At 38.7% G+C, this 280,093-nt stretch overlaps 2 protein-coding genes and 1 long non-coding RNA gene across 33 annotated transcripts; 2 read left to right on the top strand and 1 right to left on the bottom strand.

Moving 5' to 3' along the window:
* The first annotated feature begins 79,327 nt into the window (after positions 1-79,327).
* Positions 79,328-150,466, top strand: ZNF236 (zinc finger protein 236). Of its 6 annotated transcripts, XM_040549515.1 has the most exons (34): positions 79,432-79,521; positions 84,899-85,170; positions 89,739-89,881; positions 91,177-91,341; positions 95,577-95,755; positions 99,015-99,139; positions 102,440-102,612; positions 104,934-105,080; positions 107,008-107,076; positions 110,429-110,632; positions 112,054-112,282; positions 113,564-113,836; positions 115,886-116,089; positions 118,776-118,920; positions 120,727-120,987; positions 121,225-121,475; positions 122,079-122,180; positions 127,074-127,225; positions 128,411-128,517; positions 128,617-128,768; positions 128,882-129,094; positions 129,575-129,854; positions 130,306-130,409; positions 132,285-132,650; positions 133,898-134,043; positions 135,270-135,501; positions 136,029-136,208; positions 137,435-137,587; positions 138,429-138,619; positions 140,492-140,623; positions 142,117-142,314; positions 144,054-144,183; positions 148,053-148,229; positions 148,664-150,465. In XM_040549515.1, the coding sequence occupies exons 2-34, from the start codon at positions 85,164-85,166 to the stop codon at positions 148,789-148,791; spliced, it is 5,718 nt and encodes a 1,905-aa protein (XP_040405449.1). In that variant the 5' UTR covers positions 79,432-79,521; positions 84,899-85,163; the 3' UTR covers positions 148,792-150,465. The 6 variants fall into 6 exon arrangements, with proteins under 6 accessions (XP_040405451.1, XP_040405452.1, XP_040405447.1 ...); XM_040549513.1 differs by lacking the exon at positions 84,899-85,170 and having other exon boundaries at positions 79,329-79,521; positions 133,928-134,043; positions 148,664-150,464; XM_040549512.1 differs by lacking the exon at positions 84,899-85,170 and having other exon boundaries at positions 79,329-79,521; positions 148,664-150,464.
* A 2,093-nt stretch (positions 150,467-152,559) lies between these two features.
* On the bottom strand, positions 152,560-268,135 carry LOC121066118 (myelin basic protein). 26 transcript variants are annotated; one of them, XM_040549487.1, is made up of 13 exons: positions 246,407-246,498; positions 245,845-245,937; positions 245,007-245,155; positions 244,017-244,080; positions 243,275-243,387; positions 242,367-242,441; positions 213,019-213,109; positions 171,978-172,408; positions 159,286-159,390; positions 158,780-158,815; positions 158,145-158,177; positions 157,035-157,160; positions 152,560-154,167 (listed from the first exon to the last, which is right to left on the bottom strand). In XM_040549487.1, the coding sequence occupies exons 6-13, from the start codon at positions 242,415-242,417 to the stop codon at positions 154,111-154,113; spliced, it is 930 nt and encodes a 309-aa protein (XP_040405421.1). In that variant the 5' UTR covers positions 242,418-242,441; positions 243,275-243,387; positions 244,017-244,080; positions 245,007-245,155; positions 245,845-245,937; positions 246,407-246,498; the 3' UTR covers positions 152,560-154,110. The 26 variants fall into 26 exon arrangements, with proteins under 26 accessions (XP_040405421.1, XP_040405434.1, XP_040405423.1 ...); XM_040549500.1 differs by having other exon boundaries at positions 244,017-245,155; XM_040549489.1 differs by lacking the exon at positions 245,007-245,155.
* On the top strand, positions 166,363-171,627 carry LOC121066121. Its single transcript, XR_005817528.1, has 2 exons — positions 166,363-166,797; positions 167,510-171,627. It is a non-coding gene; the product is annotated as an uncharacterized LOC121066121 (long non-coding RNA).
* Positions 268,136-280,093: the final 11,958 nt, after the last annotated feature.

The raw sequence follows: 280,093 nt of genomic DNA, 5'->3' as shown, positions 1-280,093 counted from the left end.
AAGTTAGTTAATAAACAAGATGCATATGGAAGATTTTAGGTATGGAGGTTTTTTTAAGTGTTTGTGGAATACTATACAAAAATCCGTACTGTGTAAGAGCACAGCCTATCCACACACAGTCAGGGCTGTTACCTGAACACGGTTTAATTTTATATTTAAACCTGCTAAGACCAGGACAGTTTTAACATATCACGGGCGAGAATGAAAAAGACAGTGACGATCTGCTACTTGTTTCCTCCAAATATCAAAATGTGAAAGAGATAGTTTCAGATCAATTATTCCTTTTCCAGCAAATTACTTTCTCTGTGATAACATCCAGCACTGGAAAGGCTAATTTTAGCTAGAAAGTTCACAGAATCTTGCCGAGCAACAGCCACAGTCACAGCTAATTTGAGTCAGAGAAAGTTAAAACACTGTCAAAATATAAATGCTTCCTTCAGCTGATTCATTAGTTTGCATATCATAACAAGGACTTTGTGTTCTTGGGTAAGGTTAGTGCCTTGAGGACATACTGCAGATGTGTGCATTCACAGTCCGAATTTCTGTAATTTGTTATGCAAACATCAATTCTTTTTAAATATTGTAAGAATAGAGACTTTTATTGCAGCTAACAATCACCAGCATTAAAGATAGGTTCTCTTGTGAGGCCACTTTCTAGAACAATGGAGGACACTATATTCTAAACAGATGTTTACCAGTTAATGAATGTGATATTTCTCGTTAGAAGAGGTTTAATTTGCAAACGAATGTTGAAACAGCGAGCAAGTGAACTCAGCAAGGCCTGCCCCACATCAGAAGGCCTGATGTATTTTGACACGTTAACTTCTTTCCCCTCAAGGAAACTGTGAGCTTTAAAAATCCTCAACAACCTAACAGCAGGAAAATCTGAGGCTGACTTTTAGTTTTACTTTCCCTTTTTTTTTATTGTATGGGTGTAGTTTAAAGGTACAAAGTGAGAACAAAAACAGCAACTGAGGGCTGGATTTTGGCAGGCCTTAGGAAGGGATGAAATTTTGGATTACTGACCTCAAAAAGGTAGCCATGGCAGTTCCCCACAGCCAGGGCAACATCAGACTGTGCTTGGTATTAAGCAAAATGGCTTTGGGGGTAGACTTCTCTGTGTTATTTTATCTGGCTATCTCACTGTTTGATTTTTGTTTACCTGAGCATTTTACCTGAACTCTGCTCCTGCCTCTGCTTTGAGGCATGCCTGGAGAGGCTTCTTCAGCTTTTTCTGTAGGCAGCTGCCTGGTATTTGGTGTCGGGGTAGCAGGATGGACCAGCAGACACCGTCCTTGCTCTCTGTCCAGCGTGTAGGGCTTCCAGATGATCACAGGAGCATGAAGTGCCATTGGTCCATGGGGGTCCTGAGCTTGTCTCCCAGCCCACGTGAGGAGGAGAATTGAGACAGTTTGGTTCTCCCCAGGATTAAAATCGTGTCATTTGGTGCTGTGCACCTCAACCTGACTGAACAGCCCTGACTAAGCACCCCAAGGGCAAGATCCGGATGCTGTAGGCAATACTAGTTTTGTAGGCTTTGTTCAGAGAGTGTCCAGGCCTCCAGATGATTTGCCAGGGAAATAAAAAGAACCTGCAGGGACTGCCAGGGTTTCTGCTTTCAGGATAGCCAAGCCTATAATGCCAGATGCTTGCTGCCTTGCTCTATTAATGCTGACAGATATAAGCACAATTAGCTGAGGAGGGAGAAATGGTGGAGGCCAAGAGACCATACTCCCAGGCCTGACCCATGTAATCGCTTTCTGTTTCCCCTTTTATTCCGTGGCCTTGTGGATAATGACATAGCATTTCCTTCTGCAGGAAAGCAGGATGCATGGGAAACAGAGGCACTGCATAAGCAGATGCAGGAAGGGTCTTGCCGGGAGTCTGCTGGGAGCCCAGCATTAATGGCAGATCTGAAGATGTAACAAGAAGACTATGGGGATGCTTTAAGAGGCCACAGAGTGAGGGTGGGCCAGGCTTCCCAGCCTCGAGAGCCACAAGCAGGGCAACCCCTCATGGTACAGACCAGTTTCCCACACGGAAATGAGGGATTTGCTTCATACTGGTATTTTAAGGATAAATGCAATGTGACATGCTCGTATTTCATGGTAACAGGGACGATTTATGCAGCAGAACAGATGAGCACATTCCACAGACAGGAGCATTCTGCCGCATTTATAACTTTTGATAGCAACTTCTTTATCAGCAACCATTGTCCTAGTGAAAAAATCCATTTAGTTTTGTGTGTCAGCAGAGTTAGGAAGAAGCACACTCTGATCCACCCATTCACCTGAAAGCCTACCTACATCCAGTGTAAGTAATCTGTAGAGGACATTTTTTTTTTTAAAGAAGGATGCATTTTTCACTATTTCTGTCTCCTGTTTCCTGGAAGCACAACTGATGAAGTTGGCCCAAATTCCGTGCTTCTGCGAGCACTTGTAGGCTGCCTGCCATCTCTGCTGCCTGCTGGACTCTGGGCCTGATGCAGCACCAGGCTGGCTGGTGATATACACAGCTTGTCTGGGCTGCAGTGGTCCTCCTGCAGCAGCTTCTGCAGACAGCAAGGGCTGGAACATGACGGCCAGCTGGCCTTTTCACTTCAGGTTGGACCACTAAGTGGATGCAGTGATATGTGCACCTACATGTTCATATCCTTACTGATGAACTTAGCTGTGTTTAGGAATTGATTTTCACTCCCATTTCCATGAAAACTTTGTGAAATTGCACTTCCTCTTAAAAAATTTTCAGACCGCTTTGGTTAACATAGGAGACAAATTTTTCATTAAGTCAATTTTAAATCTCATTTGCATGAGTGATTTGAAAGACAAAGAAAAGGGGCAGAAGGCAACACTGAATCTAGTGACTAAAGAACTCTACTTGAGGCTGGTTAACTAGCTCATTCAATAATGTCCTAATTAGCAAGGACAGGCAGACAAAATGATATCCTTAACATAGGAGTTAACCAAAAGGCTGGTTTTCTGAAACTCTGCGTCTAAGTGCAAGAAAAGTAGAGAGTCCTAATACATGTGAATAAAAGGAAGACTTTATGTACTTCTTTTTCAAACTAAAGCATATGCTCAAACAGCTATTCTTTTTCACAGTGAGTGATTACTGAGATCCTTTCCATGCTGGATGTCTCAAAAAATGTGAGGGCTTCCTGGACACAGCGGACAGATGCAGTGCAGCCGTGCACCTCTGGGAAGACTGATTCTACACTGACCAGGAGTGCATGAGAGTTTGATCCTTACTGATTTCACCCAGAGGCACCTTCCCCTGCAGCAGCAAAGCTGGCTCAGCACAGAGACACTTCTGGCACTGAGACACTTCTTCAGTGATAGATCCCTGTTTTTCCAAAACACCGAACAGCTGCTTTCTCTGCTGAAGAAGTTTTTGTTTTGCAGTGCAGATTCCTGAGATCCGGGATCAGGCAACCATGGGACTTGGGGGTGTCTCAGTTTGCAAACCACATCTCAAAAAGAGGTAACAGTTGCTTCCCACTGGATTCACCCCTCTTCTCCTTCCCCCAAGATATAAACATCCAGGGAACACATCATAAGCTACTGGAAATGACTTCAAAATACCAGACCAGGCCAGCTGTGAGGCTGTGTGTTCAACAGGCAGGCTACAGCACTAAGCAGCTGATTCAGAAATAAATCTCCATGTACAAGTCAGCCAGCCACATGCTGAGACAGAGGCAGGGCTGTAAGGTAAACACAGCTCAGCACTCTTAGGTACAGGATGGAAAAAAACACACCGTCTTCTTTTGTCCTTAAAATGCAGGTTCCCAATTTGTTCCTTCCTGTGGGAAGTGAGGGTTATACTCTAATGTACTGTAACAGGTCCAACCTATAGGCAACTAATGACAATGAAAAGACAATTTTCCTCTGACTAAGAAAATACTGTCTCGTGCATCTCCCTGAAATTGCATTGTCAAAGGGACACAAGCTGTCGTTAACACACGGTCATGTCATTCAAGAAGGGTCTGATGGGCCTGATACAAAACCCACCAAAGTCCTTCCTATTAATGCAAGACTTTACCTTTAGAAAAACGCTTACTGCAGCATTTTGACCCCTCTCTTTATTTTTATAAGGCAAGGCAGAGTATGATTGTCTTTCAGTTAATGATGTGGCAGGGGGTGACTTTTTGCTAGGTTTAAGAGACTTCTTTTAAGCTGCAGCCTTTAAGATCCACCTGGACAAGCAATAATTAAAGGGAATAGCAAATTAAATGCATTAGGAAGGGGAAATGATTTACTAACCAGGGGGAGAAATAATTTATTAGAAAAGAAAACTTTTCCTCTAAGCCGAGAGAGTCACATTACCTCTTTCACAAATCACTGGCTCTAGCTTTTCCTCCTCCACAGAAAGCTGCCCACCCCTGAAGTCTGCGGCTGTTTCTTTCCCCGGGGCACCGCTGCCATACACACGGGGCCCATCCTGACATGCGCCTTCATTGCCCTGCAGAACTATTTTGGGACAGGGTGGAGGGATGGAGAAGAGAGCTGGGGGGAGCTTATATTCTATCGACGGGAATAACAACAGACACCTCGTTACGGCTGGCTTAGAGTGAGGGCTCCCAGGAGCCTCCTGTTTAGGAACAGAGCCAAAAATGTTCGGCTTAAGCCAATCGGCTGAAATTGAAATGCAAGAAGTTGCAAATCAAGCGGGAGTCAGGCTGCTGGACTTTTCCATCTCACAACCAAGCAAGAGCAATATTAAAGTCATCCCAATGAGTGTTTATTTCTCTAGAAACATTCCTATGGAACTTATTATTGATTCTTGGCATCGTAGCTATATGGGAGACCCTAGTGTCCATGACAATTAAAAAAAAACCATGTTTATTAAAATTCAGTCACAGTGGCACAACACAATGTGCAATTATAAACACAAAACAGATGCAACGCCATCTTCCCTATAGTCAGCGAAGATTGCAATCTGCAAACCATGGAAATTTGTGTCCTTGATTTAATGGTTTAAAATGCAGGAAAGCTGTTTACATTCACTGTCAAAATGTTTGCATTACATATGCTCACTGCCCCTGTAGTGGAAATATTTTTCCACTAACATTGCAGAATAAGCACAAAATGAAGATGCACCCCTCTTGGTAACAAAGTGCTGGCATAATGCAGTTTTCACCTCTGCTAAAACATTTGTTAATGACTCATCACACTGTGCTATTTCTTCCCTTTACCTTGGATCAGCCTCTTGAGAAATCATTTAGTATTATGCACCCATTTTCTATTCCTCACTAATCAGATAGCCTTTTGCGCAAGACTACAGACACCGCTTCCATGTCTTGAAAGTATTAGTTAGCAATGTAGATTTTTTTTGATGTCCACTACAGCACTTCTCCATTATTGCAAACTTGAGATTACACAGCTGAATTTGGAAAACATGTAGGTACCTTCCATGACACGTGTTTAGGATCAAGTAGTTAAGCTGGATATTTTAAATTCTGCCTCCAGTTTAAAAGGTACAGTGATGAATTTCAAGTGCCTGTACCCTTAAACCTGAAGGGATTTAGGAATATAAGTCTCACGGAGAGACAGCAGCATTTTTTAAAATCAGTGAACATACATTGCAGACATAAAACATTTTGTTACCAGAAAGTCTCTTAAACACATATCTAAATGCCTAGACACGGTGTTAGTAATGCTTAAGTTAATTGCTATGAAAATCAGAGTTTCTCATGTTTGCAAAAATTCATTTAATTTACATTAGCACTGTACAGACTTGCCTATCTTTTCTCCTGCTTTGCTCAGTTTCCATAGGAGTATTCCCACGATTAAGCACGCGTACAGTCCCAAAATCAAGGTCAAAGTATTTTATACTGTCTGTAGAGCACCATTCAGACACTCTGATTACATGGCTGATCACAAAAAAATTAATTCTACAGGTAAGAAACTTGCATACCAGTACAGCACAAAAGGTGGGTATATTCCTTCTAAAGTATACGTAGTTTGTTTGTTTTTGTTAACTAGAAAACTTTTGTTTAACAGGAATTGCTGATATGTTTTTTTCATCTTATGCAACTAAATTGAATGTATGAAATACATAGCAATGATGAAATCTTGTGCAAGAGTTTTCCGCTGTTAAGCCTTATCAAGAAAAATGTATTATTTAGCCGAATGCACACTGTGAAAGATTCTTGCAGTTCTGTTTACTTAGCTTTTTTTACTGTGTGGTTTCTTTGCTTTTAAAGAAACAGAAGATGACTTATATCTGAGCATGTCAAGTGAATTTTGTGGCTATTTTGGCTGCACTAAAGGCTTCTTCTCTTGACTATGTAAAAAAGTTTGTTGTCAAGAATATTTACTAGCATATTCTCAAGCCGCCTTCCTACCGGCAGCCAGCATCTGTTAACAACAATTTGCCTTTGGTTAAATACAAAAACAAGCAAACAGTAATTTTTCCTGGTTAAGGCAAATACTACTTGACTGGAAGAATCTTTCCCCACCTGGTTCAATTAGGAGGCTGCAAAGGCAGAGTTTTCTGTCTGCAGCTCAGAAAGCTTGCATGTAAAAAGTTCAGAGGCTCGTCTACACTGCAACAACTCGGAGTTACAGCATGCATAAAATGTTTTTTTCCCCATCAGTCAAAGCGTGAGATGGCTGGGATATGTGAATGGTTGCTATCCACACGCGGACAGCAACATGGATTTCTTCCATAACTCTGCTTAATAGGAATGAATCAGGCTTTCTGTCTTTACAACTGGGCATCCACACTGTATGTTTTCACTGTGAACAGATTCAGCTAACAGCTCTAATCTGTTCCTTGCGGGATAGAACAGAATATTTTGGAGACTTGGATACTCCGTTTCTGAAGGTGTCTAAACAATGTTCAAACACATGTACGTTCAAAAATGTATTTTCTGCCTGTCTGCTGATGCTCACGTTACATGGAGATGCCACGCATGTATTGAAACAAACGTGACTCATATTTGAAATGCACGTACACTCAGAGGAACGTATTTTAATGTACTAAAAATGCACTCCCCAGAGACAAATATACTGAAATAGCTCTTCAGCTGCTCGGAATACATGTCCCACCACACCAGACTCAGCAACTCTCTCTCCTGACTGCATTACGACACTGATGATGGAGCAGACCCTGGTGTTTCCAGAGTCTGTCTTTCTCTCATATTAAATCATTTAATCTTTCTGAAAAAGAACATTTATTTATTTATTTATTTGTTTGTTTTGGGGGGTGGAGGGGTGGGGGAGATTCTCTTTCAGAATTATCTTTTCTACTATTGAGATGTCATAAATTACAATACAAGCCTGGGATTACTATGTGAGACTAGTTTTAAGCTACTCACTTTCTGACAGAACATGAACAGCCCCCTTCATGCAGTGTATGCCTAATTTTTATTTGAGGCATTTGTTTTCTGAAAGCTCGTTCTCTTAAATATTGGAAGATGCAAGGAGACAGTAAAAGAGTGTGGGTAATGTCTAAAGAGATCTGAACAAAATGTCTAAGATGAAAGCTACTTTGTTTGCTGTTTTGTTGTGATTTCAAAACTTAAGAATAGGGTCACTAATTCTGCAGCCCTTCAAGCACTCTCAGGGTGATTTATGGTTTTGTGCTGAAACGCTATAGCAAACTTAATGGTTTTGCATGGTTGAAGCATGAAATTAGGTGGAACCTGAGTGTTTCCACTGGGTGTAGGTTTGAGTTTGGGAGAGTTTTGGAGTCCAACATATCAGCCAAATAGTTAAATTCTGAAGCATATACTTGCAGGAAAGCTTAGCAAAAAAAAAATAAATCTAATTAATGCTTTTCTGCAAGTGCTACAAACTCAATGACATCAAAATGCAGACTGACTCATACCAGTTTTATATAATTGACCATTCTAAAAGGAATGCAAGAAAAGTCAAAGGCATTTCGTCTCAACAATTTCTTAAAGGAATACTTTGAATTTTCTTGCTCAAAATGTCATTTCTTTCTGAGAGGACTGAAATCAAATGCCCTTTTCCCATTTAAAATTGAGCAAAACAGTTCACTCTGTCTCAGCTTGTTTGTTTGTTTGCTTGCCAGTTATCCTGACCTAGGTCCAGGAGTCAGGATCTTCTCGCCTCAGGACAATGCAGAAGTCATGTCTACTCCTTCTGGATCATGGAGCTCTGCATTCCTTGTGTTATAGTGACGTGGAAACTATCTCAATCTTGTTATTGTCAACAGTCAGATAGGTAGGGGACATTCCTTATGGCGAGATTTGTGAGTTCAAGCCGTGTCTGACCTAAAACCCAGTTTCCTGTTCCCTATGTCCTGTAGTCCCTTGTACCAAAGGCTACCACTGTCTCCTCCAGTTTAGGTGCATGAAACTTGGAGACTTTGAAGTTTTGAATGCTAGTCATACAGAAATATGAAACTGCAGGCTGCAAACTGCGTCCTAAATCCAAAGAAGAGGAGGGTTTGAGAAGGTTTCTAGGCAGCCCAGAAACCTTCCCACTCCCTGGCTGGAGCCAATTGTCAGCTGTGAATCCTACGAAGATCCTAGGGCAGTACTTGCTGTGGGGTGCTGCAACGCTGACTCTAGTAATAGGTGAGACCTGTTAATTTGGGCTTTGGCTCTCAGGTTGCTCTCAGTCTTTACTTAAGCACAAAGTCTTTTAGAGCCCTCATCTGGAGTTCTGGTTACGTAAGGAACTGAGGATTTGGCCTATAATTTATCTGTGCCAAGCAAATCCCTAGAGCAAACAAAATCCTACCATCCAAGCTAGTCAGTCTCATGAAGCTGTATGCTCATTTTGTATCCTTCCCCCTTCCCATAGTTCTCAAGTACTACAAGACTTGGTGAGAAACAAAAATTCTCGGGGCTACCAAACTCAACTGAATTTCCCTGGCAATTTCACATAAATCCATTTTCCCAGTTGCAAAGGTCTATGATATGTACCTACTTGTACACCCCTGAAGGCTTTCTGGACAGACAAACCAAGGTCATGCGGACAGGGTTTGCGTGCTGTCTTTTTCCCTCTGTCATTGTTGGCTGAGATGAAAAAGATTCCTTTCAGGTCTCCACCTCAGCAGTCTCCTCAAAACTCCAATTGCAAAACTCTGTAATAGGAACACCATAATTTTTCCTCCTCTGGCATTTGAGTTTATGTATGGTCAGTGCTGCATTTCTTACCATACCAAAATATGCAATCCTCATGTACAATAATGGAGAGAAATATTTATGAATTTCATATCTTAAATTAATACATTAATAAATAAAATAATCCATTTGTAGTGCTCAACCAGATTTGATGGAGAATGTTTTTTATCCTGTAACACAATTTTTGTTTAGTCTTAATATTAAAGCTTGCTAGAACCCTTGAGTTTACTGAGTCCTGAGTATAATTTAACTCTATCCTTAATCATGACTCACTGATTCAATATATGAGGAAGCAGGCCCTCAAAATAAAAATTCTCTACCTTTTCTCACTTCAGAAATGTTTAAATTGACATAAGCATTTCAGCATTTTACAGGACAGAATCCAGGGATTACAAAAAGTAGTTCATGGATAGCCAGAAAAGGTAGAGGGTACATGTGTTTTTAAAAGTAAGAGTCAAAAAAAAAAAAGAGGGGAAAAAAAAAAGCTTATGTGTAAAGCTTTAACTGTATCTATTTACTTGATGGCTCCCCTGTAAGTGTCTTTCTTTACACTCTACATAGCAACAACCTAAGCATTCTCCCTTCCTTCAACATGGTATCCAAGTGACAAGAAAAACTACAGAATTAATAAAAATATAGCAGGGATCAGATTTAAGTGCCTCACTTGTCTCAGCTGAAATCATTTCCTTCCACTGCACAGAGTGGTTTTGATGGGAGAACTTTGCTCTAATGAAGGTAGAAACAATATCAGAAAGGAAATAAAGAAAAATTGACTAATGTGACATTTGAGCATCATATTTAAAAGCAGTGATGTGAACTATTGATCTCACCTGCTAATAGAAACTATAAATTCCTTCCAAAACAGTATTTCTGAAAAAAAAAAAAAAAAATCTTCCTTTCTTTCCAGTTATCTTGCTGAAATGGTCATTGCAAGGATAAATTGATCTCAGCCTAAAGCAAATTCATGTGTGCGGTGGGATTTGACAACCAGAAAGTAGCTGGCAGGATAGGGACCTTTGTTTAAACTTCAGAACAACTTTGCCCAGTGAGGTGTCTATTATTTTGACTACATATTTTCAGGCTTGATGACAACACACTGTCACTTAAGGATGCTTCATTTCTTCCTCCATTTGTTAACAGGATCCGGGATTACTTTCAAGCACTGGGTGGGTTGGGGGGGTGGAGGGGGTAAGCAGGGAGAGACAAAACAAATGAGTATATTGGTGTGTTTCTTGTGAAGTGAGAAGTGTAGGTAGAGATATGACAGTTTCTATGGTAACAACAAGAGGTTTTTTTTATTACTAACAGAAAAATAGGTGTTGAGATAACCTCTTGTAAATTGTAAGTGCATAAGTTATTTCTAGTCTGAGACATTGCTTTCAATTAATACACATTAAATTTTTAAATAATGGGACAACCTTCTTTAGGAGATATATGCTTCTCAGGTGCATAATGAGAGGTGTTGAGTTTCAGGTATGTATTAGGAAAAAATGCTAGAATGAGTCAGAGGAAAAATATTCTGCACGGAAAGATTTCTGCTTTCTGTGGGATTCTCATGGTAATATTTTTGTAACATGGTGATTAACTTATTGTTCATCAAAAGAACCCACTGTAGAGCTGAAACATTAAGGAAAGTTCAAGTAAATACAACAAAACTGCAGCTTGATTCCTGATGATGGTTTTTAATGTAATGTAAAGAAATACTACCTTTTGCAGGTCAATAGCTACCATGACATGGAGCCTTGCCATTGTCATTACAGTTATTTATAGTTAACCATGACATTTCATAGGTAAAATAATATGACCAGAGAAGTCTCCTGCATGCTGCCCAAATGGGGTACAGGAGATGCAAAGAGGAAGGTCCTAGCTGGGACAATTCTCCCAGTTAGAGGACAAAAGAAAAAAGAAATGGCTAGTGTGCATTATCTATTTCACAGAAGTATTCAAAAGCTCATCTTTATGCCTGATATAGAGGCTTCTGTTGCAACAGCCCAAAGCATTGGTAGGAATGGGGGCATGCTGAGACAGAAGAAGGAATGGTTGCACTACTCTATGTTCTCTATATTACGTGTTGCATACCCCTCATAAATGGGACAGTCATTCCTATCAACTCTAGTTCTTGTAAGCTGGGCACAGATGGGTTCAAAGCAGCCCAGGAACCACAGGCAGGAAGATGACTTGTTGCCTTTCCTGAACTTTGAGGCCGTCATGTACTGTTTGTTTAACATTGCCCAAAATGTGACTAGACTTACAGTTATTTTACTCCTTTTTCAAGCCCATTGATTTGAACAAGGCTTTATGCAGGCAGCCTTGTAAATAGAAAAGGGTAACATCTGAAGCATCTTAAGGTTTTTAACCTCCCCTTCTTACAATCTTGCAAATACTAATAGTAATCATCTGTCCCTCCTCTTTCTCTTTGCAGAGCAATACGCTGAGTCCTTTGCCTCTTCCGAGAAAGAAGTCCAGCCTGCTATAAGCGAAGCAACGCCAGCTGTTCAGAGCTGCTGGAAACTCTAAACTAAGCAGCCATTACTTCTCAGTAGAAAAGTGTTTTTAAAAGTAAGCCTCTGTTTATGGATGGTACTTATCCGGCCCCATTACACTGCTCTCTGAACAAATCATAGCTTTCAATGTGATAATCTTCAAGACAGGTAAACATCACTATTTTACAGAAATGTGATCTTACAGACACAGAATGGAGATTTTTTTTTTTATGTTTATACTACAAAATTTTATAGGTCGTGCCTGTGTGCACACTTCATTTTGAAGCCAGATGATAAAAACCTGAACTTCTGTCAGTCGGGTTAGACCAGTTCTTCCAGCAACACAAGACCTGCACAGCACAGGTCCACTGCTACCATGCTCGTGTAGACACTCCTGTGTAGACATAACCTGTCCCTCGACAAGCAGTTTTTCATTAACAATCCCACAACTACACTCTTACTTCTGTGGGATTTCTCTAATCCTACTCCTCAACTAAGAGGCTTGGGACTAAAGTCATTATCAGTTTTGCGTCTGAAAGCCCTACTGTGGTTTAGAAATGCTTTTTTTTTCCAACTTTGTGAGTGCAGAGTAATGGTCCACGCAAAGCAGCTTGTCCTTGAGTAGTTGCCTGAAACAGTACAATAAAAACTACACTAACCAATAACTGGACACTTACAAAAAATACATTGGAAAATGTCAAAGCAAACTTAAAAGCGAAAGAGGGACACCGGAATTATTATGTATTTGATGCTGGTTTTCAAGGCTCGCAGTACTCAGGGTTTATGAGAGAATTCATGGAATATTGAGGGCTTTTAAAGGAAGAAAATCAGATAAAGTGAATTCAAACATCTTCATATGAACTAAGGTATCACCCAGCTCATACAATACCAAGACAAACTCCTTCAAAATATTAAAAAACAAATTTCCCAAGGATGACGTGCAATCAGTTATTATACTGTGTAGATGACTCCTTGTTTCTAGCATCTTCCAGGTTACCAGAATCTTGCACTTTCTCCTGAATGATGGCATGAGCTGTAACACTGTCCCTTCTGTACATCACTAGTGTAGCGAGTGATAAGGAGTGTTATGAGTACCTTTGCAACAATCTGTGATGCAAATCAAAACAACCAGAACTTTGTTGTTTGTTTTTATTTTTGTTTTGCTTGTTTGTTGAGCAAGAGAGACGCATTTTGGTATTCAGTCAAGATTTTCTTCCCCTAAAATTGAAATATAATGAATAAGTAAGAGATAAAACAACAGGAAGCAGTAAATAAACAGCAGTTCTGTGAATATGTAGTTGCTTAGTGAGATTAACAAAAGTTCATAACAGTTATTGGCCCCATACTGCACATCCACACAGCAGCCTTCTGTCCAGCAGGGGCAAGCAGTTAATGTCAGCTTTTTTCATCACCAGCCACACAAGATTTGGAGAGGTTTTGTAAGTGCCTTTGTGCTTAAATCTCCTATACCCTTCTGCCTCCACCTAATGAAGTGTTTCTGGTTTATAAATACTCATAACCTCTTAAACAATGATCAGCTGTCACAAGATTAAGGTTTTGAGCCCGCAAACATCTAACCTAATCGTAAGACATTTCCACCATCTTTTTTGTGTGACCACCATACTTTCTGCTGTTACCTCCCCACTGCACAGGGAATAGCTAAATCATTCTTTGCTATCTGTGCAAGACATCAGTCAAGGGAGTGAAAAGGTAAGATGAGTCCTTAAGAACCACAGTTAGCATTGCAACAGCATCTAAACATCTATATACACTGACTAGGATATATATATATATTTTTTCTTTTATTTTTATTTTTTGTGGCTTTTCAATTAAAAAAAAGGGTTTGAGATCTGGTTGAATTAGGAATCCGAATGAAAGCAACTGGGGGGGACCCGACCTAAAGGTGCTGCAATTCTTGGGAGGAACAAAGAGTCCTTGCAGTGCAGTGCAGCACTTCCCAGTCATAGCCCCACGACAGCTCTGTGCAGAGATGGTGGGAGAAGGAAGCACCTCTCTGACATGTCTGTTGGCTCATGTGCCCCCAAAAGGCAAAACGTTCAAACCCAAGGAAACACAACTGCTTTGTTAGTAACTGAAAAAACTTTCCAGAAGAGACACAGTCAGCAAGAGTATATGTAAAGTCCTCATCAGAGCAGAAATCCAAACTGACATTTTCAAGCTCTAGCTGCATCCTTGACCTACTGTATTAATAGTGTTGGATCACTGCATCTCATAAAAACAGTTGAATATAAAGACCTACAAAAGATGAAAAACTAAGCAAAAAAACCAGGCATGAGATGCACTTGGCTGTGCTCATCGTGGAAGACAAGTGAGGGAATAAATGGAACCAATTTTGCACTTTAAAAGAATCTCTAAAATTTCTCTTGCAAGGACTTTTGTAGTGATTTGTAGACATAACTAACTTTCTTTCAAACTTCTTTCCAAACCTCCCCCAGAGCACTCCATCCTGGAGTTACCTTACAAACAGGAGAGCATTCTCATTATTTCCAGCTTAAGAACTGGGGAAAACATTAGTTCTTAGTCGTAAAAATCCTCCTACACAAGCTGAGTAGTAGTTCTGTTGGCTTGCAGGAGAATCGACCAAAGGTTGCCTAAGCATATAGGTAACTTGATCCTTCTGTGAACTGAAAAGATCTGCTGAACCTTTTGAGGTTAGCCTACCAGTAATAAAACTGGGTCACAGTCATCTCTTGATCAGCAGTGCCATTCAACCTGGCTCACAGTGATCTCAGGATAGGATATGCAAAACCTCTATTTCTTAAACAGTCAGTTGCAGGCTGTATATGTTAAAGGGAAGTTAGCATCTCATTTTGTTCCCCAGTTTTTCATGCATCTTTTACCACACTGAAATTTACCCTTTATTTTCCTACTCTGGCTGAATGCCAAGCTGAGCATGGTTGTCACTTTGAATTACAGGTGTACTAATCATTGCTATCAAAACCGGTAGCATTGTGGAAGCACACAAAGTGGTACACGGCAGGTAAAGATATCACCACACTGTCAATCACTGCTTAAAGTTATTTGGTGTGGTGGCACTTCTGTAAGATGACCGAAATTACTGTTTGTGAACACAAGTAATTTCAGTTGCAGTGGGAAATCCCCGCTCTTCTGCCCCCTTCCAATTACATTTCATTGGTTCAAAAAGCCTCATGAGACCATGTAGTAACAGCAGTTGGGAAATGTTTTATTTTTGTTTGTTTGTTTTCTTTTATTACTTTGTTAAACTACAAAATGTGTGGGCTCTTTCCAGGCAGGAATTCTGTTTTTATTTATTTTGAAACAAAACACAGGTTGTTTTCTATTTTTATTTTTGAAAAGATTAAGATTTCTCAAAATTTTGGTTTCCAAATTCCAAATTTGGTTTCCTCAATTTTTTTTTTCCTCCCCAAAAATGTGTTTCAAATCAGGAGTTTTTGGTGTTCTGAATTTTGCTAAAACCTACTTTCAAAATTTAAGCATGACTACCACGTGCATTATGATGTCTGTAGTCCCACAGAGCATGGCTTTGATGAAGTTCATTTTCAAATTGCACTTGGTGATTCTCTCAACTCCTCCCCCTGGTCTGTCAGCAAGAACAATTTCATAGAATCCCAGAATGATTTGGGTTGGAAGGGACGTTAAAGACTCTCCAGTTCCAACCCCCTGCCATGGACAGGGACACCTCCCAGTAGATCAGGTTGCCCAGGGCCTCGACCAACCTCACCTTGAACACCTCCAGGGATGGCATCCACAGCTTCTCTGGGCAGCCTGTGCCAGTGTCTCAACACCCTCTCACCCTCATCTCTTCTCTAGGCTGAACAACCCCAGCTCTCTCAGCCTGTCCTGATAGGAGAGGGGCTCACTCCAGCCCTTTGATCATCTTTGTGGCCCTCCTCTGGATTCATTCTAATACCTCCACGTCCTTCTTGTGCTGGTGGCACCAGAGCTGAACACAGTACTCCAGGTGGGGTCTCATGAGAGCAGAGTAGAGGGATAAAATCACCTCCTTCAACCTGTTGGCCACACTTCTTTTGTTGCAGCCCAAGATATGGTTGTTTTTCTGGGCTGCAAGCAAACATTGCTGGCTCATGCCCACTTTCAATACTCGCCAATACCCTCAAGTCATTCTCTGCAGGGCTGCTCTCAATCAATTCATCACTCAGTCTGTATTGATTATTGGGGATTGCCCCAACCCATGTGTAGGACCTTGCACTTGGCCTTACCTAACTGCATGAGAGTCAGATGAGCTCACTCTTCAAGCCTGTCAAGGTCCCTCTGGGTGACATCCCTTCCCTCCAGTGCATGAACTTTTTAAAGTTCACTCAACACTTTTTATTAATTATAATTATTATTATTAAGAATTCATTTTTCTTTTTCTGTAAAAGGCAGTCTTTACTGCTTTACTTCATTACTATCTTCAACAGTTCTCCCCAGTACCTTTGCAATGAGTTTCAGGGCGCCCCTTGCTGGTTAGCAAATGCCCTGCTCGCAGCCAGCAAGGGAGAGAGGGGTGGTTGTTTTTTTCCTTTGCAGGCATTTAGAAGTAAACAACAGCAGCAATTTATTTGCATTATGCTGACCAAATAAAACTGATCTTGACTCTGCAATTGGAGGCAATCAAAAACAAGTAGAAAAACGTACTGGGAATTAAAGAAACCAAAAAAAAAAACCAAACACAAACAAATGGAGATAGGAGAGCTATTTTCTTCCATTATTTGTTAAAATAAGGAGGAGAAAGAATAAGTGATAAACACAGTCATGATGGAAACTTCCTCAAAGATATGACCATGGGACATTTCTACAGCTCTTACTCGATTAGTTAAAACTTCTCTCTATAGAGAAAACTAAAGGGAGCTCAATTTTTACCTCCAAAATAGTTTCGCAAATTCTCCTGGAAGTTTCAGAAATGTTTTTTTCTGTCAGAATACCAGAAGAGTTTAGGCCAGAGTAAGAATAAACTGCTACAAATACACTGCTTTCTCTCTAAAAGAAAAGCAAACAAATCAATAAAAGACTAAGGCTTTCTGGGTGCATAGAATTTGACAGAAAAAACATTTGAAAGTCTGTCCCAGACCTCAACATTAGCTTTTGGCTTCTCTGCACTGAAGAAGAAAATTAACTGGTTTAAGAAATGCATATGAAATTTCCCATCTGGCTAACAACATGTATGTTTCTGCTCACTATGACAATTTGAAAATGCTGCTGAGATGTTTTAAAGTCGGTGTTTATATCTAAAAAGCCAAATCTTCCACAGCTAAGGTGGCCCTCCCTGCTTTCCTGGGATATAAATTAAGACAATAAAGTACAGTTGAAACTCATTTTTAAAGGTGCATAGCCATGTTGTATGTACTTTGATAAGTGCTCTTTAAAATGTCTTCTTTGCTGACACAACTATTTCATTTCAAAGTTGTTTATTTCCTCCATCAAGGAACATTTAATAATTGGGTTTAAAGCATATAAATCTGTTGTTTGTATTTACTTGCTAATCAGCTTAGCATTGCTAAATACATGTGTCATGTGAAGGTATACTGCTACTTGCAAGGGCTTCAGGTGCTTTGGAAAAACTGATGATGTTATGACAGACAGGTAAAAAGCACCATGAAGCTGTCTGCTAGATACAGTGTATGCAGAAGCAATTTGCCTTCTAAAACTCTGAACATGATATTCTCTAATATTTCCTGGCAGATCTTCAGTAGCTAGAAAATAAGCATTTCCATATGTAAGAAAATATTCCTTTGAAATGTAGATTTTTCTTTACAAGAAAAGAACTCGGAGAGAATTGCATTTTTAAGCTAAGGGTTCATTATTATTTATTTTTCTGCTTTGAAAATGCTGTGCATTTTCTATATAACACTTAGGTAGTAACTGCGATTCTAGTATGAGCTAAATTACTCTAACAAATCTCCTAGCTGTTTTTGTCCACTAAGAATAATCTCTCAATAAACAAATTTTGGCTAATACTTAGGTCCTCATTGCAGAGTTGGCTTACATTAAATTTAATATAATGCAGTATGAATTACTGCATTTACCTAAGATTTAAAATATGTTCACAACACCAAGTGTCTTTCTGTTCCACTGTTTTTATACAGTGTTTTCCCCTTTAAGGAAAGCAGTTTAAAATGGTTGCTAGTCTTCTCAGTTGCTGCAACCACATGATGCAATCTATTGTCAAATTAGTGGGTGGCAGCAAGTGGAAACAGATTTCACCAGCAATAAAGCCCGTCACATGATTTCATCTGTTCACAGTCATACAGTCTCTTATCCTATTTCTTGCTTGATCCAAAGGCCCTGTCCACATTGAGCAGGGTTTATCTTTGTGGTTGTTTTTCACTAAGTGGTATTTGGGGGGTTTGAGAAGTACACAGGGAATTAAATAATTTAGTACAGAAACCTTTGCACATGTAAAAATGGGGTCCAAATGTGCAAGCATTTTGCTAAGTCTGAACCAAACTTAAAATACAAATATTTGCAAAAAGTTAAAAATTATATACAAATAAAAATACAAATTAAATACAAATAAATATTACAAATAAAATAATCTTTTTAGCACAGAGTTTTCAGCCATTGCATATGAATCAGCAAAAGGATGGGGGGAAGCAAAGGTGGAAAACAGTATGGTATAACAATAAACACAAACGTGTTATCTAAATGGAAAATTAAAAGATTTCTAACCAGAGGCCTTTTGTTTTTTGTATGAAACAGTGTTAGGAGACTTGTAATTTTCAGTGCTGTTGAAGTCAGTATCACATAATTTAAAGCCAATTGGGTGTTCTTGATTCTTTCCAAGATTACACAAAATTTTCAGCCCTACCTGGTCCAGTAGAGCCACCCCCTGATAAATTCCAGTTTCTAGGGCCAAGGCCTTGGACTTCCATGCATTATCTCATACTGATAATGGTGGAAGTGGGGAATGGGAAGCATACACAGAGGCTCTCCCTCCGTGTACCACAGGCGTTCTCCATTTCCCAGACAACTTCTAGAAGACAGCAGTTGCCTTGTGCACAAATAACCTACGGGAAGGACTATCTGTCAAGAAGCATGAGTTGCCTTCTGATACGTCAACATCAGGGAGATGTGGTTTCAGCATGGGACTAGGCCAAAGGAGTTTGCTGACAAGGCCTTTAACAACACAACGCTGCATAACAAATCAGGTGTGGTATCGCTCTACAATAACTATCTGTCCTGGTTTGAAACAAGGACAGATGTAGTGTTCTTCAGAAATTGCTCTCAGCACCTCGACCACCAGCAGAACATTGATTATTCTTGAATAATGTGATTCCTCATTAATAAGTTGGTCAGTTAAATTAAACATAAGTATTCGTGTTGTCAAATAGCATTCAAAGGCCAATGCATAAATTTTCCTGGAGAGGTAAATGTCACAGGCTTCATTTTTGGAGAACTGCAAGGTAATCTGCAGATAACAGGATCACCATTTCCTTAACTATGGGAATGCTAGGTACAGTGCACTACAAAAGAAGTGTGGCTACAAAACATACTTGGCAACACTTAACACTGCATCCTCTGTAAACTCTTTCCATTGACTTTTGATTCTCTGGCAGAGCAGGAAATTAGGAAGCCTGGAAAAATATAGTACTGGATCTAAATGTGAATCCAATTCAGAAAAGCACTGAAGCATGTGCTTACCTTTGCTTGGGTCTTTAGCTCCACTAAAGTTAAGAACATGTTTTGTTGTTAAATCTGCTAGGTTCACTGCTAAAACTACTTTATTAGTGAGGTAGCTTTACATATATAAAGAAATACAATCAACTTGAGAGATGATACAAGACAGAAGCCCCCAGTTTCAGAGTTAAAGGCCCTCTTTTTGTGTATGTAATCATTCATGTAAACAGATCTGTATTTAATTGTATTTCATTCCATTTCAAACATATCTATATTTCATGTAGTCATTCTTGTAAACAGATTTGCTTGCAAAAAAATATTTATGCAGAAGATAAGGTATTTGCACATCTAAGGATCCCTTTTGCATGGGCAAATAGTTGTTTACACATACAGATGAAAAATAGGAATACATAGATATGCAAGTGACTCTGAAATCTTGACACACATTGCCTTACAGGACAAAGCTGGAAGAAAGTCAACAGGCAATAATTATCCAATTAAAAGTCATGTATGCATTTGGAATTAGTTCTAAAGGCTCTTCAGAAAGACTCTACTGCTGTAAGCGTCTCATCGTTGCTAATTCTGTCCAGATCTATTTGAAGCATGTCCCTTCCTGAAGATCCACTAATAATTTCTAATCAAGAAGTAAATCAGCAAATGTTTGTTTAGAAAATTGCCAAAATCAGACTGTTCTTGAGACGCGTGTAGTAGAAGAATAGCAGGACTTTATTCACTCTCAAGAATAAAACAACCAGAAAAACAAAACTGCTGTGGACCTGAGAGCAAAATCTGGCTCTTGGTATTTAAAAAAAAAAAAAGAAACGAACATGCGCTGGTTGCTATAGAGAGAACCTCTTACTTTCAACCACAACTGCAGATGTGGTGGGGTTGAAGTGAATATGTATATATGTATGTCTGATAGTACTTAACAGCTCCGTAAAGGACTCATAAGAGTGATCTGAGATTCCTGCCCCCCCTCCCAAAATTAGATAATTGTGAGTTATGTACTGACTGCCCAAAAGGAATATAGGAGCATTCCACAGATAACTGAGACTTAAGTAATCTTAAACAAACATAACAGTTGGCCAAACAGTAGTGGTTGTTTACAGATAATACGTTAAAACCAGTAAAATAAAAGATTCATTAGAACAATAGTCAAATATAAAGAATTTACATGTAGTTGCCTTATCTCTCTGTGTGGAAAGCCATGAAAGTCTGCAGTCACTAATGAGAGGCAAAGGAGAACACATCTTACTGCTTGAAGTAGCAAAGAGAGGTCAGTGCCAGGACATTCTCAAGCTCCTTCTCTACCCAAATCGGTGCCTTTTTTGTCATGTTTAAGTCCCTCCTGCTGTAAATAAAGCCAACTGCAGTAACTTCCTTAGTACAACACATAGTATATACTGCGGTTTACAACTCCCTGCTATTCAAAACTATTAATGTCTAATGTTTAGATTGCAGGAGCACTGAGACCAGCTGGTCAAGGCCACATCATTCTAGGTGTGAGGCAAAAATAGAGGAAGTAGCAGTCTGTGCCTCAGAAAGGTTGGACTCATTTTTACAGCCCCAATTCTGCAATTTCTGCAACATTTTCTAGGTTTACCTTCTATATAATACAGTCCCAACATTGTCAAAATTCTGTTTTCTCAAGCCATGCTTATGAGGGCTTGGGTTTGCTGCCTTCTTCAGCACATATCCAAGCCCCTGTTGGTGCCTTCTGGAGGGTAGGAAAGGAGAGTGAAGGGGAGCAGAGCTGAGGTGAGCTCCAGCCCATGCAGCAGCCACACAGCGTGCCACTGCACAGCCCTCCATGGGCTTGCCTTGCTCAGGCTGGCAATGTAAAGACTCAGAGAACACAGCTGCTCTTCATAAACATAACACAGGGATTAAAATCAGGGGTAAAGATAGGCTATTGACGCTAAGAACAATTGGAGCACAAGAACAAATGGCTATGAAATGTCTATGGGATTGAGAATTTGGTTCTTAACTTTTGGAGCAGAAAGCCCTTGGATAGAAAAAGGGCAAAATCCTTAAGAGGTTTTAGGATGAAGCACAATCATTTCACAGAAAGCAGAGTGTGGTGCAACCACCTGGCACAGCAGAGGACCGGCCTCAGTGAGTATGATCTTCAGTTTCTAAATGGCATTTTCTACACCACTCATGTGTTTATCATTCTCAGACAAGCCAGGATTCACATGATGTCGGCAACTGTAATATATTCTTTGTAAATTACAACTGGATCTTTGAATCTCCAGACAGTTGAGAAACTAGTTTCTCTCACCTGTTTAATTAACCATGTCATGCTCTCCAAAAACAATTAATTGTCTCACTGAAGCAGTACTCAAAGGTTTGAAAGAAAAATAAATATAAGCATGCAGCAGAGTAAACATTTATCCAATAAACATTTTCACAGCTGAGCTTCAAACTTCTCATGTTCCAGATTCTTAGATTTTATCATCTCATCCCACTTGGTACAGGCACCGCATCTCTTTAAGATACGCCTCATGGGGAAACACTGCCTTGGTAATCAAAACATTTAGACTGCAAAAGAAACATAAAACAATTCGCAAGGAAGTTTTATGGTGCAGGGACTGTGCCAGGACAAAATTGTAACTTTTCCCTGCTTGGTCCTTAACGATTCATTAATCGAATTGGTTTCCTATCACGCTACCTTTACCTTGATCATTTCAAGCTTTGGCAGATGTTCCCTCTGAATAGCAGCCAGTCTCCTGGTGACACTGTGCAGTGCATCTTCTTAGTCACCGTTCTGCCCCAGAGATTGGCTGGTGCTGTTTACCATAGCCAGAGTTAACCCTAAAAGTTTCAATTTTAACCAAATTGAAATGACTTTCTTTTTTTTGCAACTGCTTTCATTTCTGCTTTTACAAATATTTTTCAAGCTAAGGCTGAGCATGGAGTAAACAGTTGCACGTGAAAAGGAGAAATGAAAATGATCTTCAGATAGCTGTTTCTACAGTGGAAAGCATTTTTAGTGTTCAGCTGTGGTTACAGGATGGAACAAAACCTTTAGGGTATCTGTGAGATGGGTAAAGTGGCAATCATTGAAATGATGATGTTAATCATTGTCAGTTCAATCCTGAGAGGCACTGAGGCCCTTTCCAAGACACTGAAAGTTTTAAATTCTCTGTAACATGATTCCACACATAATTTTAAAGGGGAAGACCAGTATTCAACATCTAAACTGAGCAACTTCTTTCTTTAAAAAAGCAATCAGGATAAGTCATGAAAAAATATACATGCATTTCAATGAGAAGAGTTTCAGGTTGGGGGGGAGGGAGTCTATTTTGTCTTGGGAAATGTGCTCATCATCTTCCAAGCTTAATACCTATAACCTTGAACATTTCCTAGTCCTTAGAAAAATTGCTGCAGTATCTGCAGTTAGAAGCAGGTTTCAGCGCTGGTCTCCTGAAGGTTTTTCTAGCCCTTTAGGTCAGATATTCAAAAACTGGAGCAATATACCATAGCTTCAGTGAAGTCACAGATAAGCCATTTATCATAACCAACGAAAGGTCCCCCTTCATATAGATCAGCTCTAACGAACTGTATATCTCACAGGAAAAAAAAAAAAAAGACAGCATTCTGGCAGATAAATTTACTTTTGAAGCCTAATAATACATTAAGTATGGTTTAGATTTTGCATTGGTCAAACAAATTATGATATACTATTTTGTCTCAAAAAAAATGAGAAACTTCTCAACTTTGGTATTGTTCAATTTTGGTATTGTTCAGAGTAAATCTTAGATCATTAAACAATGCTTTAATAACTCCATATCTGCATGACCTTGATCTTGTTTTCACTTTTTCTTCCACTCGCACTTCTGCATGTGTGTCTGTATTTAAATCTGCTCCTGTTCTCAGTAACTAAGATGGCAAAACTCCTGCAGCTGCATATTGCCTGCTGGTTTGGAGCCTCTCAGGCTTAAGAGTGCTTCACAAGTCTGATTTTCTGAGCTCAAAGACCGGGCAGCCCCTGTGCAGTGCTGGGTGTCTGAAGTCCATCTCCAGGTGTCAGGGGACCTGAGCAATGGGCCAGACTACATAGATACTTTTGAAAGACTCATCCCTTTCAAATTAACAGAAATCTAAAAAAAAAGTCAGAAATTCTCTTCCTGGGAATAAAGGAAGAGGGTCAGAAAGTCCAGGGAGCAGTCTGATTTTCTTTGTCCTGTCCTGCCCCAGTGCTTTGAGCAGCTGCTACTCACTAACACTCCTCAAGATGCAGCACAAGCATCTCAAAACCATCCCAGCGGGCAGTGTTGGAGGGAAAAGCATTCACCCCATCTGAACTGTGAGGTGCCACCAGTGTCGTGGCTCACCTGCTCTTTTTCGGCAAGCACGATTAGGGCTGCTGCTTGTTGAATAGGTGCCCGAAGAGACGGAGGCTCTGAGCTTCCCTAGCTCCCCTCCCTCGCACACCTGCTCCTGGGCAGCCACAGTCTGGCCATCGGTAAAAGCAATAATCTTTGCAGCATGAGAAACGAGCAGGCTGCTGAGCCTCGTCTGTAGCAGAGAGCCATTGGGAGGAACTGAATAAGTGATTTTTCAAGATGGGCTAATAAATCATTAAAGTGACATGGTATAGGCCCAGGGTTTGTTTTGCAAGCTAGAAAGGGAATTGTAACATCTGTATTTCAAAATACACGCTCACCCTTAAGCTCCCATTTCCTGTGGATGGCATCCAAATTTAACCTTTCATTTCTTGAAGAGCATTGTATTATATTTATCTGGTAGAATAAGCAAACAGCTGACTACAGCAAATCCAGGGAGCTCTTTTAAAACTATCAGCTAAAATCAAGATAAGTGCACTTCAAACATCCCCCAGGATCTTCAAAAATACACTACCTACCTGCTGCCAGCTGTTTTGCTTACTTTTATTTTAGTGGAGCTGCCATAGCCTCATCTTAGTCCTCTGTGGCCCCCAAAGTCTGAAACCCGCACCACCTCTCATGTGTCAAACATGGTGGAAAAAAGCAGGCTAAAAGGAGCATGCTGTCAAGTAGTTTTAATATTTACCAGTGTGTTTCAGAGGGGCCACATTATCTTCGACAACTGGTAGCCAGACACTGGAGCACACGAGCTACTATCAGCACACCCATCTGGTGGGAGCCTGCCATGCCCATGCACAGCAGGGAACATTTTCCTGGCAAGTTGGGTATGCAAAATGCACATCCCAACAACACCACAACTAGCATGACATGCCTCAGGTTGGGGGGCTTGCTACATTGGCAAGACAGCTTACCTGTTGGAGTCTTGGTGCATTTGAATTCAGTCTCCAGAGTCACTGCTCGCAGCTGGATGAAGACTTGAAGAGGTGGGGAATCCTGGCGGTGACCCAGCGGAACCTTCTTCTGAGCAATCGAGGCTTTAGCTGGAAGTCTGTCTCCGTGAATAGCAGCAGTAAAAATTAAGGAGAACTGGAACCAAGCATGCTCCTAAGGGGCCTTTATAAAGTGACCATGGCAATGGCTCCAGCCCTGGTGCTCATGGGTAGAATGGGGTGGTGCAACCATGTAACCCATCATCAGTCATGTCACCATGAGCACATACAACCGTGGCAGTGACCACTGAGGGTTCAATTTGTGTCCCCAAAGCAGTGCCCAAGTTGCCTGCAATGTAACAGTCTGGACCTGAAGAATCAGCAGTCCAGTGCCCAGTGCATTGCTCTGAAACACCCAGGTGAGGAGCCTCACGTGTCCTCTCTGATGAAATTAGACCTGACTCCACTTCTAGTCAAGCTAATCCCTTGCTGCCGAGATGTGGTGAAGGTGCTGGTTGTAGTAGTGGAGCAACCAGTTGTTAAGTATTTCTGTTTTTTTCTTCTTGCTGTAGCTTTCTTCAGTGACTGACATAGTGCAGTGGTATCTCCACTGTGGCTACTTACGTCTTGGCTGTCTGCAGGTAGGAGGTGACTGTTAATAAGTTGGATTTGGGTTCTTACAGCCATCGCTGCTGGTTCACATTACCTCACTTTCAGCAATTTTTAACTTTTTTTTTTTTTTTTAATGTAACTTTGAATGTGCAGTCAGTGTATCATGACTCATGACATAACAGTTCACATTTACCACAAACACCTTCTCACTGGTGTGCCAGTAATGGGACCTACATCAGATGGCCTTTCATGGCCTCAGATCACTCTTCCAAAGTTGGGGGTAACCAAAAGAAACTGTAGCAATTCTCTTCCATTAACAGGAGTCGCGGGACCTCTGAAAACCTCACCGAAGTGTCACAGATGGTATTTACAGGAGCTTCAGTACTGTTATCCATGTGTGAAAGAACTAACCTGAGTAACCAGGAATTAATACATGCTCTCTCGATAACTCTGACTCTGGTGTTTATGCCAAACATTTCAGAGGGTGGCAAGTCTGGGGAAGGGAGGGGCTTTCCAGTTTGGTAGGCCCATCTGAGAACTTCTTAATCCTTATTACTGTTACACTTTTCTATGCCTGCCAGCCGCAAGAAGGTTTGAAAGTCAGCCTGACCTCTGGTGTGTCTGATCTAGATCCAACAGGGAATGAGATCAGGGAGCTGTGAGAAGCAAGCTTAATGGGGAGACTGCTGCAAATGTAGCAAAACAAATAATAGAGGCCTGAGTTTTTTTGTTGTAGAAAATACAGTGCTATGGCTTTTGGGTGCCAAGAGGCAGTTCTTTTAATAGCTACATTCTTTGTAATGCTGATGAGTGGCAATATAGAAAGATGAAAGTAGGAGGGCATTGTATTATAGTCTTACATATATTATGCCACAAAGAAAATGCGGTTGCTGGGTGGGGATTCTTCGCCCTCCTCCTGCTGAGCTATTCATACAAATTCTCTTCTGTGGATGGCAATCCCCATTCCATCTCTCCTAAATCCCAAGGGGTTTGCCAACTGACTTTCAATTTTCAAGTGGAAATCGCAGGAGTGAATGGCGCATTGATGTATTTCCTCCTACACCTCGCTGCTCCTTTAGGAAGTGAGCAGACATTTTTTTCCAAAAGATGTATGCCATCTCCTGGGAACTGAAGAAACTGCAACCCCCTTGTGTGGAAAACCGCTGTAAATTATTTTTTCTTCTTTTCAGAGGGTATTATACAATGACCAGAATAAGGTCTGCATAGCTAGGATTACCCTCCATTTCTAAAATTGTTGAATTGTCCACATTTTACACCAGCAAAACTCAAATCACATTGAAAATGCTGTCTTCTATTTGGTGTACTGCCAAATTTGGATGTATGCCAAATAGCTTGACAAGATTTGTCAGTACTTGGTAGTAATTGGTTACAAAATAGTGGCAGAACTTATCACATGCTGCTGTGGTGTTTTAACACAAAGGCAGTCCACAGCACTGCTATGATGCATCTGTTTTGTCCTACAGGACAAGTGCAAGTCAGAAGAAAAACATCAGCCATTTCCTTCATAAAACAGCATACGATTCTTTAGCATACAGGTGAAGATATGTTTCTCTTAACTTACAAACAGTAACTTACATGTGTCAAACCACAGTCTCTTCTGCTCGTTACCCTTAGGCTTTTTATTTGCTACTAACACACCATTAAGCTTTCCCCTGTCAAGAAGACACAACAGGGAATAAAGTGCACAGATACAAATAAATGTATTTTTGCTTTTTTGAATTAATAGTTGTGTAGATGACAAAGATAATCCTTTGTCTTTGATCTGCCCTTAAATCAAGGTAGTTATTTCATGTGGATAAGTCCTTGAAATAATGTCCGTAAGCATGGATTTGTGCATAAAATGGTTTTCTGCATTATGTCAATTAAATATAACTGCTCAAATTCTAAAAATTGTTTTGGTTTCATAAAGGTAGAAAACAGTATCTACTTTTAAATAATTAGGGATGGCGCATTGTGCTCATTCAATTTGCTTTGATCTGGGAAACATTATGTTTAATAATTTTAATTATTTTTCATCACTTTCTATTTCTTCCAGAGACCTGAGAGGCTTTGAATAAGAACTGAAATGGTATTTTTTCACCAAAAAAAAAAAAAAATGTGATCTGACAATACCAGCTGCTAACTGACTTCATATAATGGCATTGAAAAGTAAGTAAACAGTCTTTAAATAAAATCTAGCGTGATGCAACTTATAAACTGATGTCATTGCTCATCTGAGCAACTACCTGGGACACCAAGTTTCGGTGACAGATGGGGTTTGATAAAATGTATGTGCAAACTGCTGAGAGGCTGCTCTCATTTTGTAATCCACTGGGAGGAGCGTGTAACGTCTTCTGATTGATTTAGTACCACACATGCGTTTTTGCATAAATGTCCTCTGCTAACGGAAGCAAACATTCACAAAACCCTCTTTTCAGTTTGAACCTAAAAGACTGGAGAAAGCAGGAATGATCCAGGAACAGAGCTTCCCGCTGGGGTGGCTCTGCCAGGCGCCCACGCTGATAGGGGCAGGTCTGACAGCACAAGCTTCAGCCGAGATCATCTCTTAATTCCCACAAGCCAAGTCAGGATACTCCGGTACTCGTTGCCAAACTCCCAGCCTCGTAGGAATTTCCCTTTGTAGTTCATCTCCATCTCCCACTTCCTGCAGCCTGCTGAGCGGCCCTGGGGCAGGCTGCCATTTTGGCTGCCCTCAGACGAGTGGGGAGGCCGAGGGGAAGGCTGGGGAGAGGCAGGGGGAGGTTGGACACAGGCCGGGTGCACGAAGCAGGCCTTTCCTTAGGGCGGAACACCTTCCACCTGTGCAGATATTGCTCCTTAGTTCATGTCCGGCCAATGGATTAATAAAACACATTGCAGAGCTGCAAGTCACAGTAACTGCAGCCCCCACAAAAGTGGCGAGGCCAGGAAGAGCCTCCCCAGAGCCCCATCTAGTGACAGGGACCGAGGTACACCGCAGCCGAGCTCACACTGCATGACCCGCTGCGTGTTTTATGAAAAAACAACTTCTGCCAATGAGCCCCCCAGCACACTGACAGTCCTTTGGCACACTTGCAGTCATGGAGGTGTATGGTACTCACACCAGCATGGCTCACATTTTCAGGGAGCAAGAGAAAAAGAGGCATTTGTACGAGTAGGAAACTACAAATTTGGGAATGCATCACGTCTATAATTTTAATAGAAAAATCACTCATGAAGTCAAAATACTTGTATCAGCACAAAATCCTGTATATCCAGCCTTACACCAAGATTTTTGAATAACCAGACCTGTGCTTGGCAGACCACAGTTAGGTGACCAACAAGAAGGTTCCTGACTTGCCTAGAATTTGCCAATCTGTCTTCTTGATGGCAGAGGCAACTGTGTGTTTCTCACAATTTTGAAAATCCAATCATTTTCTTGTAAGCACCTTAAGTATGGTGTGAGGAATCTGCCTGTAGGAATCGCCACTTGCAAAGTCTGGGCTTACACACAGGAGTACCCTGCTGGCTGCCTGCTTATTCTGGCAAGGTGCAGAGAAAATTAATGGAAAGTTAGTACCATCTAAGTGGATTTCTGCAATGTGCTCACTATGTGCAGTAAGCATTTACTTGTCTTTTGAGACCATTAATTTTATATGTGTGGAATGGTTAGCTGAGACAAACCACTCTTTTATAAACCATCAGTGCAATGTAGGACACTGCTCCACAGGTTCTTGTTATAACGTCTCCATTGTTTGGGATGTCTCAGAAGTAGAATTTTGGAGGATGGCCAAAACCAGAGGGAGAGTATATTTCTAAAGAGAAATTATTGCTAAGTATACTCAGTCTCTGACGTGGACTTTTCTTTCACTCTCTCTGAAATTACATCTCTCAACAATGTTTATATTTGGAATCCTAAATCTTTAAAATTTAGATTCTGTGTTCATATGGGTGGTTGATATATCAAATTTAACATGGTGATTAAAGAAAAGCTATTTTATTTTATCCTGTTTTAATTTAATGCACTGTAACTTCCCATTTGCAATTATCACTTGGGCAAAGAAAGAAAAAACCTTTCTGAAGCAAACTAACGCCCACAGTTAGAATTTGGTTAATCTCTTTTCTCCTGAGGCAGGAGGTAGAAGACTCCAGGTTCTCCATGCAGCCGCCTGGGACACAAAGCAGTTTTTAGGATGGTTTTACTTCAGAAAACTTGTTATGCAGATATCACCGCTGGTCCCATCAGTCTGGGACAATTAGTAGACTATGGAATTCCAATATAACATGTATTAATTTTTGTTATTGAAATAAACAAAGATAGTCCTAAATATATTAATCAGTGGCATGAAAGTCCTAAATATATTAACCAGTGACATGAAATAACTATTTTATGGTCTATTCTCAGTGGATATTACTCTAAGCAGGGAGAATATGCAGAGAGCACACTGCATGTGAGCACTGGTTGGCCCTGAGGAGTCACCATCGTTTATGTCACCACATAAATTCTCCTGTACTGTATCCACGACCAACTGAAACATACAAATATCAAATAACCTCTAAAAATGTTTTAAAATTGTGAATAAAATCACAACGACAGCAGCTCAGGATGGAACACTGAAATATTAAAAGGTAGAAAATGAGGAGAAAGCATTCTGACTTTATATTTCACTGTTTCAAGATAGCAAAAATCGTCAGAGTTTATTAAGACTGAAGCAGTTGATGGTGGTTTTTTTTTTAATATTATTTTTCCTCTTCCTGTTTAATCCCACAAGCTGTTGACTGCTGAGTTCAGACTCCCCATGCTGCTGCTGTAAAAACCAGCAGACGTCATTACAGAAATCTGCCTTTACTGGACAGCAGCAGCAAGACTTGCCAAATGTTACCCAATAAGGAAGCTTGCGTATCAGTATCAGTGGGAAACTGAAGCAGATCCGAAGAAAAGGAGGGGGAGGGAAGGAAAGTTTGAAAGATTACAGGCCATTGAGATAAATACAGAGCGTGGAAACAAAACATGTTTTATTTATTTGTAAGGTCAGTGCCCTCAGCTGGAACAGAGATTTTGGAAGTGTATTAGAGGAAAAGTTTAATCTATCACAAGCACTAGCTAGAGCATGTTTAAATTCTGTTTATGAAGCAATTTAAGTAAATTTGGGCAATGGGAGTTAGGAAATTGTAACCACATTTGTCTAGCAGATTGCAGAATAATAGCAGCCAAACTTTAGGCATAATCCTTTCTGAAAAAATAAAAATAAAAAATATACAAAACCAGCAAACCTCTGTATAAAGTGACCTAGACAACACCCAATCCCCTGATCATCTAAAATGCATATATTGACTGCTGTGAACAGTGATGTAGATGAGTTACTTGACTCAAAGCAACTATTTTCATAAGCCTTTAGCTTAAACCCAAAATGCCTGTGAAAGATGAAGCAGTCAGGCTTGTCACAGAGCAATAAAAAAAAAAAAGGCACTTTGGCATGACTTCGATTTCTTTCTGAACAGCTTGATTCAGTCAGACAATTCTGTTCGTAGTTATATCTATTTAGTCTTGGAGTAATGCCATTAAATTAAATGGTGTTATGAGTTTTTACATTGCTTAAAGGAAAGGAAAATAAGTGTATTACTTAACTGGAGTTACTCTAGCAGTGCATTTGTCCCACATAATACACTGATATGCTAGATTATTTGCCTACTCTTGAGATAACAAACACAGGGCATAGTCTCAGAGGCCATAATATAGCAAATATGATATTCTTTTGCCTTTCAACATTTCCATATATGATTTATCTCTCTTCCTGTATATGTGGGTGGTTGTCCTTAAGGCCACAATACATTGCACATACAACATGCATAGTCAAAGCTTAAGAGGGCTAGAGAGAGGGTGTTATTGTGTTCTTAAAAGGAGAAATGGCACTCCAACCTGATATTTTTGCACTATTCCTTGCAAACTCCATTACCTGCTTCTTTGTGCAAGCATGCATGCGTTGTGTTTACATGTTCACACTCAGTTTGGGTGTCAGCTGGTTATCTGTGGATTATATATGACATCTCAGTCATATCTCTTGCTTATTTAAGCGTGTAAGATTTTGCTTAGAATCAATGTGAATAATGCAAATACAGCAAGCAAGGAATGTATGACACAAGCCATGTTGGCAGTAATAAATTGTTTTAAGAGTGCTTTGTTGAGGAGGTATGAAAAAAGGCCTTCTCCATTGTAAATAGAATGTGTCAACTCAATCACAGCTAGCTTGTCATTAGTAAGGTGTTTTTCATGCATAGTATGCCTGACCAATAAAAAGATGCAGAATGAAGTCATCTGAAATTAACCTGATGAGTCAGAAGTGGCTGTTGAAGCACATCTAAATGTACTGCTATTAGATTGCTGGTTTACAGTCACTGCACCTATGAGAAAGGGTAGTTACAGTGAAAATTGAGGTGGTCTGGTGTAATGACAGTACTGAATTTTCATTGTTTCCCTCGTAAAGGAAATTGGCAATAAATAAATAAAAATAGGCCTTTAGGGGAAAGAAAGATAAAAAAGTAGGTTTCAATAAGATAGCATGTTGTAGGCATTCTGTGAGGTAAACTGTTGGTACTAAAAATGGTTTGTATGAAAATTGGAAACCCTAGTGTTTACTTATATGTATGAAAAGAAACAGGTCAGTGACTTTGTTTCCATGGTGACCATTATTGAAATAAAACAAACTGACACCAATGCTGATTTATTTTCCCCTTCTGTACCCTTTTTAACAATCACTTTAGTCTGAGGTTGCTACTGGATCTAAACATGATGCCAGAGTGAACTTTGACAATACGATCTTCTGAAGTTTGTTAATGAAAAAGAGAGCTAAACCAAGATCCACTTCAGAAAAAAATGGCTTTTTGAGCAGGTGCCAATTCCTGGTGTCTGGCAACAACATAGTTGACATGCTGTAGAGTAAGAGTTCACTGGGAATTATTTGATAAGACTAGTTTCAACAATGAAAGAGGAAACCTATTTCTCAGATCCAAAACTTTTCCCAGAAGGATGGGAACATTTCCTTTGGATTTTTTTTTTTTTTTTTTTTTACCTGAGGAGACTCCTTAGGTCTGCATTTTCCAGTCAAAACCAGACACAGAAGGATGGATTAGAGATTCAATAGTTTGCCTACTATAAATAATATGTGGGTTTGCTTTTGGGCTGGCTTCTACTTTGAATCAGATGCATGCTGCAGTTATTGGGATCTTTGACTTCAGAAGACAGGAGTCTAAACCAGTGACATCTTATGTGCTCCTGAGTGCAGGAACGTTGTAATATCTTGAATAATCTTACTCTTTGTGATGCTCACTTCCCAAATATGGTAATTATTCCAGTTTCCTATTTCACAGAGGTTCTGGGAGGTTAACTTCATTGAAACCTTTGAGATGATCAGAAAATAAGTTCATACAGAGACACTGGAAAGATATATCTTACAGGTTTTCAACACAACCTACCAGACTGAGGATATCAACCCTGTTATCGTACCACAGCACAGAAGTAGTAGAGACACCATGTGTATTTGGCAATGTTTGTTGGATATGAAGTGCCATGGATACAGACATGGAGGAAAAGAACACAGTGCAATAATACTTGTGACAACAAGATCAATATTTGGCCAGAAGTTGAGTGTATGCAGTTCATTGTGTTTTCTAATATCATTGTTTTGATCTGTTATAATCATAGTCAATACATTTATTTAGGCAAGGTAACTAGTGGGGAATACTCCAAGTCAGAGTTTTGATTGTTTTTTATACTGCATATGATATCGCAGCAACCCTACTGTCCCCGTTAGTATTTATGAGAAGAAGAAAAAAAAAAAAAAAAGGAAAATATATGCACTTTTAAAACCTCAGCCTGTAAAAGCAAGAAAGGTACAATGAGGTGTGTCTCTAAGGAAACAAACATGAAGAACTGAAATGGCAAATATTAAAGTGAATTTCTCTTTACCTGTCTTATATGATCAAGTCTGTGACTTCAGTGGAAACAAGATAGCTGCTTTCATTTGTAGCAAAGGAAATGGTCTCCACTTGATTTGAGCTCTGAGCCCAAAATGCCACTTAGTGATATTTTTGGCCAGGATGATATTTTTTACTTTATATTTCCTTTCTCAAAGTCCTTTCTGTGAGCTTTAAGTGGAGATTTGGATATTGCAACGGTAAAAAGCAGTGACAGATTTTGTTACTGCTCAGAATCATACTGATAGTAGCCCATTGCAATCTGTTTTTTTTGTGTGTAGGTTATGAATTCCCTTAAAAGGCTTTTGGCACTGTAAAAAAAGTAATAGGGTGTCATTGCTATTGATTATCAGGAACAACACAACATAGGGTGGGGGACTACCGATTGGTCACATGTTCATTTTTAAATAGAAGAAAAGTTATTTTTTCAAGTTCACTATATAACAAGCTGTATGTCTCAAGGGCAGGCCATTCAACCAAACATAAATACTTCAAGTCATTCTTTGAGTAAGATAATAGTAAAATCATGGTAATAGTAAGAGTCCTCTTTCTATTTCAATTCAGTAGAAAGGCTAGTAGCTGAGTGTCCTGAATGTTTGAAGTAATGTTGCCATGGTTATGCTCTTATCCTACAAGGCCTCTTCTCCCAGTTTATTTTTTTTAAAGATTTGCCTCATCCATTTCGATTACTTGGAGTAAATGCAGGTTCCTGTCCTTTCCCAGTCCAGCAAATATTGTGACAAATTATTTTGCTGCTAATACTTGGCTAGCTGTTAATCTCTTCCTTAAGGCTCCTTATCTCCTAGACGTGTTTTCTCAGGAGACATCATCTCTATGATGGGGGAGGAGATATTCTCCCTGATGTACACCTTTCTGAGGGTTGTTGCTCTTTCAGAAGATTTAGGCTCACTTCTTCCCTCTACATCTGCACCTCTTTGTTTGAAGTTTTTACAGAGTCCTCTTCTTTTGTTTCTAAATAATTTAAAAATATATGGTTTTGGTATATCTGTAAATAGAAAGGAGTTAAGAAAGATCAGCTTATGTACCCTTTGCATTAAATTCAGCCCATGGAAGTCAAAGGGCTAAAATGATTAGTTAATTCTAATTCATCTTATAGGTTTTTACTAAATCCTACCTTCAAGACAAGCAAGGACATTTGTTTGAATGTCACTGGGAAGTGACTATAACAGTGATATGAAACTGTAAACGTCTACCATGAATGGTTGTATTTAAGATAAAATGCCAGAGTGGTGAGGAGAAGCAGATGTCTTCTTATCAGGGATAGCTTCAAAATTAAATCAAATTTGCCATAATACCAACACATAGATGACTCATCAATGGTCATTCACAACTCTAAATACACAATAAAAATAGCAAATTATTTTTGTATAATATCCTTAATTTCACAGTTATTTATTATTTGATTGGCTCTTCCAGACCAAGAAAACCAAAACCAACCAAAACAAATCTCAGAAGATTATCATTTTTCTTCATCATGAAATACGTTTCTCAAGAGGGAAGAAGTCTTGTGAGCTGAGGAATGTTTCATTTGACTTGAGAATGGATCATTAATATTAATCAGAGGAGTGGTGCGCATCGAGGAGAAAGTCTTATAAGCAACCCAACCAAAGTCTTCTATGAAATTGCAATGGTATAACTAATACCAAAATGTGGCCATTAGTTTTCTGATACGTATGTCTGATTCCCACACTTACGGATTATCTGTCAGTGGTTAAAAACAGGGCTAGGGATACCTCTACCTTTTTGTCAGAACTCTTAGTTATTGCACAGTATGGTTTAACAGCTCTCTAATGATACTACACTTACCATTCTCTAAACACAGACCCAACTTCCATAAATAGTTCAGGTATACTCTTTCTCATTGTCAGAATTATCTAACGGGCAATTTAGCTTAAAGAATTTCACATAGCTGACCTAGAGATATAAGCTAGGTCCATTTTATAAGGCATTTTTCCTTTGAAAACTATGTATGAGCTACGCAATATGCATGAAACATGTATGATAGCCAAACGATTGAATTTGCCTGCAATATGTGGTGCTTTGTGTTCTAGACAAAATTAGGCTCTAGGTAACTGAAATGAGATGCTTTATCTCTGGTAATTTGAGACTATTACAGCACTCCTCCTTACCCAGAGGAAAAGGAGGCCTGCTATCCTAAACCTTGTCCTCAAATAAACCTTGGATTTTACCTTGCTACCCTAACTACAAAACAGTTCTCTACTCACAGATCAAATTGGCTGATTTCTATTTATACATAAACAGAGCAGATATATAGTAGGTGAGATGTGGAAGATACTCAGCAGTATCAAAAAATGTATGAAAAAGTGATCATTTCCACTTTGTTCATGTTTGGCCAAAGGGAAAAAAGTAATTCATTTTTCCACTGCAGATATTCTGGAGGAAGACATAAAGTGGCTGCTACTGCTTACTTGAGCAACTAGCTGAGTGGAACCAGCACCATGTATGCACATATCTCTTTCCCACAAAATGTATTTGAGTGGCCAAGAGGATGTCTAAACTGATAGAGTGTTTCTGAGCTTCCAGGCCCAGGTGTGCCTTTTTTGACAAGGCATGAACCCCATACTGTGGTGAGACTTAAGCATACCCCAGACCCTCCTGTCTTTGTTTTTGGTGTAAAAGTTGTGTGTCTTGGCCAGAGGAAGCCCCAGGTGGTTGATAAGCAGCATCTCCACGGTCCTTCCAGGCAGCAGATCCCCATTGCTTCATCTAAGGGCAGACTTGCACATCACAGCTCTGTCTGCTTTCCCTTAGGTTTGCTTGGAGAAAGCAGCCTCCAATTTTTCATACTTTTGTAGCAAACACAATTAAGAAGGTTGTGAGGTGAATTACACGTAGTTTAACAGCTCCTACACTGTAAAGGGATTTCTGATTGAAGGTAGCTTCTAATTTAGAAAGAAAAGAAAAGAAAAGAAAAGAAAAGAAAAGAAAAGAAAAGAAAAGAAAAGAAAAGAAAAGAAAAGAAAAGAAAAGAAAAGAAAAGAAAAGAAAAGAAAAGAAAAGAAAAGAAAAGAAAAGAAAAGAAAAGAAAAGAAAAGAAAAGAAAAAGCCCAAGTAACAGCAAACCAAGAGGCATGAGCTCCAATGTCTATACTGAGACATTAAATAAATGCTTAGTAGAAACACAGCAAAATTGTGCCTGCTGAGGTTAATTAATTGCTAACATGACCTGAGTAGGGAGGGCTAAAGTAATAACTGGGTCTTCCTGGAAAACCAATGCTAAATCCAGCAGAGATTAGTTGTCCAGGGTGTAAATTATTGGGTGAGGTACTTTGCTCTTTATTATGCAGAATATTTTACCATAGTTTATTAATTTCTGAGCTGTCTCAGGAAGGAAGGGCTTCCCCTTTCCACTTTGCAGTGGAACAATGCTGTGTGTACATCTTTATAATTTTGGGTACGCAGATATATTAAATGCTGAATAATGTAAATAGTGATATCTATCATTTCAGACAGCATATAAATATGTAGGAGATATTCAGTAGCATCAAGTGGCATCAAATTATCTGTGAATACATTTAGGTTGCTCATATTGCCAATCCTATGGTGGCAGATGGGAATCAACTAGATGCATGTTAAGTCTGTGATAACATCAGTTAAACTAATATGACAGGACAGAGCATGGCATGGTTTTCAGCTCTGCCTATCTCTTTGCCCCTTTGTTTACTAGGTCTTCTCAGTGAGACCACGATGTAGTGAGGACTCAGGATGACTAATTAAGAACAAAGAGCAGGTTTAATATACACATAAAGAATAAACGAGGATATCTGGGCAACAGTCCAAGTCATTGGCTAGGTGAGGAGGCCTTCAACTGTTGCTTGGTTCATTTAGTTGTCAGTCCCAGAGACGGTATCAGCCACAGCTACAAAAGCTGGGTCAGATCACTTGGGAATTGGTCACTCTTCATGGTATCATTCAGATATGAAGTCAATAACCGCAATATAGCTTTTTTCAAATATATTAACATGCATTCCTAATAATAAATAGAACAAATGCATAAAGCTAACACAGAAAAGATTGTGGTGATCCTTTTTTTTTTCTTTTCTGCTTTGAAATAATAGTTCTGAGTATATTTCCTTCTATGAGCCAAAAAAATAGGTCTACAAAAAATTACTAGTATTTTAGGCAGATGTGACACTTTTGCTCACATCAGTAAGTAGTTGCTCACCTGAGTAATCTGAGAGAGACTTTGCTTTTCTTCTTTTGTGAATATATCTAGGGCATCAGCCCACAGGGACATAGTTTGCCATGTAATTTCACGTGCTTCCTTCCAGTATGGTGACTTCTTTGCACACAGTTTTCTTTCTTCTATATGCCATCTCTCATTTGGCCCTCATACTGTGAACTAAATGCAAGTGATGATTCACATGGAGCACCAATGAGGTTGAAGAAGTCTGAATGAAAGGAAGCTTTGAAATGGAAGACCTGAAAATAAATCCGGCTGTGTACATACAGCAGATGTGTATGTCTGCTGCCTTATGGGAGAGCTGGGCAGGGGATGGTGATCATTTAAATATACTCATGGCAATACTCAGGACATGAAGCCTAAGGCAAAGAACTAAATGATTTAGCTTAGATGCCATTCACTCAGGTTATCCTACATTGTAGGCCACATGAATCAAAACCGTGGGCCTCACATCTCTCCCAGACAGCTCCTGCCTCACATATACAATAGCTCTCACTGCCTGAGGCATCTGACTCCTTCCTTGGCCATCAAAGACAGCTCCTTACGAAACAACTCCATGACTTCTCCTTTCTGGTCTCGCCTCTGCCCTCGTTAACGCAGAGCAACAATAGGCTCTAATTCAAACATGGACTGCACACGCTGTTGTTTACTGTGGGCCTCCAAGTGGCATCGGAAGAGGGTACTAATGCCTGAGAGGAGCTGAACAGCAAGTGCCAAGTATGGGCCTAGCACAATACTGGAAGTTCTGGATAATTTCTGTCCCAAAACCCCAAGATACCTGTCAGCAACGCCAATTATAAGGGTGGGGGGAAAAGGAAACTGTGTGTCATTCCTTCCTGTTGCAACACTTTGCTTTGGTTTTTATTATCAGATTTTACTGTTAAAATTAAGCCAGGGACAAGTAGAAAGTTCCTGCAAAGGTTCAAAAGCTCCCTTTAAAAACTTTTCCTCCTTCCAATATTTTTAAAACTTATTTTTCTAAAGCGAAATATCTTGTATTTTTACAATATTTTTACTAGGGCTCTAAATGTTTTTTTTTCTTTTCAAAAAATATTTTTATTATTTATTAATAATATTAATATAATTAATTTTATTATAATTAATTTATAATATTATTTATTTTTTCTTAGTATACTAATCTGAAAGGTTTTATTTGTGATATATTTCACTGGAAAGCCTGAAACAAATATGTTAAACAAAGAAGGGTTTAGACAACTATTGTCCTGTTTCTTGTGGGAATATTTTGCAACAAACATATATACTGGTGAAATCGCCTGACTATCTCAAAAGCCAACAATGAAAATCCTAAGTTTTCTAAATTTTCTCTTTTTTTTTTTTTTTTTTTTTTTTAAGTATTAACTGAGGTAAAACCAACCACAAATGTATGATTCAGCCACTCAGTGTCACATCTGTATTCACATTCCGCATTGTCCATGAAAGGATCCCTGAGCAAGGAGAAGGTCAGACATCTGAGTGCTGTAGATTCTAATCAAACAGATAATAAACAGAGAAGCCAGGTTGTTAATTTAACTGGAATAACGGTATTACTGAAAGATGTGATTTTTTTTTTATTATTTTTTTTTTGGCTGGCAGAGGGAGAAGGAATAGAACACTGTGGCTTAGACACAGTTAAACAGCAATTAAAGTGTTTTTAGTAGAATAACACTTAACTGGAATTGCCTGTTTCAATTGTTCCATTGCTACAATGAAAACTGGGACAATTCCCTCCATATATAACACCGAGAATTTTCTACTGCCTTGGTATTACTAAATCAATAAGAGACAAGATTTATTCCTGGAACTGCTACAGATATTTTTGAATGATAATTTTGTTCCAACGGGAGAGAGCACAGAACACCAGATTTCAGGTATTTCCAATATGCTTTTTAGGACAGGAGACTTCAGGCCCTGAGCACAGGAGCAAAATACAAAGTACAGACTAGCAGCTCTAATTTCACTAGATTTTCTATTCTCACCTCAGTAGCACGGTTCATGCGGATTGTACACTCTGCTACAAATTTGATGGTTTTAGCGTTGGGGCTCCTGTGCATAGTCAGTTGTGCTGGCAGTATGGCATGAAGAAAGCCCTGAGAGCCCCACCCAAACTTGTTATTTTGTGAGCTGTGCAATCTTCAGGCCATTCAGTTTCCTCATTGCTTTTACTTAGGAGGCAGAGAGCTGGAGTAACGGCTGCTCATTGCTCAAAGTGGCAACTGAGTGAATTGCTCAATCCTGCTGGACTTGGGTGCAGGGCAAGGCACAATGTGGCTTAAGAGGTGACATTTGCTTTCTTCCAGTACATCACAGGTTGGATGAGGCCCTGGGCAACCTAATTTAGTGGGTGGCATCCCTGCCCACGACAGGGGAGTTGGAACTGGATGGTCTTTAAAGTCCCGTCCAACCCAAGCTGTCCTATGATTCTGTGATCTTAGACACTGAGGTGTGTCAACTTCACTTTGCATTTCTCATTAGCTACCATGCCGCTGCTATTGTGTTTGGGCTTACAGTATTGCAGGAAACATGTTTGATTCTATATTTTTTTAACAAGGCTTATACCTGCAATATTTAACAGATTCTCTTCACATCAGTCATTCAGAGGCAGCATGGCAGCTACTGCATAAAATTTAAGGGCGGGCCTAATCTGCAGAGAGCATAAATGGGTCAGTTTGCTGGAGAATTTTTGTGGGAGATTTTGGCTTGGGTGGGTGAATCCATGATTTCTAAATGAACATTAAGTCAAACAAAAAGACTAGATAGTCAGAATATCAGATGATACTTATTTCTCTGAAAAGTATGCCACAGTCATTTAGATATGTGCTGGCCATCTTACATGTGGCTTTTCAGAGAACTTTTTCTCGGGGATCTTGTCAATGCATCAAAAAGGCCTGAAAGGAGAATATAAAATAAGCATTTTACATCAAGCAGACGTAATTTTTCTTGTGGTATGGAAGGTTTCAAGATAAATAACAAAAAGCGGGTGGAAAAGCAGAACCCTACGGTTTTATTAAGCATGAATGACATTAAGAGTTGGCGTCAACTACAGGGTGAGTCAGTGCTGCTAACTGCAACGCATTATGTCCATCCTGTAGTCACATGATAGAAAAGGAATGCTGCTCACAGCACACACAGAAATGACTTGTCTTGGCAGCGTTAGAGAACGCACAGCCCCAAGACATTACTGTGTAATAATTTCCCTAGCAAAGGAACAAAAAGTATGACTGAAGCCTTTCCTGACCTTGGAAGTTGAGTCAGTTGGTTAAAGTTGACCTACTTTGCACTTCCATTTTCTACTTTTTTAACTAATAGCTTTTTGCTCTGAGACATTGTTTTTTGATTTTTTTTTATTGTTATTACTTATTTTTGATCTGAGGAAGAACAGTAGATGAAGGATAAGGTTTTCGAGCACAGAGAGAGATAAGTGGAGAAAAATTTGTCTTTGTAGATTATATGCTTTCTGATATCATATTTGCAAGTAAATTTATCCTAAGGCTGGCAGGCAACACATTTTCTTTATTACCTGTCATATGTATTGGCAAATCATGATATCTGTGAGTGAATCCTAAGAAAAGAAGAAAAGAGAATTACCATGATGGTTTGTGTCATTGTAGAGTGAGTCACTCATGTGCCAACTAGGCATTATACAAAACTCAAAATATTATTTTTTATTATTTCAACTATAGTTTCTAAATCTCTTGCAAAGAGATAGGAATACTATTCCTTTCTCTTTACAGAAGAAGAGAATTAGGGTAGCCTACACTCTACAGTACAAAGTAGAGTTACCCCATTTTTTTTCTAATCACCCAACACTGCTGCAGGAAGTCAGTGTAGCTACAACAATAGGGATTTCCACAGAGCTATAAAACTCCCTCTCAGATTAGAGACAGAACACAGAGTTGCATTCCTCATGCTTGTGGGTGGAACCTTTACAATTATTCAAGGGAATTTCTACACAAGACTACCATTTGGCCTTTGGAAATATGAAGACTTATGCTTCGGGTGTGAGACTCTCTCACCATCTTCTTGCCTCCCACACTTCCACTCTGGGACTTCATCTGTCGTATGCAGCCAACCAGTGACCTTCTAACCAGCTGCATCTGGAGCTGAAGGACATTGTGGTGGTGTGTTGCATAGTGACCAAGGAGCAAGTTTCCTAGCAATTTTGGTGTAGCAAGAAAATCTTTTAAAGGGCATGTCGTTCACTCATAGTTTTATGGCAGCAAATTTCTCTTATTAAGAAACAAAACAGAAGAAGAAAAAGAAAAAAGAAAAAAAAAAAGAACAAAAACATTTATTTTTCCCAGTAAACTTATTCAACTGTTACTGAGTACTTTTCTTTCCAACCTTCCTCCCTGAGGTCATCAGAGGATACAGGAAATTTAGACATATTTAAGAGTGTAATACATCCCACTGTACAGTGGTGACTTAATTTTCCCAAACACAGGGGCAGAGCCAGGTCTAAAACACAACTCCTACCTACCACCATAAATGCTGGAAAAATACTGCTTGTCTTAGTGAAAGCAGATTACTGGATATTATGGATATGGATATGGATATTATGGATATGAGGCTGGCATTTGAGCTTGAAAATCGTGCAGACTGCCAGAATAGAGGGAGGGCTGTCATCTAGCACAGGCATAGAAACACTAAAAATGAGCAACAATAGTCTCCTTCTTATGGTAATCTGAGTTACCTTGAGCAACGCTGGAAGACACTACATAAATATTTCTGTTTGCAATATACTTTATACGGGTTAGCAGTCTGAGGAGGATTTGGAGCCTGGCCATCAGTTGAGAAACTCTCTGCCAGAAGTGGAGCAAAAGCAACATTAAAGGCTCTTAACCAGGCAAGCGACGGTTTCTCAGTGTCCTTACCATGCACCTCGCGATTGCTGGCAGGGAGACAACCATCTTACTGGGTGCTATTAACAGCTCAAGGTAGCGCAATTACAAGCACCTAACTGTATGAGGAGTTTAATCAGTTACTAGCTTGCTCCAGATCCGCGCTTGTGCAAAGAGCAAATCCACATCTATTCATAAGGAGCTGCAGGAGGCACAGACAAGGTAGGTCCGTGCTTCAGGCCCAGAAGACATGCCTATTTTGTCATAACTATAGATTATACTACTACTTCAGATACTTATGCCAGCTACTGACGCCTTCTGACTGCACCACGTATTATATATCCTATTGTTTTCAGTGGGACTATTTAGTAGCACTAAATCCACGTGCAATTTTGCCAGCTGTAAATTCAGAAATCAAAGACTGTAAGTCAGTTTACACCAGCTGAATAACTTTTCCAAAATCTTTGCTTTTCTCTGAAGTTATAAAACAATGAATGCTTTTGCTTAATTCATCTGGAGAGAGAGACATTTCCCTCAGAATCAACAGAAGGATCTTTAGAATAGCATGGAAAGTTATCCTTGGGGGTTGCTTTAGAAAAACTTTCTATATCAGTTCACTTTGCAAGGATGGAGAAAATGGTAAAGAAGAGGTACCAGTGAAAGGTAAGGGTATAACACTTCTCTCCCCAAAATAAGATTTTTGTTTGGTTCCTATATATAAAATGGATACCATATCAAACTTCCACCAGATAACACCAATTCAGCATTCCCCATGCTAGAAGAGACTGATTTGTTCTGTTGTTTCTACTCTACACAGAATTGATATCCTTCAGAAAGAAGGGCTGTTTTATAACTAAATTAATTTAGATTACATAGATTAAAAAATGTGTATTCTTGCTTCCCACATTATCATTACTTCCAGTAGTTTAGAAGACCTAAACATTCTTGCAATTTTTCAGGGGTTTTAGATTTATAAACAAATAGTACTAACAATGCTCCACCTGTGCAGGCTGAATATATTTTGTATTCCAAGTTTCCTCAGTGTTCACTCTACTGGCTCATGACTGCAGTGATGTCCACCAAATGAATAAGCCTTCGTGTGGTCCAGAGTCTTCTCTAATCTTGTGTACTCTGTGTCTCATCAATGGAATGATAAAAATAGAAAATAATAGAATACAGTCGTAGTGTCTACAAAATGACATAAATAATGATTTGATTACATGAAATAAAATGCTATCATTTCTCTTCCGGCTTCTTAGGAACACTTCTGTACATTGCATAGACAGGTACTTTAGACATAATTTGCTTATACATCTGTATAGATATAGTCAAGTGTGGTAACATTCAGAATAACTTCTTTGAATCAGTGGGACAAATTCTGCTCTTGCTTAGTTTGATGTTAATTCAACATTTATTTCAGTATTGCAGAGGTCAGAGTTGGCCTGATGATTTGTTTGTCATTCTAATAATTAATATAGACTAGTATATTAATCTAGATGCTAAATTAATTACTCTAGTAATTAAAAATCTTTATAGAAACAATTTCACTAAAAGCCTGACATTAAGTGATATATCTTTAAAAAAAAAAATCTGTAAGTTACATTTTGTACCTCAGCAATTTTTGAACCTGTTATTCAGACAAAAAATCTTTTTTTTTTTCACAAGCCGACTAGCTTTGTAAGGAAATGAGTGTTATGTGATTATGATGTATATTGTCTACTAATAACCTTTGATCCTCTTTTGCCTATTTCAACCAAATTAAACAGCATAGAGGTAAGAGAAAAATATCTCCGTGGATTGATACTCCACAGCTTCTCTGGGTGACCTACACCACTGTTTGACCATCAGACCTGTGGAAATAATTTTTCTGGATATCTGATCAAAATTTTTCATGTTGCAGTTCATGTCTGCAGTCTCTTGCCCTATCACTGTGCACCTCTCAGAAAACTCTGACACCATTTTTGCCATGCTCTTCCATTAGTTTGTCTAGGATCCAATGGGATCCTAACTCCACCTTCTCGTCTTATGATTGAACCAGCCTTTCCTTGTATGTATGTGCTCCAGCCCCCAAACATTGTGGTGGCCCACCACTGGGCTCCATTATGGGGAAGGCTGGATATGAGCTCAATCCTTTTTAAGCATTAAAAAACCTACAGTAGAAATGGAAGAGGTCCATTCCCAGCCATGGAAAAAGCTTAGAGTCCATGAAGATGCAGTTACAGAACTCTTCACAAATCAGGCTTTATTAATTTAACTGCTCACAGAAATACTTGTGTTGTTGTTGTTGTTATTATTATTATTTAAAGGGTTTTAAAGTTTAGCATCAGAATTCTCCTACTGGTTATAAAAGTCCTTGAGCAAGAACAGCAGGACTTAATAATTTAAAATAAGATGTATTACAGAGTACTGGGCAGAAAAGTATTCCCCTAGTATCCTGGAAGTGCTAATACATAGTAACTTAATGAGGACAGAGGGGTGCCAGGTATCCATATGGTCCTCAGCACTTTTCACAAAGCAGTGTGAGGGGAGGAGCAGGTCCCACCGACTTATTATGTATTCTCCTCATGCAGGCAGGCAAGAGCAGGCAAATAGAAATTAAGGCTGGAGAGAGTTTTGCCAGAATGTCAGCCAGTGTATCTTTGTTTATTTTGCATAGAGGTATTTACGTTTTTTATTTATTTTTTCCTGAACTGCATGGGAGTTGGAAGGGGTTTTCCAGGAGGAGCACAACAATATGTTTCTTCTTGCCCTGCACTGTTGTATGGTCTCCCCATGTAGCAAGTCCAAGTTTATGCTGTAGTCACATCCTAACTCTGTATAGCTTGAGACCGTATTTCCTATTCTCCTTTCAGCTTTGTGTTGAAGGTACAGGGCCTGGAAGTTGCGGAAGAGGCATTTACCAGCTTGTTTCCCAATCTGGAAAACTGAGACCAGCATACCTTCCACACAACTCAGATGTCCATTTTGTAACCCTAAGTGTATACTTGCTTGCTCTAACAATAAACAATGCATAGACACTTCACGGATCATTTACTCTTTATTTAAACACTTTTCTTTTTTTCTCATTGAAATATATATATGCGTAAAAGGAAATAAAAAGAAAAAGAAATGGAAAAGAAATAGAAAAATCTTAATGTAATATTAGGAATACAAAATGAAGTAGTGTAAAACTCAGTTCTACATTGTAAACCTCAAAAAAGCATTCTTTTACTCTGAGAAAATTAATTCAGTCCCTTTATCTCTATTCAGTTGTCTACAACTCTTTTACATGCCAAATGTAAATCTTAACATATTATTGTATAGTAATCTTAAAATAGATATTTGATGTGGATGATTTAATGTGGTTGGAAAAAAATTGACTTCTAGGATGTTCTAACCAATAAATGTGTGACCTTACGTGTCCTATTTTACACTAGCACTAATTTTTCGCATGCGAGACTCACATTTGCAACTACACTGTATAGAAAGCGACAACTAATACTTTGTTTTAGGTTTTCAGCAACAAGTGCCTTCTTTATTACCAAAGGACATTTCACAGAGTCACTTCAGAGAATGCAAATTAAATCACAGAGTAAATGTCTTTCATCTTACTTCATGTCAGAGGAAAAGTGCAGTCTTTCTAGCAAATATTCTATTTTGGCATCATTTGAAAAGAAAGCTTTAATTAATAGTACGTTCAGTTTTCTGATGTTGAGTACTATTCAGAAATGTAGGCATCTGCAGCCAGCTAGAGGCCATTAAACAAGCTTTTGCGTTCTGTTGACAGGGTTTTGCTCCAGTACAAAAAAGCTCCAACAAAAGTCTCTCCAGCAGCTACAGAAAAGTAAAGGAGTAAAAGAAGACTAGGAAAGCATATTAATATATCAGGTGATATGTACAAGATAGAAAATGAAATCGTGAATCTGTATATAGATGTACTTAAAGGTTTATGTGAAATGGGAGCTGTGATTCATTTCTGGTTTGCTGACTGAACAGCAAGTTTGCTCCAAAATAAATGTTACAGAGCTGCTAGATGGGCAATGAAAAGGCAGAAGACAAAAAAGTAAAGAATATGCGCTGTCTTTTAAGTCAAATTAAATTGCTGGTGTGCATTTGTGTTGTTCTGAACAATTAGTATCTGAAGAAAAATGTATACACATCTACACTACAGTCAGTTCAGTCTCTACTGGCATGCTGGACTAGCACTATCAAAACGGGAATATTAAATATGCCAAGAACCTGATCTGAGTCCTATAGTACCTAAATGTGAAGTGATCCATTTAATCCATCAGACGAGTGAGAATATTCTGAGCATCTGCTGCAGGCACTTGTACAATTGCATAATCCTCAGGAACAGGAGCTTGAAGGGAAGGAGAAAATCTATATGCTATGCATTTGAGGATGTGATTTTTAGTGTGTTTCTTTTTATTTTAATTATTATTATTTTTTATTTTTAAAGACAGTCCTGTAAATGTATTCATATTTATTTAACCTTGGTACCCCAGGTGTTTAACTGTCTTCCAGTGAAATGCTTTGTGCACCACTGGTAAACCCCATGCAGGTTTGACTGATTCTGGTGTTTATGCATTTGCACCGTGCCGTGCTGGCATGCAGTTGCTAGGACTTTTTTGCAGAGATTCAGTAGCAGCCAGGGATGCATTCACAGGAGAGCTAATTCCAATGCTATGCCTGCCAACTAGTGGACAGACGAGCAGTGAGCCCCTTAATTAGCAGAATTCATGTTAAGAGTGCAATTTCTACATGTTTTTCTGCATATGATTCAGGTTGATACAGTATTGGCAGAAATTTGCTTTTCTTTATCATTTTCTACCTTGAAGTTGCTGCTTGTTCCCATCTCCTTGTCTTCTGTTGGGCCTGATAGAAGCTGCAAGTGCTTAATTATTTAAGAAAACAGACCATTTATTTAAGTGCTTGTGGGCAGATATTTGAATCTAACTTGAAATAGTTATATTTTAATGTTTTAATTTTAAATTTATATTGCACAAAATTCAAGCACTGTGCAAGATCTAAGTTTAGAAATATGTCCAAGAACTTCTGATCCTCATAGCAACCGTAAAAAATTATTCTGAAGTGGATAATGGGTAATAATATTAGACAGGATGATAGTGTATCTTCAGATGTCCTACAGTATTTCTGTCTCTGTCTTCCATTCTTTACAAAATAGTTTTTAGAAAGTGCTAAGGCAGGAGCAGCTCTCTAGCAACACAGGACAGAAAGGAGACTTAAATTAGTTCCCTTCCTTTCAGGTTCTTCTTTTCACATACATGAAGTAAAGGAAAAAAAAAGTGAAGCTGAGTATTTGTTGGTATGATCATTAATGTAAGAGCAGGGGATTCTGAAGAACACAACTTGAAGTTTACCAAACGTACCACATGAGACAAGAAGCCATTGTCAATACCAGTCATTTCTAGAGTGCAGATAATGGTGCTGAGAACCATTTGGAGGTATTAATTCAACTGATTCAACCAATACACATAAGCCTGTGTCCTGAAGAGCATTTCGAAGATGCCAAGCTTACTAATATTACGTGCCACTCTTTCAACTGGAGAAAAGCAGCACTCACCTAACTCCCTATGGTTCTGATAGTTCAAAGTAGTGGAAAAGAGCAGAAGGCTCTTTTGGCCTTTTTTTCTCCACAGATAAAGCCATTGCTGGCTTCTAGCATGTAGCACACACCTGCGGCATTCCAAAGAATGGTTAAAGAAAAAAGTATCCTAGGAAGTACATGAGGTACAGAGCAAATCCACCATGGCCAACAGCGATGAAATTCTGATATATCACCACACCTGCTTGGAATAGTTGAAGGATGTGAAAGAGGTGTTTAGGACAGTTTTATGAGCATGTTTGACTGTGTGAAAACTGAGAAAGTGGCCAGATAAGTACGGATGAGGTGACTTATTTGGAATGTAGGATGAGAAGTGGTCAGGTAGACAGGAACTGGCTACCTAACAAACACCAGATGATGGCTTCTTGAGGACATTATTCCCTCTCATGGTAAATACCTACTGCCTAATTACCTGAGACCTAAATTGAAAGATCAGTGTGTGTTTCCTGTTTGGGATGATACAAATATAATTACAGACCATAATGCCTTGCTGGGGATATTTCATTACCTATGGTGTGAGTACCAAACCATGTTAGAAGTCTCTAGTCTCTAGAAATACTCATTTCAGGTTCTCCATTAAAGTGATTTGAAAAATGACTGAACCTGTGTGATGCAGAAAAATCAATTATTGAGTGTTAGTAGACTATATAACTAGAGTTATATGAGTTATATAGAGTTATAGAGTCTACGTAAGATGCTTTGTGATTAATTTTGTGACTGCCACAAAATTACTTAAGTTAGCACAGGACTATCCTTTTTGTTTTTATCACATCTACTAATTTTCATTTTCCTTCCTATTGACAAAAGATTTCTACCTAAGCATATCAGACAATATCATTGCACTTCAGTTGCACAATAACTGGAGTTCATAAAGTAATACCTATTTTCCTGGATCCATTCTAGGCAGCACACCATTCAAATATGTGATGAATGCCCCTGGCCAAGGAAAGTGTCAGAAATCTCTTCCTGTGATCATATATTCATTTTTCTTGGACAGCTAACCCCCTGAAGCCCTTATTTGAAGTCAATAAGAATTTTCCTTAAAAAAAAAAAAAAATCTAGCCCAAAGCAATTTTTTTTTAAACACAGAAAGTTTCCAAAAATCCAGCAAGCAGCCCAGTCTTTATTCAGGCAAACTGTTTAGTAACATCACAAGAGAACATAAAAGCCATGCAAAGAACAACTGTAAAAATAAGAAAACTGACTTATCATAAAGGCAGTTATCTGCCATGTGAATTAAAGAAAGCTAAGCATGCTGTTCCAGATAACACAGACAACACAGTACTTTCTCATTAAATATTCTTTCAGTGGCTCTGCTAGTGGGTGCAGGTGAAAACTGCTTCCTCCAGGAATTTCAAATATTTGCAAAAGCTTGAGAGATAAACAAGAAGAATTCAGGGAAGAGCATGACTGTGGGAACACATAGCTGCAGGGATCCACTACTGATCTGCATTTAGAGAAACTCAAAATTGTTTCTGTAGCAGCAAAAACAAAACAAACAAAAACTAAAACCAAACCAAAAAAACAAACAACAACAACAAAAACACCACAAATCAAGAGTGCCTTTATATGTTTTCCTTAAACAAATACGGAGTGCACTTGAGTGGTCTCATCTCCATGTATAGAGGACCAACAGGTCTATGCCCACACTGAGATAGAGATGCACTCCCTAAACATGCACCCAATGTTTCTTTTTCTTTCAGATTTTTGGAATTTCATTTTGATATAACGAGATTTATGCCAATGTAAATTACACATGCAAATCTTCCATATGTCAAGACGGGAAGATTTACCACTTAAATTTTGTATTTGATATTTCTTTCTCCTGACTAAAGTAATTTTATCAACATAATACAGGCAGCAGGGCAACACTTCATAAGCCAGATGTTTATTGACCTGTGTGACCCTCCAAGTGTTTTCCTCCTGATTATTTGTGGTATGAACATAACAGATAACATCTGAAGTAATGTGGGAAAATAGGCCTATAAACCCAGTCACTTTTGATTTTTGTTTCAGATCATTTTGATTTCATTGGATTTTATTTCCTCAAGGAGAGAACCTTAGGTGAAAAAAAGACCAAAAAAAAAAACCCGCAATTGATCTGGCTTTCAGATAGTTCCTGAGTTTCACTGTTGAGAGCTATAAGAGGGCATTCCAAGTAGGGTGAAATGAAAAAAGGTCAGTAATTTGATTCTACAAGCAAACTTACATAGCAAAATAGATGTTGTGTATTGTATAATTATGTTTTTATTGCACTATTAAGTGCAATGCATTGGCATAGCAATTAAAATATTATGTGAAAATAATTATTCTGAACTAAAAATGCTGGAATGCTAATTGGTATGAAGTATCTGATGTTAAAGGTATTACAGAATAGGTATGCAGAAGGTTAAAGATGTGTAAACATGCTGGATAACCCTTTGGAGAGTATCAAGCCAAACAGTAATTAGCTATGACCAGAAAATTATATTTTTCTTCCTGGATGGCATCTGAAACCTTGAAGTTCCCTTAAGTTGCACAACCTCATCAGAAAGCACAACAAATGCAGAAAGGAAACACAGAAAAGACATGGATAGTCAGGCTTATTTAAAGAAAAATACTGATCCACAGCTGCTTTTTCTAAATAACCCATAGCTAGGAGCTTCCCAGTTGTGAATAAAGTGGTTATTGTAGAAATAACTGCAGCACCCACTCCTCTTCCTCTATCCCCAGATATTTTAATGACTCTTAACTGGAAACTATTGGCTGTACCGCTGATTTAGTGAAACGTTTTGTGAGTGCCCTTCATTCTGTTCAGTGCAAAGTCACCTGGATGCCATTAACTACCACCATCAAGAATTTAGGGCAACCCAACTGGTTTTATCCTGAAATGTTCAAGTGATTGATTCAAATGTCTCAGCTGAGGTTGAAGTAGTCATGAACAGAAAGATGACAGAAAGACACAAAACTTTTCTGATCGTGGTAGGTATTTCTGAATTTGGCATGGCATCAGGATAATCTTTCTCTCAAGACTAGAGAAAGAGGCTGTGGAAAATTTAATGTTATTTGAGTGATGGTTGGTTGCAGAACAGAGGTGTCAGATGAAATTACATTCTGTTCTTTGTTGCTACTTTTATTTAAAGAAAAGAAACATCTATATGATATTTCAATGTACAAATTACATGAGTTAAATTACTGTTTTGTCACTTATTTCTGTTTCATATGAAAAAAATCAACTGAAAATCTCTGAATTTTGCTACCACTTAGCAAAAGGAGAATGCTCTATCCAGCCCACAGAATCAAAATGTTTCATTATCATTGAAACAAACTGCCCTCAAACACTATTATTTTTTATAAATAGTGAACTGAGGATTAGATTGGTCCATTTACTTTGCCCTATATCTCATGGAAAGCTTGTAAATCTATGATGAACAAACTGTCCCAAATGCTATGGGACGTAGCTATGTTCCCTGGGCCAGAGAAGATGCCAGTAATGAATTTCAAATTTTGTATGAAATATACCCCAAGATTTACAAAAGAAGTTTCCAAGATAGCATTTACTAAATGTAATACTTGACCTTTCTTTGGATGTCACATAGCATGGTTGAAATCCTGCTCTTCACTATAGACAGTACTAATAATTGTGGCTCCATTATTAGCTTAGATCCCTCATCCACAATGTGAGATTGACTTCATTGCCACGTGGTTCAAACAGCAGGTGGGGGTCATTCTTGTGAAAGTGGACATTTAAGTACGTTACTCAAAGTGAAGCAGTGAAAACACTGATGGAGGAAGACATGCATTCAGGCAGCTTCAGGTGTGATGCTTAGGAGAACTACGCAAAAGTCAGATGATCTCTGTCAGGGAAAGTTTGTCTATTTATGTGAAGTGAAACTGAGTAAGATGAAGGAACCAAAGGTACTGTCTCCCTAGCCTGTACATACCAGGAAGCTTTGGGCTTAAGGTATTAATCTATATGGCTTCCAGTTCCTTCAGACAAAGGGGGAAACTAAATCTCAATGTCCCTATATGCGAGGTGCCCTGATCCACTAAGAATGTGGATAAAAGAGAATCATACCATCCTCTAGCAGCTTTGTGACTCACACTCCCTGGAGGAAAAAAATCCCCAATGAATCTATTAGCCAAAGTCAGTCAGAGCTTCCTAACAATTGCGCTGCTTTTTGTAAACTTGTTTATTGCCTGAAAAAGCACAACTCTAGGTACTGTCTAATGACCAGTTTTCACATAGGAAAACTGCACTGTTGCGCCCTTTATCCTATCCTCTTCCATATGGGTCTGGATAGATCGGTCTTAAAATGATGTAAACTCAACTTCATTTTTAACAGTTGTTTCCTATTGCACCTTCAAATGCCATGGAAGTACCACCAATATTTCAGGTTTTGATACCTAAATTGGATATAAGGAAACTGTATTAAAAAGGCAACCATATATCTTACTTAATTTCCACAGATCGGAGTTACTAATGTTTCTTAAATGAAGCATTAGAGAACTTTGCCTGGGGGATGTTATTTATAAACTTCTGTAGCCAATAAAGCTATGATTGAGAAAGCTTAAGTGTATATAAAAAATTAGTAGTTGGAAGTAGTCTTATTTTATTGTTACATGTTTGAAATTAGATTATAGATAACATGCAGAGGAGTATAAACTAAAAGCACTTACGTTGCTGCTGTGTGTGTGTAACAAAGCATGACTTGGCTACAGCATACCCCAGTAATGCAACAGCATTACTGCAATGGCAACATGGGTGTAAGAGGTGTCTGAAAATGCCAGATGGACTCCAGAAAACTGGTCTTAAAAAAGGATTAAAGTATCATATGGGGGAGGGGAAGTGTCTATTGGATAATAGCAAACATTACAGTGCTAGTGCTGCTTGGGGTTGGACAAAGCATTAGCCAACTAAAATGGCATAACTTTACCTGCCAAAATCCAAATGTAAGATGTAGCATGTGGGTAAGAGATGCACAATAATTGTTTTCATACAGAAAACGTAAAATACAATTCTTCAGGTATGGAAAGCAATCTTTCCTAAAACCTCTTTCATGTTTCAGTTTGATGTTAATTGTTTTGAATAACAAAAGGGAAAGGAATCAAAATTCAGCCCATAACATTTATTGAAGTGTATGTAAGTAACAAAGATGCCATATAGAAAGGTTTTGACCAGGCATTAACAAAACTGCAATGAAAGAAATTGAAAAGAAAGAACAGAAAGAAAAAACAACATCTTTTGATATCCTTCAAAATTTAATTACAACATTATTGGATTAAGACGTCCATATGACACATATATTATCTATCTGAATGAAAACAAACAAACAAACAAACAAAACAATCAAACAAAAATTTATTTACATTCTACTTGGTTATATGGTTTGGAGGACCAAATTTGATTGTAAGAAAAATGTAAAATATTATTGAGTGGTGATATGCAAAATATATAAATAAGTAATTAGGTATTCATTTGTACAAGCTAGAATGGTGGCTATAAATTTAGTATTCGTGGATTTCCATCTCTGTGTGTGTTGTTACTACAAACTTCCTGAAAAGAAGAAATAAAATTTTTCCATCCCACAAATAATCTACCAAGATATCTGTCTTCATGTAACTTAGGAAGACTCAGCTCAGCTCTGATACAATTCCAGTCTCTTCAAGTCTCTTCAAAAGAGTATGTCTGTCATACAAGGTCTGACTATGACATAGTCTTGCATTTTCCTTTTTGTCCTATATTGCTTCCTCCATTAGAGCAATGTGTATTATTGCTTAATTTTATCCTCCAGATAGTTTTCCTCATCTGTTTAGGAAAAAAAATAATCTTTAACAAGAGTAGTAACAAAATCATGAGTTGGTTTTGTTGTTTTTCTTTTAATTGTATCAATGAGGCTTTATTTGAAGAGATGCAAATAAAGCAAAGTTTTAGGGGGCCTAGCTGCTTTAGCTATAACTCTTTCTACAGTGTCCGTTAATGGGACATTCCTAATGCAGATGAAAGAAAGTGGCTTGCCTCAGGCCACTTCTGATTTACCTTTGTTTTACTCCATTTGGCCAGTTTCAGATTTTGTGCATGTACATTTATGGCTTACTAGATTGCATTCAAAATTTATGGTCATTGTTTTAGTCCATTGCCTCTATTCAATCCATATTTACTCACTATCGTCATCATCAAGACTGTCTCATGCACTTGAGGTTCACAGGTTGCTTGAAGAAGACCCTTATGTGTTTCATTATACAACTTAAATATATTATTCATACCCTTTCTCTCCTGGACTATATAACAAGTTCCCAGGATTTCTGTAAGCAAACACACCTAATCTGCCAACAGTGGAAATCTCATGCTCTCTCCCCACTGATGTCTAAAAGCAGTGGTGGTTTTGACTCCCTAAACTCCTCTGCACATACAAAAAGAAAATGACAGCTCCATTCCTTAGGATACAGGGCAGTCTGTAGAGTCCCACTCTTCTGGCTGCATCAAAAAAAAAAAGTAAGCAGAAAGCCTGTTGTGGTGGTTGACTGCCAGGTGGCGACAAGAGGGATACAATGGAAGTTCTTGTGAAATTTGCCTCAAGTACTTTCTCAATTCTTGGCTCTCAACTTGCTCAAAACACTTCACTTGGTTATGCTAGAATCATTACTCCTTAACTCAATAGTAAAGTGAACAGATTTATAACATTAATTTGTCTTTTTGTGCATTCACAGAATCACAGACTTGTAGGGGTTGGAAGGGACCTCAAGGGACCTCAAGAGATCATCAGGTCCAATCCCCCTGCCAAAGCAGGCTCCCTAGAGAACCACATTCACCAAATGTGCTTTCTGTTTTAAATAATATTCTCTCTTTTCCCACAGTTTTGGAGGTAATATTTATCCCTTCACAATTAGCAGGAACTATATTTTGAAGGCTATATTTGGAACTATATAGGAAGACTTTAAAACCTCTGTGGACAACCTCTTTCAGGGTTCATTCACCCTCACGGTTAAAAAAGGTTTTTATATGTTCACGTGTAATCTCCCATATTTCATTTTGTCCTATTGCCTCTTGTCGTTTCAGTGGGCATCACTGAGAAGAGCATGGCTACATAGTTTTTACTCCCACACATCAGGTGTTTATATACATTGATCTCCCTCCAGTCCTTCTCTTCTCCAGGCTGAAAAATCCCAACTCTGTCAGCCTCTCTCCCTGTATCAAATGCTCCAGTCCCTTATGTCCATGTCAACTACTTGTCCACCAGTACCCTCAGTCCTCTTCTCTGCAGATCTGCTTTCCAGATGCCTCCAGCACATACCACTTATCTTTCCACAGAGGCAGGACATTGCATTTCCCTTTGTGGAACTTCATGAGGTTCCTGTTGGCCCAGTTCTCCATCTTGTCAAGGTCCCTTTGGTGTATCAGCCACTCCTCTCAGTTTTCTGTCATCTGTCAACTTGCTGAACATACACTATGTCCAGTCATGCAGGTCATCAGTGAAGAGGGTAAACAGTACTTAAGTATTTGAACCCTGAGGTACACCATTGACCGGCCTCAAGATGGACTTTGTGCCACAGATCACAAACCTTTTAAGCCCGGCGGTTCAGACAGTTTTCAATCCAACTTGCTATTCCATTTATCTAGCCCATACTTTATCAGCTTGTCTTTTGAGGAGATTATGGGAGACAGTGTCAAAAGCCTTTCTACAATCAAGATAAACCATGTTTGCTGCTCCCCTTATCCACCAAGCCATCTCATTGTTGAAGGCTATCAGGTCAGGTAAGTATGACTTCCTCTCCATAAATCCCTGCTGACTATTCCTAATCATTTTCTTGTCTTTCATGAGCTTGAAAATTGTTTCCAGGGTTGTGTGCTTCATCACCTTCCTAGGAACTCAGTTGAGGGTGACTGACCTGTATCTCCCTACATCCTCCAACTTGCCCTTCTTGAAGGCAAAAGTGATATTTACTTTCTTCCAGTCCTCAGGAACTTCTCCTAGCTGTCATGACCTTTCCAAGATTATTGAGAGCAGCCTTGCAATGGCACCACATCAATGAATCCTTGTGTAAAGCCTGTTGGGTAGTCCTTTTCCTATCCTACCAGCTGCAGATCCTTCTATATAAATCATTTTATGTTTGCAGCATGTTTTCTCCTGCTGAGGTATCCTTTGGTATCCTTTCATTTTTTTTTTTGCTTGGTTCATAGTTTATTTTTTCTTCTCTCTTGGTTCTTTCCATTAATTATTTTGTAGAAACATGAACTATAGCAAAAGACAGAAGTTTACTATTCATTATCATGAACTTCACCACTAAGTGATCAGTCATTCTTCCTGAATAAATAGAAGTCTAGCTGTGATTTTTGTTTTAAGCCAAATTTCATTCTCCAGAAACAAGTGACATGTGATGTAAAGGAAGAAATAAAACCAAGATACTGACACTGGTTCCTGTACCATAAAGTAATGTTAGAATTATTTTTTTTTTACCAAGAGTTTTAGTTATGGCAATACTAACTTGACAATCCAATAGGATTTTGGGGGTGAAAGTGTGTCAACTTTCTGTTTAACCAGGAACTTCTTAGATATGAGTGGTACTTCGATTAGATATAATCATTTGTTTGGCATGATAGTGTCACTATGGTATCTTCTGTCTGGAAGTTTTTATTACAAATATTTATATTCAGCAGCATGAAATTTAATTTCAAAATGTTTCAGAGTTTGGACTTACTTTGATGATGACTAATTTTGTGTATCACACTTTCAGGGAGCTGATAAAAATTTAAAAAAAAAAAAAAGGAAAAAAGTGCTGGACAAAAATGAGTGCACCTAAATAGAACTAGATGCATGCTAGCATTGGTAGACACAACCTTTACAGAAATTATGCCCAGTCAGAGTACATATAGGTCAGTTTTGCTGCAATCTTCGTCATAAACTAAATCATTACAAACACGCATAAATCTTCCCACAGTTAAAATCTCAAGAGGTCATTGTTTTATGTTTGGCTCTTCCAGTGACCTCAAGAAATGAATATACAGTCTGTTCAGAGATTTAAAGTGTAGCAAAATATCAGTTTGAAGTCTTAAGGCTTTGACATACAAAGATGTTACCATGGGGCAATAAATTGCCATGTTTGCGCTCCTGTGAGGTAATCGTCCATATGCACATTTCTTCTCTTCTGCAAATGCAATATAATTATGGGTAGTTTTCCTCTCAATTAAGGAAGGATAGGCTAGTTCACTTTTACTCAAGGTAAACACACACTGAGAAGTAGTTAATATGGTAATTAATATCTCCCAATAATTTATTCATATGTCACCATCTATATATCCACTAGAGTTCAAATGCAAAGGTGCTATTAGGGTTACCTAATCTAGTGTCCTTCAGAGCACTAGCCCGCAAGTTTCACTCACTATTTTCTAGAGTGATCTCAACAACCTTGTGATCTAGATTACATATCTAGAAATACATCCCACCATAAAGCACACCATTTAAGGACAATTAATGTGAAACACCTGCTAACATATCACTGCTTGTGCATTAAAAATTTACATAATTTTTTGACTTGGACCTCAGAACTGCAGGGGATGAGGAATGATAACATTTCCTCATAAACTGTTTCAAAGGCTTCTACTTCGAATGCTTCTGGTTTTAGCTTCCAGGTACAGTCCATCCTCTTTTCCTGCTCCTGCATGAGTACTGGAACTGCTACAATCGGGCAGATCAAAAGTCCACCTGGCCCTATGACAGAAGATTAAAATGGGTGCTTAGAGACACATCATCAGAAACATATCAAGTATAGAGCAGTGTTTCCCAGGAGTATCTGCTTAACTTCCAAAAAGCTGCTGTTTTGTTATATCCTGTGTCAGAGTCTTCTTTTGGGCTACTGTATTTAAAATCACAATGGACCTATCCTTCTTAAATTTGTCCTGCCCCTTGTATTTAACTCCTTGATTGTCCTGGCCAAATATTCTATTATAGTTACAACTGCTAAAGCAAACTCAGCAGCTGTAGGGCTGGCATGTTTACTGTGCAACACAGTAAGTTAGTTAGATAGCATCAATATAAATGTGAAAAGAATGGGTGCCCTATCCTCATTCTGCTCCAACACTTGAAGGCTAACAGCTACTCCAATGTAAATATGAGAACAATAAACAATTGGTCACACGGATATATATATATATATATTTAAATGCAGAATTTTAGTTCTTTGGTTGCTGATAATAGATGCTTTCTCTACTTTATAGACATGCAAAATTAAAAGGGTGTAGAAACTACCCTTTCAACAGACTAACTGGAAGGAGCAAGCAGGGCCCCTTTGGGGGGTGGTAACTAAGTAACTAACTAAATAGGTTGCAATTCAAGAAGATGAGAGAGATGGAGAAGGTCTCAGGGGTTTTGGGAGACTGATTACCAATGTGTGTATGTGAGAGGAGCAGAAACCCAGAATAAAATAAGAGATGTCAAGGGCATACCTATGTGAGCAAGCCATGCAGGGTTATTTGGGAGAAAAAAATTCTGGAGAGCTAGGCAGACTTTGATTTCTGAACAAAGAAGCTGTCTCATCATGCTTGTTTCTACTATTTCCTAGAAAGCAAGATATTGTTTCCGTACTTTTAAATTACTAGGATTGCCACTATTGGACTATTTTCCTTTTGTCTTCCTAATGCAGAGAAGGCTCTAAACCACTCCTAACCACAGACAATGAATTTTCTCTTTACAAGCACAACTGAAAAATTTACTTTTAAAGCTTTTACAGAACTACCATCACAATAATATTTGCATATTTTACAGCACAATAAAAGAGAATTTTTGTCATGAGGTTCCAATGTGTGATGTGACACGAGATTTATATGGAGAAGTTAGACCCTGAAGGTTCGCTGTTTGAGTTTTATTAAAAAGTGAGCCATGACTCAGTGTTTCCAAGGCACTGTTAAAAAATCAATAACACAACTACACACATAAAGTGAGAAAAGATCATGAAAATTTCACTACATATTAACAGTTTAAACTGTGATATAACTTCTCTTTTTAGCATGTTAATCCTATGCCTTTCTAAAAAGTATTGTGCTAACTACTTCCATGAAAAGCTGGCTCCAGTCTGGATACCTTTGGGCAGTTCACTCCAAATGGTTTACTCTGTCTGAAACATGATGAATAATCTGATTAGTTTTTCTTCCAAATGCAATTTACTTTGGAAAGTGACAGCCACTCTGTGTCTGAGACAGATATGGAAAAGTACTCACCCTCTTACAGAGAGAACAAGGACACCTGTAAACCCATGTGGCCTGCCCCTAACCCTGGGCTCCCACATAGTGGTTCCCAGCATAATTTAGACAGGCTTCAAGTCCTGGTTAAGTTATGGCTATGTCCTGAGGAGGCTCTATGGATGGGTGAATTGCCTGAAATCTTCACCGTGCTGAATGTTGCACCATTCTTCACAAAGCATACTGAAAGGGTGGCCTGTGAAGGGGTAGCGATGCTTACACTCACCTGAGACTGTGGTTGGATTTAGGATGCCCACATCATTTTGTCAGCTCTTTGAACAACCTCTGATATTGTATTGTGTGTAGATGACAAGGTTTTTGTAGTGGGTGGGCTGCAAGGTTGGCCTCTGTGGGAGGAGACTCATGCTGGACACAGCTGGTAGTAGTCAGCTCCACCACAGGACACAGCTTAGGCTACCAGGGGAGTTGTTGGCCCCTGTGAACCAGTCACAGGAGTTTGTGGTGCCTCTGTGAGAACACATTTAAGAAACAGCAATAAATGCCAAAAGGGAGAAACACTAATGCTAGAGAAGCAGGAGGTGCTCCATGGTGGATGGAAGTGGTAAGACCTCTAGAAGGACTGTGGCCCATGGAAGAGCAGGTACTCCCCAAGGGTCTGCAGCCCTACAGGTAACCCACACCAAAACAGAGGAAACAAATAAGAATGAAGGAGGAGTGGAAGAAAAGAGTGAGAAAGGAGGAATGGCAGAAAGAAAATGCTATGCCCTGACTCCAGCCCCCTGCACGGCCCATTGCATTGCCAACAGGACTGAGCACAACCAGCCGTGATAAAAAGGGGAGTGGAGACTGGCAAGCAGGGAGGAGAGGTGTCTGGAGGGAAGGGAGAAGAAAGGTGTTTTCCCTAAGTCTTTAAATGCTTGCCTTCCTTGTTTCCTAATACCCAAATCAGTAACTAAATGTTTTAAATTAAATTAAATTCCCCAAGCTGAGTTTGTTTTGCCCACAACAGTACCTATGAACGATCTTTTTTTTTTCTTCAACCCACGAGTTTTCTCCAAACCCCAAACGGTGTGTGTGTGTGTGTGTGTGTGTATGCATGTGTAGTCAAGCACTTGGGTGGGTGCTTGGCTGGCAGCCAGGACCAAGCCACCACAGTCACTCACCCCAAATGTTGTCTTGGTATTCTATACTGGCAACTGCCCATTTCACAAGGCTTGGAAATACGGGTATTTTGTACCGCGGTCTCTACTATTGAAGCTCAGTTTTTTGAGCTGCAAGAAGACAATGTGCTAATTACTTCAGGACTAAAACTAAACAGAATTTATTGTTTTGCTCTTATTGTTTAAAGATGAAAAACAACCAGTGTCAAGAAAGTAGGGTTATATTTATATAACAACAAAAAATGATATGGAAGTGCCAAAAAGATTTACTTTCAAGTGCCTCTAATGTTACAGTAAATACAGACTTCAATTACCTGAAAAGCACAGTATCATTTTAAAAGTTTTTTTTTTATTATTTTTTTTTCTCCACCCTTTACTTACTTGCCTGAGAAGCGGTTCCAAATTAATATTCCTCCAGTATTCAGAATCCTGATTCTAAATTACCAGCTTAAATTTAATTATGGCCAATCCATAGACGTCTGTTATTCTGCCAGCATTGTCCCTTAGCTAAACAGCTTTTTTCTCCCCCTCACGGTTACCCTTTCTTACACATTTATGTCCTAGTGTCTAGTAAGGTTGGTAAAACAACAGTACTAGGATGGAATCCTTCAGGGTCTGCACTTCTGATCAATATTAGTTATTATTTTCTTTAATGGCTACAGCACAAGCAGCATGAGAAGTGTTGATGTCACATATTTGGAAAGCATCAACAATGCAAAGCAGGACTGGAATATCATATAGATGTATGACTTTATGGTGTGAAAAAAATCTCATTTAATGAATTGTAAGAGCTTAAAATGCAGGATGCTGTGCTTAAAGACTTCTGCTCTGAGTTGGGTGCTTGTGGTTGGAAACAAGTTTTTGCACATATTGATCACACATGGACCAATAGGATAAGGAAAACCAGAACGTATGAGGAAAGGTACTGCAGAGGAGCTGACTGTCTCTTCCATCCCACAACAGCACTCAGAAGGATTTTGTTGGAATTGTGGCTGAGCAGTGTTTGAGACTAATGCTTCAAATCCGAAGGGAGTACAGTGAAGGCCTAGGAGATCAGAGAGTGAAGAACCCATTTTCTGAGACATTTATTTGTTTAACCTCAATCTGTGTCTTATTTTATAATTCCGCATGCAGTTACCATATTGAATACTTCAAATCCACTGAAAATAAAATGGAAGGATATTGAATGAAGACTTTCTTATTTAATTTGATTTCTTTTCTACCCACTACAGTGTCTTTATTTTCCTAATTCTCTTCTTCCTCTGTGCTTTTGCCAAGTGTGGAAATTAACATGAATCTCCATGTCAGCCTTCCCCTGCTGTGCAAGCAATTTCTAAATATCAGGTTGAACCGCATAAGCAAACCTATCTTGTGCTGCATATAGCTGTAGCCAGGCTGCTCCCGTGACGTGAAATAGTTAATGTACAGCTACACTACTTTTTACCCGTCACTGTAAATATGACAACAGTTCAAAGCTTTTATTTTAAGACTCTTCTAAGTTGTGCCAGAAAAAACAGTACCCCACAGTTGACTCCATTTTCAGTGAAATTCCTCTTCTCATAAAACTTGTTCAATGACTGTGACTGAGCACTCATAACCAAAACTCTCCTCCAAATCCCAGCCTTTAGAATCTGTTATATTTTGTTGCTTTCACACGCCACAGCCTTTCCTCTCAGAGGACAGGAAAAGACTTCCCCGTGTCCTTGTGGTGATGAAAGTTAACCACATCCTGTGCTGTATTAGGAAAAGTGTAGCCAGCAAGTCAAATGAAGTGATTTTTCTCATTTATTTTGTACTTGTGAGACCACATCCGGTGTACTGTGTTCAGTTTTGTGCTGCCCAGTAGAAGAAGGGTATGAACATACCAGAGTGAGCCCAGTGGAAGCCCACCAAGATGACTATGAGGCTGGAGCACATCACCTATGAGGAGGTGATGAAGCCATATTTGTTCAACCTGGATAAGGGAAGTCTAATAGGAGCTCTAACTGTTTTCCTCTGCTGTCTGTAGAGTGATTATAAGACGATGGGGACAGTGAAAAAGTAGGATATAATGGTCCTAAGTTGCAGCAACAAAAATTTTGATGAAATCTTAGGAAAAAATGCCTTCACTGAGAGAGTGGTCAAATATTGAAGCAGGTTGCATATGCAAGTTCGGGAATCTCCATCTTTGAAGCTATTCAGAACTTAACCGGACAAGGCCTGAGCACACCTGATCTACCTTCAAATTTGGCCCTGCTTTGAGCAGACCATGGACCACATGACCTACAGAAGTCCCTTCTAATCTAAATTAATCTGAGTTTCCAATTTTACCTTGCCACTGTAATCCACTGGAAATCTATAAAACAAAAAGCCAACTGGGCTTCGTTAAGAGGTGAGTGACTAGCAGATAAAGGCAAGTTGTTATTCCCATTTAGTTGGTGCTAGTGTGGCCATACCTTGAATATGGTGTCCTGCTTCACCCACTCCACTTCCTGGCTGTTAAGAGACCAGAGTCCAGCAGAGGGATACGAAGGTGGAAAGAAGCCAAGGGCATAGCCCCTCACATATGTGGGAAGAACTCTGTTTAGTTTGGTGAAGAAGAAAATATGGTGTGATCTAATAGTGGCCTACAACTGTTTGAAGGGGAAATTCTTTGAAACTGCTCAAAGGGGAAATTAACTGTTTTTTTGGGTCATCCAACTCATTCAAGCATCTATTCCCTATGTCATCTCATTTATTAGGTGTCTATAAATTTCAAGTTGCCTGCACAGCCTCCTCTCTCCCTTCCTTTGCCCTGTATTTTCTTATTACTCTTTCACCAATCCTCCAGCTGCAGCACTAATCCTCAGATCTTTTCTTCTGTCTGGCAACACTTCATCAGTAGGTAATTTCCATCAGGTACCTATTCAAGATTAGAAAATATCCTACCGCTTCTGCATCAAGTGCTTTTCATGCCTGTTCCATTTTTAGTCAGTTTATAATGCATTAAAGACACTGTATTTCTCTGTCCCCGGCCTGTTTATAATAGATTGTGGAGGGTTCTTTTTGGATGTGTCATATTGAGTCAACAACAATCTGTGTGGACATGAAAATATATAGTAACTTATGAGGACTATCAAGTTTGTGAAGGATGATTTTAACTGACCTTTTAAAGACATGTGGTGTTTAAATTAGTTCTCTGAGTAAAAGATCAATTCAGATCAAATTTCCCTAAATTTAAAGAGAAAATTATACTTCCTTCATCTCACCCTATAAAAACTTTTTTTTTAATGCTCTTTATTTCTTGCTTTTATAGTCACTGTACTTTCCCAGCATTGGCTACTTCCATTGTTAAATCTCAGCAGTTAACTGTCCATCAGCTCTGATTAAAAGCAGAACGTTTAAGCTGCCTCAGCTGCACGCTGTCTGTTTTACTTAGCTCCCCTGGAGAAGACTGTAAACTACAAACTGCAGCAAACCACAGATCCCACAGACTCGAACCAAGCCAACTACCACCAAACATTGAAACCCTGTATCTGATTTGAAATTAGATGGGAAACTGAGAGAACATGCCACAAGTTTTGGTATTAGTTGAGGCTCTCTAAATTGAGGAGAGATTTAATGTGATCAGGTACCTAGAACTGATATAGCTGGTTTGAGATGTGACACAAATTTCTCATGCTGCTAACTTGTTGCTGTGTCATGATTTTCTTGGGATTTGTTGATTTGCTTTAAAATCCCAGTTCCCACAGTTGTAAGACTACCAGAAAATGGTGAACTTCACAGAATTTACACACTGAGGACATTCACTGTGTTCATCTGCTTGTGGTGTACTGTAAACAAGCCTATATACTTTGAGTCACTCCCAGTCTTAAAGATCTGTTTATTGAACTACTTTGCTGATGAAAACTGGCAATCATAATATTTGATTTATGTATAATAGGTTTATCACAATAAAATAAAATACAAAGGGTTCACTCATCAGATTGTTCCAACCCATATTTATGGACTTTCAGTTTTGGAATAGGTGGTTCCATGATTCAGATCTACATAAAACATCTAAAAATAGAGTCTTCTAACCATCATTCCTAGTTTTATTTGCTGTATAATTTAATGTCTCTGTGTCTCTTTTCACTGCCTTTATACTAATAGCCTTGCAATATTTTGGAATACTACTAGGGTAGGGTGTCACAACATGGAGATAGGTATTCTTAGAAGAAGGAAAGATTTAAATGAGTCTGTGACGCTTAGGCAGAGTAAAGGAGTGAAATGTAGAGTTTTAGAAGCATTTTTTCAGTTGATGGTAGGATATAGCGTAGCTGAAGAATAATGTTTTTTATTGCTTTCATATTTAGCTTCACTTTTATAAGAACACTTTCTTTTAATATGTAAATGTTTGCATTAATTCATATTTACCCTACTCCATTTGTTTGTAAGTAGATGCAACATTACACAAACAGTGACACCACCTGATCTAATGCTCCATATCTGTCCCAACACCTGGATACCGAAAGGCGTGTTAAGAATATGCAGCAATAAAAGCTGCCATTTTCTTCCTATTGTGATTTCATGTTGCCTTAGCACAATTTTGTGTGCTAATTTTCTGTAAATTTTAGCCTTTGAAATATGCAGACATAATTCAATCCATAAAGATAAGACAATATCCTGTAATGTAACTGACCACAGGCTCCTCAGAGCGATCCTCTTAGGGCTTTGCTCTTTTATCATCACAGTCTGAAAAAAAAAATATATATATATATATAAAAATACAAAGTGACTCCTGAAGGGCATTAGGGCTGTGGCAGAAACTTTTGTCTGACCTTTTGTGGACTCAAGGGATTTAAGTTAGTTCTGTAATCAAAGAATAATTAAAAGATAAAGACATTTAAATGAAACTTGGAGAAAAAGGGAAAACCAGGTTTTAGCTGAATTTCTTTATGCTTTATTTATGCTGAGTTGATTTTCTTTTCAAAAAGAAAGTAATACTTGACAGGGTAAAAAACAAACAGAAACAAAAAACAACTTTTTCATGGTCAAAGTAAAGACAAGATTTGCAGTCAAAGGACTATCAAAACCAGGAAAATAAGTGAAATTGAAGGCAAAAACTGATCAGTTATTTTGTGTGTGTTAGGTGCTTACAAATGGATTTTTAAATTTATGGGTCTTTTTAGCTAATTTAACATAGGATACAACAAATAAAGTTAGTGAGCAGTAGATAGTAGGAATTATGAGATTTAAAACTGTGACAATTATCAAATTAGGATATATAACAAAATCACCAACCCTTTTTATCTGCGTGTATTAATGACAGCTACAGATAATATGCTATCCAGTGCCCCAAACTAAGGGCCTCTAAAGATAGTGTTAAAGCTGTATCACCTTCTAACTAAGTATGGTAACAGACAATAATAGGTGCTGTAGAGATAAGATTCTGAACAGAAGAGTGCTTCTGCAGTTTAAGAATGACACCAAGCACCCAACATTTAGTCATCTGCTTCCGAGTTGGCCCTAAAGGTCACTAAATTCATTCTAAAACCGGTAGACATCTTCAAGATATTTTATGAGTCTGTATGACTCATTAACATGTTGGCTGCACTAGAAAATACTCGAAAATGCACAAGAGAAATACTACAAGACCAGGCATCCAGGACTGCACCATAATATGTATCTTTAAGGAGTTAAAAGCTTCCCTAAAACAAGCATCTGAGACATATTAAATGGTTCCTCCTCAAAAGTAACCCGTATTTATCGTTTTTGCACTGTTGAGACTAGTTAGTGGGATACGCCAGTCAACCTAGGGCTGTGCCTCTGTTGGTGAATCCCAGCGTGTGTGAGAGCGTTCCCAGACACTGGAATTCACCTGCTCTGGAAGTGCATGCTGCTGGCCTGTACCGACTAGCAGTCTCCCAAGCAATTCCCAGGCACGGCTCGGGCGTTAGAGCATCCCACAGCCCATTACCGATTTGCATCCATCCGCCCTGCTCTGGAGGCTGAGCGTGTTTGTTTACCACTCTGCTGGTGAGTCAGCCCATGCCAGTTGGCTCCCGGGCCTGGGAATGTCCTTGGGAACTGTTTAATTTGCTAGAAGAAACGTACACATATCCCTTCCCCGCTTGTGCTTCAGGAGGGTAAATACTAAATCTATAAAGTTTCATTCAGCTGGAATCACTCTTGATAGTCAAATCCATAAGGAAGGATGGGGCTTTTTCCATTTTTTATTTTTATTTTTTAACAGGCTGCTTTCCCCGGTTATTTTAATCCCACTGCAACACAGGTGGCACAGCATTAAGCCAAAATCAGAAACAGTTTAAGGTATAGCCTGCTTTTATTCTGTATCTTGATTAATCCCATGCAGAATGTCTGGAGTTAGGATTCAAGGCAACATACATCAATATCCAATATTCTAAGTAATCAGAAATGACTGCCCGCCACCACAAACACTGTCCTGGAAGTCACAAGACCAAAGCATTAATTCTTCCAACACAATGCATGTGCAGAGATGAAGCTGCAATAAGGTGATGTCCCAAAGCAGACCACCCAGCAGCCAAATGTGCAGGCAGCCCTAAAGGGATATGGGTTTTTAGTGCATCTGCAGCTGAAGAGAGACAAAATGGAGGGGCCGGTGCCGGGAGGCTGAATGCTTCAGGCTGAATGCTGTAGCCATTAGGCTGTCCTACAGAAGGTACAGTACTACCAAAGTTTACTTGCGCCCATCTCACTTGTCCCAACTCACATCCATGAGGAAATCCAGATTCTTACCTCACAATCTTTCTATAGATATGTAAGTCCCAATCAGAATGAGTTTTCAGGCAAACCTATGTGTTGCCGGTGCCTTTTGGATAATATTAAGTGGCTCTGCTTCACATGATTTTGGTGGGATTATCCTAACTCTGTCTAGCCCCTGTATTCTGTGTTTTGGATTCTCGAGACCCAATCTCACAAAATTTAGCTGCTCCATGATGAAATTATGGACACCTAATTGCTGTAATAGCTCTGTCTTCCAGATCTCTGCTGGATCTACACGGCCATGCTACTTGGGGCCAGAGGGGAGCACCCTGTGGACCATACTGCCTGCACATTGACTCTCACTTTGATTCTTGCCTGGAAAGAGCAAGGTGCCTCTCCAAAAAGGAAACCTGAGGCAGAGAGCAGGACTGGCTTGCACCTGTGCTCCTGCTCCTCCAGGCCATACAGACACAGCTTGAGCCATTCGGCTCTTTGAATTCAAACACGGATTTCAAAGACAGTAAAATTAATGCCATGCATTAATGCACAACATGGGTGTAGCAGAACTTTTCTACCTTACAGGAACTGGGAAGATGACACGTTCACATTTTGGAGGCACTCGGGCAATACACCATGGGAGCCACACCAAACATGCAGCCAAAAAGATGAAACATCCTTGGTGGTGCAGATGGGGCAGAAAGACAGAGGCAGTTACCGATCATGGGCTCTCAGGACAGACATGCACTGCCCTAAATCCTGAAAGCTTTATGTACACCAGCTGAGCACGTAGCTCAGGGCAAGGTGCTTGCAGCTCTGCAGCGCAGGAGCGGAGCAGGGCAGGAGCCAGTGAAACAGGCTGGGTGCCAGCTGAGTCCCCCAGCGCCAGGGGAATTCTCAGCTGGGAAAACCTGGCTGCCTTCCAGCCTTGTTCCTCCGCAGATATATATATATATATCTGCACGTATGTATAGCAGAACATTTAAGGGAATAATTATCTTCCATATGTCTTCTAGTTTGACTAAGATTTTTATTTCATATCTGGGCTAGGACAGAATAAACCTGCAGCTGCCTGATCTGTGATTACCCTCAGCTTTCACATAAACCAGACTTTTAAGCCATCACATGGACAAAAACCTCTGTATCTGTCTTCTCAGAAAAAATGCAGCCTAAATATTTCAACAGCTTAATGGCTGGAGTACCTGTACCTGAGAAGAAATACAGACAGGTGCTCCAAAGGTCTGCAATAACAGAAAATATCTTTTTGCACCTAGCACAGAAGCAGGTGGCTGAAGGTATCCCCTTCTAAAAGCAGAGGAGGGAATAGCTAAGTGGATTTCAAGATAAAATTAAATGTTCATTTCTTCCTCTCTGGAAAACAAAACAAAACAAAGCCAACCCATTTTACCAGTTACCAGGTGTTTCTAATTTAATTCATTTCATTAACTTCTTATAACTTGTTCAGCCAGCTCTGCAGACAATTGATTTTTATTACTACATGCTTCAGTGACTTTCTACATTAGATTTTTCCATTTACTACACGGTTCTACAAATCTCTTCAAAATAATATTCTGTTTTGTTTCTGTCTTTTCAGAGTTTAGATCGTCTTTTCAATCAAGCTTATCATTTCTTTAGCATATTCTTCTACAAGGTAAATATAATATACATTACATAACATCAAATATTTACATGTATTGTTGCTGCTTCCAGAGGGTTGATTTCAAAGTTCTCATTATTGTGCTGCTGCTAGTGAAAATTGCTGACAAGACAGAAAAATAGCGTGACTACGATACTGTAACGATTTGATAGATATGAGACGTGGAACAACAGTATCTGGAAAGTATTTTGTAATAATACAGCAGCTTCTAACGTTCACATTAACTCAGGATATTATGTGAGGGCATTGAAAGTTGTTAATCACATTGTTTACACCCTTAATTAGAGAGGCAGAGTTCACACTGACACCTGCTGTTAAGACTGCCTAACTTTTCTCATTTTAAGACCATTTTCAGTCTCATTACTGATTTAACTCTGGGGGCTGACCTTTTCTGAGATCAGTGTCATCTTGAGATTTAATTCAAAGGAAAAAAAAAAAGTGAGAGAGAATCAGTGTTTCAGATAAAATGTTTTTGTGATTTTCAAGAATGATGTAGGGGGTTAACAGCTCGCTTACTTTGTATGGGCTCTCTTTCAATTACTTCATTAAAAAGAAAATCACTTATCTACATCCTTTGAAACAAGAACTCAAGAGCTGGCAGAATTACACTTGTTGAAGTTCCTGAGAAAGGAATCCATAGCTGGCCAAGCTATGAGCACCAGAAAAATCAGACAATACTCACTGACGTAAGTGGAAGGGTATTACAATTTTGTAGCTATCGTCTGTGAAGATTCCACTTGCATTTTCCTCTGACAAATTGCCAGGAGTGAAAAAAGAAAGCTGTGGAAGGCAGACACGCACTAAGTGGGATGATGTGGACAGGTGTGATTGCAGTGGGGTGTATGAAACTGAAGAAGGAAAGACAAGCTTGGTAAGGCATGTAATGCCAGAGAGCACTGAAAAAAACAAATATATACAAGAGAAAAAAAAAAAAAAAGGAGATACTGGGGAGGCAGATAAGGTACAAAGGGCTTTTAAAAGCTGAAGTATCTAAACCAGGACTCCAAAGCCTTGGAAATTCTCAAATAGTGAAGAGGCAAACTGCTGTAATTTTCCATCTCTTTCTGTTTGTGTGTCTGTAAAAATGATAACTCATTTTTGTGAAAACGATATGATAATGAATAATATGATATGATAATGAATGATGATTAATTTTTTTTGTTTATCTGGTAATAAAATAAAGATGAAATTCTGTGCCAATGACCAAGAGCCCAAGAAGATAGATAGCTCTGATGAAATATCAGCATGCAGTTTTTCTAACTTTTCCAGAGAAAAGTCAGCATCAGGTTTCTGTGCGGCTGACTGCATAACTAGAAACTCTGTCCAGATATATGCTATTACAAAATCATTTGTTCCTCTCACAAAAGTCATATTCCCTGATTCATGTTACATAGGGATACATTAAAGCAATAACTCTAAAACAACTTTTGTAAAAGAAATATGTTTTAAATTACTGACATCCCTAAAAAATGTTATTGTGGAGTGCTCATCTGCTAAGATCTGTGTATGAAATTGTTGTTTGTGTTTTTAATTATGATGATTTTACGCTTTATTCTCTCCTCGTTGCTTCTCAGACAATTTGCAATCAGGAAGCTTGGATTTTAACCCTGAGTTTGCCACTGTTTTTCTGTGTGGCTTTTGAAAATTCACTAAACCCATCTGCCTCTGCCGTCTGCAGTGTCTATAAAATAGATGCGAGCTTATCTGATTTACTAGCAACTTATAGAGCTTTCCACATATACATTGGCAACTACATTTTGGTCCAGGTCAGCAGCTGCTGGATGCAGCAAAGACTGCAATTAGCATCAGTAAAGGGCAATCCTCAGCATCTGTCTTTGATGTAACACAGCTTGGCATTAGTGCTTTCCTACTCCTGTACTGACAACTTGCACAGCCCCAAAGTTTTATGGTCATCTGCCACCTAACTAACACTTCATTAAGTAGAACACCTGCAGTGATTTTAACCACATCCCAAGGTAATTTACCCACTAATGATCTGCACCAGACCAGCAGTTATAATCTGATTGGAAGTGGCCTTGTTGCCTCAGTCCTACTGTTTTTTAAGAACAGATGAAGGATAGAAAATAGGTGAATAATTGATTTATTTTCCTTATTTAAATAAGCAAGTGTATTAAAAAAATATTTGCTATGATGCTGATGGATGTATTTTTGGGATGGTATATTCTTCAAATACTGATACATATTATATTTATAGGGAATCATTTATTCAAATAGCTGTCCTCCTGATGTTAATAAGAACTCTGTTACAGGTTTTGTTTAGTTCAAGGTGCCAGAAAAGGATCCAAAAGCTTAATGTGAAGTTGGACTCAGAAACAAATAAAAAGATATGTGATTATAATGTGCATTTCAACAAAATAGTTCAAACAAAAGTGGGGGAAAGTGTATGACTAGAAATACTGCAGATGTAAACAAGAACATCAAAATAACAGTATTTGATTAAATATATATATATATATATATATATATATACGGTCCAGTGTTAGTAGCTTGGTTGTGGCCATGAGTCTAGCAATGCCTCTGGGTACAGAACTGCTGGCAGCATTCACCTAGTCTTTGGATGCCCTCATGGAGCAATGGGTGATATTAAGAATCAGAATCATTAATGTTGGAAAAGACCTCCAAGATCACCTGGTTCAACCACCAATGTTACCCACTAAACCACGTCCTTAAGCACCACATCCAAATACCATCCAGGTATTCTGCTGAGCATCTTAGTATCTCTAGTTTCCTTTTTTTCTGTCTTTTTACCTTTTGACTCTTCATTTGACTCTATTATTATTTGTTGTCCTAAATAATAATTTAGTTTCTTCCTGGATCATTTTTCTGTAGCTTGCCTCTTGCCATTGAAATCATCTCCTTTGTCTAAATAGTTGAAGCTTACCTAAGTCATTTCTCATATGGAAGTTATTTTATACCTCTGGTATAGAATCATCATTGCTGCCCTTCCTGAACTTTCTCCAGATTCCTGTATTATTTGAGATGGTAGGGAAGGACAAGGCCAGAATCATACAACACATGACAGATATGGTGAAACCAGATTTACACAATGGCAGAGTGACATTCTCTCTTTTATTCTTCCCTCTTCTCCAGATGACTCCTAACCTTTGATTTACTCTTTCAATCACTATTGAGTGTCGAGTGATGTTTCTGTGTGACTATCTATCATAACTCTCAACTCTCACTCTAGTCAGCTTGGAGCTCATGTAAGTGAAATTAGGATTTCTTCCCCTTATGTACATCACCACACAATTATCTACACTGAATTTCACCTGTCATTTTACTGCTCAGTCACTATGTTTTACTACCCTGAATAAATTAATATCATCAGGCTTGATTACCTCATTGCTAACATGCTTTCCAGTCATTTATGAGCACGTTGAACAGTAAAGGTCCTAATATAGATCTTATGGAACCTCATTGGTCATTGCATTCTGTTGTGAAAACTGACCATTTATTCCTGTCTCCCACCATTTAACCATATAGGAGTCTTCTCTTTCATGATGTGGCCCTAAGTTTTCTTACAAGCCTCCAGTAAGACACTTCCCATATTTTTTTGAAAAACCAAGTAAGCTGTGTCAACCACACAGTTGTCAACATAACTGTGATATGACTTCACTTCACAAAAGCCAACATGGCTTTTCTCAAAAAGATTATTTTATCAAGATACTCAGTAATTCTATTTTTATATCTCCTGCCAATCTGCACGGTTTAGATGCCATGCTTAAAAGCTTTGTAGCTCCCCAGGTCTTCTTTCAAAACTTTTTTTTTTTTTTTTTAATTTAGATTTTCAACTTTCCTTGGTCCCTAGGTACCAAGGCAACTTTGTGTGAGAAGAGTCACTGTAATGCCTGAGGAATCCTTCAAAAATTTTATACTTGAACTCCATTAGAACTTTTTTGTGAACACAACTTAGTCCTGCTGCTGCTTTTCTGTTGCTTGTTTTCTCTATTTGCTCCACATGTTGTCTTCTGTTGTCACCTCCTCTTCACATACCTCCTCTGAGGAGTCTTTCACAAAGAAGACTTCAGCTTCAGAGCCTCCCCAGTATCTTGTGAGACACAAATCTTCAGCTGTGCTGCTCTGCACATCCTCCAGGGCTCTTCCTAACCAGCTGCTCCACGAAACAGCAACTTGGGGTGGTCTCTGTGGTATGGTCTGATGTAGTGTTTGCCCAATTGCCCAGTAGGTAACTGGGCAGGCCCACGATTATCCTATTTCCTGCTTTGCCTGCTTCTTCAATTGCCTCAGAATACTGAAATCAATATTATTATCCTTGCTGGGCAATCATATACAGCCAATGAAATGTTTACTTATTTATTTGAGATTGAAATTTCAGTCCATGTGGATTCATAAGTTTGCTTGCTGAAGTGATACATTTCTTATAGTAAATAGATTATGATTAAAAATGTGTATATATATATATATATGTCACAGCACCAAGAAGGCCCACTTCATCTTTCATCCTCCTTATCATATTGTTCTATTGTTACAATCTTCCATGGATTATCTTTTTTCTGTCAAGCTTCTTGTATGTATACATGGTCACTTCTTTCACGGAGGGCTAGACTCACTTCCCTTATCCTGGATCCTAAATTCCAAGCTCTTGTATCTGCCACACTTTCTTTTTGACTGGCAGTCTGTCTCCACTTCCTTTTTGACTGGTTTATCCCCTCTGACCGATGTATCAGAAATCCCATACCATTATCTGTACAAGAAGTTTCCTTTCAAACCACATCTTCTTCTGCACCTTCTGGCCTTCTCACTACTTCTTAGTTTAAAACTCACTCATGATATTCCTGACTTTAAGTGCCAGAAGCCTGCTTCCCTTACGAACCCCCATGAAGAGGCCTACCCCTCTCGCATGGCCTGCCTGTACTGAGGCAGTGTTCCTGAGGCTGAACTTGACTTCCTGATTTCTGCAGTTTTAATATCTGGCTGAGGAGATGATGTTTGTGTTTGTCACCAACAGTGTTTTGTTCTACTGTCTAAACAACATCTGGATACAAAACAAGAGTTCAATAATGTGTCCAAATGCAAGCCTTCTGAAAAAAATACACCACACATCCTGCACGTGGAGTGAGCAATTTTCCAAACATCGTCTTTATAGTTCAAAAATGATGCGAAGTGTAATTTCTGTGAACTGAAACCCTCATTTCACAAAATGCTTTGCAAGAGAGGTCTGTATATGTGGAAGGCAGAATAAAGTCCTGAGACTGTACTGTTTCTCTCAGTGTCTGAAATATTAATGCATCAGAAACATGTTTATTGTTGCATACAGATGAAATCAAACTCATTGTAGACACAAAGACAAAGTTGTTTAGTAACCGGGCATTCTTGATGACAAAATGGCTACAGGACTGCATTAGAACAGCTGTGGCTTGGTCATTACTTTTAAAAACGACTACATATTCAAGGAGCCTCTGGTTATGAAGAGAAGAGCAGGGAAGTTCATGTTTTTGGAGGTTTTCTGATTTTACATTCTCTCAAAAACTTGTGAAAGGGGATTTTTAATAAAGTCAAGAACCAACAGACTGGTATGTTTCTGAATTACACAAAATGGCTGAATTCTGTAATTATCAGATTAAAGTCCTGATAAATTAGGAATATGAATGAAGTTGCAGGATATTGAATGAAAATATGCAGAAATCCATGCAAACATTATGAAGAGAAATAGACAAGTGCAGTATGGACAGCAGCCCTCTAACAGAGCAGTCTCAGAGATAATTCAACATATAACTCAAAAAACAAAGGAACAGAGAAAAAAAACATGCCCAAGAACTAATCACCAACACTAAAAACATCAAAAAGCAATACAGTGCAGAGAAGACAAGCAAAATGAGAGATCATGTAAAATAGTTCGTGGTATATTATGAAGAAAAATAAGATGATGGAGGGGCCTTCTCTCTCACATTTGTGGCAGAAGAAATTATCAAGCCAAAACTTCTAGGCAACGAAAAAGAAAAAAGGAGAGGAAAGAGAAGAGCAGAAAGGAGGAGAGAACAAAAGGCAACATAAAATAGAAAACACAAACCTCAGCCTATCATAAAATATCAAGACAAGGCAGCATACAAACAGGAAATTAAATGCCGAATATGTAGTAAGGCATCAATGAACCTAGTACATTATGAAGACTCCCGTATTGTTACTTGATCATAGAAAGCAAAATTGCAACCGCAGAAAGATTTGAATTACACAAGCCATAAACATAAACCCACAAAGATTATGAAATTAAAATAAATAAATAAACAAATAGATCCACACACAAAGAAAAAAAAAAACAGAGAGAAAACTTAGAGGCTGGAATTTTGGGTGGTACAGACAACACAGAAACTAATGTCACTGAAAGAAATCACAAAACTAATTACAGTAAATTTCTGACAAATGATTTTAAACAGATTCAAAAGCAAAACAGATCCAAACCCCCTTGCTATCTAGAGCAGATAATACAGTCTGACATTCCCACAGCAGAGCTGCTGAAAGATTAAGAGGTTGTATTTGAAGAACTGGAACGTCTTCCAGGCACGTTACACCCACAAACAGGAAAAAAGCAGCTCAGTCAGTGGAGTACCTGCACCACAAGGTATGTATTACATAAATAGTAGATGAATGGAAGCAACAAATGCAACAGAAACAGTACAGCTACTTACAGAGCCTCCGACTGATCAATGTCCTAGTAATAAATGAACATCTAGGAAAGCTGCTCAAATAAATTGTGATATCCTTGTTCAGTTTCTACCGTGGAATGAGCCTTAAAAAAACAACGTAGGACCCAACATTGATAACGCTTTTGTAGGGATTCATAGCTGTCAATTAGAACTCCAACATTGATAAGGAACCTAATTTTTAATGTTTAGACAAGTGGTTTGATTCAGTGCCCAGCTGACAACAGGTGAAAGTCACATAAACATGACATATCTAAGTTCAGCTGTGTATATTAAAAAGAAGCTGCTAGACTCTGTACTTACTGTATTAGTGGTCTCAGTCTGAAAATACATGAAAATTTCACATGAAATACACCTCTGCTGCCTCAGTACTAGAGTATACCACATCTCAGTATTCTAAAGTATTTTCTCTTAAACTACTGAACTGTACATGTAACTTTAGGGCTGACAATGAGAATTTCATGGATGTTATTCAAGTGGCTAACAGTATTTTAATTTACCTTTTCAATCTTTTTTTTTTTTTTTTTTTTGTAATGAGTGTAAACATTAGATTTTACAGAGTATTAATTTGTTATCAAAATATTATTTTCCACTGGAATAGCGCTTTTAGAAGCAAACTGGCAGGGCTGGAAACCCAAGTCTTTTATCCAAACAATAGCAAACCAAGGCACCCTTTCTGTCATGAATGAACAAAGCATCCCAGCAAAGCTGAAAACATTATTGTTTCTTTGGAAATCAATATATTAACACTGGAAAACTGTTTCTTTAGTGAAACTCTTTACACAAAATGTATACTGCAGTTCTTGCAGTGTATAATTTCAACGATTAAATACATGCCAAATATACACCAGGTCTATTCTAGCTCATGTTATTATATTAATACGAGAGAAGGCTGCTGCTTTTATTGGCATTTCCACATTACTGTGTCCACACTAGGCAAATGTGCTGGTATAGATATCAAAACGCTCCTCTGTGGAGGTCTGGATGTATTGAGTATGTAGGGTATCGTGATGGCCTTCATTTCTGTCACCTTCGTCTGAGCACAGAAATACTTTGTTTTATTAGTGATTTCATCTCTGAAATCATGTTATGAATCTTGTGATATTTTTTCTTGTTTTTTCCTCCTTTCTTTCTTTCTTGTTCCCCAAAATCAAACCATATTCATTAGAAGTACATTTCTAATTCACAATCATTGAGACATACAAGGGTAAAACATGAGAATTCAAAATGTTGAAAGCAAATAAAAGGAACTCCAAAGCTGTTTTACTTAAATAAATACCCTGATTTTCAACAAATTGTGGAAGGATTTGCCATCCTGGAGTACTACATACCTACAACTAAATCAGTGAAAGCACTGTGTTGCTCCATCTTGGAAAATATGGACAGAGATTTGTTACGTAACTCAGTTCCTTCAATGGAATAAAAATCTTCATTGAAAATATTCTTTATTCTTTTTTTTTTTTTTTTTTGGAACTCATAAAAAGTGTAAATTTAATTGAAATTTTCCTGGAGAGAGTGGTGGACTCATCCTAACTTAAAATTCATGCTGGAGTGAAAACTTATCACTGGTGAGTACTGTAGTTTAATACAGTAATAATTTTCTGTCTTCTTTAAATAATTTTCTGTCTTCTTTAAAAAAAATGCTTGAAACATAATCTGACAAATAGAAGTAATACATTCAAATTGACCAAACCCAAACTGAAGTTGGGCAGCATGCATATTTTAGTCCAAAAAGTTCAAGCATGGCAAAGCTATAAGCAATTGGAAATTGTATCTCACAACTGTAAGGATCTGACTACTGTAACAGTAAACAGCACCCTAATTTGTAAATAGGATTACTGAGATGGTTTGCCAGGTTTCATGAGTTTGCCTTAAAATTTAGGAGTACATTTACGAGGAAAAACTAGAATTCAACTTGTTCTGCAGCCCTGTGTCAACCTCACTCTCTCTGTAGCTATATCCTTCATCTGTAGAAAAAAAGCAAGCATGACTTTTAATTTTGCATATTTTAAGGGCTGACACTATAGCTGCTTTTCTTCCCATAAATCAGTGATACCAGCCAAAATTCACAAAGGAAAGAGTTAAAGGCCAGCCATCTGACTAGCACTCTCCCTGTATTACATTACAGATTCCCTCTGGGGAACAGACCCGTGTTTCCTTTTCATGGAAAGCAGAGCATGACTAATGGTCTGCTAGGCTCTCACCTGAGAAGGCAGAGGGTTGTAATACCATGGCACACCCAAAACCTGAAAAGTTCTCTGTGTAGCACCTTCAGAACAATGCAAGAGACACTGAAGAGAAACTGTAGCAGGTTATTTTATAATTCACAAACTATAACAAATTTTAAATATGTTGAAATATCATAATTTCTGCAAATACAGACAACAGATTCACTCAACAAGAAGAGCAACAGCTTTAGCTATGCATTCAGTGCCTTTCTTCCAGGAGTTGCAAAGTGCAGGTGAAAAATATGTCTATTATATAGACAAAGAAGGGTAGTCACAGAGATTAAACAGCTTCAATAATATGAAAGTGGTTGTAAAGTTAAATACAATTTTTGGACATATGATTTACTGTTGTATTTCCATATTAACAAGGAGTTACTTTCATGTGCTATTCAACACCTATTCCATTCTCTTCACTGAAAAGCGTTATTTTTGCCTCCTGGTACCACAGGCTCCTTGGAGGTCTGAAGCAAAGTCTGATGTCTTTTCAACTTTTATACAGAGCTAGTTTTGTAGAGAATGAGAGTAATGCAGCAGCAGCATTAGAACACTGATACACATCGACAAATATCACCTAATTTGGAACAGACACACAGACTTTTGCAGTACAGAATTAACATGAGTGTATGTTCTACTGCTGAATACTGAAAGAAATGCTGGGAACAATAATACTGAAAAGCCAAAATAGGAACTAAAGCTGCTTTTTGCGTTCGACTTGAAAAACTATATACTTCTTACTTTGCTGTATACATCAGTTCAAAACTGAAACAGAACTCAAGATTCACAGTTCTTAATCCTAACTCAGAGACCTCACCAGAAATACAGATAATCCTATGTCAGAATCAGAACAGAATAAGGACTAGTAGAATAATGAGCCTGTGCAATGATTTAAGATACAGATTCAGTTGGGTCTCTTTGTTTCAGAGTCCAGTCCCTAGGGTCCAACTGAAATCTTGTGAGCAGATGTCATTTTATCTCATGGAATTGAATGTGGTAGTTTGCTGCTGAGAGACAAGCGTAGCAACTTTCAGCACAGAACTAGCCTGTAGCCACCAGAGGCCACTGCTGTTCTTCGCCTTTTCTCTGTGTGGAGCTGTGCTCTTACCAAGCAGCCAGCTCAAAGGAGCCCCAGGCAAGGGTCACAGCAGTTTCAGTCCTCCTTTCCCATATTTATGCACCAATGCTGCACTTCTGCAGAGAAAATTAAACACGGTACTTTTTTTTTTTTTTTTTTTTACTGGCTGATAGAAGAAGAAATTATCTAAATATGCTTACCCAACCTTAGCCTTCAGGAAAAAATGAGACCTTGCATTCCTAAAACCTGATTCCATTCCCTTATGTGATTAAATTTGGTAGCTAAGGGCAAGTTTTTAGATGTAATTTAATTAGATACATACATGAAAAGCATTTAATTCAGCACCAATGAAAAAAAAAAACAAACAGCTCCATACGTTTCCAAACAGAAGATGATAAATGAGTTATACGAGATATATGAGATAAAAGGTGTTATCAATATCCAACGATGAGAAAACGTTTATGTAACGTTTAGCTGGTATAGTTTACAGGTATGAGAGCCTAGCCTGCACTATAGTTTTTATCAGTGATCTGCAGCACCCATTTAATGCTATTTCTGAAGAATACAGAAAGTGACATAAAAGAAGTAAGTAATGAAGACAGGGTCATCAAATTTGAGCGATTAAGTAGCTCTGTGTAATACTAAATGCATTTTAAGAGAGGCTACTGAAACACTATAGTGTGAAATAAAGTGGCCATATGGGGTAGGGGGAGGAAAAGAGAGATATAATGGAAAACAGCAAGAAGAATTTCGGCATCTTAATAGCTGAGCAACTAAATAGGAGCCACATGGCTCAGGGGAAAAGTGAGTTTTGGGTCGACATTTGGGTAAAAGATTGAGTAGTATTAAAATAAATAGGAATTTAAGCTCTGCGCCACTGCGCATGCCCCACCTCCCCTCAGCACCTCACCCCCCCCCCCACAGAGCACTCAGCGCATGCGCCGCGCTCCCCGCGCAGCGCCGGTTGCTTTCCCTTCCCTCCCCGCCCCGCACCACCCTCCGCCAACGGCCGCGTCGCGCGCGTGCGTGCGTGTGTGCGTGCGCGCCGGGGGGGGAGGGGGGAGGGAGCAGGAGGAGGAGGAGGGGGCAGCCATGCCGAGGGGGCGGCCTCCGGGGCCCGGCGGGGAGAGCGGCAAGGCCGGCAGCGAGGCAGGTAAACGGCGCGGCCGGGGCCCCGGCGGGGAAGGAAGGAAGGAGAGAAGGGAGCTCCGCGGGGTGCGAATATAGTCCCCGGATATGGGGGGGAGGGAGCGGGAGGGAGGGAGCAGGGCCCGGCCCTGAGGAGCGGCGGCTGCGCTGGGCACCGCGCGGGGGAGCGGGTGGCGGCGGGGAGGGACCAGGCGCTGAGGGAAGGGCTGAGGGGGGCAAGGACCCGGGGAAGGAAGGAGCGAGGGAAGGGCTGAGGGCAGGAGCGAGGGCCGGGCCGGCGGCCTCGCCTGCCCCTTCCCCCCCCACCCGAGTTCCTTCACGGAACGAGGCGGCTGAAACTTCCCCGCTTTCTTTCCTACTTATTTATTTACTTATTTTCATTATTATTATCCCACCCACGGTTTTAAAAATGCTGTTTGTGAGTAGGGAAAGAGCGCCTGCCCGCTCGCGGGGAGCTCCCGGTTCGTCCCGCACCGCCTTTTTTTTGTTGTTGTTCTTGTGCCTCGCGTTTTGGTTTTTTTTTGTCGCTGTGAGGATCTGAGAAATGCTCCCGGGCAGGATTGCTTGTGGTGGCTTGGGGGTTTTGGCAGCGGTTTTCTGACGGTTTTGTGGGTCTTTTATGTAGTTCGGCCCTGCTGATGTTACTGGGGATCCATTAACAGCCCCCAAGCAAGGCCCATAAACTGCAAAAGTGATCATAGATACAAGACCCCCTTCAGTGATTTTCTGCACAACCACGTGGGCCTATTTTTTCAGATAGGAAGGGGAGAGATTTCATAAAACATAAATACCATGGTTATTTCAGTCACAAAAAGCCAGCTAATTAATACTTGCAGCATACACTTTAAATGTCTGGCTTTCTGAGTGCTCACAGATGAGCTCTGGCTCTTCAAGAGGAATGTGTAGGTGAGCCTTCTGTCTGAAGTACTTTTTGTGGAATTAAAATGTGCTGGCAGGCAAAAATAAAATGCTGCACTGTTACATGACTGATGTCTTTTAAAACATTTCCTCCTGTATGGAAAACCAAATAGGCCACAGGTTCCTGTCAGAAGATACTATTTTTGTTCCTTGGAGCAGTTGATGTCAGCTTTTTAATGCCAAATATAAAGAAGGACCCGAAGAGCTTTGGCTTCTACAAGTTTTGGAAGTTGAGATCTCTTTACGTTCATTTTGACTAGATTGTCTACTTAATTCTGTAGTAGTTCTTGCAAGGTTATACATGTATGGTGTGTTTGTAAGCCCTGTAACGATGGCATGGGGCTATGAATGGGAAAAGGCTGAGACAAGCTGTCCAAGAACAAGAGCCTGGTGGCTGTATCCATTCTGCTTGTAGTCGGACCTTGATCTTAGACCCTTCCTATATAGAAAACGTACGGCTGAAAGAGATTACTGTCAGCTGATTACTAGTTCAATTGTATTTTGTAATTTCCATATTTAAAAAAAAAACTTTCTAATTTAATAATGAAATTGCTTTATGGGGTAATTTGCCAAGAGCAGTTTAGAATTACAGGGTCTAGGGCTACTGCAGGGATTCAGAGGCTCGTGCGGCCCGTAGTTGTGAGGACTCTGCCCCGCACAGGCAAATATTGTGGGTGCTGGAGCCTCTGGCCCTAGAGATCTCAGAAGTCTGAGACAACAGCAAAATTAGTGTTGTCAAGCATCGTGTTTTTTTTTTTTTCCTATATTTCTGTGTGGCTGAATAAAAGTCATGAATGAAGAAGCTCTAGCAGAACAAGGCAGCTTGGATCTAGAGAAGCTGTGCTCCCAGGACATTTGGCTCTTTGTCCCATTCAGGTGCATGCTGACAGACCTGGAAAACTGGTTGTGAATCCTACAGTCTTCGAGTTTTGGGGGGGGAGGAATTCAGTTGGAAAACAACTGTTTACAAAAAGAGATTGTATATCTTTTGCTTAGCAGACTGTACATGTCTAGGCTTTGTTCTCTGTCAGCGTTCCCCCCCCTCCCCAAATTCTTATAGCCCTGGTATGCTCATCTCTTCCATGGAGAAGCGTTGCTCTCGGTGGTTAGACAGTCTGTATATTTATGGCAATACAGCTCTGTTTGGAAGGAAATGAAGGTGAATCAGTAATGCTTTGTTGTGCAGCTTCCTCAGACTTCTTTGACTACCACATGTGTCAAACACTAGGCATGTTCTTTGTTCTATGAAAACAAAATGTTAGGTATGAATCTGAACTTTAGGCAGAATTTGTCAAAACAATATCTTGACCTCAGTGGCCACTATTCTAAAACAACTTTTTTTTTTTTTTGAATTAGTAATGCTTTCCTAAAAATTTTTTATTTTTTTTTTATAATTTTTATATATATAATATTTATAATTTATAATTTTTTATAATTTTTTATTATTGTTCTTAGTTTTTATTTTTAACTTGATCAAACTTTTCGAATTGACCTCTCCTTTGAGGTGAGTGGACATGGAATATGATTCCCAGGAAGCTTCATGAGCTAATCTGCTGTGATTTGAGATTTTGCCACTCCTTGATTCGTTCCTACTCTGGCTGCTTAATAGTGGTTGTATGGCAAATCCTAATACAGCAAGACGTTGGCTTTTGTCCTGAAAATTTCAGGATGAGACCTTGAGTGTACGTGAAGCAAGAATAATACGTTAGAAAAAATGATGCTCCTCCATGGAGATCTTTTTGAAGAAAGGACAAGCAGCACTTCACGTGTAATGGGTGTTAGCACACTAGTAACACCTCTGTACAGGTTCTGGTGACAGCCTCTAACCTGAGAAGAAAGTTATGAGACAATTACTCACATGTGCCCTCAGAGTTTCCAGTGTGGCTGCGGTGTAACTCCCATTACAGTGTTTGGACGGTCTGATTTTTAGGTTGTGAATTTTCAGCAAGGTGCAATATAAGCAGGATGTACTCAAACAACTTTTAAGCCTGGAGTGTATGTATGTCCTTTATTTAAATGCAAAGACTACTTTTACACGGGTTTAAACTGTGTATTTTGTGCCTTCACACGGCATAAATTTTAACAAAATTCACAGATGAAGGGTGGTAAATACACAAAGTTAAGAACCATAAAGAAAGCAGTGTAGCTTTAAGTCTGCCTATGCAGAGCTGGCTGTATTTTTTTCTACTACCTGTCAGTTCTCTAGCTTGAGTTAGGGTGTGAATATAATGAATTAGGGAAGAGGCGGTCTTGTGGCTTTACTTTCCAATGTTGTATGATTGAAGTGAAATGCCACTTGAACATGCCAATTAATATCAATCCAGAGAAGACTTACGTTGATTACTTTAGTAGTTGTGCACTAGGGTTTTATGTGTTGACCTCTGACTGACAAGTAAAACACTAGGTGAGTGATGTTGTGCAGGCAAGAATGAGGGGTTTGTGGTATCACCTCTGTGATGTGGGCTAAATCTTTTAAGTATGATAGATAAAGGTAATTCCTTGTTAAAACATACAGGGGGGCCACCTGCTCAAATGTTTGCTGTAGAAAAGAGAATCTTTAGGCTTTAATAGTGATAATTTTGTTCTGTCATCTCAGTGTAACACAGCAACAACCAGATGTAAGTTTATGTATGAGGGCTACGTTGGGTTCCTGCTGGAAGAAGAGAGCTTTAGATTACATTGGTGTTCTTTAATTCCACAGTCGTTCCTCACTAGGCTTAAAATAAATCAGTACCTTTTCCCCAGTAAGCTAAGCAGTTAAATAACCGGTGTTTATGTTCTGGCTGTGTGATAACTTCAGTTCTTGTTCTGTCCTTCTCAAACTTTTCTGCCAATTGCAGGTCCTCATTATTTTGTTTCCTATTGTGGTCAAACTCATACCTTCATACCTCATTCATTCCTAAGCATTGTTTCCAAATACATTTAGATTTCTGTTTGAGACATCTCATGTCTCCTTCTTTTTGAGTTTTTCTTCTGTAAGTGGGCAGTGTTCCCTGTCAGAGATAGGGAAGATCATCTAGCAAATTTTTTAGTTCATTCTTAAAATTTATTAGCAATATAGTACCAAGGCGTTGGTGACGGTCAAGGTCCAAATAATGCAAAAGCAAACATCTGAAAAGCGGTAGCTTGGTGTTAAATGTGCAGCTGTCAAAAAATGTAATTCCTGTTTTAGAATATTAAGCAATAAATGTAGCAATATTTTACCTGAATGTCTCATGCAGCTACTAGATTTGGTTAAGGAAATGCCAATTTTCAATTATCTGTAGATTAGGGTGATGTGGGACGTGGGTCACATTGTGAGTTCATCCTAGCCACCAAAAACTCACTCATTTCCCTCACTTCACTGCGGAATAGAATTGGAAGAACAAAAGTGAGAAAAACTTGTGGCTTGAGATACAGATAGCTCAATAAATCGAGGAAAAAAAGCTGTGCAAAGGCAATCATTCATTGCACCCCATGAGCAGACTGATGCTCAGCTCCCTTGGAGGGACTGCCCTGAGCAACGTCTGTTGCTGGGTGTGATGTCGGATGGCAGGGAGCATCCCTTTGGTTAATTCCCAGCAGCTGTCCCCTCTCCTCTTGCCCACCCCAGCCTGCTCACTGTTGGGGCAGGGTGAGAAGCGAGCGGCCCTCACGCTGTAGAAGCAGCGGCCAGTACTAATGGAAGCACTGACGTGTTATCAGCAGTGGTTTGTCACCAGTCTAAAATAAAACCCGGCACTGTACAAGCTGCTATGAAGAAAAGTAACTCCAGCCCAGCCAGACCCAGTCCAATCTACTTTGCTTCTAACCAAAGAGGATGGATCCCGTCAGACTTCTCTGCTGCCTTCTGGGCATCAGTGTGGCCGTGCAACTTCAGGATTCACCTGTGGTCCAGAAAGGAGCACAGCTGCTTGTGTGTTAGCAAATGCTGCTGCTTGGTGTCTGGACATCCATCTCACAGTGTGCTTCTGGAAGCTCGGTGTCTTTACTGGTGCTACTTGAAATTTGAGATTGAGAATTGACCAAAAAATAGCAAAAACTACTTTTTTTTAATATTAGCAAATCTTAATTCATCTCTGTATTTTGGTCTGACGCATGGACTGGGAGTTGAGTCTTCCCCATTGCTCCTCCCGTCAGAAGTTATGAGGAGTGAGTGTACTGTTTTTTGTTTTAAAAAGTGCTGAGTTAGGTTTAAAGAAATCTGATTCTGTTGTGGTTACAGAACTAGGTGTTTAATGATTCATACATTGTTATTCATCACCATGATTTTTAGCATAGTATGAGGAGACAATTTTGCCATCCCCGTTTTGTTCTCTTGTTCTACTGCTTTTTAATACTCAAAAATAGTGTATAGATTTCAATAGGCTTGGGTCCTTGCGTCCCTAGGCTTGTCAACTGCCACATAGATTCAGTGGCAGGTTTTCATAGGTGAATTCGGTGAGCATGAGTCGTGTTGGATTGTCCTCTCGGTCTGATGCCAGCAGGCTGCATGAGATCTACCGAGACTGTGCCGTGCTTGCAGTTGAGTGCACTCATCTGCGCCTTGCATGGAGAATTGCAGACTGCCACGGGGCTGCTTACATAAGGAAGAAATGTCAGGGAAAACTCTCGTTCTGTCTTTCCCCTTCCACGCTGAGATGTTACCAGGCCTTGGAGCAGAGAGCACCTGCTTGCTGACTCAGCCCCCGAGGTGGACTTTTCAGAAGGCAGCAGCGTAGAAATCCAGTGGAGTTGACCCAAACCTTGATGGCTGGTACGCTGCGAGGGACGGGACACTGCAAACAAACTTGAAGGCTGTAAAATTAAGAGGGTTTGAGTAGTCCATCTTTAAACTAAAATGTTGTTATCTTTGATGCTTTTCAACTTTTGCACTACAAACAAACTACAAGAATACAGACAAGATCTTTGATAGAGCATAAGGAACTGCCCGCTGCTTTTTTAGTTTAATTGTATCGATATATGACTGTCACTCAAGATGTGATGTAATGGGGTTGATTTAGGTTGCAACTGGACAAACATTCAAATCGCAACAGAACAAAATAAAACCAGTACCTTTTGCACTGTTTCCATGCAGTTAATATTAATAAATGGCAGTGATTTGAACTTTGCAGCTGCTCAGTAAGGATTATCATTTGTTGTAGTGTGCAGACATGGAAGAATCACTTGTCTTGCAGGGCACTGGTTGGTCTGACATTCACTTTTTGTTTATGTTTATGTCAATAAATAGCTTCTCGAGTGCATATTTTTGTGTGATTTTGTTGGGGGTGTATGGTTAATAAGTTGATTTCTAATCTAAATAAAACCTCAAACTTTTATTTCTGTTGTTGACTTGAGTAGAATTCTGTTATCCTTGTTAACAGGCAGTGGACTTGTGTTTCCATCTGGACTGAGTATATCTAAGAACAGACAGATTGCTTAGTCTGTGTACCCAATATTTACATTTTTCTTAGAGTTTATCTCTTTACGGAGCTTAGGCGCCACATTGGGTATTAATGATAGAGTTGTTAATTGTGACCATCAAAAACTTTATCACGTGTGTCAGTATTTGTATTCTCTTTGGTAAGCAGGGAATGCCCCAAGAGTTTTTAAATGAGCAAATTGATCAGTGCATTTGAAAGGATAGGAAGCATATCCTGTTGCTGACTTCTTTAGTTAGCCTCATCTCTGTGCTTTTGGGTCTTCAAAACATTGGCCTTTAAGATAGGTTCAGTATTTTTCAGTCTTTGGCCTGTTTCATGGCCCAAGCCGATAGATACATTTAAAAGCATTGCTCCTCTAAAATAAGGAATGGTGATAACACAACAGGGTTTTAGTGCTGATTTCCCTGAAATATGGTAATGTAGGTTATTACTTTGGCTTGCTATGTGAATGAGGTATCAGTGTAAATAGTGTTTTCGTCTGCTTATTAATTCTTTCAACAAAAAGTTCTGTCAAGCTGTTACTTCATTTTTATATCTAAATGAAGACAGGCCCAAGGTATACTTTGTCTGTGATGCCTGCCTGAAAAGTTACAATATATCTCACTTGCTTGTTGCTTTTTTTATTGACAATGTCTTTTCTGTTCTTCTGTCTTCCCCATTCTAAACACGTGACAGTTTTGTCCTTGCTGTTATCTAGTTCCTTGATTTCTGCAGGGATATTATTTTGAATACTTTCCGTATTACTAGAAGAATGAAATAAAAAATCCCTTCCTGCATCTTTAATAAAAAGGAGCTGTGAAGCTCTCAGCAAAACCCCAGGTTTGGCTGTACTTTAGTGAGAATATAAGTGAAAAAAGATTATCATAATTTCGTCTTTTCCTTAAGCTGGTTCAGACATAGTGATAACGAAGAATTGAATTTGTTTTAATTTTAATCTGCATTAGATCTCAATCCTACCCTTTGAGTAAAAGTGAAACAGTTGAACTGTCAAAGTTCTTTTGAGTCTTTTAATTGGACAGTTTTTCTATTCATAACTACTTAGAGCACTTTTCAGCTGATCTTCAATAGTTGAGCCTTTGAAGATTTCTGGATCTAACCTAAATTGATTTGCTGTGCCTTTTCCTTGAGGCTTGCAGATGCATTTCTGCAGTGAGTCGTCTGCCAAGCAGCCTTCTTCAGGCCGGACCAGGCAGTCCAGAGTCCAGTCCTGACTCCCCAGCCTTCTTTCTTTCGCTCTTTGGGACACCAACTAAGAAAGATGTGATCAAAAGAATGTGAAATTTGGCTTTGCAAAGTGTTACAGAGGTTTGCTTTGAAAGAGAAATGCTTAAGACCTTACAGACATAGGCAGTGCATTTTGTAAATGTGAAATGTGTGCCCTCTTCCTCTTCGTGGAGCCTGGGGACCTTTAGGAGGGCAGAAAAGCTTTCAGGCAGTTCGGGCTTGACCAGCATGAGCAGGTCTTGAGAAACTTCTGACATTTTGGTATGGTGTGTGATGTGCTCAATTGGTGAATTGCTACAGTTTAGGCTCTTTCCCTGTTCTGTGCTATGAAATATTTTAAGATTGTGTTTGTTACTCTTTTCTGTGGTGATAGTTTCTTTTTAAACAAAAGCTGGAACACTTTCTTCCCATGTATCAATGCATCAGATGGTATGACTTCGTACACTTAGTTACCATTCAAATTCTGTTGCAAGATACTAATTTTTCATTAACATATATTTCCACTGAAGTCCTTTTTGAATTCCAGAAGAAAATTCATAGCCTGTAGTTTAATCAGTGTTGTGCTTTTGCAGATATGATACATGTTTTAATAAAAGTGGAGCAACATTTAATAAATGTTACTGATGTGAAAAATAACTAACTGGTAATCTTATTCAGACAGTAGTGAGCACGTTGCTTCTCTGTTTCAAATTGTAGGCAAGTTAGCACCTTTGATTATTTTAGTGTTAGCTCAGTTGCTTAAGCATTGTTTTTGTATGTTGTCTGGTCTCTTTGATCTCAAGAGTGAATGTTTAAAGATAATAATCTCTTCGGTTCTTGGAGAAAGTTTAAAGCCTTTTAAGAGTCATGGATTAGATCATTTTTCAGTTGTCAATTTAAAGTGAGAGGTCAAGCCTTCATGGGGTTGAACAATCACTCCTTTTTCCAGGGAAGAGGAAAACTCCTTGTGTTAAGTTTGTGTGGTTTAAGTATTGGAGTAAATTTTTCTCTTCTCTTTTTTTTTTTTTTTTTTTAAGCCATGCCAGTATTTACAGAAACTCATTTTGTGCCCTTTGTTCTACTTGGGCGTATTTATCACAAAAATGCTTAAGTGACAGTGTCTTGTAACTAGTGCTGTGCCTATCAGCTTTTGAAATGCTGCGGCCATTTCAGGGATTGAAAGGATACCTTTTATTAATAGTGTCTAAATATGCTGTGAATTTACTGGAGAGTTCTTTAAAAGATGCAGTAGGTTTAAACTTACACACGTTTAACATTTATGATACTGAAATTGTCTCTATAACAGAACGATGCATAACTAAGCTTTGCAGAGCAAAAGTTAATGGCGTGACTCAAATGGCCCAGGAATGGGAAGCGTGATTTTCCAGGATACTGTTTTCAGTTGCCATTCTCACCCACGCTATCTTGTCCTAAAACATTTTCCAGAGCTTCCTTAACTACAAACTTTTTAAGGTTGTGTATGAGAATTATAGTAGGAAGAAAAGGTGGTCAGGGCATAAGGTACTCCTTTTTTTCTTATAAGTGATGTATTGAATGATAGAGGACTTTGAAGTGGGTATAGTACTGAGGAGATATACTCGATGTTGCTGAATCTTTAATTTCTTCAGAGGAAATGTAAACAGGATACTGTAAACTCCTAGTTTTGTTTCTGCTTTCTTTGGCTAATTCTTACAAACACGGAGGGAAGTGCTGACGTTCGTAAAGGGCAACATAATTTATTGGATATCTAGATAATAAAATCAACTTTTTTTTTTTTGCATCCTGTTGCGTTCTGTTGTTGATGCTCTTGGAGCTGTGGCAGTGTTTGAAGTAGAATTCTATGTTTTTTTCTCTTTAGTGTCCTTACTCTGCAGCATGAGTCAACAGACCTTTTTTGTTTTATTAATGCAGCTTTGAAGGCTCTTATATATTTTAACCCCTCCTGCAAGTTTCTTTCATTAAAGTTTTCCTTAAATAATTTCTTAGTCACACAGTATGGTTTCAAGTGTAAAATCTGTTTGTCTTGGAACCTATGATTTTTGAATTTCCCTTTTCTATTAAATATTTAAGATAAAGGGAAAATAGTAACAAGACTGACTTCAGCAATCTGAGAGAATATTGAAGCTTTCAACATGTATATCAAAAGTCATATGACTGTGGGCATTCAGAACAAGAAACCGATATAGGGTTAGACTGGGTCTATAAAAAATCATTTTCTCCATTGAATGCATGTGTACACAATTTGACTTGCAGTTTATTGCATCTCTCTCAGCTATTTGAAACATTGGTGTTGGTTTTACAACTGTAAAGATAACTAATAAAGGTTTAACATTGCCAGAAGTAGAAGAAAGAAAAGATTCCTAAATCTGTGTTAAAGGAAAGAAATCCTGGGTAGTTAGAGGTGCTGACTATGTTGTATTAAGTACAGGTAATATTATTAAAAGTAACCTCGGTCTGTATCTTATGTATACCTTGTTGTCTTTGGCAGCATTTCATGTTGTTGCAAAATCGAAGGGTCTTTATGAAGCATGGAAAGAAATAATGTGTAATCTTCAAGATCCAGCGCAGTTAGAATCTTATATGGGTCAAAAACTTACAGGAATTAGTTTCTGCTTCAAAGAACTCTTGTTTTTACAATAAATTATAAGTGAATGAAGTACAGAATGTCATACAAAACGTCTTGATGCTTGTTTTGTAGATGGTGTGCTGACCCCGACAATAGAGAACAGTAATTTTCCCTACCAAGTACCCAGCTTCCATAAGTGTGAGATCTGTTTGCTGTCTTTTCCAAAAGAGACCCAGTTCCAGCGCCATATGAGGGATCATGAGCAAAATGACAAGGTATGAGTTTTAGTAGATTTAAATTTAGAAAGCACCGGTGTATATTGATACTTTCATATACTGACAAGTAAAGCTAATACAAAAAAGAACATTTGTTTTTAGTTACCTCCCTCGCAATTACTACTTGGGAACCTTGGAGTTTTATGAAGTTTTTCTTGGACATTTCCTCACCTTTCCTTTGAGACAAGACCTTACTTTGATACCATTTAGTTAGGTTATTGTTTGAAGTTCAGTAATTTTTATTTTTAGCTGTTTCATTTGATTTATAAAATACTCTAATGTGAAAAGGTATGGCATCCTCTTAATTGAATTTCCAAACTGTTTCTACACATTAGCAATAAAAAGAAAATGATGATTATATTGATTACCTAGGCCCAGCTAGTCTTGAGTAGCTGTCTTGAATAAAGTCAAGCTACCTGGTTTAGTATGCTTGTAATCTACTAGTCCATAGATTAATTTCATCACTTCAGCTGCTTGCAAATCAAATTTGGGAAAGAATGAGAAAAATGCAGATATGTTTAAGACTGTTGACTTTTTGCATGAACCTTTTGCCCCAGGTTTCATATGTAATTTGAAGCATTTTATTTAGTTTCTGTTCCTCGCTTTGTTTCACAAAGCTAAAACTATTTCATGTGATTTGAAAAGTTCTAGTACTGAGCTAGTTGTAGTTGTAGATGGAATGGATAATGTTTAGGAAATGTTTAACTTTCATATGTTAATTCATGTGTCCAAAGAGCTATTTACACAAATTTCAGTGTTTTAAAGTTGATACATAAAAAATGGAAGTTAATGTTGTTAAAAACCATTTTATTCCATGCTTGTATAAGAGGTTTTGTATCTAAAAGCAAAGGTGTTCTTTAAAAATGACAAGTAGTTGTGCAGATAGCAACTAAAGAGCAGTCAGTTCTAGCATAAACTAAGCTCTTTCCTGGTTGAATAATTAATTGAGCTTACGGAGAATTCAGTATCTGAGTTAAAGCAGCGAAACTTGTCTCTTGCTTATTCTTTTTCCTGCTAACTTCACTCTTCTCAGAGAGCCTGTATTTTGACTCCTCGCTTTTAGTTCCCCTGCTTTCTTTCCCTAAATGCTCTTTAAATATAGTAGTAGCATTTCCAGTAAGGAGGGCTGGAGAAAATATTTAAGACGGGTGTTATTAGGAATCATTATTATATGTGGGGACTTGAATTAATTTTTTTAAATTTTTATTTGTATAGTTACACGTCATCTATATCGTATATATAAAATTTTGGGAAGATTTGAATTTCGTCTTTATTTTTGTGGTTTAAACAAACAGCCTCACCGATGTGACCAGTGTCCGATGTCATTTAATGTTGAATTCAACTTGACACTTCATAAATGTACTCACAATGGTGAAGATCCTACGTGTCCTGTGTGCAACAAGAAATTCTCCAGAGTAGCAAGTCTGAAAGCTCATATAATGCTGCATGAGAAAGAAGAGGTAATTCATTAAACCTCATAATTTAAGCTTGAAAAAGATGAATGTGTTATGTTGGTTGTACTTAATCCCTCAGTGATATGTTTTAGATTGGAAGATTGAAAAAATGGTCTCATTTAGAAGAAGCACAAAATTTCTATTGGGGAAAGTATTTTAAAAATAGTAGCAGAAATTAACATATTGGATATAAACTTGTGATCCAATCCTGTCCTCTTTAACAGAGAGAATCTTTGTGTGTTCTATAATTGTCATACCCAGTCAATGATTATTAGCTGATGAATGCACTATAAGTAAAACTACTCCCACCTAAAACTTGTCTCTTTTAGTTATTTACAAATACTTTTTACTTTGAAGCAACTGCTGCGATTTTATGTACAGTGATAAGCCCATATGTAAGAGTCTGTGTGATAATTTTTTGATGGCTGATGTCATTTTAGATAATCCCTGCTCTTAGTGTACTTCTGTGTGTATCATAGAACCATTCTGGTTGGAAAAGACCTTTAAGATCATCTAGTCCCACCTTTAACCTAGCACTGCTTAGTCCACACTTAAACCATGTCCTTAAGCTCTACATCTACGTGTTTTTGGAGGACCTTTTGGTATGGTGACTCAACTACTTCCCCGGGTAGCCTTTTCCAATACTTCACAACCTTTCAGTGAAGGAATTTTTCCTAATAGCCAACCTAAACCTCCCCTGGCATAACTTGAGGCCATTTCTTCTTGTTTTATCACTTGGTGCTTGGGAAAAGAGACCGATTCCCACCTTGCTATAGCCTCATTTTAAGGTAACTGTAGTGTGTGATAAGGTTTCCCCTGAGCCTCCTTTTCTCCAGGCTAAACAACCTCAGCTGCTCTTCATAAAAGACATGTTCTCTAGACCTTTCACCAGCTTTGTTGCCCTTCTCTGGACGTGCTTCAGCACCTCGATGTCCTTCTTGTAGTGAGGGGCCCAAAACTGAAAACAGTATTTGAGGTGCAGCCTCACCAGAGCTGAGTATGGAGGGACAATCTCTTCCCTTGTGCTGCTGGCCGTGCTATTTCTGATACAAGCCAGGATGCTGTTGGCCTTCTTGACCACCTGAGCACACTGCTGGCTCATATTCAGCTGGCTATTCACCAGTATTCCCAGGTCCCTTTCTGCCGGGCAGCTTTCCAGCCACTATTCTCCCAGCCTGTAGCATTGCACAGGGTTGTTGCTCCCCAAGTGCAGGATGTAGCACTTAGCCTTGTTGAGCTAGTGTTAGTATATTTTAATTACTGCTGAGACTCTTTCACAATCTATTTTTTGCATCATGAAGCTGTTTCTTTATGCTATTACTATCTATAGGGAATGGTTCCTCTTCAATCTTGTTATCGGTTCCCATTTTGTCATGTACACAACAGAGTTAAAATGAGAAGACTTCAGTACAATTTTGTTGGGTGTTAATCTGTCTGTAGTACTAAACAGTTTAATGGGAGATTATTGAAGAAAATTTTTGGATTGCTAAAAGCATTAGAATAAGGAAATTGAGCATCAAGGAAGATGCCTAAGTGATTTTTAGTATTAATTTTTACACTTCAGCTACTCTGATCTTGATACTTGGCACAGATGTTAGGGGAGTAGATTGTGTGATGCCTCACAATTAAAAAAAATAAACTGCAGCTTAAAAATTAAACTTAGAAAAATATCAGTTACTTTCAATTGCAAATTAATATACTCTTGTAATTCAGTATAATTCTGTGATAAAACAGATGACCATAGCAATTAATTCAGAGAATTGCAGGAATGACTTTCCCAGTGATAACGTTCAGGGCCTCATCATTGAAGAGCTGGAATTTGAACTTGAACCGTAGGCTATTGAGCACAGTACTGGCTGTCATTCAGGAGGTCTTCAAGATGTGCAGTGTAAGAGGTTAAATTAGCAGTGGAGTACATTCCTACCTCTTGTTTGCTGTCACTTTCTTGCCTTTGCTGTTAAACAGGTTGGAAGTCTGAAAACAGAGCAGGTATGTACTCACTTAGGGAAACAAACATAGCAGTGGAGGAGGCTACTGTACAAAAGAAAGCTGAGGTTTGGGTAACTTTAGTCTTGTTTTGTGCTCCATCAACCAGCTTTATCTACAGGTGAGTGCAGAAGTAAGAAGAAATTGGTGCGATTAGCTTCTTAAACTGTCAAATTAGGTTTGGGAAAGCATATCTGTGTTGAAATACAGAATTTCATGATTGATTGCTCCTGTGAGACATTCAAGAAGTTCTCTGGGCTATTGAAATCTAGCTTGCAAAAGACTAGCTTTTATCCTATTCTTTGGTGATTTATGGATTCTTTTGTGATAAACTGGTGTAACAGGAAGCAAAACAAAAACACATACACACAAAAAACCCTCTGTTTGAAATTCTTCACGTCCAGGTAGCTTTCTTCTTCTAAATCATAAAGAAAATGCCTTGTGTAAATATGCCCAGCCTTGTAGAGTATTCTTGTGTTGTCTATTTCTTCTAAATGACAGTGGCACCTAGTGTTATTTTTTGATCTGGTGAGACAAAATCTTAATTGAAACTTAAAATGTTAATTTATTACTTTAAAACTGCAAATATGTCTTTTTCGGGACACGAGGTCTCTAGGAAAACCTTAATGTATTGAGAAAGCTGAAACGTTCAGTAAAAATGTATGTTGTTGGATGTGATAAGATAAAGATAGTTAATATAGGCAGAATTAGATGAATAAAGTTGGATAAAATTGTTTTTGAATTTTGGAATGTTAGGTCTTACCTAGCAATGTATGAACTGCCTTTTTTCTTCGAATGTCGGAAGGTGGGTTTAACCACAGTGAGGTTAACATTGCACAATTACTTGTTCTGTGTGTGGTGGTGTTTTTTTGTTTGCTTGAGGGGCAAAAAGATAAATTTGGTACTATCTATTCCAGGGAGAGACTGTTTGGTTTGATGCATTGCTGAGTTTTGTTTCTTCTGCCTTACATTGTCCTTGCTTTACTATTGCTTTACTACTTCTGCCTATTTGTCCTTGCAAACTTTACTGTACTGAACAAAAATACATAGACTTTTTGTATCAAATACCTTTTCTTAGATTATTCTTTTGTTTGCGCAAATTGCTTAATAAGATATGTGCAACTTAATAACATAGATGCATGTGTCTGAAAAATGCTGAGAAATGATTGACAAACTGTTTGGGGGGCCATGAGCTTGGTATAGTATGCTTTATAAGCTTCTCTTTGGGTAATTTTTTACCACTTATACCAAAGGATCATCATGAAATGAATTTGTTATATAAACTTTCTTTTGAAGAGTGTTTTTATTCAGACTTGAAAGTAGGTCCTGGAAAATAAAGTAATATTTATTGGACCACACTGTAACTTCATTTCAGTAATCATGATCTCTAGGTTAAATTAAACAAGTCATTTTTAAAGTAGTATTTAATTTCATTAAAGGACTTATCTTTGTCTGGCAATTAAACATTGGCAATATTACAGATTTTTTCAATTTTTTGTAGACTTGGGGAACAATTTTGTTGTCAGAGCATTTTAAAATAGCACTGCATGTCCTTGTTACTCTTCTAGTTTGCATTACAACAATAATTGACTTTGAATCTTCCTCCAAATTTTAGAGAAACTGCATTAAGCATTGCAAGTATAATTTCCACTCTAAATGACTAACTAGAAAGTGACATGTTTAAAATTAATGGATTGAAGTGATACCTGTCAAAAAGATTGTGTGCCTACTTATTTCTGTCTTCTTATCTGTGTAGATAGCTTGAGGTAAGTTACTATTGAGTATGGTGGGTTTACTGTTGCTGTTAAGTGGTACTCTGTATCGTTTTAACTGGTGAGAGTGTAAAAAACCTAAATCTGCAGTTAAGGTATTTTTGGTTAGGAAGTGGTATTTTTTTTACAAATGTTTATGTAGAGCATAAATGTATTTTGTGTGTATCTTCAAATAGCCAACCAAGGAAATAGGCAGTGGAGATGACCACACTGAACTGCTTGTTGCTGCTGTCTTATGAACTATTTCAGAATTTAGTTTGTGAAGTTTCTTAAAAGATAAATATTACCATAAGTATGCAACAATTAGCGCTCATGATTTATACTGTGAGGCTTAAACTTTTTTTGCTTGTATACTTTTATTGCTGCTTGCTTCCAGCTGCCAATGTCCTCAGAAGTATACATGCATCTACTTGAGCAAAGCTTGTGTATGCATACAGCTGTTTGTGAATCTTTTTAAAAATCAGTCTCTATTATCTCTTTCAGAATCTTATCTGTTCAGAGTGTGGAGATGAATTTACTTTACAGAGTCAGCTGTCCATACACATGGAAGAACATCGTCAAGAATTGGCAGGCAGTAGGATCCACAGCTGCAAATCTTGCAAAAAGGAATTTGAAACTTCCTCACAGCTAAAGGAACATATGAAAACTCACTATAAAATAAGGTGACAATCATGGGTTTGTAACAAAATGGGCAGATGTTACTTTTATCTGGGGAAGGCAGGAGTAGTGTTTCTAGTCATCGAAGTACCATGATCTGTGGAGGGTCGCTTCCTTTCTTTGGTATGCTCTTCTGAAATGACACTTGTTTTGAAATCCTTGCTAAACTAGGTGGTTCGTTTGTTGAGGCCATTTTTTTTGCCATTTTTGTATTTAGGAATCCATACTAGGCACGGTTTCATCCGTCAGCTACTTGTAAACACAGGTTAATTTTTTTCTGACAGTGCTTTTTGAAGTGCATTTGTATGATTTTTAAAGCCTAATAGCAATACATTGAAGCAAATGTATGTTAATTTTACGTAGGATTTTTGCAATTACAGTAACTGCTAATGCTTCTCTTTTGCAAAGAAGAAAGATTTTTTCCTTGCAGTTTAATTATATTTTGCTAGTCCCCATCACAACCTGCCATGAGTTATAAATCTGAAAAAGCACAAAATGAGGGGAAAAAAGAGGCCTAATAAATGCTGTTCTTAATTTTGGTCAATATTTGTTCTGTAATTTCTTTCAGGTCTCTATTTTAACTTCACTTTTAGGAAGGTGAAGATAACTATATTAGAAGAAAGCAACACTTCCTATTGGTTTAGTTTATACGTTAACAAAGCCTAAAGTTTTGACGATAAACTTAACAGACAGGAAAAAATACATTTTTAAAAATGAGAAATATCAGGTATTTCCAATTGCTTTTAGTAGCACCTGTCTTAGGTCAAGCAGTCTTACCATTTGTGTTCCAGAAGGTTTAAAAATGAATTGTAGTTTCCATTTGCAAACTGAAAATTGACTGTTTGGAGCATGAAGTTGCTATGTTTGTATTGGGTTAGTAGATAAGCATGTAATACTAGGGAAAAGGTGAATTCTCATTGTGGATGTCTACTGTGTAAGTTAGGATGAATAAATAAAGAATAGATGAGTTAATATAATATGACAGCTGTGATTTTTGAGTGTTAGGCATGTTATGTTTTGATGTAAATGAGATATAAATATAGTTTTAATTTGTGTTTGTTAAAAATGTTGAAGATCAGGAGTTTTTTTTTTTTTTTCAAGGAGGACAAAATTGGTATGACATTAATCTTGGCAGGGAGGTTAGTGACAAAACAGGAGAAACAATTATTTGTGGTATTTCATTCACAGATCGTTTCTTTTACGAGTAACTTTTCTCATTTTGCAGGAAAGTAGAGCTCTGTGATCATTTGTAAATTCATGTTTAGGAAAATAAAGATTACTTTTGGAATCTGAGCTTCCTTATATGAAATTCACCTTATTTATCAATTTTGGCGTAGTGATGTGTTACATTTATATCCAAGAAACTGTTGTTTATAACAGTTACTTACTGTCTTTTTACCTGCTCTTCCAATGCAACCCCTGTGTATGTGAGCCAGGTTAATGAATTGTATGAGAGCTATTTCATCACAAAGCTAACGCAGCTCAGACCTTCTCTGTTTCAGTAGAAATGATTTTGAAGAGAAAAGCATGGAAGTTCTGAATTTTGATATGACACAGTCCTGTCACACTGTTCAGATGAATTATGAAAAGTTAGTGTTTCATCTAACTTGACAGTATACAGTATAGTATTTGAAGTTCAAGGACCTACATAGGTAGTTAAAAGTCTTATTGTTTGATTCCTGCTTTTAATTATAAAATAAGCTTGAAATTTTTAGGACCTAAGGAAACAAGACTTTTTTTTTCAGAAAGTAGCTACCCTTCCCAAAAGGTACCTGTTCTATATCTGAAACATTTGAATAGAAACTATTATGAAGTTATAATTTTAATCTTCCACTAAAAGGAAAATGGTCAATGTAACTGTAAATGCTGAAATATTTCAGAAGATGACCTGGTCTTGAAGGACTGACCCTGCAGTTGTTTCCAAATTAGTTATTTCTTTATTAAAATGTCAGAGCCATACTGTACAGATGTCATTACTCATCAGAGAGCATATTGGAACAGTCAGGCTGGTGTACATCTAACCTGAGATGGAAGGAAGAAGAGACTCTAAAAATCTGTCCTACTATCTGTGCTGCTTTTCAGTCTTCAGCAGATTTTACTCTGGATAATTCAGTAAACTTTAGCAGATATAACTGATGTGTAGTAGTAACAGTATCACACAAACTCTGCTTTCTTTGGAAGAGTATAAAAAGTTTAAAAACACACAAAATTTGTTTCAAGTAACTGGAAGAGGAAATGTTCTGTCCTTTAAATAGACAATGTATTTAGACTCTGTTTTGGACTAGAAAGATGCATCATTTGAGTAGAAGTTTAAAGATTTCTTCTTCTGCAGAGACTATTACTTCCCTGCTATTTTTCATGTTGTTGCTACCAGTTTATGCTTCAAGGTATATTTTGCACATCTGATCCATGTTAGCTAGTCGTTATTTTCTTTAGAAAAACAATAAGTATTAAAATCTGTAATTTCAGCTTGCCTTGAGCAGTATTGGCAAGCTGAATTACTGTATAGGCATAGTCAGGCATTAATGAAAATGTGAAGTGGTCTGGATATAAGTGGTTTGCCTGCTACCTTCTGTTTTCTGCTTCTTTAACTGAGTTGTTGTAATGGTCTGTAAGGTATCCCAGATTTTAGTTTTTTTTTTTTTTTCTTCCCCTGGATAAAATTAGTTGTTGTTTTTCCACATTTATGCTGTTGGTTTTCAGCAGTCATTTAAACTAGTTGGCTTGATTTGTAGAGAAATCAATTATGGAACTTTGTCTCATATGTTACTGTGGCTCTGTGGAGATTGTGATACATATTTGGGATATTAAATTCTTAACCTGTTCTTGTTAGACATAAGAAACTGTGTCTATGCACATGAGATACTCATACATAGTTAAGAACAAAGATTCTGCTGTGTTCAGGGAACAGAAATGAATTTGCAGTATTGAAAGTTCCCACCAAAACAGTACTTTTGAAGTCTCTCTGTACTTCTAGCAGAATTTACAATGAAATTGTAAGTTCTCTGGAGAACCTACAAGATGTATCAATTTTATTACAGATATAACTATAAAATTCTTGGTGGTGTTGTGTAGGTAGACCTAAAGGTCTCCAACTGTTTCCATTGTTCTTTCACTTTTAAAGAACTTTTTTAAACTAATACAGCTGATGGTATATATGTTCATGAAATTAAAGGTGTATGTTAAAAAAAGATGCAGTAAAATAAATTCCTTCAAAATAATGCTTAATATTAGGATTAAAAAGGTTTTTTTTTTAAATGACAGGGTATCAAATACCAGATCTTATAACAGAAACATTGACAGAAGTGGATTTACCTATTCCTGTCCTCACTGTGGAAAGACCTTCCAAAAACCAAGTCAGTTAACTCGACATGTTAGAATACACACAGGTAAGACTGTGAAAGCAACTATTTTACAAAATTCTATTACCCCTTGAAATTTTAAATACTTTTCTCCCTGTTGGGATGTGAAACATTATTATGATATCTGTTGGTTTAAAAACCCCTTTATGTAATTCCTTTGATGCGGAAAATTTATATGTTTAAGACTTTTTAAAAACTGTTTCTAATGATATACATCTGGAAACCTTAAGTACTTCGTAGGCCTCGTTTGTTACAGAATGCCACTTAGTTCTTACATAAGGGCCATAACAGGGCCTTACAGAGGGCCATAAAATTTGAATCGCTTGATCAGGGCTTGTCTGTTACTCTAAATAAGATCTTGCATATTCTATAGAACAGATTTAACTAAAATGTTAAATCTCAAAACCAGTAGAAATACATGAGAATAAATAGTAAATTAGTGGCATTGCTTTTGTTTTATATCAATTTATTTAAAGTTAAACCTGTATTTTTTCTGACTTACTGTAACTGCCACGTTCAGGATGTCCAAAGTGAATTTAGGAGGTGATAAGACTGTAATTTTTATATTTAAAGAAGAGTGGGAGACTAATCAATTTTGCAGAATGAATAGCAGGTGGTTTGGGCTAAATTAGTTTAAAAAAATGTATATTTGTTTAATCCTTAAACAGTAGAAATAACTGAAAAAAGTGGTGTATGAAATTAATACAAAAGTTTAGGAGGAAGTGTACAGAGAACTGTAAGAATAGTTAAGTTTTAACCAGCCATGCATAATATAGGATGAGATTGGATTTAAGTAAAACATTGAAGGTGCTCCAGTGATGTGCAATTTATATGTGTTTTCCATCCTATGAATAAATTGCTGCTTGTTTAGTTTTTAGCGAATTAAAGTAGTAAATGATTTAATTGTCCAGTATTCTTTGTATTAGCATTATGCTCAGACAGTGATATCATGAGTCATCATGTGTAGGAATGACAGTTTATGAAAAGAAATAAAAATTCCCTTAGAATTTCATTTTGTGAGCTTTTCATAGGAACATTGGAGTTTTACAGAGTTTAGTTATGATGCAGTGACACAAGAGGTCACCCTTGTACCTGCCTTAAAAGTTGCCTCAAAATAATACCCAAAAAAGTCATTGAAAAGTAGTTTTCTCATTTTAGAGTTTAGTCTCTTTGATATGTTATTTTAGCTATTTGGATCAGAATTAAGCAAAATTATAGTTGGTTGAGAACACATTTGTGAAGCTTTAATAAGTTCAAGAACATCTGCAGTTCTCTTGAAGAATAAAAAGACATTTGTCTATTGGGAAACCAGAGACAAAAAAACCAGTCCCAATCTACACATGACAGTATGTCATTTCAAGATTCAAGTAGCTAGGAAATATTCATTTAAGTTACGAATTACATTATTACTTTAAATCCACAGCCAATCTGTCTGGCATCTAATTGCTTGAGGCACTCTGTAATATATGGGAGAATTTAGAATATGTACATCTTTAATTTTGGAAAGAGTATGTCTGTGGTGCATGTACAGTACTACGCTACCATCATGATTGCATTACTTTTTTGTTGATAGCTATTAAAGCACTTTCACCCTGCAGGGTGGTGGTGGGGTAAAGTCTCGAATTTTGAAATTCCCATATTAAAATCAGAGTAATGTCCCGCCCCCTCACCGTGCACACACCAATTGGTATTATACTGATATGCTTGAGAGTTACATGTATTGCACGTTTCCACGCTAGAATTAAGATTTAGTTTGTGTAAGGAAAGTTACTTAAATAGAACTTAAATAGAAGCAATTCTTCTGTGTGTCTACTAGCACTTGTTAGTGGTAACTATTTTACTTAGGAAATCACAATATGAATTTTGTCACTGTTTTGAGAAGCTTTGAATGTGTTCCTGAATTTAATCTGTATTAAAAAACGCATACTAAAACCTGCAGACTGTAAAACATCTTCAAAACCCAAACGCAGCAGAACAGTTCCTTAAGAATATCATAGCGTCAGGTCTTGTAACCTGTTTCTGAAAACGCCTACCTTCACTGCAAACAGTGTGAGCTTAATTAAGAAATAATTGAGAATGAATTAAGAATTAATCTCATTAAACTAGTTGTAAACTACAGTTATTAATATAATCAGAAGTAATACAAAAACACTGATTGAAATTGCTTTATTGTGAATAATATTTAGCAAATACTATTGCTTATTCCTGTAGCAGATGCACAGCATACCTGTAGTGGCTTTGATATAGGAATGTGCAAAAGCAAAGTATTAAATTTTCTCAGGGTCCTGGAGTTAACACCGCAGAACTGTTTCATTTAAAAATATATATATATGTATGTATTAATATTCAATTCACAGTGGAGATTTCCAGTAGTCAGTTAAGACACAAAGTTATAAGAAATTGAATTTTGTGCTTGATGTCTGTTTAACACATGCAGCTTTGTAATGTGTTAATGTAGTTCTGTTACTTTTCATCACTTAACGTTTCTGTGTTTGTTTTTTTTTGGGGGGGGGGGGGGGGAGGGTTAATCAATGTGCAAATAACTGTAGCTATGTACAATATTGAAAACACTAAAATCAGGGAATAGTGACAGATTCTTGAAACAATATTGCCCAGGATTTTCTTTAATGCTCAATAATAATATAATATGAGGTTCTTGAAAAAGAACATTCAAAGTTTAGTTGTTGAGTGGGGCTGTACAGTGTCCCAAATAATAAGAATATTATTTTATTGCACCTTTTTGGATAGGTGGTTGTTAATACTCATTGTAGGGCAGGAATCTTTTGCAGTGTTGCTGCACAACTTTTATTTTAAGCTAAATAACAGGTTAGATTTTTGAGCATTATTTATTTATTACTTTCTGTGCCCCCCTTAATCCTCCTGCTTGTTTGTGTCGATGCAGGTGTATACGTTTAAAAGGATTCGGTGTAAAGGAAGAGCCAATGATTTTTTTTGCCTTTTTTCTCTCCTTTTCACCTCTTTTTCCGTGCTTTTGTGTAGTAACTTTTTAGATCCGCAGGTTGAGTGAAGCTGTTCTAAATGTTTTTTGTACAGGTTTCATTTAATTTACACACTGTAATAATCACCTAGGTCATAGCTTTGTGAAAAAGTTTCAAATCTTTGTCTAGATGCTAGGATTAGTGTTTGAAGTAAACAGTCATTGTCAAAACATCTAATTTGTGTTTCAGTTCTCATCCATGTGCGTACATCTATCTACATGCAATAATTTATTTTAGTGATAGAATTTTCCTTTCAGATATGGGAAACTGCTAACATTTATTTAAAGCCTCTTACCCCACAGCTGCCTTTTTTCCCCCGCCTCTTTAGGTGAAAGACCTTTTAAATGTAGTGAATGTGGAAAAGCCTTTAACCAGAAGGGGGCATTGCAGACCCATATGATCAAGCACACTGGTGAAAAACCCCATGCTTGTGCCTTTTGTCCTGCTGCCTTTTCTCAGAAAGGCAATCTTCAGTCACACATACAGAGAGTTCATTCAGAGGTAAATGCAATTATTCATAAAGTGGTTGGTGCTAATATACTGTTTATTGGTGTTTAACCTTCCATTTTCAGTATTTAAAATGTACTGTTTGCTATTTCTATGCGCACTGGTGCTTTCTTCAGCCAATATAGATTTTCTGCTGTAGTATAGATTCCAGTTTGTTGGCTTTTACCAGCAAATTCAGCTTGCTTAAAATAGCTTCATCTGAATAAATGGATGCTTAGGATAATTAGCAAGGCCTTCATTGTCTTTTCGGTACATTGAAAGATTAAAACGTTGTTTCCTTTAATAGCTAAAAATGCTACTTACCTCAGTATTGAGAGAATGAGACCTGGAATCAGGTGAAAGTAAGCCAAAAACTGCAAAGTAGAAAAGGAGAAATTTCAAGCCCAAACAGCAACTTACTATCTATATATTCATAAAGTATAGCTATACTATCTATATATATAAAGCACAGTTGATAATTGTCTTTGAAGAATGCATCTTGCAGCCTCTCTCAGAAGCTTTGCAGTTACAGCCAGAAAAAAATCGTGAAATAAGACTTAAAAAAAAAAAATAATAACTTGGACCTCTTTATGATATATTTTTTAATGCTGATATTTTTTTCTTTGACAGACAATTTTTAAGATACCTAAGGTACTGATACAATATAGTCTTCTGAGCAGCACTGGCTATGCAACTTTGTTCAGTAATTACTGCACTGACTTCAGTGATTTGTGGTTTGAAATACCCATAGAAAGAGACCTAGTTTTGATTTTGGAGGTATAAAGTGGTACAGGCAGCTTTTTTTTTTCTTTTTGCTGCATGCAGGATGCTCTCTCTGCTCTGTCAGAGTTAGAAGAAAGAGTTACATTCTCATTTTCGATTATTGTGTTACAATGGCAGATTTAATTTATCTGATTTTTTTTATTATTTTTTTTTTTTACTACAGAACCTTCTAGTATGATAGTTTCTTATTTTTAGGATACGGTCCTTAACAGAATATTCTGTATTACTTGTAGTTATATTAAATCACGTTTACACTTCATACGGGTTCGTATGACTTGTTTTCCTTATTATTCACACCTTCCTATACATGATAGCTATTGCTATATAAAAAACCTGCATCAGCATTAATTTCATAATTTGCATGGTTTTTTTTAGTATTAAAGTTTTGGGGTATCAAGCCAAGTATATTCACTTTTTTTGTGTGTTTTGTCATAAATGCTACCTCTTGGTCACATCTCATGCGGTGTTGCATGATCCTGAGCATACATTTTAGTTACGGCTTTGGATCTTTTGATTTTTTTTTTCCTTGTTGTCACTGTATTTCCTTCAAGATTGTGTGCAGAACTCTAATTCTGAAACAGTCACAATAAGAATTGTTACAGGTGGTGATAAAACAGGATGACTCCCACTTGGTTTATCACCATTTAATCTTATCTGTATTTTATTAGTTGATAACTGGTAACAAGACATTTCGGAAAGAGGTAAAGCTTAATATCAGAAAATAGAATTCCATATTACATTGCAAGCAGAAGAGCGTATTTTTGTTTGAAGACCTCGTTGTCCCCTACATATCTGAAAGTACTGCACTGGATCTTACTGCTATCTGATAAACTGAGGAGGGGGAGGTGAGATATGAGCATGGTTAGAAACTGCACATTTATTTGCCTTAACTACCTCATGTCCCCTCAACCCCTTGCCCTGGAGGTCTCAAACAAGTTGTTGCTGATCACTTTCTAATCCTGTGTGTTCAAATAGTACATTAAGCTTCCCTGTCCTTCACCATTCTTTTTTCGTGCAGTCCTTAATAGCCTTTGGCCCAATCTCTTTGTTTTACTCAGACCTGAAAAATGGATTTTATTTGTTCTTGGAAATTTATCAAAGACGCTTTTGCAAAAGTAAACAAAGAGAACCAAAATCTGAAAATAAACTATCTGCATTCTTTCCCTTCATTTTTTCCCAACTTCAGTGTGTATTCAGTATGTTGTTACTTTTGCAGGCACATCTTATTTGATAAAGTTGCATTTTGGTTTTGCTTCTGAGTGTGTAATGGTAGGAAATTGTAAGGAAAGAGAAGTCTGAAGCCTGATTAGCCAGATGACGTTTGTCTTGCTCTCTGTGCTTTCCAGCGTTGAGAAGTGGAGATGAGTCATGCACATAGATTACAGTTGACTTGATACCAGACCGATTCCATAACAAGATATCAGTAACTTGGAGAAATAAACCGTTTTAACTCTCATAATCCCATAGTACATTTGTTATGTAAATAAATAATGTAAAAGATAATTAGGTAGGTTTAGGGAAAATGAGTACTAAACACTTTTGTTTTCCTGAAGGTCAAGAATGGCCCTACGTACAACTGTACAGAATGTAGCTGTGTCTTCAAAAGCTTGGGTAGTTTGAATACACATATCAGCAAGATGCACATGGGTGGTCAACAGAATTCTGCGAGCTCTTCAACAGATGTATCTCATGTTACAGCGGTAAGCTTCACTCGGTATATTATGAAAATTCCCATAAGAGTTTAATTGGGTCTATATTTTAATTCCAGCAATTATTTATGTAACTTTAGTTCTGACCTGTTGTAGGTCTTTTGTCCTTTTTTTTAGATTTGTCTTTTTGGAATTGATTTGCATATTGGCACAAAGTAGATCGGCCAAGTAAATGCAAAAAAGGATTTACAGTTTGAGGGTTTAGATGGAAATATAATGATTTTATTCTACAACTAATTAAAACATAACTCTTGTAGTTACAGATTGTGTGGGAAGGAAAGGTTTTCGTTCTATGTAATGAAACTAATTTGGAAGTTTTATTGGAACAATGAAACCTAGATTATTCCAAGTACCTAATAGCGTTAACTCATTTTCATAAATTAATTGTTGGTATAATTCTAATCCATACGGAGGAGATTCTTCTTTTGTGTGTTTCTTATAACTTACTTTCAATGTTAGCTTCTTATTTGACGAGATCGTGAAGGAAAAAATCTTAGCTTTATTAGCAACACTGAATGTGTTTTCTTTCATTACTGAAATAAAAGAAAATACTAAGATTCAAAAAATGCTTCTGCTTTCGTTTGACTATTTTTTTAAGCCTGTGCATATTGACTACATCATAATATATTTTCTTCTTTGAAGAAAGCTTCTACCTCTCTGCCTTTCTTCTGCTATTTCTTACCGTTTCCAACTTTAATGCTCTGAAGTTCAATGTGTGACAAGTAATATCAGGCTTTGAAAGGGGGGGTGGGGTAAAATTTAAAGTTCGAGCTTCGTTATGCCACTAAATCTTGTTGACAGCAAGTGTCTAGTAGTATTGTGTGGAGAACCATTTCTCTTTAGCTTCCATAAAGCTGCGCTTCTATATTGCAGATGCTATTTGTCTCTAGGTTAATTCGGGGGGAGGGAGAACTAATGTGTCCTATTTACTTGAAAGTACATATAATCTATACATCTTTTTGTAGATCTTCACATTCACAAGTTTTATCTTAAAAGCAGAATGGAGAAAGATTCCTTCATACCTACCTAATGTTTGCTTTCCCTGGCCAGTTGTGTTTTTTTTTGCTTTGTTTGGCTTGATTGAGTATTTTGCATTTGAATTGCACATTGATATTACAGAAGTGTCTTGCCATTATCTTTGTCTCATGCATCTATTTCTGCTTGCATGAAGGCAATGAAAAATAATATCTCTACACAATGGTATAAGCAAAACAGAAGAAAAATAATTCATTTTAAAAACAGATGCCACAAAGTTTAATAAGGAAGAACAAAGATGACTGACATCTTAATTGTGTATTAAGAGCATTATCATTTCCATATTTAACTTTTCATCTGAAATTGCAGATATGTAATGGTTGATTTATTTATTGCTGTAGAAAGATTCTTAGATTAGCACTAGCATTCTTACATTAGAACTGACTTCCTTATTCTGATCAGAACTTGCGGATCTTCTTTAACAACTGGCTTCCTGTATAATACTTTTCCTGTTCTAAAGGTTGTGATTTTTCTTTGTCATCTCTGGCTATGGATGTGGGGATGAGCAATGATTGTCTTAAATGCATTCATTCCAAAAGTTGATGTCACCTGTATTGCTGCACTACCAAAGAATGCATTCTTTTCTGATACATAGGTGCATCTTGTAAACTTGCTTATTCCAGGGCTGTTACTTGTATTTGCAGCATCAGTGCTTTATAGCTCAGGTATGTTGCTTTCTAAAATTTGTGTTTAATATACATAAACTATGGAGCAACACTGGTGATTCTGTGTGCATTCGTATCTTTCCCATAGTCTCCTTTTTTCTCTCTCTAGTCTCAATGCTGTAGGAAAGTGAACTGTGGTACTTAAACTGTTTGGTTTTTTATTTTATTTTTATTTTTTTGTACAAAAGTTTAAAATACTGCTTTTTATTTCTTTGTAGGATTCTGTCGCCCAGCCTTTAACAACATCTGCTAATCTTTTGCAACCTGTTGATAATAAATGGAAGAATGTAAGTATAGAGTTTTTTTGTTCTTTTTGTCAAGAACAGAAAGGGGAGGAACTTTACAGAATTTGGTAAACTTCCTGGTGGAAAAAAGATACACAATTGTCCTCTGTGATAAGTTCACCAGCTAATATATGAAGGCAGACTTACTGGTGATTGCACGTAGGTATTGTGGAGAGAAAAGACTTCATATAGGGTGCATTATTTTCAAAAGCTTTCCAACAAAGCAAGCTCCGAAGAGGAGCTGATGACCTTCTTGTCAAATTTTGAGTCAAGAGGGTAGTTCTGCCTATTTTTTTAATTGAATCTGAACGTTGAAATTAGGCTCCTGTATCACCGTGTCCTGTTGTGTGGTTCCCTCTACTTGATGCAGAGTGCTGGTTCCTCCCTGGTGGTAGGTGCCAGCTGGGAGTAATGGGTCCCCATTCCCACCTTCTTCAAAGAAGTGTCTGATAGTCGTCCCTAGCAAGTGAGAGAACCGTCTCCAATTCCATCCTTAGCCTCAGGCTCTTCAAACTAGCATCTTCTCAAGAGAATACCTTAGTAGCTGCTGGGTGCCCAGGCAGTTTGTGTGCAACTTTGCAAAATCAGCTTCACCTTATATATGGGGAATCTAGGAAGTCAAGCAAAGGGAAGTCTGACTTTGTAATCTAGCAGAGAAGAAACTTGAATTCTTTCCCCTTGCTAGGGTACCTTCTATTTTTAAACTAGCAACTATATATTGTAAAATGTATGGGAATTTTGAGGAAAAGGAGCATGTGGCACCACCTTCAGTACAAAGATGAATCAGCAGCAATTTTCTTACATGCTTTCAAAGTCTCATTCTTTATTGTAAGACGTGCTTGTTGCCATGCCATCAGATGTGCAACCTGGGCACATCTGGGCAGTTTGGCCCAGAAAAATGAGCCAAATTCAAAGGACAGACATTTTATTCATAATAATAGGGATTAAAAAGGTTATAATTGATACATCAGCAAAAAGCAAAATTTTCCTTGCCTGGAAAGATCCGTTTGATCTTTTTATTTTGAGAAGAATGTTTGCATGAAAGTGAAAAGCTTATATGCACTCTGTATTTCATTCTGGCAATTTTTGCTTTTATCATTTGTCTGTTTATTATGTCCACTATTCATGATCTGTATTGAAAGATACATGAGGAATCACCCATCAAAATTCTTGAACTATATGATGTGTTTTGTTATCAAAGAGTTTCAAGGAGCTGTATCTATTTTGCCCATCAGATAAAATATTTAATGATGACTTGATCTTCTGCTTTGCAGAAAAGGGAAAAATCTATAATCTCTTTATTAAAAAGACAGGGAAAAGAGACTTGAGGGTTGAAACTAGATAAGTTCACACTTTGAAATGACATAGGGAATTTTAGTGTGGATAATTTACTGTTGGAGCAACTCACTGAAGTTTGTTAGCAATAGAAAGTTACCATAATAAATTGCTTAATTAAAAAAAGACTAATTTCTGGACAGTTACTTCACTTGAGGGAGTAATTGACTCAGCAGTGCAGTCTGTGTTAGTTACACAGCCAGATCAGAAAGCCTGTGATCACAAGGTTCGCTATTCTAATTGAACAAATGTGGAATTACAAAGTAATGATAGAAAATAAAGTATTATATGCTATTTTTAAAATTAGATATTTAAGTATTGTAAGGGAAATCTAGAAAGAGATCTCTGAAACTTTTCATAATTAACAGGCCAGCTTAATGGTAACAAACTTCATATGCATACGTGTATTTTTCAAAAAAGATAACCTCAGTGAGACTATATATATACTGCTGTTTAATACGTGAACATGCTGGCTAAATACATGTAATTTTGAAGATGATGTTGAGCTAATTCCTTCATTAGCAATTCTTTTCTTGTGTTAAAACCTGGGAGAATTTTGTTTTGGTCTAGGCTTCCCTGCATTCTGTTTCATGAAAAAGAGCAGTCTTTTCAAAGAGCTGTTCCAGTCCTTAACAACATGCTTTGCTTCAGTTCCTGTTTGTTACAGTGAAAATGTCTTATAACATGTCATATTTTTGTAAAATACTTACTGAAATGCTTATATTTTTTTTGTTAAATTGGAATCTGGAAAGTTTTTCCATCTGTCCCACTGGTGAGGTGAAAAAAGATGAACTAATTATAATAGCAACAAAATAGCAAGTGTTACTCTGTTGCTTGCATGCAAGAAAAATGAGAGAAGGGTTTGTTTTATATTGTCTCATGCAAAGACGTGAAATTCATTAAATTCTCAGAACTCAATTGGAAATTGGAATCAAGCTGATTTTTCTTCATACGTGTCTTTGGAACCATTCTCAAATGTGGTGACAATGTCATTTTAACTGTCTTGGGTAATGTGTCAATATAAAGAAAATCTTGGGGAGTTTTCAGATTGAAAGAAATATTACATGTGTGAAGCCTGAGATTGTTCTTTGTCAAAAATGATCTAAAGGATATAGTGGTTTGTATATGTGTTTGTGCCTGGAAGTGATTACTTTTGGGGAAGGGAAATATTAAAAACAAATATCCAGTGTGTTCCAAGAAACAGAATTACAGGGCCAGCCACTATATGAATACATATTTATTTTTTGCAGTAAAATGATTAAAAGCGTTTGTTTCAATAATGGTATACTTGTGCAGTGTGCTTCAAGAAAGAGAAGTTCATAAATGAAAGAGAACTGAATACCTTTGTGATTCTAAAAAGAAATACCAAGTTTTTAAATCTTTTTTCTTCATTTGTTACTAAGGTAGCTTAAGGATGCAATTATCAAATCAGAACGGAAAAAATTTGATTTTTAGACTAAGATTTTTTTGAGTATTTGAACACAGCTCCATGTATATTTAAACTTTCAGAGTATAAACAGTTTCGTTTAAAGCTCAGATTTAGAAGATTGAAAGTTGGAGGCAAACAAGTTAGTAGTTTGATTGTTCTGAAGGGTTTCAGTGTAACAACTCTATTTAATATAAAAATCTCAGCTAGTAGGAGTTCTCTTTTCTAAAGGACTTACTTTAGTTAAATGTGAATTATAAAAAGACAACCATATCAGTGTCATGTATCTGTTTTGTACTTTTCATGTGGCCTCTCCATATGGAATTCAGTAATTGATCCCTGTGTTTTGTAAACTGGTTGAAGGTTCAGTAGTTGCTACAAACTTAATTCAAGCTTTAAGCTTACAGTTATGCATCTTGGGAAGAAGCCCAAAAAAAGGGAGTGAGAAGACCTTAAGTAGCAGATCTGTGTGAAGTAGTCTGATGAAAGTCCTTGTAGTGGACAGTGAACAGACCTTTCACATAAGGGAGCTGAACAGGTAAGTTCATATATACATTTCATCTTCCTTTACAAATATGCTGTTGTATATTTCAGGCCACGCATTTCCGGTCTCCGCTTCTTCAGCAGACAGAAAACCAGGTGTCTTCAGCTACTGCTAATCAGGGACAACAGGCTGTAACTGATGTCATCCAGCAGCTCCTTGAGTTATCAGAACCTGGTCCTGTAGAAAATAACCAGCCTCAACAACCTGGTCAGCAACTCAGCATTGCTGTGGGGATCAATAGAGATATTTTGCAGGTCAGAGCTGTGTGCGATAACATCTTTACATTTCAATGTTTTTTCTCGTTTTTATTTTAGTGAAATTCTTTCAGTATTTTCAATGACAGCAATCCTCCTGTATTTTGAAATGATTTATCAGTCAAGAGACAATAGTAAAGATCTAATGAACAGGAATGGAACATGCCAGGATACTGTTTTATATAACATTGCAAAATGAAGGTTACAAAGATTGATTACATGGCCTAGAGGAAAGCTGTGAGTGTACACACCCATTCATGGACATTTTACCCTTTGACTTTTTATCTGTTGCCCTGAAGCAGCTTTTGACACGTCCTTAAGTTATGATTCTTAAAGTGTAGCCATATTTAAGAGGGAAAAATATTTTTATCTAGTTAAAAAATGAGAATGTCTCTGGGCCTTTATCCTGATCTAATTAATACGGGCTATTTGAATTTTTCTTACCTGTGCAAATTCCTTCCTGGGTTGTGTTTTGTCTAACCCATTATTCCGTCCTTGGTATTGGCAATAGGAAACGCTGAGTAGTATGGAAGAGTAGTTGGGCAGTAGTTCATCTATCTATGCTTCTTTTGCACCCTCCTTTGCATTAAAGACACAAACAGGATGGAACGGGGCAGAGAGTGTTTTTCTTTAGCATTGGTGGTATCCTGCTAACCTTTAAGCTATTCCTTATCTCTAACCTTTTAAGAACCACTTGAATTTTTTTGGAAGACCTGAATGTTACATGTAGCTCTGTGCAGGTTCACTATGTTACCTGTGCTGTGTTCCCTAATGTCTGGAAGGCTGTGTGTAGTGGCAGCAAATTACAATACAAAATATAACTATACTCTTGATAGCTATCGGAAAACAAACAAAAAAACGACGACAACACACATGGGAAGTACGAGCATTTAACACCTTAAACATATTGTACAAAATAAAAATGTTTTCTTTCAAGTGATCAAATGTCTGCAGTCTTACTGAAATGTGTTTGAGGTCTTTGATCCAGAATCTTCTCATACGCAATAGTATCCATGAAAGTGCCTCCACTTCGGTCCCTTCAGGTGTGCATGAAATGAGTGCATTGCTCTTGTCTCAGTCAGAGGGTTATCAATGATATGTTAACAGAGGCTTTTGAGCTTTTCCAGGTCTTTCTTTGATGTAGCAGTCTTTCTTTTTGATTATACAATCTATGGCTTCTCCCTAAGCTAATGGGCTTCAGATTGACTGTTTATGGGAAACTATCCTCTTATGTAGTGTAGGTATAAGACATAGTTATATATTTCTGGCAAATGTTTGATTCTATAGAGACAACTGGCACTTTTCTGAAAGGTAAGTCCTTTAATTATATTTGTGTTACATCTTCTAAATAGCAGTCTGACAAAAATTGGTGCAGCTGGAGAATGCTTCTTTCCCAGTCTAAAAGTTTTGTTCTCTTCTAGCAAGCTTTAGAGAACAGTGGGTTGTCTTCAATTCCTGTCTCTGCACATTCTACTGACTGCAGCCAAGCTAAGACTCCTGGGACCCAGGATCAGAACCCAGATGTCCAGACTCTCTCAAATCATCAGACTGACTCTAATAATGCAGAACAAGATAAGGAGCAAGAGAGTACAGATAAACTGGATAAAAAAGAAAAAAAGGTTATTAAGAAAAAATCGCCATTTTTACCTGGTAATGTTGCCACTGTTTGATACTTCTTGTGCTGTAAAGACTACAGTATTTTGGGGGGTGTTGATGACTTTATAAAGGAATTTCCCAAAACATTGCAGATCAGTTACAGACTACATCGACTTTTATCTAAAATACAGTATTTGTATAAGCTGTGATCAATGTAATTTATAACTTTTATACTAAAAACCTTATGGAGTAGCAATAACTGAAGTTACACTATTAAATATTCTGGATTTAGATCAGTGGAATTTTTGGAAAAGGACAGAAAATAGAAATCTTCTTCCCTGTTTCTCCTATCATCCTTCTTTGAGGAGGATTGGGATTTCATGGTGTGTCCCAGAGCAGAGGGTTCTTGCAAGCTCTCCTTTTCCTCTTTTGGAAGTGAGGCCTCACAGGGACACAAGTACAATGCTGTTGCCTCATACAGATCATCACTGATGTTGCATGTCTAAGTCTGTAACCCGAAACTAGTGATTGAGTTGTAAATTTATGTTCACAACTGTACAGGCTCTACTGGGCTGATGTGAAATGCCGGTGTATCTGCTGAACAGCTCTGCCTTTATGTCATTGGTCCAAATGCAACCCATATTACTTCTAAACACACCTGTAACGTTCCTTTCAGTTGTTCACTTCTTGTGTGGCAGCTGTATCTGTATCATAAATTGAACTAGAAATAGAGATAAACGGAGAACAGTGTACTTTGAGCCTGAAAGGGTCCTTAGATGAGAACTGTGAGGGATTCATAGCTTTCTTGAATATGGATAAGATAAAAGAGAGTGCCATATAAAGTAACCCCTCCAGTGAGATACATAAGTCTTTAGTACTTAAAATAATTTGTAGGTGTGGTTATGGAGGAGTTACATTTACTGTTGAACAATTTTGTGTTAGATGTGGTATTTATAAGTTAACTGGTATATTATACTGCATTATGCCTACATTTGAAGTGGCATTCAAGCTGCATTGTTTCTTGTTATTCTGTGAAATCAGACATTTCTTAGCTTCATTTTTCTTTTCTCTCCTTTCTTCCTTTTCAGTAGCATAAAAATCTTTGAATTTCAACAGGATTTTGTTTTTCATTCCAGCCCGTCACTACTTTTGTGAAGTAGAATGCATCTGATTGAGAAGTTAATTATCTACAGAGTGTGTTGTAGTGGCATCTGCAAAATGTGTTTGTGTTCTTTTTGATTACTTAGTATAATGGTGTCAATATAGTGGAACTTATAAAACGAAACTGTTAAAATACTTCAAACAAATTAAATTTGGTTTCGTTTCTTATTTCAGGTTCTATACGTGAAGAAAATGGAATAAGGTGGCATGTTTGTCCTTACTGCTCTAAAGAATTTAAAAAACCAAGTGATTTAGTGCGCCACATTCGCATTCATACCCATGAGAAGCCATTCAAGTGTCCCCAGTGTTTCCGCGCATTTGCCGTTAAGAGTACTCTCACAGCACACATAAAAACACACACTGGCATTAAAGCTTTCAAGTGCCAATTTTGTATGAAATGCTTTTCCACCTCAGGGAGTTTAAAAGTTCACATTCGTCTACATACAGGTAAGGTCCCAAAACTGCTGGTGTGTTTTCAATAATGTGAGTGAGGCTTCAAACAAATACATACAATGTGAAGTGCTTAATTATAGAGGTGTCTATCATGCTGTGGATATCTACCATAGAATAAATCAATATCTATCATGGAATAAATCAGTTTCATTGTCTTAAATGATGAACTTAAAATTTCTGTCTTGGCTCTCTAGAGTTTCATGGCTTTGAAATTTTGGGCTTATAGAAAAACCGTGGGCATTTAGTTTTCTGATGTGTCAGCTGTTGTTCCCTTTTAATACCAATTTATGAATGTATTTGATGATGCTTTCTAGAGAATCATACACTTAGACTTTGAGTTCTAATTTTACTTATTTACAGTTACCTTATTTACTCTGTATCTTTTATTTCCCCTTCTTTACACTCTTCAATAATTTCATAGTATCTCTCAAGATTATTTACTTCCTATTTTATCTTCTGCAATAAGGTGTTGCATGGTGCTTTCACCAAAGTACCTGTTTTAAATATCTTGCGTTGCATACCCTAAAACTCTTCTCATTTGGTCCTTGTTTACGTCATATATGATAGCTTCAAGATCTGTGGCTCAGCTTCTATCTTCTGCATAGATTGAAATGAATTTTCCGCTCTTGATGGACTACTTTGTCATTTTCTACTTTTTCATTCTTTGTTTGTGCTGCTAAATAAACTTTCAGCCAGATACTCATAAATGTGAAACTTTCACTTCTGTTTACATATTTTAATTCTGCAAGATATGGTTTCTTATTGACTTCTGTAAAAATGTTTGTAGCAAAGTTCTTTTCCTGTGTCATTTATTGGCTACGTGCATTTGGTCTTCAGTGTTTTGTGATCTAACACCTTTAGATAAATTTTTCAATTTTCCATTGAAATGTCAGTGTTGTATTCATCTGCAGAAATCCAACCTATTCAAAGTTTGCTTGAAGACTACATAATTCCATGTTCATGGAACTCCAGCATGTAACTCCTATTGGAGATGGACTTTTACTTCTTTCTCTGCCTATCAGGTTAGGGCTTGCAGGGTTAAGTTAAAGGGTCACCTAGCCCTCTGTGCTGTCTCTGATGCAGACCTGCTGAAGAGGAGAAGCCTACAGTAATGCTTCTTCGCAGTGTACAACTAGTTTCCACTGCTCTTTTGGGGCTGAGGGTTTTATGAAGCAGGCCACACCTTTATGTTAAGCAACACTGTCAATTTTTGTTTCAGGAACTTAGCTAATTGATTTTGAATCCATGTGAACTTACTGCCAGATAGACCATTATGAATTCAAATGTTGAGCTATATGTTAAGTGAAGTAACTTCTATTGCATTCAATATTCTGCCCAGTAGTTTCATTTGGTGTTTCTGAGTTACTGTATTGTGAAGAGCAGCAGTTCGATCTTATTTCTTGCACGTATTTTCCACTGATTTTCTTTGTGGCACCTAGTCATGTTTTCTAGCCCTGTAAGTCCGAGATTTCCCCTTGAACAAAAGCTGAATGTTCATCAGCTTTGCCTGTCTCCGTAACTTAGTAAATTCTCCAGTATGCGTTCCAAGGAGACCGTGTGTCCAGAACTGAATATTTCTGTTCAAAATACTACTGGATTTTGCAGTGAGAAAGTCATCCTTTAAAAATTCCCATTGACACGCTTATTTGGCTGTCATCAAACACTGTTGACATTTCAGAGACAGTCAGAATTTCTTGTAACTTTTACAATGTTCATCTTTTTCATACTATTAGGTATCATTTGTCTGCGTGTTCGCTGATTCTTTTTTTCTCACTTTTCTCTGACCTGGTATCTGCAATTTTTTGATAGCTTCTGGCACCTTTTGAAAATTGCTGTCTTTTTCCTGTTATAACCAGTTAGTAATTTGGCAATTTTATATTTACTGTTGATTGGATTTTATTGATGTTCTCTGAAAACATATTTAACAGTGAACACCTGGATAGAAAGCAAAACAGAAAATGCAGAAAAGAATCTGTATACCAAAACTACGTTTCTGGGGAAGTAGAAATAAAATCAGAAACTAATTTTTTTAATCTTTTGCAGGTGTTAGGCCTTTTGCTTGTCCTCACTGTGACAAAAAATTTAGAACATCAGGCCACCGGAAAACTCATATAGCTTCACATTTTAAACACACGGAACTAAGAAAGCTGCGACATCAACGTAAACCTGCAAAAGTTCGAGTAGGAAAAACAAGTGTCCCTGTACCAGACATCCCTTTGCAAGAGCCCATACTCATCACTGATTTAGGTAAAGAGTGAGTAAATCTGTGTTTGCCTGTAAACATGAAATTTGGATTTCACTGGGAAACAAAAAGGTCACAGTTTAATCAAGCGAACACAATTAGACCTTACTCAGAAATATGTACTTTTGAGATTAGTCATCAGATAAACTAATAAACTTAGCTTCAGAAAAGCACTGTATTTCATAGTTTGCTTGAAACTCTCCTGTGCTTTCTGAGTTAATAAGAAGTCTTTTATTTACAGAGAAGTTGTATAAGCCATAGAAATAAGTGTATGCATTTTTACCTTATGTTACTTGGACTTCAGCTTAACTACTGTTAGACATTTGGTATAGAAAAGGTGGCATACAGTCTTACATTTTTCTTGAGTCAATCACGTTTATTCTAATTACATATATTAAATATGCCAGTGTTACAGATTTTAGTGCATTTGGTATAATTGTGACCTCAACTAAATTAGAGATAATATTTCAATAAAGGGCAGAATAGTTTTTGAACATACTACAGATAATTCATATAGTTCTTTTAATTCTGCTGTAGAAGAATTATTACATCGTTATGTAAAACCACTTTTTGGAACAAGGTAAGTTGTCTCACAGCTCAATCAAGATATGTCCATTAGAGGTCAGTGTAGTGGGCAAGTTATTTACTCTCCATTGTTGTTTGATTCAACAGTCTGCTAACCCCTGCCTTGTCTGTTGTATAGTCAGCATTATGTAGTAGAAAATTGGTAATATATTTATCCTAAAATCTTTAAAAATCTGCTTGTTTTCATTGCTTCCAAGAATTACTGTATGCAAGAGTAATTGTTTATTTGGTGTCTGATATAAGATGTAAATTTTCAAAGAGTAGCAGCAAGGCTTAATCTGAAAGCTTCAGATACTCAGATTCTACAACCTTTCTTTCTTGAGAGAACCCAGGAACAGGTACAGTCATTTTTCTTGATTTTGAAGGAAAAAAACACTACAATAAAATTAAGATCTCTGCAGTGAAATTGCAATAGGCAGGGAGATGGAAGTAATATTAATGACAAAAAAAAAAAAAATACTATAAAAGCCCAGAGCAGAGCAGGCTGAGAGGAGGCCTTGTGGTCACCTGCAGCTCCCTCACGAGGGGAGCAGAGGGGCAGGCGCTGAGCTCTGCTCTCTGGGGACAGTGACAGGACCCGAGGGAACGGCATGGAGCTGGGACAGGGGAGGGTCAGGGTGGGTGTTAGGGAAAGGTTCCTCACCAAGAGGATGGTCAGGCACTGGGACAGGCTCCCGAGAGATGTGGTCATGGTACCAAGCTGCTGGAGTTCAAGAAGCGTTTGGACAACATGGTCTGACTTTTAGGTAGTCCTGTGTGGAGCCAAGAGTTGGACTCAGGGATCTCGTGGGTCCCTTCTAACTCAGGATATTGTATGATTCTCATTCCTATTGCAGAAAAATGTCAGAAGAATTTTTCTGGGAGAAGATATTCTTCCTAGACTGAGTTAGCTGGGGAACATAAAGGAAATTTTGATTTACATATACACATACAGAAATATATATATATATATATATATATATATATATAACATATATATACATACGCTTATTCAAATCACAGCCTGATAAACCTAAGCTCTTTTTGATGTTGCTGCAACCTCTCATCAAAAAGTAGAAAGTTTTCCTTTCCTTATCTTCTACCCTTTTCAAATATATTTGGAAGTCAGCAGAAACCCATTGGACTTTCCTTTCTGAATATGAAATACAGGGTTAGACTAAGCAGTTTGAAGAAGGAAAAATAGCATTAAGGGCTGTTTTGGTGAGTATTTAGTATCACAAAGGTATCTTTTGCTGCTTTATTGAAACTGCATCATTCATCAGTCTTTCATACTGGTGTTGTGATGAGTACTTTTGCATTCAGATGTGTGAATGACAGTGAGCTTGTTTACTTGAGAGCTCTGCTACTGTTCCCATTCTGTTACAGTGTTTGGAATGATGGCCTTATGTTGACTGCTTCTGAGAAAGATACTCTTCTATTAGCAGTTGGATGTTTAGTAGCAGAAACTGTTACGTGATTTTCCAGAACTACCCTTAACTGGCTTCAGGGTACACTGTGTAAAGAGTCTTTGTTTAAATAAGCCATCTTTGATTCTTTTTTCCCCCCAATAAATATTTGGAGTTACCCAGAAAATTAGCAAGCATGCTGATTAGGCAGAGTAGATCATATAAAAATAAAATATTTTAAAGTCGATTTTATATCATTTAAGTAAGGCTGTTACATATCATGGCAAACTAATTTTCACATGAGATATATATTAAATATGTCATGTTGTAATATATATGTGGTACATTAAATGTTATGTGGATAAGATGGAGGTAGGAAAAACAAAGCATCTGATTGGCAGTGAATTCATAACAGTTGACTTTCTTTAAAATTGATTTTTATTTTGGATATATGTGAGGCTTAATGTAATGAGGTTGACCTATGGATTAAAAAAAATCAACACTCAGCATGCATGATACAGTGTGTGTAATGCACAGTAGATGAATATATATAATCTCAAATAGGTGCTGAAAACATGCTAATTTTCTTATATTCTTTTGTATCAAAAGTCTAGTCATAAGTTTTTTATTTATTTTTTTTTTCAAATACTAGCTTTCCAGATTACTGCAACTTTGGAATATCTTTTATCAATTATTTTTTCCTTTGTGTTTTTATGTGTAGGTCTTATCCAGCCAATCCCAAGGAATAGCCAGTTCTTCCAAAATTATTTTAACAACAATTTTGTGAATGATGCAGACAGACCATATAAGTGTTTTTATTGCCATCGAGCCTATAAAAAATCTTGTCATCTTAAACAACATATCAGGTAAAATAAATATGAAGGAGGAAGGAAATGTACACAGTAACAAATCTTATGGAAAAGTATGAAATTTACATATTGGTCACTGAAAAGGCTTCTTTTTGTTGTTTTAATTGTCTTTAAGTAGTGAACCAGTGATAACTGATTTTTCTGGTAATGTTGAAGGAGATTTTGCACTAATTTGTGCCTGTGCACAGTTCTAGCAGTACGCATGGTTATGTTTACCTTGCAGTTCATTAAAAGTAGAATTCTTTTTTTTCCTAAATGGTATATAGAAAACTGCAAGCATTGCACGCAAGTTCTTGTAATAATTTTGTAAATGCATACTCCAAATCGTCTGCTTTGTATGTAGTTGCTATTATTTGAGAAGGAAATCAGCCTCGTGTTGTTTTCTAGTTTCTATGTACTGAACTTAAAAATTTAGGCTTACAATGTAATAATGTAAACATTCTTGGGGTCTCCTGGTTCCTTCAAGTTCCGTTCAAGTTCCATAGTGTGGGTATTTGTTAAAACCCTAAAGCCATGGAGTTATAGAAAAAATTGAGGTCTGAGGGGCACCAGTGGAGGTAACTAGTATAACCTTGTTTTTGAAAGAAGAGCTAGCTTCAAAGTTAGATCAGGTTGCTCCAAGCCTTGACAACGTTTTGTGGGCCAAATAATTGGAAGAGAAGACGTGGGGGGGAAAAAAAAAGTCATGATTACTATGACCTAAGTAAAGATTCCTTGCAAGCGGGTGGTGATCTGCTTACATCTGCAATGTGAGCTCTACATGACTTTCGTACTTTCTCTAATTTAAATTGAGATATGTAGATCTGTCTATCGTACTCTTCTTTACTATGGCATCTGGTGTGGTGGTCATAGACTTCTGAAAGTACTATAATCATAAACCATCCCTAACTTTCCCCAGTTCCAGCTGGTTATTTTATTAAATCCTGGTTCTTTTATCTTCCATTTGCTAGCATTCACACTGTCCTTCTCCTAGTTCTCACTCCTCAGAAACTACAGTTGTAACTTTAAAAATTCTCATTTCACTCTGCTCCATTTCCTAACTTGTCATTCAGTCTGTGTTACATCCCAGTGGAGTCTTAAAGGGAAACTCTGATATCTCTGGAAGGAAGGATTTATTGAGCAGGAGATAGTATTCAGAAGTGGGGAAACTCTCTCACCTATACTAAAACTGTTTTCACATAGCAGTCTGAAGTACTAGTTATACCGTGCTTTTTTCAGGGAGTGTTCAGGATGGACATAGTTCTGTTCCCAAAACTTAGCTTCTAGAAAATTGGCTGCAGATTGTAGTTACTTAAAACTTAGTTGTTAGTGAACCGTAGAAGGTGTATTAGAGACAAAAAAGCCCTCTTATTGTTGAAATTCAGTCAAAGGTATCCAAGACTTTCATTAAGAGATTGCCAGAGTAGCAGTTAATATGTGCAGGATAATATATTTTTCTCTGAATTTCTGGGGACGTTGTTTTAGCTAGAATGAGCAGACTGCATGTGAATGATATTATCTTAGTCTAAAGAGCATATTCAGTTCAACCCAAATGGCGTAATTCAGGCAAAGTCTGACCAGAAAAGGCAGCTGGAATGCAGAACATGGTGAAAGCTGTGAAGACAATATTGCTTCTGGCCCTGCCAATGATGACATACAGGACATGTATAATTTACTGAAGCTATAATATCCAAATTTTGTTAACTTAGGCCTCTTCCATCCATATAGCAGTTGTTTTCGTTTTCTTTATTTTACTCTTTTGAAAATTTATTATCTTACTGCCTTTTGGAATCAAACATAAATCTTCTCCTTTCTCTTAAAAAGGTCACATACGGGTGAAAAGCCATTTAAGTGCTCTCAGTGTGGAAGAGGTTTTGTGTCAGCGGGAGTTCTGAAAGCGCATATTAGAACACACACTGGACTGAAAGCTTTTAAGTGTCTTATATGCAACGGGGCCTTCACTACTGGTGGTAGCCTCAGGCGACATATGGGAATCCATAATGACCTTCGACCATATATGTGTCCATATTGTCAAAAAACATTCAAAACATCACTAAACTGTAAAAAACACATGAAGACTCATAGGTATGTTTACGATTTTTATGCAACTCCTTCGATGTATATCAGTAGTCCTTTCTTAAAGATACTTCAAAAGGCAGCTTTGCTCAGTCTTAAATGCTAATAATCGAATACGGATATTTGTTTCTGGGTAGCAAATACTTAGCTCGCTCTGTAGGCATAGTAAATTATGGTGTATAATAATAAAAAAAGACATAATGTATGTCTAAAGCAACAAAAAAACCTTCTTACCTTTATTTGCAGGTACGAACTTGCACAGCAACTTCAGCAGCATCAGCAGTCTACTTCAATAGATGACTCTACAGTAGATCAGCAGAGCATTCATGTTTCTACACAGATGCAAGTGGAGATTGAAAGCGATGAGCTTCAGCAGTCAGAAGCTGTTGCAACAGATCAGCAGGCTATTTTAGAGTTAGACCAGCAGCCAGTAGTAGGCACAGAAGAAACAGCACTAGAACAACAATTGGCTGATCAGCCTTTAGAGCAAGATGAGGGTGAGTATTTGAAACATGATGAGGTTTATGATGAGGTCAGTTTCTTCCAAAATTCAAATGATTTTGGTTTCAAGACAATGCGAGTAAATAACTAGAAAAGTACGTGGAGTAAAAAGTTCACCACTTAGCATATTATACAATTTTATTCATTAGTTTTTAGGCGTACTGTTAAAAATATAAAACTATGTATTAAACTTTACACATTTATTTGTATCACAAACAAAACTGCTAAATATATTGAAAATAACATGGCCAAAAACTTTTTCATCTCTATTTTTAATAAAAGGCACTGCTGTATAGTCTGCTTAGAAAGTAATACCTGTGATTTGAGGTCGGAAAATACAAAATGCTTGGTCAATGTTCTATCATCACTTATAGAATAAAAAGTATTTTACTTAAGCTTTTTTGCTTTTTTTCATAGTAAGTACAAGAGCGTATAATAAGCAAAGATTTAAATACCTATTCAGCTAATAATTTTTTGTTTATTTTTTAATATAGGAAAAATTCAAATGACTAAAATATAATTTTTCAGGAATAACTGAATTATCCAATTAATTCCATCTTTTCGTGATACATATATTTTTTTCATCTCCCCCATTTCAGATAGATTTGTGACATCCCAGCATACTTTACAAGAAAACATCGCTCAGTTTGAGCAACAAGCTATAACACAGCAGTCATTTGATCAACAGGGCTTATCACAAGGTTAGTAATAAATAAAGCTTTTATAAAAGTTTTGAAGGTGATCTTTATAAATTTGGTTTTACGGCATAGCTATCAAAAAACATTTTAAAATTGAGCATCCACAATCAGTGTAGCTGCAAGGCAGATAACTTGCAAAAGCATTTTCTTAAATTACAATTTTGAAACTATATTTGCTAGAATATACAGAATACTTGAATATAATTAGATTTTGCTTTTATGAGCTGATGATTAGCTGTTACAGTATGGGGCTTGTAGTCAGGCATTTTATAGTCTTTCCTTGATTGTGTTGGTAATTGCTGTGATAGTAGGCAGTCCACAGAACTTCCCCATCTAACTGTACCTGCTACTAACGTGAGATGATCAGAAACATGCTCTACGATTTGATTGAGTAGCTGTTGAGATTTGCGATACATTATCATGTAAAAATCATTGTTTCACTTAATGACAGCGGTTTTCTTTATATTTTATAAACCTACATACATAATAAATTAAAAGTTCGTAAACACTTGGAAGTTTTTTTTTTATTCTAGCTTTAAAATACTCAGGTGTAAGAGATGCTTTTGTAGCCTGCAGAGAATGAAGAAGTTAGTTTTCCTTCGCTTTTCACTGCTGTCTTTCTTGAATTGTTGCTTGATATGATGTTACTAGTTCTTGTTTGGTTGGGTTTGGGTGTGGTGTTACATTGAAGTTTTTTGTTTGTTTTGGTTGGTCTCTTCCTCCTTTTTTCTGACTCTAGCAAAGAACTTTAGCTGGTAATCAGCAATTGGTATCCCATCTGATTAAACTTCTATATTAATTTCATTCCCTGATTAATTGTAGAGTGCTTTCTGTAAAAATGTTATCAACTGCTAAATTGTGTGACAGTGTGAAGAAGTAGTGTAATTTCTTGCCAATTTTAATTCTCTAGGTTGTGCTGCTTTGTATGTCACTGGGAAAAGAAATTAGTCTCCACCTTTATTAAGTAAGACTGAACCAGGTCCTGTTAAAACCCTGTGGATTACTTTCATTAGTTACCTATTCAGTTTTTCCAAATGAACAAAAAGAGACTGCAGAATAAAAATGCAACCTTTTCACCCTCAGTGTAACTTTCAGTGTGATGATGTTTTTTGTTTGGATTTTTACAGCTCTTTTGAGCTTAAAAATCCAATATGCAGACCTTGTTTTGCTATTTTTATTTAGACTTCACTTTCTAGTGTGTTATTTTCTTCATTAAGTGAATGTTAAATACCGAGTGCTTTTTTCCGGGGAGGGGAAAAAAAAGATACTTCTTGATCCTACAAAACAATTCTTTCATCAGAAATCTAGGCTGATCATCAGTACAGTATAAAACTGGTACAGGAGAATCAGAACAAGTGTGGTTTTATTTAAGGCTCATTTGTATAAGATGTCTCCTATTCTACTTGGAATCTCATCCACAGATTCCCTACTCTTTGAAGTTTCCTTGAAGATCCTGGAGCCCTACAAAATTTTTGAATTTCAGGTAGGTAAGCATTTGCGCGGATGCATGCGTTAAATTGGTCGACCCTCTCCCTATGTCTGCATCTGTGCTTCATGCTCCTAATTTCTTTTTCCTATCAGCTAGGCAGAGCATTCAAGCTCAAGACGTTGTCTTTTTTTTTCCTTGATATTTGTAGGCTGTATTCTTGCTAAAATAGTTTGGGTTATTGTTTATTAATAGAACATCAAAGTTTTTAGAAAATCTTCAGTAAGTTTTTTTTTTAATTTTTTTGAGAAAGGAAATCTTTGCATTTCATCCAAATGATGCTGATTTCTATGTATGCACAGACCTGTTAGAACTTGTTTTTTTTCTTTCTGGTTTGTTTGTAATACTTTTCAGTAGTATAAGTATTAGTTACTAGTACAAACAGAATTTCTGGTTTGTTCAGATAGATTTTCTTCTTGATATGCTCAGACTTGGTAAAAAGTGTGTATCTTTTGAGGGTGCTTCTGTGTCATAATCTGGTATTCATTTTAGCTAGTTCTGAAGATAGTAAAAGCACTTCAGTGTTCTTTGTAATTTTACGTATTCAGGCATCTTCATTTGAAGACTTTTCAGTGAGGTCAGAACAACCAAACAGATCCTTTATCAGAACATGTCTTTAGGCTGTTGAACATCATCTGTCACCAAACATGTTTTCATATAGATTATGTCACCCTTTCTTCCTTAAAATATCCCTATAAGCATGGTTGAATGTTAATAATTCAATTAGTGGAGATGGGGGAAGTGTTTATGAAATACTACAAGAATTCCAAATACTATTATTCTGTTGCCTACATGAATATACCCTTGCCACTGGACTGCTGTTTTGCTTTCTTAAGAAGTTGATTTGCAATCCTAAGACTTGAAATTCCTATTTTTTTCAGTAACTATTTACACATCGGTTCTAATGAATACTGTTCAGGTGGTTCTAAAAGTTACCTGGGAAACAAACCTCCAGAACATTTGATTGCTAGTTGTGGATCTCTGCAGTGATAAACATGTGCATGTAGATGCATTTGTAATTTTGAATGACCTGTCAGTTTGGAAAAGAAAGACACGAGGTTGTTATTACAAACTAAGATACTGTATTTTCTATGAACTATTACACAGTAGGTTTCTGATTCTTACATCAAGCCCATGTGTCTCCGGTAGTAAACCGATTTCCAGCATATTCTATTTTGTTTAGTAATTTTTATCAATGTAGAAGAGAATAGGTTGGGTAATGTTATAAAGCCAAGAGAAAATGAACGTTGCAAATGAATGCTTGTACTGAACATAAAGCTGATCCAAGTTTAGAACTCTTTGTAGTAAGAGACTCCCTTTATTATACAGACCTTAAGTTGTTTTCTGTTCTTTGCTTGGCAAAAGAAAGTTAAGCAGAAGTTTCTGTGAAATGATAGTGATGGAAAGCAAGAACAGAAATTCAAGGCTATGAATTTTGTCTCTTACTTAGACATAGCCTATCTCATTTACTTATTTTTTTTGTTTAATGTTGTTCCGTGAAAATAGTCTGGTAGTGGCAAATGTCTTTAATGTACTCAGAGTTGTCAGATCTTTTTAAAATATTGAGTGGAAATTGACCTTCGACCTAGGTGTCGAGCAACATAGTGATGCATCACTTACGTTCTTTTTATAGCTTATTGCTATATTTATTCTAGAACTACTTTCAGAAGTAGTATTTCTTTCTTCATTTTGTCCCAAAATACATCTAAATTCAGAACTTTTCTTCCCGAGCACTCTGTTCCAGGATTCTTTCTGGGAAACTTTTCAGAAGGCCTATAATTGCTTTTATTAAAACATTGTAAAATGAAATAGGTGATGGTATAGTAGCTTTTTTGTTTTTTTCCCTCTTCGCAAAAATCAGTTACTGATCTAAGAATTTTTTTTAACATTTGATAGTTATGTCCATTTTTTGTATGTAGGGCGTGGAAATGGCATCACTTTAGTTTCTCAGTTTCTTGAAGCTTATTTTTGTATGTGTTCTCATCATATGTAATGGGAATACCAGTTTTCCATAACAGAGCTTTTAAAATATATTTCAAAACAGCAATTAGTGTCCCTTTAAAGACCATAAAGCTTTGCGTTGCTGTTTTTCAGGCTACTTTTTTTTGTCATTTAATTAAGAGTAATTCGAGTGCAAGGTTCAGCTTGTTGAATCCTTTTTTCTTGTAATCTTGGTAGTTCTAGGAGAAAATCTAAGACACAAGTTGTGGCATTAGGTTTTATGCTGAATTACCACCTGACTAATCATGCTCTCAAGAGTTGTTTACATTTGTGCCTTCATTCTATGATGTAAGTGATAGCACTTAACTAGTTTTTTTCTTTCTATATTGATAATAGTATCCTTACGCTGTGAAAATATCTTCTGGGAAAATTTCTGCTTATACTTAACTCATCCCAGTGTTTGATAAACGTAATTCAAAACATTCTCTAAGCATTGCTTTTTTGGCCTCTGATGCTGTGATCATCTGATATGGGTTTTTGTTTCTACCCTGTTTCATAATCTTCACCCTTTTTGTCCGCTGAAGGCAAACTGCACAGAAATAATAAAATTGTTGCCCTTATTAATTACTCATACTTGTGGTTTCATTTCTTCCAATGTAACACCGATTTTATTTAATATTAGAAGTATTAGGGTTTGGAAGGGTTGATAAAAGGGCATCTCTAATAGCATAAAGAAAATTGAAATCTGAGCTATATTTTCCTGGCTTTGAGTCAGTGATACTATCAGTTTGTTCATTCACTTAGAAAAAGAATTGGTTTAAGATCTGATATTTTAGAAGAACAAAACCAAATAAAAATTTCAGGTCTTCATACTGGAAATGTGAATTAAAAATGTGTTTATTTTTACTTTGCAGTTTGCCTTTGAGAGGCCATACTTTACTGTTATCTAAAGAGTGGGAATATGTGGAGGAGATCCAAAGTAGGAGAAAATGGGGTTGCTTTATCAGAAACTGGAGTTCTCCTATTGGGTCATCTCCTCCACTCACCCGCCATCCTCCCCACTGAGCTTTGCATCCTTGTGATCGGCTTCCAGTGTAGTTAAGGGAGCGTGGTACCAACATGGATAAAGGGAGATGGGTCAACCTGTTTGACACATGCATGCTTACATACAAGAAATTCAAAATTTCAATGGCTCTAAGGTAATTGTGGCACCTTGAAGAAACTTCAAACAGTGTTTTTCTGTGGAGGAGATTGTCCAATAGAATTCCAGCTAATGGTAAGTAACCCAATTATGCATATTATGTAGATCCCAGAAACATGTATTTTGCCACTCAGCAGTGAAGAGTATAAAATGAGCATTACCATATAGTAATACTACTTAATCTCTTTTGAAGGTAGTCTTTAAAAAAAGTGGTGTTATTGAGTCCCATTCAGTGTGTTTTCTGGTTTTGTGACTTTTAATTTGACAGGTTTTACAGTGAATGACAGCTACAATCAACAGACTCAATTTCCAGCTGTACAGCAGCTGCAGGATTCAAGCACACTTGAATCTCAGGCTCTTTCAACGAGTTACCATCCACCAACCCTTCTTCAAGTTCCAAATACAGACACTATTAATGTAGTAAGTACTGCTAGATGGCAGAATCCATTGTTTTGTGTTCAGTGATGATTTTATTGAGTTCTTTAATAAATGATTTTGTAAAGTGACAAATAGGGAAAGTTTCATGATTTCTTTTCTAGATTGCATTTTTTTTTTTGAGTAGCTAGGGAGAAAAAGGGAGGGGGTGGTATGTAAGTGACATGGCTATTTGTTTCATAAAAAGGTTTGTATGATTTGGTGCTCTAGGCATTTAAAAGGATATAATGCTATGAAGTAAAATTGTAAGCCTGAAGCTAAGGAACCTGTATGAGTCTTCTCATGTGACTTATTGTTATAAGACAATCTTGTATTATTGCACTATATTCTTTCCTAATTCTTAAATTCTTACAGATGTGATCAAGCAATAAAAAAAATGTTACAAATATGTAGTTATCATTCATGGAGCTTGCATATTGCAGTGTAGAGAGTTCTTTCATAGTTCTCATCTGGTTAAATTTGTAAGAGTTTAGTTACTTATAAAAAAACCACAGTTTAAATAGTACTTTTTATTACGTTAACAGTATCTAGTGTGAAGACCATCTCTAGCAGTGGGGAGTATCTTTACAATGCTGATACTGAGCTGCATGAATTATAGCCCTTTTATGCTTTTTTGCAAAGGGCAAATGCCAGTCAGGGAGTTAGGTTTTAGAGTCTGGAAATGTTGGAGTAAATTCAGCCTTTGGAGTTTTTTTTCTTAATGTTACAGCATGCTGTTTTTCTGGAGGATTTGTCTGTAGCTGTTGCTTAGAGGGAAAAACCTGTTCAGAAAGTAGTCAAGAACTATCAGCACCACCGTGTATTTTGCTACTTGGTCTGGGGCTCGTGCTGTTTAAAATGGCTGCTTTAGTGTTAAATTTAACCCTTCAAACATTAGAAAATCTAGGAGACATGAGACTTTTTTTTTTCTAGATTGGTAGGGAGGTGTGAGTACACCTTGTGTTTATTCTGGTTTAGTAGGTGCAAGTTTTGCAATTTTCCTTCTCACTTGGAAAGAGTGAGGTATTGTATTGCACTCAATTTCTTGACATGAATTTGTGAAAGGGTAGATTTCTGGCATTGCTTCGATTAATTTGTATTAACTTCAAATACTATATTTTTCCTTACCTACTTGTGTGGCTTTGTTTCAATATTGTGTTGCTGAAATTTACTTGAGGCTTTGATTTTTAGACTACTCGGTTGATACAAGATCAGTCATCACAAGAAGAACTTGAATTGCATACCCAGCGGCCTCATTTTCTTGAGGACAATGAAGATCAAAGCAGGCGTTCATATAGGTTTGTTACACTTAACTTTTAGGATCAGTCAAAGATTTTCCTGAATTTCTTATGGCTACTAACTACATGCAACTAATGAAAATAATTTTCTTTTAATAGATGTGAATATTGCAACAAGGGTTTTAAGAAATCCAGCCATTTGAAACAACATGTACGATCACATACTGGTGAGAAGCCTTATAAATGCCAACTATGTGGCCGTGGCTTTGTTTCATCAGGAGTTCTTAAGTCACATGAAAAGACTCATACAGGTAACAGAGTATACCAGCTCTGCATTTCCTTAACTCAGAAGGTTTACAATACCAAATTTGTATACATAAATTAGAAGAACTGCATGCTACTTACTTGTTTCTGTTATTTTAAGGAGTTAAAGCATTCAGCTGTAGCATTTGCAATACGTCCTTCACAACTAATGGCAGCCTTACAAGGCACATGGCAACTCACATGAGCATGAAGCCTTACAAGTGCCCATTCTGTGATGAAAGTTTTCGAACAACAGTTCACTGCAAAAAACATATGAAAAAACATCAGGCAGTCTCCTCAGCTGTAGCAGCAGCTACAGAAACAGGAGGGGGAGGTAATTTCATTTTTTACTCTTATCGTACTTACTACGTAACAAGTACAAATATTTCAGTGGATTACATGAATGCTGTAACAGTAATGCTATAAATTAGCCTTCAAGCATGGGTAATGTCCTGAGCCACTGAAAATACTTTTTTGTCTAAATTGTTTAAAGAAATCAATTTGCCAGGAGCCTGTCCAGTGTAGTCAGAGTATTGTGTTCCATAGTTATTTTAATGTGCCACTAAAAGGGATTTTTTTTGTCTTGAATAACTTATACCTGTATTTAATTGTTGTAAAAATAGGAGTTACAAATCTAGCTCTATTTAAAATAAATATAAACATCTAGGTAGATCTCTGAAAGAGATATAAGTCCAAGTTCAGGCCACAGACTTTAAGTCCACGCAGTGGTCATGTGTTTCTTGGCCACCCTTTATTTTCATAATTTCAGCTGACAGATTAGGCTAAACAGGTGTGTGTGTATATTTTTTGATAGTTACGTGTGTTGAAGATGACGAAGAAAACTCTGAAAGAACTTCAAGAAAATCTCGTCCTGGAGTCATAACTTTCACAGAAGAAGAAACAGCAGAACTGGCAAAGATTAGGCCTCGAGAAAGTGCCACAGTCTCAGAAAAAGTTCTTGTTCAGTCTGCTGCAGAGAAAGACAGAATTAGTGAGATCAAAGATAAGCAGGCAGAACTGGAAGCAGAGCCTAAATACGCTAACTGTTGCAGTTACTGCCCCAAAAGCTTTAAAAAGCCCAGTGATTTAGTCAGGTAAGAAATGGAAAACTTCTATATCTTCTTAGATCTCTAAATTCTTCACCAGACACTTTGTCACAAAAAAGTTATATGAAACCTTTACTGCTAAGCTAAGGCTTGACTCTTATTTATGTACGTTTGTCTTTTTTTTTTCCAGTATGGTTTAAAAATACGTATCAAAATGCTGGTTTAGTCAGATACAGAATATGTAGCCTTTTCATATTTCTTGTTTCCTGCACTATTAAAACAGTTGTTAAGTTTTAGATTATTTTTCTTGCAATAGAACTTGCATATAAAAACATAAAATCAGTTTGAAAAATAGCGCTTAAATCATCATCTTTACTAGTTCTGCTTAATGTTACATTAAGTATTCGATAAAATCTAAAATCAGTAAGATATAGAATATTCCTCGAAACTGATATAAAAGGTATAGATTCACATAATACATGTATTCTGGAATTATTAGGCATGTTCGTATCCATACTGGAGAGAAGCCGTATAAGTGTGAAGAATGTGGGAAGAGTTTCACTGTAAAATCCACTCTAGATTGTCATGTTAAAACACACACAGGTCAGTAAGATTTTGAATGTCTTTGTTGAGAATCTTGTAACTATCTTAACAGGCTCTCTTAGCTTGAAGATTTTGCAAGGAATGGTGCATTTCACTATGACATGGGGAATGGGAATGCTAGGTGACACTTTCTGCGCTTACAGCATCCGCAAATGAGTCATTGTTTTGAATAAACCATATTATTACTATGTCCTATACCAGTAGGCTTATAAAGTAGAATCATGGAATCATTAAGGTTGGAAAAGACCTCCAAGATCATCTGGTCCAACCATCCACCTACCACCAATGTCACCCACTAAACCATGTCCCTAAGCGCCAGGTCCAGCCTTTCCTTGAACACCCCCAGGGATGGTGACGCCACCACCTCCCTGGGCAACCCGTTCCAATGCCCAACTGTTATTTCTGAGAATGTCTCCTAATTTCCATCATAAATCTCCCCTGCTGCAACTTGAGGCCATTCCCTCTAGTCCTGTCACTAGTTATCTGTGAGAAGAGGCCGACCCCCAGCTCCCCACAGCTTCCTTTCAGGTAGCTGTAGAGAGCAATAAGGTCTGCCCCGAGCCTCCTCTTCTCCAGACTAAACAACCCCAGTTCCCTCAGCCGCTCCTCACAGGACTTGTGTTCCAGGCCCTTCACCAGCTTCGTAGCCCTTCTCTGGACATCTTCTAGTGCCTTGATGTCCTTCTTGTAGTGAGGGGCCCAAAGCTGAACAGAGTACTTGAGGTGTGGCCTCACTGGAGCAGTTTTAGCTCATGGAGAAAGTATATATGTACCTGCAATCTTTTTAACCATTATCACTGGATACATTTTCTTTGTTTATCGTATTATGACTTTTATTTAACATTGCTCTTCTCTTCAGGTGGACTTTTTGAAATATATCCACATTTCTAGTCATTTCTTTCTATTGTTAGGACTTGTGTTTAAAATCAGTTTAAAGTCTTTTAATATGTAATAAGCTTTTTTTTCCTCTGAGTGTCTGGTATACTGTCTTTTAAAAAATGCTGTACTATCTGCAAAAACTTACTGTTTGAGGTGATTATTAAATTTTTTTTAAACAAACACTCCTGTTACGCTTCCTTTCAGGTATGTTATTCTCATGGATGTTGTTGGCCTTTGTACTGCAGTTAGTATACAGAGACTCTTTGTTGTAATACATGGAACCAGCTCTTGTATGTTGTTGAAGGTTCTGAGACTTGGTTCTTTGGCTAAATACTTCCTGCATCTCATCCTGACGTAGTGTACACTGTTGTAGTGGAATAACTGAAGTCACACAGTATTGTACTTCTGCCTTCACTGCTTTTTAATTTCCTGTATATATAGCAGTTCTTGTTAACGTTTTACCCGAGTAGCCAGCAATATTGCATCATCTTGTAGATGCAATAATCATCTTGTAGCTGCCATAAAGTACACTTAATTTGACTTTATTTGGAAACAGTGCTAATTCAGCATTTGTCATTCCTGTATGACTTTTCATCCCAATTTGTAATCGCTATTTTGTTAAACAAAAAGGGACGTCAATGTGTTAGGGTTTTGTAATCTAAATCTGTAAACTGAAGTAGGTTGAATCGTTATGTCAGGAAGTGAGAGATAATGATAAAGACAAGAGGCATCAGGTGATCTATCAGGGTTCTGAATGATTTTTTTCACAGTGTATTGGAAACAAACTGAGTCTCAGAAATTAGGAAAAAAATAAGATTAATTGAAATCCTTTTATTCATTTGAAAAGCAGCCAAAAATATAAAGAATGTGGCTAGTTATTTCAAATTTATTCTGTTCAATTTAGTTTAGAATCCATGTTTTCTTAATTTGTTGGTACAGGGCTATTGATTTTTAGAGTTTTTATCACTTACCTTTCTCTTTTTAAAATTTTTTTAGGTCAGAAGCTCTTCAGTTGTCATGTGTGCAGTAATTCTTTTTCTACAAAAGGAAGTCTAAAAGTCCACATGCGTCTGCATACAGGAGCAAAGCCGTTCAAATGTCCGCACTGTGATTTACGGTTTCGTACGTCTGGGCGCAGAAAAACCCACATACAGTGTCATTATAAACCAGAGACCAAGAAGGTTAGGAAGCCTGTTGCCCGTACTTCAACTGAGGGACTACAGCCAGTCAGTCTCCTTAATTCATCCTCAACAGACCCAAATGTTTTCATCATGAATAACTCTGTTTTGACGAGTCAGTTTGATCAAAATTTACTTCAACAAGGACTTGTGGGCCAGGCTATTCTGCCTGCTTCTGTGTCAGGTAAAAACAGGTTACTTGTTGTTGGTATTTAGATGAAATACTGAACTTTGCTTTCTACTAGGCTTCAGAAACTTATACCAAATGCTACTTCCAAGCAGGTAGCGTTCAACTTCCTGCACAGTGATGACATAAATAGCTATTTATCTTAGAATGAAGAGAAAAATGTATGCTGGTCATAGTTCACTTAGAAAGATCTCTTAAGTTCTGCTGTGGTGTTGCACTGTAGAAAGGAAGAAAACACGGATAAGTAGCAGGAGTACTTGTGTTCTTTTTGGTAATATTCTTGCCTTTTCTTAAAAAGGAGAGAAGCGAAACAGTTTTGCAGCGGTGTCTTGTTCTTGTATTTAACTATAGTCATCAGCTACCCTAAGCTGTTGTCTGAAACCAACAAACAGAGTTCAGAATATACTGGTAAATGTTTTTTTGACAAGCTTGGTTTGTGAAAAACTGGAGATTTAAAAACTATCTGATGTTTGCTTGGAGTTCTTGAGTGAACAGAAAAAGGAGTCCTAGGAAGAGGCAGGAAACTTTTAAAATCAAGATTACTGATTTGCATTTTGCCCAGAGGAGGTATTTCTTGGATGCTTCATAAAGTAGATTTATTTACTGTAGTAAGGGATTTTGGATAGGCAAAGATTAATGTTTCTGAGACATGAACCAAAGGAGGCTGGTTGATCATACTTAATACTAAAGGTGTTTGGAAAAGGTATGTCAAACACAAGGTGACTTCTTCACCTCTTCTGAGCATTTGTAGCAACAGTCTGTTCGACTTTAATATTAGTTTTCTAAGTTGTTAAGATTTTGTTTTTCAAATGCCAATGTACCTTTATTTCCACCCACATGTGTGTAGGTTTACCTTTGATTCCTTCTTGAATAATGTTTCTGTTCTGTGCATAAATGTGGCAATGACTTTCCCCTGCGTGTTCAGGTGTACATACCTTGTGTAAGTGTTGCTTGTATTTAGGGGTGGCATACTCTCCAATGAAATTTATACCAAATTTCTCCAGGTTTCCAAAGCTACTTTGGAGCAGTTTTTGGTTTTGGAAGATGCCAGCTTGTGTTTAAGTAATAGCTATCCCTAAATTATATGGAATTTATAATTAGCAACTGCAAGTTAAGTTTCCTCGCATATATACATGTGTTTGTATAGCTTTTGTAGCGATTTCATTTATAAAAATAAAAAAGCTAAAAGAGGTGGTCAGTAATGATAAAGAAAAACATTGTAATATGACTGTTTTCTTTGGTAGCTGGAGGTGACTTAACTGTGTCCTTGACAGATGGTAGCTTGGCCACTCTTGAAGGAATACAGTTACAACTTGCTGCTAATCTAGTTGGACAAAATGTTCAAATCTCTGGAATAGATGCCACCAGTATTAACAACATAACATTACAGGTAGGTTGCTTTTAGGCTCTTGTCTCTAATTTTGTAGAGTCAGTTTGAGGACTGAAGGAAGTTTAGTGAGTATACTTCTGGAAGAGTTCCCTTGAGCGAGGTGTTTGGCAGTTCTGTGCTATATCAATTGTACACTGATAAAAGACTTCAACAATAGCTACATTGTGGGGCTTTTCTGTTTAAGTTTTTCTCCTACAGTCTTCCTGTTTTTTACCCCTCTGGGATTTTGTCAGATTGCTTTAAATGCTGCTTTTTCTTTTAATTGCATTTTGTCTTTTTCACTTTAAAAGCATTTTAGGCTAAATCTCCCCACCCAGCAGTCCCCACCCCTGAAAACAACTCAAATGATTACAGAGAATGTTTTTTTCCTTACCATGACACCTGCGTTATTTAGCATGTTTTTAGATACTTGGTTTCAGAATTTAAATTCCATTTGAGCTTGTAAAATGAACAATACAGGTACTTTTTATATAAAGTGAGATGATTACGTTTAAATTTTAAAATGATGTTAACAGTTTTGATGAACTAGTTTAGGTTTCATCAGTTTCACAGAATCATTCTGAGGTTGGAGAAGACGTGTGGAGGTCAACAGGTCCAACTCCAAGCTAAGGGAAAAGTCATTTGCAGAGTTGCATTGACTTGCTTGGAGTCTGTCTACTCAAAAAGTTTCTAAAATAGTCGTCTTTGATTTTGACTAGTTTTGTTTCCTCCAGTTCCCAAATACTCATCCCTAAAGAATAAAATGTCTATTTTAAATATTGAGAATAGATGTTTGGTAGTGAGCTGGGAGCTTTCAGACTCATAGGAGCTGAAAAAGTAGGTAATTTCTGATATCAGTCTTATCTTTTGCTCCATGCCTTTCTGCTTTGAAAGTCCTGAAAACAGCATTAAGAGTAAATGCAACAGTAAGTCCGTACAGAATGCCAGTATAATGGGTACCCAGAGTCCAGCATGCTTGTATGCAACTATAATAATGATTTCCCAAACTTTTTGATGAGGGATGAATCTATAGCTGAAGCTAGACAGGCTGTTTACATGTAGACTTTGGAGACTTTCTATATATATAGACACATTTAAAAACAAACAAAAAAACCCAATAAAAACTAAAATGTTCAATTCTGAAGTTCATACATATACTCTATATGCACCTTTTTGAATTCTAGGTTTGCTATGTATATTCACGTAACCCATATTTGTTAACTTCAGATTGAGAACTTGCTTTTCAGATTGATCCAAGTATTCTACAGCAGAGTAATTTACTTGCTCAGCAGCTAACTGGAGATCCCAATATGGCTTCACAGAATCCCACCCTCCAGACAACAGAAAACACAGTGCCTGCTAATGTGGTTATTCAGCCTATATCAGGCCTGTCTTTACAGCCTACAGTAACATCTTCAGCTAACATGACAATAGGATCCCTATCTGAGCAAGAGTCTGTGCTGACAACCAATGCTAGTGGTAAGCACTGTCATAAGTCTTATGCTTTGAATTTCTTAGTTTCAGTCATGGCACTGAGAATTTTTTTAATACCTTGTTTAAAAAGATAGGCATATACTTCATGTAGCAGCATATTCAGCAAATTCTACAATTTTATCATTTTTAATACTTTTTTCATAATGTAAGCTATATAATGAAAATAGAAAGACATTTATAGTCTTTAGAAATGTATAAAAAGTTTGAAAATCTTAACCTTTAGAGGAGTGAATTTAATAGTGGAAACAATTTCTCCTTTAGAGTGCAAGTTCTAAAATCTCATGTTGGCTACATCTTTTTATAGTAAGAATTTAGAATCATATAGATAAGATATATATATATATGATATACACATATATAAATATAAATCTATATATACATCTATATATGTATAGATGTATATAGTTTTATATATAAATATATTTAGAAAATGTAGTAATTGTTTTAAAAATTGTATGTATTGTAAAGATAGCATCTTCATAGATTTGTTTTTGTTTGTTCTATCTATTTAGGTACACAGGACATCTCCCAAGTCATGACTTCACAGGGTATGGTATCATCTTCAAATGGACAACATGAGATAACGTTGACCATAAATAATTCCAGTTTGAGCCAAGTTTTGGCTCATGCTACAGGTTCTACTACTACAAACTCTTCAGGAAGTCCTCAAGAAATCACTCTTACAATATCTGGTTGGTATTTTTAATGATTTCTTAATGTTACCAGGTCTCCATTTCATAGGCTAGCTATACGGTATTTGAGGATATTTTCCACTTTCCACAGCATTCCTGTGGCGTACTTTTATATACATCATCTTTTAAAGATACTCCCCAAATCTGCCTTTGAAAACAGCGTACATTTACTTGGAGGACCCGTTAAATTGGTTCCCTATTTTATTCATAGTCTTGATTCAACAGATATTTCTCAGGGAGAAAGCCTGGATAAGCAGTTCATATTTCCTTTCCATGCCCTATGTGGTGTAGTATAACTCCTGGGTAATACTGGGATGGGAACAAGCAGCTCGGGGCAGGTGTTGGGGTTGAGTTTATACGATCTATATTTACTTAAAGTACAACCATCTCCTAATATGTGCCCTGATCGTTCTTTGAGTTGTACTATTCAGTCTTTATAATATGTAGTTAATACGCTGGCTCTCTTTGAATACATTTGCACCAACTTTCTGTAGTGCCTGTAAGAGACTGATCCTATTATACAGCATAAATAGCTGTCCACTTCCCCCCAAGACACTTTTTGTATCATTGCATTTCTTTAATAGAATTCAGTATAATATTTAGTGCTTCTCTCTTTTATTTTCTTTTATTCTTTTTTCTTTTCTGTAAAGCGTTTAATGTTTTTGAAGTGTTGTGGCAATAATGTCCATGTTAAAGTGTCATGGTTCCCCACCTCTGTTTTTTTGCTTGTCAATGGATGTTCACACATATAAGGAAAAGGGACTTTAGATGTGCAACAGCTGACAGAATCTGCCTTCAGTTTCTGCGTGTTGGGTGCCTGTTGACGGTTCCACAAAATTAAAACTGATGCTTTTCCAAAAGAGAACATGTTAAATGCAATTCATTAACCATATAATAGATATAAAAATATTTTAAATATTAGCCCTTAGTTTGCTAGGTTGTATAGGTTCATGAAGTTGGTGACTTGAATCTAAGAAAGATCAATTTGTCTAAATATTAATAAACAGAAGTATCTCTCTGTGTTAGTATCTAGATGTATAGTTATGTGCGTACATAACCACATCTGCATTAAAAATGTTGAACCACTGCATAATGAATTTTGTGCTTTGGTTTTATTTTCTACTTCTCTTATCTCTTATGATATGATCAATTTTTTATTGTCAAAAGTACAGTAGTAGAATAATGTTGAGATACTTCCAGTTATAACAAGATTAATTTCTGTTTAGGCCAAGATCTTATCCAGCATAATTCTGGAAGCAGTGATATGAATGGTAGCTTAAGGCTGACAACACCAACCATCAACAGCCAGAGTACAGGGGCGACATTAACTATAAGCAATGACCAGCTTCTTTCTCAGGGCACTTCACTAAATGCTCCAGGTATGCATAAAATGATCTGCTAAGAAAAAACATAATGTTGTGTTAAAAAACTAAATGGTAGGCTGGATAACTGAATCTGGAATAGTATGATCTTGCATGTTACAATTGGGGAACTACAAGGCTTGGGTGTGTTTTCTCACTAGCCTGACATTGTTGTGCCAATTTAAATTATCCACTCCACAGAGTAAGAAAGAAATACAAATGAGGCCAACCCCCAGAATATTCTGTAAAATTTTGAGGTTAAGGCATGCTCTTATGTAATGAAAAACAGGCAGTTGGGTTGTACCTTCTGTCTCATCTTTTCATTTCTTTGAGACTTATGAACTGAGAGCTGTGAGGCCTCTAGTCACATGTTGGAGAATCTATTTTTATACAGGTATCATATAACAGTTTAGTATAGCTAAATAAACTAGCCTATTTAGCTGTTATAGTTTATCAGCCATGTTGTGAAAATGGGGTGGGATTGTTGTGTTGTGGAGTTTGAAATTTTGGTTTTACTACCTTGAGTCAAAGTAGCCTTTGAGAATTCTGAAAGCAGACAGACTACAGAAATGTGTAGCCTGAAATTTCTTCAGGTGTTCTTTTGGCAGTGAAAATGCCTTCTTACAAAGTTATGGCTTTGCAGTGTGATATACATCAAGCTATATTTAGAACTATTTTTTCGAATTTTATCATTTGACTGATGGTTTTTGACATGTGATTAGTTTAACTGTTTTTTTTTGCTTTTGAGACATAGAAGCATAGCAAAAGAGAAATAGAAATGATTAAGTTCAATTAAAATAATAAATTTGCAGTTAGAGCTTATGTAACAGGCTTTTTAACTATTCTACATATATTCCAGAGCTTAGTACAACAGGTGGAACAAACCTTCCTTCAACAACACCCATGTCTCAGTCTACAGTTTCTACACAGAATTTGGTAATGTCTTCATCGGGAGTTGGAGGAGATGGTAGTGTCACTTTGACTCTTGCTGACACTCAGGGAATGTTGTCGGGTGGTCTTGATGCGGTTACACTTAATATCACTTCACAGGTAAGAAATGTTTTTTCTGAAGTGACAGATAAACTAACATTACTGTTTTGAGGGCAGGAATTTGGGATTTTGCTTTAAAAAATAATTTTGTATGAGATCAATTTTTTTGTGATAAACTGATTGTATATGTGGCTACTGCAAGTAATTCTTTAGAGAGCAAAACCTGACCAAGCCACTTAGAAGAAATTAAGTTTATGGTATTTTTAATTGTAGCTTTTGTGTTTTTCCCCTTTAAATGAAAAGGGAGATTGGCAATGAATATTTCCTGTGGGTACTCTTGGATTAGTTCTTACCTAATCACAGAACTGGTAGATAGTACTTTCTCAAGGGTTGGAATGAGTGTTACAGTAAAAATGTTTGAGAAATGTTAGTAGCAAATCCGCTAAGTATTCAGTACGCACAGAATAAATAATGAAAAAACAATAGGCTTGCTTTAAAATGTAATTTTTTTTCCTTCTGGTTAAATTTAGGCTGTCCCTTTATTCTTTATTGACATGTGAAATAAGTCATATGCTGTTGTAATAATTTATGAATTGTTCTGTTGGGAAGGTAGCAAAGGCTGTCTTTTCTCTCCTCAGTCTTCCAAAAATACCTTCCAATTTTGATTACATAGTTCTGTATGGAAGAGGATTAAAAATAATTTAATCTGAGACAGAATAGTTGACCTGCGATAATAGGACACATTATAAAGACCTTGATGTAGCCTTTCCTTGAGGTCCTAACTCCTAGAGGCCAAAATAAGATCATTCTTTCACCTTGAGAATGCTAACGTGAGAAAGTATCATCACTTTAGTTTAGTTTAGTTATACAACATATTGTTCAGTAAACAATATAGTTTAGTATTCGCAGACTTTTTATTGTTTAATCTGGTAAATTTTTATCTTCCTCCTTGTGGGTATACGAGTTGAAGAGTAATTGTGTTAGTTCTTTTCACAGCAAGTAATAGGAAAGTGATTAAATTAATCCCTCTTTAATAGAGGTAGAGCGATAAGAAATGATGCAAGAACTGTGCAATATGGCTATCATCGCCCAGGTAGCTTTAGCATTAATTTTGTTTTTATTATAATGTAAGATTTTTGTGGTGTCATTGAAAGCTAAAGACGGGGAAAGATTGGGTGAAGGCTTCTTAAATGTTTCTAGTGATGCATTTGTCATTTTTGATGTTAGAGTAACAAAGCAACATGTAGCTTCATTTCAGACTTTGTAATCATTTAAACAATGTAAAGTTAAGTGTTGATGATTATTAATAAGCTGCTAAGTTAAATTAATTAGACGTTAAGTCAAATAATGGAAAATCGTATTGGCTACTATGCAAACAGTGTATGTAGCGCAAATTGTGATAAATGGACAGGTAGTACATAAAGTTAGTGCATTTCCTGGGGAGATGGAAAAGTCTTTAATAGTAAGAAATAGAAGTAGTGGTGTGATGTTAGTAATTGTGAATCTGAATTGGTAATTTTTCTGTGATTTCATGTATTTTGGAAGTAGATTTATTTAACAGATTTTAAAAGGGGAAATATTGTGGGAAGACCATGCAGAAAAAGCAAAAAATAGGGTTAAAGAAAGTATGATCTGAAAAGACACAGATAAGGGAAGGATGAAACATGCAGCACTTGATGCAAGACTTGGAAAAATTGAACTGAATCTCTGCTTTTACAGGCTTCCAATCATTGTTACCCTTAAGTTGGTAGGTTTAAGATGCGAGGGGAAGAGGAGAGAAAACAGTAACATTTGTTCAAATAGGATACTGGAAAGGGTCTTTTTCTAGGGAAAAAAGTTTTGAGGTATAAAAATAACACGCTTGACTGCAATTAACTGTTTAAATATAATTACTCCTACCTTTTTTTTCCCTTCTCCTCCCCTCTTTCACAGGGTCAGCAGTTCCCTGCTATACTTACAGATTCCAGTCTCGCTAGCCAAAGTGGGTCAGGCTCACAGCAAGTCATACTGGTGAGCCATACACCCCATTCAGCAGCTGCCAACTCTGAAGAAATAACATATCAGGTAGATGCAATGTATTTCTTTGTCTCTTGTGGGTAAAAGATGTTACTAATAAAAAGTATTACAATGATTCTTCTGTATACTGAAGCAGGAAGACTGATGCCATTCCCATTGGGAAGAGGTTTATTTTAACTGCCTAGGCATCCAGATTGTGCTTAAATTTTGAGTGAAGAATACTTTTTCATATTGAAAAAAGCCAACAAAGGCTTCAGGCTCTGCTGGAGCCAGCAGCCCTCCAAGGCACATGCCCAGGAGTGTAGTGGGGTCACCGCTGCAGTGCTGGTGTGGGTGGCCCAGCCTCTGCCCCAGCACCTCTGAGCTCCTCTGAGGTGCTTTTGCAGTTGTATCAGCAGGAAAAGAAAAATGAGTTAGCCTGCTGCAAGGGGGTCAGAGGACGTGGTGAAAGAAGACGTGTAAACGTCTTACATACAATACATCAAGTGTCTCATTGACTTTGTTTTTCCTGTTAAGATTTGTCTTCTGCAATCCCAGTCACCTGCAAAGTGGGATAGTGACTGAGTAGCAGTATTGTGTAGCAATGCTGTAACAGTCAAAATATAACAGTAATGTAAACTACTTTTCTGTCTTTCTGGTGACTGTTGACAGACCTTTCAACATTTTGGCCTTTTCCTTGGAGGTTCCAACTAGTTGGAAATGTGCATACATGTATAATTAAATGTGTGTGTGTATCATTCTGTTCAGTGTGTATTATATCATTCCTAATTTTGTTACTATTCCTGCTTTCTATTATGGAAAATATTCTGTGTTCTGTATCTTTCTCAAGTTCAGTTCATCCTGAATAAGTCATTTAGAGTACTTCCTTTATCTTTTGTTTATTTTCATTTTTCTTTTTATAACCTTTTGCATTTAAGATTCTTTTCTATCCACGAAGTTCAGCGAGTTTTGTGTTACCTTATTTGAAGAAAGTGAAATTTTTGCAAATGCCATCGTTGATTAAAAACAAAAAATAACACAGCAAAATCCCACCCACACCTCTCAACTTTTCATTACAATTTCAGTACTTATGAAATCTTCTGTTGGTAGCTCAGAGCTAATTCCTTAAAGGAAAGAGTTCTTGAAGAATAAACTAACCGAAGAGAAAACGTAATTATCCTCTGTAAAAATCGGACACTCTTTGTTGTTTTTGTTGTTGTTTTTGTCTGAGATGCTTTTGTCTTTGAACTTTGGTGAGAAAAGCATCATCTGAGATGCTCAGGAATATACAAGTGTAGGAAAATATTCATATACTCAAACACATTGGGTTTTTAGGACATAAATGAATTTGAGCATAGTTACTCTAATATTTTTGTTTTCTTAACTGTATATGGTCATTCTTAAGAGCAATGAAATACAAGTTTATATTTACATACAACTTATGTTTTTCCTTTGCGTTGATAGCTGCTTGCAAGTACTCCAAAAACTGATCACATTGAAAAATAAACAGCTGTTGTGGGTGTGCCTATGTAATTATTTGACTGTTTTACAAATTGTTATAGGTGGCAGAGGTTTCTCCTAATGTGACTAAAAGCAGTCAAGCAGAAAAAGAAAGTCGTGTGCACCAGTGTTTTGAGTGTAGTCAAACGTTCTCTTCAGCCACCATGTTGATGCACCATAGTAAAGAGGTTCATGGCAAGGAAAGAATACACGTTTGCCACGTCTGCAATAAAGCCTTTAAGCGGGCAACGCATCTCAAGGTATTTGGTAATAACAGTGGATCGGTCTGTTAACTCGTTCTTTCGGTTTGGACTTCATGCTAATGAAAGATACCTGTTACCCCTTTCCTTTCTGTTCATAGTCTGTGAGATATGAATCTGAGAGGGAGAGTCTAAATGGTACTGCTTGCACAGATAGACAACTCTTTCCTGGACCACAGAGAGTATTTTAATGCGTATATTGACCTTAGAAAAATGTGAATGACTGTCATGCAAATAGCAATGGCAGAAAAAGATTTCATTTATTTTATTTGCTTATATATGTCAGCATTGCTTGTCCTGATTTCCAGATAGGCTTTTGTAATCATAGGAAACACTTTACTTTGCGCACTATCCTTTGATTTTTAGGTGCTCTCTCTTTTGAGCACAATGCAAGGAAGCATTGTTTTTAAAATATCCTTATATTGTTGCGGTTTAGTGATATTTTCTTCGTTTTCTTTAGATTATGAACAACCTGATACTCCTGAATCTTTTCAGAAATTTTAGTTGTATTTTTTATTATGATTATAGAATGTTCCTGTTAAGAGTATCGGGCTGTAGTAGACAAGTGGTCTCTCCAGGCCAGTATCCCATCTCTGAGAGATACTAAAAGGCAGTGGTTTGAAGAAGTGTATTAAGAACAAAACAAACATACAACTTGTCCAGAATTTTTACAGCTTCCCAGAAGTTATAATAAGAAATTTCCAGATCCAGAAGCCATGTCTTAATATTTAGTAGTTCTTCAGAGAGCTTTTTGGGAGACTTTCTCTCATTTTTGTATCATATTTTAAGGAAATATACTCTGGTTGTGAACTTCACCCCCTTGGAGTGAGCATGCGTTACAACAAGATTATTGGTCCGTGGGGAAACTCTCAGAATGCTGTCAAACTCAGTTACTTATGTTTTAGGAGAAATTTTCCAGCAAAAAGTTTTTGGAATACAATATAGATAATTGTTTTCCTTAAGTGATGATGAAAAAAAAACAACACAAAAACAAAACAAAGATACCAATCTCTTGTTTTCTTAGAAGTAAACCTTTTCTAAGCTCAGCATTAGCGTGTTAAGACCACTGAAGTTAGAACTGATATTAATGCTTCTTAATAAAATGTGCCATACTTTCATTCTGCTCTCTTACCTGCAAAGACCTTAGTGTTTTTTAATTAATTCAACAGTCTGTTGTTAAGTGGTTCAATGTGCATGTTGATAGTGCAGCTCTTTGTGTTGTGACTGTCTTCTTCTGAGGCCTTCGCTCTTTCAGAATAATACTTATTCAGGTGCTGAGTATAAATGTCCATGCATCAGGCAAATGAGGGGGAGATGGATGAGAGGGGGAAAAATCCAGTACTAACTTACTATGTATAATTGCCCTAAATCCATGTTTGTAAGTGGAACAAAGTATTCAAAGAGCACTTTGAATGAATAACTTTGTCATTTTGCTTCACATAACTAGTGAGGGTACTACTGTATTCAAAAAAAAAAAAAAAAAAGTCCACACAGTTCTCGACAGAGGTCTTCAGGAATGTAAAGCTACTGATGCCTCAGACTTACAAAGAGATGATATGCAAATGCAGTGTCTCTTCTAAAGGGAAAAAAAAACCTGCAGGCTTCCATTGTCCTCCTGCTTGTCTGTTGATGACTAAGATCCTCTGCTTTTGTCTTCAAAATGTGAATATATTTCTGTGTTAGATACTGAAGGTTTTTTAAATGGTTCTAAAACATTATCTTTTTCTCTACTGGCTTAGGAACACATACAAACCCATCAGGCTGGACCTTCACTGAGTTCCCAGAAGCCTAGGGTGTTTAAGTGTGATACTTGTGAAAAGGCTTTCGCTAAGCCAAGTCAGCTGGAGAGACATAGTCGCATTCACACAGGTAACAAGGGAAATGTTATAAATAAAAATGGGGAAGTTATCTATATTGCTTCTAAGATGGAGGGGACTAACTGTAAGCTATAGCTTAAGACAACACCCAGAAAATGATTAGTCAGTTCTAATGAAATTTCTAACTAATGAAATTCTAACTAATGAAACATTAGTTCAGTGAGTCAGCCAGAGTTTTCTCTTTCCCCAGTATCGTTGTCTGGCAGTTAGCTTTTGGCCGCTCTTCATGGATTTAAAGCAAAATTCCAAATCTCCTCAAGCTATCGTGTTAGCCTTGTCATTTTTTCTTGGTTGGTATCACTTTCCTGTCTTGTGAAGGATAATCTGAGTTTCCCCCTTTTGACTGGATCTTCACTTTGTACTCTCAGATTCAGTCTTGCACTTTTTAGTATTACATCTCTGCTGTATAGACTTGCCTATATATCCAGCTGTCTTTTGCATGCTCTCATTACGTGCATCTCAAAATATTAGAACTTTCTTTTCTTTGACTTTGATAAGTACAGTCTTAATCAAATCCATATGAAATGGTTTGGCTTTTTCGCAGAACTCTTTTCTGGATGTCATTGTACTGTGTTGGATTCTTGTTTATATGCCTTCATTCTCCTCCGTTGCACCAACCACAAACTACCTGTCTTCCCATTCAAGTGACTTTGAGCTGTTCTCAATCACCTTCTCTGCCTGCCCCTATCCCTTTCTCTCTCTTCTTTCTTCCCTCTTCCCTGTCTCTATACCCCCAGCCCCTTATTGAGCTATTTATTCCAGTCTCTGGTCAGCATGTGATCTCTAATTCTCACCCTGTTTAAAATTTCCCTCCACATACCTGCATGCATTCTACCATATGTACCAAATGTTGAGAGGGGATGTTCCTCGACTGTTCATTCAGTTTTATCTTCAAAACATTTTTAAATCTTTTGCCAGTATATCATGAGGTCTGCACATAAATGATTGTGGTCTGATACTTGCTTTACCACGAAAAAAAGGATTTGAGAAAAATTATTCAAGAATTCAAAATGTTTGTGGATGAATTAGATCAGGCCTATATAATGTACAGCCTTCTGTGCATTGTCTGATTTGTTCTGGAAGAATGAATTTGCCTCATTTCAGTTGACTAATTCAGCACACGGTTTGTATACTGTCAAAGGTAAAAACAGGAACAGTAATTGCAAACACCACCTCATTTACACATCAGTGTTTGACGAGCTTTGGGTTATTAGGATTTGCCAGGCAACTGAGAGCCAGAGGGGCTGCAGATCCTTTCCATCTTTTTTCACATTTTGTTCTCCTACTGTTGAGATCTCTCTAGCAGGAAAGGATAGGAGGGTGGATAGAGAGGATTCATGAACTTACGATTAATTTATGGTTTGAGGCCTTTCAAAAAGAAAATCCTTAGATTTGGGAATTCTGAGAACAGGTTTACGGATGCTGCAGTAGGAGGCATGGATAGATAGAGGTAGTGGGCATTTGCAGCAGTTTGTCAGCTAGCAGCATTTATCACTGCTCAGTTGTAGCTAGTTGTATTTATTCCCATAATACATAGGTGTCTGTAAGGCTGCTTTATAAAAGCTTTTTACACCTGGTTGAAGGTGGTTTCTCATCTGGTTGTGAGAGTAGGCTTTGATTTGATCTGTTACAGCTGTTATGTTTTAGAGGTCTCTGGTGATCCTGTGCGTTCTGATTTAACAGGGTGCCTGTGCATGCTTCTCTTTCCTCCACCCCCTACCCCAAGAGAATTTCAGCTGTGGATGAGTGGTGAGACTTCTTTGTGGGAGAAAAACCGAAGAAGGGGAGCAGAGCTTCTTTATTGTTACAGTGGTGGAAAGGAACATTCTGGTTATACTGGGGGCGGGAAGGGAGAGCCAGGAGTTACAATGAAAGGAGATTAACCATCTTTAGAATTCCACGATAATTTGCTTTCTGTATAACTGGCTTAAATAATTCAGATCTTAGAAAAAGGGAGTGTTCTGTTCTAAGAGTCCCCCAAATAGCTTGAAATCAGGGAAGAAGCCAGTATCCCTCCTCCCTGCTTTGGCTTATGCTGTCCATTGTAATAGACACAGAGCCCTTCAGGAAGGCTGTGGAGAGACCAGAGTCCCTTTATGCATCTGTTTCTCATAAATCTGCACAATCATAGGGAAAAAAAAAAAATCTTCCTATTTTGGATTCACTTATAATATACTCAGTAAGTTGTCAGATATTTTGGGATTTCTTGGACTTGAGTGTTCATAAGCTGGGAATGCCCACAAGCTGCAACAATCCTTGCGGAATTCATTTTTATATTATTGTTGTTTGAAGTTGTAGATTGACTTGCAGCTGTAACATAACATTCTCTTCTGAAAGAATGACTGCGCTTTTAAAAATCCCTTAAGAAAAATGAGTGAAACTGTGCTGCAAATAAATCTTTAGATAGGTGCTCTTACGTACACAGGCTTTCCTATCAAAGTTTAGGAAAGCCAATAAGTTTAGACTTAGAGATGATTCTTGTCTGTGAGAAACTGAATCTTGATTAAACACTTTTAATGGTTTATAATGGGCAATACCTACTGAATCTGTGTGGCCTAAAGAAAATCACGTTGTCTCTATGAGTTAAATCGTAGATTCATCTAGGTTGGAAAAGACCTTCAAGATTACTCTAGTCAAAAATATCTGAGGAAACAGATTTTCTACTTCAAACTAGTGAAATTGTTGTTAACAAAAATACAAAGAACATCTCTGTGCTGCAGTTTTCATTTCTATGTCAGTCCCCTTTCTGATCCGTAGTCTGAAGACACACAAAAAAATACACAGGCTGCATGCTACATACCCAGAAAACCTGTCAGCATTTTTTCTGAAAAAGCAGATCTTTCAGTGGAGGAAGGAACTTGGGTTTTAAAGTAATTGATAACTGTTAAATCTGAGTATCAAAGTGGGTGGGGCTTTAGGCATAATTTTGCCACTACATTGAAGATTTGTAATGCTCTGCAACTTAACTTCTTGAGAATTTTCCTTGAAGTGATGCTTTGCACAGTTATTTTCAGCAGTGTTGTTGGAAACACTATGTAGTGATTACATTCCTGAATGGATTTATCAGAGCAGTCTTCCAAAAAACTTCCTTTTGGACACATATGAGAGTCCCTTTAGTTGGCAGGTTAGCAGAAAAAAATATTTTGCAAGACTGCCCATTTTTCCCTCAAAGTTCAAAATCAAAATACATAAAAAGCTTTGTTTTCAAGATCTAGGGATGTATTTCTATATTTGGTAGCTGAGTTTGTTATATGAACAATAGTCCTCTCTCTTCAGCTTGCCCACCACCCAAATCTGTCTTCCCTCTGCCTATCTTAAGAGTATTGTTTGCATCACTGTAACATACATTAGCGTAAGCATCTGAAGTCCTCCTGGGGTAGGGACATCTTAATAGAAATATACTTGTTACATTCATATACTTCTATTAGGATCCCTTTTCTCCCCCCAAGAACACGGAAATCACAGAATTATTCCAAGTAGATCCCTGAACAGACCAAAATCTGCTCTCCTGGTTCCTGCTATTGTGATCCTGTTATTTGTCTTGTTTCCTTCTCTCAGGATCCTGAATTCCACTATCTGATAATCACTGCACCCAAGGGTGTTCCTGACCTTCACATTCCCAACTAATTCTCCTTTGTTTGTGATTATGAAGTCCAGCCGAACAGCTCCCCTTGCTAGCTTCTGAGTCATCTGTCTCAAGAAGTTATCATTAATGTACTCCAGAAATTTCCTAGATTCCTAGAGACTCAAGGAAAAAAACTGTTTGTCTACATAATTTCTAGGTCACCTTAATGATATTTATTGAATTCTGAACCGCACGTGTTGAAATGAGAATTTAGTAAATACATTTTTCTCTTCTAGGGGAACGGCCATTTCAGTGTACACTATGTGAAAAGGCTTTTAACCAGAAGAGCGCTCTTCAAGTTCATATGAAAAAGCACACAGGAGAGAGGCCTTATAAATGCGATTACTGTGCAATGGGATTTACACAGAAAAGCAATATGAAACTCCATATGAAACGGGCTCATGGTTACACTGGTATGTAGCATAACGATAGCAATGGTGAGTGCAGAAAGCCATGTGGTTTACTAGGAAAGCACAAAACGCTTGCCCTAAGGTACTGAGGGTTTAGGCACCAGTAACACCAGTGCTGGTGAGCTAATATTTGAACACAACCCAGAAAGCAGGTTGAAACAGATGGGTTAGCACTTCCGGTTCCTGCTTTTTATGTGGAACCGTATATTGTAAAAGTAGGAAGTTCAAAACCTATAATAGGAAAACAGACGATTATATTAGTTTTTGATTTTTTTTCAAATACTGTACAATAAGTATTCAGAATCTGAGTTAGTTGTATAGTACCTTTCAAAGCATGATTCCTTTATTCCCAAGGAATAATTCCAAGATATTTGCATTTTCCTTACACTACATGTCCAATCGTACTCACTTTTCTTTTTTCTCTTGTACTTTGGTAGGTCCTGTACAAGAACAAGCTAGCAATCAAGAACAAGAAGGGGAAGATATTAGTCGTGCTCTGAATTTAGAAGAAGTGGTACAAGAATCTTCAAATGAATGGCAAAGTATAGGCAGTGTTTTTCGATGACAACTTTAAATCTGAAAGCTAAAAATGTTTTTGGGACTTGAATTTCTCTATGAACAAGTTTTCAGAGAAGAAAAAGATGGATTTTACTGTTGAAGCTTCAAGCATTGGAAATATTAACAATAGAATAATATATTATAGTTTTTTTAATTATTTACAAAAGTTACCTAAAAGAATCGTTGTCTTTTTTTAAGCTTGTTGAAAAATATTGGGAAAACATCACTTAATCTGTGCAAGTTGTCTGTGAATCAATGAACTCAGGTAATACTGTATACAGTTTCATCTTCTAATTCACAGCCAGTATATCTATTTGAAAAATAAACTGGAACTTCATACCAGAGTAGAACGATTCCCATTTTTAAAGGAGATGAAGAATAAATTAACTTCATGGGGAAGCTATGAAGCTGTTAGCTTCCTTTTTTTTTTTTTCCTCTTGTTTAAAGAAATAATTGAGTTTGGAAACAATGTTACAAAGTAGATGCATGCAGTATAAATTAGATTTTTGTTTTTACAAGGCACGGGAAAATGCTATATTTCTGTTTTAACCATTTTGAGAATTTGAAAAAAAATAAATTGCCATAAACTTATGGCTTTTCTTGAGTTAAGCTCTTCAGAGGGCACATATTCATTTCCATTCCAATCACAGGGGCAGTTCAATTAGTTGTTAGATTTTACATTCAAATGCCTGAGATTTTAAACTCAGCAATAATTATTTAAAGAAAATTCAAACTAGAAGAGGTTACAAAGAAATCCTCTTTTATGTTTGCTGTACTGGATCAGCAGGTACATATCCCAGTATCTGTCGAAAGCACAGCCGTATATTAAATTTGGGAAGTAAACATGCAGTTCTCTGGTAGTGGCAGTCAGAAAGTGAGTTGCACATTAGGTCATCTATATTATACAAAATTCCCCAGTGCTGTAAACGGTTATTTCGAATCTGTAAATTCCTCATTGTTTTCTTTGTGAATTTGGGAACATGTTACTTTCATATGTTGTTGTTGAAGTCATTGTTTCAGCAAAACTACCTAGTTGACGAAGTAATGCTTTGAAAGGTGCCACTTCTTAAGTATATTCATAGCAAAGAAACACTGGAGTAAAAACATAGTCATCTTTTAGACATTCCAAAGACAGAAGCTTTTTTTTATTTTTACCTTGTTCTTTTGAGTTTTATTTATATGTTACATATATATAGATATATATATATGTGTGCTTGTATATATATATTTAAAGTTATATGAGCCTCTGTGTGGCTGATCAGTATATTTTGTAAATACTAATCCCATTTGCAGGAAGTTCATCTTTTCATTTTGCTGCAAGTACTTCTAGATCAGTGGAGGATTCATTGTACTATAATACAGAGCTAGATTTTAATTTACTTTCTGAAAGATAATTGCTCTCAAATCCAGAAAGCCCTTTTTTGTAAATATTGTCTATACTTTGTCTATGATACAAACTAGTTATTTCGGATTGCTGAATCAAGAAATCACTGTTGTTTTTGATAGGGCATCTCTCAATTCTTTTGTTAACTCTTTGGCATATGTATATAAGTAATATAGTTGGTGACATGAAAATAACACTTTTGTTATGTGGAATATTTAATTCAAAAACATGTTAAATAATATTACTTTTTTCCAAATTCTGCTTCGTGTGTTTTTTGAGCATTTGACTCAGGATTCTAGGAAACTGAAAACTGTTCGACAGAAGTGTGCCTCTCTCATATTTAAAGAGATTATGTGAAGGTCTTCCAGCAGTGCCATTCCTTCCAGACAGCGTTAGTGTTTCAGCTGTTTAAGAAGGAAATTTTACAGTTGTTGTCTGAAGGCATACCAACCCCTTTACACGGTGCCCTATTTACCAATAAGAAGACAGATTTTGAAGTTACACAGTCCCGAAAAATCTCAGATGGGCTGTGAGATACATGCCATGTATAAAACATTTCTCCCACTCTTTCAGAGAATAGTGTGTGCACAGCAAGGTTTGCTGGAGTTGATTTGTTGCATATGTGATGACGGTGTCCAGAGGTGACTGAATACACTTCGACAGAAAACGATTTGCATGTGGTCATGTCCAGATGTAATTTCATCCTTCATACTGGCAGTGGGATTCTTGAACATGCTCTGCCTGTGGTTGCTTTGCAGCAGGTCAGAAGTGGCAGTGGTTGGCACTAAGAGATGAGATCATGTGCTAAAAACAGATCTCGTGAGTAAAAGGATGCATTTTAAAATGATTACTTCAAGTGTTTTCTCAACAAGAGGCAACAAGTGTTTGTTGCAAGTCTTTGGAAGTGACAAATCAACAGCATGAGTTATGTAGTCACCTGACACTTTTCCTGAATTCAATTTGCTTCTCCTTTAGCACTTGGAGTCCTGACAGTTACAGTAAATAGACTTCCTAAGAACATTTTTGTGCCATGGTATTTTGTGTGCTTGCCATACCACCAACCCACCTCCTTGCTGGTGAACTTCAGGAATCCACTCCCAAGTATCCTTGATACAGAGGTTTTCATAGCACATGACTTGGTGAGATCAAATGGGAAACTTTCAGAGCAATATATCTGATATATCTTAAGTACAAATACAGGCAGTGGAACAAATATGTTGATAATGCTCTTGAAAATCCAAAGCAGATGCATCTTGTTTAGGAACTGGAAAGAACCCTTATTCAGGGACCTTGCTGAAGAGTCAGACTGGGTAGTGGGGTAAGGCAAAACAGGGCTTAGGAATGCCTCTGTTCTTTCCGGTTTGTTGCAGTAATAGGTTTCTGCTTGCCTCAGGCCTTTTGGCATGGGTCTGCTCAAGAATTGCTTTTGGTTTATGTCTTTATGTCCATTCCCTCAGCACAAGAAATGACAAACTCCTAGTGTTGGTTGTCCATTCGTACCAGAAAAATCTTTTTTTTCATTAGTCACATAGCCATATAAATTGCTGTTTTGTCAGCAAAGCTACTATTGAGTAATTAAAAAGAAAGATTTCACTCTAAGTTTTAGCCTCACAAGACTTGTGTTGGTAAAATATTGTTTTAAATTACTGTACCTTTTCTTCCTGTATGAAGTAAACAAACAAAAAAGACACTTCCAGCTTCTGAAAAAGGTTACTGGGGAGAAGAGTGGTGAAGGAAAGGAAGAGGCTTTAGCTAAGATCAGTAGCTGTACAGTGCTATATTCAGATTTCTCTCATTTTTTACCTTAATTATCCTTTACGAGTTTTGAAGAATTCCTTAAAAATTAGAGTTTTTACATGCTCTGTTCAAGGAAGTCACTTTGTGCTATACTTGTCTGCAAAGGACAGGATTTAATTGCCTATACATAGGCATTTTATGCCTTGCAATATTCCCCTGGTCTTTAGCTGCCGCTGCAGGGACACTGATCTCCCATAAATCCTGTCATATTTGTCAGCCTTGTGGGCCATGTTAAGTCACTGGCAATGTCACTAGGAGCCTGTGAACAGGCAAGTGAGTCCTGCCCAAAGTGTCATTTTCCAGTATCTTAATTCTTAATAAACTTCAGGGAAAATAATATTGTTGTGTACACAAAGGATGTTATAAGAGACAAAAATTGGTCCAAGTTTCATTACAAGTCGATTACTTTATTTCAATAATGAATATTTTTAAAAGCTTTGTTCCTATAAGAACAATATGTGTTCAAATTAAATCAACTATTACGTTGCGGAGTATACGTCTGAACGAAGCTACAATAGAAAAATACACATAGCAAACAATGCAGGTAACAGAAGATGTAACACGTGTGTACGCTTAATAATTTTGGTGGTTTTGTTTTCTTTAATCTCTATGTATTTTCTATCCTCTCATCTTCCACTGCTTTGTATTAATAGACGCTGAATAGAAACCTAAAATAGATCTAGATGTGAAATGGAATTAACATACACGTTTATAGGTGACTTTTACTGGGCACTTACTATAGATGCAGTTTCAGCCTGGGAAGCATTAACTGTAGTCTACAACACATAGGCTAAAACTAAAAAAAGAAAAGAATTAATTAAGACACTTAGATGATAGCTTGAAGGAACGGTAAGTTTAAGTAATAAAACAGTGCAATTCAGAAGAGCCTTGTATTTCTCTATGTGGCTGGAAATACCATCGCCACACATTCATTTTAGTTATTTGTGAACAATTAATATCTAAATCTAACTCAGCTATAATTTATTTCTATAAGGCAACTACAGTACAACAGTTAAACATTCACAGTAGTTTTACTATGAGTCGGCTTTGGTGCACTGCCCTGAACAGGCATCCAGATGTTATTCAGGCAAAAGCTGAGCCAACCGAATCCAACGCTGCTGCAATACCAAGAACTAGGTTTGAAATTCTATCGTGAGATGTGCAGGACTATCTGAGATACCAGTACTGAAGGGCTCTCTTTCAGAAATTAGACTTATTTATGTATATGTTTGTTTTTACTTACTTATTTTACTGCAAAGTTAATGCTGCTGCAGCAGAGTTCATGTGGAGCAACAGTGACGTCCGGTGGTCACATGTGCGATCTTAGATGTTTCGTTGCTGGGAATATCCCTTGTTTCTTAACATTAGTCTAACTCAAATTTGAAATCCTCTTTCTCTCCCTCATCTGCTCTTAATTCTAATGGTTTGGATGCGACGAGCAATTTTTGGTATGGAAAGCATTTCCTTATTACAGTTGCTCTGCATCGTATTGATTCTACAACATCTGCCCCCTCCCACATTTCACATACCTTGAACTCCCAATGTTTGGTAAACCTTTCCATGACTGCCTAATCCTGTTATGAAAATAAATTTTTCTGTGAGTGAGAGAAGGAAGATTAAAACAAAACAAAAACCAAACAAAAATCCCAAATTAAAAAAAGTATTTGGATAAACAGTCCTTACAACTTCTGCACATGGTGGATTTTTTTTTTTTTTTTTACAGCAGCGTCTCAGAAATTCCTTAACAGCAGTGCTCAGTATCCAAGACGTTAGCTCTTTATTTGCAATTCTGATGTTCAGTAAAATGAAACCAGAAGACTCGAGCTCAAATTAAGGGCATGGGAGAAATAATGAAGTTCAGCGTACAGTTAGGGCATCCTGAAGAAGAATAAGTAAAGTCAAGAGATCTTGTTACTTTACATAAAAATAAGGAAAACTTCTAGTAAAGCTACTCTGTGTGTTTCTTTCATTCAACTGTTGGTCAGGGATTGCCAATAGAAGTTTGTGTAATCTACTGCATGCAGAACCTAATTGGCATTAAGTAATGGATTGCATCTAACTAGGTAATTCTCACAGTTGTTATTAATCTTAAGGCTGTTACGTTATGAAGCAGAGTACATGATCCTTGAGTGGCATCTTAGAGCTTCAGCGCCTCGCAACTGGTGAACCAGACCGCGATCCAGGTCGGGAACCAGAGCCTCCCTGTGGAAGGAAGAGCAAAGTTAAATTACTTAAAAGGTACTGGATATTTAGGTACTGTGCACGTAAAAATGTCTATCTGTAATGCAATGAAGTTATAAATATCTAATATTAGATAATAATAATGACTTTGCAGTGACCTCTAGTATATTGTTGAATCTTACTTGAATTTTCACTTGAAAGAGATGATTCCTTTTCATATATTTTCACATAGGATTAATTTGTTCTCATTAAATTTCTTATACAGGGCTAGGCAGTCTCTCATGAACCATTTGTAAATGAGTGTTCTTATTCAGACCTTGCTTATGTGAGCAATTTATTTATTTGGACATCTTAGATGTCAAAAAAAAAGATCCAGACCTTGCATACAAGTTGAAATGTAATCAATTTATTTGGGTAAGTTCTTAATGCATGCAGTTTTATCAACATCAGTCTTGCATGGAAAGTACAGGAAAAAAAAAAAGAGATGAAGGGCTGAAACCTGACCTACTCTTATAAATAAGAAAGCAACAAAATAGGAAAAAAAGATTTGCTCAGAGAAGCTGTGGTGCCCCATCCCTGGAAGTGTTCAAGGCCAGGCTGGATGGAGCTTTGGGTGACCTGATTTAGTGGGAGGTGTCCCTGCTCATGGCAGGGGGCTGGAACTGGGTGGTCTTAAAGGTCCCTTCCAACCCGAACCATTCTGTGATTCTGTGGTAACTCTGTCTTTGAGTATATTCGTGACAATTCATAAATTGTAAAAAAGCCCTGTAGCAATTTTATGGTAAAGATGATCAAAGCTAGAAGGTTTGGCATTTCTTTCTTCTTTAAGTCATTTATTTCAATATAAGATTAGGCTGATTGGGTATCTTTTCCCATCAAACTGCAACAGAAGAATTTGTACTACCTCCTTGAAGTTTTCCAGCTCTCACTTGATGCTGCATGTGATTGAAAAACAACTTTACAGTGAGACATGCCCTAAGCCATGTAAGAGCCATGTAATGTATATTTTACTACAGGTGAAGGTTTTGTAATGCACTCTGTTGGAGAGTAGGAGTTTGAGATGATCAGCTCTGCTGATGGTAACTTGGACCCTCTATCTTGAAGTTAAGATTACTGCTGATAGTGTTCTTCACGTGAGATTAGTGTATTATTCATTACAAGTGAGTGCTTTACTACCTCTAAGGAAAAACAGTCTTGGTTAAAGTACTGGATATGATGTGTTTTTCAAGTGTCTTACCTAACATAGAATGTAAAAAAAAAAAACCTGGGCTATGTTCTGCTACCATGCTCTAGACTTGCACCAGATAGAGACTTAAACAGTAAGAATATTTTTTTTTGGAGATTTACACAGGTGAGAATAAGGCTTAACTGTTTGTCGGTTTGCTGTTTTTTGTTTGTTTGTTTTAAAGTAAGTAATGGATTGGTATCTCTCTGTTTTGGGAATTGGGAATGTTAGCTACAGAAATAGCTAAACAACTTCATTCTGTTTGAAGTATCTACTCAGCTTGATTTGTAAGTGTACATTCGAGGATAATTGAAGTATTTCACTTTTCACTTATATTTCTAATGATTCGATTTGAAAAACTGAAATATAAGACATTTTCAGATGTCTTTGCTGTCAAGAAAAAAACAAAATAGATTTACCTGAAGCCTAACATCTTGTTTACCTATTTATGAGGAGATTTTATAAGACAAATTTATTTGAGAATATCTGACAGACAGACATGCTATGCCAGACCAAAGAGACATGACAGTATCATGTACGAATATCAGCAGCTCGCTAGGAAAAGTTTAGAGGGATGAGCAAATGCGCAGTGTTGATTGTTCCAGTGGGGCTTCCAACATCTAGAAATAATGAAATTTAGTGACTTTTGGATATTGTAATCTTAATAATCTATGTATTTTATTTTTTTACTACTTTTCCTTATGTTTTTAAGTTATATATTGCATACTGCTGGCATCCACATCTGCGATGGTAAGTTCCAAAGCTGAACTGGATGTTTTGTGAAAAATGTATTTCTTTTTGCATATGTTAAGCATCCAAATTAAGAAGTTGATTTGAGGCCTCTAACTGTTGTTTTAATGATACATCTAGGATTAGGCTTTTCCCCATTTATCTTCCTTGCATATATATATATATATATATATATGTTTATTTATTTATTTATTTTTCTAATTTAAACTGCAATTCAATTGCTATTTCTTTGGTAGCTTGATCAGCTCATGTAAATCCTCATGCCTGACTTTTTTCCTGCTCTGTTTTCATTTATTAGCACTGGAGGGTGCTGTGTGGTGTCTCAAAGTAATGAATTGGCCAGATTAAAGATGATCTTGATGAAATGTTTATTTTTAATATGACGGTTTTTTGATTTGCCTATGTGGTTTTACAAGTCCTTGTGCCAACACTGTAGGAGCTCTCACACCTGGGGTGGGAACAAGCAGGGACTGCCCAAGTTATTACTGCATCTGTACCAAGTATTTGTGAAACTATGACCTGGACTGCATTCTGGAGCGTATCAGTGGGCTTTTGTTTTCACTACTCTAAGTAAAGCCTGCTGCTGCTGAGAAATTGACACCTTATTCACCTCCTGAGTTGCGGATCAGTTTTGAGTTCCTTAATAATGGATTCTGGTGCAGCTCTCTGTGGCTTTGTGGACTTACCTCCTTTCCTGGTTGTAACTGGGAATGTATTTTACTGTTTCTAGTAAATCCTATAAGTATTTACTAGGCCGTGAGATAACCTTCAGTTTTATCCATGAAGACCTAGCTCCTTCAGAAGCTTTAAGGAAATGTGGCAGTTTCAAATATGACAGGTTCTGGAGAGGACTGGCTTCTCTTTTTCCTGGACTCAATTTTTTGTACTTATAGTAAATTCAACTGTACTTTACCAGTTTAAAGATTTTGGAAAGAGTGCCTTGGCCCTCATGATAGGATCCCTTATGTCCCTTGTGAGCAGATTTATGCTCATAGAATTTTCCACTTCCTCCGTATCCTGGCTTGTGTCCTTCACCACCCTGCAAAGAAAGATTTTCATGTATGTTGCAAATTAACATATACAAATTAGCATATATTCACATTGTAATCTTTCTTTGTCATCGCTGAAATGCAATACTTGAACGAGAGCCATAAACGTGTTGGAATAAAATAACCTTTTAAGTAGTAAGCCAGGATGAAGGAAAATATTAGGAGATTATTGGAATATACTTAAATCTGAGGGAAGCACCAATCTGTAAAAGAAGAATTAATAATCAAAAATGGATGCTCAGGTTGTTAACCTGCATGGCAAAACTTAAAAAGCTTGAAGTTTTACAAGATCTGGGATGGCTAACGCATCAAGTAAACTGGTGGTCTACAGATGGTGAAAGAAATGGTTAACAGCATGAAGGCTTTAATGCTTTTCGTCTTAAAATGTACGTGTTCCTCTCCTAACAAAACCAAACCTGTGGTGGAGAAGTAGAATTGAATTAGCTGTGATGACTGTAGGAAGAACTTGTCTAATAACTGTTTAGGCAGGTCTCTCCTTACTGAAAAGGGTTGTGAGGAAAGGTAAGACAAAATACTTGAATTAGTGGCAGTGTTAGTTTTGCAGGGTTCGCTGCGTAAGAACAGCTGGAACCATGGGGCAGCTTCCCATGTTGTCCCAGCCCCACCCTCCTATTTTTGTCATTCCCATGAAAAGAGAAATGCAGCAGATGAGTCGTCCGGGAATCTTTAAAGGAGGAGAGCTTTGCCATGCAGTGGGTTTTGCTCCTGTTGTGCTAAAGCAAAAGAAGTTATCGCTGCAAGGCTGTCAAGTTGTTGGGATAAGAGCAAGCGGCATGATTACCGTCGTAAAGTGCTGTGGGAGGAGGGAGGAAAGTGGAACAGGAAAAGCAAAATAGCAAAATTGAGACAAAACAAAATTATCACATTGCTGCAGCAGCTTGAGCCAGTGGAGCAAGATACGCTTTGGCCTGGTAAATAAAATGGCTTTTACTGCAAGCGCGTTCATCACCTACCCAGCTAAATCTGGTGAGGGATAATCCTCTTCCCTGTACATGTAAGAAACAGAAACAATGGCATGTTGGTCACTGTGGAACATAACATCTGCATGTGTGATGCACAGATGGTGATGGAAATGCAGTAAAGATAACGAAATACTGGCCGGATAACAAAGCATCGGTTGAAATCAGCAGTCTATGTACCGTCATTACATAAAAATGAAAAAGGCAAAATTCTCAATCAAAATTACAGGAGCTTCCTTCACAAGCCATGGTTTGTCAGGGCCGGCTACTTCAGGAGCCATTGGAGCTTAGTACATGTAGGGACAGTTCCTGGTGGGTGAGGCTTGTCTGAAAGCATTACCCACTGTTGGGTATATTGTATATTACACAATGAAATCCCAACAGAATTGGGCTGCAAAGATCCTCGTGTGGGACTGCACTTGGCTCAGTGCCGTGCAGCAAATCAGCCAGTGCATGAGGAAGAGACCCATGGCTTTTCAGTCTTAGTCCCTTGCTTGAGATATACCCAAAGATAGCTTCTGATTTTAATTTAATACAGATGGAGAAAATTAATGAGGCCAACAGCTGAATTGGCATAAACGAGCCTACAAAAAATCTCTGGTGTTGCATGTGGCCCTGCAAACACTCACCTTTGCTTGCATTGGAGGAGGGGTACGGGGTGAGACCTAAAAACCAACACAAAACAGAATTATAAAACCAAGGCAACAATAAGTGTAGCTAACCATCAAGCCTTTTGCATATTATCTGAGCTATTAGACCTTAGTATTAGTTCTTGTTTAATTTTGTTGTACTCTTTATTGCCATAGCTGTTTTTAAACAAAAGGCATGTCTAAACACACCCCCTGCCAAAGACACCAGCACAAACCTTGTAAATGGTGAAGTTGTATAACTGTAATCACTGTTGTCAAAATTTGACTGTGCTAATCGAGGGCTCACCCACTTTTTTGTAGCAGTTCAGTGGTGTTTGCATTCCCAGGTAAAATTATATTTGTATCAGATTGCATGGTTAGCTGAAAAGCACAGAACAACTCATGAGTTCCCACACAGAGGCTAACGATTGTGGGTTATTTGGTTACTGATGGATCACGAAGAAAATCTCTCATTCTAGTACGTAACAAGAAGAGATGAGACTTACAATGTTCTTGAAGAAGTGGACTACGGGGTTGTCATCACCAGGCCGGCCATGCTGAGATCTCTGGGGGATGGACCCTACGTGGCTGGCCCTGGCTGCGTGTATATCCTGCAAAGCAGAATAGGCATAGCGCCAAGTCAGCGAGGAGGGAAGGGCAGCTGGAAGTGTGTGAAGGGAAGACTCGTTTTTTTGTTGCTTTTTTTTTTTTCACCAGGAGAGAACAAAGGAGGAAAATGCCTCAGCAGTCTGCAGGGACTGCGATCTAAACTTGTCAGTGCTGCGAAGGAACAACTCTTTAATACAATGGCAAGTGCACTGTACGTACATGCGTGTATGTATATATACATTATACATGTGTATATATAGGTGTATGTATATGCATATATATAGATATAGGTGTACATGTTTTTAACAACATTACAGCCCAGTGTGGAACTAAATCTGTTATGGGACAATTCTGATAGCAGAAACTTTAAAAAATTTCTTCCTTCTAAGTACGATCATGTAATGTAATTTTAGAAATGAAACCTGAGGAAAGGTGATGCTGGATCACTTGCGAGAGCAGGAGTGGGCTGTATCTCATTTTCTCAGTTTTCAGCGACTACATAGCACTGGTGAACTGCAAGAGCAACTTTTTTTAGAATGAAGGAATTAAATGAGAGTGGCAATACTTTTTATTTTCTGTGATGTTCCTGTAGCAATACGGAGAAGTCCACTAAGTGAAAGCATAATATTCTTCACATAATATTGTGAAGAATGACTGCCTTAAGAGGTGCTTAGAGCATGATGCAGCTGTTGTGGTGAAAATAGAGTTAAAAAAAAAAAAGTTATTGATCTTATTGTTAAATGGATGCAGTATGACTAAGTTTAAAAAAACTGTTACATGTGTCTGTCCTAAACGATGACTGTCTGTCCATCAGTGTAAATGTAGAGGTGCAGTGCCTCACGTTGAGCACAAGAGTTCCTAAGCGTATGCAGTAGGGAACAGAGAAGATAGGAGAGAATTAAAATAACATTAGTGCAGCAATGGTTCCCTCAGTATAATGAATTCTATGCAAATACAATGACATTATAAGCATCAGGTGGATAATAAAATATTTCTTTGGCTTCTAAATATGAAATATAAATATGTAGTGAGACAACCACTCACATAAGCACTTAGTTGTCCAAACTGAATAGGCATTTGACTATAGAATAATATGAGTAGTTATTTAAAATACACTTTATTTTCACCACATATAGGAAAAACATAGATCAATTTGCCAAGGAAAAAACTTAGTCTTATTGTTGGAGCAGGACTCCTGACCTCTGAACGGTTTGGTGAATTTTGAGAAATAAGTTAGCAACTGTAGAACAGATTTTCAAAGGCTTGAAGGATGTTTTTGGACTTTGATTGCCTAGTGACATCAGCAGCTTTCAGAGCGACCCTGCCCTGCCTGTGTAGCCAGTTCTCAGCAGCAGTAGCTTGAGGCAGAGATTTGTTTCCATGTGCTTAGATCCGTGCATAAAAGGTCCCACAGAGCTACCTAATGTTACTGCTCAAAGCTACCGAATGGAAGATCTATTTTTAAATGAGTGGATTCAGATCTTGTGACTCTATGTGAATGAAATGTCTTTATCCTGTGTTGGGTCCTCTGAAATGAGAGTCAGAAGTATCCATCAGCAGTGCCTTTTAAGTTGTGTGTTTCTTAGGAGAAATGAATGTCAGATTGTTTAGGAGATTCATTTCCTTAGGACAAAAACAAGCAGATGCAGATAAGTTCAGCTGGTATTTATCAGCATTTTTTTTTTGCATGCTGATGATATCTAGAGATTTACTGTTTAAAAAGCAGGAATTTCTGAACTTTACTGGGTCTCTGGGATTTCCGTGGTGCCAGGCAGGCAGTCCTGTCTGTGCTTCTGCAGCACTTTCCATTTTGCAGCTAGTCCCAATGCTGCCAAAATACCCCAAGTTGCTATGATAAGGAAGAGGGAGCCGGTAAGGTATCAACATGTTTGCATGTTTAGAACCAAGATGCTTTTGCCATGTTTTGCCTTTTAAATCTATATTTAAAGAAAACATTGCTTTGCCTCTGAAACTGGTTGTCTGCATTGTCTTTATGATAAATGCCCTGATCCGTGTTCTGGTGCACTTCTCCTTCAGCAGTGTTGCAGGTGACAATTCCTGTCCTAGCAGCAGGTTGCTGTCTATCCGTGAAACTCCAACAGTACATGAAGTGGAACAAAATTAAATTAGTTTTTGAATGGAAGTAGCCTGCAATTCTGCAGTGGGCTGTGGATTGCCACCAGGCGGTAGCAAGTGTTGTATGGATTGCTATCAGGCAGCAGCAAGTCTGAAAACATTAAGGATGGTTCTGTATGAATTTAAGACGGTGTTTCCCCATGTTACAAATAACGTGCTTTTCGTTCATGTGATCAGCAGATTTCACCTGTGGGCAGAATCTTCAATATTCTAAGTTTGTGGCATGTGATTATATGTTTCCTTTTGATTTATGAGCAGTTGGACTTGCTCTTCCACTTGTAGTGTGTTCTTTCAGTTTTTGGAGTCCTAAGGGGAAGAGGGGAAAATCCTTTTTATTTTTAATTGCTCATATACATAAGTTACAAAAACCATTTCCCTCAGAAAAGTAATAACTGATATCAGTAAGTGTTAGAAGTTAAATTTGAATGGATTCATGCAATACTTTGCTAAATGAAAGAGAAGACAAATCGGGTTTATTGTTCTAGGTTAGGCTACTGAGGTTTTGTTTTGTAACTGGACTTTTTTTGAATGAGCTAACTGTGTCATTGGTTGTTTCATTAATATATTCAGGAGACCACCAATTTTCTTTAAACGTGCTTTAAGAGCTTGGCAAAATAAATAAATATATAAATAGAAAAGAAAACACCAAAGCATTAAAACCTAATAGGGATAAAGCAGCGCAAACACCTTTTAGCTTACCTAGCAGTGCCCCACAGCTGCAGAGGTTCATCTGTGCCAGTGTAATTTCTGGGGCAGCTGAATGGTTTGTGGTGAACAGCAAGCAGTCATGCTTTCCACAAAACATACAGGACAGAGGAGAACACATCTTTCTGATGCCCCCAGTTCACTTTTGTTTGACAGCTAAGTCAACTTGGCTATATATGCCCCAAAAAAGCCATAGAGGAAAGATCCCTTAATCTGAATAATCTTAATTATTTTACGGTATTTGCCAGGATTGGATACTTAGACTGTATCTGGGAGATCTGAGGACACAGGCGCAGTCTGCAACTTCATTGTGAAATTAACATTTTAAGGATTAATAAGGTAAATAGTCAACACTTAAATGCCAAATGCCCACAGTTATTCTGTCACCAAGTGATTCAATATTGAAATGCTTTGCAGCTCTTTCTGGTGATGCACTGGGAAGAATCTGTATGTAATTCTGCTTGGGCTCCATTTCGGCTGTTGTGCAAGATTATTCCATTTCTAATTGCGGTGAATACACCTGAGATGTGCTCTTCAGTTTTCTGATACAGTAGACCTAACCAATTCTCTTGGTATTTTCCATGGCACTTTATAATTGCTAAGGGATGTTGTTGCCTGTACTCTACAGAGATTAGAGGGAGGGGTCTTGGGATTTTTGATAAATGGAGCGTGGGAGCCTTTTGTTCTGAAAATTTGTACATCGGTTTTGATAATCCTGTTTTGTGATCTATTCATCTAATTTGAGAGGTAGGATTTAAGAGATTAAATTCACTTTCATTTAAAGCTTTTGCAGTTAAGTATTGTACATGTCCCACTTGATTTTGCCTTCAGATATAATGGTAAGTGTTAAATATGTGGTTAAGCAGAAGCAAACATTTTTTAGTGATACTATGAAATACATCTCTGACTTTGTTTGGTATAAGCATGGTATGTTAGATCTTGCAACTCCAGCTCATTAAGGGGGATTTTTAAATGTGTGTTGTAAGCTCTAAGACCTCTTGTTCTCTGTAAGAGGATTGCCTATAAGTAGGGATTGCATATACATGTAAAGATAGACTTAAAACTTATAAATCCCAATCAGCTGATAACATGTTTTAGTGACAATAGCATTAAGAGCTTTTGGTTCTGAAGTACTGAATTTATAGTTCTTCATACTCCTTTCAGTATCATTAATACATATTTTTTGTTGTCTGTTTTAGGAGGTGAAATGAAAACTTAAAGAACATCACATATACAATGGCAAAATTGAGATGCATCCAAAACATGTAAAAATAGCTGATTTAAAATGTAACCAAGCCTAGTAAGCATTTTTGACATTAGCAGGAGTGAAAAATAATGGATGCTTTTCGTGGGTTCGGTGGGTTTCATGGTTTTCAACGGGTTGCCTTCAAAAAAGTTATCTTCACCAAGATCACTGTGCATGAATACTAAATGATACAAAATCTACAAATTTCAAATTGGTAAAGATATAGAAAGTACCTATTGGTTGCTGTATGAAACCAAACTGTTCCACAACCTACAGGAAATAACGCTTAACCCCATGAAGAAATTTGCAGCAGCACAGGTGGAATAAAACCGCCTTTAAGTGATAAATACAGCTCACGCTAGTTTATTTGAAGAGCAAGGTGAAAGAACAAGAGGCAATTTGTAAGCCACTCAGCTAATTCTGTGTTAGCACTTGAAAGGCCCTCTGCATCCAAAGTCTCTCTGAGCACAAGGGAGTGAATATTCGGCTTTGAATTTCTGTAGTTAGAACTGTTTCCAGTTGGATGGGATTTTTTCGGATGGGAGTGGAGAGACGCATCCTTTCAATGAACGTCTCTACTTTTTTCTTTTAAAAAGAGGAAATTTATTATATAGAGTTTGTGTAGAGCAATCATGGGCAAATTGACGAGTGCTTTTATACAGGATTTGCTTCATCTCAGAATTCAGAGGTGTTTTGTGCATGGGCCTTGGCGTTCCTGAGCACAGCTGATGGCGTTTCCTCTGGGCTCTTCACAACTTACTGATCTGTTGCTGTAGGTGATGGGAATGTACTTCATCCCCACGTACTGGTCCAAAGGTGACATTATAAATGCTTATCTAACTCAGGAGGCTTTTCTAATCACTTTAGAAAGGATGAGCCATCCATCTTTGTGATGGTGCTGTTAATTTTGAGCAGAAAGTAAGATGGAAACAAAACCGCTTGCTCAAAGGGACAGAGCAGGTCAGTAGGAAGAGAGGGACTGAGAGTCCAAGAGGTTCTTGCTTCCAGTCATGTGTTGAGATCAGTAATATACTCCTGGCCTTGAAACAGGTGGTGAAAAGAAAGAGGAGGTGCTGTAGCAGAAAGATGGGAACGAAAAGCACTGGAGGCAAGACCAGAGATGACTGAGAAGAAACCCAAATGTAATGCAGTGACAGCACGAAGAAGGAAGCAAGGGAGAACGCTCCATCAAGAAAGGTAAGGGATCGTCACTAATCCCAAACCACGTTTCACCAAAACCTTCTTACTCCTTAGTGCCTTGATGACTGTGGTTCACAAATTAGAAGGTGACAGTAAGGCATTATTGCAGGGAAGAATAAAGAACAAGAATCTTGATGGTGTTTTAAGATAATGGCCTGTTTTAAGACAGGTCCTAAGGTATGACCGGTCCTGTCATACTTTCTTGTTTTCTCTCCATGTTTATTTTATTCCACTGTCATGACACTTAAAGGGTTTTGTCATCAAAAAACAATGCTTTCATTTACCTTTGCTTTTTTTCTGAAGCATTTCTCTGCTTAGATTAGTCATTTTATTCAAATGTTTTTCACAGTAGAGGCTCTTCATCTGCTTGGGCATAGCCTCTGGTGCATTTTCAGTGCTGTCCCCTGCTGTTTTTAAGGGGACCCCTTGAAAAAGCCTGATGCCCAGTACTTTCATACCGTCAAGAAGCTCATACAATAAACATGATGATGTTGATTATTCGGAAAACAAAACTGTAAGTACCAGGTCTATACTATCACTTTATAGCTGCTTACCAGAAAGGAGAAAAAAAAAAAAAGAAAAAAAAAGTAAAGGAAAGAAAAAGGTTACGTCCTTGGAGGGGAAAAATGTTACAGCCCTGAGTTGAGGTAAAAATGGTGCTGCAGTAAAAAAATTTGTTTCTCAAAATACGCATTTCAGCTCTCAGGTTGCTAACACAAGAGTAAGATCCACGCCCCCACCTTAAGAGAGTTCTCACATTTGAAGGGCTTGGCCAAATGCTGTTTCTTTTCTGCCTATAGGTAAGAAAATGACAAGCCCAAGTTGTGTGCAGGTTGTTACATGTATTATTGCTGATATCAGCATAGTGTAAAGGGAGAATATAATATTAAGGAGAGTCGACTGTTATGAAGTAATTAGACCTGGCATGGTTAATAGCTTATTTCTTTGAAACAAATACTATCAGAGATAAAATTTCCAATGGTGTAGCCACTATAAAATGAGAAGGGAGGGAAAAAAGAAATCACTAAAATCCTGAAGCTTTTACAGCCTCCAAGGCATGTTAATTGTATGAAATGTCAGAAATGAAAAAGTAAATGCATTATGAATGAAAGGCAAAATGGTGCTAAGGATCATTGTGGGTCTCCAGCAGAAATTCAGAGTGCTTTGGGCATTTTTTTCTTTTTTAATTGCTTCACATAAGGCCCAATAAAAGCATCCAAAAATAGCAGTGAAAGATTTGGTGTAGCTCAGTGATGGAACCCAGTAGCTTTAAAGTGAAATGAGTAACTGTACATGCCTAACTAGACACCATTTCAGGAACTACATAAAATGTTTTGCATCAGTACATAAAGCAAAAGCCAGCATTTGGTGCTAATGATGCGTGATGATGGTGGTGCAATACAGGGTCAGGAAAAAACAATCTTTAACTTTTTTTTTTTTCTTCTCAGTTTTCTATCAGGGAGCATTTACTACTCTGTAATCTCAAAATAGCTAAAGTACAAAAAAATCTCTAATCACTGTAGGATGGAAAGTGCTAAGGATAACAGCTCATGATTTGCAAGGAATCAAGCTTAACATATGATAGAAGAAAAACACTGTAATGGATTTAACTCTAGAGAAATTTATAAATCCGGCTCAGCTGTAGAGAAGTAAGTATAGCGAGAAAAATATAACATTAGGTAGAGAAAGACCTTATACTAAACTTTGAACACGTCCATTTGACCTGTGTGTGAGTTTCAGGTTTCCTCCCTGCCCTTCCCACTTGTTAAAACAACAAGCGCAAAAAAAACCCCAACAACTCTTGGGTGTATTATCATAGTAAAACCAAAGCCAGAACTTACTCTCAACTGTGCTGTGGTACCTTGCAGTTGAAAACCAGAGGAACTTCTGCAGAACAAATAATGCCAGTTCCTACAATAGCTGCCATTGCCACCTCTCTGGTGGCCATGCTAAGGTGCAGGGGAATTGTAGCAGCAAGCCCGTACCGTCACCACACACTAAAATAAATTATCGGTGGTCTTCTTGAGGGTGCCCTATTATCTCTTTCTCAAACACATCATTGTAATGTCATACTGGTGGAAAGAAGTCCCCAGAAGCAAGCTAGTGAAGACTGAAATGGAAGGTACAGTTTGAAATTTAACAAAAAAGGGAAATCTTTTGCTGTAGAATGACCCAAACAAGTAATTTTAAAATGCTTCGGTTGATTTAATAGTGTTTTAACCTGAACAAATAATTAAATACTTCTCCAAATTTGAAGGGGAAAAATAATATACTAAAAGCAGTTACGTGCATGGGTTTTTCCTGTCCATCCAATCATGATTTTTCATTCAAATCCTGCAACAAATCTGTGGACCCTGACTGCTTTGTCCCACTTGTAACTGAATTCTGCCTGTACCTGCAATTAGTCTGGACACAAAACATCACTAATACTTTACCAAGAATTGGTGCTCACTCTCACCATCTCACCTAATCTAGTTTGGCTTCCAAATTTCTCTTATAAAGTACATAGTTTTAAGCAGTAATTTCCTTAAAATGTTTCCTTAAAATGTAAGAGATTAGTGCATTAAATAATGTGTTAAATGTTAAGCATGTGTAACGTACGTGGGATATACATGTGTTAAAATATGTTAAAATGAGTCATATATGATGTTGGCTCCTTAACCTTTCCTTGTCAAGTGATATGTGGTACTTACCTGTTGATACTTGCTTGTTTTGTGCAAGTTACTGTATTTTATTTTTTTAAACAAACAATTCTAAAGTACTCAGAGGCGTACCTTACGAATTAAATGAACTTTAACGAAACTGATGGTTTTGACACACTAACTCATTTTTAGGTCATTCATCATCCATTACTACCTGCTATGAAAAAGAAAAGCCAGATTCAGTTCCCGTCACTGGAACGTGAGAACACCTGATGTAGCAGCTTCAGTTACTGAAAGTGTAGCCACCTCCTTAAAAAAGGTAAGTTTCATTCATTTGTCAAGTATACTGTGTGTCTTTCCACAAAAGTCGGTGAAGTTTCTTTTAATTATCTCATTACCCCATCAAGTACTATGAAGTAGTTTGTTGTGACTTCTGTTAATGTATTAAAAGTATTTAAACAAAATTAAATCATTAGTACGCCAGTTTTGTCATGTAAACAGTTTAATGAATACATAAACAAAGCACATATGAAGCAAGAGATTAAAACAAAATCGTTACAATCACCATAAACTATATCAAAAACTTTTACAAGCATATTGCTTGCACAGCAGGTTTTACAAAACCAGTGTATCATGAGCAGTACCACTCCCTGAAAACCAAGGCCTGGAAATAAAAGATCACAGTATTTACTCAAAGCACATCATATACTAGTCCAACTAGCATTGCTTTAACTACTTGTCAACATCTTCACGGTGCTGTAGTATACATTAAAGCTTGCATGAAAAACAATGTGGATTGAGTTCAAGTGCAATAAGAAAAGAAGTATGGGTATTCGGATGATTACATAGGTCTGTGTTATTATTTGAAACCCTGGTTCCTAAATCTTTTGCCTTCGCAGCTTTACCAAAACCCTTTTTGTAGATCCCCATCACAGCCATTGCGCAGACCGCTTAACTCTGGAGTAGGGTTTGGAAATGAAGTTTCCAAAATGCTGATCCTACCCCCTGGTTCTGCTCAGATGGGTAAGTACTCCAGACACTTTGTGGCTGTAGGAAGGGAAGTCCCTGTGGCTACCTCCCATATTCCTTGCACCCAAACACGTATCTTGGGAAAGAAGTACAGGTGCAAGGCTTCATACAGGCAACAGGACAACTTTACAAGATTACACGGAAAACTGAAGTTAATATAAGAGAAGTGGATTTAATCTTTCACTGTCTGGCTTTGGCCTGTTATCTACTGTCATTCACAATGTGTTGGTCCGTTGCATTTGTCCCAAGTGCAGTGTAAAGTTTAGTATGTTAATGAATATTGTTAAATCAGCACAGAAAGGTTTTTGTTTCATAATTAAGAGTTTAGTAAGAAAAAAAAATCATGAAGAAAAATTACAAAAGCATAATCAACTGATTTAGTTGCAGTTTTTCCCATAAAAGAAACAAGACAGTACTCAGCACATATTGAAGCTGAATACAGGCTAATACCTAAGAGGCATAAGGGAGATTTGATCATTTTAACATAAACTTGCTCAAACACTTTACAGATGTATTCTATAAAGATTGGAAGGGATGTAATTTATAGTTATGTTGTTGTGCTGCATGCTTCTTAAAGTGTCTGCACTGCAGTTTCTTTCTGTCACCCTTTTAACATCTTTAATACAATTAAAATTAAGCTGTGTGCAAAAATAGCTTTGCTTGGAATATTCTACCTTAAAAAAAGTCTTGGAAGTACAAAATTCAAGCTGCTTTTGATTGAGTCTGCTATCAAAATCTTGATGGGGCAGGGGGTGGAGGGGACAATGGCAAATGCATTCGCTGCCCTGTAGAGGAGAAAGTATTTCTGTACATTCCAGTACTTCTATTTCTATTTACTCCCATGGGACTCCCACGGGCTCTTAATTTAACTTCAGAATTCCATGATAAGGGAGAACCTGCTCCATGGGAGAAAAGGAGGCCACAGAACAGTCCCTTCTTTGTTCCTACCCCACCTTTCCTTACACAATAGTGAATATTATTCATTTATGTACTTTTCAGCTATGGCTAGAAGATGAAAATGCCTCCACAAAGAATTTGTAATGTGTTTTGCTTGAATGTCAGCCCTAAATTTGTACAAAGAGCAAGTGTTGTCTTTGCATTCCAGTGCCTGCTGGTGTGGGTAGTTCAGCTACATGCTCCTACTGGGACAGGGGTTGGCTGAAAAAGGATGATGGTGAGGAAGGCAGCTGCAGAAATGCTTTTAAAAAGCTTCAAAATTTGGTCAGCGATGAGTGCAAGCAAATAAGCAGTGCAGCTCCAGGAATGCTTCTACGTCAAGCCTTTGAAATTCAACCTTGAAGGTGCTTTTCAGGGTATCCTATTTACCAAAGCCCTGTTTGCCTAGCAGAGTTTGGAAAACTGCCAGATTTCTTTCTTGTTCAGCTCTTCCACGAACACCTTTGGCATGTCTCACTACTCACACTACAACATTCAGCAAATTAGAGCTATTTAGGTTTTAAGTACTGATAAGACTATTAGCCAACTTGCCTTCCTCTGTATACACACACACAAATAAATGACAGCACAAGCCTTCCTTGACACGAGAAACCAAAAGGCATTGATTCAAAGGCTAAATAAATAATCGTTTGTGGCACATTCTCAACATTTTCAGCACTGAAACTCTCCCACAACGTAGCTTCCTAGGCTATGTTTTCATGCATCGATATTATCATTGTGGGAAATGAGGGTAGAGGTGCTTTGGCACTGGAAGGCAGTGCTAACGGGACTGACTTTTGCCAGAATAACAAAACTTCTCTGTGCTTCTAGACAAAATTTGTAAGCCAGAACTCTCAAATTAAATGTAGTAGTTCTTCAAAAAACCAAAACCAATCACCCCTAATCCTGTACTGTTTTTACAGACATTTAAGTGCCTCAAAATAAGCTCACTGAACAGCAACAGAGAGAAGACAGGTGCTATTCTGTCCCCTTGCGCATGATGGATCGTAGAGAGCTGAATGGAATCGTAGTGACTACGTTCACCCCAAAGGACACAGTACAGAAATCTGTACAACTTGCAGCCACTTTTCAGTCATCGCTACTAAAAAGTGGGTTGGTTGGTTTGTCTTATTGCTAGGCAAGAACGTACACACCTCTGTATAGTCTGTATGCAGAATCTAAGTTTTTGGTATTGTTTCCTCGGTATAAAGAGCATTTTGTATATGATTTTTCATTGAGTAATACAGTATACAAATAAACCAGCAAGAGTTGAGCTAGCCAACCAGGTTGCAGAATACAGCAGTGTTGGGAACAGTCTGTGACAGCTGTGGGATGAAGAAAAGTGGCTTTTCTTCCTTCTCACAGCAACTGCTTCTGGCAGTTTTTAGTTGCTGTACGAACATCCCTGTAGTCAGTTGCTAAATCCTTGTTGTAAGCATTATCATCACAAGCACTATTGTCCCCGCTGCATTAAGGGGAGCAACACCACGACCAGAAAAGGCAGTGTGCTCAGCACTGGTGACCAAGTGGGAGAAGCTTTGGTAGTTCTGGTCTTAAGGTCCCAGAGTATTTTCCATCCAGTGCTCTACACATTGCCACAGCTCTGTAGGGAAGTGATCACAAACCCGCTGTAAACCGCAGTATAACGCGCCAATGCAACACCACGAGAGGGCTGATTTGGGAAAGCTGCACGGACTGACCCGTCCTAGCAAGTGTCTCGGGTTAGAACTGTTGAACAGACAACAAAGATTGTCAAAGGTTACCAAAAAATGTGTGGCCAGCCAGCAACACGTTTTGCAACACTTACACTTTGAGCGACTACATCAAACAATATATTTAGCTAAAATGAAGATTTTAGGAGTAGATCCATTCAACTGCTTATGTAGTGTGTAAGCACACAAACACAAGACTATTTTCACCCTTTGCTATGTAAATGATATCTATCTTAAATTTTGCCACTCAGAACAGCAGTGAACTCATTATCTGCAAACTTATCGAAGGATGCAGATTAATCCTGGAATAGGAAAGAATACAGCATCCTTTAATCAATACCTTGTTTTTCTATTCAGAACAAAGAAATGGTTTTGCTACACAGTTCCTAGTATGAAATGGTTAGAATACAAGTCTTTGCTTCTCACCAGAATAAAGCAGCTGGGCTATTTTGTAATGCTATCAACTGACCTTAAAACACGCCCTTGTGCAAGCAGGCTGAGAATCTGGCCACAGTTCTTTTTCCAACATCTATTTCCAAGTCTGTCCCACAATTAGTGCCAAACTATCTAGCCATTGTCTTGCATTTAGTGCTTTCATCCAGCTCCATTTTGCAAATATTTGAAAACAACACACAAAAGCAGACTGACGTCTCTCTCTAAACAGCACAGCATACAAATGCATTGAATGCACCACATAAAATGTTCATAAAAGTTCCTCTCGGTAATGTTTCTAGAGACACCTGGACTTCTAATACTCCTTGTTATGACCCAGAAATAGCTCCTCATGTTTCCCAGATCTATGTTTTTTTTTGTTGTTTTCAGATCAAAGCCAAGCATTAAATGACACAACTGCAAGTACTGTCTTGCTGGCTAAGTCAACTCTTGCGTTATAGCAGTTACACCTTCTTTTTAGTCCCACCCTTCCTTTTTAATTGTACTTTATTTTGTTGTAGCTGTGCAGTTCTCTATTCCTCAGAGCTCACCTTGCCCGAGCCCCGCCGGGGAACGTGTCTTTCACCTCCAAAGAATCTGCCCAGCGAGTCAAGTAGACCCGAGTCTCTGTGCCTTGGAGATCCATGTCGAGCGTGGTCTGTAGTGCTTGCAGAGGCCATTTTTGATCCGTGCCGGAACGAGGAGCGTTTTTGCGAAGCCATCAAATCCGAATTCTCTGAAGCTGCTGCACTGTCCTCTTGGATGGTCTGTAGCTCGTCTGACTCGGAGGGCCGATCTTTGAAGGTGTTGTCTTCTCTTCCTGGGGCATCTCGGGAAAAGAGGCGGATCAAGTGGGGGCGACCGCTCGTGTCAGCTGGGTTGGCCTCGGGCCAGGCATTCTTCGGGTCTGCTGTGCCTTTGGAGTCTGTCACCGCTGGGCTCTTCGTGGAGGTCCCATTGTTCTGGTTCACATCTGCCTCTCCTGCAAACAACAAGGATGAGATATGAATACAGGCCTGTGAAAAACAGCCCGGGAACAATGCTGCTTTCTCTCCCTGGCCTTGAGATGGTCATTTCATACAAAACCCGTAAGCTGTGCAGTTGCAGTGAAACTATGTTCTCTAACAGCCTGTCAGAACATTAAGCTATCTCACAACTGAAACTCTGATGATGTTCTCACACAAAATTTGCAGTAGTTCTAGGTGTTTTTTTTAATTAATATTTGTAAATGTTAGAAGCACAATTGAAATTAATTTTGTGGAAGGTTTACTGTTGATGAGGCTTTCAGGCACAATGTCTGGACAATCAGATTTCCAGTAGTTCCTGTTGAAGACTGGAACTCTAAACTCTGCTCTTTGTCTCCAGAACAGGAAAAAATAAAAATAATTAAAGCAACGTGCAGGGCTGTGTCTTCTCAACTGCACATTCCCCCTCTGGGCTGTCAGAGCATCTCTACGCTTCAGGTCTGTCCCCATTTTGAATTTCTCGCTGTAACTTCATTAACAATCAAAAGCATAATGAGGCGTGAGGGTTTCTTTATTACTTAAATTGTCCTCACTTCAGAAAAGTGGAGAATACTTGGCTGTAATTTTCTGCTTTGCTTCCCATAACAGTTTTTCCTCCATGTGTGAGCCTGGCCTTCTACATCTGATGTCCTAGCTCTCTGATGCTGACTGAAGGCCTGGAGCAAAATGATGTAATTTGCATTTATTATGCGTGAAAAGTGATGATAAGAATTACGAGAACCTGATGAGCATTTAGCCAAGAAAGGAGCCGAGGCGGACCTCCTTGATAGAAGTGAATGAAGTGTTTGCTGCCTTCTCTACAGTTGTGTTCTGACGCACGCACTAAAATATCTGAAAAAAATCAGTTACAGCACACTCGATCCTTAACATCTACGCCTACCAGTGACACAAAACTTACGGAGCTATTATTAGTAGTAGGTTACTGCTTGGGAAGCAGCCTTTCGCCCTACAGAGTAAATGCTTCTCACACACTCACCCCATGTTGGAAAGACCAAGTTTTTTGGAGTTAACAGAACTTGAAAATGCAGAGATAGGTTGCAGTCAGTCATGTGTTACCTTTAGGATCTTCTAATTATCTCATTCCCATTTGATTTGGTCTTTGTTTCCATGAACAGGATAGATTCTGGCAAATACTGTTATGTTTTCATGTAGCCAAGGCTCAAATACTTCACTAATTCGCCAGAGCAATTTTAGACTTGACACAGTCATTTCAAATTGCTTTTCCCACCCACAGGGCACTGAAGAAACCTCTTCTCAGGCTGAGATTAATTCTGAAATAAATTTAGGGATAACAGCACAAGACAGTAATGCTGGTTTCTGCAAACTGACACCTGGTACTCACCAGGCTACAATTTGTTGTCATCAGTCTGCTGTGGTTTTACACAGCTTTTCATATAAAAAATATATCATGCAATTCTGCTGTGCACCTTTGAAAACAACCTAGAAAAGGTTGGGGAAACTTTGAGAGGTTTTTCTTCGGTTAAAACATTTGAAAATATTTCTCAGGAATACAATTATTTAACCAATGCTAATTGTGACTTAAGACCTCATCAGTGGAGAAAAGGAAAATATTTGCTGGCACCTTTGTGATGTTGGTTTTCCTGAAAAAGATGATTTCAGGTTTCTTAGGAACTATTAAAACCCTCAACTGTTTTTCTTAGTCAAATGAAAGAGAAAGTAACATCACCAATATACGACACTTTCTGAAACGGCAAAACATTTCAACTAGCAACTATAACCCTAGATTCTATACCATAATACAAATCCATTCAAGGCCAGAAAAAGAAAAATTAACAAAAGAGCTATTGTATTTAATTAAATGCATTAACAAAACACTAGAGCATCTGCATACTAATATTTTTTACAACAGTTGTGCTTTGTGTCCCTGAATACGTGTATTGGTAAGCAACAAAGGGCATTTGTGCCATAAAAGTAGCTTCTCCCAATGCATATGCAGCAAGCTGTGAAGTATAAATCTTTCTGTAGGTTCTATTTCAGTAATGAAAGCATACATTTAAGTTTTCTTCTGGATTTTTTTTGCACACTTCAGTGTTTTCTAATATTTAAAAAATACATAGCAGAGAGATACTGTTAATATTTGAGCTAACTAAGCAAAACCTTCAAGTACATTTGGAGAGTCAGACCCCTTTAATAATACCTTAAGGATAACCAGAACTAATGCCATACACAAACACATGCCTATTGGTTCACTTAGTAACAAATATTTAGACTTCTATTAAGGCCCATCATAAATGCAGTGCACATGGTACTGATACTTTCTTTGTTTCTTCTGGCAAGACGAAGCCCTGCTTCGACAAGGTTGTCTAAGACAGAATAAACAAGAGCACCCTTCCTATAGCATATCATTTGTACACGAGAAAGCTGCCCAGGAAAGAAGAGGGCTTCAGGCTTTTTTTTTTTTAATTTTTTAATTCTTGTAAAATGGGTAAATTTTAAGAGTACATATAGCAGAATGCATTGCCATAGGCATAATTGGAAGGCTACTAAAGTGTATGCTCTTTTATTTGCACTTAAGTGAATAAAGTCATTGAAAGCAGTACGAGTGAGAGCGTGGGAAGCGCGTTTCACAGAATCACAGAATTACAGAATTGAAGGGGTTGGAAGGGACCTCGAGAGATCATCGGGTCCAACCCCCCTGCCAAAGCAGGTCCCTTAGAGCAGGCTGCCCAGGTAGGCGTCCAGACAGGCCTTGAATATCTCCAGAGAGGGAGACTCCACAACCTCCCTGGGCAGCCTGTTCCAGTGCTCCGTCACCCTCACTGTGAAGAAGTTCTTTCGCATGTTGGTGCGGAACTTCCTGTGCTCTATCTTGTGGCCACTACCCCTTGTCCTATCCCCACAAACCACTGAGAAGAGGTTGGCCAAATCCCTCTGTCTCCCACACCTCACGTATTTATATACATTGATGAGATCCCCTCTCAGTCTTCTTTTCTCCAGGCTGAACAGACCCAGGTCTCTCAGCCTTTCTTCATAGGGAAGATGCTCCAGGCCCCGTATCATCTTTGTGGCCCTCTGCTGGACTCTTTCCAGGAGATCCCTGTCTTTTTTGTACTGGGGAGCCCAGAACTGGACACAGTACTCCAGGTGAGGCCTGACCAGGGCAGAGTAGAGGGGAAGGATCACCTCCCTTGACCTGCTGGCCACGCTCCTTTTACTGCACGCCAGGATCCCATTGGCCCTCTTGGCCACGAGAGCACGCTGCTGGCTCATGGTCAACCTGTCGTCCACCAGGACCCCCAGGTCCTTCTCCTCAGAGCTCCTCTCCAGCAGGTCGTCCCCCAGCCTGTACTGATATGTCCAGTTGTTCCTTCCCAGGTGCAGGACTCTACACTTGCTCTTATTAAACCTCATTTGGTTTCTTCCTGCCCATCTCTCCAGCCGGTCCAGGTCTCGCTGAATGGCAGCACAGCCTTCTGGCGTGTCAGCCACTCCTCCCAGCTTTGTGTCATCGGCGTACTTGCTGAGGGCAGACACTATTCCCTCATCAAGGTCGTCGATGAAGATGTTGAACAAGACTGTACCCAGCACCGACCCCTGGGGAACGCCGCTAGTCACAGGTCTCCAGCCGGACTCTGCGCCACTGATCACCACCCTCTGAGCTCGGCCAGTCAGCCAGTTCTCAACCCACCTTACTGTCCACTCCTCTATCCCACACTTTCTCAGCTTTGCTATCAGGATGTCACGGGAGACATTTCCTTGCTCCATCCCAAAAGCAAGCAAGGATCTGTCGCTTCAAGCGCAGCAGAGGACCACTCCTGCAGGCAGTGCCACCTTCCCACATCCCCTTGAGCAATGCAGCTCTTGAGCCTGCTGCTGGCACAACTTTCCCTGGGCGTGTTGGTCAGAGTGGCCAAGCCATTTGTTCCCCATATAAGCAGTGACTCCCAAAATGAAGGAACACAGATGGACCAACAAATCCAGTCTCTTAGTGAAACACAATTAACAGAAACTCCGGGGTGCTTTCGATGAAGCAATATTAAAACTCACTCCCATTGCCTGCCCATACGAGTCATGCCACATGTCTATTTTCACAACCACTGTGCCTTAATGCTCAGTTTGGCAGAAGCAGTTTATCCCATTTCTTGGGAATCAACACCCTTGTATAAGCCTCAAATTAGCTGGGACCTCTCAGCCCTGTGGTTTGAATAGCTACTGTCAAAACCTGTTTTATACAAAGTGAGATCTCCATCTCAGATGGAGATTTTACGAACACCAGAAGTAGGTAATCAAAGTCACAACACCAAATACTTACTACATTTTACAATAACTACAGATTGCTGTTACCGATTACTAATTTCCTTCTTGTTTCCCTCTTTTTCTCCAGGTACAAAGATGAAAACGATCTCACTTAACTTCAGGGATCTTTTGAATCAACTTTTCTTTTTGCGTATGTCATGTATATTTATGAAGTGGTGCTCTTCAGCATACAAAATACAAAGCATATTTCTCCTCTCTCTTCTATGATAAGACAACTAGGTAGTTAAACAATGCAAAACAGTTAATTCTAACTATATTTCAGTGTGTTTACTGAAATGCTGATGATAAAATATCAAAATGTGGAATTTTATACTGACTTACCTGTATTTAGTCACTTAACAGTTGAAAGTTACACCTAAAAATTACTCAGCTTCATAATGGCTAAGATTTCAAGACGTTTAGTAAACTGAAGTAGTAGTAAGGCATATGTGCAGTGTACAGGTAATAGTTTGCCTTGCATTACTTGGAGAGGCTGAAAAAAGTCTCTTCTGGAATATGTGGCTTTCAGTAGCCCTAGGGGTAATATTGAGACATTTGAAAGAATGGAAAGGACAGAAAAAGCAAGTCCAGCATCACTACGCAGGAACTGCAGCTGAGGATGTCTGGGTTCCAACTCTGCATTGAGATCATAGTGCTGTTCAACATTTGTCTTTTGTTGTTCAGGCAGTTCAGTTCTAATATTTAGACACAGTGATATGCTATGAAAGCCAGGGTCAAATAAAGGTCGGGCCAATTCAAGACTTGATTTCCTCGAAAACAGGATTCAACTATCTGGTGCTCAGCAGCATCAAGTAGCAAAGGCAAGTGTGGAAAAACTATTTAGCCTGTGGACCAGTGCAGGTCATCTGCCGGAAATACCAAGGCCGGTTCTGGCTCCTCTGCCACTGGAGGTGGTGCAGAGGAGCACTGCACCACTTGGTGTGCAGTGGGAGCACCTGCTGATCAAACTAAAAGAAATGGAGAAAAGAGGATGACAGAAGGGGTACAAACCAATAAACTGGTGCAGAGTACGGTTCAGCAAACAAGGTTACAGGTCTCTTGGTCATTTCCTAAGTGGCTGAAGAAAATAGAGGAGTTTTCTGATCAAAATTCTTGAGGAGGTTGCACTTGCTCCCTCGAGTACCACTGAAAGGTACAGTCTAGCTCCTGTTTTGTACTTTGACTGGAGTGCAACTCACAGCAAAATGGCGCATCTACAGCATTTAGGCTCCAATAAATAAGTATTTAGGGTGAGGGAAAAAAGAATTAAGTTTGCATTACTCAATCTGAACTGCAAAGTTTGATTTTTCATTATGTGTGCTAAGATACAGCAGACAAAAAATGGCTCTCAGCCTAACTTCACTGATCTGGTTAGAAGGCAATATGCCATCAAGACATTTCACTTCACAGATCTAATTACCAGGTTTGTCTGATGCTTGTCAAACTGTTGGAAGTCAACTCTGTCCAAATATGGAAAGCAGTTGGTCCTAGCTCTGAACACAACCAAAGCCAATCTGCTGGTGCATTTAGCCTTTACACAACTATTTTTCCCATTTCCCTAGCAAAACAAGTGCAGAGAAACATGTGTGTCTCGTAATACAAACCCACATGAGTTCAGTACTCCTGTTGTAGTGAGACAAGAGACCACTTCCATTACAGCTCACTCTCCTCCCTCCCTCCTTGACAAAACTTATCACTTCTGGGAAAAAAATTCCACCCAAAATTTTCTATAGCTTCAATGTAACTTCATAGCACAGGATGAGTATTTGCAGAGGAAACTTAGCTTTTCCAATGAGTTTGTCAAATGTTAGTCCTTTGGACTTTTCTCCCACAAAAATGACAAACCATCTGCTAAGCATAACATGCAGTCCTTTGACTCTCTTCCTTCACTGCACACATTAGACATTACAGAGCATATAAGGCTCTTACCAGACAAGAATAAAAGGGTTTCCATTCCATTGATTAGCCCAGTAAATCTCTATCCTTCTCTGACGAAGCAGTGAATAATGGGTAAAAAGTGGCACAATTTTCCTCAAACAACAAACAAAACAAAACCAACCAGCCAAAAAAAAAAAAACAAAAACCAACACCAAGAAAACCTTAGTACTCAAAATAGAGTAAGAAGTGGGAAGAAAAAACAAAACAAACAAAAAAAACCCACACACATCTGGCCCAGCATAGGCTCTTAACTACCCATGTTACCTGCAGAGTCATATTTACACTTCTATTGAACTATGTTCAAGACCAAGTTTAATTTAATTCTATTGAACTAAATAAAAGACTATTAACCCAACACGTAGCATGGGATTAAAGATCATTGGCTAAGCATGCAGAAGAGGATTTTACTGCTGTTGGTAAAGACATGACACATTTTTAGAGCTGACATCTAGCTTGCATTGCTGTGGCCAGAAGAATGAAACACTCACTCTTAAGATTTCACTTAGAAAAGGCGAGGAGCCTGATGCTGCTTTCCATGAACCCCTGCTGACTTGGGAATAGCAGTTCTCAGCCAACCCGTGCAGGCAGCATTATGCCATCCTAGGGCTACTGCCAGCCTAAAAACGGATAGATCACATATGATCTATTAATTGCTACACGATCGTTAATATCTGTCTTGGCATAGCTGCTGACTGCTCAAACACCTCACTGCTCCAAGTGCGCCCTGGCCCTCTCTCTCTGAAGAATGGTTGGTGCAGAAACAGAGCTTGTCCTTGCAGCAGAGCTCGCGTGACAACACAAAGGTTTTGATGGGGAGAAGGACAGTGCCAGGTCACATCTGATTACAGAAATACCTGTCTTCGCAGGCTCAGCAGGAGAATGGGATGACAGCGTGCCAACACTATTTATGCTCAGATTTTGAAGGAAAGAAATACCACAGTCAGGAGGGGTTCTCTCTACTTTTGGTGTACTTTGTAGTAGAAAGCCATGCTGTGGGAGAAAAATTCAGTTTGCATAGCAGAGTACTATTCAGCAATTCTTTCAGATATTAATTACTGCACTATAAAAAACGTAAGTACAAATCCCCTTACTTAATTTCTGATACTAACTTAAAATGTATTCCAGAGCTGCTGAAAAAAACTCCGACGTTTGATAAACATTTGTGACATAATTCACAGCCAGGTGTTGTACTAGGTAAGGCAACCAGTAAAGTCTCCCTTGAAATGCCTCACAATCTGCTTCCCCAGGGGACACTTGCTGGCTGCCAAAGGTGTCTGTAACACCAGTGCTGTTCTTCTTTTGACACTGAGAAAAACAAACCTTCCATCCGTGCTGACCTGCCAGCTTCTTAGTTCCTTCAGTGCTCAAGGGAGAGTAGGTCTGACTGCGATCCCGAGATGCACCATTTTCAGGACTTCCCTCAGCTACATGAAATGTAGTTCCCAGAGCTCACAAACCAGAGTTGGAAAAAAAATAAAAATATATCTATCTGTGAAGTAGTTTATCCCAAAGGTTACTGGTAAGAGAAAAAGGGTTACATGCACACATCTCTGTGTAAACAGTAACTGCCCGATTTTCTGTCAGTTCTTTCAGAAATGTGAGACTGACTAAGAGGGGAAAACAAAAGCCTTCAATATCCTGTAGGAACAGACCTTGGCTTGCATGCAGCTGGATCTCATTTTGCTGCTTCTGGTCCTCTAATACCGATTTCCAGATCTGACATTTTGCTGCTTGTGGGACAAGAAAGGACTTTTGGATTTTAAGTACTGGGCCCAGTCACTGCACTCTTTATGCAAAGCAGCAGCAGCTTGTAGGGGTTCCATAGAATCTGCTTAAAGTAAACACACTTTTCAGTTGGTGGCAACTGTTTCAATGTCACGCTTATGTGGAGGAACACTATAAGATTATAAGCAACGCAACTAGTGAATTATGTTATTTAACAGCACATATCACGAGTCTTACCTGCTTTTCTAAATTTGCCTCTTTCAGTTCAGGGACCCAATGCCTAAAAACTAGATGATAAACATGAAATAGAATAGATCCCTGTAGTAAGCAGGAGGGGTGCTGGTGCTGTGGGCTGGTGTTGCTGTGGTATTCTGTTTGGTAGGGTAATTACACTGATCTTTTCAGCTTATGTGGTAAAACCCAAACACAAGCAATGAGCAGATGAAAACATGCAAGAATGTGACACGTAGCTGGAATGGTGACGCTCTAATGAAAATGCTGAAGTCTTACCTCGTGAATTAGCAAACAGCACATAATTTTTACACCCCTGGCTGTAATTTAATGATTTGAGAAGATTGGTTCTATGAAACAAAAATTAAAGTACACAGTACATTCATTACAGTTGGGTTCAGCATAATTATTCCACCAAAGACAACTAAGTTTTATGGTATCACTGTGTAAAACTGAGTCAATCAGATTTTGGATATACCATCACCAGGGGTCCTCTCTCTGCAAAACTCTTGCTTATCGCGAGGCTTTTCACCAAGGGACATGTAACTCCTAGCGTCTGCATGTCAGAGATGTGAAAACACTTGCAGTCTGTGCAGCAATAGCTCAGTGCTGTAGTCAGTGCCCAAAGGCTGGATGTTAACAGGAAGCACATGTGGTTACTGTGGGCTGAAATGCGTTAACGTCCTGTTACCCACTGTGAGGGGCTGCTCTCTGGGAGCCAGCTTTTATGCTTGATGGAAGAAAAACAATGTCATGTCATCCCCGAACTTGTTTACTCTGTGTTAAGTATCCTCTTTTTTACTGAAGAAATTTAGCCCTTCACACAGATGCTCAATTAAAGCAGCAAAATGAGCTGTGACAGCAGCTGAAATAGCCTCGTTCATTATGGCCATGACAAAGGAAAGAGATCATAGAAAGACAGCACACAATGTTTTTCAAACCATAGGAACAGCAGCGGTAATCGCATAGGAACTAAGCGTCTTCTTCCATTACAGATGATGCTGAAGGTATCAGAAACCAGAGGTACAACAAACCTTTTTTTTTCTTAAACTTACTCTAGAAGTCACACACTACCACCAGGTTCAACATGCAAGAAATTAGCAGGGGGCAGGGAGGATGTTACATGTTTCTTTGTAGCTGCACTGAGCTTCATTTCCTCCTCTTCCCCTGTTCTAGTTGTGTTTTATTTATACTACAGGATATATATATTTCTGCAGTGAGGTGATGCATCTTTGTACGGAATTACCAGTTACTCTCAACTGCTAAAGTCTTGCAGAAAGGTTTTCTATCCATCTTCTGCCTTTACACGTGGAAGGTCAGTGCAGTTAGGTAAAGAAAGCTAATGATTTGGGAGTACATGGTACCAACCGTAACAAGAAGAAAACTGTTCTGGACTTTGTTACTTGCCTCCTGGGTGCTCAAAGGTGATTTATGCTTACGAGCACAGTAAAATAAAAGTAAAGTAAAAAGAGGCGTTCAAAAAAATTAAAAATATTCCCCATGGAAAAGTTATTTTTGATGTCAAGGTTGCAGTTAAAACCAACCCACTCGATTGCACTAGCTACCTTGCACCCTGCGTGTTTTCATGCAGCTGGTCATTGGTTATCCCTGCCACTGGCTTACAATGAAGAGACGAAGCAAAGCCCACACGGTGGCCTACCATTGTAGAGGAATGCAGCAGTGTAGGCCTGGCTTGCAGCCTCTTGCTCTTGTTTTCCAGAAATTCAGGCATTGCCTCCATTTGCTGAGGGTTACAAAGGAGAATACAGAAAACAAAAAAGCCTGTGGTTGAAACCAGTGGGACTTGCTATGGCAGAAATTTGGAATCTATGAGAAGCATGTGGCAATTCTCCATACAAGCCGCAGAGGTTTGTTGTTGGAGTTGGTTTTTTTGTTATACAAAAAAACTTAAAAGAATTTTATCCACCCACCAGTTTCAAAGAAAAATGTTCCTTTGTTGTTACTAGAACATATAGGTTTGGTTTAATCTTAAGTGTCTCACAACGGATCCTCCCACAGTAAAATGAGCTGGGGCATCATTTGTAAAGAACAATGTTGTGTTCTTAAAGAGGAGAAATGAAATCACCTGTTTGATCCATCAGCATTTGTCATCCTTACAAATTGTACAACTGACCAGTAATAAACAAAGGATTGCTTGATAATTTTTCTTCTCTGCTACAGTCACATTGAGCCTAACTAATTGTTAGGTTGCAAAACCTGTACATATCACCCCCACAGAAGTAATAGTACAACAAAAGTACTAGCACTTAAATCAGATTTCGCAACAACTCACGTTATCTTTTGTATTTTGCACGAGCCACATTTTTCTGAGAAATAACCTATTCCCGTCAGTGCAACTGAATATACGGTAGTTGATTTAGTTTTCTTTCATAATGCCATAGGGAAGCAGGGCCTTAAAATCAGCAGAACTGTTGGTGAAATGAGTGAGCTAAGGGCAGTGACTGAACCAGCTGGTTCAAACCAGCTATAGAATATAGGCTGTTAAAAATCATCACATAGCTAGCTCCTCCAAAACTGTACCTGGCGACATTACTGTTTTTTCTTGACCAGGGGTTAAGTGTACATGTCATAGTTTATACTTAGGTAGAATGCATTGCAGAATAAAATACAGCTATAAGTTATATAAAATACAGTTATAAGTATATAAAGTATAGAAGTTATAAGTAAGTTATATAAAATACAGTTATAAGTATGCTAACTTTAAGAAACACTGATTGTGACCACAGAAAAATTACTTACAGCACGAGACTACAAAGCCTTCCTTGGATAAGCTGCTTTTCAGTCCTGCAGAGTAAAACTGTTGATGTGTGTTAAGTTTTCCTGGCAATAACTACCTAGACCTAACCCCAAAACACTTCACAGTAGTGACTATAATGTGAACTACTGCATATGTAAAAGAATATGAATGTTTGTAACTCCCCAAAAGCCACAGTACTGACTTTTCATGGTTTTGCGATACCACTTCAAACTTTGAATTCCAAGATAGATTTTTACAGAGCAGACCCAAAGAAAAAACAAATTACTGTAATGTGACTGCTCATCCCTAGAGAGATCAGTACAAGTTATCTATTTTGTTACTGTGAATTATCTGCAGGATGCTGTAGTCAACATGCTTGAAATGTTCATGCATGCTTTCGGTATACAACGTTATATCTGGATTTCTCTCTTTTCACTATGAATGTATTTGAACTGAAGCTTTCACTAGAAAGCCCACTTGAACTCAGAGTCACCATCGTTATAAAATCTGCAGTGAGGAGAATTACTTTGGTAATTTTTAGAAGAAAAAATTTTAGAAGATCCACCAGAGTGCCATAAATGATATTCAGACCCTGAAGTATGTAATTTTCTAATATTTCTAAAAATATTTGAAATGTGGGGGCACAAATGAACCTATAGACCCTTTTACATTTTCTCTACAGGACTTGAAAAAATACTGAACACCTTCTAAAAGCCAAAAAGGGGCTATAGAGATGTTCAAGGCTGTCTGAACTGCAGTTCTCTATGGGCAGAACAATTCCACAACTGTCAGACACTGTCATAGTCTGACATTATCTTCACTTTGGAATTAATTTTCACCTTACATATGTGGTGAAAGGACAGAGAAGCAAAAGCCAGCAGTTCGCTTGAAATTTGGTCGCAGAGCTTGTCATATCCCAGAGACTAATGGATTACTCTATGATTTATTTTCTTTAAACTTATCTTTATTCTTCCTCCTTACAACACTATTGCAAAACGTTAAGCTTATCATCAAGGATAACAAGCTCTTAACTAGCTCACCCCAAGCCCAAGGCAGAGCTCTGTGCATCCCCACAGCTCTCACACGCAGTGCAACTGCCCTTCCTTGCCATCCCCCCATGTCCTTCCTGAAAAGCCTGTGTTCAGCCATGGTGGGTGAGCTATCCCGCCTTGTCCCTGTGAGATCTCAGTGAGATCAAAGCCCTGCCCAGGCTGTGTAGGTGGCAGCTCTCTACCCTGTGAGGATTCAGATCAAGAGCTGTACTTCCAGCTGTGTCCAAGATGTAGGAGATGCAAGAAGATGGGAAGGCAGAGGCCCAGGCTATGACCCACATCTCCTGCTCTGCCCACGATGAAGACAGGGAAAGAAGCTCAGACCTCTGTGGAGAGGAGACCCACATCACCAGCTGCTTCCATGAGGTACAAGACATGAGCACCTCTGTACCCTTTGGGAAGCAGAGAACCGGGTCATGAGGTACACCTCCACTTCAAGATGGTTGGACTCGATGACCTTGAAGGTCTTTTCCAGCCTAGATGCTTTCATCATTCTACAAGATGCTGGCAATGACAGACAACTCCTGTCTGATATGGGAACGAACAGCGTGTGGCTGTCCATCTGCAGCTCCAGCTCTGCCTTTGACACGGACAGTAAGAAAAGCTCCTTGTGCAGCTGGGATACTGAAAGCGGTGCTGGCGACGGCAGCAGCCTTCGACATGCTGACTCTAGACCCTTACCAGTAATCATAAATTCACCTTTGGTGGCGTTATCTGGAGGGCCTGTCCATAGAAAGAGCCCCAGACCCCTGGTCAAAGGCTTTGGCCCAGCAAGTGCCCATGGTGTATACAGGACCAGTCACTGCCACAGCGGCCAGGCTGCTTTTGTTCCCCACAGCACCTGGTCTCAAGCCTCGTACGGCCCCAAGCAGACAGACCTCCTTTCCTGGGGGCATCTTGGTTTCCCTCATGGAGGAGAACCACCAGCCTGAATCACTGACTGCTGGAGAGGGCTTTGAAGGTGGTGAGGGAGACGGCAGAGCTGGCAGCAGGCTCGACACAAACCCAGGAAACAAGTTCCTGCATCAGGCAGGAGCTGAGAGGCCTCTTCTCTGGACAGGCCAACTCTACATTTTTGCTCCACCTCAGGCTTCCCAGAAAGACCTTTATCGCATTTTGGCAAATCAAAGGGTTCCCTCATCTTCTAAACTCAAGGAAAATGTACTTGTCTGAGCTTCCCCAACTTTCCTTATCTCCCAGCCTTTCTTTCACTAGTCTGTTAGCAGAGAAGAAGCCATACTTGGCAGGACAGACCGGGACGAGTCCCTTCAGACACCCATTTCCTCAGCCACACTCTTCTACAACAGCAAACAAGCATCTCTTCAGTCCTCAGGCCTGGGCAAGAAAGAGCAACATCCCCAGCTCTGGATAATCAATCTGTATAAAACTCAGCACATCCCTAATCCCCCACGTCCCTGCTCACAACAGCGGCGCTGCTTTCCCTTATTTCTCTGGCCAGCTCTATCAGCAAGGAAACACTGCTCTCCTCCACAGCCTGCTGCTCTCCTCTGCTTTTCAGGTATCTGTCTGACGATTTCAGGCAAGTGTGAGATGGAAACAGCAGTTGGGGAGTTACTGAAGTGTAAACCATCATACTGTATTATGCAGTGAAGAAAGAAAAATACCTTTATTTTTGTAAAGGTATCTTCTACAACCCCTGGAGATCAAACCAATGCCTTTTTTTTTTTTTTTTTTTTTTTTTTTAAGTTTACAAGAGTGTTTGGCATCTGCAGGACTCAAAACTGAAACAATGTCAAGCTAAAACAATAAAATCTCTGGTATCCCACTCACTTCTAAGCATTAAATACCAATTCTGAAGGGATATAAATGAAACATTGAAATAAGTCCCCCATTACATATATCTACTCAGCCATCTTCAGCTCTATAGATTTTGACTGCACCATTATTCTTGTAAATGCAATAGAGAGTCACGTCAGGCCAAACTCTTTGAATAAATATTTAAAACATTTTATCACCAGCATTGCCAAGTCTCAGCTACTGCTAAAATGGGAAAAAACATAATTCTGCCTAAAAGCTCAGCAGCTAATTGCTAATTAAAAAAATACAGTAAATTCTTTGCAAATGTGTCACTTCGGGGATGTTCAGCATTTCAGATTTTAGGACTTGGCTGCTTGACAACATTTCCTCCCGTGAAGGGGATTCTAGAGGTTCACTGTTGAAACGATCACCCTTAACTCTGAACATAAACCCAAAAGCCAGGTTACTCAGAGGACAAATTCCCCATGCCATATTCAAAGCCACGTGCAGAGATCCCCACACCTGAGCACATTTATGGTGAGGATGCTCCCGGGGCACAGAATCCCAAGGCTGTTTGGGGCTGGTTTAAAATCCCTCTGCAGCCCCTGGCACAAGGAACACAGCTCCCGGGGACCTTGCATCCTGCTGCCTGCTGTGACGGGAGGAGAACAGGATTTTTGTCACCATGTCCTGCCTTGCTTGTCAAAACAGCTTTGTTTGGAGGCTACATAATGGAGTACGTCAGCGCAGACCTAGGAACAGAGCCATGTAATTGCTGTGGCAGAATGAGTAGAAGGTATGAAAATATTGCAAGACATGCAATAAACAGTGGGTAGCTTGTTAAAATATTAGCAAAAAAAGGTTTCAAGGCCTTCATGTTTTTATAATGTACACAACTTCAAAAAAAGTTTTAGAGGTACTTTGGATCATAAAGCAATGATAAACCGTTCGGAGCCTTCTCAGAATTTTAAAATTATTATAAAAATTTAAGGTATCCTCAGTAATAAAATTTGGTATCCAAAGAAACATTTTTCAGAAGGAAGCTCTAATATAGGCCTGAAGAGTTTATATGAGATTTGATTAAAATGTCTGCCTGTCTGGCAGAAAAAAGACACTAGAAGGGAATCTTATCTCCAGAATTTATCATAGGGTTTACAGCAAGCAATGTCTTCTTCATAATAACCTCAAGTGCAGTCCTAAAACTAGAATAAAGAATACTCGAAACCAAGAAGGAAGTTCCAGCAAATGTGGCAATGAATACAAAGGACTAAAATAGTCTGCATGGATGGAATTGGCACAGGGTCTTACAGCACACAAATTATTCCACAAAAAAAAATCTAAAATATTGGCAAAGAACTCAGACAGATGTTTGAAAGAAGGATATCAGAAAGAAAGAGATGAGTACTTCTTTTGATGACTAGAAGGTTAAAGAGGAAGACAAATTCAAACCTTTAGAGCTGGATAGAAATCATCTTGTCTGCCTATCCTGCAATCAACTGTCAGCAATGGGCAGGGAATAAAGAAACACATGGCAAGAGGTCACATGGAAAGACTGGACTCAATGGCAAACTGCAGAATCTACAGCATTTGGTGTCTGGATGCAAGTCTTCCTACCTTGAAGGAAAGGACAGTGTTTGCACTTCCAAGCTGTCGCAGCACCCTGCTGCTCTCCCACACCCAGAGCCCTCTCCCTTTTTGTCCCCCCCACAGTTGCCAGTCCCTCCTCTCACCTCCTCTTCACCAAGCTCCTGTGCCAGCGCTGCAGTCAAACCACTCTGCCGGGCATCCCATCCTGCTCCACGATCCCTCACCATACTGCTGGAGGCTTCAGCAGGCTTCTTCTGGACCAAATTCTAAATTATCTCTGCACAGCAATTCAGCTCTGAAACCTCTCCTGGTTGCAAAGCCTACCTGCTCAGTACCAGTCAGAGCTGTTGACAGCTAGTACAGGCAGACGATACATGCTCACTTTTAAATCAAGTTTGAGAGTCAAAAGATTAAAACGCTATCTCTCCTCACCTGCATTGTTAAATGCTTAAAAACCACACATATCGTAGATACTCCCAGACAAAATGTCTAAATTCAAGGGGTTCCTGTTTTCAAAACACAAATACTGCATAGGCACTGAAGGAAGAAACAGCTCATTTCTCATCCTTTTCAGAGGAACTTAAGTGGCTGCACTATCAGGGTGATCATACAGTGATGCCTTCTCCATGTCTCAGTTAAAAATAGGTTTCTTCCCATTTCGTTTTACAACAAACCTTTCTATGAAAGGAAAACACAACATTTCTGCATTGGCTGATGGAAGGGACAAAAATTAAAGCACAGGTTTACAAAGTAGGCTGGTACCATCTGCACAGCATGAAATCTCAGATTTCTAGAAGGTATATTTACAGGGGGTTTTCTAGATTGTGAGCAGCTCAATCTGAAAAGCTGCTGACAATGAGCTGAAGCTTAGCCTCATGCTGACGTGGTTTCCCTCTGCCAGCAGAAAACAATAGTCAAGTTCCAGTCCCACCACATGCCTGAAGTGGACAAAAGTGTGGTGCACGGACCTACTGCAGGTTCTTTCCACAGATTTAATTTTCAGCACACAGCACAGGCACTAACTCCTCAATATTCTTCTCGTAGAATATCAAAGGAAAAGCAGGAGATGAACTTAGCACAGAGGTGGTCAGCTTTCATTACTTTAAAACCCTTAAGTGCAGTTCAGCTACTCTCCTTTGTTAGAATTATTTGTAAATCTAGTGCATGACTGAATCTTACACTGTAAAGTCTATTAGCAAGGACAGCGTACTTTTATACTTTTTTATATCCACATTCTGAGAACAGAAAAACTAAACTTCTCTAGCCCTCTTACTCTTCCCTGGTAATTGCTGCTTATTTCAAGGTCTGGATGCTAGATACTCTTTGAAGAAGCTCTGACAACTAAACCTCTCCAACCTCCAACAAGTTCTAAAAGTTTCCAGTTGTCAAGTTTGCACGTTTTTTCATCTTTGAAAGTAACATTTAAGGTCTTAGTCCTATTCTTCTGCACCCCATTGCACATTATAGCAATGAATGCCCAGAGACCAGCCTTGGTTTATATATTATATATACATATTACAATAAATTGAGGCATATTTAATATAGAGCAAAACAGTAATAGAAGTAAAAAGCAACGATGGTAGTGTCAATTACCATCCCCATAAATTCAGCAAGAAAAATCTGTCATATGAAAACAAAATTCCTGATGGAATTACTAAACATATTCATAGGGAAACAGTTTGCTTAAATCAATGCAATAATAAAACAAATAAATCAAACATCAGGAAGAAAACTGAATCCCATAAGAAACTTTAGATTCTTAGTTGACAAAAGCACAAAGTAAAGGGCCCCAGTAGCACATCCAGGCAGCCCCAAGACTCCGTGGCATTGAGGGAATGTCAACCTCAATAAAAAAAAAGTGACCATAATTTACACAACTCATCTCTTAACTAAAGACATACATACCTACTGTTTCGGTTGGATTTTAGCTAGTGTCCTTGGATACAGTATGCTCTTAGTCAGAGGAGATCTAGGAAATTATTAGGAAATCCCAGAGATGTTAAAGTAAATCTAGGCATAAAACAAAAGTTCGTTTCTGCCTTTGAGCCAACCATCTGTAGGAACAGTGCTTTAGATGTCTTCTCTTAATATTTTAGCATCTAACCTCAGCTATTTCAGGTCCTTTGAAACTCCATCCCACTCTCCATTATTACAAACCACATTATATATACACTTCTAAATATGTTAATAAATGTGCTCTCATATAGACAGGAGGTCACATCAGACATTTTCTATATACTAACAAACCATTGGTATTAGATTATAAATACTAAGGTTTAAAAAAGAATTAAAAACCACTTTTTTTCCCCTGCTGAACACTTGTGAGCTGTACCATAGTCCTAAATGTGACTCAATGCTATACGACGAACAATGGTGACAAACTGTATAAAACAGCGGCAGTGATCGATGGTACTTTGCACAATATCTGCTTTTCATTAGCAGCATTCTAAGAGTGAAAAACTGCTTGCACAGTACCAAGCCTTGTACCAGTTCGTGGGAGTTACTGCTATTAAAAAAAGAGAAGAAAAGAAAGAAAAAAGAATTCACAAACTTTTTACAGGCTCAAATAGCAAAATAAAGTCACTTTTTATGTGATGAAGAGCACACTCAACAAGAAGAAATATTAGTTGTAAAGGGTAAAACTATAGCACGATAAAGGCACACAATCTGAAATATTGTATGAACACATTTTTCCAAGTGTAAACTGGGGATGTTCCTCTCTATCCACCCAGGATGCACAAGAAAGAGGAAAACCACCACTTCCAGAATAATTTACAGAGCCTGTGAGTGATGTGTTAGGTCACGCCAGGACCATGACAGGGCACTACACCTACACCAAACACGCACATTCCCCGTTACCCTAAGCGCAGGTGCAAGCCTGGGAAGCCAGGCAATACCTCGCCTCCCTTTTGCGAGCAGAGCCCCAGGGCAGCCCAAGTCCTGCCAAATCCCTCGGCACCCTGCTGGTGCCTGGAGCAGCCTCGGTGCTGCCCCAACCTGCGATTCGCAGCCGTGTGCGTGTGCCCGCATGTCCGAGCCAGTGTGCATTTCTGAAATAGACACAACAACCCTGCCTCAATTTGTTCGGCAGAAAGTTTTCATTTTTCTACCTCGTAGGAAGCTGTGGAGACAGCTCACAAATGGTATAAAATGCTCCATAGGCAGGAAATAGCTGTGTTATCTCTGAAAATGAAAGGTCATCTATTTTCCAGGTAAATGCTTCAGGGGCATTTCTGTATCCACAAGCTGTGGCTGTCTGGCAAAATAAGAAGTCTCTCCTATCAACACACTCTACGCTATCTGTGTGTGTCCTTTGGAAATACATAAATAATGCAATCTATTTATAAAGCTCTTGTAATTTGGTTCAGTTCTCAATTTAGGATGTAGTCAGTTGTGGTGAAATCACAGACTTTGGTTACCTGGAGAAACTTGGGTAACTGGTGGAGCCTTCCAAGGGGGGTCACAGGCTCCAGGAGTGCCGTGTGCTGGAAGAGGTAACTAGAAAATTGCCCATGTGTCTCCAGATTGGTGTTCATAGATTAGCGGACACACCTAGACAGGGTGCTGAGCACACCAGCAGGCTCTGCAGCCTCTTTCCGCCGTACACCCAGAAGTTTATCTGCCAGCATTCGAGGTCAGCTCTGCTACAGGGCAGCTGTCGCCTGGGCTCAGACTGCTGGAAAATTGCTCAGTTGTGAGAAAGAGCTGCAAGAAGCCTCCAGGGCTGGCTGGCCGCAAGTCACGGTTTTGTGACACCCTCAGTGACACTACAGGGACAGCCGTGCCTGGTGGTCACCGGATGGTGTCCAACCCTGACAGCCATCCCTGCTCCTGCTCTGCTCCGCTCCTGGGGCACTGCTGGGCTGAAGCTCTCCGGTGTGAGGTGCCAGCCCCGCTGTCACCCAGGGTCCCAGCCTGCCTCCCCTGCCTGGGCAGGCCAGTCCTGCTGCTCCCTTGCAGCCTGGAAGCGTCAAAATGCAAAACAAGACAAATAAACCAAACCAAAACCAAATACAGTTATTGTGGAGTCCTCCTTTGTTATCTTTGGCTTTCAGACACCGCTGAAAGAAAACTAATCAGTGTCCAATCTGATAAGTGCAAGAATAATAGAGGATTCCATCTTGTTTCCATCTGCAACTGTGGTTTACACAAAGTTGCTTCCAGTATGTGAGTTATCCTAACTACATAAATAAAATGAGACACTTAGAGAGGGGTTGAACCTCTAGGATATCCCTTCCAGCAGCAAAGAAGCCCACTGGGGATAGTATTACCTGAGAGATGAAAGCAACAAGAAAGCAATCACGTGGTGATTAACCAACCAAGAGATTTGCTTCTTACAAAACGTACGCAGTTCCTAACTAGGATAGAAGCTTCCAATTGCAAAAGCCTAAAGCTCTGACTGCTTGCCTTTCAGAAAGTGTCATAAAGAGGCATTTACTGAAACAAATTCCCTCCTCCCTACCCACACCTCCTCCTGACAATCCTTCTTGTGACATTAAGACAGGCCCATCAAGCAACAAAGAAATCAAGAGAGACCTAATGTTTGGAACAGAAGAACATCCCCCCATTTCTGAATTCAGAGTTTTTTATTCTGACAAGGAAAATATTTTCGTTGTGCCTGAAAGGAATAAAATTAAGGACCATGTTTTCTTTGCAGGTGGCTGACACAACTTGGTTGAAATCTGTAATTGTCAAATCATCCTGTGCTTCTACTGATGGTATAAGTAGTGTGTTGCACTGCATACAGAAAATGAGAAGATACAGGATAACTTGACTTGTAGCTGTAAAACACTGCTAGCTTGGCATTTAGTTTTTCTAATATAAATCTGACTTACGATTCATAACAGTTTGACTAGAAGATTGCAAGTTGAAGTCATGCTGGTTACATCTTTTTTTCTTTTCACTGTCAGGCTTGCCACACTTCATAAAAAGGCTTCAAGCTTCCCACATACGGTAGGAGTGAACTGGAAGAGCAGTCCGCCTCTCACTAATGTACTGTGGGTGAAGTTGTAGGGGGCAGGCCGAGTGCTAACGATCACCACCACCCACCACCACCAGCCAGCAGAAAGACTGCTTAATCTTTAGCCACCGTTGTGCTCACACTGCAGTATAGATCTGCTCATTTTCCTGAAGATTATTTCCACTGGTCTCCAAGTCATTACAAGCCATCTATCTTCACACAAGTGGCAGGGCCTGAGACATCCACCCCAGTTCACTTGGACGTAACATAATTGCATGGGTACAACCAGATCTCAACTTTGTTGAGCCATTCTGCACCTGTACAGCACTGTCAGTACAGCCACTGATACACCTGAGACAGTGTGCAACACAACTACTTTTGCACCTTTTTGTCACCACTAATCTGCATGCACACACACACAAATTTGAGGTTGTTGGTAAATGCCAGCCTACCTGCTGCCTGAATAAAGGTAATTCCTTTAACAAACTCCAAGCAAATGCATAAATGTCAGCAAAAGGTAAGGGTGGATGCACTCCAGTGCAGCAGCACCGTGGCCCTGATCAGTGCACCAGGTTACCTTCTGCCAGTGAAGCTGCTCACAGTGGGAAGAAAAAGCTTCTCCAACAGTAACAGAGCACGAGCATTAATAACTCGGAAATAGCAGCAGGTTTAGCGAGCTAGCTCAAATATGCCTTGAACGGTAGCCAGAGAACGACTCAAAATGAAAAAAAAATAAAAAAGAAACAGAGCTAAAAGGTCAGTGATTGGAAAAAGGAAAGTTATTTGAAGAGACTGTCTTTTCATGTTTTGTAACACCAGCTGAAAAAGAGCAAGAGGCTCTGCTTTTGAAAAAATGAATACCATTGCACTTGAATGCTGACTGGAGAGATGCCAGTGATGCCAGCGATACCAGAGAAAACAGCTACAGCAATGTCTTTTCCTCCTCTACAGAAAGCCTCTTTGCCTTACACAGTTTGTAAAGTCTTAAAAATATGACTGAGTGAAACTCTTCTACTTCTGAAAAGGCGCATATGTATCAGGGACTACTGGCTTCACCCGTCTGACAGGAATAGCTCAGTGTCATGATTCAGAAATGAGCTGATCCCTGCTTGGAAAAAGCTATGGGAAACACATGGAAAACACATTCCCCCACTTGGAAAACACACTCCTTAAGTCTTTCCTGCATCCACTAAACCCAAACTGTAAACTGGTCAAGGCTACTGGTTGCTGTAAATCTCAAAAATAAAATACAATAAACAAAATAAAATAAGAACAGCCTCTTCCATACCCCCAGTGATCTGAGAGTAGGAAAACTGCCTTTCCTGTTTATTTTTTATTTTTTATATTTGATGTATTCAGATTATATAGCTGTGCTGACACTATGGGGCAGGATGTGAGCTCTGAAGTCCTGTCATCAGCCTGAACGTTCAGGTTTCTGTGAGATGGAAACACAGACATAAGCAATCAGAATTGGGAAGGAAGGGACTGCATGCACATGAGTGCAGGGAGAAGCCAGCACACAGACACAAGAAAGAGCTGGAAAGTGTCCCTGGGGTCCTGCAGTTTAGAGGCATCCTGTGCGTCCGGTTATTCCTCCACTCCAAAAGAAGAGAGAAACACTTCTTTGTTTTTAATAGTCTGCATATAAATCATTCAGCAAGAAAGAATTGTAAAGTACAGAAATAAATCTTTAGATTCCAGGACCGGCTATGTGCTTGATCAGCCAACTTTCCTACCCCACTTGGGACGCGAACACTCTGGTATTGTGTCCGTCAGAAGCAAGCATCTGGAGAGGACTGAGCCAAGCACTCAGAGCTTTCCACCCATGATCACGGTCGGTGTGAGAGACACATGCCATGAATTTCAGACTGAGATCCAGCTGCAGGAGGAGGAGGAGGCGCCACTCACCCTCTGTACCTGGTTCTTTTGCTTCTCCTCTCCTCCTGCCTCACACAGGCATAACAAAATCACAGTTCCCTAAGTTGATATGTCCCTTCTCGCAGCTTGCAATGCAATGCATTCACCTGCAGCAATTTATAAGCAAGTGGTCTCTAAAAATGAAAATAAATATTTTTCTAAACATTGTGCAGTTACTGCCTTAAACCACCCCCTTCTTGGAAAAGGCTTTTGCATTTGAAGACAAACACTGGTAATTGCTAGTGAGCAAACTTTCAGCTTTGTCACTGGTATCCCAGGTTGTTTTGGCAGCAAAGTCTAATGGAAATTAAAAGCAAACAAGCAAAATGTTTAGTCTCCCTACTCTGAAAATGGCCTGTGTTTGAAATGGGGTGTTTGGCGGGGCTGGCAGTAAAGCAACGGCTGTTGAGTTTTGCTTTTGGGGCAGGTTTTGCTTAACCAGCCCCTCCAAAGAGATTGCAGCGTGCTCAAAAATGCGGTAGTAGCAGAAGTACAAAATTAGGGCTTAGCCAAGTGAAACTGGATGTTACAGATGGCTGCTGTACATGTGCTTCTACCCATCTCACTTGGCTGTCCCTAGTATCGTTTTCACAAAACTCCACACAGCTAGTGGCACTATTTCCAGTCAAACTGAGAAGTTTAGTGGTGTCAGTATTTCACCTTTCAGCTTCAGCTCACGTACAGCCATACCTCAGTTATTTTGAGCTTCAACTTGTCCAAAAAAACCCTGTACAGACTCCCAGATTTCAAGTTATTTTGCATATCTGAGCTCCCAGACCATGATATTGGCGGAGCGTTCATTACTTATACTTGCATGATCCAGATTCTTCTAGTCCTTCCCTTCCATTTACAATTTTGTTCTTAGAGACTGAGCTGTGAAGGTAGAAATGTTTTAGGATATTCTGTAGAGCTCACATCTCTGCTTAGTGTTCTTCATTATTTACAACACATATGGTTTATGGTTTTTCAGATACTTCTTCCAGAGCATTAAAAAAATTTACCTTGGGTATTTCAGAAAATCCACCCACATCATGGAAATTGATTGCTTAACTTTTTGATTATTATTATTTTTTAAATTTATTTTGTATCAGTTTCATACTCAAACAGATAGGATAACATGTTGTCAACTTATCATGCATTTTCATCTGTGTTATTTACATTTCAAATCTGAAGCAAGATACTAACCCACAAGACTCAAAATACATTAAGAAAAAGGAAAAGAAGGTCAGCAGTAGACTCGGACCCTAAACCTACTTGTTTGCATACTGAAAGAACCTTGCAGCAGGATGCCAGGAAGAGTGGATGTGCTAAATGCCCATCACAAAACAACCAAAACCAGCATGGATTTGTCCCTTGGGATCACAGTTATGCAGCACTTTGATGCTACCTAAAAGACTCATTAGTGGACATGTTCTCCTCCAACAGGAGGAAATAAGATTGAGAAGGGAGAAATGCATGTGGCTTTCATTCAGCAGGTATCACAAAGCACAGCTTGTGGTAGACCCTTCAGCATGTGATCACTAAATTCAGCTATAGTGGTTTAAAATTTCCTTTACTGCCCATAAGATATTTCCAAGTCAAAAACTGAAGACTCTGTGTCCAAGGCACCTCCACCCAGGCCTGCTAGGTGAATAAATATGTAGTTGATGGGAAAGAGAGAGGAAAAAAACAAAACAAAACAAAACAAACAAACAAAAAAACAGAACATAAGACAATGTATAAAGAATATCAAATCAAATATCAAATTGTTATGTCCCTATTTCCAGCCTCGGGCACTCCAGCAATGCAAACTCCAACAAAGTGCATTTCCTTATTATGAACGGCTCAAAGCCAACTGTCAGCCAGCCTCTTTCGCTACTAAAACTCCACTGCGAGGCTCTACTTTAATAAAACCCAGACTTCAATTTTCATTTTAGACAAGATATAACAACACAGGAAATTTGCAGCAATTTCGTTTCTATGAAGAAACATTTAACCGCTGTGCAGAGGAGCAAAGTTCTTGTTAAAAATCAACTACCTCATTAGAAGTGCAGACTACCAATGTCTCAATCTACCCAGAGCTTGATTTCAGACCAAGGAAGCTTCATGCACACATCAGCCTGATTTGGCTGGGTTTAGTATCACAGAGGGGTTCTGAAGCAGAGTAGGACGTACCACAGGTCGCATACAGTTAAAAGCTGATACTGGATTTTTCTGGATTAGTAAAAGCACAACAACAGATGACAAATAAGATGCTTTAACAGAGCAAAAGTTTTCTAAAACCAGCACCAGCAATAAGGACAGATTCCAGACATATTAATGGCCCAAGACTTCAGATATGACTCGAGACTGAAATTCATTCCCTTTCCTAAATAGTGAACATAAACCTGAAGCATAGATAAATAGTATAAAGTAAAAAGATGCTCCTTGGTCTGAAGATGGCAAGCTGGAAGCAGCATCAATTTAATGAACAGGGAGAGAGGAATAAAAAACACCAAAACAACAAAACAGTAAAACTAACAAACACAAGGAATATTAGCTTGAGGCCCACACCAATGGCTTATGAACCACGGACAGGTGCAGAACTCTGTTCAGACAGCTGAATTCTCTACACACTGTCCATTAAAATGAAAAGCAATCTTTGACATGTTCAATGTTGTGCACTCACAAACCTCAACATTATCTCACGAAAATGGCACTTTCAATTTCCTTAGCTGTTGGCTAATCCAGATACTGCTTCAGCAGACGTATTAAGAAAGATAAAAAGATGCTAACACATTAAGTTTCACCCAGTTTACAACTGTGATTTCTCACGTAGCATCTCCGAGGCCATGCACTGCGTGTGAACACCCGTTAGGATGTCACTTGTCACCCTTCATCCAGTTCGCCGCTCCTTCCTCCCCATCTTCCACAACTGCCAAGAGCCAGAGGAAGGCATCAACCCCAGCCTAATAAGCACGTAGTTGTATTCATGATTTGCAACACAAAGGTTCAGAACCGGCATGTTTGCTTAAGATTACAGCCTCTTTTGAGATTTTAATAGGGTGTGGGCATTGCTCTAGCAAAAAAAAAAAAGTAATTTAAATGTAAGCACCTGATCTTAATTTTAAATCCGTGTAATTTGCAATCTTCTATTCTTCCTTTTCTAGGATGAAAAAATTAGGTAACGTGAACATCCAAAGGAACGCAGAATATATATTTGTGTGTGCATTGTACTGCTGTCTAACTGAGCAACAGTTGTGTATCCTACACATACATGTCTATACATATAAACATAATATTTGTTTCCAGATTCAAAGCAAAACTACTGAACGGCTTTACTTAACATTTTTAGATATTCTCAGGTTAGCTGATTCCTTTGCCCTTTGAATATATACATATTCAAGCCCTGTAAATTGGCCAATTGGTCTATTACATGCTTAGGAAACAGACGGCAAGCCTGTACTGCTTTCTTTAATTTTCAGCTTTTCAGAGATGCCATGTATTGCTAAAACCATTTAATAAAAGTTCTGTTGATAATCATAAAACCAAGATACCTAATCCCACATTATTAGATGCAGCTACAGAGGCTCAGTCACAGTAGGTTAAGAAGATCTGTGAATTACAATGTACAAGTGATCTGTGGTTTGTGAAATGTACTTTAGGGTGCAAATACTTCGGTGATATTTTATAGCAGAAGTATTTTTTATCCCTGCTGGCACAATCTTAATGAAACAATTCTGATTCCTAAGCAATTGCAAATAAAAACAGCCTGTCTAGTAAGCAGATTAAAGACACAAGGTCAGACTCCAATTTTAATTTAGATTTAAATTTCTTTCATTTGTTGAGCAGACATGCAGGGATGATGATATTTTCAGTACTAGAAAGTGTGACCAACTTGTTACAGAACTTACCTAGTGTTGTATTTATAATTTATTTTACCGTTGAGAAAGGGACTGTGCTTGTCTGCGTTCTCATTCTCTGCATTTTAGGCCCAAAATCTGCTTAAAGACTCACAGACTATGCAGACTTCTATCAGAAAAGAATATAGTTTGTTAGAAGAAGCTTTTTACATGAAACTTTCTGTTTCAAGGATGAAGTCTCAAGTTTTGACTAGAATTTGTTATTACAGCAGAACGGTCACAACAGCCCCATGCAGTGCTATTAACCCAAGTCATCTCAATAGTAATTCATCTGTCCAAGCCTGGAATATTTGCTAGCACGTGGCTTGCAGGATCTCACATGTGGGATATATCCTGTCAGTTTGTTACAAATAAAAAATGGCCTTTAAAAAATACGTATACCTAACTAACTTTAAAATTGACTCTTAACATAGGGACTTTTTTTTTTTAAAAAAAAAAAAAAACACAAAACAATTCAGGGATGCAAGGGGTGATGGAACGGGTAAGACTGTGTAGCATAGTTGTGTTAATTGTGGTAACACCCAGGTTAATAACCAAGGAGAACTTCGGGTGTTTGTTAGGAGAGTAGCTGCTAGAAAGCAACTGAGATAGATTTGACCCCTGGCAGCAAAGAAAGACCACAGTGTAAAGAGGGGGAGAAAATAATGAAGAAAAGGAATGAAGCAGCCAGATGGAAGGACACAAATGCAGCAAAAGAAGGTCTGACAGAGAGAAATGGAGCAGTAGGTGAGAAGAACATGTGGGGAGCAAAGCAGAGGGAAAAGACTGGTGATACATGAGAGTGGACAACAGCAATATAATACCATAGTCACATAGTGGAACAATACATTGGAGAAATGACCTAGAGCATAAGAAAAGCCCAGCTGGTAATTCACATTCTGTTTACACCAGGAGGGTTTTAAACCTGATTAATGCAAAAGTGGACAGAACAGAAAATGGATTGAAAAGAACAAGAAGCAGGCAGGTGACATCTTTGGAAAAAAATCTGTCTTAATCTGAAAAAAATCTTAAACGTATTTTTGCTGCAGTCTATTCCACTAACATCAGGGATGCGACAACAGATTATGGTTGTATTCCCTGTCTGCCAAATCAGTTGAATTTGAGATCCTAACACAAAGGTAATATACAAACTCTGACTTTTCTCCTCTGAAAGAAATGATGACAACCAGCAATCCCATTGTGCTTTGTTGCTGCATAATTGTTAAAGAAATGCTTTCCGACGCCCTGTGAGAGGGGGTACTATCTCGAAAGCTCAAAGGGATCGTTCATTTGATCGCTAAACATAGTGTTATTCTAACCACTCATGCACTCAGAGAATGCCTCTATTCTCATGTTCCCCTGGGAGTTGAGATCATCTGAGATATGCCGGCTATCAAATATAAAGGCTGAGGTAGAACCGCGGGCAGGATAGCTTAAGTGAAAGCTTTTCAGAGACCTGGAATTCATCTTCTGCATTGTCTGATGACAGCTGAATTTGCAGACCACCAGACTAAGTCCGAAGGCGCGAGTGTACAAGAGAGCCTTTATGTATGGATTTCACGTTTGAGAGCTTGTGTGTCGAATAGCGCAGCAGTTTTAAGAATGACAAAATTGATACAGATGTGTTTTAAATCTCAGATACACGTGTCTTTCCCCAAAGCCATGGGCAGAAACCCGTAGGTGCCTTTTATCCAAGGCTGTTAGTGCAAGCAGATACTAACATATAAGACAATACATAAATAAATATCTCTACTCTCAAAAAACATGCACCAGGCTAAAAAGCTGCACACAGATAACGCAGTTAACAAAGCACAAGGTTACTCCATGCTGTCTTATCCTACCTTCTCCTACAAATATACTTCATTTTACTTGCAACCTTTTGAAGTTTGTTTTACATTATTTCATTTTTCAAGTCACTAAGATGGTCTTGTGATGCATTTTTGATTCCTGAATTGCTTTGTTAAAAACACTGTTGTTCACCAGTAATCTTAAGTGCTCAGCCTCTTACCTGTACATATATTAATAAAATAATAATAATAAAAAACCAACAATCACCACCTCTGATCCATGTCATTTTAGCACAAATAGCATATAAGCAAGAACTCCAGTCAGTACTACTACGTAACAAAGTCTACAGAAGACTGACACACTTCCCAGTTTTTAATGGAGATAAAGCAATTGTCTATGCATCTCCACCGTGTGCATATTACCATCCTCAATTAACACACAAAACAGCCTAGATTCCACTGTGAATTAAATAGATACATATGCAGTGCATTAAATGAGCATAAACACAGCCTGACAAAATCCCCCTATCAATCTAAATTCTCCCTTTCTTTTTTTTCCCCCCTCCAGTAACATGGCTTACTAACTAACTCGTGTGCAAATATTATCTTGAAAATAAATGTACTGTTGTAATCATGACATTTCAAGAAGATCTGAAGGACTCTTAAAAACCTACACTTCGTGCAAATAAACTGCAATTTTCAGAAAGCTGTGACCTCATTAAAACTTCCATGTCCAGGAAATTTTGGGATACTTCACTCACATTAAAATATAATTATTTTTATACATATTTTCTTCTAAAATTATAGATCAAACAAAATTACACATTTCAGATCTCTTCTGTACAAAATTCTGAGACCCTTCATACCAAAATCCTTTTTAATCATTAATTTAAAAAGCCAATTAAAAATAAGCAAAACCATCATATGGATCAAATGTTGCTGTACTTCCTCAACGAAAAGAAGTCTGTTAAATTAAAAGGGCTATATTTGTATTTAAATCAGAAAATCTGAATTATGAATCTGGCCCTAAAAATATTTAAGTCTTTATGTAGCAGTTGTGCATCCCAGCTATGTCAATACACGCAGACTAATATAGATGGTGGGGAAAATGCTTTAATTTTAAATAGTTCCCTGTGTCCAACCAGCTTATACTCAGCATGCGCATGAATGAAGACATAAGCCTTTTCTCACACTCCATTCCCGATAAAAAACACAATTATGATATGCTGAAAAACACAGGCAGCCCACTAGAAAAGTCAGATATTTGTGTACGTCAATAGTGATTTATTACAAAGAGGCCGGGAGCCATGATAACTAGCCAAAGCAGCGTGCAGTTTTGAGCAGCATGCTGATTTCAAGACATTGACTTACTTTTTCTTGAGGGAACAGCTCTGCGTGCTATCTTTTTCTTACTTTCTTTTTACTGGAATCTCAAAAATAACTTCCAAGAACATTCAGACTCAGAAATCACATAATAGGCACCTAAACTTTAAGTAGAGCTAAAAAGGGCCCTTTTACAGGGGACGAAAGAAAAATTTATTAGAAAAGGCCTCGTGTTTTCACCGTAGGAGACATTTGTAATGAACGCATACGTTAAACAAAAAAACCCCGTGGGTGGAAAAAATGTAACTCAAACTACTAAGGCATTTTTCAACCCTTATAATTACTTACAATTGGAGGAAAAATTGCGAGTCAATATAAAAAGATTGTTGATTAGATGAATAGGAAAGAGAAATTATTTAACGGTTTGCCTTCAGGGAAAACTGACTGGCAGAGCTATATTGGTACAGGGAGAACAGTGTGGCTGTAACTGTGTCCAGAGGAGGAAGAGCATGTACAGAGGGTGCTAATGAAGCACTCATGTAATCAGAGTAATTGTGCTGCTGTGATTGTGCTACTGAGTTTTCCCAGGCAGAACAGGCTTTATGCTCCAACTGCAGTTCACCTGCAAAAACCGCAGCACTTTGATTCTTGTACTGCAGTTAGAGAGCAACAATCTTCTCGGTGCAAAAGCAGTTTGGTGGAGGAAGTACTTACTCTGAGAAAGGGGAATCAGCTGTCACAGCCGCAGAGTGCCTTTCTTATATTCTTTATGTTTATCGATCTACAGGATGAACGAGGTCCTAGTCCTCAGCTAGGTGCTTCTGCAGGATGAACAACAACTGAGATAATGCTAGAATGACTCTGCACTTGGACTATAATACTTTAGGAATAGAGGAGGAAATCATGGACAATATTTCAAGGTATATTCCTGATTCTGCTGAAATCTGGGGAAGTTCCTCTGTTTAGTTTTGTTAATCATTGTCCCCTAGTAAGGTGGAGGACAAATTTTTCCACCAGGCAGTTTTCCAGTCACTCAAAAATAACACAGAAATCAAAGGATGGCCTGAAAGAAAGTAAAAGGCAACAGAATAACATTACTAATGTGGCAAAGTCCTGCTCATTCCATAACCTTATCTTAGGAAACTGAAAAAATGGAACATTTCAGACCTGACGAATAGGTGACACAGAAGAAAGCAAAACTACATCACATCTAGAACTACTCCAGCTCGAATAGGCTTCGCAAAAAATCCAGTCCACTTACAACAATAAACGTCAGAAGTGTACTTCAAACTTAGCCCTTCAGCAGTTCACAAATAAAATTTTCTACTCAATAGACTGCAGCTCCCCTAATCCACTTAGTCCCACAGCTACCCGTTCGACTTTGGGTTGCAACACATCTACAGACAAGGAAATGGAAATGTTCGTTCTGCCTGAAGCTGCCTCGGCAGCATGCAGGATGTCTGATGTGACAGATGGTTTTCTCAAGTCTGCTAGCTAGGTCGAGAAGTTCACCCCCCATGGACCTAAGATCAGCATCTGCCATGTTAAAAACTCAGATATAATCACTGCATAGCTGTTGAAATCAGCAGAGTTACTGTACTGAAAAAAAAAAAAAAAAAAAAAAGGAGCTCGTGCTTAGATAAGGCAAGTAAGAGTCATCACATCCTGATTAAATAAGTGGGATTCCCTGAATATTTCAGGGCAGAAAAGTTTCTCGAATGTTCAGTATCTGTTTTGGAAGCATCGATGTTTTCATTTTGTCTCCACTGATTTCAGCGAAACCAAGTCTATTTATACTAATGTTATGTGGTGACTTAGTCAGGTGTCCAAAACCTATCATTCTTTTGCTCCAAGAGGCATATTCAATCACTTTTCCCCAAACAAAGATTAAAATGAAAATCTTATTACAGATCTTTCACAACAAAAATCAGAACTCTTGTGAATTTCTTTTATCTGTAGCCAATTTCTGTGGCAGTCACTTGAGACGAAAAGAGATCTAGAAGTATTTTTGCAACAGCAGCCATACACGTGTTTGTTTAAACAACTGAGTTTCGTCTCCAAAACACTGATTTCTCTTGCAATCCTCCTTGTTAGCACTACCACAGCCACTGTTAGTTCTCCATGGTTAATATCTCACACAGCAGTAATTTTAAGATGCTGCAGCAAGGAATAAACAAAAACAAAAACCAAGCCACCACGGATGACAGCTACTAAATATCACTCAGGCTAATTTAAAGTTCCTGTTCAGATGGAGATGCATTCCATCCAGCAGAAAAAAATGGTTCCTTCTAATTAAGTAAGAATATTAAAAGGTCTCGAGAAAGCCAAGCTTTTTATTGGCTTTTCATAGGGGAGGCTCTAGAGAGCGAGCCTGCTCTCAGCAGCGCAGAAAAGAAAGAGCAGCATTATCGTGGCTGTTCACTGCTGCTCGCAAGGCTTGGAAGCCACTGCAGTCTTGTCACTACCAGGATGTTTCTGTACAAGTACCAGTGTGTGCACACACATAAATACTAGTCCTTTTCAATTCTATTTTCCCCATCAAAAATAGATACCTCAGATGTGAATTTCTGCTGTGGGGCTCCTTGTCAGCGCTTAAAGGGGTACTTGTCGTGCCCACAGAGCTGAACTAGGCTGCAAGTGCTGCCAAGGTGTGTGTTTTAGGATGTTAAGCCACACCATAGACAGCTTGCTTGAACTATAGCTTTGAGTACGGACTGGATTTGCTGCCTGACACGGTAGTGGAGTCCTGGAGTCTCAGAGCTCTGTGGTACAGAGATGGGAGTGCCAAGGGGAAGCCAACAGGTGCCAAGTCCCACGGCATTTTCTTGTACTCATACAAACACTCTGCATTCCTTCTTGCTTTCACTCTCCAGCTTTCACACCACCATTTGATTCATTTTCAGTCCTGTGGACACCATTACAAATGTCATACATTACACCGAAGCACCATTTAGATTGACTCAGCGTAGAAGTAAGAATATTTTGTCAGTGTCACTTGAGCACCAAAATGACTTGCAAGGGGTGTTTACAATTTGATGTCGTTCTCCAGTGTCACAATCCTTTCACAGAGGGCTTTCTGCTGCTCAGCTTTCCCTGTAATGCTTTCAGATGTACACCCATTACACATCTGCTGGTACTTTCATGAAGAAACAGCTGCTGTCAGAGAGGAGGCAGCTACTACACCCTTCTCACCTCCTTTCCATGCTCTTTGGGCAACAACTTGAGCCTAAAAGAAAGTCCACAACTTTCCATACTCCAGACCACCGCCCCCTTTCAGTAACTGGAAGGTCGGGTTGATGGATTTTTTGGTTTATAAGCTCAACTTGCTATCTCCATATTTTAGTCAAAGTAAATAGAGCTAATTGCAATACTGCCAGTGACTGAAGCTTAAATGGAGGTGTGAGTGGAAGGAACCACTAAGAGCTCCAAGCCAGAACTCAGCCCTATCTAATCCTGACAAGAAATCACAAGGAACTGAAATTTCACCCTATTGATAGCACACTGGATGGGAAGCACAGACTTGATACTGACCTACTGTGGTCATGAGGGCAAGAAATATTTGCCTCCATACCCCCTTTTCCCACTGACTTCTGTCTTCTGCATCTAGCCAGGATAAAAAGTGGTTCAGGATCCCTCCCGTGATGTGTGCTACAGGCAGCCCAGAGGAGCCCAGCCCTGCAGCCAGAGGTTACGTTGGGATACAGTCCCTGGCACGCACCCTCAGCAACGTGCCTACCTTCAACCAGGATAACTGGCAACTGGAAGCCTGAGGAGAATCCATTGTATTCACACAATTCTTGCAATATGACATGACTTTGGCTTAAAGCAGATATTTTGGATTTGATCCAGGAATTACCCCATGAAATTCCTTAATTCTTATTATGCAGGAAGTCAAAGTAGGTGGCTTTAATACTTTTCTGAAGACACAAAAGGATTACCAGTCTCAGTTGACGTTTCCGGGCACGTATTCTCATAATAAATTGTACAAAAAAAATCATCACTCTGGTTTTCTCCTAAGCATTACATCAAAAGTGAGTCACATCATAATTAAACTTTAATGACAACATCTGTTTCAGCTAAAAGGACAGAAGAGTGGTTGACCCGCAGAGGAGTATTCTGCTTTCTTCACTCAAACCAGAACTGAGCATTTATTCAGCCTCAAAAACAAACAAACAAACAAAAACAACACTGGAAATGGGACAACAGCATTATGTCAGCTACCTACCTCAAAATAATGATCTTTCAGAAGCACTTTTAGTTCATTTTCAGATAAAATCCTGCCTTAACCAAACTGGTTGGTACGTAAGGACCAGTGATGGAGAACACTAAGCAGTCTGTTTCTTCTGTGCAAACAGACCACTGCCCTGGGCTGCAGGCTGCTAACTGGACAAAGATGACAAAATACACTGGGAAAGGAGTAACCTGTTTTCATGGTTAGCTAATTAGCAAAAGGCCTCATAATCGCCACACAGCAGCACGTGACATTAGGCCACCCTCAGCCATCCTAACTTTTACATTCAGACACAATGTGTGCTGTGGATAACAATACTGACTCACTCTGAATAAACAAGGGAAAAAAATTCAGCAGATCCTGTACACTGTATAGCAGGCATTAAATTCATGAATAACTCAATTATTGAACTGTTATTGTGCTGACAAATTACAGTGAGAGCACCCTGCCAGGCCAGCACTGCTGAAAGTACAGCAGGCACCACTGGCTCAGGTCTCTGCCCTTGCTAATGAATCTAGTAACAAACCCAGTCCCCAGGAAAAAGAGAAAAACCCTACGCCTCTTTGATGCCTGTGGCTTGTGCGTGGTGCAGATGAGGAAAAAAAAAAAACAAAAAAACATACAGGATCAGACTTGTTAAAATGGTTGTGCACTAATTTTGTGGCAAACATCAGTGCCATGTTCAAAGCAATTTCATGAGTTTAGATGTTACCGTGAAGCACTACATTAATTTACTGGCATATTAACTAGTTAGATGCCCAAGAGCTACCATTACTGTTTAAAGTATCAAATGGCTGCCAAAAAAAAAAAAAAAAGCTTGAATGCTATTATTATAAAAAGAAAATCCATAAAAATGGGTAGTCACCTAATAAGCCATAACCAAACTACAGAATTCATATGAAAATGCAAATATCTGTACTTTATAAAAGCTTCAAACTTGAAAACAGCAACAACAAAAAAGATCAGCCAACTGCTGTCTCTGAAATCCTGTCTCTCTTTTCACCACAACATTTCTCTAGTGCATAGGAAACAGGGCAAGGTTTCCTACACACAATTTGCAAAAAGCGAAGATCTTAAAAGAACAAAATTTCAACCCTTTCCCTGAAAAAAAGCTTTAGGTGGGCACAAAAATGCACCAAAAGGAAAGGTACGAGCAGTATTTATTTCCTACTTCTGAGATGCAATCACTACACAAAAAATGCAAAACAATTTTTTGTTGAAATGCAAATCTATCCTTTCCAGCTCAGAAAATTATTCCAGTCTTTCTGGTGTCATTTTGATAAACCAGTGGTCTCTGGCAGGTCAAGTCTTGCAAGAAACTGAGAAAAGGAAAAAGACAATGAGGACAGTGCGGACAGCTTGAACAACAGAATGATTTTCTACTTTATAATGAAAAACTACAGAATTACAGAAAACTACTAAATTCCGCAATTTCCCTCTCATGCCAGAGGGAATAACTGCACCATGGTTATAACATCTATTTTAGGACAATCTGCTGTCTCACCGGACTGATTTTCTTTTTTCATAGGGTCATAGAATCATTTAGGTTGGAAAAGACCCCTAAGGTCATCTTGTCCAGCCTGTAACCCACCACTGCCAAGCCCACTGTTAAACCATGTCGCTAAGCTCTACATCTACATGTTTTTGGAAGACCTCCGGGGATGGGATGGTGACTCAACTACTTCCCTGGGCAGCCTGTTCCAATACTTCACAATCCTTTCAGTAAAGGAGTTCTTCCTAATAGCCAAACTAAACCTCCCATAGCACAACTTAAGGCCACTGTTTCTCTTGAAAAACTTCGAAAGTTAAAATTTAAACTCATATTCATGTTATTTTTCATCTGAGCTCCCCTATTCTTTGGTATAAAATTGATACAGAGATTAGAGTTGGACAGGTAAAGCAAAGTGGGCTGGTGAATGAAATAAGGGTTGAGGAGGGGGCAGGCCCGGCATTACCTCCTTGACGAGCCAGTACTTCTGCAAATACAGCTGGACAAGTCAAGGCACCAAAATTTGAGCATCACAACCAACCCCAAGCAATCTACTATGAGGACCAGCTACAGCTGTATGATACCGTTTAAAGCTATCCACAAATGTCCCTCTGTGGCTGGAAATCAGCTTGCCATTATTTTGCATTAAAGTCACAGCCTGTGTCCCACAATCAACCGTGTTTACAACAAGAGAAGCTTCCTAGTAAGAAGGTCACTGAACGACAGTAACACCCAGCTTTTAGCAAGTTCCTGACACTACCACATCACCTCCCGAGAAAGGGATCATGCAGCCAGGAGATGCTAAAGTCTTTCCAGCTCCTTCTTTAGCATTTTGCCCCTTCCTTTTTTAAATAGGGGATTGAAAAGCAAAAAAGAACTCAAAAAGCAATAGTGACAATGCCTACGCCTGTCAAAACAAATGGCAATCTCATGGAGACAGAAGTTCTCCCACCTGTGCAGGGTTAGACAAATATCCACAGGAGTATAACGTGTAGGACAGAGCAGCGGGTGTCAGCATAAGCAATGAATCACGGTTAGTCGGGGTCGCTGTGGGATTGTTCTGAATGCACAGTATCGAGCTACATCCCTGAGCTCTGCACACAAAACCTACCTCAGGATCTACCGGCACTGCAGCTGAAGCTGGCAGAACGACAGACGGTGCTTCGTTCAGTGCCACCTGGCCGTACGCAGAATAGAGCCTACCTCCTGCTCAAGTAAAAGGGGGAAGAGAGCTCCACAGTTCTGATATTTTCAGGAAAAAAAGAAGTTAATTTTGCCTCTTTAAAAACAAACAAAAAACACCAAACAAACCACCAAAGAAAAGCACAGTGCAACTCCATGCTGCAAGATCCAGCAGGGATGACTGGAAAGCACTAAGCCACAGGGAACCATGGCCCCTTCCCCAGGTACCATTTTAGAACTGACCTCAGTAGAAATGAAACTTTCCTGTTTGAGGATATCGTGACTTACTGTATCTTGAAAAGTTAGCAATGAAAAGCTGAAGTGTGCTATCAAAGAGAACATGCTGTCAACGTATCACAGTTCCCCCTGAGAGAATTTTTCCTTACGTCTAATTTTATGCTTGTTTAGCCCAGTAGCAAGAACTTTTCTGTACAAACCTGCATTTGTCCAAGTTAATGAATTAAGAGATTGCGCCAAAAGAAGGTACAAACCCCCTAGTCAGGATGACAGTTTGGCCCCCTGCTTTTGCCCCACAGATGTAGAGTCGCAATGGATCTAATAAACTTCTGAATTATCCAGAGATAGTTTATGGTTATCTTTGGAAGCAAAACCAGCAGTCACCTCCTGATCCATTTCTTTAAACACGCAGTACTCTACCCAGCAATATTTTATCTCTCTCCTGTACTGAGTCATTCATGATCCTTTCCGAGTACATACTGGTTGCAACAGAGACCACGTTGACTACGTGCAAGTTCAGCAGAAGTTTGTAGCAGGACAGCACAGTTCTAGATCACAGATGCATATTCAGCGTAGAACAGACAACAGAACTCTGTTGGGTGTCACAAGGAAATCCTTTCAAAGGCCAAACAAAACTAACTCTTGTTAATTCAGAATTTGATAGTTACACATACCATTATCATACAGACTAGATTCCCTTTCTCTTATCCTTATGCTCCATCTCTCCACTCTATCTTTTTGCATTAAAAGTTCATCGCTGTTGAGAATTAGCTCTCCAAAACAGTACAAATCTGACTTTTTTTCCCTTTTTTTTTTTTTATGTATAAAGGATCTGAAACAATGGGGCTCCGTTGCTGCTGAGGGCATTTCAGCCGTATGGCAGCATAAAAATTTTGTAGTAAAGGACAACTAAAGACAAAACCCAAAACAAACAAAAACATCCTCCGAAATGATAGTTCCCGAATGCAACTCATGAAGAAGAAAACAGACATTCATGTTCACTCACCAGGGGCCCCTCCACAGTAGTGGATCAATCTTTACTTGTATTTACAGAGAGCACTATTGGGTCTAGCACACTTGAAAGAGAGATCCACACTTCGTTCTTTATCACCACAACACTTTTAATCAGTGATACTGTGTTTGCATCCAAAACCACACCCAGCTGGTAAGGACAGCAGAAACCACACTTTCTCTAGAAGCAAGTATTTCCAAAAGAAACACTGACATATTCAAGCAGTACAGCTCCCTCAGATATCCTCAGTGTATAACAGCCTCTAGCACTTGCACATATTCCACGCTGTCGACAATACAGAGGGTCCCCTTTCCCTGATAAATCACCTTGTCACCTGGCCCAAGATAATACTAACCTTGGAGAGGGGGAGATAAAGAGATTTCTGCCTGCTTTGCTCAGGCAGTCCGGGCGCTCCGGGGGCTGCTGGGGACTGGCAGTTGCTGCCACCGGGTGGCTCAGTGCAGAGGGACAGCCACAGTGATTTCAGGGGTCCGGACTCCTGTGGGTGCCCGCTGAGCGCTCGTGCACAGTAATACAACACGAGTCGAGGTGCGAGACCCCCCTCTGCGAAGGGAGCTCGGTGGCTGTTTCAGGCTGGAATTGAATCCTTCGCTTCCTTGTGCTAACCTTTCTGTAGGGGGTGGCATTGTCCAGATAAAGCTAGGGAAAGTGATCTTTTGCGCAAAAGAAAGCACAGAAGACGGTGATATATGTGAAAAAGGAAGGCTGCGCTGCAGCCTCCCAAAGAGGCTGGAGGCTATTTAAAATTCCTCGGAAGAGGGTTTCTAGTCAAAGCTGAAGCTATAAATTAAGCAACTCCTGGTGCATACTTGACACTCATTATAATTAGCATCACGAGGGAGAAAGAAAGAAGAAAGAAATGAAGGATGGCTTGAAATAGATCAAGACGGGGAGAGTAAGTGAGCAGGGCCTGTAATCTAACCATTTAAATCACAGGACAACAAATTCCTCACCTATGGAGAGCTGTCTGAAGCTTTTCATTTATCTTCTATACACTGGATATGAATCTCTTAACAAATTGCCCAGAAAGGGCAGGGAAAGGCAGTTACGTACAGCAGTGCCATTCTCGGAGACATAAAACTTGTACCTGCAAAAAACGTCCTCCCTGACTCTCAGGGAGTCTCACACTAAAGTGACTGCCTTTGCACCTTCAGCCTTTGATTTCTTCACTGCAAAAGGGTCAACAAGAACAAGATTATAGACTCTATTTGCACCATACTTGCCAGTTCTTTCCGGCCAGTTTTCATCTAATTTTAGAAAGCAAACCAGCCAGACTTCATTTGTAAATGGTAAAAGGATTGATACAAGATGCTGACCGTTTTTAGAGCTGGAAAGAAATTTTCCTTCTTGTATTGCCAACTTAGCAAAAGTTGATCACTGGCTTATCTTAGATAAGCCATTCAGTTCACAGATTTAGAACATGGAAATATTTCACAATTTGTTAGTAAATCATTAGCTTTAAAGAACACGTAGGACACTGCATGTTGACCTTCTAAAATTAGCAAACGAATTTGTAGTGAGGTTATTACTCTGTACTGCACAGTGATCACTGGACAATAAATTTAAACATACCAATAGTGAACTTCATGTTTTTAATTCCCTAAGCCCCCCTTTTTTCTTTTCTCTTTTTTTTTTTCTTTTTTTTTTTTTTTTTTTTTAAATTTCACAGTCCCCATATGTGATAAGTGCCACAGGTTTGAACAACTAACTGCTGGTTTAGTTCACTACTATTTGGAGCTAGTGATCAGACTAAAGAAGAGGTCTCAGAGCCTCAGAGGCATTGTTTAAAAGCCCGAGATTTCACTAGTAGAAAGAAGTAGACTGAAGTCTCCCTGCTTTGCTGTCTCCATCCGTCTCACCGGAGGAGCACTAGAGAGATCTGAACCGAGAAAGGGCACAGTTTGAGGCGGGCATTATACAGTGCCGTGGGGCGCTGTAACCAGTAGCGCTGGATCTGCTGCAAATAACTGGTGGAGCAGATGTAGAGGAAATGAGGTAAGAGCCTCGCCACTAAGTTAATAAAGTTGAAACCTAGTTCTTATGTCCACTTAAGTCCACTTGTGGATTCTTCAGCCACTGGCATTGTATGATCAGTGTTGGAAGAATTTATGCCAGGAATTCAGGCTCATGTGCTAATCACACTACATTAGCTCATAGAGGAAAGATGATTTTAGCCCAAACCAGTTTAAATGGACGTGCATTGTTTCCACATATAGCAAGAAAAATTTAGTTATACACCCTCCACTCCTTTTGTACCTAGAAAGAACAAAAATAATTCCTTACTGTATACATAAATAGCTGAATCATCCAAAATTTTAAGCTAGTCAGCCTTAATAAAATCCACATGACTTTTGCAGATGTAGAATTTCCACTCCAAAATGTAATGGAGCTAAATATTACATTAACTGACACATCTTCAGCGTTTCCTGTGTTAACTTTTGACTACTTTTTTTTTTTTTTGTGGATTTCCACTACCATAAAATCTATATAAAGTTGGAAAAACGAAGGTTTCCTGCTATTTCTCCCAGTCTTAATTCAGAAGAAGAGGCCAAAAATAGTCTTGTTATTCGATATGAAAGCTATCAGCACAACCCGTGAAAAAAAAAATCACAGCAAGAGGAACTCATCTAAAATCTAGGCCTCCAAGCATCCTCATGTGTCATCAGACAGTCAGTCTATCCTTCTGCCACAAAATGAACTCTCTTATATCAATTTACACAGTTACTTGTCTAACCTGTTTGTAAAGGCCAGCAATGATGAATCTCCACACTTTCTAGATGACGCATGCCAATGTTTCAGTATTTGTTTTAGGATTCCCCTAGCCAACATTTAATTGAGTCTTTCTGCAATTTAAAGAAATGACTGCTTGTTCTATCCATCAGGGACAGAGAAAAGTTCATTTTCCCTCTCACCGCATACATCTTTAACTTTGTTGAAGACTTGCATTCACTCTTTCTCCCCTATAGTAACTAACTACAAATTTTTCTTCAGAGGTGATACATTTCAGTCCTTTGATCACTCTTTCTTTATTTCTTCACCCTTTTCTCCACCTTTCCACGTCTCTGTGGAGTTGTACTGCCCATACTCAGGTAGATGACATGGATTTTAAAGGAGTTATCTCTTCTGTTTTTTGGAGAGAGGAAAAAAAAAACACACCACAAAACAAAACAAAGCCACACCAACAAAAAACACACAAAAACAAACAGATCAGGTAACATTTTCCAATTGTCTGAATAACTCACCAAATACTTCATTGTCCTCTGAAGACTGCTGTGTTAGTCTTGCTGCTTTTGGACTCTCTTTAGCTGCCTCTTCCACCTTGGTTTCAGCATTCTGTAACAAAAAAAATTCTTCAGATTAGGTCTTGTAAAGTCATCAACCAGAAACATTCTTCAAAATTCTTAATTATGCAAGAATTCTTAAGTGAAAACAGAAGCATTAACAGTGAGGGTTTTGGTGTCTTTAGAATTTCTTATATATGTTTTGTAAAACATTGAGGGAAAACATTCTCAGAAAACACGGACTTTTTTTTTTGGTCTGTGTTGAGTTTTTTCCTCTTTTATTGTATTTTATTTTTTTCCCCTCTACTTTCCAGTCATTTGCTCTCAAGCCTAAATCGTTGCATTTTCTCTGCTGTTTCATTATGAAACATTTTCACCACTGTCTTCCTTGCACCTCTACTTAATTTAACATTAAGCAAACTCTCCCAAAAGATAAGCATGGCTACATGTCCTACAACATATTTCTCCTTCCAGTTGACACTTTCTTTTTTTTTTCCTTATAGCTGAATAAAGGTCTGTACAATTTTTAGAGAGGTTCTTTTTCCAAATAGGATGAGCTTTTCCTGCAAACTCTAAGGTCATACCATAGCACTAATGGTGGTAATGTTAGTAAAATTACTGATGTGCCTGGCTGTAACATGTTCTCATATGCCATTGCCTCCTCCTCTCTAATGCTGTATTTTCTTCCACAATGAAAGAGATTTAAAATTATTTCCCATGTGCACAATGGAAAAAAAAGAGACAAGAAACTGGGACTGGGACACTAACAAAAGTAACATTAGAGCACAGTGGATAACTTGGTTGTGTATGTGCGTGTAGATGATATTTACACATATTCAAAACAAAGCTGGGCATCTTTGACATGTTGCTTAGGTGTCTGTCTACGAAATTTGCTTTACTTGTTTATTCACCAAACTCACTGGAGAGAGAACTGAAGTGAAATTCTAATGTCAGTGGCAAGATTCTCACTGAGCTCAAGTTTATAGCGTGCTTACCCATCACCAAAGATCTAGTCTTTGAAAAAAGAAAATAAAATGTTGTTATCAAATAAGACCAAATCCAGTCCATTTTAAGTTGGGAGGGGTGAGGGGGAGGGGGGTGGGGGGGTGAGGGGAGGGGAAGAGAGGGGGAAGCAACACAGAAGAAATGGCATTTCTAATATTAATTTACCAAAAGTGTTTACCTAGAACTTTTCTAATTTAGTTCCCTATCAAACATCTGACTTGGACTTTTGAGTTTCCACTTGAGATTATTTTAATAAATTTCTCAGTGACAGAAGAAGGTTCTGTAACAAGAGCTTTCCACTCATTCAGCAATAAGGTCACCTTTACTGCTATCTCACACTTACTGAGTAGCAACTAGCAATAGGGAGTACGTAACAGAGCAGTTCACAATTCACCCCCTTATTTTACCCAAATTACCAATGTTTATATTTAAATCACATTAAAAGAGCACTACAGGACGTAAGATGCAGGCCTAAAAAAGACATCTAAAATGAGTAGAATAAGAGCAAGATCTTTAAAAACCATGACAGGCTTCTGAGTTTCCATCTTTCCTTCTCATACTTTATTTCTTTCTAGTGACATCTTCCAATGTTGACTTAGTGAGCCAAGGGATCAGAAGACAGTGCACAAATATTTCTCCTTACAAAGCAAAGGTAAGTGAGATAGAGAGAGCTACAGTTGCTTGGGAGCAGCCATCCTCGAGTCTTTAACCACTGCACTGACCATCTGAAGCACAAGCACTTACCTGTTTCTGAAAAAAAATTGCCAATTAGCTATGCAGTGCTAGACTGGCTCCAAAGATAAGCCAACAGCTTCAGAATGCAGACTGCCGGGATTCAAAGCTTTTCATCCCCTATCTAGAAAAGACTGAAGCCTGCGCTAGAAGAGCCTTAACCTGTCAAACACTGAGTTTCAAATAGTTACATTGCTATTAAAACCAAACAAAAAACCTCACACCACTAAAACTGCAACAAAAGAAGCCCCCTTGCGTTTTCAAAATATTTTACTTTGGTACCCAAAAGAAATGTATACGCATGCTTGCAGAAATGCAGACAGTAAACTGCATGCATGGTCAACTCTTGAGTGCTGGATATCAAGTGACTGATGCGGTACTAAATATTATTGGAAAGAGTTAACTATGAATTGGGAAAGAAAAAGAGGAATGTAGAATGCCTGTGTTTTTGAAAGAGCAGATACTGCTCTATTCGAGTACGCATTCATTTAGAAGACTTTTTATAATGTTTTGAAGAAATCACCTTTGTACAATTTATAATTTCTGCCTTACATTTTGGAAGTGCTGCTATACAGTCCATGAGAAATACTAGTTCTGCCCTCGGAATTGCAGCACACTTCCAAACCGTAAGCAGTCTCTTATTTCCCCTTGTTAATAACTGCACAGCAGATAAAAGAAAAGAGTTTGACTAAGTCTGTCAACCTTCCTAAACAACACAGCAGTTGAACTTAGGGCACAAAAACTCAAGAGACTTCCAAGCCAGACAGCAAGCTTTGTTGGAAAAAAAGAAGAAAGCAAGACTTAGGAAGCCTAACGGTGTCACAGTAGCAGCAGACAAGAGTTAAGAAAAGCAGAAACAAGAAGAAAGGGGAGAAACTGTGCTTCAGAGGAAAGGACCTGCAGAAGAGAAAGGATTCTGCACTCTTTTGAGGTACCAAACTGAACTTCCCAATTAGAAAATGCATCAACTATGAATCTCAAAGCTGAGGAGACAGTCAGTTTTAGCAGATGTTCACCTCAGTTTGCGTTAACTAGAACTAGTGTCCCTCAGGAAGATGGTCACAAACCAGCAGTGAGTACACTGAGAGACAACTGCTTTAGACAAGCGACTTCGTGATCAGCACAAATGCATGAGCCCTGTCCCCGTGGCTATCCTGTGTTAGTTGCAGTGTGCAGGTGCTGTCCAAGAGGCATGTGCCAAGGCCCATGGTGCCTGTACTGGCTTACAGAACCAGTAGAGGCCACTGGCTCAGTAACCTATATATTAAAGTTGGGCTCTCCATCCTATTTTCCTTGCACCATAGCAAACAGCAACTCAGTTGCATCATTTTTGTAAGAGATGGAGACCAGCCTCCTACTCTGAAAAAAGCAGAAGGCATCTGCTCCAGCAGTGAGCCTAAAAGCAAAAAGCTCCCAACCACCGTGCCATCATGGAAAAGACAAAATTCATGCAATTAGATGAGCAAACCAAGTTCAGGGCTCTCCAAGATGAAGGGGACAACTGAAATTGTCATCAGAGCTATTGCTCCAGGTTGTGCAAAGATAGTGCTTGTCAGCTCAAGTTTTGGGTGTATTCCATCATATCTAGTGTACTGTAAAGCTGGAGGAGGCAGGTTGCTATTCTCTGTGCTCTTGTTCCTCTTAGGAAATGGTTGCGTCTGCAACTTGCTGCAAGACACCAAGAGCAGCAGCAACAAAACAGCTGGTACTCAAAGACAGTGCCTAGGAGTGAGTTGTCACACCGTGTTCTTTCTAGGGAGACGTTCGCATCCATTACTCTAAAAACATGTTTTTGGCATTCTCAGGAAAGCTAGAAAGACAGAGCCCTGAGATATTTTGGGTTGAGTTAAATCACCAGGGAAGACTACATAGCAGCTGCGTTGCCTGCTCCCTGGATGAGCTACGTTGTCGGCGTTGACAGATGTCAGCTCCAAGATGTCAACAGGAAAGCTGCCTGAGAATGTAAGTCTGAAACATGACAGTACATGGCTGGACGCAAGTCTCTTTGGCATGGCTCCTTATACAAAACAACAACAACAAAAAAAAGAGCTAACTTTAAAAAGATTTCTTTTGCTTTATTATTTGCACCAAAAACTTACATGACATCTTGTTACTGGCATAGCTAATATTTTACTACCAAACATGATACAAGAAAAATAACTACAAAGGAGCAATTGCTGATCCAGATACTCTAAAAACAATTTCTATTCTAAAACAGATTTTAAAAGGCAAGATATAAGCTGGTTGATTTAATTCTTTCTTCCAGTGTCCTGAAAGTTCACGAGTATCTCAATCCTTCCAGCCAATAAACAGAAAGTGAAAACATATTCCTTTACACTGCCTGAGCTGTGCCAGGATGGATTAATTACCTACAGTTATAAAGTGCTTGTGGCGGGTTGTAAAATAAAGGCCCTTTGTACCTATCATAGCAAATGTAATGCTATCTAGATCTGACTTGCAGGTTCAGCACTCACTGCAATTTCAGGAGTAACTGGCAAAATAAGTTTATTTTTATAGGATCAGTTCCCCAGAACTATAGATTACATCAAATTTAGGTTTATATATTTAAATAAAGTTCACAGTAACTCCTTCTCTCTCTCTATCCAAAGCATCACCACAAAAATTTGCTTCAAACCAGAATTCAAGTAAAGTCTCCTGAGATGAGATGCGCTCTCTGTGTGCTTAGATGCTTTCCTGAAGCAAGGCCTCTGACCTGCACTTCGGGGAAGTGAGAAGGACAACCCCATCTCTGCAGGTGCTCCAACATCAGAAGAGAAACTGCAAAGCTCATTACCAAAGCACAGTGGAGCTGCATTTCTTTAGGGAATCAGGCCACTCTTGGTCCAAAATGCCATAAAAAAAAAGAAAATCTAAAGCAGCAAGTTAGCACCTAATTCATATTAACAACAGGTCACAGCAAGCTGTCACAGCCCAGAAATACTTGTACCATTTTACAAAGCAGTTTCAAAATAAGAAGTGTGTATACACTGTAACTGCATATATGCGACTGTGTATATATAACAGCTGCTCTTGACTCAACTTCAATAAAACTGAAACCTGTGTTATAATCTGCTATAAGACACTTTTGGCCCAGTTTCTCATTGTGGCAGATCACCAGTTCCTTGAGACTCAGTTTACCTGCTTTCCATCACATTTCATGCATCCCATCATGTCTCGAGTGAGCACCGCAGCCTCCATGCTAAAAAACATTTCACAATTTTTTATATGTAAATATACAAATAACTGGCAGCTATCAAAATATTTTCCACAACTAATACTGATGTGAAAATCATGTTCTGGCTATGTACACACACATTAGTGCAAAAAGCAAGGCTGGTTTGTATTTTGCTGCTATCGGTGCCTATTTAGAGGATCTTTAACAAAATAGGAAATATTAAGAAATGCTGAGTTACAAAGCTGAGTGTTCTGCAGACCCTACAGTAGCAGGCCAGGTTAAAATACACTGTTAAGCATATTGCATTTACCAAAGCAGCTCATTTCCTCAAGAAAACATAAGTCTCGGAAGTGAAAAGTTGTACTCTTGAGTACTCAAGCCAACTTTTTAAGCTCCCTTGCCATTTTGCATACTAGTTAGGAACGGCTTGTTTCTTTTCCTTTAACCATAAAACTGTTACTTGAGGACTTCATTTTGCAAAGAAAAAACACAGACAAATCAAAACTTCTCATCAGAAACCAAACAAGCATTCAAGCGGAATTAGTGTTTTATCCAAGAGAATTAAAGAAATCTGTGAAATCCTATCCAAAGTAGAGTTTTATGTTGTCTGTGCTGACATCCACCCCTGCCTTGTACAAGAAATTCTGTACTCTTATTATGTGCTCAGATGGTCTGCTTAGCACCAACCCAAAGGCAGAAAGGAAAATATACTTAAGTTTCCTATATTTTTCAGTGCCACGCTGACATCAGAAGCTCTAATTGCAGCAAAACACCACAGGCTGTGAATATCCATCTCTCTCCAGCATATCCATCTCTCCATTTCTATCTGTCCACAGCTGTTACTTTCCCTGCACATAACTCCCCAAGACCCAGCAGAACTCGGGGCATGATAAAACATTTGATTCCTCCTCTACATTAGATTTACAAAATTATTTAAGATAAACAACAGACACCACCTCAGAAGACAGACAAAAGTTTCTAGCAGACAAAAACAGATTTGACTGGCAATAAGCCTCCATTTTGGAAGAATAGATAAAGCATAAGTCGCTGCAGGCAGTAATAATCTTAATAATGCAAATTGTACCCATAGCAGTAAATCATACAACTCCAGACACAGCTAAAGAACTCAGCAAACCATCCCTGATATTTCACTTCTGCAGTGATATTCACCTAATTTCTCTAACATAAGTCTGCCTTTCATTGAATAATCACATAATGGATATATGATCTTCAGGTGACTGTACATCTTCAGGACATTATATACTTTGCCTCTTCTCAACAGAGCTAACTGACCTTCCACAGAGTTCCTGGGGAAGAAAAAAAAGTAAATTTGTAAATGATAGATATGTGCTGCTTCACAATGTGACCGTAACATGATAGAGATGCACATATCAGTAAGTCTGAAATGCATGAATATTTCTCTAAATAACAAACACAGCTGAAATGGGCAAGAATTACCTCAGTCACTCTTAACAGGGGTAATTTTCTTTGCCACTATCACCTCGTGTTCTGCATCACTAGACTAAGTGCTAACAATAGTGCTATCAGGCAAGTCTCATTAGAATGAGTCTGAGAAAAGTTCCTTATTGCCTCCTCAAAGACCTCCATTAGTCTCAAAGTTTTTAGCTCCTGTTCATTGGGAGGAACATTACAGGTGCTGCTTAGCACAACCAAGCAGACCCTGCGGACAACCCTGTGGACAGCAGGAACTCAAGGCACGCTGCCTGGCCCGAGATCTCCTCTACCTGGATTAACGAATGTATTCAAGCATCTTCCTGAAGTCCGCCATTAATTCCTCTTGACTGTGGAGATCCTTCATCACACCTGCCATTAACATGGAAACTGACATACATATTAGGAAACATCCTGTTTGTTACACAGAACCTGAACGGTGAATCTTAACAGTGCCACGGTGGTTAATTCCTACCCCCTTGAGCGAGGCTACTGCCACTACACACGACACGGTTATGCCAGACTGAAGTTGGGTTTGTGCTAGCTCCACAGCTTCAAGTTCTCAACAATACTCCAGGGAGCTCTGATATCAGCTCCTTCTTCATTCCCCACCAGACATGAAAATGTTTCATAATTTTCCCAATAATTTTCAAATAAACAAAGTACTCCCTCAAACCGCAACTCAGCCATTATCTCCAGTTTTCTGGTAGACCTGATACTCCCAGTACAATTTTCATTTCTACAGGTTCTTTATATCCTGCTTTGGAAACGCAATACGTAAAATATCCTCTATTCAACAACTTCTATATGGAGTAGTTATTCTTACATACCTCTGTGTTTGTCAAAATCTTATTCAAGATATGAGGCAGCAGAATGAAAAAGTGACAGAGAAAGGTGAGGGGAAGAGAGAGAAAGAGGGAGAGTCTTCCAAGGAGAGTTTTTTGGCACTCAGCTTCAGCAGTGCTGGGGCTGCTCTTGTCACCAAATGGAGAATTTCAAAAGAAGTTTCAAACAAAAGGATCCCATCACTAACCCTCAAGACAGACTTGAAAAAGGACTGAGATGCCTCAAACACATTGTCCAAGTCATTGAAGAAATGCACCGAGTCTATTTAAAAACCCTAAGATACTAAGGGTTGCAATAAGTAGTACCGAATTCCATCTAAAAATATTGCTACGTTCCCCATTACCAGTTCCGCACTATTTTGCTGTTTGCTTCCATTTATGAAAGACATTTTAAAACTGTTTTTGCTCAGGAACAAGTTTTTACCAATTGGGTTATGGCCTTTACTAGTCCATAAGGTATTCCCTGGTGCTAGGATGGAGGTTCAGGCATGCAATAGAGAGAAAATAAAAATAAGTGATTACATTACTGTGCCCGCCCCACCGGCACAAGCTAATTGCATCTGGGAGAAAGGTGTTAAATGACAGAGTTTATTTGGGAAACAAACTAAAACAAAAATAGTCCCATATAAAGATTAAGGTTTTCACAACAATTCTGTGAACTGAAAAAAGAAAACACCCAAACCCATGTATCCTGTGAGGAAAAACTTATGTGTGCGACCTCTTACTATTCTGCAGGTCCCCGAGATGCGGGCAGTATCGGCAATGCTCCCAAAACAGCACAGAAATCACAAAAACAAGTTAAGACAAGGCAGACGAACATGCTCCAGGTCAATATTTTCAATTTGAAGCAAGAATCCTGTCACGTGTCTTTTACTCTGTGCAACACCAGGGCTGAAACCATGCACAGGAAGCCTGACTGTGACTCACGCCCGCTGCAGACAAGCACAGACAGAGAAGTGAATCGCTGTTTCCTCTGCCGATCCCACCCCGATCAGCCCCAGCGGGGCGACAACCCCCCAGCTGTACAAAAGGCGCAGTGGCACACGCAATACCAAAGCATCAAGATCAATACAAGGACCTAAAAGTGCGCTTGGAAATACGCTGGGTTTCGATAACCTCCAGAGCACTTGACCTGAACGTAACGCTATTAAAGCACAGATGCTCCCCGCTCCGATCCAAGGCGCTTTTCCTGAAGTGGAAAACACGCGGACGGATGCAGCTCCTGCCCTGATGGACCAAAGAGGAGCCATAACAGCACTTGATCAGCCAAGGCAGAAACAACAGGCACTTCAACTTCAAGCAAATAGCTAATCTCTGTCACCAAAGGTGCTCAAGAAGATTTCCAGAGTAGTCTGAAGAGCAATAGCCATCAATACCCATGCTTTCCCAGTCCACTCACCATCTTTATCCCATCTGGACTGAGCGTTTGCCAATTCACTCTCCTTTGAACATTCATTTTAGCCCCACGTTGAGGAAGTACAAATATTTCACTCCTTTTTTCCCTAAAAAAGGCATGGTTTAAGTCCAAAATGCTATGTTGATGGTGCAGCCTGCAATCTCTTTCCCAAATACATCGAACAAGGGCAGCATTGAACCCCACTGGATGGGTAATTTTCCAGTGCCACCACCACTGACGTCCTTCTGAAGGGCAATAATAAAGAAAAGTACACAAAATCAATCCTGTTTCCTTCTGCTAGTGAAACCGCTCATACATGCTAGCATTTTGATAAGATCTAAAAAGAATGAATAGGGATATCTGATAAACCAGAAGAAAACAAGTCACCTAAGCATCTGAATACACCCAAGCTAAAGGCACAGAGATGCAAAAACTAGCAACTAGTGAAAGAACAAGAAACAGAGAAAAATGACCAAAACTACAAACATTAAAAAAAATGCAAACTAAATTCACTAGTCAGGGACAGAGGATTAAGAATATCTTGTTTTTCAGGCAAAACTTCCCTTTCAACCTTGTACTCTGAACTTGTATCACGGGTTTGAGTTTGGCAATTGGTAATGAATAAAAAGCAAAACATTTGCCATTGCCCAGACTCTTTGAGATCCTCAGCCTTGAGTCCTCCATAGGGGTCTATGTACAGGACTGGCTGTGGCAGTAGGGCTGCTGATTTGCCCCTCTTAGCCGCAGGAAGTGAGACGTGAGGCGAAGCAGGTGGCAGTGAAGCACGACACAGGAATACCGCACCGCATCCTGCAGTGCTACAAGGCCACCTCAAAGCAGCACCACAAGGATTTCACCTGTGTGCTCCTCTGGAACAGCAAAGGGGCTGAAAATGTGTAGCTGAATCAAATTTTTTTTGCTTTCTCCCATTACCTGGAAGGAAAATATTTTATATGGACCTGAAGTACCAAAGCAGATTTCAGGCAGGCTGTGAGCTGAAGCATAACTGTGTCAGCTAGGCACACATAGAAAGCAACAGCTCCTGACGACAGCTGAGCTCTGCTCAGTTCCCCAGCACCAAAACAGACTTCAGGCAGGCTAGAATTTCACTTTGGGAATTTTATTCTTGCTTCGATCACAGACAAGTAGCAGTCCTTCAGGGTGCAAAATGAAGATGACAACATACACTTAGAAGTCATTTCTATACACAGTTAAGGATGGGCTTTACCGAATAACATGAGTGTCTTTTTAGTGCTTGCTCTGTATTAAGAAGGTACAAATAGAAAACACACACACACACAAAAAAAAAAACACTAAAAAGGGTAGACATTTAAACAACTTTTTCAGTGTTCTACCTGCAAAGATACATTAGACTAATCCAAACCCCTTCTGAGTTTAAATCATGAGTAGAAACCATGCCTGGAAACAATTTCCACCAAACACCAATAATGGACTATCAACTTCTTGAATTTAATTTAATTTTCATTTCCCAAGTCCTAGCTCATGAGGAAAGAAGACTCAGAAACTGCTACATAAAAGCATTTTAGATTCAAAATTACATTCCTTCAATTCCCTGAAACATACCAAGACATTTTCATCATTTAAAAAGTAGGCTTTACTCTTGCTTGCCAAGAATTAAAAGAATTAGTTGTAACACCCAGCAGTTAATATTAGAAGGGAATTTTTCTAATATAGTGATTTTGAGGGAAGACTATTTTCACTGCTTTGGATCACTTGGCTGTCTCTACTCTTCATATTTATTTCTAGGTCAAAGCTAGAAATTTTATATCCAAGTTGCCTGATATGACAATATATTTACCTAAAAAAATAGCAGGGACACCTCCCACTAGACTAGGTTCTTAAGTCTTATTACAAGATGTTAGGTTATTTTATTTATTTATTTTTATTTGTATTTATCATCATGAGGGAGAGCACATCGAGAAAAATAAAGTTTTGTCTTTTCAACTGGCAAGATATTTTAACCCAGAAAAAATGATGTTTCAGCTCCTCGTTGGGGTGTAGCCCCCTCACTGCCCAGCCATGTGTCCTCCCTTGGGCCAGGAGAGAAGCTGCCATGAACAAGCCACCGATCACAAGGCCTTCATGCATTCCTGCCTATCCAGACAAAACACAAAAGGTTGGGCTAAATAACTGAATGGCACAAGCTATTTGATGTAAATAGCTCGATATTAAATTCAAGATGTTGAAAGAATCTGAGTATTGTTACACAGTGCTCCTGGAACGAGCTCAGGTCCTGAGAGTACTGCAAATAAATGCACAAACAGCACTTAAAAGACAGTATTTTCAAATGTCAAGATGTATGGGGTTATATTCACCAAACAATCAAAACACGATTTTCCAAATGTAAATAGTTTTTTGGTTTTGCTTTTCTCAGATAAGAGTTGTGAAATACAGCTGGCATGGCAGCAAGGCTTTGTAGTTGAAGGAAGCTGATAAAGGCACAAAATAGCCTGCGTAATGGTAACAAATACTGCTATGATGCCTTTCAACTCCCACTTAAGGAAACTAATACAAACAGGCACCCACTCTATTCACTTCGAGAGTATATGGCTTTGTAAAAGACCTCCAGAACTGTAGCTTAAATCATCAGCACTGAACAGCGATCAGGCAAGGCCAAACAACACGAGCAGGGAAATGGTTTCGTGCAGGCGGTCTGGTTTCTCTGTTCTCTTCTCCTTTCTCATTAAATTGGAAAGCTACAACTCGGTTAAAACAATCAAACAAAAAAGCACAGTAACAACAAAAAGATGGTGAAAAAGAACAAAAATTTTTCATCAATAATGGTTCCTGTAAAACATCCTTTATTCTTTTGTGGCATAGGTTTCCCCTCCTTCAAAGAAATCCTGTAAATACAGGGTCAATCACATTCCTCTAGCACTAAAGTGTTTAAAAATACAAAATACATCATGTTAAGAGAGAGACTTTGTCCATCAATTCTTAGAAACATCAGTTGTCATACGAGGCAATTAGCAGGAAGTAAAAGAAAAAAGAAAAAGAAAAAATGCTAAATTTTGACAATAACTCCCTTTTGAGAAGGCCACACCACTGTCCGAAGGATCCAGTCACCTGCAGTCCCACTATGGGCCCAAATCTGGCAGACCTTCTCAGCAGGCCATTGCAAGTCTCTCAAGTGTTAGCCAACTGTTAAACCATAGTTGTCAATGAAATTTAAATATAACTCCTTACCAGAACACAGAAAAATATCTAGATTTTTCATGTTTAGGGAAAATCATCCTAGAGCCAAAGAACTAGGTATACTGAAGTGTACACACTCCTACTTTTCTGAATATGACATTAAGAAAACAATTTCAGAAAGCTGATTACAATCAATTTACGGTTTTGCCTAAGGCATGTTAAAAGCAGCAAAACAATGATCCCTTCCCCATGTTCCCTAGTTACTTTTTTAACCACAAAATGCATGCTCTGAAGAAAGGTTTAACAGATTTCTGAAATATTCTAGCTGTCAGTCATTTTCCAGAAGCTGTCTAAACAGAACCTGAAAGACTGTCATAAAAATTACAATAAATAACAAAACGATACACCTAATTAGCACTAAAACACTACAACACAACCCGGGAGAATCTCAGAAAAATTAACCCAAAGCAATCCACCTCAGCAAGAAGGAAAAGCTACACAAGATGACCCCAACACGAGGAGAAACGTTCAGTTTTGCTGGAACAGAAGGGCAGACCCTTACTGAGATGATTGTTTCCCTTTGCCAATGTTTATATGCACAAGATCATGGTCCATTATTATTATCTTCAGAGAGGAAAGCTAGGGAGCTGGCTCTTCAGTCATCCCATAGGTTCTCTCAAAGCCTTCAGCAAGCAGTCGGAGAGGGCCATCACAGATCTCTCTTTTGGCAAGAGCTCGGAGGAGGTGGGAAGGGTGACATTACACAGAAGTTGATATTTTCTTCTTTGATGCCTTGTTCAGAAACAAGCAATTTCATGATGCAGCCAACAGTGAGAGTCGTAACTCTTGGGACTCTACGCAAGAGGCTCTACTGAACTCACCATTAAAGCCTACGTGTTTTTTCACGAAGGTCACAGCAAAATTTGTCAACCACCACTGTGTAAATGGCATTATGTCAGTGATTCATGTAAAAACAGTTACCTCTTCCCCTGATTTTGCTTGCAATTCTGTGATTTTATTTTCTAAAAGCAGAATGAGTGAACAATGCTTTCCTCCGTGCTTTATACTGACACAGAGGCACTCTCACAAGAAATACTGTGCAGAGTTACAATCGCACCAATATGACTGGAAGACAAATGGGTCATTGTAGTATGTGTACAAAGCTAACAAGCTGAAACACTAAACTGCATGTCCAGTAACTGAACTTTCACATCTCAGAATTGAATAACAAAGTCCTAGAGGCAAAATGTACTTCGTAAAAAAACAGAAATGATTGTATAGCCAAAGGTGCCCAGAGAGATGACATTTTAATTGTTTATTTTCAGGCAACTGTTCAATCAGCGTGTAAACGTTTAAACTGGCATTCAAATCACACTGACCCTGGTCTAGCAATAGCAAGAAAAAGAAAAGAGAGGAGCAAAGGTTAATGAATGGCACAGGCCAATTTCATTCCTTGCCACACAGTTGGTTTATAGGGGTCCCTTAAAGCAAGAAGCAAGCTACAAGACATTAGGATGCAGTTTCATTCAGCAGCAAGAGTACAGGAATGTTTATGCAGTTGTGAGATAAATACACTTTAATGAGTTCATATTTTAAACCTGATCAGAACACCTGATCTCAGTGGGGCTTCCAGACATCATACAGAGTATCAGTCAGAGCTTGAACTCAGTGTGATCTGGCTACCAGGCTGCTAAGCAATTTGTTGTATCAGTTCCACCATCACCTTCAGATATTGGAGCCTTCCTCTGCAGCCCACCTACACCCTAATGTAGCCCAGACTGTCACATGCAGATGTGAATTACTCACATATGCAATCTTACTTGTGTTTATCCAAACTTCAGTAAAGTTATGTGGATAGTTTCTACCATGACTTTGTGATTTGTTATGCAATGAGTACAGGTAAAATGTTGCATTTTTTCCTACAGATCAAGAATTCAGTACATTCCTAACTCTCAGAAACAGTCACCTTGAGTCAACTTATTTCTACGTACCACAATGAGCCAGTGGTAAGACAAACCTTGAGAGCCTGAGGAAATGACTCACCCAAATCTCTCACTTAGTGCTTCTTCAGTCCCAGGTGACACCTGATTCATCAGCAAATACACACTATTACTCACGTGGAAATCGGGGAGGTTTGCCTGCATATATGATTGCTTCCGTTTAAGCACACCAAAAACACCCTAAGATCAAAAAGCATTTTTCAAAAGTGCCTTCAGACGTCCAATATGGTAAGATACATGTTCCATAATATAAATGTTTCATAAGGCTGTTATCATACCTTTTGAAAAGTGTGAACAGAATCTAATCACCAAATAAGAAATACACCATCTGTACTATGCACAACCCTATTCTTCATAAGCACATTTGTTTTAATTTTGGTTTGGATTTCTTTTTTAAATGCCCCCCCCACTACCACCTTTTAAGTAAACAGCTCACAGGGGCAGTGTTTGTTTTTTTTTTTTTTAAAACAGTTGTAACTTTAATTTTCCAAATGTAAAGTCAAACGAGACACCAAACCTTGTGAAAGACTAGGCAACGGAAATTTCCAATTGAATGTAAAAATAAAAGTCCACCTTCTGTACTACCAGTGTAAAGAAATCCCAGTGTAAAGAAATCCCAGAAGTGACAACAATAAAAGGCTCTTGCTCACGTATAGACAGGAGAAATGGTAATACCACTAACATGGCCACACCTATGAGCAGCCACTTTTTCACTTAGTGAGCCAAAAAGCAAATAGAAACTGGCATTTAAAAAGATGATTCAGTTTATCAGATGCTGATAATGAGGAACTAATGAGGTTCCAATAAAAACTCTCTGTACCTTCAGGAGAACAAAAGTATCACAGTGGGGGGAGATGGGAACACAGACATACCTGCGCCATGCTGAAATTCAAGAGCTATATGTTAAAAATGCAAGTTTCCTATTTTGCTTGTTGTGCTCTACCTAAGTATTACTTTTGCAGCATCTCTACTCATCCTTCAGGCAGGAGAACTTGTTCTTCTCCCCCTCAACTTCCACTTTTTTTTTGTTTGCTTGTTTTTAATTTAGTGCCTAATTTTCAGATCTTTTGTGAAGTTGTAACCAGCACCTATCTTTCTAGCAGGAAGATTTCAAGCAAGCAAGGATCATCACCCAACTAGAACATATGCTTTATGCCTCTTCTCTCCCCTTTATATGCATTTGTCTTGAAAGAAAGAGGACTTTACATGAGTGAGCAACTCATCTCCACCATTTTGTTTTGTTTTACCATGTATCCCAAAGTGCGGTACATTACTGGGCTATAAGAGACTGTTAAAGATAGGGTACATTCTGTTCTCAATAGAAACACCTGCATGAAAAGTGAAAGGCAGTAACACATTGGTAAAGTGAGAGCCATACTTAATAAATTGTATTTCAAATGCTTAGCTCTTTATATATTTTTGTTAAAAGCAGATGACCGAACAGCTTTAAGGGTAGCTGTTTCCATGGGTGAAGAAGGCGGGTGGGAACAGACTGCTTGGATATGCCACACGCACCCAGTGTCTGACCAACCTGAGAGTCTCCTGTGGTGAAATGACTGCTTCAGTGAAGGAGGGGAAAACCACTGGTGGTGTGTGCCCTGCTTTTAGCACAGCCTTTTTGACACCAACTCCCACGGTCTGCCACTCTCCTCAGCCAACAGGTGAAGATAAGGTTTGGGTAGGTGGAATACAAAAGACAGACAATTGGTTGCACCACCAGACTCAGACGTCTGCGATCAAGGGCACCAAGTCCAACTGGCGGTCAGCCAGCAGCTGCATCCCTCAGGGGTCGGCACTGCAGCCAGTATCACGCAGTGACTTTAGTAAAGACCATCGAGCTGCTCAGTACACGGAAAGGCAGAGCTCCTGTCCAGAGGGACCTTGACAGGCTACAGAAACGGACTGGCAAGAATCTCATGAAGTTTAGTAAAGGCAAACGCAAAGCCGTGCATCTGAAGTGGGACAACCCCATTTACCGGTACAGGCCAACTGGCCAGAAAATAGCTGTGCAGAAAGGCTTTCTTTATTTTTTTCATCCACTAAGTTAAATGACTGTAAATGATTGTATTACAGATGTTTGGAAGTGAAGGATAGCTCCTGAAGCATGCAGCAAAGAAAGGGACTATTAGCATGAAGATATAACCCCAGTTCTCCTAAACTTTGTCATTTGAGAGAAAAGCCCCCTGTAAGTCCCTACATAGTGAGAAGAAAGGGGGTTAGAAGAACAGATGTGTACTTAAGAGTTATGCTGAGATTTTTTTCTTTGTTCTGCTTTGCTGCTTCTATAGGCTTTAAATATACTTTGCTTGGAGCCAATATTGTCACTAGAAACAACAGCCTCCCAAGGGAAAAGCTGTGGCTAATACATCAGTTTAAAACCACTTGAACAGTCACAACTGGTCACAAGAGTTGCAGAAAAACAGCAGCCTGTCTGAGCAATGAAAACTCAGGATTGATTTCTCCCCAGAGGGAAAAGCTACTGGCCTCAGGAAAAAAATGGGTGGACTGTACGAGAGACTACAAAAAAGCTGAGATACTATGCTGTCTCAAAGACAGGCAAAAACGCAGGCAGTACTTAAGAATTATACCCTGTCAAAAAATGTCAAGAGAATTATAATGCTGGGAACAAAAATCAATGTACCCAGACTTTAAAGTGATGATGATGTAAGGGTACTTGTTTGTTTGTGGGCTTTTCGTTTACTTGTTTTAGTAAATAATCCATAACAAGAAGAAAAAATATCAATTGCCGTGACTGAATAGATCAAGTATATTTTGCAAGGTTCAAAAGTTATTGCACTATTCACATGAGAGCAGCAAACGTTGGCCCAGGTAAATAACTTGTTATCACACCCCAACTGTGATGCAATATTCGGCGATTAGCAAATAACATCCTTGGATTCAGCTAAAACAAGTTACAAAAATCTATGAAAGCTAATGACTATTACTTAGAGACATTTTATGCTGCTTTCATAAAAGGATTGTGGTAGTAGCTACTCACCTATACTTACTTTTGCATACCTCCTGTGTACACTGATCTAACAGTACAATAAATACAAGAACCTCCCTGAAATGAAGGTCTCCACAGTCTACAATCAGCAATTCGTACAGCTTAATAAGCTCATATTACTTTCCCACTGCAAAATTCACATACATATACACAAGGACAAAAAGTGGCTTTATAATGGAGAAATAAGTTAAAAAAACCACTGTAGGAATTAATGACAGTTCAACAGCTCCTTTTCATCAACATATGAAGATCTTCGGCTCAAGCCCCTACCGTAAGTTTGGTTTGGTTTAAAGGAAAGATTGCTCACTTCAGTAGAATGTCTTTCAGTAGATAAGCTCCATCTCAGCCTAGACAGATGACCTTTTTGAGGTAACCTTCCTTAGAAAAAACAAATCCTCTGATAATGTCTGTGCAAAATTAGAGGTAAACACAGTTACTAGAGGCGACGCACGCGGCTCAGGACAAACTTCTCCTTGTATTACCAGCATCCAGCCTACGGCTGAGTCACATTGGGCTTTTAGTTTGTTTTCTACTCACCCCTCCTACCCTTGAAGAAAGATGCAAATGCAAAACATATAGATTACACCTTTTTATCTCTATCTACAGGTAGATAAAGATATAAATATGCATATAATACATATATATCAGGGTCCATATTTATCATGTGTCAAGCAGAGGAAGAGGTAAAAGGGGAAAATTGGGTTTCACCTCTTGTTTATAAGACCCAGCTGCAGAGAGACTCTTCAAACAACACTGCTGCTTTTTTCCCAAAGATTTTGCTTGCACATAGCCCACAGCAAATCACATTACATTAATGTGCAAAATCTATGTTAATGCACTACTTGGCTGGCAGTTTTAAGCACACAGACGTCATGAAGTTAAAAGACTGCATTTCCCTCAGCAACTGTTACTTAGTAACCCTCAGCACATAAATAGAATTTTACATGGCTGCATATGTGTTGTGAAGGCTGGAATTTATGCCTCAATTCTACCGGCGAGCCAGAACCCAGGAAGCCACACACGGCACTGTACATCAAACTCGCACCAGCTACGTTCAACTGCTTCTCAAGGCAGGGAATTTAACCGTGCACGACCAGAGAAGTATTTCCATTGCCATTCTCTTTCTGGTGTTTCATCCTAAAAAAGGGGCAGAGACAACACTTCTTTGAAGTTAGACCTCAGACAGATTTTTCTGGTATTGCTCATCTGCTGTGCAGTGCAAGCTTCAGACACAAGCAAAACAGAGAATACACAAAGCTCTTCACCTTCATCCCTAGAGGTAGTATAATCTACTGGCTACATAATCACCAGGTGTAATTGGTAGGGTAAACCCACAGAGGAAACACTGAAGGAAAAAAAAAAGGAAAGATATGGGGCTGAAGAAAACAGGTGGAGCATGATCGATGTAAAAAAAAATCAGACAAGAATACGTCATCTGTACATATAAAAGTCTAAATAGCTGTATTGTATTAACTTGTATATTTGATCCTTCCATATATAGGCTACTTGTGAACTCAATATGTGATCCTTCCATGTATAGGCTACTTGTGAACTCAATGACAGCGTACTCAAACTGCCTGAGTAAATATCAACACGGGACTTCAGTATCTTTTGGGACCAAGAGACAGCCTTTCCAGCATTGAACGTAACAGGCAGCCCCTTGGAAATGCCTAGGAATCCTTTTTACTCAATTCCCTACCACTGCAAAATGATCTATTAACTTTAATCTGCTTCTTCTAATGCTTTCCTCTGGCACCCAACAGTTTTATCTCCCACAATGGTTTATTCTAACAAAAGTTGAATGTCTTGACATAAAAACAACTGATGGAGTTACACATAGCATTTCACAAACAAGTAAATGAAGAGGTTACACAGATTATAGCTGCAGTTATTACATTAAGTATAAGCATATGGATAAGCAAACACATTTCATTTGCATTTCTTTTAGCAAGTTTACAATCCATTACAAAACATCCATCATATCTTCCCATTTTGTACTATGAATAAAAGTCTTAGGGTTTATTAAAGATTCCCCCAAAAGGATTATAGAAAGCCTAGCCAACCCAAACACTGTCCCACCTGCAACTTTTCTGCTGTAAGAGGTTATTCAACAGGCACAAGTTCTCATTGCAAAATTCCAGAGAATCAATGCTTCAAAATATGGGTTGCTACTTAGATTTCTTTTCTCTGCTGCAGCCATACCTTGACGCTAACAGTCTTGTAACAAGCAAGATGTCTTAGCTCAGATCAAGAAGTCTTGAGTCCTGTTAGGCATCAGGCATTTTTGCTTTCAAGAAAAACAAACCCAAGCAACACAAAACACCACCAACAAAAACCAACCAACTAAACAAAAATAGGAACCATTTCAAGGTTTGAAATTAACCCCACTGAAGACTGGCCAAGAAAACTCCAGCTGTCCCTGAAGTCCTCATTTTCTTAAAGCCCCAAGACCCACCTTGGCAGCGCACCAGCCTAATTGAGCTCTGCGCAGGAGACTTGGCCAAGACTTAGTCGGGGACGGGGACAATTAGCTGGCCATCTGGCTCTCTGCACGGAGGAAAGCAGCTCTGCACCTGCTCCACCAGCCCACTGCTTGTAGCCTAATTGGTTAAAGCAAGACGATCAGAGCAAAACCAGAATGACTTGCCTCCTGCTGAGACCCGTGGCTCATGAGGTGGGATTGAGGCCAACCCCTGCTCCTGGTAGAGCCATCTCCCTCATGGGCTCCACATTCAGAGGGTCTCCAGTCCCTTACATACAGCAGCAGCAACTATTAAGAATTACATTTTCTCGAAATATTGAATTGTAGGGGGGGAAAAAAAAATCAACACTGAAAGTAATTTATCAGGTAAATGAACCTGCAAGAAACCGAAAGCTAGATGTTGCAAGTCCACGTTCTCCGCACCTACAAATCACCATAACTTAATTTGTCACATCTGAACATAATGGATTACTGTGGTTCAGATCGATCTCAACTAAAATATATTAACATAAGTTTTCTCTGAACACAGATTTGCTTCTGAAAGAAACTGTAGGTTAGCACCGTATTACAGGAGAAAGCCTTTCTACCAGCAAATATCCCACAGCATATTGCAAGTTATTTCTTTCAGCAGAAAGAAACTAAGTTTTAGTCTTCATTATGTACATCTTTTGACCTAGAATCTCACCTCATGTGACTGAGCTCCAGAAATAACATCAATCCTCCTAAACATATTGAGTTTTCTGTGTAGCAGGGGACCCAAGATAGAACAACTGTTACTTTATGCAGTGGGTCTCACCTACTGTGAGCTCTGAAGCCTTCCACAGAACACCAGGAGATTTTTATATATTCTATTACTACATACTTAAGATGTTAAATATCTTATTAAATATTTAACAAACAGATGGCATTGGCAAGTATTGAACCATCTTTAATATATATTTTATGAGATATAAGCATTCCTCATTTGTTACAGTCACTAACGTGAGATGCTGATTCAGAGTCCCACATTCACCAACCTGCACCTGCCAAGTCTTATGAAAACAAATGGGATTTCAGACACTGGATTGCAAAAGGAAAAAGAAAGCAGTTATTCAAGGCTTTCTCACTGTGCACCATAAGGCAAATTTCTTCTACAGTAGAAAGCTCTGGCTCGACATTAAGAAGAGATTTAGCCTGTAGTTCATGGGGAAGATCAGAATGGACAGCAAGCTGCCCTGGGGAGAAAGGCTGCTGGTCTCACTTCTTAAAACTCACGGAGTGAACACATGTGCAGCCAGTCAGGGGTATAAGCAGAGTACATATATTTGAATATACACTCAGATTTTTATAGGTAGTTCAATATACGCTTGATCTTTTTTTTTTTTTTTATATATTTGTGTATGTGTGTACATTTATATATATACATGCAAGTAAGTAATTAAAGAGGGATTTAAAGTTTTTGTGCATGGTTCCCCCTCACAATTGAAGCCATGCTTCCCCCAAAAGAATTCCATAGCCATTCTTCTGTTTTCTGCAGAAGACAAATTATTTAACACGTACAAATGTAAAATATATATATATATATATATATATATAAAAATGATAATGGTTGGGTATAAAAAAAATAACAGAAGAGAGCTTTGATTTTCAACTCTTTCAAACAACGGCAATGGCACTACTAGATTGCTTGAAGCAAGGTACGGTGATAGGGATAGTTGCTGAACGTCTTCTGTCAACACGAAGAGAGAGATCTGGCTGGAAGAGAACCATTTTTCAAGTAGATGTGTGTTGTTAGAAAAGTGCAAATTTTCTCTCTTCTACAGTGTTCCCACCTCCCTGATAAGACTGCCTGTCAGCTGGCTGTCTCGTCACTGTTTCCAAGCATGCAACTGCACTGTTAATCATTAAATGCTGTTTCTAGTGCCTCAGAAGATCAAAACATGGCACTGACTTCATTAGAGATGGAAATACTAGCAGAAAATAGTGTGCCGAAAAACCTGCGTGCAAGGAGTAGGGGGACAGAGAAGGTAAAGGGAGGAAGGAAGGGGAGGAGTGTGAAAGACTAGGAAAACGTGCTAGACATTTAGTAAGTCAGTTATGACCACAAAACCATAAATCACTCAGACTTCAACGTAACAGTCTCAGCCAGTACCTTTTAACCAAGACGGTTCCAGCATGTTGGGATTTCCATGAGTCATCTGAAAACCTTAGCGCTACCAGACAGTGAATCTAGTCCTGAAGCTTTTACACAGAATGGGAATAACTGAGGGCCCAAAAATGGTGACTTTTTTGTTCTTTTGATCATAAGTGACTTGTTTAAGGATAGATCTCATTGATGATAGCCTTGCTACAATTTCTGGCATCGGGTTCTTGCCGGCATGTTTTGAGCTGTATGGAGGTCACAAGCGAGCTGAGTTCCCCCATACCTCCCTAAATTCAGTGCTGTTACAACTGCCATATTTCAGTTAAAGCTAAGTCCAGGTACACCAACCTGAATGTCATCCTGTGGCACTGTGGGGAAAAAAAAAAAAAAAAAACACCACCCACAAAGTTTCCATCATTGTCTCTTCCTGATTATAAGAGATGCTCAGAAGTCCCCCTAACTATCCAATGTAAATGGTATTTATCTTGTGTCTCTCAGCTCTATGCAAATTCTCATATTGTAATGGCCACATCCACGGGATGCTGCACTGAAAGATCAGATTGTTTTTCGAATGAGCCTTATCTCAGAAATCAAGACCAAAGTCACATTACTCTGCTTAAAAGTTTTTCAATTTCCTTTTGCAAAAGACTTTTTTCCTCCAGCAAATTTTTTCCTCTAGCAAATACTACTCAAGTATTTCCGGCATAAAAGCTGAGGGCATGCGAAAGATAAGTAGAAAGGAAAAATATCCCATGACATCTTAGCTCAAGGTGGAAAAATACTTTTTGAACTGCAGCCGCAGGTAAGTTAAATTTACTTGGTGTACAAAACCCCGCAATTACATGAGAAAGTGCTGTTTATTATTCATCTTCAGCTTCTGAAGTAAAAAGAGAAGTTATTGTTAAAGTGACACTTTGTAAGGAAGTCCCTCATCTTTTTCCTTCTGATATCCATTTCATATTTGCTGAATTTACAAATTAAAGCAAGATTCCCCTCACCTTAGCTATGTGGAATTCCTCTTTTCTCGTGGCAGGATGCTTAGCATCAGGCTTTAGCTTAGGTTTTGGCTTTGTACTGTTGCATGGTGTAAAACCATGCCTACCAACAAGTTTCATTGACCCAGTTTCACAGTCAATTACATTATCAGAAATGTAAGTAAGTGTGAAATGGAGAAGTCAAATAAACCATCGCTCCAGCATGCAATGCTCCCAGCTGGTGCCCAGAAGCATGTGAGACAACAGAACTAGCATTAGGGGAAGAAGATGAGGACACTACTGAACTATTGAACACACTTTTACCAGGGCTTAATACTTTGACAAGTGTCATGAGAAAGATTCGCCAGTCATTGTCCTAGATATTGGAGATTCTGCTGGGGTTTGGCCCCATAGGCAAAGCTCAGCAAGCTCTCCTCTAATAGGGAGAAAGCACTTCACCCCATGCTGATTTTACAGATTTAACTGTGTTCTAAGGTAATATATTACATATTGCACAAGATTATTATTTTTTTAATATAAACTTATCAAATATAACTAATGAAATTCTAGTTTGTTATTTTGACCTATCTCATCCAGTTTCAGAGCAGCTGATAAAGCATGTTGCCACACGATAGCATGCTGATCTACAAACCGCCATAACAGTAGAAGCACAAAGAGGTTCTGTGAGAAAGAAGGAAGATATCATTCCCTTTCAGGATCTCTCTATCACTTATGGCTTCCTCCAGACTAGAAATAACATCTTCACCTTCATTTTTCTGGCATGAAGTCGCTACAGCGTTGAACACCATGTTCTTGGGCTGCAGTATGGGCTGACCTTAAGAGAAGCCTGTTCAGCAAGCAGCCCAGTTCACAGGGAGTTCACAAAGAATGGGCAGTGTATTACACACTTTTCCTTCCAGTTCCTTGCTAATTTAAGTGGTGTTATCATTAAACTCATTTGACAGGACATTTGTCTAGTTTTGTATCAAAGCTAAAAAGCAGCAGACGTGAAGGAAACTATAGGAAACTATACCACAGCAGCATGGCATCTGATGCACAAGACCTCAAAAAGCACAGAGCGCACTTCCCTCTTTTGCTAGTCAGTTCTGCAGGCTGAGGGTGGGAGAAGAAAGCCCAAGACCCTTCCTCCTCCCTAGCCAAAACCACAGTGACTGCACCTCTTCCTTTTACACCCATGCGAGCTCAACCAGCTCAAGACCTAAACCAAGAAACGTTTGTACTTAGCACTCATGCACAGCAGAAAAACATTCTTGCAACATATTTGATGTAACATTTACCTATGTATTTACTCGCTTTTTCATTAAAATGAAGGTCTAATGAAAAATGTCCGGTATTACACAATTCAGGCAAAGCCTTAAATACTCAGGTGACATGGTACTGACCAGAACTTGCTGCTCACTCTTATCTGTCTTGCCTCCCACCTGTAACTCTTCTGTCAGTTGCTCTGTTCATAAGCCTTGCTAACTTCAGTGGCATTCAGATACACAGGAAAAAGGGGAACAGAGAAGCATGACCTCTACACCACTGAGGGTTTATCTTCCACACATACTTATGATAAGCCTAGGATATTTTAGACTAAAAAAATATTGTAACATTAATAGACCTTATTCAACCCAGTGCCTGAAAAGTTTAACGAACAGTCAAGTATTTAAACACAACTTAAATTTGGATACATAAATCGGTCCTTCTACAGCAGAGCTACTTGCCTACTTAAACATTGAACGGGCTTCAGTACAATGCTGAATGATGGTCTTAAGGTTAATTTTTGATGAAAGATGTCATAGTTACCGCATACTTGGCATTCTCAGAGGCTTCAAACAGCACTGTTCTTTCTGTATCGCTATGATATCATCTCACTGTCTGAAGCACATTAGTGCCTGAAGGCTCCGCTCAAAGTCTCAAAGTCCTCCTATTAATACAGAATGACACTGCATCTGTCCCAGCAAGCAATCTAGTTAGACAGTAGGAAGGTTAAGAAATGTAACAAGAGAATACAGCCGGCACAAAGGGATTTGCTCAAGGCCAAATCTAGGGCAATGGCAGAATTTGAAGAAAACAGATGCCTATCAAGTTTAACTGGTTTTGCTTAACTTCACAGAACTGCCCTTCGCTCCCTGGAAGGGGATTGCCTCTTTCGAAAGCTGCCTTCTCTTGTACCAGACACCAGCTTGACCAGACGGTAGCAGTTTGAGAGAATTTCTATGTGTAACCTGTAAAACTGGCTGGTGAAAGTGTTCATCGCGTCCCTCACAGAGAACTTTGGTTCTCTCAACATTTTAAAGTTTTTCTTTCTCTATTTTCCCTCTACCTTCAGAAAGCTATTGAGATGGAGTACTGAGCTTGAGAGGGAGTATTTTAATCAGTATATCAGATTACAAAGAAGGATACATCACTTGAGCCCCTGGACTCTGTTTTACAGCAGAAATTTTACTCTCAGGAAAAAAAAAAAAAAAGAAAAAAAGAAAAAAACCCACAATTTTAAAGGAAAATAAAAATAGCGCTATACAACTTTGCTAGGGGGGAAAATGAAAGGGCTTCACTCTTTTTATGCATGGTAACAACAATAGTGTATTTAAACATATTAAATTACTATACCATGTGTAATTAAAAAAAAAGGCATATCCCAGACTTCATAACCTACATAATCTGTATATCAAGTATCTCTTGACGTATTGAATAATAAACCTTTATCTTACAAAAATAATACTTCAATGCAATTAATATAACTAATCAAATTACTTCACCTGTTGTGTGCCCCCCCCCCCCCCCCCCCCCCCTTTCTTGGTACTTTACCATGCATACCAAGAGGAAGCACCTGGTGTAAAAGAAAAGAACAACAAACATGCACATGGTTTAGAGACAAGCAGTCTCAACAGTCTGAGGTAGGACATCAAAGGAGATCAGTGTGAAACCCTTCTGCTTGCAGATTGCTCAGTGTCTACGAGGTGAACTACACAAGTACTACACTGAGCCAGCCAGCTTCAGAATTTCACCCCTCTCTCATCAGGGAGAGCCAGAAAACTTTCTGTCAATGTTATCAGGAGTAGGGCTGCACAGGGTGTGAGATCTCTAAACGTTAACCGCACAAGGAGAAGAAAAACCAGAATCTCTTCAGAATCAGTTTAGAAACCGTTTGACTTGTTGACTGATGCACGCTTACCAGACCGATTTTGCTTGAACTAATTGTGTTGAGTTCACCTTAAACACGGAGAACCAGTTTGTTTATTACAATTATCAAATGAACCACTGCAAAACACTTTACAGAATCTAGGTAAGATGGTAATCAAAGGCAATACTTTTCATAAATTTACTACACACGAAGACTTGGTCATTATTAACAGATGCCTTTGTAGTTCAAGCAAAACATTAAACTGTAGATTGAATGCTTTATCATCAGTACATCTGTTTTGAATTTCTGCCTGTGAAAAGCAATATACTGTGGCAAATTTACACTTCTCAAGGTTCCTCAGAGTTAAATGTCAGAGGTAGCAATTGTTTTTGGTTTCTTGGTGTTTATTGACAGAATACCCCAAGTCCATCAAGGACATGAAATAGGCAAATGATCAAACGTGTTTCAGGCCTACTTATGCTTCTTGAGCAATCTCTTTACGTGGCTGGGCAGTGGGTTTTTTTCTTTTATACAAGTCACAAGCTTGTTGTCCAGCACCCCACAGTACGACATGACCTGAGGCACAGGGCAACCAGGCTCTGTGGTCTTGCTGGATTTGGTAGTTGTAGAATAGATGAGACAATGACCGAAACACTTCTTCCCAACCCCACGGGCCTGAACAATCAACATGGAAGGTAAGGGCCAGTTTTGACAAAGATTTAGGGATGCATATATGTGCTGAACAGAATTCTCCAGGGGGGACAGCCAGAACAGAGAGTGGCAAGGAACTGTTCTAATGAAACACTTGAAGGCACCTTCTGACATTAAAAAAAAAGCCGATGGCTCTTTGCAGCTGTGCCGAATTAACATAGATCAACTACAACCCAGAAAAAAGATCAACAAAACTTTGGTCACCCACTCTTTTAATTCTACGTTTAGTTCTTAGGGAATTTAACAAAATTTGTGACATGAAGAACAGGACATTATTTTCTTTTGTTGTTCCCAGATACATTTATGTAAGTTTAAACCCAAGCATTACCACCAAGAACAAAGTTAAACAAAATCAATATTTGTACATTTACTACAGGACTCAGTAGTTTCAGTAGTCTAAAACCATTCAAAGTAAAAGAGAAATGGAAGAAATTGCTGTGTTTGTTGAATAGTAGAAAAAGGTGAGGGCTTTAAGTATTTTTCTCATTACCTGAGTCAAATAGACCATTTTTCAAAGCATTCAATTAATTTCACATTTCTCCTTATTATTCATGAAAGCATCATTATAGCCTGGCATTTTTATAAATTAAGAGGATAACAATATTTTGAAAGAAGCATCACAGCATGGGAAACCATCTTGCCTTTAGCAAATCTGCCAATTTGAAAGCATCTTGGTCTCGTAACAGAAATTTGATGAAATAATTGGTTTCTGGCTATTTCTAATTTTGCCGTCAAATATCCAAATTTACTGAAAGTAAAACAAAGCTAGATGCCAACTCAAAAAAAAGAAAAAGAAAAAACACAGTAATTGCTGTACTATAGGGCATTTAATGTACAACCAAGAATTACAGTTTCATTACAGCATCTTTACTAACATGTCACTATTCATGATATAGCTACCTGGAGAACTGGACTATTTGTTCATGAGCCAGTATGGTGTCCATGAAGCAAATCTGACTGTCATGGGTTCAAACAAGCTGCCTAAAATGATCTTCTTCTTTGGTGCTATATTTTGGGGAATCGAAACGTTATAAACAGCCTGAAGTTACAAGTAATGAATTTTAGAATGAGCTGATAGCCTTCTGCACTGCAGTTCTACTGCTAAGAGCAAGAAGAGGTTGTTCAGCATTTTCACAGAGTCTCTTCAAGCCTGCAGCACCACAAGACTGGTGGGAAAACAGTTCTAATTTACAGCTATATTGAACAAAGACAAAACAGCAACTTCAGCTTGAAAAGAAAAAACAAGTATGGTACATATGGTTACAGCTGTCCGTAAGAACTTTACTATTGCCTACAAGAACTGAATGAAGATTGACTGGTTACGTGGAATACACAGGAGCACCTTAACCATATATTTCCTGATTTTAGATCTGTGGCCTTATCATTTCTTGTGACATTACTGCTGTCTTTCATGAGTAAAGGGAGATCTTGATCAAGAATCGGCTGTTTTAAAGTTTGGGGTTTTGCTTTATTTTTGCACTCTGAAAGGATGAGTGAGGGACAGAAGATACTGCTACAGAAGTAAGTTTCCCCTTTGAAATATTTTACATCAATGAATGTTATTTTCATTGCAGAATTCACCGTTCTTTATGGAATGATAAGGAAAAAGGAATTCAAAAGAGCTCAACTGTCCATTTCCTTATAGACCTGTCTTACATACTCAGTGCAAGACTCATGGACACCTGACTCTTGCTCACCCCTGAAGGACTTGTGCCTATGGCATAGGCTGCTAGAGGTTGAAGAATCTTTTCCTGTTTGAAGCCACGTATGCCAGACAACTCACTGACCTGCCACCCAGGTGTGTGAGACACAAGATCCCAAAGTGGGAGAGAAGTTATGAAGTGTTTTTCTAACCAGATTTTGTACCCAAAGAAAAAACTAAGCACAGGACACGTGGTGCACAACAGCCTAATAAGCTCCGTGTACCTGCCATATCACACCTGCAGGATCTCCCACGCTTGGTCAGAAAGAGTCAAAATATTTGGCTAAATACATCTGTTAGGTACACGTGACTTTGCTGGATTTGCACAAGGCATTTTTCTAGAAATGTAACCAAAAATCTTAAGGTGCCAAACACAGCTTAGGACTCATGCTATTGTTTGCACTGAAACCGAAACCATTTTGTAAAACACTGCATAAATAGAAAACAAAAACATGTTTCCAGTTCTCTCTTCCTGCTGTTTTCTCACTGTTCCCTCCAATGTGCTCATGTACTTCCCTAAAGAAGAAGTCAAAGAACTTTTAACTATATGAATTCTAGTCTGCATAAACCTTTTAGGGATAGCTGCTTATCTGTGCCACAGCAATGCAAAATACCTGCATTCCTCCAGACAGAGCACAGAACTGTTTACATCATCTGTCTGATGCAAAGGGCAATAACTTTATACACTGTGGGATCAGACTGTAAACTGTTATTTTTGGGTGGGGATGGGTAGAGGGAAGTTAGCAAAAGCTAGTAAGAAGAAACAACTTTTTTATATATGTTTTATTTTAAGATACGTGTGAATACACTCTTCCTGTACAATGCAGACACACAAATAAACAAGATATTATCACAAGGCAAACAGAATACCACATAATGTGTGAAATACGAAGTGTCAACAGAGGCCTAGAAAGTATATACTAACTTTTAGTGAATATTTTGATGGTTCTCATCTTTCTACCAAGGAGATTTTTAAAGTTGTATCTACTGAGACTGACAATCGTTGCCTTTGGAATCCTCTTATTTTACTTGTTTCCATACAGTTCCTTTCTTAACGATAAAGCCAACGACTGCCAAAATGGAAAGCTGTCAATAAGTAAAACATTACTCAGCTCACTGGCTCTTTAAAAATGTCTGCAATTTCCTGCTTCTAAGGATCATTGAATTCATTTCCAACGTGACTGAGAAGCATTTTATCAGTTATGCATCTGACACATGAAAACTTCATCCAACACAGCAAAATCCTAGTTCAGCTACATCTCATAGGACCCTCTTAAAAAAAAATAATAATAATTTTAAAATGACAAAAATAGCAACGGTGAAAGCGATCTGGTAAACACATTAAGGTAGTAAATATATATAATTATTTTATAACACACATTGCTGAAATGGTATCGCCTCTTCAATTTTCTGCTCTTACCTTGGTTGACTTGTCAGCACTATGTTCTCGTTTTCCTACGTGGTTCCCCATGATCTACCACCAGAACTTCAAATTCTGAAAAGACAAAAACAAAACAGAAATTTTGAAACCAATACATTTATATTGGAATACAAATTAATTCTTCCTTGGGCAGAACGAAGAAACAGCTCTCGTACAATAAACATTTTTACAGTCCACCATAAACTTTCCTTATTCCAAAAAAAAAAAAAAAAAAGGAAGAGAAGGAAAAATAAAGCATTTGATTTGTATATAAGCCAAGACTAGGTCAGTATTTAAGCAGAAGCCCTGTCTTTTGATAACATATTTACAATCCCAATTGTACAATATGTAGCAGCTGATTTGTAGCTGCGAATTTTTATAAGGGATCAAGTTCTTTAGAATTCACATTTGCCATTACATAAACAGCAATTACTGAAAAAAACCCAACCACCACACTAAACTGCTAACAATTTTCTGTGGAGGTGAGAATGGATATGTTCTTTAGAGCACAGGCTTTCATGGAAAGCGCATAGGAATGGAATGCCAACCCTTTCTTTGTATTTTCTGGCTTACTGTGGTGTATCTCAGCTTTAGCAGAGCTTATGTAGGTTAAACCACAACACTCAAATTTCAGCTTTTAGCTTGCATTTGTGGTTACACTACATATTTCTTCTCTTAGAAGCACGTGCCTGTATAGTATCTTACACAGACAAGGTTTGTCTTTGTGTTTTAGTACCTAAAGACGGTGCAAGGTAACATTTAAAGCCCCGAAACTTTAAACTACTTCCAAAAGAAGTTTCAAAGAGACTTTCTCCTCTCAGACTTATGAACTGGACTTTTGCTCATAATATTGAATTTCTGACCAACAATAATATTTGCTACTCTGCAATAAATGTAATGCTACATACTATAAATCCTTGGCGTCAGAAGTCTTCACACAACACTCCCAGTGTCAGAGGGCTGTTACTTCGTTAACAATATCTTCTGCAAAGGCTTGGCAGAAAAGCACAACAGGCCTTTGCTATAACAGAAAACACATGAAGTAAAACAACAGCCTATTACCTAGTTATACTTGAAAATAAAACCACGGTTATAAGCTCAGATACATGGACTGACCTGTGTACCAAGGGATACCTATCTACGATGGATAGAGAATTTGATTACTTCTGACTTTCCATCACAGAAACGTGCATTTTATTGAAAGCCTCTTTGTCCTGCATCACTACTGCAATTTAGGAAGGACTGACAGATTTCTCCCCAGACACACATAATAAATTTCAAATTAGCAAGTGTCTCCAGTGCTTATTCAATTATCCACCAAATTCCAGCCACTCAACACTCAAAGTGACACATGTCACTGTATCTGATTAAATAATTCCCCACTAAATCCACTTTTGAGGTCTCACAGAGGAAAAATTAAAAACCATCCAAACTCATTAAGTGTACTCAAGATAGAGTTTATTGGCAAATAATAGAATAATAGTTTTTTTTTTTTTTTAAGAACAGATGTATATATTGCATAAAAGACTGAAATATAGCTTTTGAAACTGTGAAATCAGCACAACCAGTTTATGTTGTTGTGACATTATGAAAATTTGCAAGAAAAAATCCAAATAAATGCATTTACACTTGATTTCAAAGCTGAACTACCTCAGAGCAGCTTTTCCTCTTTCCCTGTGGAAGGCAGCTCATCTCTCATTGCCTACTTTGCGACCTAAGGAAAATACCAAGTGGAATACAAAACCAGAGGATACATCTATCCAGGAACGTAACGGCACGATGTTCCAAGTCATTTATAGAAACAGTAATAATGATAATAATGTCAAACGATCTGCAATGCACATACCTTTAAGTAAACAGGCAATGGAGCTGATGTAATACTTGCAAACTAGAACTCTGCTCGCCGCCCAGCCTCACCTTTCTCTCCCTTGTTTCTGTGGATTAAAGCTCTAGGAACAACTGCCCTGGGCTCACGAAACACCCAGCACAGTGGGGCCCTGCTCCTGCACTGCCACGGTGGAGAAAGATACCAGCTATAGACAAACCATATTCTGCACCATGGTGTGAAACTAAGCCAGATAAACGTTTAAAATCCTTTGCTGGCAAGCGGAAAGAAAATCAGCAACAAGTTCCACACTGCCACAAGCTAGCTGTAGCAAACGATAAGGCCAGTTTTCTTCCCAAGTGTCTGCACAAAGTAAGCAAAATGAAAAACCAGCAAACCAATAAGCTACAAATTCCTGTGTAGAGATGAAGATACTTCCCAGACAAAGGCACCGAAATATCTTAAGAGTAACAGAAATGGAGATGTCTGTAAGTGGTCCTTTGGGAAAAAAGACTTTCAAAAACTTTGATGTCAATTGGAAGTGGAAGCGTATAATGCAAACTGTTCTGTATGTATCTGATTGGGAGGTGGCAACATGAAATTAGAGGGGACAACATGCAAATCTGCAACGATCAGAGCAAAGCACCAGCATACGCAAGCCTGGAAACGTTAAAATCACTCCCAGCAGCAAAAAGAAAGTCCTGATTTTTTACTTTACGCTCGAGCAGAGGTCTGCCGTACTTGATTAAAAACCGAGACCATGGGTCATTTTCACTTTGGGATGCAAGTACAGGCTGCTGTTAAGACTTAAATACCTATTCTCTGATTGCTGCTGTTCTGAGAAAGCCACACCGCACCGTTTGTATGTGTGCTGAACTTCATGCGATGAGTTGAGTCACTGACTTCAATGAGATTACTCACTGTACAATCTTTGTAGGAACTTGCAGCCAAGTATTCAAAAAATCTGAGATGGAAGAGGATTTATTTTCTTTTTAGTCATTTTCATAACGTTCAGGTTGCCAGACTAAGCATATACTGAAGCAGCTGTTCCTGGCAGTTATTAACAAATGTCAGTCAACCCATCAACATCCTTGTTTGCAGATGAGTCCATACGTGCTTTAGCACTGATAAACAGCCACAAGAACAGTCTTGAAGCTCCAAAACAATGAGAAAACACAACTGCCATAGAAGTGCAGCAACCTCCATTGAATCAGATGTGAATCAGATCTAACAATAAGCTTCCAAACTAGGCCTGAGCATGAGATCGAGCTTATGACCGCAACAGCACGTGCCCTCAACCTTCCTAGTGAAATCCAGCAAGTTTTGTAATTCCTGCGAGCTGAACGATTCTGCATATGACCTTAAGTCACAAAATCAGAGGGGACACGGGGAAGACCTGCAACGACCAGAGCACAGCACCAGCTGCCCAGGCAGGCACCGCAAGCTCTACCAGCAGAGCTGCCCAACAGCCTCCACACCGCTGCCCCTGCCAGGAGCCAGCTGAATCAGCTTTGCTGCCAAAACCCTAGCATTACCCAGTCACTGCCTGCTGCTGAAATCACTCCAGCTATCCAGGCTGCTTCAAGTGATTCTCCAAAATAGCGCAGGGATTTTTCGCCTGGGGAAACAAACTGCTTTCTCCCACCAACTCACCTTCCTTGGGGAGTCAGTCTAACAGGTGGCCTGTGGGAAGCCTAGGCCAAGCCTTCTTTTCTGCCTTCTTCAGGACAGGAAGCTGTATTCCAGCTAGAAACAGTAGAAACACCACCCCAGGACAGACACCTCTCTTTGCTGCCCGCTAAGTGTAAAATTAAAAGATGAACAAATACAGAAAGAGACGGGAAAACTCAGTCCTGCATATCACATATTCACAAATAATATATATATAAACGTGTGTATGTTTGATTAAAACTGATTAAATTGTTTAAAAATAGGGTTTTGTAAACATATATCATCAGATGAATTTTGTTAAACCCCATTCTAGCCTGCCTGTTGAAATTAAACGGATATTTGTACTTTGAAAGAAGAGGTTCTGAAGAGGTTATCTCCCCATATACACGCACTGTCCTACAGAGAGGTTTAAATTTCACATCAGAATTTCCCCTGAAAGGCAGAAACATGTTTCTCTAAACTTTGAATATACCAGGAAACAGATTGGTATCATTTTTTTGCAGGTTACGCTGTTTTAACTGCAAAGTACCATTTTCTTACTCACTGAAGGAAGCCTGATAAAAGTCCACCACTTGTAATTGTCAGACTCTAAAGGGTCTCTTTCTCCTGTAACATCTCACCGAACATCAGCTTTCTGTAATCTAAATAAAAACAATAAATTTCAGCCCAGGAGCTTGTTTACAGTGACAGCTAACGAATCACAAACATTCAGGAACTACAAGAGGCTAGAAGCCAATGCACCTGGTGCACCTTTATTGAACATTAATGGTTATTTAGCTTTAAAACATACAAACTACCTAACGTAAGTCACAGGATGCTGCAAATGGATTGTTAAATGTTATCCTTGAAGAGCAATTTAGTTATGTAAAATAGGGGTTCGATCTTACCTCTTCCCACGCACTTAAGTATGACTCAACAGAACTACACCTAATAATACAGGTATGCAGGCGCTTACATATTTACAAGTATCAGCTCATAATTAGTACCTTGTCTAGGAACATGTATTCACCACACACTGATGCTGGTGAATAATGGTGCAGAGCTGCAGTGCTAGATACGTTTACCGAGTGCTCACGGTCTTACTCACGTATGGGAAGAGTCAGCATGGAACATAAAAATATTTCAGGAATTTACTTAAAACTTTCTGCTAAATTAATTGATATTCTCATCTGAATAAAACTGTATTTTACTACTACATCCAGATCTTATTAAACAAAAGAAAGCAGTGTAGTTACTGTTAAGAAATGTCCAAGTTCTGTCTATTTTTGGTAGCCTTCTAATGCAGACTCTTAATGACAAACTTCCCCAGCAGTGACATGCAAAACATTTTTTTTCACCAGTGTCGGGTCCAGGTTATGTAGCTTCCTGGGAAGCAAGCCGACCTACTGCCCAGCAGCTAGTTGGAAATGTTGGAGTGCTTTCTAGGCTCTCAGGGTGATGTGCATCTTTAGAAAGAAGCCTTTCACTTCAGCATTTTTTTTCAAAACAGAATGAGACCCTGGGCACACCTAAACTGCTTCTTCAGACTTCCCTCATCGTGGTCATCTGGGACCCCCATGTACAGAGAAAGAAAACTAACCTCTGGCAGCTTCAGGTGAGTGACCTGTAGCTAACTGCATCAGCAGCCACAGCCAGAGTCAGATGCAAGCAACCACATAAAAGTAACCCACCTCACCGGCAAATTGCTTCCTAGGAATCCAGCCCTCTTAATTCAAGCGTTAAATTATTTTGTGAAATGTAACATTTTTTTATCTCTTACAAGTTTCATCATTATTTCACATAAATTTAACTTTTCATTACCCAGGAAAGTATGCAATCCTTGCTGGATCAAACCTTATTTCACTTTTGACTTCCACAATGCTATTTCTCTAAGGAACCCTTCCTGAAGGAAAACCAAATTATTCCCCATATACATGTCCTTTGTCAATGGCAAAAACCAAGATTATAGCGGCAAACTGTAATATTCAGATAAGAGAAATCACCAGCTGTAAGTACCAATACATGCATTTAAATTATGCTTGCACAGTGCCTTGCATAGTAAAAATCTGTCCTTTCTGGCCCACGTAGGCATTACAGCAATTTTTATATTTACAGGCAGCTGTATACTCTTCAGTGAGGACCCTAGACCTAGAACAGTAACCCTCTAAGAGAGGGGTCAAGTTCTGCAACACCCGAGAAAAGACTCCCTCGTGCTAGTGCAGTATCTCAGCCGTTTAGGTACACCTCATCCATCACTGCAAAAGATACCAAAATTATTTAAGTAGCAGTACATTTCATGTAAGCATTACGACACTGGAGAAAGGCTACCACGCTGCAGTAGAATATATTTTGTGAAAGAACACCAAGTTATTTCCTAAAGCTGCCACAGGGTAAGCACAGCAGATGGTACACAAGGTTTTTTTTTTTGGTTTGGTTCTTTTTCTTGATCTTTTCTGACTGCTTTGCTTACACTTTTCCCCCTCTCTCTTCAACAAGGATATTGCATTGTTTTTGTTTTCTTTAAACACATGTAAATTTCAGGAATTTCACCTGAGGACAGTCCAAACTCGATTACAGACAGCAGCCTGTAAGAACAATCATAGTGAAATTTCTAAATCATAGATATTTATTTCCTGTAGCTTATGCTTCTCTTTTTTTTCCTCCTTCTTTCTTCCTTCAGCCCACTCCACCCTCTTTCCTGAAACTCTGTCAGCCTCATGTTCCCCATTAGGAATGAGAAAACAGATAGTTTTAGAACAAATTTCTCAACGGGGCTTTTCTGCCTCCCTTCGTGAAGAGAAAAATGCTCACCTGGCATCACTTAGCACACGCCGTTATCTGTACTCCCTTGTACAAACACAAATCCTGAATGTTTGCGATCAGACGGCATTAGCCACATGCTCACTGTTTGTCTTCACTACACCAGGATGGGAGGAGCGCCGGGAGCTCTATGGCAGCAGCCCCCCTGGAGGATCAGAAGGAAGATTCCTTGATCACCTCCACTTTAGGAGAGAGGCCAACACGTGTGATGGGGAAGCCGCTGCTACCCCAAAGCTCCAGGGGAGGCACAGGTGCCCCCACAGGTCCAAGCCCCCCACCACACCATTCCCTGCGCCAGCTGCTCCCCCACAACACCCACATGGCAAGGGCTTTGCAGGGGAGCTGCTGTATCTGTCCCCCGGGTTTTCACTGAGACCCTTGTGCCTCACAGCTGTTCCTGACCTAGAGAACAGAGAAAACCACATATCTGCCTAGTATCGCAGCCCTCGAGCCTGATCCAAAAAGGAATCATTACCTTATTATGAAATTAGAACTGATTTGTCTATTCGCATTTCATTCACTAATATCAACAGGTTCGTTTAACTTGCTATGTGCTGTCTTCACCGATGAGCAATACATCTTCATTTTTCACCCTTTCAGATAGCCTACTGAAGAAAAACAAAACAAAGCAACAACAAAACGTCTATTTTTTTTCCCCCCACACTGGAGGACTCTTTAGGTCTGCATGGCATACAAGACCTAGGAGCAAGCATGGATTTTTCCCAGCCCTCTGAAAATGCTCAGGGGCATCAGCATGGGTGTTTGTTCCTCAGCACTTGCCTGCTCCAGGGACAACGTATTTTGCCACTGAAGTAAGATAAATCCTGAGGGGAAAAAATAAAATAAAATAATAAAATAAAATAAAAAGATATAGAGAGAATAGCTAAGTACAAAGATGCACCACAACCTCATTCTGCATACAGTGAAGACCTGGTGTAAGCTCTTAAGACCAGCACTTTCCACTATCATTGCTCCTAAAGTGCTGTGTATCTCCTTTAGGAGTGTGCCTGCAGCAGTGGACTTCACCTCTTGACCTGAATGAGTCAGCAACTGAAAGACGTACTTGCCCTAAATGCTAAAATACTTAGAGAGAAACCAGAACACAAGGAAACGTAACACAAATGTAACATTAAGCAGGAAAATGAAAAAATGAAGAATGAAATTTGATTTCAAATGGTAGAGAATTTCAGGCCAAAATAATGATCTTATCAGTACAACAGCAGAAAAAGGCAAGGAGCAATCAAGAAAACATGCAGGCAAGTATCATTATGACTTACTTGCAGACTTTCAGGTTTTGAGATTACAGTACTCTGAAATCAGAGAAGACCTAACATTTGTTTTCACAGAAAAATGGAGAGACACCACGAAAATCAAAACAACATACATTCGAAGACTCACATTTTTATCGTGTGTCTACTTAGAGAGACAAGAAGTCCTCTCCAAACGGTGAGCTGTATGTTTTCCCTTTACAAGCGAGGCTTCCAGCGAACACAGCCACTTTGATGCTCAGCGTCTCACTAACACACGGTAGCGACTGATGACAAAATGCACACCTGCAGCTCCAAACGCATGTGAATCAAAGGCACTGCACGCCAGCTCTTATCTTCTCATATTCGACTGACTGACAGACGGGACAAGAAGATGATTCATCCTCTCCAGACACCGTTAACATTGCTGGGAGAAAACAATGAACCACTACACCCTTCTCATTTAAATAAGCTTTAAAAAAAAAAAAAAGGACACTGCCCCATCTTTCCCTCCGTCTGTTCTGACTTCACACATGATCTACCTATCCCTACTGTAAACACATCGACCGAGAGTCGGGTTTCCTGTAAGTGTTCCTCTCTTACATTTGGCATAAATATAGATATTACGAAAGGCTCTGACTTTTCACCGCACTCCCAGCTGACTCCCTCTTGGCTCGACCTGCTGCTATAAAGCCATGTCCCTCCCTTCCCATAAGCATGCTGCCAAGGAGGCACAAAACCCAATTTGTCTTTTGTGACATGAAAAAAGCATCCTGAACAATATATACGCTTATATTCCTCACTTTACATGCTATGTTACTCTCTTTTGCCTTCTCTTTCCTAGCCTGATTGCCTGAGCATTCGTGCATAAAATTATGAAAGTAATTTTATTTTTAAATAACTTGATGGAAACTTAGTCCCCAAGTTTTTGATCTGTGTGTGCTTAAGATATGTATGTAACAAGACTCAAGGGTCTTGTGACAACTTCTAACAGGTTATTACCCACAGTCTATTAGCATGTGCAAAACAAGACTCTCCAGCTTGAAACCCTTTGCTGTGCAAGTTGTAAGTGACACCTCGTGAAGCTTCAATGCCTATGTACAAGATGCTCTGCTTCTACATCAAGAAGCAAACTCCAAAACCAAAGTGACTTACAAAGCTGTGGAGAAGCTATATTTGTGTGCTCATGAATGCCTATCTGGCAGCACTACTATGACACTAGTTTGGGATTTTCTCTGTCAGTGATACAGTGGGTTGCTTTCCCTTCTGGACAGGGAAAGCAAAAACACTTCTTGCTAAGGACAATTGTATACCTGAGAAATAAACAGGTTTACCTGCTTCTCAAATGGAATTTCAGTCTGGCTACTTTGGGTTTTCCTCGCTGAGGTCAGAAGCTGAGCAGGTTGCAGTCACTAAGCCGTGAGGTGTTGCACTTGGAATTTTAAATAATTAATGAGTAACAGCAGCAGCCCTGACGCTGCAATCTGCATGAGAAACCACTTAAGTCTTTACATCACCCTGATACCATTATTGTAGCTGTGTGCTTCGTCATGTATACTTTAAAGTACTTTTGTGCTGTGTGCTTCATCAAATATAAAGTACTTTTGTGCCTCGCATTCAAGAATTGCCTCATTTTTTTTTTTTTTTCAAAAATCTTCAATTTCATGTACTAAATGTAGCCTGTATAAAGGTTGGGAGAGCTGTGAGCAAAGACAGCATAGAAATAATTATTACTGAATTCCTACTGATGGGAATAACAGGCCCAGAAAAATAAAATTCTATTTGAACGCGATGATGTACGAAACGTACACAAGACAGTTACTTCCCCTTCTTTCATTAAAATCAGATTGTTTATTTCATGTTAAAAGGAAGACAAGGGAATGTATCAGGCCAAAACCACTGTTTTCTTCAGGATAGCTTTCTCTTGCGGTTCTGCATTTATGTCAAATCGTATTTTGTTCACTGTACAAAAAAAACAAAACAACAGCTAAATCTTGCAACAAGTCATTGGAGTAAGAAAATCTGTGTTTTAATAAGGAGCTCAGCAGCATATTCATTTTAAAAGATGTTTACCAAAATACAACTCAAATTCACTCCATGATTAAAAGCTAACTAATCTTAAAAGGTATTATTCACAGCACCCATCACACTATCATCTTAATCTCGAACAAGTTTCCTTCATGAGGTATAAGGACAAACTTTTCTATTTTTATTGTTAACTGAATGTTATTAAAATAAGAAGAAAATGTTTCAATTATCATCATTAAATTTGTAACACGGTCTGCAGCCCTCAGCCAAAAGGGGTCTCATTATGCCAGGCAGCGTGTGAAGGCAGATGAAGAACATTGCTTCCCTAAAGCTCCTGCAACCTCAGCACACAAGACACACGTTCAGGAGGTAAACCTTCCTCTCATATTATAGATACAGCACAAAGGCAGAGATAAATTACGCCAGCCGTGATAACATGCCTAAGCATCTTCACCTCATTTTACACCAGAACCCTGTCGAAATACAACAACGAGGTATTTCTCTGCTCTCCGAGGTGTTATTTCAGCAGACTTTCTCAGGCACACATCACGCTAACCATCAGGCCCGGGCTTATCACGAGGCGGAGCAGAAACCACAGTAACCCCTCTCTGCCTGCCTTTATTTAAACAGCCAGAGCAGGAGGTCATCCGTACCATTAGATAACCAGCTTGTGATTCGCATACTCACACAGGATGTGGGAAACCAGGGAGCATTTCAGAAGGTACTGAGGGGAAAGATCAGTCTACGGGTTGATCACAGGATAACTGTGAGTCACCAACGTGATCTGGCAGGGGAAAAGAAAAAAAAGAAAAGACAGACCTATGTTGTATGACGAGGGGGTATTTCCAGTCATGATAGGGAAGGACTGATGTCACACAACACACACGTATAACCTCATCGAATGTAAGCTACAGCTCTGGTCAGCCATATCTAACAGGAAAATTTTTCTTTTTTAATAGTAGGGACGATGGGATAATGAAAGCAATAGGAGCCTATTATACAGGGATAAGACTAAAAACCCATGACACGTCACACCTAAAAGAAAAACAAGGTGGAAAGACAGTGTTGGAAGAGGAGAAAATATATCCTGCCCGTGTATAAATCCAAGCTGCAAGTCAGAGTGGCTCTGAATATCAGAAGAAAAGGGTCTGGGGAACCAGGGGAGAGTAGACAACTAACTACAACTGCTTTCAAGATAAGAGACAAGAGCATGACAGCACAAATGGCAGGGCTCTGGCCACAGCCAAAGAACAGCCCCGGGTGACCCAGGGGATTACCTTCACCTGAGGGTGCCCATTTCAGCCAGCACACCTGCTTTGGCTGAATTTCTTACTTTCCCAGCTCAGACAGTAACTCCATATCTAACCAGTTCCCATCAAACCTTAGCTCACCCACAGCACTCACAAGAAACAGCAGCTTGTAATGCTAAAAGGGAAGTTGATAATGCAAGTTGTTTTCTTTTTATGACACCTGAATAAAAAATCTGTCATTTAACACATGAATTATCAATGAGTGAAAACAATCAGTCTTTTATTTAAAGTAGCATCTTGCTTAAAAGAGCTCTTACTGGAATTGTAAGTGGACAGTTTGCAAGCAGTGATACAATACTGACAGTTTTTAACTGTCAGTATGTACACTATAAAACAATAACTACTTTTTTTCATTGTTGTTTTAACTGGAAATCTGGCTATTTTAAGTTAGTGTTTGTGATCAACTTGACTGTTGCAGATGCAGCCTTTCACTCCTAAACACACTGAGGGTGATCCATGTACCAGTCCCTTCTAATGCCAGCCCTGCCCAGCTGTAGTCCCTAATCTTGAATAAATGGAATTTTAAAATCTTACCATGATTCTGGTTGACCAAACTTGTCCTTACTATGTTAATGTTACAGTTTTAATCACTATCTTCTTTTAGTACATCCAGTAAGTTTAATGCATTACCATTTATAAATATCTATTAGTAAATCCATTCTCACTGTGGTATTTGACGTTCATTTTGCAGATGCTCAGTGTCCAAATATATATGTATAAACATAAATAAATAAAACTATGCTAAGAAAGAAAAAAATGTTTTCCCCATCTCTTACCTTGCAGCACAAAATATTCACTCAAAAAGAAAAAAAAAAAGAAAACCAAACCACCAAACCGACCAAAACATTGCCCCACCCCCAAACCACAAGCTTCGTACTATCTGGTAAGGATGTTTAAAAATGTAAGCTAAAAGCACAGCAGGCTTCGTCTGTTTTTAAGGTTAAGCAAAGTGGAAGGCCATTAGCACCAGAACTGATTTTTGTTTGTTTGTTTTTAAACACAGCTGCATGCAAACATTTCATCAGTTCGGAAACCTCAGAGGTCACTTAAACTCACCTCTATATTCATTTAGTAACGCACAGATACATCCCACTTTTGCCAGCTATGTCATGTGAACAGCCTGTCCTGAAGCACTCCAAATGACATTATGCATTAGCTCTCTGCTCGAACGGAGAAGTGCTGCAGATCATACCACGCGGGCTCTCTCCACATAGGAAGAGCTAATAACAGCAGGTAATAAGGGAATCAGCGGGACGGGGATGGGTACAACATCAGTACCACACACTCCCAACACGGCAGAAACAAGGGAACTTAAAAATGTTGCTCACTCACTATTTTGCTCATTTAAAGTCGCAGCACTCCCACCGTGCTGCTTGCTTGTTCCTTTGCCTACCCTTTGCATGCCCACAGCCAAGCCAGGAGGCACCGTTTTGCACAATCAGGACAGCTTCTCTGACCTGCATCCAACCTTATATTATAGGCACGGTATTGCAAGAGCCTTCTTTATGACACAGGCTGAAGTAAGCTCATGTATTTTTTAGTTTTATCTAATGATAGCTGACTTTTCAGGAACTCAAGTGACACCAGGCTATATAATTTGGTATTCTGTGTAAAGTCAAACCATTAGATAAGCTATATATATATTATAATAAGCTATTACTGTAAAAATACAGTAAGCCTCTTAAGAGTTGCAATGTCAGTTACCATAAAGATAAAAATCATTTCAATAATTTCGAAATAAGGGGGTCCCAACCATGTGCAACTAAGAATAATTTCAAACACTTCTGAATTGCAGCAACCTTTAAACACTGAGAATACTTGAACTGTAATTGACAGGCACCTTATTCCACTGACACTGCAGGAGAAGGTTTTGCACACACGGAATGCAATTAGAAGCTGGAATTGAGTCAACATGCCCAGAGTTAATGCCTCTCTCAATCAATAAAAAAATGATTCAATACCACAAAAAGACATATTACGCAATAATCTTTCTATCTATTTAAAACCAGCCTGAAAACAAACACAGCCTCAAAGTCTTCTTGCACACATGCAGTACTTTCAGAGAGAGATGTGAATACGGACTTTTTGAAAAGTCATCTGGCTGCACTCATTTGGGTGGTCTTTTCTTTTGCAAGCAAACCCAGCGAAGACAACTGCATTACTACGCACCAGGAATACACCGCAAAACCAGCTTTCAGACTTACGTGTGCCAGTGCTATTGCTGTAATGCCTGGGTGATTATGAAATTATTTAATTGCTCTCTTTCCAAAGCTCTGGTTAGTTCTCTCAGGTTAAAGTACAAAATTGGCCGATTGTGAAATGCCTTTAATCAGCTGGCCGTCTTCAAATGTACCATCATACCAATGCTTTATCAGCATGTTAATCTTTTATCCATAGAGGTTAATTTACAAAACTTGACAAGAAAATGTGATTTTACACTTCACAAATAATCACAGCCTGAAAGACAAATTCCTAAAACAGAAGATCCATTGATAGACATTAGAGATAAAAGTAAGAACTCATGTATCTAAGATGTACTCTGGAGGTAGTATTTACTTTTTAGCAAGATTTTTCCCTATATTCATTTTCCAGTTTAGAAGTCTTCAATATATAATAAAATAAATGATTACACTAAGATTTTGGGATACGTGTAATATACCTCAGTTAAAATACTGAAGATTATTTGCGTTCTACTATGATTTTTTCCTAGAGTATTAAAGTCTTACCGAAAATAATCACTATTGAAAGGATTAAAGAGCTAATTTCACATGACATTCAAAACATATTACGAAAGCTGTGTTTCAGATGAATTCACTGCTGACAGGTTTGTTACTAGAACATTTCTAACTGCAAAACATAGCTCTTCTTCCATTCAGTTCAGCTACAGGTCCTGAAGAAAAGTTTCATTAAACATAACCTTACTCCCAAGAGGTGATTCAGATATTAAATAGTAACTCAGTGGCTACAAATGAATATCTGAAACATAAACCCATACAGCATAAAGCATAAAGCTAAGGACTGCTATCATCAAATGAGGAAATCATTTTGGTACACGATGGACTACGTGGAGTAATCACTGCTCACCAAGAACAGGTAAAGGCCTGAGCCTGAAAGGTCTGAATCAGAAGGGCATGCGGTGCCAACACAAAGCTCTGCCAAATACTAAATTCCCCAATAAACTGTCATGAACTCTGCTCAGCACCATACAGTCAGGCTAAAACTGTCTGCTTCTTACTAGAGTTGAATCAAGCGAGTCTCAGTTTTACTGTGGGTCTTGCAACATGTGAGGTTGGCTTGTGTTTTCCAAAGATCACCTGGCAAGTTATGAGTAATAAGGGAATATCAAATGGCGAGTAAAAGAAAAAAGTACCACATGACTGGTGAAGTTTTAAACGTCTATTAGAATGCAAATAAAGACTTTCACAAATCCTCTCCCTGACACATACATGTGCATTTCTTCCTATTACCAACCTAATGGCAAGATTTATGGAACTAAACCAACGCAGAAGAGAATCCAAGCCAAAGCCCACTGACTGCAAGCACTCCAAACCAATATAACTGTTAAACTTACTGTCACTTCTGCTGCCAAGTCCCTTTCTTGCAAATTACTCACACACGAGGAGTAGGAATCACTGTAGCAGCAACATCCTGTTCCCAACAAGCACGTTTCCCCAGGCCACATGAAGTCCCGGTACACCCGTCATCACATTCCCAAGACACAGGTGCCCCATCCCGTGACTCAGTTGGCTACGGCCGGACAACCACGTTGTTCTGTGCTCTCAGAGCCCCAGCCCAACAAAGCCCTAAGGAACCTGGTCTGACCCAATACCTGACCCTGCTTCAGGCAGGAGGATGGTCCGATACTTCTTCAGGTCTCTTCTAACCGGAATGATCCTATGAATCTGTGCTGGACTTACGTGAACACATTACGCAGAGCATGCACATTTAGGCACAATGCAGCCAAGACGACAAGAGTTTGCTGTACAAACGAGCTATGTGCAAGCAGTAAATTGAAATCCTTCATTGTTCTGAGTTTTATGCCATTATACAGATCACAAAAACTGCATAAGCATGTATTTACGTCATCGGAACACATCCTTCAAAAGCATCTATAATGCTACTTGGCTCCCTGGGCCAGGAAAACTGAACAACCTTAGCCACGATTAACCCAAAATACACTGAGCAGCACTACAGTTATAGGGGAGAAAAAAATAAAATAAAATAAAATAAAATAAAAAAGCCCAAACCAAAAGCTAATAATAAAGAAAATGCTACAGGTAAAATACACACCTCATGGCAGATACAACTGTCCCTTATGGTAGAGTGTAAACTGCAGATAAGAACTCTGATACGGCGATACTCAACACGTTACCAGATAGCTGCAGAAAGGAAGGAGCACACTGCTGTCATTGCTACACGCCATTCGTGGTAGGCATGTTTCAGTCTTCCCGCTAAAGCTTAGCAGTTGGAAAAATATTACTCACAAAGGGATGAAGTTTATAAACAGTTTACAATAAAAGGCCAATTAGAAGTAATGAAAAGTATTCTTCAGGCTTTTGCACGCTTTCCAGGGGCACACCGAATTATGACTTATAGCTACAAGTTCCAGCCTTTATTTAGAAACAATTTTCTTCACGTTGCATTTTCCACTTTTTACCAAAGGAGGAGAAGAAAAGAACATCTTGCAACCTGCTATACAAGTCAGCCAAAATTTAAGATGAACTTCTCAATATCCTGTGTTCAGTCAAAGAGCACCTTCTAAAATTCCCTTAACGACAACAACAACTTTCCCATGTGACCCCATTAGGGGCTCTTTTCCATTGGACAAGAATGTTTTTCTGCAAAACATAACCCAAGCCAAATGATTGCTTGCCCTCCAGGCAAACTGTGCTAATTCAGACTGTGCTGATGAAAGCTATGCTGGAAGAGAGCTAAGCATAAGCTTCTGCAACAAGCCAGGACAAAGTAATAGTATGTATAAAAGATTACAAAAGCCAAGCCGGGGAGTTTATATTTTTACAGACTACACACTTTGGCTACTAAAAAATCCCTTGACACAATTAACTTCCACCATCTGGGGAAAAAGTCCAAGAGTAAAAGGCCCAATGAGAGCCAAAGTAAATGAGAATTATAACTGTTTTCCTCCAAGTCTGTCCCAATTACTTGAGCATGTATTCTAAGCCAAAAAAACAACCATGAATAAAACATCACTTCTGTTTTCTTTCTGCTTTGAGAAAGATAAAAGGGCAGTTAACACCAAGAGTGACTTTGGAAATATGAAGATGCTCTGCACATCTTCAATATCACCATTTTTTCTGATATATGAAGCACTCCATGCAACTATAATAATCAAGAGACTATTTCCACAATAGTTCGTCATCATCTTTTGGTCTGCCTTTCAGGCACAGGTTTTCTTTCTTTGAGTGGGTTTTGTCCCATCCTGTTCCACACCCTACCCCATTTTCATTTCAGCAACTTAGAGATGAAAATGCCTGGAATCAAATTGCTCAGTGTTTTTCAGTGACCGCTCCACTAAAGATCCAAACTCAAATGGGACCACTGTATAACCTGGTGGCAGATTTTAGTATTTCAGGTTCTGTTTTCTGCTCTTATTTTAGTCCTCTAGAATGGTGAGAGCTGTCAAAACACTATGAATGCAAAACAATGACTAAGGGTCAGAAAGTTTCAGATTATAATGCTATCATTTTTTGATGGATAAAGCTTTGAGGGACAAGTCAATCTCCAAAGTTCCTGCTCTGTATCATTTCATCAGTATTTTATCCTGTACCACAGATCTACCGAAAACCTCATCCAGTTGTTTTCCTTGTTCTGACTTCAGTCTTTGCTGCTGTAGCTTTCACTGTAACTGCTCCTTTCTGTACAGAGTTGTGAAACTGTCCTTCACGTGCAAAAAGCAACACGTGCACACAAATCCATAATTCCATCTGTACCTTTGTAACACTCAAAAGGACAACTATATAATGTCACTTTAATCACTGCAAGCTCTGCATATACTAGCTTTTCAGCTGATATTCCAGAACGACTTTTCACCCTGAGAATAAACAAAATTTGACAAAAGGGTTAAATTAAGGACTAACTGATTTTTTTAAGCTCCTAAGGAAAGAAGGATGTTGATATCTGGGAAATAACAATGATGGAGAAGGATAAGTAAAAAGCGTTACAATACATTACACAGCATCACAAAGCAATGTTTTGCTATTAACCGTGAGATGATGGGGACTTTGATCCCAGAAGCTGATGTGTCTCTTCTCAGATGAGAAGTCTAGGTTACTCAAAGAATTTGTCACAAACTCCGGGAACACTTCCTGGGAGTGGGTACCATGGGAAGGCAGCAGAAATTCTGAATATATTAGTCAGAAGGAACTGGCAGTGAGCTTGCCTGTGACACTCAGGCTTACACGCAGATTTAAGGACAATAGTGGCTGTCACCGGGATCTACAGAATTGCAGCATAAAAAATAAAATCTAGACTGTGCCTCCACCATGACATTAACCCAGGCCATGTGAAGTCTGAGGAATGAGAGAGATTTGGTCAGTTGTAGCAGACAAGATGAAAGTCATACTGAGGGGTTGGCGAGGAAGAAAATTTGAGGATATAGCAAAGATCACCTCTACCGCTGAACATATTCAATCAGCATTAATTTATGCTTCAGTGGTGTGTCTGGAATGCCAGCGTTGGCCAAGATAATACTTAATCTGGATCTGGCCAGATAAGAGTGAACTGCTTTTACAGATGCCAGTCTTCCCACAAATGCTGTGGAGATAGCACTTTGAACTTATATTACCTTAAAACATCCTTGGAAAAGATGCTGCTTTACCTTACTTCAGTGTAGGAAGTCTTATCTAGCAAAGAAAACAGTGCATGTAAATACTAAGCAGAAGGCACAGGATAACTGTCCTTTGGGCTCTGAAATTATCATTACATTGAAAACTATAATTTTTCTCTGACACTTTTACAGCGAAGCACCACATGTCCCCAGATAAACCTACCTCGGAGCTGGCTTCTTACCACCACAGCACACCTTGGCAATTCCATACCCAGAAAGGGGCTCATGGCAGATCCCTGGACACAACAGAAGCAGTGGCTACACAGTGGCCTCTGAAAGACCTTTGGATATGCAAAGTGATGCTTTCTACCAGGAAAAGCCCTTGCTTTCATGGTCCAATTTGTAACTGAAAAAAAAAATCATCAGGACACTGACAGCTATTTAGTAGCTGTATCTCAGGGGTTTCTGAATCTTTGGAACATGTACAAATATTCTCATTAAGATGACAGACTACTCTCCTGCACTATACAAGTCCTTTATCAAACTTACTCCATTGCAAATAACGATTACTTTTCATGGTCTTGCCTGTATTTACAAGACCACAATCAGGAAAACCAACAGAAAAATATAGTCAAGTGCTGAGAACATATGATTGTCCTTGATAGCAACATTGCCCCACCTTTATTCTTGAAAAATCTCCTTCAGAAAGTCAAGGATTAAAAGCAAACATTAAGACCAAGTAAAAAGGTTGCAAACAATGTGTAAGCAGAAAAGAAAATAAAAGAACAGCTTTATGGGTGACTATTAGTAATGATCTCTCACACTGCCAAGCCTCTTTCTTCAAGTTGCTGAATTCCAAAGATGGCTATAACTCATCCAACTGCATTGTTTCACCTGAATTTTGACTTCAAAATAAGCAGGCTAAGAACAAACACATTTTCACACATGATCCAAAGCTCACATGAACCAAAATTCTTAAGCAGAAGCCGAAGATAATACACCAGGTACCAATATAAAAATATACTACATCTCTGAATTAATTTTAGGAATATCTGTTGGTATATATTTGCTTTGATTTTGTTTTCCCTTTCATTTTCACTTTCAAATCATAATAGTTAGACGTTAGGTTCCCTCAGTTCTTAGTTTCACCAATCTGTAATGGAAAGACTTGAAGTTAAAATTTCCCAGATGTTAAAGCTTCCCCAAAATATTTAAAAAATGATACTTTAAGAATTAAAATGATAAACTAAGACATTTTATGAGTATTGGAACAAAATTTAAGAAATAAATAAATTAAAACTGTCTTTTTTTCCAATGCGCAAACCAAACCTAGTACAGCTGATACACTGATCGGAAATGGTTGAAATAAAATGGAAAATATCACTTCTGTACTTCAGTCATCACGTGTTTCAGAGAGGAGAGGGAGAAGTAGAGTCTCTGAATTGATCAATCGTTTCTGATTTATTACTTTGCTTGTTTCACCCCTTTCAAAGATTTTTCTGAAGCTTCAGGAAAAAAAAAAAATCAATGGCGAAGTAAGGATTTAGAAAACTAACTTCACTACTGAGTTATTTCAAAATCATTTCAGAATGGAAGAAAAAAAGAACTGGCTGGAAATTTCCATGTTATTTCTCATTTTTTCTCTCACTTGCCCTTTGTGTGGGCTTTCCTGGGATATGTCCAAGATTTACAGCTATTCCAAGCAGCAGAGCTGGGATTTCAGTTACTGCCAGAAGCCTCAAAGGAATGATCCCACTTTATATTAACCAAGAACCTCTCTGAGTATTTTTAAATGAGCATTTTAAGCTTTTTTTTTTCCCCCCTTTTCTTCTGAATGAGAGAAACACAGAATGTTTAAATCCAAACATTACTCTTGGGAACTGTTTAAGTACCAGAAATTCTTTAGCCAGAAAAAATTGTTCTCAATATATTATGAATTTCTTAAAGAATACAGTCGCAGGTTGTATATCAATTTCTACAGAAAAGTTAAACCTAGCATGATCAACCTTTCACTGAAGGGTCAGTCCCTGCAAACCTCTCGACAAAGAAGATGAGGTGTAGCAAATGCAGATGGGGGGTACTGGTATCCTCTAGACTTCAAGAAAAAAAAAAGCCAAACTAAAAACAGCTGGAAGAAATCAGGAAAACAAGAGTACAATTTGTTCTTCAGAAAAGTTAATGCAATTGCTATGTATCAGCTGTGTAACTGACCTCAAAATTGTTTACTACTATATCCAAAAGCCCATCTGACACAAGGATTCAACACAGATTATGTTTGGTATTTGAGTGGTGATTAGATGGTAGGAGAGAACAATTTCTTTATGTGCGACTAATACATGAAAATAACCAAAGAAACAAAGAGAGAAAAATCCCTACTGATTTGAATGAGATAACTAAGTAAAGGAAATCTAAAATAGTGCATGTGGCAGACCCTTTATTTAGTGTCACCGAGTACAGAAGCTCAGACATTGTCATTGACTGATTGGGGAAGAGCTGCCAGTAAAGTTTTACGCAACTCTCTTCAACCACAGCTAATTCTCACAGTGCTTAGCATAACTACGAAAATTTTGTCTGAATTCTTCGGTGGGCGAAACCCCTAGAGAACTAGATTTCAATTTTGTCATTTTAATTTATGACCTGATCTGGATCACTATACAGGGCTCCTTCAGCTCAAATGCAGCATTCGCTCGATGTCTCATCGGGGTGGGAGCGATCTTCCTGCAGAACAATTAGCACAATCAGACCCAGAACTATGACTGAAGGCTACAGGAACACAGTTAGAATGTAATCTCCACTGAAGTCAGCCACTGCCTTTGGCATCAGTAGCAACTGGATCACTCTCTCAGAGACTAACTTGTTTATTTTACACTTGCTATCTAATTAGGCTCAAATTAAGCAGTTTATGCAGAAGGCTGGGTGCCCCTGAAAATGGGTATTAATGCAAGTAATAAGCAAATAATGTACAGGATTCCAGTGTTGTTTGTTTGAAATTCCAATTGTATAAGTTATTTGAGCAGTGGAGCCCTAAAGCTCTTTTTCTTTCTTTTCCTTTATCTGATTCTTCTTCCATTAGTTGGTATTTTTATCTTACACATAAAAATCCAGACTTCTTCACAAATGACAGTGTCCTGCTGATTTTTTTTTCTTGGAAGCACCTAAGAATTCTGGACACCTAGTGGCTTTTACACTTTCCATCTTCAACAGGGTGTTTTAAAGAAACCAGACACACTCCTAGTTTTATAGAGCAGTATCAACTGGCTGTATTCAAAATTGCATCTAAACATTCCCGACCTACTGCTGCTCATCACTGGTGTCCTTTACTAAGTGAGAGCCTCACCACAAAAAACATGCTTCACAGCTCCAACATGACAGCTTGCCTGAGAGAAAAATTACCCAGGTAATTAAACACCACAGGACTGGGCACCTCAGCAGTGATCCAGAAGACTGTGCTACCCTTAATCCATTCAGACTTCATGCAAGATCGGACTGCAAACTTTCCAGACTCCTCCCCCATTAAACACTGGCTAGGCTTTCAGCATTTATTGCAAAGAATACTAGATTTCACCCACATTAGTTCTGACTGCAATTTGCTGACTGTCAAAAAATCATTAAGTTTTCATCTAGATTAAAGAATGAGGTTGCCCAAGGCCTCATTCAGCCTGGCCTTGAACACTTCCAGGGATGGGGCATCCACAGCTTCTCTGGGCAGCCTGTACCAGTGCCTCACCACCCTCAGACTAAGGAATTTCCTCCTTAAATCTAACCTAAATCTACCCTCTTTTAGTTTAAAGCCATTACTCCCTGTCCTGTCTCTACAGCCCCTGACGAAGAGTCCCTCCTCAGCTTTCCTGCAGGCCCCCTTTAGGTACTGGAAGGCCGCAGTGAGGTCTTCCCGGAGCCTTCTCTTCTCCAGGCTGAACAGCCCCAAGTCCCTCAGCCTGTCTTCATAGGTTAGGTGCTCCCGCCCCGTGATCATGTTCGAGGCCCTCCTCTGGACTTGTTCTAATACTTCCATGTCCTTCTTGTGCTGGGGACCCCAGAGCTGAATGCAGTACTCTACATGGGGTCTCATGAGAGCAGAGCAGAGAGGGAGAATCACCTCCCTTGACCAAAATCGAATCATTTGAACACTTAGAACTTTTGCTATTTATGCTATGAGTAGCATGAGATGTGGATTTCAGTTTAATCTGTATTCTCTCAACAGTTTATAATGAAAGTGTTTCATTAGTCATAACAATCATGTAGCAGAGTAATTAGAGCCTAAACTATAATGATATGTTCTATTTGATGGAATAAATAACTGAAGTGGCTATTTCAGCCGTATGAATAATTTATATAGAGCACTGAATAAAAACATCGCAAAAAGAATAAACAGGAAATTTGTGCATATGCAGCGATATTGAGACTCAAGCACCAATTTTCCAAATTCTGTGTTTCTCCCAGCAACACTGAAAGAGATCATTGGCATTCCCCTGGGACAATTTGCTCTCTTGCCTGATCCTACCATTTACCATTCCACATGCATTCACTTCTAATCCAATACATCACTAACACGCATCTTCTCAAACTCTAAGAGCTGGATAGAACTGGAAGCCCGTCCCACTTCTACTACTGATACATGAGGTGCCCAGCATCAAGCCTTGGTTGGTACCATGCCTTGAAAACAGACATAGTGCTTCTCAGCACATGCAGGATATCTTGAGTCTATGATTTTTATAATTCTAACAAGCTTGTCTGTAAAGAGGATGCAAGGCCTCAAGTGACTAGAAATATAAGCATTGCATGGGAGTTGAGTTTATGAGGAATAAAGCCCAATGCAAAAAAAATTTTGTCTTGAAAATTGTTTCATATTTTTAGCTGTTTAATTTTGTGTGTTCGTGAAAATTTTAAAGTAACATACTGAAATCTCTATCATCAAGCAAATGGACTGCGGTGGGCCAGAGCTTATCACTGTGACGATGATCAGTCAGGTTATAAACATTCACTACTCTATTCCTAGTTATCATCGCAGATCTGGGGCTTTGAGAGGTTGTATACTTTTTTATTTTTAATTGTACTGCATGGTGTACTGCATAAGGTATGATTACTCAATTTCTGTTATTAATTGTCTAGTTAACATAAATCCAGTGAAGATGACAAAATTTAACATTTAATTCACTGCTTTCTCCCAGCTCGGTGAAAATGAATTTGAGTCTATTTCATTAGGATGCATTAGAAGAGCATAACTGACTTTTTTTTGTTGTTTGTTATAAATAACAAGCTTTATCTAAGATGGATTACTTCAGAGCCTAATGCTCGAACCCTACTTGGTATGTTAATATTTATTAATGCAACTTCTTTGCGCTGGCTTTTAAAAGCTAGAAATTGACTTTCAGCTGTCTCATTAGCGATCAATAACGTTTGTAAAGGTGTCCATCTGTTTACCTACTTCCTCCTTTCTATTCCCTTACTAGAACCTTACATGGGTTCAAAAGCTACCGTAAGAAATCAAAGAAAAAAAACACATGGTCTGTCAAACATGAAGGCAAGACTTCAACCCTAGGGAACCCTTGATCCACAGGTGCCTGGTCAGGGCCCTGAAGGGGAGCATCACGTCAAAGCCCAACCGAGCACGGCCTTCTTGCTCTAGGCACCTGCCTGCAGAAGCTCTGCTACACCCTGGCGTGGTATTTTTAATGTTCTTGTGGGCATTCTTCAGAACAATTTTAAATGCATACAGGCAGAGCCAATGTAGAACAGGAAAATTATATATAATCCATGATGCTTGAGAGCTTTGACAGGCTCATAGCAGTCGTCATTAACTGCTCTAAGACCATCCAAGTCTGTTTCCTCAGCTTGGCTGAGGACTGCCAGCTGCCAACTGTAATCAACTAATCATTAACGTAAAACAAGACCATTCTCCTGCTCTGTTATTATTTACCTCGAATGACAGGGAGCACTTCATCATCCTTCCAGCCAGGGATTTAAAGCCTTCATGCACAATCACCTCACAATTCACAGTTTAACTTGTATGTATCTGTGAACTAGTAATACTCTATAGACATAAATTATATGTAGTAAACTCAGCGTTTTAGAAATAACTACTGGATACAATAAAAATTAAAAAGAGCAACATACACCGTGTTGGCCCTAATCACCTGAGACCCAGTTATGGTCCTACTGAAAAGGGGGAAAGCTTCGGTTCCTCAACAATAAAGTCTCTTGCATTATTTTCAAATTTTCTAATTTTATTAAACCTTTTACTTTCACAGTTGCCTGGTACTTTTATAAAAATCAGCCACTTTCCAAAGGTAGCACCTGATATACTGAAGGATAAATTTGATGCTAACAGGAAACACTGTCATGAGCGACCTATTTAAAACTACAAAGATACGCGGTTACATTCTTTCCAGGATAAACTGTGTAGCGATTTTCCAAAAGTCCCCACGAAATAATAATAGAAACAATAATAAAAACGTACCCTAAAACTGCAGTCTTTGCTAACCCCACAGCCCGGCAACACCACAGACTCAGAGTTATTTTAAACACTGCCAAACCCTACATACGCAGAAAATAAATAAATAAAAATCGCACGGCCCGAGCACACCCGGAGACACGCACCAAAGGCACGGCAGCTTAAGATAAGTCATAAATAAATGAAAATAAAGCAGAAGGGCGAGAAATCTGCCGGCGAGGGAGAGGCCGGGCGCAGGCCCAGCCCCGGGGGCGCTGACAGGAACCGGGCGGGAAGCGGCACCGCGCAGACACCGCGGCCCCGGTCCCAGTCCCGGTCTCGGTCCCGTCCCCTGTCCCCGGTCCCCGTCCCCTCAAACTCCCTAGGCAGCCCTGGCCGGGGCCGGGGGGACCGGGGCCGGACCCGCCCTGGGGGCGGCGGCGGGGCCAGCGCCTGCCCCGCTCCTCAGCCGCCCTAGGGCGCCTCGCCGCGCAGCGGGGCTGGCGTGAAAAGCAGAAGTTCGCTGGGTTTTGCGCCAAAAACTCCGCGCACGGCCACGATGTGAAAGCGGAACCCCCCACGGCACCGACCTGAGGGCCTCCAGCCACCGCCACCGCCGCCGCCGGCCCCGTCCCCCGGCTCCCCGGGCCGGGATATGTATGCAGCGAGTGTCGGGGCGGCCGTGCCCCGCCGATCGCTACCGGGCTGCCCCCGGCCGCGCGTACCTGTCCCGCCGGCGGAATGGCGAGGAGGAGGAGGAGGAGGAGGAGGTGGAGGAAGGAGCCCGGAGGCCACCTGCCGCCGCCTGCCTGTGGCCGAGCCACCTGTGCTCCGCTCCAGGTGTCCCGCAGCGCCTCCCGCTCCTCCTCCGAGCTCCGCTGGGCAGGAGGAGGAGAAGGAGGAGGAGGAGGAGGAGGGACGCGGGGCACCCGGCAGCGAGGAAGAGGAGCGAGCCCAAACGCTGCCCCCCGCCCGGGGAACCACCTCCTCCTCCTTCCCCGCAGCGCACCACCGCGGCGGAGTCCCCCCCGCTCCCTTCCCCTCCAGGAAGGAAAATAAAAATCTAAATAAAAGCAAACCCGTGAACGGCAACGCACCGGCGTCTCCTCCCGGGCTGCGGCGCTCCGGGGGCTGCGCGCAGCATCCGCCGAGGTGCGGGAGGCAGCCTGCTCCCGGGCAGCCGTAGGGGCGAGCGGGGCGACCTCCGAGCCGAGCCGAGCCGTGCCGTGCCGAGCCGCGCCGCGCCCCGGGGGCGTGCGGCACCCGCCCGCTCTCTTCCTCCTCGTCCCGCCCGGTCGCGCCCGCGGGTGGCCGGCTCGGTTCCCCCTTCGCAAAGCCGCCCCCGCTACCTGTGCCCGAGGTGCTCGCCGCCCGCCGCCCCTCCGCGTACGGCGGCCCCGAACCAGGAAGAAGCGGCGGACCGGGGCAGCACCGTGCCTGCACCCCGTTCGCGGGGCCGGCCGGGAGGCTCTGCCCGCTCCGCCCGGGGCACCGACACCCGGGGGGCGAAGGAGCCCCTCAGACGGGGTCCCCGGGTCAATTCGGGGAGAAGGGGGCGAGATCTGGGGGCACCGGACTTCAGCCCGGCTCCGGGGGGTGCCCGCCGCGGGGGTGGAAGGGGAAGGGGACGGGGAGGCATATAGCGGTGGCCCCCTCAGGTCTGACAGACCCGGGCCAGCAGCTCGCCCGCAATGTGCGGCCTAACGGTGTTTTTAAAAAAATGGAAATAACAAAAGAAAATAAAAAGCCACAAACAGCCACCATACCAAAATCCCAAACCAAAAAACAAAAGAACACAGCCGTTTTAGTCCCAAAGTCGTGTGCCAGCAAGTGTGAGTAAACCCTGGTCAATCTGAGGCCATTGGCGTAACTCGCTGGCTCGACAGTCCTCACGGTTGTAATGCAAACCTGGCAGTGCCAGATGTGCTTCTATTGTCCCATGGCATGGTGTCATGTTAGCCTCAGACCCACAACCTTAGGCCACATTTATGGGGAGAAGCTCAGAAGCATGAATGGTCAGGGTGATATTTTGGGGGAAGAGAACAGCCCTCTAAATTTCATCCGAGTTTGGGGAGAGCAGATCACACATACAGATGTTTGGGGCAAATAATAGTTTCCATCCTGTTCAAATGTGATATTTTTTTATTTTTTTTTTATTACTTATGCAAAAATAGGAAGTGAATTTATAGATTTTTTTTGAAGAAGTTGCTTTATTTGGAAGGTTCATTGGCAATTTCTGTACTTATCTGTTGCACCTGTCAAGTGCCTCATATTTAAACCTCAACAGATGGAGAGTTATTATGTCAACTACCCACTAACTCCACAATATGTAAATCTTTTTGGGGTTGCTACTCATCTTTGAAGATGGAGGAGGTTTAAGATAATATTTTGGGCCTCTTTATAAACTGTATGATCTTACAGATAAGCAGTTATTTAGATAAATATTTCCGTGGCATGAAAGGAGCATCCCACAAGTAATTCCTCACAGTGAGAAGTGTGCAATGTGAGCCTTTATTATAAATACGAAGACTACCATACAGAACCTGAAGATAAAACACTGAAGCACGAGATAGAAAAGATCACAGATGGAAAGAAGGATCGCAGAGGAAAAGAATAGATGGAATATCACTAGTACAAGCACTTCAAAGTCTGGGAAATTTCTATTTAGAGTACAGACAGTACTGCTTTGAGTCACTCTCTTTCTCCACATTCCTTCACTTGTGAAAAATACCGCTTTGTATCACGGAAATTTGAGGAGCACATGAAAGGAGTTTCATAGTTAAACTACACATTTTCACTTCTAAATGGCAACCTTGTTAAAAAGCATGACACAAAGAAACTGATATTTATCAACTTTAAAAATGCAACACTGAAGGTGGTTAGGTGGTCACCTCTGCCTTTGTTGTATAAAATCTGAATGTAAAATTAGATGCAAAATCTCATCTGACAGCACTCACAGGCAACAAATTAATAAACCATAGTAGAGAGACTACACACAATTAAGCACATTTACCCTATTGAGGCCTAAAGGTGTAGAAAGGTGTGACAAGTTACAATTGCAGAATGTGGTAGATTGTCATACAGCATGTTGAAAAATAGTATTTTTGGAAAAAATACTGCCATTTTACAGCTGTTATAGGGTGTACATGTATCAACTCTCTCTTAAAGTGTTGAACTACTTCTCAGTCTGTAGTTTCCTTTCTTTATTTCTCCAGCATTTTGTGAGATGCAGACAGATGTCAGTATGATCATTTACACATACTCACAAAAATTAAACTCCTGCACAAGTGTTAGAGTCATTGGACAACATTTGTAGCTAGAAATTTAGACATTCTGATTTGTCCCTTACCATTCTGCTACTCTTCATGAAGAAAACATGTATGTTCAGCAGTAATGCTATGTGTCCAGATCTACAAAGCCAGTGCCATTTCTTCTTCCATTTGCTTCCCGTTGCATGGAGAAAATAATTTTTAATTTTATTTTAGCATTCTCCACATGGTATTATTTCATCTCTGTTCCACGGGCCACTGTAAAGAGCTCTACCTGAATAAATGAAAACATGAAAATGCAGACATAGGGAAATTAATCTGGATTTTATTTTATTTTTTTTTATTTAGTAAAATTCAGTAGAAATTGTTCCAGTAAAAATTTGTCAAGTTTCCGTCATGTAAATTAGAGAGAGGGAATGGAAAGCAAGCAGAATTTGCACTATGTTTCACATGTATTTTTGTACTAGAATTGGTCATTTGTTGTCATTAATGACCTATTATTACAAATTACCTGGTTGGCTAATAGATTAGACTTACTAAGGAAACTATCATTTCCATATGAAACCTTATAGACATGAAAGCCTCATGATGGGTAACTAGACCAATGTCATATAATCTCAAATAATGATTTAATTAAAATTCGCAGTATGCTGTTGAATTAAGATGAAAGAACAGCTATTCACTTTCAAGAACTGAAAACAGCAAATGGCAAAATGCTGTAATGAGGAACCATCACCAAGACGAGGTAATTGCCAGTGCAAGATTAACAATATCAAGCAGTACGCGTGGAGGAAACATAATCTAGACCCAATTATGTTCTCATTTAAAATTTTTCATGAATGGACCTTCAGTGAACTATGATAATAACACTTTCACTTAAGTCTTATAATCAAATATTTGTTATAAAGACTGATGAAGTTGCTGTATTTCATAAAACCTATTCTTATGTATGAATCCTTGAAAATAACAACATAATGCTTAAAATACTTTTATAAGCAGAACCAGAATAACTTCTTCATACTATTTTTTTGCAAGACTCCAATATAAGAGTACCAGCTCAGTAAGTGCTTGTTTGAGTGATCTCGGACACAGCACTGTTATATGCAGATGCTGCTATCTATCACAGACTGAGAGCTATGCTTTAGCATCATTCAGTTCTAACTCTGAATCCCAGAATTAGATTTGATTGCTGAGATTTTCTATATCATTGTGGTGGCTAAACTTTAGGACTGCTCTGACAAATATGCAGAAAAATGGTTCAAGATATGTCCTTCTTCAGCAAATACCTGTGAAAGGGACAGTGGAAAAGCAACTGCTTCTGAAGCCTTTGAGTCTAAAAAATACACATTTTATTTCCTAAACAAACCTTGAAATCAAACAGATGTTCTGCAGCCACAAATGGACAGACCCTCTTCATAAATCTTGTCAGAACTCAGTTTCTTACTGACCATGGATATTAAGGTATATGGCCTTACCATAAATATGCATTGAAAAGAAAATCTTTCTCCTGGTAAATTATGATTCCCCACTGGATGAAGACAGCAGTGAATGGATAACAATATAATAGCTATTGACAGTACTTGCAAATAATATATTATAGCATTTTCTGAATGAGAAAGAAAAGTAATAGTTTACAGAAATATTGTCATTTACAGATATGCGATACTATATTGTAGAGTAGAAATAACCTAATAATGATCTAACAAGAGATTTTGCTCTGAAATATTTACCTAAATATATGATCTTCAAATTATAAAGCATTTCTCAAGAGATGAGCATTATTTTTATGACACCACCAGTATCCTGTTTGCTGAAAAAGATCAAAAAGCTGTGTATCGGGTAGCTTTGGAAGCACAGGCCTGTGAAGATTAATATGGCAGACTTTCAGAACAATTTTCTCCATTTTGTAGTTTTCTGTCTTCAACTAATTGTTGCCTCTGACAACCCCATTTTCTATAAAACTAATCATCTGACAGGGTATTTCAAACAGATTTCATGCACTGCTGCAGTCCTGGTCAAACAAATTTTATTTTTATGATAAAAGCATCTTTTCCTCTTCTGTTTCTTCTAATACAAACATTTCAGCTGATGAAAAAGTCAGTCAAAAATATTTGATGTTTATGTACATTAAGCACGTTACAACGTTTCTGTTTTTCACTAGCACTTAATCAGTAGAGAAAACATGCCTAATGTGTGCAGTTGATTTGCAAATGAATGAATAGAAAGCAAGCCTGAGTGTAAATTCCTCTTCACTTATACAAATTAAAGTGTCTGTGTTCTGACAAATTACTTGCAGATGCACACACAAATATACACATCCATATTATATATGTGTATCCCTTTTTTTTTTTTTCTTAAGCCATGGTAGATTGTGATAAGGTTTCTGTGGGCATGCAGAAAACTAACTTTCAGAGAGACAAAGAAGGACATACCCAGGACTCTACCTACTTTCAACCTCTGTTCTTCTCATTATGATATATGTTCTTATTATGATATGTGTTCTTATATCATTATGACATATGTTCTTCTCATTCTTCTCATCTTCTCCCTTTCCACTTCTCACACCTTGGCTTCTGCATTGCATGTTCTTCAGAACTGGGACTTCTCTGTGGGATGACCCACAGAACACTTCCTCTATTTCAGTGTAAATGTTTTTAACCTGGCAGCCCTTACTGGGTTCAGTGTCAGAGGAATTTCTGCCTGTCTCGGTGTTCATTTGCAAGATCCATTCTCTCGGATCCAGCTGCCATCTGCTGAAGTCCTTGGTTGTTTCTAATGTAAGTTTATGTAAGCCATTTGGAGAAATCAGCTTAATTTCTGAAAACTCAAACTGCCTGTCTCACTGAATTTGGAAATGTTATAAGCAGAGCTGTCTAACTGGAAGCCTTTTTACTTTTCCTCATGAAAAACAGAAAGGAAGAATGCTTTTGCTTAGTTCTAAAAAAGAACAGTTGTAACTCTCCAAGTGAAAGTTTCTCATAAGTTAACGGGGAAAAACAGGTGTAGAATATAAAAACAGATTTAGTGTAATTACCATTAAGAGAGTGCCCACAATGAAATAACTTATTTCATCGGTGCCCACAATGAAATAACTTATGTTTTTTTTTGTTTGTTTGTTTGTTTGTTTTGTTTGTTTGTTTGTTTTGTTTGTTTTTTTTTTTACGTAATCTTAAGATTCTGTTATTTGAAATCTGCCAATTAGTTTTTGTAAGGGAAATAGGAGATATATTAAAATATGTGATATAATGACAATACTATTTTCCTGGAAACAGTGTAATTCTTGAAATGAAAATCTGTGTAGCTAAGACGTGTGTTGCACATAATTTTGGATCACCTAGCTCCTGAATTCACTGCATTTTGAAACTAAAACACAGAATGCAGAGGAAATATAATGTGTCTTTCCAGGAGAATTTAATGTGTGCTCAGATCAGTTTCATGCTAAGTAAAACATATTCTGTAAATCTGAAACATGATAGCCTTCATTACACTTTCTCCTACTGCTAAAGAGAGAAAAAGCTGTAGTCGCTGTGTGGGCAGACGTCTACAAAGCACGGCTTTATTGCTATTCAGGGCGCTTCCAATGAGAGGAAGTCAACCAGTCTCACAAATAAAACGTACTCCAGAGTGCCTGAATACAGCTGCTGCAATATCAGCATAGAAAGAAAACAGAAAAAAAAAAATCTAATAGTTGAACAGAGGCCTTCCACTCTTCACTGTTTCCTCTCCTGGTACAAAAACAATGACAACTTGCAGCTGGGCTTCAGTTTCACAAGATGGGAAATCATTTAATTTTTCTGGTTTGCTATTGCATCGTCTAGAGGGATTTCAAACAAGAAGCAGTTTTCAGTATAAATCTATGCTAAGTGCACGTTTATAGGGCAGATACCTGCTTACACAGCCTTCTCTTTTTCCCCAGTGGGAACTATGTGTCTCTTTCATACATGGCAGTGTGCTAACCACTCTCTAATCTTTTCTTTCAGTCTGACCAGATTAAACAGCCAGTGCAACGTAAATAAGAAGGAATTCTATCACTGTTCTATCACTGTGCTTATGATATGTGTTAATGAAGTGCACATGACTTTGTTCTGCTACTGACTTTAGCTAGAGTTGGCAGCGTGTAGCATTCCCTCCCCCAAAGTCTACATGTTCAAAGTGAAGGTGAACAACAAAAGGAAGCCATTTGCGCCTGTAAAGTGTTTTGTTTTTTTTTTTAAAGGAGGGTGTAATACCCTTGCAGGGAGTTGCATCATCACCATGAAACACTGAAGCAGGTCCAGAAAGCATGGAAGTGAGGAGCATTTTTAAAGATGAGCCTGACAGTATCACAATTTGTGCTGGAAAATGACTCTTCTTGGTGAAAACATCTGACCAGCAGGTCTGTATTGACTTATCCTATGGGGTAAGCAAATACACAAGTAGGAGGAGAGAGGTTTTCAGTAGTAGCTCCTTTTTTTTTTTAGTGTGTATTCTACTTCATTGTTTAGCACTAGAGTTTACCCCAAATTCAGAGATGGAGAATTCAAGTTTAATATTTATAAAAGACTACTGTTTAAACTGGCTATGAAAAAGATTGTGAAAATAAGAAGAAAGAAGTCTGAATCCATTAAAACACACAATATTCAGTAGTCACTGAAAATAGAGTTCTGATCTTGTCTTTGTGAACAAAAATAAATGGAATAGCATTTTCCTCAATTTCTTGCTTAATATTTCTACTATTTTTTCCACACATCTGTCTTTGGGAGACCTTCTTCACAGTCACAATGCAACAGAACTCAACTTTGAAAATCCATTGCCTCCAACCATTCAAATGATACAGGACTAGCCTGCAAATTTCCAAGGGGCTTGAACAGCTTGTTTGCTATCCTGCCTCCACAGCCAATGCTGAAAATTTCACCTCAGATCAACTCTGGCTTCGACTAAGCCAAACTTTCCCTTTCTTGAACAAAACAAATGTGAGGTACAATAGGACAATGTTACTGGATGTTCATTTTAACCTGCATAGCAGATCTAAATTCCAAATGCTAACAACCCATCTGGATTTTTAGACACAAATTGCAAAACATGGCTTTGCTTGTTTGTTTTTATGTAGAGAAGCAACTTTCTGCACAATACTAGTATAAGAAATAGCTCAAAATGTTTTGGAGGTGGGAGCTACTACCATTCTTATATGTCCACTAATTCGTATAACTATCATTGGCACAAATACATAAATGAGGATTTTTGAAAGTAGGTGCCTAAAATGACCCGTTAAATCCATACTGAAAACCTGAACACATGACCTGATTTTCAATAGCAGTGAACTTCAGCAACAACCAGTGATACTAGTGAGGATTATTGAATACTTAGAGACTGAAGGAAGATTTGGGACTCAGATGCATTTTGACAGGGACATACCTTACAGTTATCTGTGTAAATTCCTTTCTTGTTTGATATGATCTGGATCTGGATATAAAGGATGGAAAAAAAAATGTGTGGAATGAATCAATTCAGAAAGGATGAAAGTAATTTGTCAGGTCAAGATACGAATAAAATACAGGACAAATAACGGCAGAAAGAAGGTAATTTCATTTGTAGCAAATGAGTTCAGAGGTGGGGAACAGTTAACTAAAAGCATGGTGAAGTGCCAGAATGAGCTCCTACAGCCTTGGACATGTTCTGTCTGCAGCAGTGCACAGGTGCAATTGAAGATCTCTCTTGATGTTGCTTCTTGATGCACCCTCAAACTCAGCCATCAGCACTGCAGATGGAGTGGATGCCATGAAAGACACACGTGTGATCTTTTGGGTATCCCAGAATATCCTGATGAGGAATAATCAGGAGGCATGATGATGCTTACTGTTGAGTTAAGGAATGCAGCCATGGTGCCAGACCACCACTGATGTTACTTACTTATGGAGGCAACATTAAGTGGCCCAAATAGCTGGCAAAGCCCCTCTCTTCTTCATAAGATCAAATATTATATTTTGAGAAGGAATCTTTTTGTTAAATTTCTTACGCAAGTCTAGAATAGCGGTTTAGTAACTGTAGCTGAGAGAGCTGTTTCTCACACTAAGCATTTTCTTTCTGCCATTTTTTCATGAGTAGAACTGATTTTTGAAGGTTTGTTTTCTTAAATCTGGAAATCAAAATAAGGATGTTGGTTTGTGTCTGGAAATGAAACTTCAAACACAAGGACTGCCACTAAGTAGAGGGCTGACAACAGTGTTGAAGAGGCAGAACTAACTACTTAAATATTGCACAAGTGACTGACTATGTGCTATCTTTGGTGAGTACAATGGAACATGCAGTGTTCAGTGTTTTAGAAGAATTCCCATTTTCCAAAATGAAAAACGTGCCATGTTTTCTCCATTGTTGTACAGCTTACACAGCTGTAGAAAGACTGAAATCTGATGCATCACCAAGACAGATGATGTAAACTGGAAACTTGACATTTCAAGGGAAAAAAGTACTTAAAATGGAAAACAGAAACAAATGCTAGTTACTTGTCTGTGCAAAGCTGAATTTCCAAGAAGAAACAAAACAAATGGGAACCAAACAGATCAAGATGTATTTGTGAACACTTTATTAACTTAATAGCAGCACCTCCAGCAGGGAACAGGCAAATCAATGAGTCAGTGAGCTTAGAATTACAATGAATATACTAATACCTTGTGAAATATTTTTATAATTCAATAAAAAACAGTCAAAACTTAAAGTTTAAACCCCAAGCGTTCAGTAAACTCTATAAAACAGTAAAACTTATGTAGGCTAATATTTACAGCTAAAGGTTGTAGTTACACAGTGATAGATGTAAATTATTGGAAAAATGAATCACAGCTGAACAGCTGCCAATGGCTAAAACCATCCCTGTAAAAATACCAGTGTGAGAACATTTTAGTAGACTAGTCTTATCTATGGTTCTGCTTTAGGCCAAGGAAATCTTTTTCTGAAAACAGCCTTGTTTGATTCTTCTTTATTAAGCTAATGCTACATAAGTGACCAATATTACTTTGTGTAATATTTTCTTCACATGATATAAACATTGCTTAATCTTTCATTAAATGTCAGTTTTGATAAAAGAGTGACTTTAGGCCATGGCTATGTTTCTCTTCCACAATTTTCTATCAAGCTCATTGAAAACCTGAAAAAATATAAAAGTCCTCAGAAGCTAACAAAATAAAAAAAGTTTTTCAAGGTATATTTATATACAATATTCATATTAATAAACATAAAAAATAAGCAGCAGCTAAAATAACCTTAAAATAGTCATTTTAAGGTAAGCAAGCAAGCAAAAAAAAATTCTATTCAGTACATGTGGAAATAAACATGATTTACTGTACTGTTTTGAACATTGTCTAAAGCTAAGTTTTGTCAAAGTATTATTGCAAATTAGCGTGTACTGGAGCCACCAGCCTGTCCAGAATAGTAGGAGACAGTTGTTTTTTTGTTGTTGTTAGTAATGTAGCTTGTGCATAATTTTTGCATCAAATGTCAGCATCTCACAGCATGAGAAAATGATGTATTCTGGAAGGACATATAATCGAATGAAGAATACTAAAGTGTTCTACTGTACAAAGACTATTAAGGGAAAATGTGATTTTGCTGACAACAGTGACCCATTAATCCAAGTTAAATCAGGTACATATTTGATACAATACCCTTAGACTGAATGCCTCTTTACATTAAAAATTTTAGTTTTACAGTTAACATGCACCTAACCACCATTACCAAAGTCTCATGCAATTAAAATTATCTGAGAGTTTAAATTTACCAAAATTAAGGTAGGAATATAGTATGAAGCAGGAAGCTCTGAAGCCAGTTATATATTTATTGAGAGTATAACGCACTAAAACAGACACAAATCCTTAGAGGGAAAGTTAGAGTTGACATTGTGAGATTATCTTGTGCCCTCGATTCTCCCTGTAAACATCTGCAGAGCTATCTCATTATCCTGCTTCAAGTTGCCTTAATACCATCAATTGAAATAATGCATATATATGAAAAACAAACAAACAAAAAAACAAAACAACAAAAACCAAACCAGACCACAAAACACTCACTTCTGCCCCAAATAAACACACCAGTCCACAACACGACCATGGTTAAGCTCTTGGTGTTCTAAGACAAGCTGACTGACAGTATTTGTGACCCATAGTATTCATCTCTTTATACTCCTTCCCATCTGCCTGTGTCCATCTGCTGTCTTGTCTAATATTGAAAGTCTTTGTAGTAGTAACCAACTTCTACTTTCATGTTGGAAAAAGCATTTAGCACAAAAAGGCCTTGGGTGTTCATCTTGACATTAAGAAATGTTATTACAGCTAGTACACTTTTAAAGAGCTTTTTTCTTTCTCTTTTGACTACATCAATTTCTCTTGCAGTGGGATTGTAGTTCATGAAGACCTTTGAAGAATTCTGTTCTACCTACGTGTTTAATGAAAATGTCTACCTCCTGCTGGCTTGGCACAAACTAAGGACTCCAATACAATTTAATTTGCAGCCAGATAGGAAAAAATATCTGTTTTAACAATAAGCAAACATATTTAGTTCATGGCACTTAGTTGGTTACTGTTTTTTTCCAGTGAAAAGGGAGAGAAATTATTTAAATAATTGTTTGCAAATTTTATGCATTACTTTAAAAACTATCAATAAATGTAAGCAGTAATAGCTGTCTGCAAATAGTTTCTGCAATTATTTTGTTGAAACTAAACTGCAAAAATTAGAGGGTGTCTTTCAGGATCAGGCTTCTTTTCCTGCTCTTGGAGCTAAACAACAAACAAGCTGAGCAGCACCTCTCCAGCCTCACTGGAGGTCTTATGCTTTTTGTTCTGCTTGTGCTTAATGCAGTGCATGGTACCGAAGGCATTCCACTTTTTCAATGCAAATACTCTTTTCGGGTGGGGGAAAAAAGTGCTTTCAATAGGTGTTTCTTGCAAAGAACAGCTTGCTGAATGTCATCTTGGGCTCAGATTCACTGAAGCTGTCTATTCAGAGCAGTGTTCGACTGTGGTCCTAAACTCTAAATCTGGACCTATGTAATCAGCCCCTTTCTCTTAAGCTAATGAGCAGATTTCCATTGATTTTAACAGGAACTTAATCAGACCTTAAGCTCTTCGGGGAGAGGAACTGATTTTTCTGTCATGTGTGGCATCCAGCCTGCTGTCAGAGACTTAATTCAGGATGATAACAGTAGTTACAAAAGAGCTGGAAACCATTTTATTCAGTAGAGAAAAAAGAATTCTAATGAAAACTTCTGTCATAAGGCTGATGTTTAAGTGAAATATTAGGTTAGGATAAAACAGATCAAGCATCAACTAATACTTATGGATACTTTACATGTCTATCACTCAGCACTGTCTGTTTCTCCAAAAACAGAATAATACTTGCCAGTTTCACAAAGTACTAAATTTGGAAGAAAATTATTTTGTTATCAATTTCTCTCTCTCTCTCTCTCCCCTCCCCCTCTCTATCCATGTCTTAAATTTTAGATCACAAAGTAAATAAGTATTTCTACTTTACCCAGTAGTATAGAAAATTAGTGACACAGTGCACCATTATTTCTTGCCTGTACTTGGACAAACCTCCATTTAGTATTAGAACTTGCAACTTCTTAATGTGGTAGGGAGTACTTTTTTCACAAACACTCCTATTAAAAACAATTACATTTGTTGCAAATTATTGACTGTACAAGGTGTGAAGATGGATGAATTTGTCTTTGTACAAGAATCTGTTTTATCAAGAGTCTTTCACAAGTGCATGAACTGCTCAAGAGAGGTGGTGAACTAATAGGTCTATAAAAGGGGCACTGACTGTCTGCGTGATTAGAAAACTATCTAATATAGCACTGCCACCTGCCTTTTTTCCACAGAAACTGTTACAGTCATTCCATTTAATGGCTATCTGTGAGTTGAGTCCTCAGCTTCTATGGTCCAATTCAAAGTCTAGCTTCTGCCGAGTCTGAAAATTAGCTTTTCAGTTATAATGGCAGGCTTCAGATTGAACTACTCTGAAAGGAGATAAAAATAGTATACGTTACACTTTTCTGGGGAAAGTGATAAAAGGTTTTCTTTTCATTTGATATATTCTGGGATCTTGTTACTTAAGAAAAATTGTAATTTACCTTTTGCTCTTCTAAAAGTAGTCTAATTTGGGAAAAACTCCAGCTTCTTTCCTTCATTTTTTCCTACCTTTAAAAGAAAAGAAAAAGGTTGTTATTGGGAATGCAGCTGATTTGGGAAAGGAAGGAGAAAAAAGCAATGCTTTGCTTTAGAAAATAACTATTTTTAGAATTATTTCAAGCCTTCAGAAGAACAACTTTTTTTTCTTTTCTTTTTTTCAAAGTAGTTTTTCATTTTTTTCTGTTGCAGAAACTGAGAACA

The sequence above is a fragment of the Cygnus olor genome, chromosome 2 (genome assembly GCF_009769625.2).
Source record: "Cygnus olor isolate bCygOlo1 chromosome 2, bCygOlo1.pri.v2, whole genome shotgun sequence".
Classification (NCBI taxonomy): domain Eukaryota; kingdom Metazoa; phylum Chordata; class Aves; order Anseriformes; family Anatidae; genus Cygnus; species Cygnus olor.
Note: the sequence above shows the minus strand (reverse complement) of the source record. Positions and strands in the feature narration are given on the sequence as shown.

Bases quoted from the DNA above. Each gene is read 5' to 3' on its own strand.
- ZNF236 (XM_040549512.1), top strand. From the start codon at position 79,461: ATGCCGAGGGGGCGGCCTCCGGGGCCCGGCGGGGAGAGCGGCAAGGCC. The intron at 110,633-112,053 runs GTCAGAGCTGTG...GTTCTCTTCTAG, and splicing joins TCAATAGAGATATTTTGCAG to CAAGCTTTAGAGAACAGTGG. The intron at 144,184-148,052 runs GTAACAAGGGAA...TTTCTCTTCTAG, and splicing joins ACATAGTCGCATTCACACAG to GGGAACGGCCATTTCAGTGT.
- LOC121066118 (XM_040549484.1), bottom strand. From the start codon at position 217,992: ATGGAGGCTGCGGTGCTCACTCGAGACATGATGGGATGCATGAAATGT. The intron at 158,178-158,779 runs GTGAGTGTTTGC...TTACATGTACAG, and splicing joins CTCCTCCAATGCAAGCAAAG to GGAAGAGGATTATCCCTCAC. The intron at 154,168-157,034 runs GTAAAGTACAGT...TTCCTTCCACAG, and splicing joins TTTCCAAAATCTTTAAACTG to GGAGGCTCTGGTTCCCGACC.